The 288,358-nt window shown below is 42.9% G+C and overlaps 1 protein-coding gene and 1 non-coding gene across 2 annotated transcripts; one reads left to right on the forward strand and one right to left on the reverse strand.

Annotated features, from left to right (window-relative positions):
• The first annotated feature begins 10,396 nt into the window (after positions 1-10,396).
• Positions 10,397-213,041, forward strand: LOC126109600 (alkylglycerol monooxygenase-like). Its single transcript, XM_049914642.1, has 9 exons — positions 10,397-10,555; positions 113,214-113,341; positions 165,376-165,527; positions 180,580-180,683; positions 187,582-187,744; positions 194,882-195,033; positions 201,551-201,685; positions 205,245-205,358; positions 210,537-213,041. The coding sequence occupies exons 1-9, from the start codon at positions 10,409-10,411 to the stop codon at positions 210,801-210,803; spliced, it is 1,362 nt and encodes a 453-aa protein (XP_049770599.1). The 5' UTR covers positions 10,397-10,408; the 3' UTR covers positions 210,804-213,041.
• On the reverse strand, positions 23,332-23,406 carry Trnas-cga (transfer RNA serine (anticodon CGA)). Its single transcript has one exon. It is a non-coding gene; the product is annotated as a tRNA-Ser (tRNA).
• Positions 213,042-288,358: the final 75,317 nt, after the last annotated feature.

Genomic DNA, 288,358 nt, shown 5'->3' on the forward strand with positions numbered 1-288,358 from the left:
TGTGATCATTGCTTGTACAGCCCTCTCGCAGTGTCCGGAGCAAGTATGGTGGGTCCGACACACCGGTGTCAATGTGTTCTTTTTTCCATTTCCAGGAGTGTAGATGCAGAGGTGACATATCAAACTAAAACTAAACAAAGGTCGCTACACTATGCATACATTGATTACCGAAATGCTTTTGATAGTGTACCCCACTCATGGATACTACAAATATTGAAAATAGATCCTAAATTGATACAGTTCCTAAACATAATAATGAAAAATTGGAAAACCACACTTCATATCCAAACAAATTCAAATAATATCACATCACAGCCAATACAGATTAAGCGTGGAATATACCAAGGAGACTCATTAAGCCCTTTCTGGTTCTGCCTTGCTCTGAACCCACTATCCAACATGCATAAATAATACAAATTATGGTTACAATATTACTGGAACATACCCACACAAAATCACACATTTGCTATACGTGGATGATCTAAAACTACTACCAGCAACAAATCAAGAACTCAACCAATTACTAAAGATAACACAAGTATTCAGCATTGATATAAATATGGCTTTTGGAACAGACAAATGTAATAAAAATAGCATAGCATAGTCAGGGGAAAACACACTAAACAAGAAGATTACATATTGGATAACCGCAGCGACTGCATAGAAGCGATGGAAAAAACAGATGCCTATAAATATCTAGGATACAGACAAAAAATAGTAATAGATAATACAAACATTAAAGAAGAATAAAAAAATATAGACAAAGACTAACAAATATACTGAAAACAGAATTGACAGCAAGAAACAAGACAAAAGCTATAAATACCAATGCTATAAATATTGACCTACTCATTTGGAGTAGTGAAATGGAGTAACACAGATCTAGAAGCACTTAATACACTTACACGATCACAATGCCACAAATATAGTATACATCACATACATTCAGCAACAGGAAGATTCACGTTAAGCAGAAAGGAAGGAGGAAGGGGACTTATCGACATAAAAAACCTACATTATGGACAGGTAGACAATTTAAGAAAATTCTTTCTAGAACGAGCAGAAACTAGCAAAATACACAAAGCAATCACTCACATAAATACATCAGCTACACCATTGCAATTTCATAACCACTTCTACTATCCTTTATATCACATAACATCAACAGATACGAAGAAAGTAAATTGGAAACAGGAAACACCACATGGCAAGCACCAGTATCATCTAACACAGCTACACATCGATCAAGACGCATCCAACACATGGCTAAGAAAATACAATATATACAGTGAGACGGAAGGATTCATGATTGCAATACAGGATCAAACAATAAACACCAGATATTACAGCAAGCATATTATTAAAGCACCCAATACCACAATAGATAAATGCAGACTTTGCAAACAACAAATAGAAACAGTAGATCACATCACAAGCGGCTGTACAATACTAGCAAATACAGAATACCCCAGAAGACATGACAATGTAGCCAAAATAATACATCAACAGCTTGCCTTACAACATAAACTTATGAAACAACACGTTCCCACATACACGTATGTACCACAAAATGTACTGGAGAATGATGAATACAAATTATACTGGAACAGAACCATTATAACAGATAAAACAACACCACATAACAAACCTGACATCATACTCACCAATAAAAAGAAGAAATTAACACAACTAATCGAAATATCCATACCCAATACAACAAATATACAGAAGAAAACAGGAGAAAAAATTGAAAAATACATCTAACTGGCTGAGGAAGTCAAGGACATGTGGCATCAGGATAAAGTTGACATTATACCAATTGTACTATCAACTACAGGAGTCATACCACGCAATATCCACCAGTACATCAATGCAATACAGCTACACCCAAATGTATATATACAACTACAGAAATCTGTAATTATTGATACATTGTCAATTACCTGAAAGTTCCTAAATGCAATGTAACATATACCGTATAGTAAAGAAATACTAATAATAATATTTTCCTATATATACTTATGAGAGGCATCAGATGTGTAATCAATTGTTGGTATTTCTGCCTATTATATGATAAATCAGTGTAAAAACTGAGTTGTTAGTCATATTTACATGGTCATTTATTAGTTGCTTCTTTTCAGCCTTTGTTTTGTATATATGGTAATTTTCCTGTAATGTTAGGAGATGTCTTTCATTTCAAACCAGCTGAACATTTGACACCTGGTACAAAGAACATATCAGAGCATGGAAATAAGGAATGAGCCACTCAACTTTTACAGAACATTTGAGAGAAAATAACCACAAACGTACTACAAGAGAAAGTGATATGAAAATAATTAGAATAAATAATGAAAGACATCTCCTCACATTACAGGAAAATTACATATATACAAAACAAACGCCGAAAAGAAACAACTACTAAATGACCAAGTAAATATGACTAACAACTCAGTTTTTACACTGATTTATCATATAATAGGCAGAAATCCCAACAATTGATTACACATCTGATGCCTCTCATAAGTATATAAAGGAAAATGTTATTATTATGAGAAAACATTTCCCAGACGTTATGTCTGGTTAAAAATGGAAAGTGATGCGGACCTTGATCAAGCGTGACTTCCTTTTAATTGTACGGTATATGTTACATTCCATTTAGGAACTTTTGGGTAATTGAACATGTATCAATAATTACGGATTTCTGTAATTGTATATATAAGTTTGGATGTAGCTGTATTGTATTGATGTACTGGTGGATATTGTGTGGTATGACTCCTGTAGTTGATAGTATAATTGGTATAATGTCAACTTTATTCTGATGCCACATGTCTGACTTCCTCAGCCAGTTGGATGTATTTTTCAATTTTTTCTCCTGTTTTCTTCTGTATATTTGTTGTATTGGGTATGGATATTTCGATTAGTTGTGTTAATTTCTTCTTTTTATTGGTGAGTATGATTTCAGGTTTGTTATGTGGTGTTGTTTTATCTGTTATAATGGTTCTGTTCCAGTATAATATGTATTCATCATTCTCCAGTACATCTTGTGGTGCATACTTGTATGTGGGAATGTGTTGTTTTTAAGTTTATGTTGTAAGGCAATCTGTTGATGTATTTTTTGGCTACATTGTCATGTCTTCTGGGGTATTCTGTATTTGCTAGTATCATACATCCGCTTGTGGTGTGATCTACTGTTTCTGTTTGTTGTTTGCAAAGTCGGCATTTATCTGTTGTGGTATTGGGATCTTTAATAATATGCTTGCTGTAATATCTGGTGTTTATTGTTTGATCCTGTATTGCAATCATGAATCCTTCCATCTCACTGTATATATTGCCTTTTCTTAGCCATGTGTTGGATGCGTCTTGATCGATATGTGGCTGTGTTAGATGATACAGGTGCTTGCCATGTAGTGTTTTCTTTTTCCAATTTACTATCTTCGTATCTGTTGATGTTATGTGATATAAAGGGTTGTAAAAGTGGTTATGAAATTGCAATGGTATAGCCGATGTATTTATGTGAGTGATTGCTTTGTGTATTTTTCTTGTTTCTGCTCATTCTAGAAAGAATTTTCTTAAATTGTCTACCTGTCCATAATGTAGGTTTTTTATGTCGATAAGTCCCCTTCCTCCTTCCTTTCTGCTTAACGTGAATCTTTCTGTTGCTGAATGTATGTGATGTATACTATATTTGTGGCATTGTGATCGTGTAAGTGTATTCAGTGCTTCTAGATCTGTGTTACTCCATTTCACTACTCCAAATGAGTAGGTCAATATTTATAGCATTGGTATTTATAGCTTTTGTCTTGTTTCTTGCTGTCAATTCTGTTTTCAGTATTTTTGTTAGTCTTTGTCTATATTTTTTTATTCTTCTTTAATGTTTGTATTATCTATTACTATTTTTTGTCTGTATCCTAGATATTTATAGGCATCTGTTTTTTCCATCGCTTCTATGCAGTCGCTGCGGTTATCCAATATGTAATCTTCTTGTTTAGTGTGTTTTCCCCTGACTATGCTATGCTATTTTTATTACATTTGTCTGTTCCAAAAGCCATATTTATATCTTTGCTGAATACTTCTGTTATCTTTAGTAATTGGTTGAGTTCTTGATTTGTTGCTGCCAGTAGTTTTAGATCATCCACGTATAGCAAATGTGTGATTTTGTGTGGGTATGTTCCAGTAATATTGTATCCATAATTTGTATTATTTAGCATGTTGGATAGTGGGTTCAGAGCAAGGCAGAACCAGAAAGGGCTTAATGAGTCTCCTTGGTATATTCCACGCTTAATCTGTATTGGCTGTGATGTGATATTATTTGAATTTGTTTGGATATGAAGTGTGGTTTTCCAATTTTTCATTATTATGTTTAGGAACTGTATCAATTTAGGATCTATTTTCAATATTTGTAGTATCCATGAGTGGGGTACACTATCAAAAGCATTTCGGTAATCAATGTATGCATAGTGTAGCGACCTTTGTTTAGTTTTAGTTTGATATGTCACCTCTGCATCTATTATCCGTTGCTCTTTACATTCTCATGCTGCTTTGCAACAGCAATTTTGTTCTGTGTTGTATGTGTCATTAATTTCTGTGTAATGACTGAAATTAATATTTTGTATATTGTTGGTAGGCATGTTATGGGGCGGTATTTAGCTGGGTTTGCTGTGTCTGCTTGATCTTTAGGTTTCAGATAAGTTAATCTATGTGTAAGTGTATCAGGGAATGCGTATGGGTCTGCAATGTAACTGTTAAATAATTTAGTTGGATGTGAATGTGTTGAGGTGAACTTCTTTAGCCAGAAATTTGCTATTTTATCTTTCCCAGGGGCTTTCCAATTGTGCATAGAATTAACTGCTCGGGTGACTTCATGTTCCAAAATTATCACTTCAGGCATCCGCAGTATCATCTTGTATGCATCTGTTTCTGCTTGTATTCACCGTGCATGCCAGTTATCCTGCACTGGGTTTGACCATATGTTGCTCCAGAAGTATTCCATGTCTGTTATGTTTGGTGGATTGTCTATTTTAATGTGTGTGTTATCTATTTTCTGGTAAAATTTCTTTTGGTTTGTGTTGAATGTTTGGTTTTGTTTCCTTCTATTTTCACTTTTTTTGTACCTTCCAAGTCGTTCGGCAAATGCTTGTAATTTCTGCGTCTTTTCATCTAATTTCTCTATCGCTTCTTGTTGTGAGATGTTACCTAACCTTTTTCGTTTTTTGTCTGATGTTTCATTTCTTATAAATTGTGTTAGCTGTCTGATGTCTTTTCTCAGTTTTTCTATTCTGATCTGTAGCCTGTGTTGCCATGGTGGTTTTGTGGGTTTCTTCTGTGTGTTGGTTTGTTCCGATCTCTGCCTAGAGTGTATCTTTAGTGTAGTGAGTGCTCCTATATAAACCAGTAGTTGTAACTCTTCCATAGTTGTATTTTTATTATTTTGTTGTGTATGATTGTGTTGATAGTTGTTATTGTTGTTTCGACTTGTGGGTTAATTGGGTAGTCTATGCAAGACTGGTCTAATGTCTGTATTTGTGTCTTGGTATTCTATATATGTTAGCTGAAATTTTTCTTCTATATCTAACATGTGTGTCACTTCATGTTCTATTTGTGCTTGTTCTGGTTGCTGTCGTAAGATTTTGTTTTCCTCTGATTGTTTAATTGATGCGTGGTGTTCTTTGTATGTTTGCTCTGGGATGTTTGAGTCCATTACTGTATTTTCTTCTTCTTCTTCTTCTTCTTCTTCTTCTTCTTCTTCTGATTGCACGTTATTTTGTTCCAGTATTTGTTGTATTTGTTGTTTGATGTTTTCTAATTCTGACTGGGGTATCCTGTTATTTTTTATTATTACACGGATCTGATCTGCTAGTCGTTGTTCTGTTAAAAATTTTAATTCTGGGTATCTGATAATAAATGTTGTGTATACTTGTGATCTGTATCCAGTTGTGTTGGTTCCTAGGTTTGTTGCTTGGTAATAACAGAACATGAGGTGTCGGTTAACTTCATCTGACCATCTCATCCTCTGTCTTTGTTTTCCTTCTAGGGTGGTTGCAGGAAGCATATCCAGCAAAACACCTCCATTTGGATTTATATCATTTTCCGTGTGGCTAGCAGTGTCGTTACCATTGTGGACGGGCATAGGGTTCAAGCGTCGTCCCCGACCATGACAGCGCTTGTCCGAGGCTTCATTAGTTCTGTCCTGAACCAACTAATCACACTGAAAGGGGGGTTAGTCCTATTAGTGGTTTGTTCTTTTCGTCGCCTTTTACGACTGGCAGAACATACCGGAGGCCTATTCTTTTCCCGGGCCTCCACGGGGTTTATTATTACTATTATTATTATTTAAAGAAAAAAAAAACAAGAAATCTCTCTGTCTCTCTCTCTCTCTCTCTCTCTCTCTCTCTCTCTCTCTCTCTCTTCACACACACACACACACACATATTCACAAAACAGTCGAATGCCAGTTACAGTGATGTGTAACGTAAACAGTGAACTATAAGATGTCCACCTGGTTGCCAGATCAGAAAAAGCACTTTGCTTAGAACCAATGAATTAGACGTTACCTGTAAGTATCTTTCCATTTCATAAAAAACGTTAAGGACTTGTTTTTAAATCCTTAACCTAGATATGAAACCATAACCTATTTGTAAAAATGGACAAGTCAGGTAATATTTGAGGACACCCACTGAAGATGCCTTGTAACAAGGTGAAACGCGTCAGGGCGCATAAATAAAAATAAAAATTTCGATATGCAGCATGAAAAAAAGGCATTTTCTTTGAAACAACTGCAATTTATAAGCTATCATTTTGTTCTTTACTGATCGGGATTTTCTGACAGTTATGGGTGTGTCCATCATCTTCAAAAACCCAAACTTTGAGTCTCAGTTGGCATGTCATAATAGTACAGCCAAATTTCGTTACCTGTCGCGATGTTATTTACATACTGAGATTATCCCTTAGAAAACTTCTTTAACACTTCCCGGCACCAAGCCACATGTCGTGCCATCTGCTCTTCCAACAGTCTATGGGGCACACCGAGACATCAAAGTTTACTTGCAAATGATCATGCAGAATCGAACGAATTGCTAGTGCATTTAGCTCTTAAGTTATCCTGTATCTGCTTATACGAGGTGCAGCAGTAAAGTAATGAGACTGATTTTCTTTGCAAGATGTGGCAACCCTGCAGGCTTGCTTAGGCACAATATCTTTGACCTTGGTGTATAAGCTGCTCCTAGTCCAAGCGGCACATCGATGCAACTGCTCAGTCGTGAGATTTGCTGTACTAAGTTAATACGTGTTTGTGTCTCTAGCCATGGAAATGGAACCGCATAATATTGCGCAATGGTATGCCATTTCTTTTTGTGTTGAATTGGGTGAAAACGCGACGACAACTTACGGTAATCTCCAGAAGGCTTTTGGAAAGGAGGTTATGTCAAGAGCTCAAAGTTTTCGTTGGCATAAAATGTTTAGTGAAGGCAGTACGAATGTTGAAGATAGAGACCGCAGTGGACGAACATCAACCTCACGGACGGATGTCAACTTGCCCAGGGTGCGTGAACTTATACGATCTGATCGAAGATTATCCATGAAAAAGATTGCAGAAGAGCTGAACATCAATCGAGAAACGGTTCGTTTGATAATAACTGAAGATTTTGGTATGAGAAAGTTTTGTGCAAAAATGGTCCCCAAAAATCTCACACCACAAGAACGAGAAACACGGAAAAATGTGGCAGCCGATCTGTTACAGCAAACGGAAATCAATCCAGAATTGTTGAGCCGTGCTATCACTGGTGATGAAAGTTGGTTTTTACAGCGGGATCCAGAGACAAAACGCCAAAGTTCGCAATGTTGCTCAAAGGGATCACCCAGACCAAAGAAAGCTCACATGTCAAAGTCAAAAGTAAAATGCATGCTTTTGTGCTTCTCTGATTCCAAAGGAATTGTTCATAAACAGTGAGTGCCTCCTGGACACACACTTAACCAATATTACTACAATGAGACTTCAGAAAGACTTCGTAAGAGTTCTTCGTGTCCGTGCCAACATTACTGATAACTGAATTCTGCATCACGATTATGCGTCATCCCATACTGCTCTCTCAGTACATCGATTTTTAACCCCAAAACAAATTTCAGTACTACCACAGCCACCTTATTCACCAGATATCGGTCTGTGCGACTTTTTTCTATTCCCAACAGTCAAAACGGCGGTCAAGAGACACCATTTTCAAATAACACAAGACGTCCAAAAAGCTGTGACGAGAATCTTGGAGGATATTACAGAAGATCAATTCCAGAAATGTTACCATCAATGGCAGAAGCGCTGGAAAAAGGGAACTACTTTGAAGGAGACAACACTAAACTTGACTAAAACAGTAAGCAACATTTTTTTCACATCAGTCTCATTACTTCATTGTCGCACCTCGTAGGTCACTCTCGCCTGCCTTCGTCTAGCGTTTTCCTCACAGCATCAATGTTTTCCTGCGTAACTAATGTTTGTGGCCTTCCCGTTCTCTCAGTGTCCTGTAGAGTGAAATTTTCTCTTTGGAATTCTCTGTTCCACCTGAATTTACTTGCACGATGTCGACATACATCACCGAGTGCAAGAATCCTTTCTTCAAAGCACTAGTCTGCCTAATCCACTCGCGATTTTGTACAACAAAACTGCCCAAGGCTCGCTTCGTGACATCTACATCTACATGGATACTCTGCAAATCACATTCAAGTGCCTGGCAGAGGGTTCATCGAACCACATTTCTCTGTTATTCCAATCTCGTACAACGCGCGGAAAGAATTGTCACCTATAGCTTTCCGTACAAGCTCTGATTTGCCTTATTTTATCGTGGTGATCGTTCATCCCTATGTAGGTCGGTGCCAACAAAATATTTTCGCATTCGGAGGAGAGACTTGGTGATTGGAATTTCGTGAGAGGATTCCGTCGCAACGAAAAACGCCTTTCTTTTTATGGTTTCAAGCCCAAATCCTGTATCATTTCTGTGACACTGTCTCCCATATTTCGCGATGATACAAAACGTGCTGCCTTTCTTTGAACGTTTTCGATGTATTCCGTCAGTCCTATCTGGTAAGGATCCCACAACGCGCAGCAGTATTCTAAAAGAGGACGGACAAACGTAGAGTAGGCAGTCTCCTTAGTAGGTCTGTTACATTTTCTAAGTGTCCTGCCAATAAAACGCACTCTTTGGTTAGCCTTCCCCACAACCTTTTCTACGTGTTCCTTCCAATTTAAGTTGTTTGTAATTGTAAAACCTAGGTATTCAGTTGAATTTATGGACTTTAGATTAGACTGGTATATCGTGTAACCGAAGTAAGAGTTCCTTTTAGCACTCATATGGATGACCTCACACTTTTCGTTATTTAGGGTCAACTGCCACTTTTCGCACCATTCAGACATCTTTTCTAAGCTGTTTTGCAGTTTTTGTTCTTCTGATGACTTTATTAATCGATAAACGACAGCGTCATCTGCATACAACCGAAGATGGCTGCTCAGGTTGTCTCCCAAATCGTTTATGTAAATAAGGAACAGCAAAGGGCCTATAACACTACCTTGGGGAACGCCAGAAATCACTTCTGTTTTACTCGATGACTTTCCGTCAGTTACTAGTAACTGTGACCTCTCTGACAGGAAATCGCAAATCTAGTCACACAACTGAGACGATATTCAATAAGCAAGATATTCCATAAGCACGATACCGTAGCAAGCACGTCAAACGAACCCTGATAATGAAAGATTACGCCCACACACTTAGCACAGAGGCTACAATGCTAATATGAGACATTCCCAAAACACAGCAACAATCAGCCTCCTACGACTATTGTTGCTTCGTATTGCAAAACTTTCCTACTACCCTTTGTATTTACGCGCGAGCAGACTGCAATCTTCAATCGTCAGCCGGGAAGTTGGTCAGGCAGCGCTATAATTTGCGCGTTGATTGGCGGAGAGGGGGGCGGGGGCGATAAGTTGGCCGCGCGATGGCCAGCTCCGACCGACAAGCCAAAGAAGAAAAATTAGGCAGGAAGCCCCTACACACGCCCAATTTATCGGGCGGCGATAAATTCGTCACGATAAATTGGTACTTGTGGAAGGCCCTGAATGTTCGGTTCCGCATTACGTAGTGGTGTTCAGATACTTTCCAGGAGATAGTTCAAGTATACGGTCCATGCCGCTGTTGACTGCGGTCCAACGGTGAGTTGAATGGGGTCCGTGCGGCAGCAACAGGTGGCTGCGTGGTGGGGAGGGCGCGACAGCAACAGGTGCGGGTGGGCGCGGCCTCCCCTCCACGGCGCCCGCCCCTCCCGGCCCCTTCCCTCCCCTGGCCCGGCGCCTGTTACGTGATAGGAGGCGCCGGCCGGCTATAAGCGTCTGTGCCGCGCGCGCGCCGGCATTCAGCGTCGCGACGCCGCCATGAACACATCTTACGCGCCACCCCTCTTCCTACCGGGCGAGCCGCCGGCGGGGGTGCTCAAGGGCGCCGCCGCCATGTTCTACGTCGTCGACCCCGCCGACACGACGTTTCAGGACGCCGACGACGTCCCCAATTTCTTCAGACAGGTCAGTGCCGACGAACGTAACTGCGGTGCCTTTTCACTACTTCTCTTGTGTACCAGACTCCGGGGGGCAGCCCGACTCGGGGGTAAGCCGGTTCGAATCGTTGTGATGGATGCCATTTTCACTGCCAGTATTTCGCTGGCAAGGAAAGGGGAGATGGTGCCTGAACTTTATCATACAAGGCTGCCATACGTCCGACTTTCCCCTAATCTGTCATATTTTCAAGATTGTCCAGAGGCGTGCATGTGTTTTTACGTTCCGTACCTCAATTGATGAAATTGAAAGCCTTATACTTTTGCAGTCTCATTCATCAAAACGTATAGGTTACTTACCTCTGGTCTAGGATCATGATATTTGACAAGAAAAAGGATAAACGGTAAACATAAAGGAAAAAAATCCGAAAAATGACGATTTGTAATTATTCGACACGAAAAAATTTGAGATTTGTTATGTGATATGTCCGTCCGTTTAAGACCTCTTTCTCTCAGGAACGGGTAGACGATTAGATATTAGATACAGGCTCCCAGGTAGATGCCATTTTCCTTGACTTCCGGAAGGCGTTCGATACAGTTCCGCACTGCCCCCCTATAAACAAAGTAAGAGCCTACGGAATATCAGACCTGCTGTGTGGCTGGATTGAAGAGTTTTTAGCAAACAGAACACAGCATGTTGTTCTCAATGGAGAGACGTCTACAGACGTTAAAGTAACCTCTGGCGCCGGCCGGAGTGGCCGTGCGGTTCTGGGCGCTACAGTCTGGAGCCGAGCGATCGCTACGGTCGCAGGTTCGAATCCTGCCTCGGGCATGGATGTGTGTGATGTCCTTAGGTTAGTTAGGTTTAATTAGTTCTAAGTTCTAGGCGACTGATGACCTCAGCAGTTGAGTCGCATAGTGCTCAGAGCCATTTTTTAACCTCTGGCGTGGCACAGGGGAGTGTTATTGGACCATTGCTTTTCACAATATATATAAATGACCTAGTAGATAGCGTCGGAAGTTCCATGCGGCTTTTCGCGGATGATCTTATAGTATACAGAGAAGTTGCAGCGTTAGAAAATTGTAGCGAAATGCAGGAAGACCTGCAGCGGATAGGCACTTGGTGCAGGGAGTGGCAACTGATCCTAACATAGACAAATGTAATGTATTGCGAATACATAGAAAGAAGGATCCTTTATTGTATAATTATATGATAGCGGAACAAACACTGGTAGCAGTTACTTCTGTAAAATATCTGGGAGTATGCGTGCGGAACGATTTGAAGTGGAATGATCATATAAAATTAATTGTTGTTAAGGAGGGTGCCAGGTTGAGATTCATTGGGAGAGTCCTTAGAAAATGTAGGCCATCAAGAAAGGAGGTGGCTTACAAAACCCTCGCTCGACCTATACTTGAGTATTGCTCATCAGTGTGGGATCCGTACCAGGTCAGGTTGACAGAGGAGATAGAGAAGATCCAAAGAAGAGCGGCGCGTTTCGTCACAGGGCTATTTCGTAGGCGTGATAGCGTTACGGAGATGATTAGCAAACTCAAGTGGCAGACTCTGCAAGAGAGGCGCTCTGCATCGCGGTGTAGCTTGCTGTCCAGGTTTCGAGAGGGTGCGTTTCTGGATGAGGTATCGAATATATTGCTACCCCCTACTTATACCTCCCGAGGAGATCACGAATGTAAAATTAGATAGATTCGAGCGCGCACGGAGGCTTTCCGGCAGTCATTCTTCCCGCGAACCATACGCGGCTGGAACAGGAAAGGGAGGTAATGACAGTGGCACGTAAAGTGCCCTCCGCCTCACACCGTTGGGTGGCTTGCGGATTATAGATGTAGATGTAGATGATGTTGAAACTTATCTCACGTACTAACGTCTGTGGTCCCTTGGATGTGTAAAAAAAGTCAATGCAGTCAAAAGTATCTGCCTTCTGTCACACATTTTGATGCTCGTTAACCCCACTCATCACAACGTACTTACCGTTGACCTAGAATCATGAAATTTGGCAAAAAGCAAGAGTTTACGGCACAACTGAAGAGAAACATTATTAATTTGTAATTATTTCATTCAAAAAATTTGTCATTTGAGATCGGACTGTCTGCCCGTCTGTTGAACCTCCATTCTCTCAGTAACCGATAGATGTCAATTTCAAATTTAAGTCAGATATTAAGATCTACGTTCTATTGGCGGTGTAAAGAAATTTAGAGTTCTATGTCTATTCAATCTAAAGATACGGTCGTTTACGTCACATATTTTGACACTAGCAAACTCAGTCATCATAAGACATGTGGAAATCGGGTTTTCTGCTGGATATCAGCGTCTTCCAGGGAACACCTGATGAAGACGTCAAGTAATGACGTCGAAATATCGTGTTTGGAAGACGATGATATCCGGCAGAAAACCCGATTTCCACGAGATGTCATCAAATCGCCGGGAAAGTCTAAGAAATTACTTCAATCATCATAACTTATCGGGTACTTGCCGTTGGCGCAGAATCATGAAATTTGGCAGACAGCAAGGTTTCACACTAAAAGTAAAGTTAAAATCCATAAATTTTTAATTTGTAATTGTCACACACTAAAAACGATTTGTTATTTGTTACCTGACCGACTCTCCGTGCGTCTGCCTGTTAAGAGCCACTTTTCTCAGGAACCGGTAGACATGCGAAGTTCACATACAAAGGTCCACTGTCTCTTTTCGGTTTAAAACATTTAATCTTGTTCCTGAATGCAATCAAAAAATACGGCGAGTTAGTGACCTATTTTGATATCTTCCCAGTATCGATATCGGTAACAGGCAAAAACAGGCGAAATTTTAGATTCCCGAGTTGGTTCAAAAATGGTTCAAATGGCTCTGAGCACTATGGGACTTAACATCTGAGGTCATCAGTCCCCTAGAACTTAGAACTACTTAAACCTAGCTAACCTAAGGACATCACACACATCCATGCCCGAGGCTGGATTCGAACCTGCGACCGTAGCGGTTGCGTGGTTCCGGACTTAAGGCCCTAGAACCGCTCGGCCACACCGGCCGGCTTCCCGAGTTGAATGATCTATCTAAACACATAGATAAGTTTGTACGGAACCTCGATGCTCGAGTACTACTCGCACATACCTGTTTTTTGTGCAATCGTCCAAGTAAACCTGGACCCTTTTCCGTGTCTGAGGTAATTCGCTAGATTGCAAATGAATTGCGTTTAAGAAGTCGTGAAGTTCACTAGATGGGGCTGGCAAGTAGCTACTTCCGTTCATTTTCTACTGAAAGAACAGCGGCAGACACGGTTAGGCACTCCCTACACACACATTTCACATACTTCTTTGCCCCCCTCCCCTCCCCACCCCTCCCGACTCACGTCTCGTAGGCCAACTTGTCGTCGATTGTGTGAGACAGGGAAAGTAATTCGATTTGATCCACATGCCCAGCATTTTCGAAGTTTCTGTTCTGGGTCTGCTAAGAATTGGAACAGTGCTGCAAAAAAGTTAAGTAGGTCACTTAGTACTCGTAAAACGTAATGAAATGGTAGATCAATGACTTTAACATAATGCGTTTCGGGGTAACCACCTTCAGATATATGTGAAGCAGGCGATAAATTGTCACGTAATAAGAGCAAGAGGAAGACATGGAGCATCAAACATTCGTAAGTAACAAGTAAAAGGCATACATCAGGTACACAGAGCTATACAGATGAACTGACGTTATATGTTACATACATAACCGTCAGAGGCAGACTGACGGTTCCACAGTGATAACAACAACACGAAACAAAATTCTACCGGTGGGTGGCGATAGTGTACCCTTAGTGGCGCCACACAGCGTCCAGAGAAAAACGAATACTTGCGTGCTACAGTTCTTAGAAATGTGTCAAGTGGTATAGCCAGAAGTATCCAAACGACAGTATAAAATATGTCGTACATGATTAATTGGTGGCTTTATAAGCGCTAAAGGTTTGAGATAATTTAACATAAGTAAAATAACAAATTTTTAAAAATTGTACAAGAATTTACAGCGTCCTCGTTCCACAATAACAAGAGTGGTAATGATCCGGCGGCCAGGGTGGCCGAGCGGTTCTAGGCGCTACAGTCTGGAACCGCGCGACCGCTACGGTCGCAGGTTCGAATCTTGCCTCGGGCATGGATGTGTGATGTCCTTAGGTTAGTTAGGTTTAAATAGTTATAAGTTCTAGGGGACTGATGACCTTAGAAGTTAAGTCCCATAGTGCTCAGAGCCGTTTGAACCGTTTTGTAATGATCCAGATAACAACGTAACAAAATAGATACAGAATTACAGTTGGCTTATGAGCGTGAGCAATTCAGTAACGCCTTGGCCCACCTCTGGCCCTTACGCAAGCAGTTAGTAGACTTGCCATTGATGGATACAGTCGTGGGAGGTGCTCCTGAGGGCTATCGCTCCAGTTCCGTCCAGTTGGAGAAATGATGATGAAGTAGTCCCATACTCCGTAACAGAGCGTAGGGGACGATGCGGGAGACCCGCACCGCCGTTCTAGGCAAGGTCCTAGTGCAGGTGGTTTGCCATTGCCTTCCTCCGACCGTAGTGGGGATGAATGATGATGAAGACGACACAACACCCAATCATCTCGAGGCAGGTGAAAATCAATGACCCCGCCGGGACTCGAACCCGGGACCCGTGCTCGGGAAGCGAGAACGCTACCGCGAGATTTAGACCGTCCAAATCCCGAGCTGGTTGGAGGGCCGTACCCACAATACTCTACAATTCTCATTTGGGGAATGATGCGGTGACACTGCTGGCGAAGGTAGTGGGTGGCAAGCACGAAGGCAAACTGCAGAAACTCTCGCCTTGTGCGGGCGGGCATTATCTTGCTGAAATGTAACCCCAGGATGGGTTACCATGGAGGGCAACAAAACCACCACTCCGTCTACATGCCACAAGTGGCCCATCGGTACCATCCGACCGCCGCGGCATCCGACCGCCGCGCCATCTGCAGTGGAGGACGCGGAGAGGAGGGGCGTGGGGTCAGCACACCACTCTCCTGGTCGTTATGATGGTATTCTTGACTGAAGCCGCTGCTATTCGGTCGAGTAGCTCCTCAATTGGCATCACGAGGCTGAGTGCACCCCGAAAAATGGCAACAGCACATGGCGGCCTGGATGGTGACCCATCCAAGTGCCGGCCACGCCCGACATCGCTTAACAACGGTGATCTCACGGGAACCGGTGTATCCACTGCGGCAAGGCCGTCGCCAGGGCAACAAAACGGGGAGTAGAATATCGTCAAAGTACCACTGTGCTGTAAGGGTGCTGCGGGTGACAACCAAAGGGGTCCTGCTGGAAAAGAAATGGCACCCCGGACCATCACAGCTGGCAGGCGACAGGCAGGTTGGCATTCCTCTGCTGTCCGAGGCGTCTCTAGGCATTCGAGTGTACATCACTAGAGGTGCAGATAGAACGGCCACCATATTCCATCGTGGTTGGTTCCATAGGAGGCATTACTTTAGATGCTCCCTCTCCTCAAACCTGAGTCACGACCAACAGCAGCAATACGTTCAACAAAGAACCAGAGATGTTAAGTGTAAGTGCTACTGAGAGTTGAAGTTTGTACAGAAGTCTGTCGTAGTCGTAAGTTTGTACAGAAGACTGTCGTAAGTTTGTACAGAAGACTGTCATAGCAGGCTGCATGAAACTAGTCTGAGTTCTGATGACTCATAATGTCAAAAAAGACATCGTAACAAGAAGCACAGTTATGCGTGTTGCAAGGTCCAAGGACGCAGGCAGCTGTTGTGCGAGGTAAGACGATGCCACCTGCTGTGAGGCGTGGCCTAGAGGCAAGTGTGCTGTGAATGCAGAATTGTGTCCGCAGCCTGAATAAAGATGTCCGTCCCGCGCTGCGATGTTTGCATGCACAGCAGATGAACTGCAACAGCAAGTTTGAAAGCGGGTAAACAAACAAGTGGATGAGCGGGACAGACTGGTGTGCAAAGTGGCTTTATTGAGACTGGGATGAAAATTAAGAGGGTGGGGCAAGCCACTGATCAAAAGAATTAGGGGAACATTACTTTAGCAATAATTGAGGAATTTAAGTACACCTTATTACATACTGGAACGTTTGCGTGAAAAAAACTGAAATGTCCGACAGGTGTCATCCTGGTGTGTTTTATTGCAATTTGAGAGCTTCAATAATGCACACTACTGGCCATTAAAATTGCTACACCACGAAGATCACGTGGTACAGACGCTAAATTTAACCGACAGGAAGAAGATGCTGTGATACGCAAATGATTAGCTTTTCAGAGCATTCACACAAGGTTGGCGCCTGTGGCGACACCTACAACGTGCTGACATGAGGAGAGTTTCCAACCGATTTCTCATACACAAACAGCAGTTGACCGGTGTTGCTTGGTGAAACGTTGTTGTGATGCCTCGTGTAAGGAGGAGAAATGCGTACCCGTCACCTTTCCAAGTTTGTAAAGGTCGGATTGTAGCCTGTCGCCATTGCGGTTCATCGTTTCGCAGCATTGCTGCTCGCGTTGGTTGAGATCCAATGACTGTTAGCAGAATATGCAATTGGTGGGTTCAGGAGGGCAATACGGAACGCCGTGCTGGATCCCAACGGCCTCGTATCACTAGCAGTCGAGATGACAGGCATCTTATCTGCACGGCTGTAACGGACCGTGCAGGCACGTCTCGATCCCGAAGTCAACAGATGGGGACGTTTGCAAGACGACAATCATCTGCACGAACAGTCGACGACGTTTGCAGCAGCATGGACAATCAGCTCGGAGACCGTGGCTGTGGTTACCCTTGACGCTGCATCACAGACAGGAGCGCCTGCGATAGTGTACTCGACGACGACACTGGGTGCAGAATGGCAAAACGTCATTTTTTCAGATGAATACAGGTTCTGTTTACAGCATCAGGATGGTCGCATCCGTGTTTGGCGACGTCGTGGTGAACGCACATTGGAAGCGTGTATTCGTCATCGCCATACTGTAGTATCACCCGTCATGATGGTATGGGGTGGCATTGGTTACACGTCTGTCACCCCTTGTTCGCATTGACGGCACTTTGAACAGTGGACGTTACATTTCAGCAGGATAATGCTCGACCGCATGTTGCAGGTCCTGTACGGGCCTTTCTGGATACAGAAAATGTCCGACTGCTGCCCTGGCCAGCACAATCTCCAGACCTCTCACCAATTGAAAACGTCTCGTCAGTGATGGCCGGGCATCTGGCTCGTCACAATACGCCAGTCACTACTCTTTATGAACTGTTGTATTGTGTTGAAGCTGCATGGGCAGCTGTACATGTACACGCCATCCGAGCTCTGTTTGACTCAATGCTCAGGAGTATGAAGGACGTTATTACGGCCAGAGTTGGTTGTTCTGGGTACTGATTTCTCAGGATCTATGCACCCAAATTGCGAGAAAATGTAATCACCTGTCAGTTCTAGTATAATATATTTGTCCAATGAATACCCGTTTATCATCTGCATTTCTTTTTGGTGTAGCAATTTTAATGGCCGGGCATTGATGCAAGTGTTCACCTAATATTTCATTCTACTGTTCATTTATTTTGGTGTCCTTGCATATTTTCATCTTTGTGTTTGAAGCTCTTTTTTCAACAATATTTGCTTCTTAATGCACAGTGTGTTTCACAGTTACCATTAAAGGCTGCTAGGGGTTGCAAAGGAACTTGTGGCAACACTTTGCCACTTGAGTTTAGCGCGATCGCATCACTGACGTATTAGAGCATAATCTTTGCCGCTGTTGGCATAGTGACTTAAAGTTGTTTATGTTTATCGTTGTGTTTTCGAGTGTGAAAGTAATAAAAGTTATTCTGAACCACAGCGTATTATTCTATAGTTCGGGCATACTAGAAAGTCGCCACAAACTTATTACAGCTCTGATAAGAAATTCAAGTCTTTTCTTCTAGTATTGACCGAAACTACCTCCTGTAGTAATATGTGACAGCTCTTTTTAACACTTTAAGGGTGTCTACCACCATTCCTCTTTGCTGGAATGCGTGGTGGCACAAAAAACGAACTCGTCAGACAATTTAAATGGGAAGTCCTGACTCATCCAGCACTGTCGAACCTCCCATTGTAAGTACTGTGGCAGTTCCCACTAAGATCGAGAGGGGTCAGCAGTGCTCCAGATGGTCCGTCTGTGGCGATCGCTACTTCTCACGGTGTCCACACTGTTGTTAGATTTCGTTCACCGTGACCGAGGGCGTAATTGTTTCCGTCCTGTTGTTTCAGCTAGTTATTACAGGCAAAATAGTGGCTCACATACATTCAGAGTCACCGTAAAATTCAGTTTTTAAATGTACTCTGCAGAAAACGACTATTTCATGAACAATTCTTACGCATAAACATTCCCCCACTACGGTACATAGTGCGTGGAACATCGAACAGTGTTACACAGTTAGTGCGTCTTGTTCTCTGAAGTTACATGCGATGGTAAATGAGTTTCATATACGTAATTCGAGACATTATTTTCAATTTGTTTGTAATCAGTCGCTGCTGGGGAGTACTGAAAGATAAGCCAACTGCGATACTAGATTCTGAAACACCTCCGGGTCAGCGTTCATCAGACGAAATGCAGATTATAGTGATTATATGTCAGTTGCATACCAAAGCAGGGTCAGTAGAATTACGATAGGCCATTTTTGCCCGCTGCCGGTGACAATTTCAGAAGGGCCTGTCACCGAGTGGATGTTTCGCGTACCACGTAGCTCTCTGTTTAAGAAAACAAACAGGTCTTGCATTCAGTACTGCCACGTAAAAGCGCTGATACACATAATGTACCACCACTATTTTCGAAAAACTGTTCTGTATCATTCGTAATGTCTGCTAATGTTTTCATTCTAATGTAACTGTATAACGTCTCACCAGTCTTTTACAAAATTGTTCAACAAATACATTTGTCTCACATCCCTGTGCCTGAAAGGATTAACAGGCTGCGCAGCGTGACCTAAAAGTCCGTAAACATTTGAAAATTCCATACTTTACACAATGTGGGTAGAGAGGTGCATTGACACGCATGCTTGAAATGGAATAGAATTTTTATTTAAACTGTCCGCCTCCGTAGCGTAGCAGTAGCGCTTCCGCTTGTGACGCAGGGGGCCCGTGTTCGATTCCCGGCAGGGGACCGGGTGTTGTGTGTCCATCATTTTCATCATCATTGACCCGCAAGTCGCCGAAGTGGCGTCAACTAAAAAGGACTTGCAATACGGTGGCCGAACTCCCCCGCATGGGGCCTCCCGGCCAACAATGCCATACGCTCATTTCATTTTTTCAAAATTTAAACTAAGAAAAGGTGCACAGAACTAACAACAGACGGCGCTTCATATGATACAAAAGCGACAATTAGCATAGCAATAGATTTTTAGCGAAAGGCCGGCCTCGTGGCCAAGCGGTTCTAGACGCTTCAGTCCGGAGGCAATGCGGATGCTACGGTCGCAGGTTCGAATCCTGCCTCGGGCATGGATGTGTTTGATGTCCTTAGGTTTAAGTAGTTCTAAGTCTAGGGCAGGGGTCTCCAAACTACGGCCCACGGGCCGGATCCGGCCCGCGAGGGCCGGCAAACCGGCCCGCGTTACCTGGCTGGACATCCCCGGTATCCGGCACGCCAAGTATTTGAGGTGCTACCTATACTGCCAACTATTGAGTTTCCAGGCCTACCGCAACCAATACACCGCGACATTGTCGGAGCTCTATCTTTACAAAGTGGAAGGTCATGGTTAAACTTGTGGCTATCCACAATAAACAGACAGGCCATGCTCCGTACGACAGTGAAGAAAAAAAAAGGTTAACAGACTAGTTTGGCGAAAACATTTTAAGTAAAAAAATTCTTTGCATTTTATTCTACTCACGAGTCTGGTGCAAGTCTTTCAAATGGACGCCACTTCGGCGACTAGCCTTAGTAATCAATCATTATGGAAGATGCTTCTTAACCGAGGTTTCACTTTCTTTTGATTACGTTGTAAAATACATACAGAATGTGCAGTGACATACTTTTTTGTCGGTGAAATTCGCCAGAATAAAATACGCCAGAATTTCGGTCAGGTATGTCCACCAATGAAAATTACGTAATTAAATAAAATTCGTAGTTCGTTTCAGAGATAGCTATTCCCACAACATTAGATTTTTGCGATTTCACCGTTCCTTTAGCCTTACATGACGGTGATCATGGAGTGCTAGGGTGCTTTAATCCCACTAGGTACATCGTGGCCCTTATGATTTCGTGGAGGAGTCAATGTGCCCCGCGGACTAAAAAGTTTGAAGACCCCTGGTCTAGGGGACTGATGACCTCAGATGTTAAGTCCCATAGTGCCTAGAGCCATTTGAACCATTTAGCAAAAGACGATGTTCTTTATAAGAAATGCTCAACAAGTTGCCCGTCAGTCATCAATACCTGTAGTCGAGCGACAATGTTGTGGACAGCACTGTACAGCATATCAGCAACTATAGTGAAAAGTTGCCGTCGGATGTTGTTTGAGCATCCCTAATGAGGTTGGAGGAGCATCCCTAATGAGGCTGGACTTGCGATTTCAGGAAACCCTACAACCAATAATCGCACGGATTGAGGTCTGGGAGCATGGAAAGCCATTCATGACGCAAGTGGCGGCTGAGAGATCTCTCACAAGTGTAGCAGTATGAGGTGGAGCGCCAGTCTGGATAAAAGGCACACCTTCCAGCAGGTATTTATCAGCCAGGTAGGGATGATGCGATTCCGTAACACAACGGCGTACTTGGCACCCGTCATGCTAACAGTTTGAAAAGCAGTACCACTCATTTCCTCAAAGAAGAAGCGTCCGATCACGACTGATGTGGTAAATCCACACCCCCATCTTGACTTTTTAGGTTATGCATTGGGGTTTCAGCGACAGTCCTATGATTTTCGGTAGCCTAAATTATGCAGTTGTGGATGTTGACAAGCGCTCGGAGTGTGAAATGGCCTCCGTCGGTACACAGCACGTTAGACAACCAATCGCCACCTTCCCCCATTTTTGGAGTTCCCACACCGCAAATGCTCTCCGCGACACAAAATCGGTGGCTAACAGGTCATGACGAGGCTGAATTTTGAACGCATAGCATTGGTGGGTACGCCTTAATGCTCTCCAATTACTAGAGCGTGGAATCCCGGTGCGACCTGCGACTTCACCACCACTGACTTGACCACGCGGAGATGAACCAGCTGAAGTCTCCATTCCTCCCTGAACTGTCCGAGCAGCAGTAGCGCGTGCGTCTTGTCGCCCACCAGGGAGCCGGTCGTCTAAACAATGTGCGGATTCGAACTTAGAGATCATTTTCTTCACAGTGACACTTGTTACAGGACCACTCCCCGTTCGAATAGCCGGCCGCGGTGACCGAGCGGTTCTAGGCGCTTCAATCTGGAACCGCGCGACCGCTACAGGTTCGAATCCTGCCTCGGGCATGGATGTGTGTGATGTCCTTAGGCTAGTTAGGTTTAAGTAGTTCTAAGTCTAGTGGACTGATGACCTCAGATGTTAAGTCCCACAGTGCTCAGAGCCATTTGAACCTGTTCGAATACCCTTCTTTTGGCGATAGGATCGTAAAGTTGCATAGCGGATTCTTCCTTAACAGCGGCTTTTCAGGTAAAATCGTGCCGCGACTGCTGGCGCATCTGACTCCCTCTCTCACTACAGCTAATTCTAAACACGATCCTCATGCAGAGTTACTAAGGTGTTGGCACCCAGCACCGTCTGTTCGCCGACTTCTGCATTCCTTCTCGGTCTGAATAAAATCGAATATCATTTCAGGCATACGTGTCAATTTTTACCCCTCTACCTAAATCATTCTCTGAATTTGAATTCACGGAATTCTGGGTCACCCTATGTACAGGGTGAGTCACTAACTACTGCCACCTAAAATAACGCCGAAAGTATGATAGAAGCTGAAAAGTTTGTGGGACAAATGTTGCATTGGACAATGGGAGCCATAATATGACGCTGGTTTTTTATTGCTAGGTGGGGTCGCGTCAGAGATATGAAGGAAGGTCAGCTTTGTTTTTTTAAAGGGATGCTATAGATGGGTACTTATTTTCTGATAGCGGCAATGAGAGGAATCCAGTGATGTGTAACAGTAAGGTCTTTGAAAGTCGACAAAGGTCACAAAGATTTGCAGAAGGTACCAGAATGAGATTTTCACTCTGCAGCGGAGTGTGCGCTGATATGAAACTTCCTGGAAGATTAAAACTGTGTGCCCGACCGAGACTCGAACTCGGGACCTTTGCCTTTCGCGGGCAAGTGCTCTACCAACTGAGCTACCGAAGCACGACTCACGCCCGGTACTCACAGCTGTACTTCTGCCAGTATCTCGTCTCCTACCTTCCAAACTTTACAGAAGCTCTCCTGCGAACCTTGCAGAACTAGCACTCCTGAAAGAAAGGATATAGCGGAGACATGGCTTAGCCACAGCCTGGGGGATGTTTCCAGAATGAGATTTTCACTCTGCAGCGGAGTGTGCGCTGATATGAAACTTCCTGGCAGATTAAAACTGTGTGCCCGACCGAGACTCGAACTCGGGACCTTTGCCTTTCGCGGGCAAGTGCTCTACCAACTGAGCTACCGAAGCACGACTCACGCCCGGTACTCACAGCTGTACTTCTGCCAGTATCTCGTCTCCTACCTTCCAAACTTTACAGAAGCTCTCCTGCGAACCTTGCAGAACTAGCACTCCTGAAAGAAAGGATATAGCGGAGACATGGCTTAGCCACAGCCTGGGGGATGTTTCCAGAATGAGATTTTCACTCTGCAGCGGAGTGTGCGCTGATATGAAACTTCCTGGCAGATTAAAACTGTGTGCCCGACCGAGACTCGAACTCGGGACCTTTGCCTTTCGCGGGCAAATGCTCTACCAACTGAGCTACCGAAGCACGACTCACGCCCGGTACTCACAGCTTTACTTCTGCCAGTATCTCGTCTCCTACCTTCCAAACTTTACAGAAGCTCTCCTGCGAACCTTGCAGAACTAGCACTCCTGAAAGAAAGAATATAGCGGAGACATGGCTTAGCCACAGCCTGGGGGATGTTTCCAGAATGAGATTTTCACTCTGCAGCGGAGTGTGCGCTGATATGAAACTTCCTGGCAGATTAAAACTGTGTGCCCGACCGAGACTCGAACTCGGGACCTTTGCCTTTCGCGGGCAAGTGCTCTACCAACTGAGCTACCGAAGCACGACTCACGCCCGGTACTCACAGCTTTACTTCTGCCAGTATCTCGTCTCCTACCTTCCAAACTTTACAGAAGCTCTCCTACGAACCTTGCAGAACTAGCACTCCTGAAAGAAAGGATATAGCGGAGACATGGCTTAGCCACAGCCTGGGGGATGTTTCCAGAATGAGAATTCCAGAAGGTGTTCGAAGTGATGACCATTGGTATCAATGCAGTGCTGCAATCTTTTTATCATGGACTGAGTGGTATTCCTTATCAAATCGGCACTTATCGAAGCACATGCTCTGACAATTCTCTCTCGTATATCGTGCAAATAGTAAATATTCGCCGAATATCGCGTATCTATCTAACGCCCCATTAACATGTAAACACCATTCGACGGTTTCGCAATGCAACACTAATAACAACGTAAGACTAGTACATCGAATCAAGCGAATGTGAATCATGTGTTCCTTCGAAGAAAAAGTCGATATGCTTCTCATTTACGAAGAATGCCAACGAAATTCAGTGAGAGCTAGAGACTTATACACTGAAATATATCTTCCACGTACTCATCCTACGTGTATGATAAATTTCGAAGAACTGGATCTTTAAAGCATCCGAAACATATTTGGCAAAGGAAAGTTACTAACGAGGAAACGGAAATTGGTACTGTAGCCACAGTGGTTCGAAATCCTTGTGTTAGTTCGCTCCAAATCGCAAGGGAATCTAACATGAGCCAGAGTAGTGTTGTTCGTGTTCTGCATCGCCATAAATATCATCCGCACCATATCAGTCTCCACCAAGAACTAACTGGTACGGATTGTATGGGTCGCATTGAATTCTGCCGACGGGCTCAACTTCAGATTTAGGGGAATGACGCATTTATTTATTTATTTATTTTTATTTACGGATGAGGCTACATTCACGAACCAAGGAAATGTTAATTTGCATAACATGCATTATGGGGCAATTGAAAATCCGTGTTGGCTGCGGCAAGTTGCCGGTGAATGAATGGTGTGGGATTCTGGAGAACAGAATTATAGGTGCCCATTTCATCGAAGGAAATCTTAATGGTAGGACGTACACCACATTCCTGCAAGAGAAATCAGGTCTGGTACTTGAAGGCATACCTTTAGGAACAAGGAACAGAATGTGGTATCAGCACGACGGGTGATCGGCACATTTTTCGCTGATGGCAAGAAATGAGTTGCAGAGACAATTCCCAAATCGTTGCATTGGACGTGGAGGAGATGTTTCGTGGCCGGGTCGTTCGCCAGACTTGACGCCTCTGGATTTTTTCTTGTGGGGATTCGTAAAAAACATTGTTTATAAAGACTTTCCAACTACAAAAAAAATGGTTCAAATGGCTCTGAGCACTATGGGACTTGAATTCTGAGGTCATCAGTCCCCTAGAACTTACAACTACTTAAAACGTCGAACATCTTCTGTAAATGGACGTTCATGGCACCTTTGTGACTTTCGTTGAACTTCAAAGACCTTACTGTTGCACATCGCTGGATTCGTTTCGATAGCCGCTATCAGAAAATAAGTACCAAACTATAGCATCCCATTAAAAGAAACAAAGTTGACCATCATATCTCCGATGCGACCCCACCTAGCAACAAAAAACCAACGTCATATTGTGGCCCCCGTTGTACCATGCAGTTTTTGTCCAACAAACTATCATGCTTTCGGAGTTACTCTTGGCGGCAATAGTTAAGACTCGCCCTGTATAGTGCACGTAATACCAGTTCATCCGTTCTCGATAAAGATTGACCGTCTCAGCATGACGTAATTACTACATAAAACGTAATATCCAGTCATTTTACTTTCTGCGACGGATTTTTAATTAATGCAGCCGAGTCACACGTGCGCAGCACGAGAGAGGGAATCCCTGTTGCTATTGCTGGCTGTTGCGTAAGGTGCGGCGGTCGCCGTCTCAGCGCAGCATGCGCCTTGTTTACGTTGCGTCGCTCCTGCGCTCAACATCAAACAGAAAACAACGGCTCATATGCAGCAACAGCGTCCCGCCCTGGCCTCGCAATGAATCGCCTAGGAGTTGTACCACTTTTATTCCGATCCATCAATATTTTTACTTGGCCGACGAAGTCGAAAAATCGATGAAAAAAACCGTATTTTTTTATCAAATGGCCGTCATTTTCTTTCCTACTGTCCAAATAACTTAAGCGAGGTCCAACTCGTTAAGAATCTTATATACTTCGCTAACGTCAGCTCAATTTTGATTTCAGACGAGCCGGATGACCTGTGACGTACCACGCGTGGAGGTCTACATCGAAATTTTGTTCCGTTCCGACGGCAGATCCGCCCTTGCTCTTCGACATTTCCGGTCAAAAAAATTCCAGTTTGTAAAGAAAATATCAATAAACATATTGACGAAATTTGACATTGATATCTATAACACATCCCGAGAAAAAAATTCTCAAAGAACATACTTTTTTCGGGCCAAATATGGTAAACCTTCCCTTAAATTAATACAAGCGCCAAAGTCGTACGCAGTGCCTAGTACTGACTTCTAAAAACACATTCATTTACACTACTGGCCATTAAAATCGCTACAACAAAAAGAAATGCATATGATAAACGGGCATTCATTGGACATATATATTATACTAGAACTGACCTGTGATTACATTTTCATGCAATTTGGGTGCCTAGACCCTGCCTGAAAAATCAGTACCCAGAACAACCACCTCTGGCCGTAATAACGGCCTTGATACTTCTGGGCATTGGGTCAAGCAGAGCTTGGATGGTGTGTACAGCTTTAACACGATACCACAGTTCATCAAGAGTAGTGAGTGGCGTAGTGTGACGAGCCAGTTGCTCGGCCACCATTGACCAGACGATTTCAGTTGGTTAGAGATCTGGAGAACGTGCTGGCCAGGGCAGCAGTCGAACATTTTCTGTATCCAGAAAGGCCCGTACAGGACCTGCAACTTGCGGTCGTGCATTATCCTGCTGAAATGTAGGGTTTCGCAGGGATCGAATGAAGGGTAGAGACACAGGTCGTAACACATCTGAAATGTAACGTCCACTGTTCAAAGTGCCGTCAATGCGAACAAGAGGCGACCGAGACGTGTAACAAATGGCACCCCATACCGTCACGCCGGGTGATACTACAGTATATGGCGATGACGAATACACGCTTCGAATGTGCGTTCACCGCGATGTCGCCAAACACGGATGCGACCATCATGATGCTGTAAACAGAACCTGGATTCATCCGAAAAAATGACGTTTTGCCATTCGTGCACCCAGGTTCGTCGTTGACTACACAGTCGCAGGTGCTCCTGTCTGTGATGCAGCGTCAAGGGTAACCGCAGCCACGGTCTCCGAGCTGATTGTCCACGCTGCTGCAAACGTCGTCGAACTGTTCGTGCAGATGGTTGTTGTCTTGCAAACTTCCCCATCTGTTGTCTCAAGGATCTAGACGTGGCTGCACGATCCATTACAGCCATGCGGATAAGATGCCTGTCATCTCGACTGCTAGTGATACGAGGCCGTTGGGATCCAGCACGGCGTTCCTTATTACCCTCCTGAACCCACCGATTCCATATTCTGCTAACAGTCAATTGAATCTCGACCATTGCGAGCAGCAATGCCGCGATACGATAAACCGCAATCGCGATAGGCTATAATCCGACCTTTGTCAAAGTCGGAAACGTGATGGTAGGCATTTCTCCTCCTTACACGAGGCATCACAACAACGTTTCACCGGGCAACGCCCGTCAACTGCTATTTGTGTCTGAGAAATCGGTTGGAAACTTTCCTCATGTCAGCACGTTGTACGTGTTGCCACCGGCGGCAATCGTGTGTGAATGGTTTGACAAGCTAATCATTTGCATATCACAGCATCTTATTCCAGTCGGTTAAATTTCGCGTCTGTAGCACGTCATCTTCGTGGTGTAGCAATTTTAATGGCCAGTAGTGTATATGAATTTACATTGATGATGCCTCGCCACGGAAGATAAGCGATTTATTGCCTACGGCTCGAAAGTAGAGAGGTAAGACATTAGTATCCCCTTCTTCAGCTGACCCCTGTCTTGTTGCTGAAAAAAATCGGCACGCCAGCCGTCGTAGCCCGGGCAACTAACCGAAGAGCATGCACCGATGCTGCGGCCTGCCTCCGCAGTTGTGGTTACCGGGCAACGCCGGAGTGCGCGTCGTCAGCTCGTTGCTACCTGGCCCCGCTGTCGTTACGAGGCGGCGTATGCAGCCCGCTAGCGGGTGGAACGCGTCAAGCCTCCCGCCAGACACCCACCCACGCCCGCAGCGCTATTCTTGGCCGGGCCTCGCCTCCTGCAGCGGCTGCCTGCTCTTCCGCAGCCATTACATCCAGTGAGCCAGCCCGACTCACTGGACGGCCTTCACGGCTGTGTCGGTGCGATCCCGCTCACCTCTTTCCGACACCATTGACACGCTTTTCCGCGCCCAAGGCGGCGGCCCGACGCCCGACAACAACCCGTCGGACGCTTCATCCAAACGCTGTTAGCCAGCTGAGGGCAGACTCGCACGAGAGTAGCATGAACAAAAGTCTCCTACCTTTAATATCTTTTAGCCCAATCTCTGTCAGAGTCAGCAAAGGACCTGGAAGAGCAGTTTAACGGAATGGACAGTGTCTTGAAAGGAGGATATAAGATGAACATCAACAAAAGCAAAAATAGAATGTAATCGAATTAAATCACGTGATGCTGAGGCAATTAGAAAAGGACATGAGACGCTTACAGTAGTAAATGAGTTTTGCTATTTGGGGAGCAAAATAACTGATGATGGTCGAAGTAAAGAGGATATAAAATGTAGACTGGTAATGGCAAGGAAAGCGTTTCTGAAGAAGAGAAATTTGTTAACATCTACTATAGACTTAAATGTCAGGAAGTCGTTTCGTAAAGTATTTGTATGGAGTGTAGCCATGTATGGAGGTGAAACGTGGACCATAAATAGAAGAAAACAATCTTTCGAAATGTGGTGCTACAGAAGAATTCTGAAGATTAGATGGGTAGATCACATAAGTAATGAAGTATTGAATAGAACTGGAGAGAAAAGAATTTTGTGGCACAAATTGACTAGAAAAAAAAATGGCTCTGGGCACTACGGGACTTAAAATCTGAGGTCATCAGTCCCCTAGAACTTAGAACTACTTATAGCTAACTAACCTTAGGACATCACACTCATCCATGCCCGAGGCAGGATTCGAACCTGCGACCGCAGAAGTCGCGCGGTTCCTTACTAAAGTGCCTAGAACCGCTCGGCCTCCACGGCCGACAATTGACTAGAAGAAGGGATCGGTTTGGAGGGCATATTCTGAGGCATTAAGGGATCATCAATTTAGTATTGGAGGGCGGCGTGGAGAGAGACCAAGAGATGAATACACAAGCAGATTCAGAAGGATGTAGGCTGCAGTAGGTACTGGGAGATGAAGAAGCTTGCACAGGATAGAGTAGCATGGAGAGCTGCATCAAACCAATCTCTGGACTGAAGCCCACAACTACAACTACAACTACAACAACAATAACCCAATCTCGATTCTTCAAACAGTCTAACTCCCATGTACGAGGAGCGTTCAATAAGCAATGCAACACATTACTTTTCTTCGCCAATTTCGGATGAAAAAATGCGGATTTTGCTGTGGGACATAGTGGAATATTCCTGTTATAGCCACTATAGTTTCATGAAGTTTACATCTACATGTACATCCATACTCCGCAAGCGACCTGACGGTGTGTAGCGGAGCGTACTTTGAGTACCTCTATAGGTTCTCGTTCTCCCTTCTATTCCAGTCTCGTATTGTTCACGGAAAGAAAGATTGTCGGCATGCCTCTGTGTGAGCTCTAATCTCTCTGATTTTATCCTCATGGTTTCATCGCGAGATATACGTAGGAGGGAGCAATATACTGCTTGCCTCCTCGGTGAAGGTATGCTCTCAAACCTTCAACAAAAGCCCGTACCGAGCTACTGAGCGTCTCTCCTGCGGAGTCGTTCACCGGAGGCTATCTATCATCTCCGTAACACCTTCGCGATTACTAAATGATCCTGTAACGAAGCGCGCTGCTCTCCGTTGGGTCTTCTCTCTCTCTCTCTCTCTCTCTCTCTCTCTCTCTCTCTCTCTCTCTCTCCTATCAACCCTATCTGGTACGGATCCCACACCGGTGGGCAGTGGTCAAGCAGTGGGCGAACAAGTGTACTGTAACCTACTTCCTTTGTTTTCGGACTGCATTTCCTTAGGATTCGTCCAATGAATCTGTCTGGCATATGTTTTACCGACGATTAATTTTATATGGCCGATTACATTTTAAATCGGTCCTAATGTTTACTCCCAGATAATTTATAGAATTAACTGCTTCCAGTTGCTGACCTGCTATATTGTAGCTAAATGATAAAGGAGCTTTCTTTCTATGTATTCGCAGCACATTACACTTGTCTAAATTGAGATTCAGTTGCCATTCCCTGCACCATGCGTCAATTCGTTGCAGATCCTCCTGCATTTCAGTAGAATTTTCCATTGTTATAAGCTCTCGATATACTACAGCATCATCCGCAAAAAGCCTCAGTGAACTTCCGATGTTATCCACAAGGTCATTTATATATATTGTGAATAGCAACGGTCACACGACACTCCCTTGCGGCACACCTGAAATCACTCTTACTTCGGAAGACTTCTCTCCATTGAGAATGACATGCTGCGTTCTGCTATCTAGGAACTCTTCAATCCAATCACACAATTGGTCTGATAGTCCATATGCTCTTACTTTGTTCATTAAACGACTGTGGGGAACTGTATCAAACGCCTTGCGGAAGTCAAGAAACACGGCATCTACCTGGGAATTTGTGGCAGTGCTGTACGTAGCCTTCAAAGTAGCGTCTGTAACGGAGACGCTTTTCAAGCAGAGAGCACTCATTGAGTTTCTTTAGGCGGAAAAACATAACATCGCAGATATTCAAAGGCTCTTGCTGTATTTCTACAGACACATGTCAGTGAACAAAAGCATGGTGACCCGTTGGGCGAGACGTCTGTTATCATTGCAACAAGGTCATGCAACCTTTTCCGACCCCCCGCGTACCGGCCAGCCGCACACAGCCGTGATTTCCCGCAACGGTGGCACGTGCGGACACTCTCATTGGAGGTGATCAGCGGATCGCAGTCAAACACGTCTTTGCACAACTGGACGTCTCTGATGGTAGTGCTGACACATTTGTCCACCAGTTGGGGTATTCCAAGGTGTCTGTCCGCTGGGTTCCTTGCCACCTAACGGAACACCATAAAGAGCAACTGCTAGCGCTTTACGAGGGTGAGTCAAATGAAAACCTTAAAATGTTTAAAAATATTATTTATTGTGCAGAAGTGGTACAAAGCTGATCAATTCTCCCCCACGCTCAATACAAGTCCTCCAGCGCTTACAAAGAGCATAAATTCCTTTAGAAAAAAATTCTTTTGGTAGTCCGCGCAACCACTCATGATCCGCGTGCCGTACCTCTTCATCAGAACGGAACTTCTTTCCTCCCATTGCGTCTTTGAGTGGTCCAAACATATGGAAATCACTTGGGGGCAAGGTCTGGTGAGTATGAAGGAGGAGGAAGACACTCAAAATGCAGGTCTGTGATTGTTGCAGCTGTTGTACGAGCAGTGTGGGACCTTGCATTGTCATGTTGCAAAAGGACACCTGCTGACGTCGCCTTGATTTGATTGCAGGCCGCAGAAGATTTTGTAGGAGATCTGTGTATGATGCAGTGGTGACAGTGGCCCCTGTAGGCATGTAATGCTCCAAAACGACACTTTTTCTGCCAAAAAAAGTCAGCATAACCTTCCCTGCTGCTGGTTCTGTTCGAAACTTCTTTGGTTTTCGTGTTGAGGAATGGCGCCATTCCTTGCTCGCTCTGTTCGTTTCCGATTGGTGGAAGTGAACCCAGGTTTCGTCCCCAGTAACGATTTTTGCAAGGAAGCCATCACCTTCTCGTTCAAAGCGCCGAAGAAGTTCTTCACAAGCATCACCACGTCGTTCTCTCATTTCAGGAGTCAGCTGCCGTGGCACCCATCTTGCAGACACTTTGCACATCATGCACAATGTGGTGTGCTGACCCATGACTAATCTGTAAACAAGCTGCAGTGTCATTCAGTGTCACTCGGCGGTTTTCCTTCACTATGGCTTCAACTGCTGCAATGTTCTGTGGAGTCACAACTCGTTGTGCCTGACCTGGAGGAGGAGCATCTTCCACTGAAGCCACATCATTTGCGAACTTCCTACTCCATTCGTAGACCTGCTGCTGTGACAAACGTGCATCACCGTACTGAACCTTCATTCGTCGATCAATTTCAATAGGTTTCACACCTTCACTACGCAAAAACCGAATAACACAATGCTGTTCTTCCCTGGTGCAAGTCGCAAGCGGGACGGCCATCTTTATACTGATACTGCCACGGTATGTGTGCATCTGCACAATGCTGCCACCTGCAGGCCGTTCTGCACGCTGTTTGTAGCAGGTTTACCAACGTACAGGATAACGTCGCGAAATTTCGATTTGTTATTACAAACTTAAGGTTTTCATTTGACTCTCCCTGTTACGAGGCTGATCGTGACAATTTTTTATCGAACTTCGTTACAGGCGGCGAAACCTGGGATTATCACTTCAAACCGGAAATGAAACTGCAATCAATGGAGCTACGCCACACCACGTTTCCTCCGAAGAAAAAGTTTAAAGTCGCACCCACGGCCGGTAAAGTCATGACGACGGTCCCTCAAGATCTTATTCTGTTCACTCTCTTCCTTTCATTGTACATCAATCAGTTGAAATTTATTGTGCTGCGTTCAAGAATTTCAAGAAAAGACTTGAGCGTCTCTATTACTGAAATGCAAAGGACATTTGTTACCTTCCCGTATAAATCAAAAAATAATGATGTGTGACCTTCCCGAACAGAAAATAAAAATAATTAAATTTGGATAATTAAATCCTGACGTATGAAAACTGATAAATGTTAACTCGCGAAAAACTGATAAATTTTGACGTAAGCAGCGCTACTACATGGACCTGTGAAATCGACCTGAGTCTGTCCGTGAGAAATAAACTGAAAAATTCTTACGTCGTAATGGTGTCGCCGGATAACGCTGTCTATATATCTGCACGTAAATGGCACAGCTTAGTGCAATGCTGGCCTACCTAATAATACTGGATAACATTTGTATGAGATCTGAATTACTAGAAAAACTACTTAGTGACAGCTGCACAGCTGGTCGTCTGATTACTAAAGAACACATGACTATGATCTGACAGGAATTCTGGAATATTTTAATTTAGATAAATGACTGAATCGGGACTGGCAATGACTAGAGGGGAAATTATACTTTTATAGTTGGCTGGTAAAAACAATTATATTTTGAAAATTTTTTACGATATTGATAAAGATATTTTTGCATTCTGAGGACAAATTTGGTTTGAAACTTCCTGGCAAATTAAAACTGTGTGCTGTACCGAGACTCGAACTCGGGACCTTTGCCTTTGCGGACAAGTCCTCTTCCAACCGACCTACCCAAGCGCAACTCACGCTCCGTCCTCACAGCTCCAATTCCGCCAGTACCTCGTCTCCTACCTTCCAGAGTTCACAGAAGCTCTTCATTCTGGGAACATCCCCCAGGCTGTGGCAAAGCCGTGTCGCCGCAATATCCTTTCTCCCAGAAGTGGTAGTTCCACAAGTTTCACAGAAAGAGTCTGTGAAGTTTGGAAAGTAGCAGACGAAGTACTGGTGGAATCGGAGGTGTGAGGGCAGGTCGTGAGTCGTGGTTGGGTAGCTCAGTCGGAAGAGCAAATTCCCGCGCAAGGCAAACGTCCCGAGTTCGAGTCTCTGTCCGGCACACAGTTTTAATCTGCCTGGAAGTTTCAAACCAAATTTGTCCTCAGAATGTAAAACTTTTGTTGGCTCCCGCCATCATAGGGGAAAAAAATGACTAGCATAATAAAATAAGAGAAATCAGAGTTCGCAGGGAAAGATAGAGAAGTACGGTGAAGGTGTTCCAGTGTACCCTCTGCCAAACACTGTCTGCAAAATATTTTGCGAATACGGTTAACAGTGAGGAAGAGAGAAATTAAAACGTCGTGCCTCATGTGGAAGATGATTCATTTTGTGTGTGTGTGTGTGTGTGTGTGTGTGTGTGTGTGTGAAATCTTATGGGACTTAACTGCTGTCATCAGTCCCTAAGCTTACACACTACTTAACCTAAATTATCCTAAGGACAAACACACACAAGGGACCGATGACCTCTGCAGTTTGGTCCCTTTAATCCTTAAACCAACCAACCAACCAACCAAACACACACACCCATGCCCGAGGGAGGACTCGAACCTCCACCGGAACCAGCCGCACAGTCCATGACTGCAGCACCTGAGACCGCTCGGCTAATCCCGCGCGGCAAATGATGATTCATTGTGTGCGTGACGGAGGGGTGGGGGTGGTCAGCGAGAATATGTCTAGGAGCTTGAAACTGCGTGTAAAGTTCGTTGCAAGTGGCTAAGTGCCGTCGTTCTCAAATACTGGATGACTGTAGTCTGTTTAATTTTTTCTCTGTGAGTTACGCCACCTCAACATGTAAACTCACCTTCCAGTCTTGTAACGCTTCAGTTGCTGTGTTATACCATTAACGCAAGATTATACCATTAAATGAGTAGACTATGGGAAAATTTTAAATTTTTAAACTAGATCAATTTTATGAAATACTGAAAATCAAATTTTTTTTCCCTCTGGAATCCGTTACAAACGCTCCCCGAAACTGAAACCGTGCATGATGGATCAAGTTAGCTGTTTAGTAGTACAGATATCGCGCATAGCATCGCGGAGTAGCAATAGATTTCGGCCGACATTCACGAAATTCACTACTAACGGGTGCACAATCAAGACGATATTGTAGAAAGCGATGCAAACAGTCTGTCATATTCGTTATGGATAATTTCCACATCTTCGTTACAATGTTATCTTTTAACGCTCACTGTAAACAAACTATCCAGTCAGTTTCTCAGCTAATAAATGAAAACGTTCCAAAGAAAGCAGTCTCATCAGACCTTGTAAATAATGATAGCGGGTCATGTCTTTTACTACTAATTCCCGTGTCATGATTTTATTAGTATTAAAAAATCTGAACATACTAAGTCAGTACTGCTGCCCTTATAGTGTTTTGTATAAAAAAATTTACACAAGAATACACCTGAGGATGTACCTGCAGGATACGAAATCGCTTGTACCAGTCTCTGAGCGATTACAATAAAACAGCTAACGCAGTAAATTGGGCTCTCGATCAATTTTACCAGCATTTCAACACCTCGGTACATTTTGTTTGAGTGTTCCTTTCAGAATGTAATAGCAATCTCAGTGGCGCTATCTAATGGTCGCTTCTGAACACACAAGAGCCAGCTTGGTCGCTTCTGCATCTCCCTACTGTCGCGCCTCTCAGCTGTAGAGCTACTGTTATCTGAGCAGTCACTCAACCTTATCTCGTCGCGAAACTTGAACGGAAGCCTTCGCGCAAACAACGCCGCATAACACCCGTGACCCCCCTGTAGGAGATACAGCTGTCCATTTTCAACTGCGCATCTACCTGCAGTTGTAAACAGCCCCGCGTAACGCTCTGCGTTAACACGTTCCCGCATACGTTTTCTGACGCGTGTCAACCATATTGTAAACGACGCCTTTCCCTATTTTATTTATATTAATTACGCCGTTTTCTGGTGAGAGCTAGAAGCACGAACTATCACTTTCAGTTTTTGTGTAAGAAATAAAAACTCGAATTACAGAATTGTAGGAAGATTGTAATATCTGTATTTTCCGCCCCAGAAAATTATGAATCAAATAAGCCATTCTCAAGTAAGTAGAGCTTTTAGCAATGAGCAAATAGAATCCAAGCTTACGTAAGCCACATATCATAAAACATTAATTCATCTGTGAATTCCGTGTTATCTCCTTTCCGAAGGCACACAATAACCAAACAAACTTGAATAGCAGTACTTCTAAGTTAGTCGCTTAAAATTCGGAAAAAATATAAAATGCTTCGATATCATAAAATGCACATTATAGTAGTCAATAATGAAAATACAACATAATAAGCTGTTTCGCTACTCAACTTTCAAAATCTGTACAAGTAGCTTTTCTAAAAATCGAAAACTTACGTATATCGTCAACTTTCCTAATAGCAAGGTCATGGTAGTTAATGGAGCTATCTTTTTCAACTTCAGTAAAAGTTATTTTTGAGAGCATGCTATCTATTGCTTGGGCAAATGCGTTGACTTCAGTGGTGTCTCCTCTTATCAGTAATGAAATTTCGTCGTTTATATCATTTTGTATTTTATCTGTGGAAAGTTGGCAAAAAAATTTATATTGTAAATCGTTCACAGAAATACCTGCTAAAGTACCAGCAACACTATTACCCATTTCAATCGCACCTTTTTGATAATTTATTTTGTTATTGAAGATCAAACAAATTTAAGCTAAAATGGATTCTAGAAATGCAATTAGTTCTATACACTCTGCAGTGCTGATCTTGTCATGGGACAGGAGATTACGTCTAATAATGTCAATAGTTTCTTTTATTGGCACGTTACTGTAGAAGTTTTTTACATCCATGGATGATAATGTCGCATTATTTGGTGTACGTATATCCGTGATTGCTTTTGCTAGCTCAGAACTGTTTTTGCTCCAAAATAATTATCGAACGTGTAAACTGATTTAAGTTTATTGTTCAGAAACTTATTTAGTTTATAGCATGTTGAGGACATATTGTTCACAATCGGAGGAACCGGATTTCCATCTTTGTGAATCTTAACTTGAGATCTAAGCAGGGGAAGCTTGACATTTATCATTTTAGGCGATTTGTTTCCATATTCGTTAAGAAGAAACTGGGAGCTGTCAGTCTGATCCTTCTCAATTGGATCTGTGTGAATTTTTATAATATCGTTTACTGCAAAAAGCTCTTTCGCTTTTCTAATGTAGGCATACCTGTTTTTATAAAATAGGTATACCTCTTCGTATTTAAAGCTGCAGGTGTATTTGTGTTTTTCCCATATTTTGCTCCACATCTGTGGATACTTATTATAGACTGAAACCTGTAGTATGATGATAAAAAATTTGTACCATAGACGTGAAGCAAATGCAATTTATTATTAATTTAAGTGTCAGGCAATGTTTCCTGGAGGTTTTTGGAGTGTGTCCTGTGGAAGAGAAACGTGGACGATAGGGAATTCAGACAGGAAGAATGCTGAAGATAGGACGGGTGGGTCAAGTAAGAAACGTGGAGGTATTGAACCGAATTGAGGAAATCAATAAATTTATGCCACATCTTGGTAATAGTAAACAAATTCAGGTTGCGGTAATCATTCAGAGATTATGAGGCTTGCACAGGATAGAGCACGATAGACAGCTGCATCAAATGAGTCTTTACATGAAGACCACAACAATAAACCTAATGCCTGTAGCTGGATGGAAGGTGAGACTTAGTAATAAAAGTGCGGAATCAGGTCATGGTTCTCAATGATTTAGCGGTCATTGGCAAGCCACAGTTCTAACGTGACAGACGAAGGTGTTAATGTGTTCTAGGTCATGTGGGTATCTTAAGACTGGTGCAAGCTACGGGTAAAGGACAGCAATCAAATAGAGAAAGGGAGGTGACTTACCCACTGTATCATCCCAGCGTACGGTGGGGGGGGGGAGGGGGGGGGGAGGAAGGAAGGAATGCTTGAGGCAGTTAACGCAGTGCTTGACCGAACATGCAATACTGCAGATTAAGAAAACTCTCAACAAAAATTGAGCAAAAAATAATCACCACCATCATCACCGTTATCGTCGTCGTTAGCAGCGATTTATCACAAAAAAGCCTTTCCCAGATTTTTCCACGCACTACAGTCTTCTGTATGATTTACAGTGTTACACAAGGCCATGTAATAGATTGCTATCAGTTTTTTATATCCTGCATTCCAGTAAAGAAGATTGTCATCAAAGTTTTTTACACTGAAGAGCCAAAGAAACAGGTACATCTCACTAAATTGTGTAGGGCCCCCGCGAGAACGCAGAAGTGTCATAACACGACGCGGCATGGACTCGACTAATGTCTGGAGTAGTGCTGAAGGGAATTGACACCGCGAGTCCTGCAGGGCTGTCCATAAATCTGTAAGAGTACGAGGGGTGGAGATCACTTCTGAATAGGACGTTCCATGGCATCCCAGACATGCTGAATAATGTTAATGTCTGCGGAGTTTGGTGGCCAGCAGAAGTGTTCAAACCCAGAAGTGTGTTCCTCGAGCCACTCTATAGCAATCCTGGACGTTTGAAGTGTCGCATTGCCCTGCTGGAATTGCCCAAGTCCGTCGGAGTGCCCAATGTACACGAATGGATGCAGGTGATCAGACAGGATGCTTACGTACGAGTCATCTGTGAGAGTCGTATCTGGACTCCAATTGCACACGCCCCACACCATCACAGAGCGTCCACAAGCTTGAACAGTACCCTGCTGACATGCAGGGTCCATGGATTCATGAGGATGTTGTCTTCATACCCGTACACGTCCATCCGCTCGATACAATTTGAGACAAGGCTCGTCACACCAGGCAACATGTTTTTAGTGAAATGTTGGTGTTGACCGGCCCAGGCGAGGCGTAAAGCTTATGAAACTTCCTGGCAGATTAAAACTGTGTGCCCGACCGAGACCCGAACTCGGGACCTTTGCCTTTCGCGGGCAAGTGCTCTACCATCTGAGCTACCGCCCGGTACTCACAGCTTTACTTCTGCCAGTATCTCGTCTCCTACCTTCCAGACTTTACAGAAGCTCTCCTGCGAAACTTGCAGAACTAGCACTCCTGAAAGAAAGGATATTGCGGAGACATGGCTTAGCCACAGCCTGGGGGATGTTTCCAGAATGAGATTTTCACTCTGCAACGGAGTGTGCGCTGATATGAAACTTCCTGGCAGATTAAAACTGTGTGCCCGACCGAGACTCGAACTCGGCACCTTTGCCTTTCGCGGGCAAGTGCTCTACCATCTGAGCTACCGAAGCACGACTCACGCCCGGTACTCACAGCTTTACTTCAGCCAGTATCTCGTCTCCCACATTCCAAACTTTACAGAAGCTCTCCTGCGAAACTTGCAGAACACACAGTTTTAATCTGCCAGGAACTTTCATATCAGCCCACACTCCGCTGCAGAGTGAAAATCTCATTCCGTAAAGCATATGTCGTGCAGTCATTAAGGATACACGAGTGGGCCTTCGGCTTCGAAAGCCCATATCGATTATGTTTGTCGAACATTTCGCAGGCTAATACTTGTTGATGACCCAGCTTTGAAATCAGCAGCAATTTGCGGAAGGGCTGCACTTCTGTCACGTTGAACGATTCTCGTCAGTCGTCGTTGTTCCTATTATTGCAGGATCTTTTTCCGATCGCAGCGACGTCGGCGATTCGAGTTTTACCGGATTCCTGATACTCGCAGTACACTCGTGAAATGATCGTACGGGAAAATCCCCACGTCCATCGCTTGTGCGCCGACTATAGCACCAAGTTGAAACTCACTTAAATCCGGTAAGGCAGCGTCTGTGACGCAGCGGTTCGCGGAGAAATTGACTGATCTCCGCTGACTCCCGATCTGAAACAACTGAAATCACTGGGGTTTGCTAGAACGTGGACTTCACTCCAGAACCCAGTGTCCACCATAGCCATCTTTCTCAGGTTTCGGCTCTTAAGGGAGAAAGGACTGAGATTCCTCCACATTCAGACATCCCACTGAAAGTGCACCCAGCACCGTTCAAACCGACGTGACGAATGGGCAGACTACATATTAACGTCCACTAATATGTGTCCGAATATTTTTGATCAGATAGCGTATTTCTTTTTTATTGCAGTCGCAATTACGTTTTACACTACAGTCCATTTTCCTACCTCTCGTACTTATTGCCAATACGGAGCTCTTCAATTGTCGCGGAATAAGCCCCATTAATCCCTACTGTGATGAGAGCGTTCGTATGTCGCCAGGACTCTGACGAGATACCACGTCTTCACTGCAGCAGCTCACCGTCCCCACATCTTCTGTAACATCGCACGCAGCGTAAGACAGTCCCCCATTGCTGGACCACGTGGGGACTCCAGCGTTTCTGGTGAAAGTACTGCTCCGGATGTGGCGTGGGACTCTCTGGACAAGTTTTGGTCTGGGTGCTCCACATATCGAGACCACGCCCCCCTGCGCTTTCTCCACTCGTCTGCTGATCAACCCAGCACTACAAGGGATCGTTTTTCCCGACACAACACACATTCTGCCATGATCCTGCTTCCTTCACTTGTACCCCTCGTCTGTTTACGTTACTCGGCATTGGCACTTCTAATGTGCGTTTTAAATCGGCCACTATTATGTTCACAGACTAGTCCCACCTTATTCTTGTCCTTCTGAATAGCTGACACACTTCAATAGAGTTCAAAAAATGGTTCAAATGGCTCTGAGCACTATGGGACTTAACATCTGATGTCATCAGTCGCCTAGAACTTAGAACTACTTAAACATAACTAACCTAAGGACATCACACACATCCATGGCCGAGGCAGGATTCGAACCTGCGACCGTAGCGTTCGCGCGGTTCCAGACTGAAGCGCCTAGAACCGCTCGGCCACACCGGCCGGCCTTCAATAGAGTGATAGATTCCAGGACTCTTCTTCCATCACGAAATATTGCTCGTCAATCTGGGATGCACACCAGATAGGGCTGACAGAGGAAGCGAAGATCCAAAAGAGCACCGCATTTCGTCACAAATTCGTTCAAAGCGAAAGCGTTACCGACTGCTCACCCCACCCAGAGCAAGACGCTGCAAGAGAGGTCCCGCGAATCATGGTATGTTTTACTGTTAAAATTCCAAATCGTACGATCCTAGTAACCGAATATGTTGATTCCTCGAACATACACTGACGGAAAGAAATTGCAACGCCAAAACGTATTTAATATAGATTAACCAAGTTTCTGGAATAAATTTGTGCAGGTGATATATGTCATTCACACTGAAAGATCACAGGTTATTGCAAGCGCGATATAAGCCATTGTAAAAGTGAAATATTGGTGTAAGAGGGTAACCCCAAAAGTAGGGTCTCCCACTTTTTTTATAAGTACATAGACCTGTTTATTTCTACAATGGTTTACATCAGTTTACAGTTTCAACATTTAGATATTTTTCGACATAATCACCATTTCTGTCGATGCATTTTTGTACACGCTGTGGCAGTTTCTGTATGCCCATGCCATACCAGCTCGCAGCCATGCTGTTCAGGAAGTTATGAACCTCTTCTTTCACCTCGTCGTCAGAGTTGACTCGCTTTCCGGCTAAATGTTCTTTTAACCTACGGAACAGGTGATAGTCACTGGGCGCCAAGTCAGGACCATAGGGTGGGTGGGTGATTATGTTCCACTGAAACTGTTGCAGGAGAGCAACGGTTTGCCGAGCGATGTGTGGGCGAGCGTTGTCATGGAGAATGTGTACGCCCTTGCTCAACATTCCTCTTCTCCACTTCTGAATTGCCCGTTTGAGTTTTTTCAGAGTCACAGTACCTGTCAGCGTTAATTGTGGTCCCAGCGATTCAGCTCCGACGACGAGGTGAACGAAGAGGTTCATACCTTTCTGAACAGCATGGCGGCGAGCTGGTATGACATGGGCATACAAAAACTGCCACAGCGTCTACAAAAATGAATCGACAGAAATGGTGATTATGTCGAAAAACAGCTAAATGTTGAAGCTGTAAACTGATGTAAACCTTTGTAGAAATAAACAGGTCTATGTACTTATAAAAAGAGGGAGACCTTAGTTTTGGGATTACCATCGTATGATGGACACAGGGACAGTTAATGGTCTGTGATGGACTGGAGACAGATCTGGTGATCGAGTAGGCCAAGGCAACCTGTCGATACTCCGTAGAGCAGGACATTTGAGAGGTAATATAATTTTAAAACCATGCTTATTTGCATGAAGTATTACTGAATTTCATGTTACTTGACTACTTACAATTTTTAATTAAATGTAGTTTATATATTTCTATACTTACATTTATAATTTATATTATATTTATTAATTATTTATATTATATTTATTTATATTTATAATTGTCGGCAAGTAAACGAAGAAACGCAGAGTGTTTTCCGGAAAATGTAATCGTGATTTGCAAAATTTCTTGTACATGCAATCGGGTAAGGTACCCACAATTACTTTTCCCCTCGGCGGATTGAGCTGCAGACACAGAGGCAGGCCCCCATTTGGAACTTCCTGGCTGATTAAAACTGTGTGCCGGATCGAGACTCGATCTCGGGAGCTTTGGCTTTCGCGGGCAAGTGCTCTACCAACTGAGCTACCCAAGCACGACTCACGCCCCGTCATCACAGCTTTACTTCTGCCACTACCTCGTCTCCTACATTCCAAACTCTAAAGAAGCTCTCCTCCGAACCTTGCAGAACTAGCAGTCCTCAAAGAAAGGATACTGCGGAGACGTGGCTTAGCCACAACCTGGGGGATGTTTCGAGAATGAGGTTTTCACTCTGCAGTGGAGTGTACGCTGATATGAAACTTCTGGCAGTTTACAACTGTGTGCGGGACCGAGACTCGAACTCGGGAACTTTGACTTTCGCGGGCAAGTGCTCTACCATCTGAGCTACCCAAGCACGACTCAAGCCCCGTCCCCACAGCTTTACTTCTGCCAGTACCTCGTCGCCTACCTTCCAAACTTACAGAAGCTCTCATGCGTACCTTGCCAAACTCGGATGGTAGAGTACTTGCCCGCTAAAGGCAAAGATCCCGAGTTCGAGTCTCTGTCCGGCACACAGTTTTAATCTGCCAGAAAGTTTCATATCAGCGCACACTCCGCTGCAGAGTGAGAATCTCATTCTGGAAACATCCCCCAGGTTGTGGCTAAGCCACGTCTCCGCAGTATCCTTTCTTTGAGGACTGCTAGTTCTGCAGGGTTCGCAGGAGAGCTTCTTTAGAGTTTGGAATGTAGGAGACTAGGTAGTGGCAGAAGTAAAGCTGTGAGGACGGGGCGTTAGTCGTGCTTGGGTAGCTCTGATAGTAGAGCACTTGTCCGCCAAAGGCAAAGATCCCGAGTTCGAGTCTCGGTCCGGCACACACTTTTACTCTGCCAGAAAGTTTCATATCAGCAAACACTCCGCTGCAGAGTGAAAATCGCATTCAGGCTCCCATTTGGCAGTTAACGTGCGTAGCGGAGACACGTTGCTAATATAGCAAGAACGAATAGTACAGGTGCAAATTTTTTGAATATCACAGAATTTACGCTTTTACTACAAAAATGAAGGTTTCATCTGGATTCGAAGCGTACGTCTTACGAAGTTCGAACGCCAACGACTTAACCACCTTCAGCTCTAAAGGACGGCACCTTCCCACAGATACATCAGTTACATGACAGACGCTTAAAACTTCTCTTGCGATTTTCTCGGCACTGTCGGAATAGTTCTCCATACTAGTTGCACGTTATGAGCCGCGCGGGATTAGCCAAGCGGTCTAGGGCGCTGCAGTCATGGACTGCGCGGCTGGTCCCGGCGAAGGTTAGAGTCCTCTCTCGGGCATGGCTATGTGTCTTTGTCCTTAGGATAATTTAGGTTAAGTAGTGTGTAAGCTTAGGGACTGATGACCTTAGCAGTTAAGTCCCATAAGATTTCACACACTTTTTTTTGCACGTTATGTTGTTTTAATGTCTACTAAAGGTGTACAAAGTTTGAAGTAAATTTGTGACCCTAACATCGTGGCCACCCCTTCTGAGAGAGCACGCACTTACACAGCGTGAACGTTAATAAAACTAACAAACTGGAGAGACGAATTCCCGACTGAAAATGGAGGGAAAACGTCGTAACCAACATGCGTCCGGAAATGCATCGTTGCCACAGTACACGGCGCTGAGGAGTTATAATTTTGCTGGTGACGTGTCGAGTGTTCCGTGTGTGTTACAGGTAAAAGGGTAGTAGCGGTTGTCATGCGTGACACACATAATCGTACTTTCGCTTGCACCATGCTGGCGGGCCGTTTGCCTGGAGCTTGTGCTAGGGTTCGCCTCAACATCCTGCAGAACCCGCTCCTCCAAATGTGATGTACACACAGTCCGCCGCCTCCCCGTATGATCGTCTGTCTGACTGGATCCGCGATCACACAAACGCCCAAAAAGGGCTACAAATGTTCTGTGACGCTGTTGGTGTCCGTGAGGGTAACTGTTTTGGTATAGCCGTGCTGCTTCTCGATATCTGCTTGGCAGTACACAAACGCCATCTCGGCTTGTCTTCGACATGAATACCGGACCATTAAGCTGCGTCGAACACACAGCGTGCAACGCGCAAGGAACACACAGCACATGGACAGAACTACTACCATTCATCAGCCTCATCTACCGTGGTAACGATGCATTTCCGGATACGTGTTCGTAAGACGTTTTTTCCTCCGTTTCCAGCCACGAACCCGTCCCTGCAGTTCCTGGGTTTTATTAATGTTGACCCTCTTTACGCTGTATATATATATCATCGAATCTTGTAGAACATTCTCCTGATAAATGTCTAAGAAACCCCGCAGGAAGTGCCACAAACACGAAGACGAAAAACAAAAATATTAGCATAAATGATAATTAATTGAAACCCTCAGTTGCCGACAGGTGTTGCTGATATACCTCGATGGGGACTGCTGTAAATGTGTGCCCCGACCGGGACTCGAACCCGGGATCTCCTGATTATATGGCAGACGTTCTATCCAGCTGAGCCACCGAGGACACAGACGAATAGCGCGACTGCAGGGACTTACCCCTTGCACGCTTCCCGTGAGACCCACATGCCCAACTGTCCACACTCTACGTGCGTAATGCTCCTAATACACGTTTGCTCATTGACTCATCACTCACGCCCACTAAGGTGACGATTCCCGTAAGAGTTCGGGCAACCTGTGCGCATTCGCACAGACGGAGGTCAATGGCTGGGTAGCCTTTAACTATATGTGAAAATAGTAACTGTTCTCGAACTTTCTCTTCTGAACAGCACGTTGCAAGGCATCCCAGGTATGTTCAATAATGTTATTGTGTGCGGAGTTTGATGCCGAGCAGAAGTGTTTAAACTCAGAAGTGTGTTCCTGGAGCCACTGTAGCAATTGTGGACGTGTGGGGTGTCGCATTGTCTTGCTGGACTTGCTCAAGTCCGTCGGAATGCACAATGAATATGAATGGATGCAGGTGATCAGACAGGATGCTTACGTACGTGTCACCTGTCAGAGTCGTATTTAGACTCAGGGGTCCCATATCACTCCAACTGCACCCCCCCCCCCCCCCACACACACGATTACAGAGCCTCCACCAGGTTTAACAGTCCCCTGCTGACATGCAGGGTCCATAGGTCCATAGGTCCATGGATTCATGAGATTGTCTTCATACCCGTACATGCCCATCCACTCTATTATATTGTATTTTAACCGGGGACCTAGAAACGACAGAGAGACTCCGTCCCCGCCGCAGCCGCAGTGATCCACAACCCCACGACGCTACCGCAGTCCACTTCACCCCTCCGCCGCCCCACATCGAACCCAGGGTTATTGTGCGGTTCGGCCCCCGGTGGACCCCCCCAGGGAACGTGTAACACTAGATAAGTGTAACCCCTATGTTTGCGTCGTAGAGCAATGGTGGTGAACGCGTACGTGGACAACTTGTTTGCGCAGCAATCGCCGACATAGTGTAACTGAGTCCTACTTCGCCTATATCGGTCGATCGTCCGCTCCAAGCTGGATTATGGGAGCTTCGTATACTCCTCTGCACGGCCATCCATCTTACGCCGCCTCAACTCCATACACCATCGGGGTTTAGGTCTTGCGATCGGAGCGTTTTATACTAGTCCCGTCGAGAGTCTTCATGCTGAAGCTGGTGAATTGCCACTCACATACCGGCGCGATATACTGCTTTGTCGGTATGCCTGTCGGCTACTGTCAATGCCCGACCACCCGTCTTATCGTTCCTTTTTTGACGACTCTCTCGACCGTCCATACGGGTTGTATGTCTCTGCCCTGCTACCCCCTGGAGTTCGCTTTCGTCGCCTCCTTCAACATCTTGATTTTTCACTCCCTGCAACCTTTCGAGTGGGCGAGAGCCACACGCGACCTTGGCTCCAGGCTCAGGTTCGCGTTCACCTTGACCTCAGCTCGCTCCCAAAGGAGGTTACCCCCGGTTCGGTATACCACTCCCGTTTTGTCGAACTTCGTTCGAAGTTCCTTAATATGACCTTCATTTATACAGATGGCTCTAAGACCAATGACGGGGTCGGGTGTTCTTTTATTGTCGGGGCACAAAGTTTCAAATACCGGCTCCATGGCCATTGTTCGGTCTTCACAGCTGAGCTCTTTGCCCTCTACCAGGCTGTTCTTCTGCCGCCACCGACATTCTGCTTATGTCATCTGCTCCGATTCCCTGAGCGCCATCCAGAGCCTCAGTGATCCGTATCCGGTTCACCCTTTCGTGCACCGGATCCGACGCTCTCTTCAGCAGCTGGTGGACGACGGTTCTCCGGTTAGCTTTATGTGGGTTCCTGGCCATGTCGGTATCCCTGGGAACGAAGCTGCAGATGCCGCGGCCAAGGCTTCGGTCCTCCAGCCTCGGACAGCTTCTTGTTGTGTCCCTTCATCAGATTGTAGCAGGGTCATTCGTCGGCGCATTTTATCGCTGTGGCACGCCAATTGGGCTGCACTTACGGACAACAAGCTTCGGGCCTTGAAACCTCTTCTCGCGGCTTGGACGTCCTCCTCACGCCCTTCTCGGCGGGAGGAGGTCGTTTTGGCCCGGTTACGAATTGGACACTGCCGGTTCAGCCATCGCCATCTGCTGACGGCTGCGCCGGCGACGTTCTGTCCGTGTGGGCAATTGCTGACGGTCCGCCACATTTTAACGTCCTGTCCAGATTTTAACACACTGCGTCTTGATCTTGGCCTGCCATGTACTCTAGATGCCATTTTAGCGGATGAACCACGAGCAGCTGCTCGCGTTCTTCGTTTTATCAACTTGACAAACCTCTCTAAGGACATTTGATTATGCTTTTTTTTTTAATCCTATGCCTGTCAGTCTGCCTTTTATCGTGTTTTCCCTTTTAGTTGCTGTTTTAACCTTGTGCCTCGCGGTGCATTCCTAACGTAGTCTGGGCGCTAATGACCATTGAAATTGTGCGTCCTAAGACCACAAAAAAAAATAGTGTAACTGAGTCGGAATAAGTGGAACCAGCCCGCATTCGCCGAGGCAGATGGAAAACCGCCTAAAAACCATCCACAGACTGGCCGGTTCACCGGACCTCGACACAAGTCCGCCGGGCGGATTCGTGGCGGGGACCAGGCGCACCTTTCCGCCAGGAAACCCACTCTATACAACTAGAAACGAGACTCGTCCGACCAGGCAATCTTTTTTCCAGTCATCAGCAGTCCAATGTCGATGTTGTGGACCCAGGCGAGGCATAAAGATTTGTGTCGTGCAGTCATCAAGGGTACACGAGTGGGCATTCGGCTCTGAAATCCATTACCGATGATGCTTCGTCGAATGGTTGGCACGCTGACACTAGTTGATGGTCCAGCATTGAAATCTGCTGCAATCTGCGGAAGGGTTGCACTTCCGCCACGTTGCATGATTCTCTTAAGCGGTCGTTGGTCCCGTTCGTGCAGTATCTTTTTCCAGCCTCGGCGAGGTCGGAGATTCCAGTTTTACCGGATTCCTGATATTCACGATACACTCGTGAAATTGTCGTACCGGAAAATCCACTCTTCATCGGTACCTTGGAGATACTGTGTCCCATCGCTCGTGCGCCGACTATAACACCACATTGAAACTCACTTAAATCTTGATGACCTGCCATTGTAGCAGCAGTAAACGATGTAACAACTGCCCCAGACACTAATTGTCTTATATAGGCGTTGCTGACTGCAGTGCCGTATTCTGCCTATTTACGTATCTCCGTATTTGAATTCGCATACCTATCCCAGTTTCAAATGGTTCAAATGACTCTGAGCACTATGGGACTTAACTTCTGAGGTCATCAGTCCCCTAGAACTTAGAACTACTTAAACCTAACTAACCTAAGGACATCACACACATCCATGGCCGAGGCAGGATTCGAACCTGCAACCGTAGCGGTCGGGCGTTTCCAGACTGAAGCGCCTAGAAACGCCTCAGAGTACACACTCCCGATGTACAACTAGTATTATATGGGTTCTGCGATACAAGGCCCAAGGAATAAAAATACTCCTCTGGTTTATAGTGGACCTGACGGTGACGTAATTGCTGCGTCAAAACTAGACGTTTGAAATAAATTTCTTTGATGACACGGCTGTGGTGGCTCATTTTTCTTATTTACTACTGTAATATGCGTTACTCTTTTAGATGAGGTGACAATTATGCTGTCAAGTTTATGGGACACAGAAGCCCTCCCGAAGTCTACGCTAATACGCCGTTTTGAGCGTTGGGACACCAAAATGTACGTCTACATACTTTATGATCACCTACCTAATAGCCGGTATGTCGACCTTTGGCAAGGCGCTTCAGTCCGGAACCGCGCTGCTGCTACAGTCGTAGGTTCGAATCCTGCCTCTGACATGGATGTGTGTGATGTCCTTAGGTTAGTTAGGCTTAAGCAGTTCTAAGTCTATGGGACTGATGACCTCAAATGTTAAGTGCCATAGAGCTTAGAGGCATTTGAACCATTTTTTGACCGTAGTGTAGTATTCTATTTGCGTATCTCCGTATTTGAATAGGCATACCAGTTTCTTTGGCGCTTCAGTGTACATTGATTGTAGCTCTACAGAAAGAGGAAAATAAACTTCTGCCTGCATACACCGTGATCCCTTCCGAGTTACATTCTCTCCCTTCCTTGCTTTCGGAATCTACATCTACATCTACACTCCGCGAGCCACCTTACGGTGTGTGGCGGAGGGTACTTATTGTACCACTATCTGATCCCCCCTTCCCTGTTCCATTCACGAATTGTGCGTGGGAAGAACGACTGCTTGTAAGTCTCCGTATTTGCTCTAATTTCTCGGATCTTTTCGTTGTGATCATTACGCGAGATATATGTGGGCGATAGTAATATGTTGCCCATCTCTTCCCGGAATGTGCTCTCTCGTAATTTCGATAATAAACCTCTCCGTATTGCGTAACGCCTTTCGTGAAGTGTCCGCCACTGGAGCTTGTTCAGCATCTCCGTAACGCTCTCGCGCTGACTAAATGTCCCCATGACGAATCGCGCTGCTTTTCGCTGGATCATGTCTATCTCTTCTATTAATCCAACCTGGTAAGGGTCCCATACTGATGAGCAATACTCAAGAATCTGTGGCCGTTCTTGTTCCCTCCCATGTGGTTTGTTGTGTTGTTTGTGAATCCAACATGGGGGCTCAAAAACAGCGATCGTGTGACATCGTGGGATCTCTTTGCTATTTCAGCCAGACGTACTTCCGATCTTTAGTGGGCAGAGTGGCAGGTGGTTCTCACGTAACGTGAGGTTGAGTCGGGTCGGGTATCTGGTGTGCTTGCGAGAGTAGTGTGTGCCGGGGTCGCGGCGCGACACGCAAGCTGCCAACCCTCTCACGTCGTCGCTCTGCTTCCGCATGGGGGCGCGCGTTGCGGCTGACGTGTCCTGGCGGCGTCCACCGCGAGGTCGGGTGATCGAACCCCGGCTGAAACCCACACCCGCGGCCTACTTGCGCGGTCGGCCGACGGCCGACTAGTCTTGACGGCTCGCTAACAACTGGGTTAATCTCCGGCAAACTGCTCTCACCACACAGTGGGGCCTCGCAGCACGAGCTGAATGTGGGGGGAAAAAACGAAGTTAATACGCGTGAGTCGAACACAGTGTCGGTGGTGAGCTTCTTGTCACACTCACCTCGAATGTCAAGGCGTAACGTCGGAAAGGGACGTGGAATGGAACGAGCACGTAACGTCGGTTGTATCGAAGGGGAAAGGTCGCTTGGATTATTGGGAGAATTCTAGGAAAGTGCAGGTCATCTCCACTCAAGCGGCAAAGTAACTGGTATAGGCAAGCATATTCAAATACAACGCCTATATAAGACGACAAGCGTCTGGCGCAGTTGTTATATCGGTTACTGCCGGCCGCTGTGACTGAGCGGTTCTAGGCGCTTCAGTCCGGAACCGCGCTGCTGCTACGGTCGCAGGTTCGAATCCTGTCTCGGGCATGGATGTGTGTGATGTCCTTAGGTTAGTTAGGTTTAAGTAGTTCTAAGTCTAGGGGACTCATGACCTCAGATGTTCACAGTGGTTAGAGCCAATAGACCGGTTTCTGCTGCTACAATGGCAGGTTATCAAGGTATAAGTCGGTTTGAACGTGGTGTTATAGTCGGCGCACGAGGGATGGGACATAGCATCTCCGAGGTAGCGATGAAATTGGGATTTTCCCGTACGACCATTTCACGACCGTACCGTGAATATCAGGGATCCGGTAAAACATCAAATATCTGATATCGCTGCGGCCGGAAAAAGATCCTGCAAGAACGGGACCAACGACGACTGAAGCGAGTCGTTCAACGTGACAGAAGTGCAACCCTTCCGCAAATTGCTGCAGATTTCAATGCTGAGCAATCAACAAGTGTCAGCGTGCGAACCATCCCACGAAACATCGTCGATATGGGCTTTCGGAACCGAAAGTCCACTCGTGCACCGTTGGTTACTGCACGACACAAACCTTTACGCCTCTCCCGTCAACACCGACATTAGACTGTTGATGACTTGTCGGACGAGTCTAGTTTCAAATTGTATCTTGTGGATGGACGTGTACGGGTATGGAGACAACTTCATGAATCCGTGGACCCTGCATGTCAGCAGGGGACTGTTCAAGCTGGTGGAGGCTATGTAATGGTGTGGGGCGTATTCAGTGATATGGGACTCCTGAAACATGTAGATGCGATTCTGACAAGTAGCGTCCTGTCTGACCAGCTGTGTCCATTCATGCCCATTGTGCATTCCGACGGACTCGAGCAATTCCAGCAGGACAATTTGACACCTCACACACCCAGAATTGCTACAGAGTGGCTTCAGGAACACTAGCCTGCGTTTAAACACTTCCACTGGCCACAAAAGTTCCCAGACATGAATACTATTTAGCATATCTGGGATGCCTTGCAACGTGTTGTTCAGAAGAGATTTCCACCTCCTGGTACTCTTCCGGATTTCTGGACAGCCCTGCAGGATTCATGGTGTCAGTTCCCTCCAGCACTACTTCAGACATTAGTCGATTCCATGCCACGTCTTGTTGCGGCACTTCTGCGTGCTCGCGGGGGCACAACACGATATTAGGCAGGTGTAACAGTTCCTTTGGCTCTTCACCGTATAGGATATACGGCGTACGGAACACTAGTGCGAGCCACTTCGGAGTACTTTAAAAACGGATTGTAAAGTCTCGATCGCAATATCATTTGTCAGTGTTCGACCATCCTCAGACCCTCATACCGTGATGGTAGGCGGTGGCGGTGGATGGAGCGTGTTGGGTCGTCACGAACGTAAACGGCTCAAGCTTACCAACATGGTATTGAAGGTATAATAATAGTCAAACTACTACTGAAACCGGTTTCCATCGAAATACATGTTTTTGCTGTCGAATTTGTTCATAGTCCATTTTTAAACTATTTTTAACCAGACCGCTGTTTTTCCACGAGAAATGTTCTCAAAAATTACTGTTACTGCTCGAGACTTCGGATCCCCAAGAAATTGGATTACAGGAAGACATCGAAGTGATTCAGAGGTGTGGTGCCAGATTCAGTACCAGCTGATTGGATCAGCACTCGAGTTACGAAAATGCTCCGTGAATACAAATGTAAATCCCTGGAGGAAAGATGACGTTCTCTTTGCGAAATGCTACCGAGAAAACTTAGAGAAGTGGTATTTGCGAAGGACTGCAGAACGACCGTAGTTCCCACCGACAAAGATCTTGCTTAAGCAGGAAACATAAAAGGAATATTGAGAATGAAAACATGGTCCAGTTAGGCAGTATTCTTTTTGTTATGCCTCTCATTGGCCAGTTTCAACGGTGGGTCATTTTCGAGCTATACGTTTCATTTCACATTCCAATACATCTCTGGTACATGTCTACAGGTATACATCATATTTCTGTGCGTATGTGGCACACGAATAGTACAATAGTGTCCCGGCTAATGGAAGTAATGTTCGCTATTCCATTTTTTTTTTTCGACATACCCACAGTAATACGATGTATCCCTCACCACATGTACCAGCGATGTATTAGAATGTCAAATCTACATCTACATCCATACTCCTCAAGCCACCTGACAGTGTGTGGCGGAGGGTACCTTGAGTACCTCTATCGGTTCTCCCTTCTATTCCAGTCTCTTATTGTTCGTGGAAAGAATTGTCGGTATGCCTCTCTGTGGGCTCCAATTTCTCTGACTTTATCCTCATTGGCTCTTCGCGAGATATACGTAAGAGGGAGCAATATACTGCTTGAATCCTCGGTAAAGGTATGTTCTCCAAACTTCAACAAAAGCCCGTACCGAGCTACTGAGCGTCTGTCTTGCAGAGTCTTCCACTGGAATTTATCTATCATCCCCGTAACGCTTTCGCGATTACTAAATGATCCTGTAACGAAGTGCGCTGCTCTCCGTTGGATCTTTTCTATCGATCCTATCTGGTACGGATCCCACACCGGTGAGTAGTATTCAAGCATTCACAACACGTGTACTGTAACCTACTTCCTTTGTTTTCGGACTGCATTTCCTTAGGATTCTGCCGATGAATGTTAGTCTGGCATCTGCTTTACTGACGATTAATTTCATATGGTCATTCCATTTTAGATCACTCCTAATTCCTACTCCCAGATAATTTATGGAATTATCTGCTTCCAGTTGCTGGCCTGCTATATTGTAGACAAATGATAAAGGATCTTTGTTTCTATGTATTCGCAGTACATTACACTTGTCTACATTGAGATTCAATTGCCATTCCCTGCAGTAAGCGTCAATTCGTTGCAGATCCTCCTGCATTTCAGATGGTCACCCATGCAAATCAAAATGGTTCAAATGGCTCTGAGCACTATGGGACTTAACATCTTAGGTCATCAGTCCCCTAGAACTTATAACTACTTAAACCTAACTAACCTAAGGACATCACACACATCCATGCCCGAGGCAGGATTCGAACCTGCGACGGTAGCAGTCCCGCGGTTCCGGACTGCAGCGCCTAGAACCGCACGGCCACCGCGACCGGCGGTCACCCATGCAAGTGCTGGCCACGCCCGACAGCGCTTAATTTAGGTGATCTGACGGGAACCGGTGTATCCACTGCGGCAAGGCCGTTGCCACTATAAACCAAAGGAGTATTTTTATTCCTTGGGCCATGTATCGCAGAACCCATATAATACTAGTTGTACATCGGGAGTGTGTACTCTACGGCGTATTGTGACAGTGATAACGTGTTATATAGAATATGCGCTCCCGATGTATGCTATCCATGACAGGTAGTACCATATGGGTTCTACGATACATGGGCCAAGCAATGAAAGTAACGTTTTGGTTTGTAGTGGACCTGACGACGGCGTAAGTGTTGCGCCGGAACTAGTCGTTTGAAATAAATTTGTTACCGCTGTGATGGTCCGTTTTCATTGTTTATATCATCAGCCGCTGTCCCACGTCGACAAGAACTGTGGTGTCACCGCTAGACACCACACGGTAGCAGTCCCGCGGTTCCGGACTGCAGCGCCTAGAACCGCACGGCCACCGCGACCGGCGGTCACCCATGCAAGTGCTGGCCACGCCCGACAGCGCTTAATTTAGGCTTTAAATCGGCCGCGGTCCATTAGTACATGTCGGACCCGCGTGTCGCCACTGTCAGTGATCGCAGACCGAGCGCCACCACACGGCAGGTCTGGAGAGACTTACTAGCACTCGCCCCAGTTGTACGGATGACTTTGCTAGCGACTACACTGACGAAGCCTTTCTCTCATTTGCCGAGAGATAGTTAGAATAGCTAAGTCCATGGCTACGACCTAGCAAGGCGCCATTAACCATTTCTAGAGAGAGTCTCACTTGTATCATCAAGAACGCTGTATACAAATGATGGATTAAAGTTAAGTATTCCAGCAGCTACGTACTTTTCTTTATAGCATTCATTATGTAACCTGTTTCAGACCTAACGCCAGCCCGCCGCGAGTTGACACGTGCATTTCGGCCTCCTCTCTCAATTAGTGTGCGTTGTGTTGGCTAATGTGCCGACACAACAAGAACGATGCATTTCCACAAGATTACAGAAGTGCATGGCTGCACAATGCGGTGTGTTCAAACGACAGCATCGCGAGGTGTGGTGTGCTGCACAGCACAACGCTACGCTCCCGCGCGATTCTCGAGTTTGTAAGCGGCACGTGTTTCGTAGTGGAGCATTGTCGCGATCTGCGGCCCCGATACACACACACACACACACACACACACACACTGCGTCACGTGAGCGGCGCCGGCAGTCACGTGCAGCATCTCCCCACCACCGTACCTCTCGGCAGAGCGGCCTTGTCGGTTTAATGACACTCGGCAGACTGGCTTCGACTTCCGCACGCGTACCGCTAGCTCCGCTCCCGTATAACTCGATCCCCGCATACACGATGAAGACAGGGGGATAAGATCTCCAGGCATCTTTGCGACTGGACTCATACCTAGTGTATTCTTAATGAAACTGGAGCCGTGTGGTTTAATCTGCATACATCGAAGGGTATACGCGCCGTACCTTCAGACGCAACGTAAGCGTTACACTCTGTAAGACAAAAAAAGACCACGAAGGAATTATACGAATGGGATGGAACTCGATAGATGTGATGTACATGCACAGACAAACAAACGGTTACGATTTCAGGAAAGCTGCGTGATCCTTACAAGAGAAAGTGCTTCACAAATTGAATGAGGCAATAACTGGTTAGTCCAGCTCCCGGCCCTTACGCAAGCGGTTACTCTGCTTTGTTTTAACTGACCGAGTTGTTGGATGTCCTCGTCAGGGATATCGTGCCAAATTCTGTCCAATTGGCGCGTTAGGTCGGCGACACCCAGAGATGATTGGAGGACGCTGCCCGTGATGCTGCAAACGTCTTCAATTGGGGAGAGATCCGGCAACCTTACTGGCCGAGGTACGTCTGGCAACCACGAAGACAAGCAGTAGGAACCCTCGCAAAATATTGCTGAAATGTAAGGCCACATTGGCGTTCTAAGGAGAAACAGCATTGGTCGTATTTTTTTGTTTTACTATCCGCAAAATCGATTTTCGCTCACTTAGTGACCATCCTCAGTGCTCTAATATAAAATTAAAATTGGTAGGCACTGGTATCAACAAGCTTAGAGCGATCACATGTTGATACCAGTGCCTACCAATTTTATTTGTATATTACAGCACTGAGGATGGTCACTAAGTGAGCGAAAATCGATTTTGCGGATAATAAAAAAAAAAAAAATACGACCAATGCTGTTTCTCCTTAGAATTATATCCATTATCTGATCGTGGTGCACAGAACACTCCATGGAGTCGCCAATCAACCACATTGACGTGTTATGAAGGGCGATAAAACGGGGCGTAGAATATCGGACAACCGAAGGGGTCGTGCTTTCGAATAAAATGCCGTTCCAAACCATTGCTGCTGCTTACTGGGCCATATGGCCGGCGACTTTCAGGTTGGTGTCCCACCGCCGTCCAGACGCGTCTCTGGCCTGGAATCTCGTTGACTGCGGTAGAATTGTCTCCAGTGTCCACTTCGAATTGAGTCCCTATGACCACTGAAGACGTGTTGGGAGACATCATGCGATGGGATACCAACGTGACTGTCGCTCACCACTGCCCAATCCTGGAGTCACACCCGGTGTGCCGTTACTTTCCATAGCAGGGTCCATTTGGTTCTCATGGGCGCCACTCGTACAGTACAGTGCTACGTCGACGATATTCTACGCCCCGTTTTGTTGCGCTTCATAGCAAGCCATCCTGGGCTTACATTTCAGCAAGATAATGCCTGCCACATACGGCGAGTGTTTCTAGTGCTTACCTATTGCGAAACCCTACCTTGGCCAGGAAGGTCGCCAGATCTCTCCACAGTTGAGAACGTTTGGGTCATTTTCAGCAGGGCCCTCCAACTACCTCGGAATTTTGAAGCTATGCCTCGCCACTGAGGACGACATACAACAGTAACAAGCCGAATGACTGCTTGCATAAGGGCCATAGCTGAAGCAACTATCAGACCAATTGTGTGATTGGATTGAAGAGTTCCTAGATAACAGAACGCAGCATGTCATTCTCAATGGAGAGAAGTCTTCCGAAGTAAGAGTGATTTCAGGTGTGCCGCAGGGGAGTGTCTTAGGACCGTTGCTATTCACAATATATATAAATGACCTCGTGGATAACATCAGAAGTTCACTGAGGCTTTTCGCGGATGATGCTGTAGTATATCGAAAGGTTGTAACAATGGAAAATTGTACTGAAATGCAGGAGGAACTGCAACGAATTGACGCATCGCGCAGGGAATGGCAACAAGTGTAATGTGCTGCGAACACACAGAAAGAAAGATCGTTTATCATTTAGCTACAATATAGCAGGTCAGCAGCTGGACGTAGTTAATTCCATAAATTATCAGGGAGTAGACACTAGGAGTGATTTAAAATGGAATGACCATATAAAATTAATCGTCGGTAAAGCAGATGCCAGACTCAGATTCATTGGAAGAATCCTAAGGAAATGCAGTCCGAAAACAAAGGAAGTAGGTTACAGTACACATGTTCGCCCACTGCTTGAATACTGCTCACTGGTGTGGGATCCGTACCAGATTGAGTTGATAGAAGAGATACAGAAGATCCAACGGAGAGCAGCGCGCTTCGTTACAGGATCATTTAGTAATCGCGGAAGCGTTACGGAGACGATAGATAAACTTCAGTGGAAGACTGCGAGAGAGACGCTCAGTAGCTCGGTACGGGATTTTGTTGAAGTTTCGAGAACACTCCTTCACCGAAGAGTCAAGCAGTACATTGCTCCCTCCTACGCATATCTCGCGAAGAGACCATGAGGATAAAATCAGAGAGATTAGAGCCCACACAGAGGCATACCGACAATCTTTCTTTCGACGAACAATACGAGACTGGAATAGAAGGGAGAACCGATAGAGGTACTCAAGGTACCCTCCGCCACACACCGCCAGGTGGCTTGCGGAGTATGGATGTAGATGCATTGCCTTGCTCGATTTGTGAAGCTCTTTATCCTGAGTGAATCATCCAGTTTTCTGAAACTGTAACCATCTGTTTGTCGATACACTTGGACCACGTCTACTGATTTGCGGCCCATTCGGACAGTTCCTTCTGGTGCGTCGTTTCAATTCAAAAATTCTTTCATAATCTACGCATGAAGATATGTTAAACTGTTCACAAAGTAAGACAAGTCTTAGAGATAGAAACTTGTGTGTATCTATTGAGGTCATATAACTCAGTGCGCGCAAATACCCAAACGATATTCATCCAGTGTCTCACAACGGGAGCACATTGCGACATCCAACAAACTTCCAGCATAATTTCAAATTTTTTCTCGCTTACATGCTTAACGTCAAATACACTACTGGCCATTAAAATTGCTACACCACAAACAAACATGACGTGCTACAGACGCGAAAATTAAACCCACAGCAAAAAAAATGCTGTCATATGCAAATGATTATCTTTTCAGAGCATTCACACAAGGTTGGCGCCGGTGGCGACACCTACAACGTTATGACATGAGGAAAGTTTCCAACCGATTTCTCATACACAAACAGCAGATGACCGGCGTTGCCTGGTGAAACGTTGTTGTGATGCCTCGTGTAAGGAGGAGAAATGCCTACCATCACGTTTCCGACTTTGATAAAGGTCGGATTGTAGCCTATCGCTATTGCGGTTTATCGTATCGCGACATTGCTGCTCGCGTTGGTAGAGATCCAATGACTTTTAGCACAATATGGAATCGGTGGGTTCAGGAGGGTAACGGAACGCCGTGCTGGATCCCAACGGCCTGTATCACTAGCAGTCGAGATGACAGGCATCTTATCCGCATGGCTCTAACGGATCGTGCAGCCACGTCTCGATGCCCGAGTCAACAGATGCGGACGTTTGCAAGACAACAACCATCTGCACGAACAGTTCGACGACGTTTGCAGCAGCATGGACTATCAATCACCTCGGAGACCATGGCCGCGGTTGCCCTTGACGCTGCATCACAGACAGGAGCGGCTGCGATGGTGTACTCGACGACGAACCTGGGTGCACGAATTGCAAAACGTCATTTTTCGGATGAATTCAGGTTCTGTTTACAGCATCATGATGGTCGCATCCGTTTTTGGTGACATCGCGATGAAAGCACATTGGAAACGTGTATTCGTCATCTCCATACTGGCGTATCACCCGGAGTGATAGTATGGGTTGACATTGGTTACACGTCTCGGTCACTTCTTGTTCGCATTGACTGCACTTTGAACAGTGGACGTTACATTTTAGATGTGTTACGACCCGTGGCTCTACCCTTCATTCGATCCCTGCGAAACCCTACATTTCAGTAGGATAATGCACGACCGCATGTTGCAGGTCCTGTACGGGCCTTTCTGGATACAGAAAAGTTCGACTGCTGCCCTGGCCAGCACATTCTCCAGATCTCTCACCAACTGAAAACGTCTGGTCATTGGTGGGCGAGCAACTGGCTCGTCACACTACGCCAGTCACTACTCTTGATGAACTGTGGTATCGTGTTAAAGCTTAATGGGCAGCTGTACCTGTACACGCCATCCAAGCTCTGTTTAACTCAATGCCCAGGCGTATCAAGGCCGTTATTACGACCAGAGGTTGTTGTTCTGTGTACTGATTTCTCTGGATCTATGCACCCAAATTGTGTGAAAATGTAATCACATGTCAGTTCTAGTACAATATATTTGTCCAATGAACACCCGTTTATCATCTGCATTTCTTCTTGGAATGACCAGTAGTACAGAGTCAACAAAGTCACTGATTTGTAACGTAATCAGAAGTTTGAAGTTCTTTTATACCGTACATGGGCATTCGATTCTTGAGATTCTTGAAAGATTCCGGGATTTTCTAGTAGCCACAAAAATCGCCAATTTATGTCTCAGTTGGAGTTCGGAATCCACTTTAGGCACAGTGAAGAGAGCGTTTTGCTAAGAACTCGAAAGCGTACGTGTCACTCTAGGGTGAAAAATACAACACGAGAATTTGGTTCACGAGTCTTTCGCCGTGATGCGACGAGGTGCTACGGCTGGCCGATGTATGTGGCAACAGGTGTGGACGTAGCGGAGAGCTACTGGAAGGTCGCTAAGCGCTCAATATCAGCCGGCGTGGCCCACTTACGACCACGCGTTAGCAGCTACACGGCACCCTACCCACTGTTACACGGCGCGGCGCGTATAACGAGATGAACCTCGCCGTCCCCAGAAATAAGTTTTCCCGACAGAATACAAGATTCATTTAACAATCAAAAAGATCAACAGCTCTACAGCGAAAATGGTTTTCTAAAGCAATACAACTGTCTCATTTCCCACGTGCTCCCCACCACTTCCGTGTACTTACCGTATCTCCTTAAGAGTCCCCTCAGAGCAGAATTTTTTCCCTTGATCTCGAAGCAAGTTTTGAGCTTTATTTACCTCACCGGTGCCGTTGAAACTGAGGTAACGCAAGCTACTTTCATCGATACGAACAAACAAAAATCAGAAGGGATAAAGATGGGGCTGTACGGACGATGAGGTGGGAACTCGCAAAGCTATTTCAGCAACAGCTTTCCAGCGTCAGTCGTGACGTGTGAGGTCAAAAGCTGTCTTGAAAAAGAAGCATCATGCCTTTTCGCTACCAAGCCGGACATTTCCTCTTCAGCGCGGACTTGATTTTCTTCTCAATCGTGCCAGAGTGGTAAAGAATAAAAGCATTTTGAGCTACCAGCTGTACATATACACCGTTATTCTCAACCGGTTTCTGAGCAATAATCATCACGCAAGAAAATGTGTCCATCGATTGATCAAAAATACATTAAATTGAAACAGGATACAGGATTTATTTAAGTCTGCAGGCTTTCGTGGCCGTTGTCACTGAAGTTAAAATCTTCTGGGTTATTAGGCCGCGTCATGTTTCTTCTAAAATGCTTGACGTTTAGACCCCTCTGCTGGGATCTTCCTCAGGATCTTTTGGTGTCCACTACTGCTAGAGACGTGTGTCGCGTCCAATTATAAAGGGGGAGTTTTCTGGCGTTCGTGCTGGAGTAGTAATAGTATTGGTTAAAATTCATATGGCTACCATTGGTGGGCGATAGTCATCCGCTCTGATGCAGAAGAAGCCGACTAACACAAACAGGTATTTAGATGCCACTTCGCACCACCACCCAGCCCAGAAGCAAGCAGTACTCAACACCCTGTCTTCACGTGCCTTCCGTATCGTGATGACGACAACTTGGAATCGGAGTTGAATTTTTTAAAGACGACATTGAAGCATATCGGCTGCTCTCACTAATCATTACATTTACTTACGATGGTAATATATTGTCACCATATTCCTCATATTATATAACCAAAGTGTAGTATGACAGTTGCCAAGACTACGGAAGGAGAACAGACACGGCAGTGACCGAACGTAAAGGTGATTGTTGTTGTTGTTGTCTTCAGTCCTGAGACTGGTTTGATGCAGCTCTCCATGCTACTCTATCCTGTGCAAGCTTCTTCATCTCCCAGTATCTACTGCAACCTACATCCTTCTGAATCTGCTTAGTGTATTCATCTCTTGGTCTCCCTCTACGATTTTTACCCTCCACACTGCCCTCCAATGCTAAATTTGTGATCCCTTGATGCCTCAAAACATGTCCTACCAACCGATCCCTTCTTCTAGTCAAGTTGTGCCACAAACTTCTCTTCTCCCCAATCCTATTCAATACCTCCTCATTAGTTACGTGATCTACCCACCTTATCTTCAGCATTCTTCTGTAGCACCACATTTCGAAAGCTTCTATTCTTTTCTTGTCCAAACTAGTTATCGTCCATGTTGCACTTCCATACATGGCTACACTCCATACAAATACTTTCAGAAACGACTTCCTGACACTTAAATCTATACTCGATGTTAACAAATTCCTCTTCTTGAGAAACGCTTTCCTTGCCATTGCCAGTCTACATTTTATATCCTCTCTACTTCGACCATCATTGGTTATTTTACTCCCTAAATAGCAAAACTCCTTTACTACTTTAAGTGTCTCATTTCCTAATCTAATTCCCTCAGCATCACCCGAATTAATTCGACTACATTCCATTATCCTCGTTTTGCTTTTGTTGATGTTCATCTTATATCCTCCTTTCAAGACACTGTCCATTCCGTTCAACTGCACTTCCAGGTCCTTTGCTGTCCCTGACAGAATTACAATATCATCGGCAAACCTCAAGGTTTTTATTTCTTCTCCATGGATTTTAATACCTACTCCGAATTTTTCTTTTGTTTCCTTTACTGCTTGCTCGATATACAGATTGAATAACATCGGGGAGAGGCTACAACCCTGTCTTACTCCCTTCCCAACCACTGCTTCCCTTTCATGTCCCTCGACTCTTATAACTGCCATCTGGTTTCTGTACAAATTGTAAATAGCCTTTCGCTCCCTGTATTTTACCCCTGCCGCCTTTAGAATTTGAAAGAGAGTATTCCACTCAACATTGTCAAAAGCTTTCTCTAAGTCTACAAATGCTAGAAATGTAGGTTTGCCTTTTCTTAATCTTTCTTCTAAGATAAGTCGTAAGGTCAGTATTGCCTCACGTGTTCCAACATTTCTACGGAATCCAAACTGATCTTCCCCGAGGTCGGCTTCTATCAGTTTTTCCATTCGTCTGTAAAGAATTCGCGTTAGTATTTTGCAGCTGTGACTTATTAAACTGATAGTTCGGTAATTTTCACATCTGTCAACACCTGCTTTCTTTGGGATTGGAATTATTATATTCTTCTTGAAGTCTGAGGGTATTTCGCCTGTCTCATACATCGTGCTCACCAGATGGTAGAGTTTTTTCATGACTGGCTCTCCCGAGGCCATCAGTAGTTCAAATGGAATGTTGTCTACTCCCGGGGCCTTGTTTCGACTCAGGTCTTTCAGTGCTCTGTCAAACTCTTCACGCCGTATCTTATCTCCCATTTCGTCTTCATCTACATCCTCTTCCATTTCCATAATATTGTCCTCAAGTACATCGCCCTTGTATAAACCCTCTATATACTCCTTCCACCTTTCTGCTTTCCCTTCTTTGCTTAGAACTGGGTTGCCATCTGAGCTCTTGATATTCATACAAGTGGTTCTCTTCTCTCCAAAGGTCTCTTTAATTTTCCTGTAGGCAGTATCTATCTTACCCCTAGTGAGACAAGCCTCTACATCCTTACATTTGTCCTCTAGCCATCCCTGCTTAGCCATTTTGCACTTCCTGTCGATATCATTTTTGAGACGTTTGTATTCCTTTTTGCCTGCTTCATTTACTGCATTTTTATATTTTCTCCTTTCATCAATTAAATTCAATATTTCTTCTGTTACCCAAGGATTTCTATTAGCCCTCGTCTTTTTACCTACTTGATCCTCTGCTGCCTTCACTACTTCATCCCTCAGAGCTATCCATTCTTCTTCTACTGTATTTCTTTCCCCCATTCCTGTCAATTGTTCCCTTATGCTCTCCCTGAAACTCTCTACAACCTCTGGTTCTTTCAGTTTATCCAGGTCCCATCTCCTTAAATTCCCACCTTTTTGCAGTTTCTTCAGTTTCAATCTGCAGCTCATAACCAATAGACTGTGGTCAGAATCCACATCTGCCCCAGGAAATGTCTTACAATTTAAAACCTGGTTCCTAAATCTCTGTCTTACCATTATATAATCTATCTGATACCTTTTAGTATCTCCAGAATTCTTCCAGGTATACAACCTTCTTTTATGATTCTTGAACCAAGTGTTGGCAATGATTAAGTTATGCTCTGTGCAAAATTCTACAAGGCGGCTTCCTCTTTCATTCCTTCCCCCCAATCCATATTCACCTACTATGTTTCCTTCTCTCCCTTTTCCTACTGACGAATTCCAGTCACCCATGACTATTAAATTTTCGTCTCCCTTCACTACCTGAATAATTTCTTTTATCTCGTCATACATTTCATCTATTTCTTCATCATCTGCAGAGGTAGTTGGCATATAAACTTGTACTACTGTAGTAGGCATGGGCTTTGTGTCTATCTTGGCCACAATAATGCGTTCACTATGCTGTTTGTAGTAGCTTACCCGCACTCCTATTTTTTTATTCATTATTAAACCTACTCCTGCATTACCCCTATTTGATTTTGTATTTATAACCCTGTAATCACCTGACCAAAAGTCTTGTTCCTCCTGCCACCGAACTTCACTAATTCCCACTATATCTAACTTTAACCTATCCATTTCCCTTTTTAAATTTTCTAACCTACCTGCCCGATTAAGGGATCTGACATTCCACGCTCCGATCCGTAGAACGCCAGTTTTCTTTCTCCTGATAACGACGTCCTCCTGAGTAGTCCCCGCCCGGAGATCCGAATGGGGGACTATTTTACCTCCGGAATATTTTACCCAAGAGGACGCCATCATCATTTAATCATACAGTAGAGCTGCATGTCCTCGGGAAAAATTACGGCCGTAGTTTCCCCTTGCTTTCAGCCGTTCGCAGTACCAGCACAGCAACGCCGTTTTGGTTAATGTTACAAGGCCAGATCAGTGAATCATCCAGACTGTTGCCCCTGCAACTACTGAAAAGGCTGCTGCCCCTCTTCAGGAACCACATGTTTGTCTGGCCTCTCAACAGATACCCCTCCGTTGTGGTTGCACCTACGGTACAGCCATCTGTATCGCTGAGGCACGCAAGCCTCCCCACCAACGGCAAGGTCCATGGTTCATGGGGGGGGGGGGGGGGGGTAAAGGTGATATATTGTGAAAAATGGGCACTAGGGAGATTTGAACACGGATCTCCCGGTTTGCAGTCCACCACCGTCGTTCTTGCAATTAGATCGCTCTTGCACATCTTGAGCTTGGATCGTTCACCGTTTCTACTTTGCTTCTTTTTTCACAGTTTAGTACACCTTCTTCCTGTTTTCGGGCTTGATCTGTGGTCAGTTTTTCACGAGTTATCCACTAGGCTACTTCACCAATAAATCTGACCCGGGGAGAGGGGGGGGGGACCGTTGGAGGAGTCGCATTGGGAGTTTCCCTTCTTCCAACAAGACACCCTCGACTGAGCAACTCCTTGTCCCTATTAGAGCTACACTACTGGCCATTAAAATTGCTACACCACGAAGATGACGTGCTACAGACGCGAAATTTAACCCACAGCAACAAGATGTTGTCATATGCAAATGATTAGCCTTTCAGAGCATACACGTAAGGTTGGCGACGGTGGCGACACCTACAACGTGCTGAAAAGAGGAAAGTTTCAACCGAGTTATCATACACAAACAGCAGTCGACCGGCACTGCCTGGTGAAACGTTGTTGTGATGCCTCGTGTAAGGAGGAGAAATGTGTACCATCACGTTTCCGACTTTGGTAAAGGTCGGATTGTAGCCTCTCGCGATTGCTGTTTATCGTATCGCGACATTGCTGTTCGCCTTGGTCGAGATCCAATGACTGTCAGCAGAATATGGAATCGGTGGGTTCAGGACGGTAATACGGAACGCCGTGCTGGATTCCAGCGGCCTCGTATCAATAGCAGTCGAGATGACAAGCATCTTATCCGCATCGCTGTAACGCCTCGATCCCTGACTCAACAGATGGGGACGTTTGCAAAACAACAACCATCTTCATGGACTATCAGCTCGGAGACCACGGCTTCGGTTACCCTTGATGCTGCATCACACACAGTAGCGCCTGCGATGGTGTACTCAACGACGAATCTGGGTGCACGAATGGCAAAACGTCGTTTTTTCGGATGACTGCAGGTTCTGTTTACAGCATCATGATGGTCGCATCCGAGTGTGGCGACATCGCGGTGAACGCACATTGGAAGCGTGTATTCTTCATCGCCATACTGGCGTATCACCCGGCGTGATGGTATGGGGTGCCACTGGTTACACGTCTCGGTCACCTTGACGGCACTTTGAACAGTGGACGTTACATTTCGGATGTGTTACGACCCATGGCTCTACCCTTCATTCGATCCCTGCGAAACCCTACATTTCACCAGGATAATGCACGACCGCATGTTGCAGGTCCTGTACGGGCCTTTCTGGATAGAGAAAATGTTCGACTGCCGCCCTGGCCAGCACATTCTCCAGATCTCTCACCAACTGAAAATGTCTTGTCAATGGTGGCCGAGCAACTGGCTCGTCACAATACGCGAATCACTACTCATGATGAACTGTGGTATCGTGTTGAAGCTGCATAGGCTGCTGTACCTGTACACGCCATCCAAGGTCTGTTTGACTCAATGACCAGGCGTATCAATGCCGTTATTACGGCCAGAGGTGGTTGCTCTGGGTACTGAATTCTCACGATCTAAGCAGCCAAATTGCGTGAAAAAGAAATCACATGTTAGTTCTAGTATAATATATTTGTCCAATGAATACCTGTTTATCATCTGCATTTCTCCTTGGTGTAGCAATTTTAATGGCCAGTAGTGTAGTTTGTGACGTTGCCTCCCGTCGAGCGACTTGTGATGACTGGAAACCGTCCGACAGGCCTGCTACGCGTCTTGGGCGTCCGCCAGCACCACTGCTGCTACTGCTACCACCCACAGCCGGTGTTACGTAATCGACCGCGCTGCCTACTTAAAACGGAACAATTGGGTTACCTCGCGGCGTGTTTTGTCGGTCAGCCAGCGGGCTGAGATGAGACATTCCGACTACAATTGTCATCCCACTGAATACGGTGGTGATGATGATGATGATGATGATGATGATGATAAGCCTCCCTGGTTTCGCGTATAAGCAGTCATCAAAATTCATTAAAACTGACAGAAAGGCAACTTAACCCACCTGGTCTATAAGGTAGTTCCTCGCTGTCGTCGCCGGACATACACTATCGGATCAAAAGTATCCGGACACCTTGCTGAAAATGACTTGCAAGCTCGTGGCGCCCTCCATCGGTAAAGCTGGAATTCAATATGGTGTTGGCCCGCTCTTAGCCTTGATGACAGCGGCCACTCTCGCAGGCATACGGTTAATCAGGTGCTGGAAGGTTTCTTGGGGAATGGCAGCCCATTCTTCACCGAGTGCTTCACTGAGGAGAGGTATCGATGTCAGTCGGTGAGGTCTGGCACAAAGTCCAAAACATCCCAAAAGTGTTCTATAGCGTTCAGGCCAGGACTCTGTGCAGGCCAGTCCATTACAGCGACGTTAGGGTCGTATAACCACTCCGCCACAGGCCGTGCATTATGCACAGGTGTTCGATCGTGTTGAAAGATGCAATCGCGTTCCCCGAATTGCTCTTCAACAGTGGAAAGCAAGAAGGTGCTTAAAACGTCAATGTAGGCCTGCCCTGTGATAGTGCCACACAAAACAACAAGGGGTACGAGCCCCCTACCTGAAAAACACTATCACACCATAACACCACCGCCTCCGAATTTTACTGTTGGCACTATACACGCTGGCAGATGACGTTCACCGGGCATTCGCCATACCCACACCCTGCCATCGGATCGCCTCATTGTGTACCGTGATTCGTCACTTCACACAACGTTTTTCCACTGTCCAATCGTCCAATGTTTACGCTCCTTACACCAAGCGAGGCATCATTTGGCATTTATCGGCGTGATATGTGGCTTATCAGCAACCGCTCGACCATGAAATCCAAGTTTTCTCACCTCCCGCCAAATTGTCATAGTTCTTGCAGTAGATCCTGATGCAGTTTGGAATTCCTGTGTGATGGTCTGGAGTGATGACTGCCTATTACACATTACGACCCACTTAAACTGTTGCTGGTATCTGTCAGTGAACAGACGAGGTTAGCCTGCAAGCGTTTATGCTGTACGTGTCCCTTGACGTTTCCACTTCACTATCACATCGGAAGCAGAGGACCTAGGGATGTTTAGGAGTGTGGAAGTCTCGCGTACCGACGTATGACACAAGTGTCACCCGGCGGCCGCTGTGGCCGAGCGGTTCTAGGCGCTTCATTCCGGAACCGTGCGACCGGTACGGTCGCAGATTCGATTCCTGCCTGGGGCATGGATGTGTGTGATGTCCTTAGGTTCGTTAGGTTTAAGTAGTTCTAAGTCTAGGGGACTGATGACCTTAGATGTTAAGTCCCATAGTACTTAGAGCCATTTGAACCTTTAAAATGGACAAACTGACACGAAAACAACAGTTCTTCAATCTCAGTTATCATCCTTTAGCAATGACTATCTGTAACGCCCAAATAGTGGCATGACCCCCTGATTACAACATGATTATTGAGCAGAGTTTCAAGAAAAAGTATTAGAATCAATAGGAGAAAACTGGTGATATTTTTGTAGTGTTCAACCTCTTATCATTTTTAAGCAACGAACGGTAGGACTAACTTTTCTTTTACTTGCCTATGTAATTTAACATATCGTCGGCCCCTGGTAGGTGATTGTTCAGCGGGACGGAATGTCATACCTTACGGCCTGGGTTCGATTCCTGGCTGGGTCGGATATTTTCCCGGCTTAGGGACTGGGTATTGTGTTGTCCTTATCATTTCATCCCCATAGGCACCCAAGTCGCCGAAGTGGCCTCAAGTGGAAAGACTTGTACCAGGCAGACGGTCTACCCGACGGAAGACCCTAGCCACACGGCATTTACATTTAACATATTGGTTGTATGTGTCTTGAAAATGAGCAAAAAATTTTTATATATGTTCGATTTCTATGTTTATTATAGGAAATAACAGGAGTAGGAAACCGAATATCGCTTACTTCAGAAAGCGGATATTTTCAGCAGCTGTAACAGTGAGGTTAAACTGACTTGCGAAAATAACAGAAATAACCGAAAACCTGTTGTTTCAACGATAACCACCACCCCTGTTGTGACGAATAAATCAATAACAGGAGAACCCCTCAGAATGCGCAAGTTACGAGGGTTAGTCAAACGAAATCCTTAAATCTTTTTAAAAATATTATTTATTGTGCAGAAGTGGTACAAAGCTGTATCACTTTTCAACATAATCTCTCCCCACGCTCAATGCAAGTCCTCCAGGGCTTACAAAGTGCATAAATTCCTTTAGAAAAAAATTCTTTTGGTAGACCGCGCAACCACTCACGCACCGTGTGGCGTACCTCTTCATCAGAACGGAACTTCTTTCCTCCCATTGCATCTGTGAGTGGTCCAAACATATGGAAATCACTTGGGGCAAGGTCTGGTGAGTATGGTGGATGAGGAAGACGCTCAAAATGTAGGTCTGTGATTGTTGCAACTGTTGTACGGGCAGTGTGGGGCCTTCCATTGTCATGTTGCAAAAGGACACCTGCTGACAGCCATCCACGTCACTTTGATTTGATTGCAGGCCGCACATGAGTTTTTAGGAGATATGTGTATGTTGCACTGGCGACAGTGGCCCCTCTAGGCATGTAATGCTCCAAAATGACGCCTTTTTCGTCCCAAAAGAGAGTCAGCATAACCTTCCCTGCTAATGGTTCTGTTTGAAACTTCTTTGGTTTTGGTGATGAGGAATGGCGCCATTCCTTGCTCGCACTCTTCGTTTCCGGTTGGTGGAAGTGAACCCAGGTTTCGTCCCCAGTAACGATTCTTGCAAGGAAGCCATCACCTGCTCGTTCAAAGCGCCGAAGAAGTTCTTCACAAGCATCAACACGTCGTTCTCTCATTTCAGGAGTCAGCTGCCGTGGCACCCATCTTGCAGACACTTCTTGAAACTGGAGCACATCATGCACAATGTGGTGTGCTGACCCATGACTAATCAGTAAACATGCTGCAATGTCATTCAGTGTCACTCGCCGGTTTTCCTTCACTATGGCTTCAACTGCTGCAATGTTCTGTGGAGTCACAACTCGTTGTGCCTGTGACCTGGACGAGGTGCATCTTCCACTGAAGTCACACCATTTGCAAACTTCCTACTCCATTTGTAGACTTGCTGCTGTGACAAACGTGCATCACCTTACTGAACCTTCATTCGTCGATCAATTTCAATAGGTTTCACACCTTCACTATGCAAAAACCGAATAATACAATGCTGTTCTTCCCTGGTGCAAGTCGCAAGTGGGGCGACCATTTTTATACTGATACGACGGCATGTGTGCATCTCTTCGTCCTTAAATATAATAGACTGGCCCTGACGTCATTTTTGTGGCTCCAACATCTCTGGGCTAAAGTCACGTGAATGTTGGTAAAACATGGTTGTTTCGTGTTGCGCTTATGGCTGTACTCAGCGTTTTGTCGGGGGAAATGGCATTTAATTTCACGTGTAAGTGTTTCTATGGTAGTGCAGATGCGTTTATTGAAAACTGCTGACGTGACTTTTACATGTTTTTTACACTTGAAATAGAGTATCACGTAAATTAAAGTGTTGAAAGTGATGCCTGTAAAGTCAGAGTCATATTACATTTTGGAAAGTATCTGTGATAATTCGGTCACAGAAGTAAGTATAACTGTTTCTCGTTCCTACTCATAGGTTCCGTAAGGATGAAAACCGAAGACAGCTTTGGATACAGGCTCTGAAACGGAAAAACTTTAAGCCATCTGCACATACGCGCCTTTTTGTATATACAAGTGAGATTGTAATAAGGTAAGAGCACCTATAGTCGAAACATGAAGAGAATTTTTTTCTACCTTCTGATACTATTAAAAAAATGTAGGCTCCAAAATTATTTTCTGAAACTTCAAGGTCTCACCTTTCATCTAAAATATCATTTATTTTTAAACTGATAGTTTAAACTTTCGTAAAAATAGTAGGAACTGAACCTTTGATGAAGTGCACCTAAAATTGATAGTCTAAAATGGACCTGCTCCTAAAGTCGACAATTTTGGCACCTATAGTTGACATAATTCCCATATCCCATTTTCTTTTATAAGTGACTAGAACTCAAAACGCGGCGAATCCAATGTTTAAAATTTTGACACGAGCCCACTCTTACTGTTTAAAAGAATTTTAACGACATTTTACTTTAATTGAAAGTTTATAGTAATTTCGTCCCGCTGCCCACCAGAGGGGCGTTCGATGTATTTGTTAGATTTTATAAATGGTACTGTGAACAAATCCAGGTCAAATGTAGTTCTGACATAATTTTTCGCAAATAAAAAATTGTTTGTTCGAAACGTTTGGCAGTCAATTGAGAAATGTGGGTAAAATACGATACAAACATGGGATGGCAGACCGCTGATTTGAAATCCCGCCACGTTTTGCCAACAGTCACGTGGTTAATGTTGGAGCCACGCCAGCCCTATAGCTTCTGCACAGCAAGGCCAGTCTACTAGTATCTATGGTCGAAGGTGCACCTGCACTATGCTGCCACCTACAGGCCATTCTGCACGCTGTTTGTAGCACGCTTACCAACTTACAGGATAACGGCGCGAAATTTCAATTCGTTGTTACAAATTTAAGGTTTTCATTTGACTCACCCTCGTATATTCTGGAGCCACTGAACACAGTCCTTCAAGGTGTTACATTTTTCTCCGGCAGTGTACATAGGTGTTGCTTTCTTTAAAGAATGGCGGATTGTAGGGAGGGTTCCGCTGTTTACGCAGCCGTGTACGTGTAGCAAGCGCGTGCGCCCAGGTGCCCGATACGCAGCCGTCTCGCTGGCCGCTCTGCCGACCCCAGCGCCAGTGCGAGTAGGTTCAGCGGCCGCTTACGTAACCAGCCTTGACCGAACGACCGGCTGGGGCCGCGCCCACGCCGTCTGCATCTGCATCTACAGCTACAGCTGGATCTACAGCCTCGTCCCTATCAGTGCCGTGCCCTGGGCCTCTATCAGCTTCACCCGTCTCCTCCGTCCGATTGTGCGTCGAAAGAAAAAGTAAACAAAAGACTTCGAATGCAGTTAAGTCTCCGTGGGCTTCTTAGTCCATAACATTCCAGTGTTAACGACGAAAGAGTTGCGCTCTAGCAAAATTATGGTTCTGTAGTGCCGGTACACTACATAAATGACCCAGTAAGTGGTAGGATTAGCGGTAGTATTGCTAGCATTGGTGGAGAAAAAAACAAAATCGAATGTGTAATGGAGAAACTGGGTGCGAGCGACTTCACTTCCTTCTTTTGAACATGATTAGAGCCGTGCGGCATTAAGTATTAGTCCACTGTATATTTTATATCCTCATAGAATATAAATTGCGTGATAGAATGAAAATTAGCTGATCACTTCGTAAGTAGGCTGTTTAGGTTTTTATGTTGTTAACGCCACGTAGCGCTCTGTATGAAAATCACTGGCTGTGCTGTGTGCAGTCTGTGGTTGGGTGGCATTGTTGTAATATTCGCTATTAGTGATGGGCTAAACTGCGATTTTCCGATATCAGTGATTTATGTGAATGCTACTTTTGAGTATCTGTGATTCTTAACTGTGATTTGTCGCAGTTAAGAGTCGCAGTTAAGGAACATAGGTCGTGTATCCCTCCGCCACTGCTACTTCCGCGATTTCTGCTACTTCCGCGATTTCTGCTACTTCTGCGATTTCTGTGACTTCTGCTACTTCTGCGATTTCTGTGACTTCTGCTACTTCTGCGATTTCTGTGATTCCTGCGATTTCTGCGACTTGCCACCGCATGAGAAAGTTACATCTGTCAACACAGAAAATTGCATCTCAACAAACCTGTCTTTGGCAAGTATGTTTTACGTTTTTTCTTCCGTTGGCTTTAATTTTGTATTAAAGAAACAACTGTGAAAATATTAATAGTGTAATTAATATGTAAGTAGACGTACAGTACCGTAATAGTTCGTATTTAGAAAATGAATTGTAACATATTGTTATGTTCACAGGTACCTGAACTACATTTCAGTCACTCAGTAAAGTGATAACTCAAAATATCATTGTCAACAGATCTGAAGAAATTGCCACTGCGTCTTTAGACCGTTTTCGTCAGACGAGAGGTTAGTTTCTAAGCGTTTCGATGGACTTAATTACTTCAGTGTGATCGTTCTTGCAAATGTGATATTCATTATAGCAAATATTAGCAATCTACTCTGTCAATTATATTGCTAGTAATTAATGACAGCAAAAATTGTTTAATAATCCTTGTGTTTTTGCAGACACAGTTCTGACTCTGATTACAGGTTGCTGTACGTATCTATCCACATCAAGGCTGTTTTTGAGAGAGACTAGTGAAGATTCAAGACAGTTCTTAGAGGATTTGCAGTTTAAAAGTGAAATAATCGTGAAATAATTGTGTGAATGATTAAACTGTGTTTTATTGAAGTTGTTGTGCGATTTTAAAGGAATAATAAATGTCAAATACAGTGAGTGAATAATAAAAATCTCATTTTCCACATGTTTAAGCCGCCCTATACCCATAATTTTCCGCCACTTACTTATTGGTAAACACTTGTTGGAGAGTGACATGCCGCCCCCCTTTCACCACAATCTTGGTGTGACACTGACCTGTAACTTATCCCGAAGTCTACAATATGCATTTTGAGGCTGTTGATATGAAAGTGGGAAGTACAGATCTTCCAGTTAAATCAGGAATAGCTTAAGTGCATTACTTGAAAGTAACACAGGAAAAGCTTACTTATGTAGGTGGAAGTAGTGTCGGCAAAAAGTTCTTGTGTGTGAAGTTGCCATGTAGAACACCAGGTGTAAAACTTTTCTCCCGAGTCTTGAACTGTGTCGGAACAAAAGTGAGGCATTCATATGACTGTTTTCATTTCTCTACACTTATACAGATGTCTGAGTTCTGCTGTGTTAACACTACAAAGTCTTGTAGGCATGTGGAGTATTAACCAAAACTGTCATATTGGAAGCAGAATCAAACACATTTGTTATGTTACTTGATATTTTCAGGAGAAAAAGGCAATGTTGTTTCTTATTAATATAATACATTCAGAGTCACAGCAGTATTTGACCAACCATAACTGATGCTGAATGTGCATGTCGTCATATAATATGAAGGGCTTATTTCAATAGTGGTACAAGTCCATCACCTCCACTTTTCTGTCTACAATGCGTCTGAAATTAGTGATCCAAACAAACATAAATAAAGGTTCATCTCTAGCAAGAAGCCATATGCTTGAATATTTCTGGTACCTCAAATGCAGATTTGTCAGCGCTCATTTAACTTTACGACTCTGTATCTCAAAATGAACAAAAATGGACTTGTACCACTATTGAAATAAGCCCTTCATATGCACACACAGCACATCGAACTCGTGAGGCACAAGGCTCTCATAACGAAGTACGTACGTCGGTCAACAGATGACACTAGGAAAAGTATGTTAACTGCGCTTTTTAGTTGCTACTTGCGACTCTTAGTTGCGATTTGTCACAGAAATCACAGTTTGACTCGGTAGCGAATAGCGTAGTATGAACTTTGCTCAACAGATGGCAGTGCTAACTGCGCTTTTTAGTTGCTACTTGCGACTCTTAGTTGCGACTTATCACGGAAATCGCAGTTAGACTTGATACTGCATAGCAGAGATGGACGTAGTACGAACTTTGGCCAAAAGATGGCACTGTTAACCGCGCTTTCTAGTTGCTACTTGCGACTCTTAGTTGCGATTTTTCACGGAAATCGCAGTTAGACCCGATACCGTATCGAAGAGATGGACGTAGTACGAACTTTGGCCAACAGATGCCACTGTTAACCGCGCTTTTTAGTTGCTACTTGCGACTCTTAGTTGCGACTTGTCACTGAAATCGCAGAAAGCAGTGCTGAATTCGAGCAATAGATGGCTCACGTCTTTGAATATGAAATACTACTTGCGACTGCTAACTGTGTCTGAAATCGCAGTTAGATTCTGTAAAGTTGCTACTGTGATATCTGTGACTTCTCAGTCACTGTGATTTCTAACAGATACGCGATTTCCTGCCCACCACTATTCGCTATTGTAGTGTTGGGCAGTTGGATGTGAACAGCGCGTAGCGTTGCGCAGTTGGAGGTGAGCCGCCAGCAGTGGGGCAGGGAAGGGAGATGGCGGATTTTTGAGAGCGGATGATCTGGACGTGTGTCCATCAGAAACAGTACATTTCTAAGAATGGATGTCATGAACTGCTATATATATTATGACTTTTGAACACTATTAAGGTAAATACATTGTTTGTTCTCTATCAAAATCTTTCATTTGCTAACTATGCCTATCAGTAGTTAGTGCCTTCAGTAGTTTGAATCTTTTATTTAGCTGGCAGTAGTGGCGCTCGCTGTATTGCAATAGTTCGACTAACGAAGATTTTTGTGAGGTAAGTGATTTGTGAAAGGTACAGGTTAATGTTAGTGAGGGCCATTCTTTTGTAGGGATTATTGAAAGTCAAATTGCGTTGCGCTAAAAATATTGTGTGTCAATTTAATGTTGATTAGAAGAGGTAAAGAGCGAAATGTCTGAGTATGTTCAGTTTTGCTCAGCTGTTTGAAAATCAAATAATGTAAGAGGTTTATCAGCACAGTCATTCATTAAGTTTTCTAAGGGGACGTTTCAACTAAACTTCTGCCCTTTTATGTAATAAAAACAATTACTTTTGATGCAAGTACAGTTTACACGCAAAAATATACATCTACAGGGTGGTCCATTGATCGTGACCGGGCCAAATATCTCACGAAATAAGCGTCAAACGAAAAAACTACAAAGAACAACAATCGTATAGCTTGAAGGGGGAAACCAGATGGCGCTATGGTTGGCCCGCTAGACGGTGCTGCCATAGGTCAAACGGATATCAACTGCGTTTTTTTAAAAATAGGAACCCTCATTTTTTTATTACATATTCGTGTAGTGCGTAAAGAAATATGAATGTTTTAGTTGGACCACTGTTTTCGCTTTGTGATAGATTGCACTGTAATAGTCACAAACATATGGACCACAATTTTAGGCGAACAGTTGGTAACAGATAGGTTTTTAAAATTAAAATACAGAACGTAGGTACGTTTGAACATTTTATTTCGGTTGTTCCAATGTGATACATGTAAATTTGTGAAGTTATCATTTCTTACAACGCATGCTGTTATAGCGTGCTTACCTGTAAATACCACATTAATGCAATAGATGCTCAAAATGATGTCCGTCAACCTCAATGCATTTGGCAATACGTGTAACGACATTCCTCTCAACACCGACGTTTTTCAGATTCCTGACTCTCACGCAGTTTGTCTGTTACTGATGTGCGGATTAGCCGCGACAGAAGCTAAAACACCTACTTGGGCATCATCATTTGTTGCTGGTCGTGGTTGTCGTTTCACACGTGGCTGAACACTTCCTGTTAAATAACGTAACTATCCGGCGAACGGTCCGGACACTTGCATGATGTCGTCCAGGATACCGAGCAGCATACATAGCACACGCCCGTGGGGCATTTTGATCACAATAGCCATACATCAACACGATATCGACCTTTTCTGCAGTGGGTAAACGGTCCATTTTAACACCGGTAATGTATCACGAAGCAAATACCGTCCGCACTGGTGAAATGTTACGTGATACCACGAACTTATGCGTATGTGACTTACAGCGCCATCTATCACAGAGCGAAGAAAGTGGTCCAACTAAAACATTCATTTTTCTTTACGTACTACACTAACATGTAATAGAAATGGGGGTTCCTATTTTAAAAAACGCTGTTGATATCCGTTTGACCCATGGCAGCGCCATCTAGAGGGCCAACCATAGCGTCATCTGGTTTCCCCCTTCAAGCTAGACCAGTTTCGTTCTTTGTAGTTTTTTCGTTTGATGCTTATTTCGTGAGATATTTGGGCCGGTCACTATCAATGGACCACCCTGTATACACAGATGTGAAAATGTGACCAGTTGTGTAGCGTCTCTAAGAGCGAACATTTTCAGCCATTGCCGTGGGTCGCTTTGGCTTTCATGCACAAGGACTTTGGAATACATTATCTGTCTGTCGACAGCTATCAGTGAATAATTTAGACGTGTGGAAAACCGGTCCTCTTAAAACCTGCCACCTCGCCGTGTAGTAGGCCGCGCGTGCAGAAATAACTGCCGGAGTTGCGGTCGTGTTAGGTACGTTAGAATTAATGTCAGCTGAAGAACCATAGTTCCGACGTAAGTCAGTGGTCTTTTGATTTTAAGACGTCGACCACGCTCACGTGTAGTTTTATTTGAAAAATATCGCGCTAACGTATTTCAATGTGTTCTACGCTGCCAAAACGAGTACAAGGTTCGCATTTACATACGGACTTCACGTCTGAGACAGTTTTGCCTGTATCTCACATGCTCGTAACAAACTGTTATGCCGAATGTCATCATATGCTGCTTCCTCCACTAAGATACTATCCGAACGCAAATTTTTGCTGTGAAACAAGAAATAGAACAGTTGAAATGAAGGGTCTCTGCAAGAACTTCATCATTCTGTTTAACATTTAACTTACTGTACCCAGCTCTGGAACCTCAATTCCGGGCACAAACTGTAAAATACATAAAAAAGAGACCGAGCAGCTGAGTGTGTCTATAGTGGCCACAAGGTATTATATTACTTTCATTTCACATTTTACTAAGATTTTTGGTAATTATAGGTGCCCCCCGCGCATATTTAATACATCTATATGCAGTATTTCAGTATACACGTCTTTTCCTCATCTCACCTGATGAATGAAAAGCATGAATGAGAATGTAGAAGGCAAATTTCAGTATTTACGAGGTGCGACAATAAAGTAATGAGATTGATGTGGAAAAAAAAGTTGCTTACCATTTTAGTCAAGTTTTGTGTCGTCTCCTTCAAAGTAGTTCCCTTCTGATTGCACACACTTTTTCCAGCGCTTCTGCCATTGATTGTAACATTTCTGGAACTCATCTTCTGTAATATCCTCCAAAACCCTCGTCACAGCTTTTTGGACATCTTGTGTTGTTTGAAAATGGTGTCCCTTGACCGCCGTTTTTACTCCTCGAAATAGAAAAAAGTCGCACGGAGCGATATCTGCTGAATAAAGTGGCTGTGGTAGTACTGAAATTTGTTTTGGGGTTAAAAATTGCTGTACTGACACAGCAGTATGGGATGACGCATTATCGTGATGCAGAATCCAATTATCAGTAATGTTGGCATGGACACGAATAACAATTATACGAAGTCTTTCTAAAATTTCTTTGTAGTGATATTGGTTAAATGTTTGTCCAGGAGAAACCCACTCTTTATGAACAATTCCCTCGGAAGCAAAGAACCACACAAGCATGCATGGTCGTCCACTGTGGTCTTCATCTTCAACATTCGTTCTGCCTTCACTAAACATTTTATGCCTAGGAAAAACTTGAGATCTTGACATAACCTCCTCTCCAAAAGCCTTCTGAAGCTTACTGTAAGTTGTCATCACGTTTTCACCCAATTTAACTAAAAAAGAAATGGCATACCGTTGCACAATATTATGAGGTTCCATATTGGTGACGAGAGACACAAACACGTGTTAACTTATTTCAGCACAACTCAAGACTGAGCAGTTGCATCGATGTGCCGCTTGGACTAGAAGCAGCTTGTAGACCAAGGTCAAAGATATTGAGCCTACGCAAGCCTGCAGGGTTGCCACATCTTGCAAAGAAAATCAGTCTCATTACTTTATTGTCGCGCCTCGTATATCTTTGGGAGTAAAAGTAGTCTGCTACCGTGTCAGGATAGCCAACTCTATAAAGAACATACGAAGTAACAAAGAGATTTTTGTTCTCCTTGGATGAAAGTCTTGTACAGGCTGGCACCACACAATACGGAGCTCTCTGGACACTTCCTGAGGACCAGAACACGTGGATTCTGAAAGGGTTCGCTCGTCAGTGTTGTGGGAGATGCGAGATGGGCAACACTGATTAAGGGTGTGTGTGTGTTTGTTTGTGTGTGTGTGTGTGTGTGTGTGTGTGTGTGTGTGTGTGTTCCTATTCATAGTTGATTCATTATCTTATTTTTGTCGATTTTAGCTCCAGTCAAAATTAACATCCGGCTCTCATCACTCACTGCTTGTTGAGTGGTAGACGGAATTTTTCTGGTTAATTTCGGAACATTATAACCAGCTGCACTTTGCCACGCATGCAAGCCATTGTTCTCTCCATCTCTGTTCAAACATGTGGACACGCGATGTCTCTTCTCAGTTCAGTCTGACTTAGTTCGGTAGTGATCTCACGAGTATAGTACAACAGTCATTGAATAATTAGAGAGAGACAAATCGGTCTGGTGAAAAAACTGTTAGTAGGGCAAGTTTGGTACTTTTATGGCTTTAAGTTGGCATCACTGGGATGAGCCCTGATAAGCTGATGTATCAACATTGTTTTGTTTGTAACCTCAAAAATACATTTCAAGATGGCAAGTCCGCTTGAAACGTCCACATTAGTTGAACAACGTTCTTTTATTCGTTTTTCACTTGCTGAAGGCGAGAAAGCAGTGAATATATACTGTAGAATGTCTAAAGTTTATGGTGAAGGTTGTAGGAATCGAGCAAATTTTTTACAAGTAGGTAGAGCAGTCCAAAAATGGTCACGACTCAGTGACTGACGAACACCGTTTTGGCCGACCAGTTGCAGTTTCAACTCCCTCACTTGAAAGTAGAATTGGTGATATTACTCGTGCCGACCGCTGTGTGACTGTGGAAACGATAGTTAACAAGGTTCAGGTTAGTACCCATCAAGTTCATAACATTATCTGTAACAAGCTGAAGTACCGCAAAACATTTGCAAGATGGGCCCCAAAGGAGTTGACGCGGCTACACAAGGAAACAAGGTTGAGAGTGTGCATAGAGCTAAAGGAACGCTATGAAAGAGAAGGTGAGCACTTCAACAAAATTGTAACTTGTGACAAAACTTGGGATCACTATTGTGAGCCAGAATCAAAAAGACAAAGCATGGAAAAGAAGCACACCAACTAACCTGCCAAGAAAAAATTCAAAACCCAAGTATCAGCAGGAAAAGTCATGTTGACGGTGTTTGGGATGCTGAAGGTCCAGTTTTTTGTGATTATCTCGAAGAGCAGCGTACAATGAACAGCCAATACTGTTCGGATTTGCTTTTAAACAAGATGAAGCCAGCCATGAGAGAGAGACGTCGTGGATCCCAGAGGAGAGGTGCGATTCTCCAGCAAGACAACGCACGTCTTCACATTGCTCAACTAACTCGTGAAACCATCGACAAAATGCCTCATCCCCCATACAGTCCTGATTTAGCACCTAGTGATTTCCATTTTTTTTTGCATTGCAGGAGGCATTACAGGGGAAGATGTTCCAGGACAACGACGACGTGAAAACGTTTGTCGGAAATTTGTTCAAACATCAAAATAAAGAGTTCTTTGCAGCCGGAATGAAAAAGCTTGTAGCCCGCTGGAACAAGTGCGTAAATGTTCAAGGGGATTATGTTGAAAAGTAGAAAACGTATTGTTCTGTAAAAATAAACGCTTTTTTCTCCAGACCAATCTCTCTCTTTAATTGAATAGATGAAACCTCGCTGACTTCGATTTCAGTTAGAAATCTAACTTCCACGTATCTTTGTTGTCTCGGCCCAAGTTAAGAACGGCTCTGAGAGCCTTAAGTTCGCAGATCGTAACTCTCAGTAATGTATCCTGACCAATTTGGTCAGCTATTCTGAATTTTACCACTCATTTTGTGCAGACTTTTTGTTTGTAACGACAACGTGTTCGCGGATTGTAACATTGTGAGCAATGTTACATGTCAGTTACCGATTCCCGGGATAAAACTTACAAATTAATTTCAGAACTTCTTCTGTGGAGCAACTATTAGGAGTTAACTCTTATCGATGAATTCTTGTTCACTTCCTTCGTGCACTCAGGCCAAGTGAACGGCCGTTCGCCAACCACGTGCGTACTGGTGAAGTTTTCCTTCATTCTTATAGATGTCATGAATCTCTTATATGTGTTATGTGCGTGAATGTCGCCGTTGAAAGATTTCTCTGACCCTTTCGTAATTAATAATTAATGATAAATCGTGCTGGGGTCTCCAAGATGCAGTTGTAAATGTAATTTTGTAACTCACCTATGAGCATTACGTAGGATGGCAACCATCACCCAATTTTTAGTTGTTTAGCTTATTAGTTTGTTCAGCTGTTCCTCAATAAACGTGATATTTTTACTAGAGCACATGCTTCCATTTTACGCCCTACTGCTATCCGTTGTGCAACACATAAATATGGCCAAGATGTTTATTTAATATTTATTCAACTATCATAAATCTGCATATCCGGCAACTCAGTTCATCTAAACATCAAAAATTTTTCTTTCATGTATATCCTGATACCGACTTCCCACCTTCCATTTTTCTGGACACCTTCACTACGAGCATCGATCCCCAGCCGGATCCATCACGTATAGATAAACTTAAAAATGCCCAAGAGAGCGAAATTCTCATAGTCAAACCACGAAATAAAGTGATTATTTCAAAATCGAAAATAGCATACGCAGGAAAATGGCTTCCCTCAAGCTGCTGTAATTGTTTAGATTAACGATGAAAGATTAAAAATTGTGGCTCATGGATTTCCCCCGTTTATGGAACCATTTTTCTTCTCTGTATCATTCCTCCATTGGAAAATAGTCGAATAATGACGACATACATGAAGTGTCGCATTGTCCTGCTGGAATTGCCCAAGTCCGTCAGATTGCACAATGGACATGAATGAATGCAGATGATCAGACAGGATGCTTACGTACGTGTCACATGTCAGAATCGTATCTAGACGTATCACCGGTTCCATATCACGCCCAACACCATTACAGAGCCTCCACCAATTTGAACAGTCTCCTGCGTCCATGGATTAATGATCTTGTCTCCATACCCGTACACGTCTATTTACTCGATAAAATTTGAAACGAGACTTGTTCGAGCAGGCAACATGTTTCCAGACATCAACAGTTCAGTGTCGGTCTTGACGGGCCCAGGCGAGGCGTAAAGCGTTGTGTCGTGCAGTCATCAAGGGTACACGAGTGGGTCTTCGGCTCCGAAATCACATAACGATGATGTTTGTTGAATGGTTCGCAAGCTGAGACTTGTTGATGGCCCCGCATTGCAATCTGCAGCTGTTTGCGAAAGGGTTACACTTCAGTCACGTTGAACGATTCTCTTCAGTCATCGTTCGTGCCGTTCTTGCAGATCTTTGACCGGCCGCAGCGATGTCGGAGATTTGATGTTTTACCGGATTCCTGATATTGATGGTACACTCATGAAATGAAATGGTCGTACCTGCCAGGGTAGCCGAGAGCGCTAACGCGCTGCTTCCTGGACACGGGTAGGCGCGCCGGCTCCGGATCGAATCTGCCCGGGGGATTAACGACGAGGGTCGGTATGCCGGCCAGCATGGATGTGGTTTTTAGGCGGTTTTCCACATCCTGCTAGGTGAATACCGGGCTGGTCTCCAAGTTCCGCCTCAGTTACACGACCCACAGACATTTGAAAACGTTCGCACTATTTCATGACTTACACTAGATGCAGATAGCTGGGGTACACTACTTCCGTCCCAGGGGGTACGTGTGGCGGCTGGAAGGGCATCCGGCCACCCTCTGCCATTAATGCTGCCAAATCCGTCGTAACAAAGCCGACCCCGCGTTGGAGCGGGACAACGGCCCGAGAAAGACTCATGAAATGGTCGTACGGGAAAATCCCCATTTCATCGCTGATGAGATGCCCTTGTGCCGACTGTAACACCTCGTTCAAACTCACTTAAATCTTGATAACCTGGCATTGGATCAGCAGTAAGCCATCTAACTACTGCGCCAGACACTTGTCTTCAGTAGGCGTTGCCGATCGGAGCACCGTATTCCGCCTGTTCACGTATCTCTGTATTTGAATACGCATTGCTGTACCAGTTTCTTTATCGCTTCAGTGTAATAAGTATGGATTCTTGCTCCTGTACGGTGTACACACCACACGTAAAATTTCATTACTTGCTATCGTTCCTGGCGTTGGAATTTTTATCTCGAGCAGTGCGGGTTGGAAGAGTGGTGTGCAGTTTGGAATAAACTTGGCGAGGTGGTACCGGCTACGTGTGTGTGTTTGTCGGCCAGCACGCGTCCTGACCGGCTGGTTCGCTTTCCTTAAGCAGAAGCCGTCCCTCCGGTATGCGTCCTGCTCCCAATCTCACACGGCCTGCAGCTGGTGCAAGTGTCTGCCCAGTGGATGTGTACAACCCAGGTACACTTGAAGTGTGACTGACTAAGCTAGCGGCTAATGCAGTATCTGATACCGCGGTCTAGTGAAGTATACGATACCTGCGTATTTCGTAATCTAAAGCTTTGTCTTCTCGGGATTCCAGTATCTCATTATTTAAATGGCTAACACGTTGGTATGCAACCGGGAGAGGAGTCGCACTGAAGTCGTGCAAAAATACGGGGCTACAGAATCTCGGACCTTCCGTGACGGAACTCTACACGTCGTTTGTTGCGGAAGTGAATCGAAAATTGTGAAAGTCGTTTTAGGACTACCCCGAGGAAGTATAGGGTGATCAAAAAGTCAGTATAAATTTGAAAACTTAATAAACCACAGAATTATGTAGATAGAGAGGTAAAAATTGACACCCATGGTTGGAATGACATGGGGTTTTATTAGAAAAAATAGTTCACAAAATGTCCGACAGATGGCGCTGGACAACAAAACGTCAGTAACTGCTACCGTGAAGGGTGAGAGGTACGCCGATATGTTACAGAATCGTATCATCCCCAGCATGGCTGATAAAAACCTGCTGGAACGTACGATGTTTATGGAGGATGGCGCTCCACTCCATATTGCTAGACGCGTGAAAGATGTCTTGCACGCGTCGTTTGGTGGTGATCGTGTGCTCATCCCCCACTTTCGTCATGCTTGGCCTCCCAGGTGCCCAGACCTCAGTCTGTGCGATTATTGGCTTTGGGGTTACTTGAAGTCGCAAGTGTATCGTGATCGACCGACATTTCTAGGGATGCTGAAAGACAAGATCCGACGCCAATGCCTCACCATAACTCCGGACATGCTTTCAGTGCTGTTCACAACATTATTCCTCGACTACAGCTATTGTTGAGGAATGATGGTGGACATATTGAGCATTTCTTGTAAAGAACGTCATCTTTGCTTTGTCTTACTTTGTTATGCTAATTATTGCTATTCTGATCAGATGAAGCGCCATCTGTCGGACATTTTTGAATTCTGTATTTTTTTGGTTCTAATAAAACCCCATGTCATTCCAAGCATGTGTGTCAATTTGTACCTCTCTATCTACATTATTCCGCGATTTATTCAGTTTTCAAATTTATACTGACTTTTTGATCACCCGGTATGTTAGGACCGCTGGTGTTTCCAGTATGCGTGACTGATTTAGTAGATAACAGTAGAAGCTTCATGACACTGTGCGACCATGACGTGGTTGCCTGTCTGAAGGTAGCAATGCCTGAAGATTGTAGCGCATAGCAGGGAGATGTGCAGAGGAATGAGAACTGGTGCAGGGCCCTGAAGGCAAATGAATGCAAGGAACCGCACATAAAACAGGCACGGACAGCCGTTACAGTCCGATTACGGTGTTGCGTTATACCACTGAAAACAGGAGTGACCATCCAGAGCGTCGTAAGGTGGAATGACGATACAAAACAAATAATAGGATAAGCACATGGGAATAATTCGTCTACAAAGGAAGTGGCCCAAAAACACATGTTGTACCGACATCTGATCATTGCTTAAAAGTCTGGGACCCACCTTCAGATTTTTTTTTCCGCAATTTTGGGGAAAAATATTTTTCTGGGTGAACTTTTAGGTAAACGGAAACCTTGAGAAATCTTTTGGGGATGAAAACGTCGGTACCGGGCCAATTGGGGAAGTATTTTATCTGCCCAACCTTACTACCAATGCCATCTCTGATATATTAGTTCAAACAACACACGCATAGCTTTCTAGACATCTACTACATGCCACTCTCTCTTCAAATCAATCGATACATCTTTCCTCTTGTGGGACACGTTAGGCTCACCGCGGTGATACCTCTCCGTGACATGGCTGTGACGTGTACAAGCCCAGTTGCAACCGTTTGGCGTGTCTGTTGACTTCCGTAGTCTGTCGAGTTCGGAAGAGACGCCGTATTGGATTTCGTCGTTGCAGTTGAAGCTTGTAATTGATAGCTTGTATATTATAACTTACGTACTACAACTACATTCTGTTTCAAACACCGAGGATATCTCGAAAACGCGTCGGTATTGCTATGGTTTGTTATAATTAAATCTAACATAATGCCAGATCGGCGGCCTTCAGAAAGTGTAAGTAAAAAATAAAGGCACGGATTTTCTGCGTTCACATCAGCGTAGCAGTGAATGCCGGACATTTTCCACGCCGGACATTTGCCACACTTGCCCCTTCGCCAGGTAGCGATCCCTCAGGTAAGGGACGCCCTTCCTCGTACTTCTTCTGTCCGCTTTTCAGACCGCCGTCTCCACATCTTACTCGATACAACCAGTACGTAAGGGACCTTCTTCTTCGACATCTTGGCAAAATACAGAGCTTCTTTTCCGAAATCGAAATATTTATAAAATTTGGGAAACGAAAGCAATACCGACGATTATGTCAGTATGTAATTCTGCGACGAATGGCGCAGCGAAGAGGAACGGCACGTGCTGACAGCACATACATGGATCTTGCGACGTAGTTATCAGCTGGTATGTATGGTAGAAATGAGACACACAAAGACAATGTTTCGTCGAAGCAGTTTACGCAGTCGTTAAATTTCATATGTGGTACTTGTAGCAAAAGACATGAAATTAAATTAGGCCGCTTCTGATACAAATATTCAGTGATTAAGAGGAGACTGACATTTAAAATATCTTAAACTTTTACTCGTAATATAAACCAGTTGTGCAAAGGAGTAATCAACTAAACGTGGAATATAGTAAATCTGAGTCCAAAAAAATTCAGAATCAAATCAAACTTTGACGCTAAATCAGACTGCAAAGTCAGTAATTGGTCAGTTTTCAAATTTAGATTCGGACGGAAGACCATCTACAGTTTTCAGTAGGAAGCATGTTGCTCGTTTTGTTTAGTCAGAACTTCAAAGTCTGGCTCGATTGAGCTCAGCTTAACTCATCCAACTTTCTCACCACTAAGTCTATGCTTTGTCTGTACTCATTTTTGACCTAAGATTACTAAATCCTCGTAAAATTTACGGCTGCAGTTGGTGGCTGGCCGGTGTGGCCGTGCGGCTCTAGGCGCTTCAGTCCGGAACCACGCGGCTGCTACGGTCGCATGGATGTGTGCGATGTCCTTAGGTTAGTTAGATTTAAGGGGCTCCGGAACGCCCTATACTTGCAATGTTAAAATAACGCTTATAAATTACATCTTTCCTCACAAGTATTTGAGGTAGGAAGTTGAACTTTTTACAGATTATTTATTGGAATATGGGCTACAACTTAACACAGGGATTTTACAAAATTTTAGTTCAGTTATTAAAGATGATTTTTTTTCAATTGTAATGAAAATTCACAACATTTTTTTGCGATTTATTTATATATTCAAAAATATACAGTTTTTTGGAAAAAGGCTGTGCTAAATTATGCTGAAGGTACTGTGTAACATTTACTGAAAGTTTGAAACAAATATGTTTGGAAGATCCTTAGAAAACATGTAATTAGTATGAGAAAATAAAAGTTTTGGGAATCGAGCGACAAAGATTGGATTAACTTTTTAGTGCATTCCAGGTCCATAGGATGGATTATCTTCATCCTCTGCAAACTCCTCCTTCAGCTTCCTCTTGTTCCTCCTCCTGTTTACTCTTGCTTGTATTTCTAGACTCTTTACAGCCCTGTCTGCAGCCCGAAGGCGTTCCTTGTCTAAAGCAAGCATCACTCGTACCATGTTAGACCCTATCTTCATTCCCATATTTCTAAATACCTTGCACCTTACAATGTTGCCATCATTGAAAGTCGCAACAGCAACTTTACTTTTACTCATTATTATACTTCAACAAAACAGAGACTCAAGAAACAGAATTAATTACGAATATTTTCGAGATAACGACAGAGTAAATAAACATGAAACAATCGACAATCACACCAGCGATATATATTGAACCATCACAGGTTAGCCACAACACATATTTTATCTCACATCACTATGATGTACCTGATGAACACGGACGTTAATAATAACACCATTTGACAGCAGTTTAACAGCGCCACAGTGGGTCACGCCCATGTAGAACACATTTCAAAAAAAATTTAAAAATAGTTGTAGTCTTCGGAATTGAATAAATGATATATCTATTAAAAGGTAATAGTCTGCAGATTCAGAAAACGCAAAAAAGTAAAAATTGAACTTTTCATGATTTTGAGCCTTTCCGGAGCCCCTTAAGTAGTTCTAAGTCTAGGGGACTGATGACCTCAGACGTTAAGTCCCACTGTGCTTAGAGCCATTTGAACCAGTTTGTACTAATTCGTGGTTCCCGCCAGTCTGGCATTCTCAATATATGGTGTAAAAAAGGAATTTTTGTATTTATTTCATATGTGACGTACCACTGGAGGTCTTATTATTGTAATTAACTAGTGCCTAAACCATAAAATATGACCTACTTTGAATGAAATATGCAGTAGTAAAATGTACCATGGTTTAGTAACAATGTAACATTCTCCCCCTGCCCCTTCCTCCTCCTTAGTGTTGTAGCGTTAATGTACTTCATACTTGCGGTTAGGTATTGGTTTAGGTTTTTTAACCGCACCCTTGTAAGTAGAAAGAGCTCGCTGACGTAAAAATCACTTCACGGTTAACTCGTAACACAGTCACGTGTAAGTCACGCAATCAAGTTAAACTTCACACGGCAATTATAGCAGTCAAGAATCAGCTCGTTGTAATACGCACACTCCGGTACAAGGCGCAAGGTTTCTAAGTCAGTCTCGCGATGCAGTTTAACGCAACGCCCAACAAAAACACAATTACGATACCAAACCGTTCACTGCCTAATGACTACTGCTGCGCCACTCACTAGAATCCCGTTTAAGTTGGCAGCAGTTGGAAAGCGGCACGAAAACTTTAGAATAACCACAGATCCAATCAAAGTATCTCCAATGTCAAAACAAGGTGAAACAAGGCATCCATATTAAAGAAAGAAAGAAAGAAAGGACGGTCGGAGAGGTACAATCCTTTCTGTTGTCCTGCGTACAGTCCGAAACAAATATTCTGCGGTAAAACCGTTTTCTGTAACGTTATACAGACGCTACTTTTATCAATCAGTTTTCTCACTACCATTTTACTCTGAAAATAAAGTAGCGTAAGAAAATAATTTCATTTATATCAGTAAGTGTTTTGTTTGCTTGTACGCATACTGCCTGAAATCTGCTTGCGTACTTCGACCTATTCTCACATTCAGATGCGATTGTCATGACAGACCTTTTTTTTTTTAACATCTGTCATATTTATAGTATTGAACACAGGGGCTTGTATGAAAGGATTACTGGTATATACTAATCAGTGTAACACATTTTATAAAACACAGAGAGAGTGATCAAAAAATTGTAGGTGGTCAAAGTTAGCGTGGATTTGAGGATTCATTGACAGACCTACACCACAACTACTACCATTCCATTTGTGGTCTATATTTCAAAAACACAATGAAACTTTGACCACCCAGAAATAATGATCTATAGTTTTCTAAAGGGCTTTATTAAGTCTCCTAAAAGAAAGGAAAAACAGTACAATACATAAATCACAGTGTGGCCCGTCATCAGTATAATGAATGTGATCAAAGGTGCTAGGACGGAAGACAACACACGTAGCTCCAAATTTACGAGGATCACTCCAAAAGAAATGCACACTATTTTGTTAAAAATCCGTCATTTATTCTACATGTTTGAAAGTTTTACAGTGTGTAGATACATCCTTTAGGAACAATATTTTCAACTCTCCACATAATTTCCGTCCCTCTCAACTGCCTTACGCCATCTTGGAACCAGCGCCTGTATATCCGCACGGTAAAGTTCTGGACCAACCTGTTGGAGCCACTGTTTGGCAGCGTGCACAGTGGAGTCATCATCTTCAAACCTTGTTCCACGAAGAGTGTCTTTCAGTTTCCCAAAGAGATGATAGTCACATGGAGCCAGGTCAGGTCTGTAAGGCGGGTGTTTCAGTGTTGTCCGAGATTTGTGATCGCTTCCATGGTTTTTTGACTGGCATGTGGCCGTGCATTGTCGTGCAACAGCAAAACATCCTGATTTTGCCGATGTGGTCGAACACGACTCAGTCGAGCTTGAAGTTTCTTCAGTGTCGTCACATATGCATCAGAATTTATGGTGGTTCCACTTGGCATGATGTACACAAGCAAGAGTCCTTCGGAATCGAAAAACACCATAGCCATAACTTTTCCAGCAGAAGGTGTGGTTTTGAATTTTTTTTTTTTCTTAGGTGAATTTGCATGATGCCACTCCATTGATTGCCTCCTTTGGTGAAAAATGATGGAACCACGTTTCATCACCTGTCACAATTCTTCCAAGAAATTCATCTCCACCATTCTCGTACTGTTCCAAAAGTTCGCTGCATACCATTTTTCTCGTTTCTTTGTGAGCCACTGTCAACACCCTGGGAACCCACCTGGCACAAACCTTTATTAACGCCAACACTTTCAGTATTCTGCAAACACTTCCTTCCCCTACCCCTACGTAGCGTGACAATTCGTTCACTGTGATGCGTCTGTCGGCAGTCACCATTTCGTTAACTCTCTGCACATTGTCTGGAGTGTGTGCAGTACGAGGCCTGCCGCTGCGAGGACAATCCTCAATATTACCGTGCCCGCTTTCATCACGTAACCTGCTTGCCCACCGACTAACTGTACTGCGATCGACAGCAGCATCTCCACACACCTTTTTCAACTTCCTGTGGATGTTTCCCACTGTCTCGTTTTCACAGCACAGGAATTCTGTGACAGCACGTTGCTCCAGACGAACGTAAAGTGTAGCAGCCAACTTGAAGACATGCTGTGACGGCGCCACTCACGGGAACAGGTTGAACTAAGTTTGAAAACAAGCGGGAAGGATGTATCTACACACTGTAAAACTTTCACACATGCAGAATAAAAACTGTATTTTTACAAATATAGTGTGCATTTCTTTTGGAGTGACCCTCTAGTTGAGCATAATACCTTTAATTTGATCTATCTTAGACCTAAGTTCTCGTTTCAAAAGATTCATTGCAGTTAGAAATAATTTTATCTGTTTTTCATTTTTCGAATTGATATCTGGCTGTCGTGACCCAACAAACTTGACTGCTTCTTTCTGGAAATATTTGACGTTATGTGTTACACCTGAATCACTGCCTGAACCACAATAGCTTGCAAATTGAGCAATACACGATTGACGTTTGCTTTTCTTAGTTGTCGGTACATTGCAAATTACAACTAAACTTTTGTCTATATACTGATGGGTAATGATTGTATTCCTTAGTTCCACACAGTCATTTACATCAACACTGCTCAATAAGATGCATGTCTGTAATGCTGGGGTAAAAATGACGGGTGGTCAAAGAAACACCGAAACAGAGAAATCATGCACATAACATCAGAAAATGATACATAACATCACCAAAAACATAGTCAGTGATAAGTTTTGAGAATTAATCGAGTTACTCACATGACATACAGTAGTGATCAAAAGTAATCGGACACGTCCAGAAACATAAGTTTTTCATATTAGGTGCATTGTGCTGCCATCTACTCCATATGTCTCATTACTCATTAGACATCGCAAGAGAGTAGAATGGGCGTTCTGCGGAATTCACGGACTTCGAACGTCGTCAGGTGATTCAGTGTCATTTTTGTCATAAATCTGTACGCGAGATTCCCACACTCCTGAACATCCCTAGGTCCACTGTTTCCGATGTGATAGTGAAGTGGAAGCGTGAAGGGACTCGTACAGCACAAAAGCGTACAGGCCGACCTCGTCTGTTGACTGACACAGACCGCCGACAGTTGAAGACGGTCGTAATGTGTAACAGTCAGACATCTATCCAGACCATTGCACAGGAATTCCAAACTGCATCACGATCCGCTGCAAGTACTATAAAGGTAGGCGGGATATGAGAAAAATTGGATTTCATGGTCGAGCAGCTGCTCATAAACGACACATCACGCCGGTAAATGCCAAACGACGCCTCGCTTGGTGTATGGAGCGTAAAGATCGGACGATTGAATAGTGGAAAAATGTTGTGTGGAGTGACGAATCACGGTACACAATGTGGCGATCCTATGGCGAATGCCCGGTGAACGTCATCTGCCTGCGTGTACAGTGCCAACAGTAAAATTCGGAGGCGGTGGTGTTATGGTGTGGTCGTGTTTTTCATGGAGGGGGCTTGCACCCCTTGTTGTTTTGCGTGGCACTATCACGGCACAGACCTACATTGATGTTTGAAGCACCTTCTTGCTTCCCACTGTTGAAGAGCAATTCGGGGACGGCGATTGCATCTTTTAGCACGATCGAGCACCTGTTCAAAATGCACAGCCTGTCGCGGAATGGTTGCACGACCCTAACGTCGCTTTAATGGTCTGGCCTACACACAGTCCTGACCTGAATGCTATAAAAAAACCTTTGGGATGAGATTTTCACTCTGCAGCGGAGTGTGCGCTGATATGAAACTTCCTGGCAGATTAAAACTGTGTGCCCGACCGAGACTCGAACTCGGGACCTTTGCCTTTCGCGGGCAAGTGCTCTACCAACTGAGCTACCGAAGCACGACTCACGCCCGGTACTCACAGCTTTACTTCTGCCAGTATCTCGTCTCCTACCTTCCAAACTTTACTGGCAGAAGTAAAGCTGTGAGTACCGGGCGTGAGTCGTGCTTCGGTAGCTCAGTTGGTAGAGCACTTGCCCGCGAAAGGCAAAGGTCCCGAGTTCGAGTCTCGGTCGGGCACACAGTTTTAATCTGCCAGGAAGTTTCAAACCTTTGGGATGTTTTGGAACGCCGAATTCATGCCAGGCCTCACCGATCGACTTCGATACCTCTCGTCAGTGCAGCACTCAGTTAAGAACGGGCTGCTATTCCCCAAAAAAAACCTTCGAGCACATGACTGAACGTATGCCTGCGAGAGTGTAACCTGTCATCAAGGCTAAGGGTGGGCCAACACCATATTGAATTCCAACCTTATACCATACTGAATTCCAACCTTAGCGATGGAGGGCGCCACGAACTTGTAAGTAATTTCCAGCCAGGTATCCTCATACTTTTGATCACATAGTCTAGTGGGAAACACCGATGGCTTTCCAGGCAAATGTCGGTGGATTATGCGCAACCAGATTGTAATACACCCTCTTGTATACAACTGTAACTCGCAACAGGTTAGCCAACCGTTACTACATGGTGCCACCTAGCGAACATTCATGGAACTTTACCACCAAACTGTATGTTCCTAAACGCCAAATTGCGAGTCAGCAGCGAGCTGTCAAACATTCGATGTGAAGTGGTGAAAGTAACCACGGCTGTCTAACTATATCCAGTTTATAGAGTACCACCAGTGGTGCGCGTACCACTATGTGGGAGCCCAGTAGATCGCGACCTGCGGACGTAAATGTAGACAAGGAATGGATATGAAGATGTCTAAATCAGAGAGGTTCATGACCGCAGCGAGATTGATTTGAGGATATGATTGATAGTTTGTGGCTAGACCTCGAATAAACAGGGAGCGTGTGTCGGTTTGTACGTGGAGGGGAATGGGGGCGTTGACCTTTTTATACGCGCAGCAGTGCTCGTATCGGGGTTCGGGCGCGTCAATACTGAGGTGTGTGCACCTGGAGAACAGAGGGACACAGGTGGTCCAGACTGATGCAACCTGCTGCCGTATTTCACGCACGTCTCGCGGTCAGAGGTCGGGGCAGATAGCCGTGGCGACCCAGCGCGCAGGTCAACACACACCTGCTGCCTGTGTTTACCTCCGGTGTTGTATTGTTGCGCAGCGTCAACTGTACCCGGCTCTGTCAGTTGCCTGCACGAAGCCACCTACAACCGTTTTCAGCCCCCTCCCTCCCCCCCCCCCCCCCAAGCAGCGTCTCTTCCCTCTCTCAACAGAACCCATCGGATCCACCTCAGATTTAGTGGTGAAATGGTCCAGTGGTTAGCTTGTCCAAAGCCGAACAGAGATCAAGCATGAAAACAGGAAGAAGGTGCACTGAACTGTGGAAAAAGAAGTTCCAGATGTGCAACATCGAGCAAATTTGCGAGAACCACGACGCCGCGGTTGTGTGGTCACTGTGTTGGACTGCAAAGTGAGAGATCCGTGTTCAAATCTCCCTCGTGCCCTTTCTTTTAACCCAATTATGCACTTGCTGTCCGATCATTTACGCGACTTCTCCTTCTGTTGTCTTCCACGTCTACATCTACGTGATTACTCTGCTATTCACAATAAAGGGCCTGGCAGAGGGTTCAATGAACCACCTTCATGCTGTCTCTTTACAGTTCCACTCTCGAACGGCACTCGGGAAAAACGAGCTCCTAAATTTTTGTATGCGAGCCCTTATTTCTCTTATTTTATCGTGATGATCATTTCTCCCTATGTAGGTGGGTGCCAACAGAATGTTTTCGCAATCGGAGGAGGAAACTGGTGATTGAAATTTCATGAGAAAATCTCGTCGCAACGAAAAACGCCTTTGTTTTAATGATTGCCACTCCAATTCACGTATCATGTCTGCGACACTATCTCCCCTATTTCGCGATAATACAAAACGAGCTACCCTTCTTTGTACTTTTTCGATGTATCCGTCAGTGCCACCTGATGCGGATCCCACACCGCACAGCAATACTCCAGAATAGGGCGGACAAGCGTGGTGGAAGCAGTCACTTTAGTAGACCTGTTGCACCTTCTACGTGTTCTGCCAATGAAACGCAGTATTTGGTTTGCTCTATCCACAATATTATCTATGTGATCGTTCCAATTTAGGTTATTTGTAATTGTAATCCCTAAGTATTTAGCTGAATTTGCAGCCTTCAGATTTGTGTGTGTCTTATCACGTAATCGAAATTTGGTGGATTTCTTTTAGTACTCATGTGAATAACTTCACACTTTTCCTTATTCTGGGTCAATTGCCACTTTTCGCACCATACAGATACCTTATCTAAATCATTTTGCAAGTCGTTTTGATCATCTGATGACTTTACAAGACGGTAAATGACAGCATCTGCAAACAATCTAAGACGGCTGTCTCCTATGTCGTTAATATAGATCAGGAACAATAGAGGGCCTATAACACTTCCTTGGCGAACGCCGGATATTACTTCTGTTTTACTCGATGACTTTCCGTGTATTACTACGAACTGTGAATTTTGACAGGAAATCACGAATTCAGTCGCACAACTGAGGCGATCCTCCCTAGGCAGGCAGTTTGGTTAGAAGACGCTTGTGAGGAACGGTGTCGAAAGCCTTCTGGAAATCTAAAAATATGGAATCAATTCGACATCCCCTGTCGATAGCACTTATTACTTCATGAGTATAAGGAGCTAGTTGTGTTTAACAAGAACGATATTTTCTGAAACCGTGCTGACTATGTGTCAATAAATAGTCATACCATTCGTTGGTTATACAATACAGCTCACCTGGTAACAATATATATTACCGTAGGAAGTAAATGTGATGATTAGTGAGAGCAGGCGAGATGCCGCATAGACCTCTCACATAAATGAAAACAGCAAATAAACGAGTGCCAACTATGTTACAATAAAACGTATTCATCAACAGTCAAAAGTTCCAAAATGGAACGCAAGAGTCATAACATGCGGTACTTGTGTAGAACAAATAGGAGGTGGGGCGGTCTCTATCTTACATCTCGCTGTTGCAAACGACACAGACACAAATCTAAATACAGCGAGCAAGGTCGTCATAGTCCAACATATAATTCATGATTTTGCAAAAAAAAAAAAAAAAGAAATGTGGGCACAGGGGAGATTTCAACACGATCTCCCCCTTGGTCCAACACCGTGACCACAAACCACGACGCCGAGTTTACTCAAATTCGCACATCTTTAACTTGGATCGTTCACTGATTCTGTTTTGCTTCTTGTTTCATACTACAGCACAGCACACCTTCTTGCCGCTTTTATGCTTGATCTGTTTTTGGTTTTTGACGGACTATACTCTGGCCCATGTAACCACTAAATCTCAGGGGGTTGCGATGGCGAATTTCCTTTGTTAGAGAGGACAAAAGACTGACAGACTATTCTGGAGGTGAATGAAACATCCCACAACTCAGGGAACGGTGAATTTATTTCCAGTTTAAAAACATTTGTAGCTGCTATGGTCATTCTTATCACATCGAGTTATCCCCTTACAGCATTAAACGAGGAAACGAATGTAGGGTGAACATTAATAAAACAGACAAAATGCAAGGACGGATTCCTGACGTAAGTGGAGGAAAAAAGGTCCTAGGAATGTGTGTCGGGAAATGGACGGTGTGCGAAAAAAAAAAAAAAATCGCTGAGCACAGTACAGAGGTGCATCGCATCCATGTCCCAACAGATGTTCAATGTGGCCTCCATGTGATTGCAGGTGATAGGCATAGTAGCGGTTGTCATATAGGACACACATAATCGTAAGCCGGCCGCTGTGGTGGAGCGGTTCTACGCTCTTCAGTCCGGAGCCGCGCTGCTGCTACGGTCGCAGGTTCGAATCCTGCCCCGGGCGTGGATGTGTGTGATGTCCTTAGGTTAGTTAGGTTTAAGTAGTTCTAAGTTCTAGGGGACTGACGACCTCATATGTTAAGTCCCATAGTGCTCAGAGCCATTTGAACATAATCGTACTTTGGCCTACACCATGTTGGCGGGCTAATGCATGGGGCAGGTACTAGGTTTCGTTTCAATATCTTGTAGAATCTGATTCTCCTAATCCCGTGTGCGCACAATCCGCCACCTCCCTGCACGTTCGTCTGTCTGATAGGACCCATGATCACACGAGCGCCCAAGAAGGGCTTTAACTGTTGTGTGGTGTGAATGATGTCTGTGAGGGTACTTGTTTTGGTATAGCCGTATTGCCTCTCGACCGTTTTCTTCTGCTTGTCCCTACAGAAACACCATCTCGGCTTGTTCCCGACGTGAATACCGCACCATTTTGCTGCTTAAGTACGCTGCATTAGTCACACAGCCTGTAACGCACAAGAAACACACGGTACGTGGTCAGAGGAACTGCCGTTTATCAGCGTCATCTACCGGACACACGTTCCTAGGATTTCCTTTCCTCCACTTCCAGTGAGGAATCCGTCACTGTATTTTGTCGGTGTTATTAATGTACACCCTGTACAATATAAGATACTTATTTAAATTATATCAACAGCAAAAACTTGTAATTACACTACTGGCCATTAAAATTACTTCACCACGGAGATGACGTGCTACAGACGCGAAATTTAACCTACAGCAAGAAGATGCTGCGATATGCAAATGATTAGCTTTTCAGAGCATTCACACAAGGTTGGCACCGGTGGCGACACCTATAACGTGCTGACATGAGCAAGGTTTACAACCCATTTTTCATACACACGCAGCAGTTGACCGGCGTTGCCTGGTGAAACGTTGTTATGATGCCTCGTGTAAGGAGGAGAAATGCGTACCATCACGTTTCCGACTTTGATAAAGGTCGGATTGTAGCCTATCGAGATCCAATGAGTGTTAGCAGAATATGGAATCGGTGGGTTCAGGAGGGTAATACGGAACGCCGGGCTGGATCCCAACGGCCTCGTATCACTAGCAGTCGAGATGACAGACATCTTATCCGCATGGCTGTAACGGATAGTGCAGCCACGCTTCGATCCCTGAATCAATAAGTGGGGACGTTTGCAAGAAAACAACCATCTGCACGAACAGTTCGACGACGTTTGCAGCAGCGTGGACTATCAGCTCGGAGACCGTGGCTGCGGATATCCTTGACGCTGCATCACACACAGGACCGCCTGCGAAGGTGTACTCGACGACCAACATGGGTGCACGAATGGCAAAACGTCATTTTTTCGGATGAACCCAGGTTCTGTTTACAGCATCATGATGGTCGCATCCGTGTTTGGCGAAATTACGGTAAACACACATTGGAAAGGGGTATTCGTCATCGCCATACTGGCTATCACCCGGCTTGGTGGTATGGGGTACCATTGGTTACACGTCTCGGTCACTTCTTGTTGGCATTGAAGGCACTTTGAACAGTGGACGTTACATTTCAGATGTGTTACGACCCGTGGCTCTATCCTCCATTCGATACCTGCGAAACCCTACATTTCAGCAGAATAATGTGCGACCACATGTTGCAGGTCCTGTACGGGCCTTTCTGGATACAGAAAATGTTCGACTGCTGCCCTGGCCAGCACATTCTCCAGATCTCTCACCAATTGAAAACGTCTGGTCAATGGTGGCCGAGCAACTGGCTCCTCACAATACGCCAGTCACTACTCTTGATGAACTGTGGTATCGTGTTGAAGCTGCATGGGCAGCTGTACGTGTACACGCCATCCAAGCTCTGTTCGACTCAATGCCCAGGCGTATCGAGGCCGTTATTACGGTCAGAGGTGGTTGTTCTGGGTACTGATTTCTTAGGATCTATGCACCCAAATTGCGTGAAAATGTAATCATATGTCAATTCTATTATAATATATTTGTCCAATGAATAACCGTTTATCATCTGCATTTCTTCTTGGTGTAGCAATTCTAATTGCCAGTACTGTATAAGATACTTATCTAAATTACATGAACAGCAAAAACTTATTTTTAATTAATGACAGCATTTCGAGTGCAATAAATGTAATGTAAAATAAATTATGTCTCTCTAGAGTGTACTATTACACACAAAACTTGCTGTACATAATCATGACACGTAATATATTTAAATCATAACCAAATAACTTACCGTGTCTCAATACTTTTGAAATCAAACCACTGATTATGTTTAATATTATCTTTATAACGAAGTGTTCATAAAATTGACATAAGTTCATACGAAAAGAATACAAAACATGTTGCGAAGCATGACTGACCACTTGTTCATAAAAGTATATTAAGTTTATACGAAAATGAATACGAAACATGTAGCAAAAAATGATTGGGTGTAGTTACTTCTTAGTAGTCTTCGTCCATTTTTGTTGTGAGCTGCGTCTTCAGCTGATTACAAATACTTGATATCGTCGAACTGCAACCCACTTTGGTACTATCTCAACATCATTTTTCTTCCTCTTGTTTATGGAATCTTTCCTGTCATACGCTTCTGTTCACGAACGGTAATCTTCTTGTTGGGAACGATGCCGTGTTTCTTGACTTCCGCAAGGCGTTTGATAGAGTTCCCCACAGTCGTTTAATGAATTAATGAATTAATTAAGTTAGAGCATATGGACTATAAGACCAATTGTGTGATTGGTTTGCAGAGTTCCTAGAAAACAGACCGCAGCATGTTATTCTCAATGGAGAGAAGTCTTCCGAAGTAACAGTGATATCAGGTGTGCCACAGCGGAGTATCGTAGGACCGTTGCTATTCACAATACATATATGTTCACTGAGGCTTTTTGCGGATGATGCTGTAGTATATCGAGAGGTTGTAAGAATGGAAAATTGTACTGAAATGCAGGATGATCTGCAACGAATTGACGCATGGTGCAGGGAATGACAATTGAATCTCAATGTAGACAAGTGTAATTTGCTGCGAATACACAGAAAGAAAGATCCTATATCATTTAGCTACAATATAGCAAGTCAGCAACTGGAAGCAGTTAATTCAGTAAAGTATGTGGGAGTTGGCATTAGGAGTGATTTAAAATGGAATGATTACATAAAATTAATCGTCGGTAAAGCAGATGCCAGACTGAGATTCATTGGAAGAATCCTAAACTTCCTGGCAGATTTTAACTGTGTGCCCGACCGAGACTCGAACTCGGGACCTTTGCCTTTCGCGGGCAAGCGCTCTACCATCTGAGCTACCGAAGCACGACTCACGCCCGGTACTCACAGCTTTACTTCTGCCAGTATCCGTCTCCTACCTTCCAAACTTTACAGAAGCTCTCCTGCGAACCTTGCAGAACTAGCACTCCTGAAAGATACTGCGGAGACATGGCTTAGCCACAACTTTCAGGAGTGCTAGTTCTGCAAGGTTAGCAGGAGAGCTTCTGTAAAGTTTGGAAGGTAGGAGACGGATACTGGCAGAAGTAAAGCTGTGAGTACCGGTCGTGAGTCGTGCTTCGGTAGTTCAGATGGTAGAGCGCTTGCCCGCGAAAGACAAGGTCCCGAGTTCGAGTCTCGGTCGGGCACACAGTTTTAATCTGCCAGGAAGTTTCATATCAGCGCACACTCCGCTGCAGAGTGAAAATCTCATTCAGGTTACAGTACACTTGTTCGCCCACTGCTTGAATACTGCAACGGAGAGCAGCGCGCTTCGTTACAAGATCATTTAGTAATCGCGAAAGCGTCACGGAGATGATAAATAAACTCCAGTGGAAGACTCTGCAAGAGAGACGCTCAGTAGCTCGGTACGGGCTTTTGTTGAAGTTTCGAGAACATACCTTCACCGAGGAGTCAAGCAGTATATTGCTCCCTCCTACGTATATCTCGCGAAGAGACCATGAGGATAAAATCTGAGAGATTAGAGCCGACACAGAGGCATACCGACAATCTATCTTTCCACGAACAATACGAGATTTGAATGGAAGGGAGAACCGATAGAGGTACTCAAGGTACCCTCCGCCACACACCGTCTGGTGGCTTGCGGAGTGTGGATGTAGATGTAGAGATGTAGAAATGGCGAGACTGGACTGCGTAAAGATTGCGATTTTTTACGGGTGCTAATAACCACGCCGTTGAACGCCCCACAAACCATCGCCACCACCACCACCACCACCAACACAATGTGGTCCTTTGAAAACTGTCAGGTGGTGGTAGCCCTATGTCACAGGAGTAAGCAGCGTCTCCATGCCATTCACGCAATATCTGGCGCTGTTCACACCCGTTATATGCCATACCAGGCCTGATAACAAAAAAAAACCGAACAACACTGATATACTCTAGTGGCCTTTCTACTTGTAACAGTGAATTGTAACCCTAGATCATTTACATAACCGCCGACATCTTGTACGTGTACCAGGTTACATTCCGACCTTGTTATCTCGGCTTTTCAGTTCTTCTCTGTCGGCAAGTGTATTAAGGCTATAAATTTGGGTATGATTTTTCGTCCTTTTTTTTGTTTCTAAGGTGAGTCATATGGCCCGCATTGCCCCGCGTGTTCCTACTTCCGCCAGTTAGATTCTCTATCTCTCATGATCTCCAAGGATCTCCGTTCGGCCTTGCGACGCTACGTCACGGACCAGAATCGACGTTTCGTTGAGGCTACGACTTGCGTCACGGCGTCGTCACTTCCAAATAGGCTGTTTTCCTATGTTAAAAGTATGGTTAGGACTTTTTAAAAGATTTCATGATGCCTTCAGCTGCCATTCTCCTTATTTCACGCTATTTTTTGGAGCTCGAAAGTAACGTGAGCAAAGAGAATGGCAGATGAAGGAATCACGAAATATTTCAAAAAATTCATCGCAACTACAGACCCTATCGCTTTGAAAACTATAGTTCGGATTGTTGTCATTCTGGTTGATTATATCATTCAAATACTATTTACGTTCAATATTCTTACAAAATGTAATTTTTATGTAATTAAAGGGTAAAAAATTTTGTCACCTCACTGAAAACGCTCTGTTATTGGGTGCAGCTCTGGTGACGACACAGATTAAGAGTAAGACGAAGCTGGCCGCGCGGTTCTGGCGCTGCAGTCTGGAACCGCGAGACCGCTACGGTCGTAGGTTCGAATCCTGCCTAGGGCATGGATGTGTGTGATGTCCTTAGGTTAGTTAGGTTTAAGTAGTTCTAAGTTCTAGGGGACTAATGACCTCAGCAGTTGAGTCCCATAATGCTCAGAGCCATTTGAACCATTTAGTAAGACGAAGCTATGCGTGTGTTATAGGGAGTGTCAATCGAAGTTAAGAGGTTTTTACGTACTTTTCCTGCTTTTTAGTGATGGAAAACGCAGTAACAACATTTAATTAACAATAGAAAGGACTTTTGTGGACGGTGATCGTGGAAATGTTGCGGAAGTTGTTGCGTTTATGCTCCCCCTATTTATAGCGGCGATATGTGCAACGAGCGATATTCTAGTCCCTGATCCCTATAGCATTATTAAACTCGCTCAAAACTAAGGAATTGTAGAGCTTCTGCAAATGAGTCCGTATGTTATAACTAGCAACCACATTTTACGCATCTTCTCATTCGTTGGAACACTCAAAAATAACTTTTCAGGAGTTTTTACAGACATTTGTATAATATTGTGCTACACACCATTTGTAACCCATTTTCCGAAACGTAAATTCCAAAACAAGACATCACTGTGAATTAGCATGAAGACAGTAGGAGCAGCGAGCTAGCCAGTGACGTCACAGGCATCACATGACTCGAATGGAGCGTTTTAGCGGGCCTCCAAATTATTTGAATTTCATATTCATTTTTGTTGTTGTTGTCTTCAGAGACTGGTTTGATGCAGCTCTCCATGCTACTCTATCCTGTGCAAGCTTCTTCATCTCCCAGTACCTACTGCAACCTACATCCTCTGAATCTGTGTAGTGTATTCATCCCTTGGTCTCCCCCCTACGATTTTTACCCTACACGCTGCCATCCAATACTAAATTGGTGATCCCTTGATGCCTCAGAAGATGCACTACCAACCGATCCCTTCTTCTAGTCAAGTTGTGCCACAAGCTTCTCTTCTCCTCAATCCTATTCAATACTTAATTAGTTACGTGATCTACCCATCTAATCTTCAGCATTCTTCTGTAGCACCACATTTCGAAAGCTTCACTTCTTGTCCAAACTATTTATCATCCACGTTTCACTTCCATACATTGCTACACTCCATACAAATACTTCCAGAAACGACTTCCTCACACGTAAATCTATACCCCATGTTAACAAATTTCTCTTCAGAAACGCTACCTTCGGGAAATTGAAGAAAAGACTTCAGCGTGTTCATCGCCACAAAAATTGCAGACGAACGTCTCCTAGATGACAGTACAAGGACTCACCCAAGTCTGCACGGACGAGAGCAACTCAAAACACTGCAGTGGACTGTTCTTCACCCTCCACTCTGTAGCCCGGATCTCGCACCCTCCGAATTCCATCTGTTTGCCCAATGCACTCCGCGGGAACCAGTACGGGGTGATGGGGAGGTCATTGATGCAGAAAGACTTTGGCATCGACGCCAACAAGTAGAGTGGTACCATGTAAGCATACAGGCCCTTACAGTAAGGCGGCGAAAGGCCGTCTCATTGAATAGAAATTATGTTCAAAAACGTTTTCTCTCGCCAAAAGAGTTGGGAACAATATGGTGTATTGGTATGCTGTATAAAACCGACCTGCTTTCAGAAAAAAAGTGTTACTCTACTTACTGAACACCCCTCATTTGTTGGAATGTATTTCGAATATTAAATTGAATTCTTTGCATAGAGAAAAGTACAAACATTTATTAGACCTCTGCAGAAATACGAGCGTGAGTCAAATGAAAACCTTAAACAATTTTTTAAATATTATTTATTACGTGGAAGTGGTACAAAGCTGTATCACGTTACAACATAATCTCCCCCACGCTGAATGCAAGTCCTCCAGCGCTTACAAAGTGCATAAATTCCTTTAGAAAAAAATTCATTTGGTAGTCTTCGCAACCACTCATGCACCGCGTGGCGTACCTCTTCATCAGAACGGAAATTCTTTCCTCCCGTTGCGTCTTTGAGTGGTCCAAACATATGGAAATCACTTGGGGCAAGGTCTGGTGAGTATGGTGGATGAGGAAGACACTCAAAATGCAGGTCTGTGATTGTTGCAACTGTTGTACGGGCAGTGTGGGGCCTTGCATTGTCTTGTTGCAAAAGGACACCTGCTGACAGCAATCCACGTCGCTTTGGTTTGATTGCAGGCCGCAAATGATTTTTTAGGAAATCTGTGTAGGATGCAGTGGTCCCTCTAGGCATGTAATGCTCCAAAATGACGCTTTTTCCGTCCCAAAAGAGAGTCAGCATAACCCTCGCTGCTGATGGTTCTGTTCGAAACTTCTTTGGTTTTGGTGATGAGGAATGGCGCCATTCCTTGCTCGCTCTCTTCGTTTCCGGTTGGTGGAAGTGAATCGAGGTTTCGTCCCCAGTAACTATTCTTGCAAGGAAGCCATCACCTTCTCGTTCAAAGCGCCGAAGAAGTTCTTCACAAGCATCAACACGTCGTTCTCTCATTTCAGGAGTCAGCTGCCGTGGCACCCATCTTGCAGACACTTTGTCAAACTGGAGCACATCGTGCACAATGTGGCGTGCTGACCCATGACTAATCTGTAAACATGCTGAAATGTCATTCGGTGTCACTCGGCGGTTTCCCTTCACTATGGCATCAACTGCTGCAAGGTTCTGTGGAGTCACAACTCGTTGTGCCTCACCTGGACGAGGAGCATCTTCCACAGAAGTCACACCATTTTCCAACTTCCTACTCCATTCGTAGACTTGCTGCAGTGACAAAGATGCATCACCGTACTGAACCTTCATTCGTCGATGAATTTCAATAGGTTTCACACCTTCACTACGCAAAAACCGAATAACAGACCGCTGTTCTTCCCTAGTGCAAGTCGCAAGTGGGGCGGCCATCTTTATACTGATACTGTGACGGCATGTGTGCATCTGCACTATGCTGCCACCTACAGGCCATTCTGCACGCTGTTTGTAGCACATTTACCAACTTACAGGATAACGGCGCGAAATTTCGATTTGTTATTACAAATTTAAGGTTTTCATTTGACTCACCCTCGTACTTCCAACTAACGGTCTTCTCACTCTGCATCTGCGAATAGAACAGGAAGGAAGCATAATTTCTGGTTAGAGGTATGCGCGAGAAAGAAAGACGCCTTCGGTACTTGCAACTCATCCGCGTCTGTGGACACTGAAACTTTGTAAACCAGTTAAACCTGTTCGGTGCGCCGGAGTTCGGGGCGCTGGCACGTGTTTTGCCTGTGTCTCCGTCTGCTCCAGTCGGACCTAGCAACTTGCATTACATAAACCAAGAACAGCGAGGTCGATCGTGACAACATGCATCCATCCATCCATACATACATACATACATACTCGTATACATTTCGCAGCCATGTTTCTTTTTCCTCCGGGGGGGGGGGGGGGGGAAGGGGAGGGGCGTATATAGCAGTTGTAATATGGAACTGTTGTGCAAACAGAAGACCACCTCGTCGCGAGAATTGCTGTCTCTCCTGGTACCATTGCAGACATGCCAGTAACCTTCGAACTAACGCGAAAGTCAATGGTCCGACGATCTAGTGCCTGCATGCGGACCAATGGTCGCGCATTCTAGCAGTTGCTATGAGTGAATGTCCCTGCTGTACTTAGCATGCCGAGCTACCTTGTGAGTACATCGCCCCTAGGATCAGAAACTGCTGTCAGGGACCGTATGTACCACGACTCAGTTACATTTATTTCGATGTTCTCTACCTCTTTGAAAGAATATTTTCGGAATAACCTGTATATAGGCGATCTAGTCGGTGACGTCCGAAGGTCGTCAAAGATTTCACGGATGCTGCTGTTGTAAAAAGAGGGTACGACGCTAGAAAGGTTAGCGAAATGCACTAAGATCTCAACAGGATCGATGCTTCTTACAGGGATCGGAAGCTGGTCCTTAATTTAAATTTCAGTTACTGCTGTTACTGCCAGTTTACGCACAATGCGTGTTTGATTACGCCTTTTCTGAAAAACGACTGGAAGCAGTGAATTGTACTAAATATCTTGCAGTATGCGTGCATGTAATTTAAAGTCGAACGACCACACAAAATTAATCCTATGGAATGCAGATGGCAGACTGATATTCATTGGAAGAATCTTTAGAAAGCGTAATCCAACCTCAAAGGAGTTAAGTCAGCGAATGACCAATACGTGAATACTGCACATCAGTCTGTGATGGACACCAGGCAGCTTAGAGGAATTTTCAGAAGATCAAAAGAAGAGCAGCACATTTCGTCACACGTTCGTTTAGTAAGCACGAAAGCGATGCAGAGATACTCTGCCATTATGCTTCACAGTGTTGCTTTTTGTCAACTTTTCGAGAGAATACTTTCCTAAGAGAGTCAACCAATATATTGCTCCCACCTAACAGGGGGATGTCACGACGTTGAGATCACAGATTTACTGCAAACTTACTTTAGTGGGCCATTAAAACAACATAACGCGCAACTAGTAAGGTGCACTACTCTGGCAATTCCGAGAAAATCGCGTCTGTTATGTGGTTTGTGTATCTGTGCGTAGGTGCAGGACCTTAGAGTTCGTGTTGGTAAAGTGTTTAGCGTTCGAGCTTCGTAAGACGAACGCGTTTGAGGCGACGGTTCGACTCCTGCTCAACCTTAATTATTAATCTATTTTTTCGTCACTGGTCATACTATTTAATATATAAGACATTTGAGAGGTAATATAATGGAAAAAACATGCGTATTTGCATGAAGGTTCGGTCTGTTATTTTAAGAACAATAATACGAGGGCATACAATATGAAGTGCAACAATTTTTTTCCCACGGGCAGTTTCGGTTGAAATATTGCGTGACAAATACCACCGTGCAACGTGTGATGTCGAGTGCACATCCAACAAGTACGAGCGGCGTTTGACAAGTCTGTGCAAAAATAAAAACTACTAACTTGTTTGGGGTAAACCTTTTTTTATTTTTCGACATATTCTCCTTGAGACTTACACACTTCGTCCAACGCTGTTCTAATTTGTTGATCCCTTCAGAATAATAGGAATTGTCCAAGTCTGCAAAATAGCTATTAGTTGCTGCAATCATCACGTCGTTTGAATAAAATCTTTGTCCCACCAGCCATTTCTTCAAATTGCGGAGCAAACAATAGTCCACGGGACAATAGCGGGGGATGTAAAAGGAGTTGGAATCCCGTTTCAATTAATTTTGCGACCACAACTGCTGAGATGTGTACTGGTGCACTGTCGTGATGGAAAAGGACTTTTTTGCGGTCAAATCGCCGGCGTTTTTCTTGCAGCTCGCTTTTCAAACAGTCCAATAACGATGAACAATACGCACCTGTAATAGTTTTACCCTTTTCCAGATTGTCGATGAGGATTATCCCTTGCGAATCCCAAAAGACAGTCGCCATAACCTTTCCGACCGAAGGAATGGTCTTCGCCTTTTTTGTGCAGATTCCCCTTTGGTAACCCATTTTTTAGATTGTTGTTTGGTCTCAGGAGTATAGTAATTATCCATGTTGGTCAAGCGTGAGCAATCGCGGAACCCATCTTGTGGATAACTTTCTCATGTCCAAAGGTTTATGCAAAATATTCTGTACACATTCATTCGAGATGCCCACAGCACTAGCAATCTCACGCACCTTAACTCTTCTGTCATCTATCACCATATCATGGATTTAATCAATGATTTCTGGAGTCGTAACCTCCACGGGGCGTCCAGAACGGTCAGCATCACTTGTGCCCATATGGACACCGAAAATTTTGAAACCACTTATAAACTGTTCTAATCGAAGGTGCAGAGTCATCGTAATGTTCGTCAAGCTTCTCTTTAGTCTCCTGAGGCGTTCTACCATTCATAAAGTAATGTTTAATCGCCACACGAAATTATTGACGATCACTCGACTTCCTTGATTCACACGAATGCCAAACACAAAAAATAGACCAATGTGGCTGAAATTTGTTGTGCGTTCTTTCCAAAGATGCTACTAGCTAAACATGACCTCGATACGCGCCGGTGGTGTCATGTCTCCGACTTTTCGCGGACTTTCCAAACGCCCCTCGTAATTCTACATTACCCATGTGGTCTGGCACATTGTGGCTTACTATATTACTGACTGTGGTTGTCATGTGCTTCATTATTTACTGAGGTTTGACTTTGGCGGCCGGCCGGAGTGGCCGTGCGGTTCTAGGCGCTCCAGTATGGAACCGAGCGACCGCTACGGTCGCAGGTTCGAATCCTGCCTCGGGCATCGATGTGTGTGATGTCCTTAGGTTAGTTAGATTTAATTAGTTCTAAGTGCTAGGCGACTGATGACCTCAGAAGTTAAGTCCCATAGTGCTCAGAGCCACTTGACTTTGGCTTCCCAAGCCTATCCCTTGTCCTTCAAAATTTAATTACAAATAGTAAATAATCAAATAACATATAAAATTCACTACAAATTTATGAAGATGCACGTGGGTTTTTTTTCATTACATTACCTCTCAAATGTCATATACATTAAATAATGTGACTATCGATGGAAAAAGTATAGCTTCAAATGTTAGCGGGATTCGGACTGTCGCCTCATCCACGACCTTCTCGCATAGTGTGAACTGTTACGACTTGGCCACAATGACTTCCTCTGACCGGTACCTTTACACACACACATCAGTTGCACGATAGATGACTAAAATTGGTCTTGCGATTTTCTCAGAGTTGCCAGGGTAACGCACCTTACTATTTCCACACTATGTTGTTCTAATGGCCTCCAAAAAGTAAGGTCCCCTTTTTTTTTACAAGTACGTAGACCTGTTTATTCCTACAATGGTTTACATCAGTTTACAGCTTGAACATTTAGCTATTTTCGACATAATCACCATTTCTGTCGATGCATTTTTGTAGACGCTGTGGCAGTTTTTGTATGCCCATCACATACCAACTCGCCGCCATGCTGTTCAGAAAGTTATGAACCTCCTCTTTCACCTCGTCGTCGGAGCTGAATCGCTTTCCGGCCAAATGTTCTTTTAATTTATGGAACAGGTGATAGTCACTGGGCGCCAGGTAAGGACTATAGGGTGGGTGGGTGATTATGTTTCACTGAAATTGGTGCAGGAGAGCAACGGGTGGGCGAGCGTTGTCATGGAGAATGTGTACGCCCTTGCTCAACATTCCTCTTCTCCGGTTCTGAATTGCTCGTTTGAGTTTTTTCAGTCTCACATTACCTGTCAGCGTTAATTGTGATCCCAGCGATTCAGCTCCGACGACGAGGTGAAAAAAGAGGTTCATAACTTTCTGAACAGCATGGCGGCGAGCTGGTGTGACTTGGGCATCCAAAAACTTCCACAGCGTCTACAAAAATGCAGATTATGTCGGAAAAATAGCTACATGTTCAAGCTGTAATCTGATGTAAACCATTGTAGAAATAAACAGGTCTACGTACTATTAAAAAAAAAGGAGACCTTACTTTTGGGATTACCCTCGTACAAAGTTTGAAGTAAATCTGTGATGCCAATGTCGTGGCCTTCCTTTGTAAGTATATCTCACGATTAGAATAATAAGATAAAAAAAGTAGATAAGAGCTCACAGGGAGACGTACTGGCAACTGTTCTCCCTGTGAACTGTTAGCGAAAGGAACAGGAAATGGCGAAAACGACAGTCATATAAGAACCAACATCCGCTAAAGACCGTAAGGTGGCTTGTGGACTGCAGATGTACGCTACTGGCCATTAAAATTGCTACACCACGAATATGACGTGCTACAGACGCGAAATTTAACCGACAGGAAGAAGATGCTGTGATATGCAAATGATTAGCTTTTCAGAGCATTCACACAAGGTTGGCGCCGGTGGCGACACCTACAACGTGCAGACATGAGGGAAGTTTCCAACCGATTTCTCATACACAAACAGCAGTTGACCGGCGTTGCCTGGTGAAACGTTGTTGTGATGCGTCGTGTAAGGAGGAGAAATGCGTACCATCACGTTTCCGACTTTGATAAAGGTCGGATTGTAGCCTATCGCGATTGCGGTTTATCGTATCGCGACATTGCTGCTCGAGTTGGTCGAGATCCAATGACTGTTTGCACAATATGGAATCGGTGGCTTCAAGAGGGTAATACGGAACGCCGTGCTGGATCCCAACGGCCTCGTATCACTAGCAGTCGAGATGACGGGCATCTTACCCGCATGGCTGTAACGCATCGTGCAGCCACGTCTCGATCCCTGAGTCAACAGATGGGGACGTCTGCAAGACGACAACCATCTCCACGAACAGTTCGACGACGTTTGCAGCAGCATGGACTATCAGCTCGAAGACGATGGCTGCGGTTACCCTTGACGCTGCATCACAGAGAGGAGCGCCTGCGATGGTGTACTCAACTACGAACCTGGGTGCACGAATGGCAAAACGTCATTTTTTCGGATGAATCCAGGTTCTGTTTGCAGCATCATGACGGTCGCATCCGTGTTTGGCGACATCGCGGTGAACGCACATTGGAAGCGTGTATTCGTCATCGCCATACTGGCGTATCACCTGGCGTGATGGTATGGGGCGCCATTGGTCACAAATCTCGGTCACCTCTTGTTCGCATTGACGGCACTTTGAACAGTGTACGTTACATTTCAGATGTGTTACGACCCATGACTACCCTTCATTCGATCCCTGCGAAACCCTACATTTCAGCAGGATAATGCACGACCGCATGTTGCAGGTCCTGTACGGGCCTTTCTGGTTACGGAAAATGTTCGACTGCTACCCTGGCCAGCACATTCTCGAGATCTCTCACCAATTGAAAACGTCTGGTCAATGGTGGCCGAGCAACTGGCTCGTCACAATACGCCAGTCACTACTCTTGATGAACTGTGGTATCGTGTTCAAGCTGCATGGGCAGCTGTACCTGTACACGCCATCCAAGCTCTGTTTGAATCAATGCCCAGGCGTATCAAGGCCGTTATTACGGCCAGAGGTGGTTCTTCTGGGTACTGATTTCTTAGGATCTATGCACCCAAATTGCGTGAATGTAATCACATGTGAGTTGTAGTATAATATATTTGTCCAATGAACACCCATTTATCATCTGCATTTCTTCTTGGTGTAGCAATTTTGATGACCAGTAGTGTACGAACTAGCCTCCGCTAAAGACCGCAAAGTGGCTTGCGGACTGCAGATATAGATGTGCAGTATCTCCTAATGACCCAGCAGGTCGCTAAGTGACTTTTCACGTGCACCCACACGTGGCTGAAGTGGCCACCCAACACGGGACAGCACAGGACAGCTTACGCAACCGCAGCAGGGCGGGTCCTTACGTAAGCAGCAGGAGGCGGGCTGAAATTCCACACAGCCGCCTCGGTGCGCGTGCAGCCGCTCCGGCGTGGCTCCCTGCAGCCACGGGTGTGCGCCGGGGGCCAGGGTAGGAGCCGGTGCGAGTCTAGCGTTGAGGGTTGCATACACTAGAAGTCAAGGCGCCGCTGCACCGGCTTCCTTCCTTTACGCTGGGCTTCAGCGGGTGGGACGAGTCTGAATGGCGGCGCTGCTGCAACAACAACTCGTCAACTTGTTGTCTCTTACTGAAGCCTGCTGGAGAGGAAAGCCGTACTATTTCTACGTTTGATTTTTGTGTACAGATACTAGAGTAAACTGAAGTGCTAATACTTATACTGTTGTGTCTGTGTTGCTAAACAACAGAAGTGTTGTAATTACTGAAATGCTATATGATAAACAAGTCGCCAAAACTGAAGCTGTATAACTGAATTTTTCATTAAACAAGAAATTATAAAACCGAATGTAGAAACTAAATACACTACTGGCCATTAAAATTGCTACACCAAGAAGAAATGCAGATGATAAACGGGTATTCATTGGACAAATATATTATACTAGAAATGACATGTGATTACATTTTCACGCAATTTGGGGGCATAGGTCCTGAGAAATCAGTACCCAGAACAACCACCTCTGGCCGTAATAACGGCCTTGATACGTCTGGGCATTGAGTCAAACAGACCTTGGATGGCGTGTACAGGTACAGCTGCTCATGCAGCTTCAACACGATACCACAGTTCATCAAGAGTAGTGACTGGCGTATTGTGACGAGCCAGTTGCTCGCCCACCATTGCTCGCCCACCACTGACTAGAGGTTTGCAATTGGTGAGAGATGTGGAGAATGTGCTGGCCAGGGCAGCAGTCGAACATTTTCTCTATCCAGAAATGCCCGTACAGGACCTGCAACATGCGGTCGTGCATTATCCTGCTGAAAGGTAGGGTTTCGTAGGGATCGAGTGAAGGGTAGAATCACGGGTCGTAACACATCTGAAATGTAACGTCCACTGTTCAAAGTGCCGTCAATGCGAACAAGAGGTGACTGAGACGTGTAACCGATGGCACCCCATACCATCACGCAGGTTGATACGCCAGTATGGCGATAACGAATAGACGCTTCCAATGTGCATTCACCGCGATGTCGCCAAAGACGGATGCGACCATCATGATGCTGTAAACAGAACCTGGATTTATCCGAAAAATTGAAGTTTTGCCATTCGTGATGGTACGCATTTCTCCTCCTTACACGAGGTATCACAACAACGTTTCACCAGGCAACGCCTGTCAACTGCTGTTTCTATATGAGAAATCGCTTGGAAACTTTCCTCATGTCAGCACGTTGTAGGTGTCGCCACGACGCCAACCTTGCGTGAATGCTCTGAAAAGCTAATCATTTGCATATCATAGCATCTTCTCCCTGTCGGTTAAATGTCGCGTCTGTAGCACGTCATCTTCGTGGTGTAGCAATTTTAATGGCCAGTAGTGTAAGATATCGTGTGAGACTGTTCTGTGGTAAAGATGGCGTATTCTTCAGATTGTCTTATAACGTTTGTAACGCTTTTCAGAGCATTTAGAAGTGTTATTATGAGTTTTGTACCGGTAAAAAAAAAAGAAATTTCTATCGTAGCACATCTGAAAATCTGCGCTGCTTTCCATCAGAGGTACCGGTAAAACGAGAGAGAAACAGAACTGCAGATTTTGAGAAATGGTACGATAGAACTTTTCTACTAGTGCAAAAGCTCTGAAAGGCGTTAAAAACATTGTAAGGAATCTACATTTCATAAACCTCCCTGTCTCACCACCCCTCCAGAAAGTCACAGACTGGATCCTTTTCTCCACAAATAAAGCACTTTATACTGGGTGTTCGGAAATTCCCGTTACAAACTTTCACTGCCTGATCTCTGGAGACTTTCTGCAAGCGCCTATGAATATTTGCGAAACTGAGGTTTCCGACAAAAGGAACTCAATGACAGCTCTCTGCTAAGGACGCGCCCCCGTTACAGATCTCATTTTGAAGCCTGCATTTAGCGGAACCATCTATCGGGACTTCATGAAAAATTGGTTGAGAAAAAAGTGTTGCATTGCTTGCTGAGCACCCATCGTGTCTTCTTGCCAGCAGAATCGTTCTGGAGCCAGCTGCCAATACCGGTTCTCTAAATTTCCTAAATACTGCTTCGCGAGAAGAACTTCGCCTTCCCACGAGGCATTCCTTACGAGTTCACGGAGCATTTCTATAATACTCCTACGTTGACTGAACGAACGAGTGACAAATCTAGCAGCATGCCTCTGAAATATTCCATGTCTTCCTTTAATCCCAAACAGCAATAAAATCACCCAGTTGTGAATTAGTTAAAAATTACAATACGCTCACTCACTGTCCAGCGTCCTAGTGGAATATTGGATGCAACTAGTTACTATAGACATGGCATGGCCTGTGCTCGTGAAGTGTTCGGTGTCAACAGAAGTACAGTCTCGGACCGCGCGACAGCTACGGTCCCAGGTTCGAATCCTGCCTCGGGCATGGATTTGTGTGATGTCCTTAGGTTAGTTAGGTTTAAGTAGTTCTAAGTCTAGGGGACTTATGGCTTCAGAAGTTAAGTCCCATAGTGCTCAGAGCCATTTTAACCATTTTTTTTTTGTCAACAGAAGCAGACGATATGAAGGTGGCGGTGATCGATAGGTATAAAATAATTTTGATAAATCATGAATTGGCACGGTAGCTATGCGTCACTGTACTAGGGCTACGAGTTTCAATCAAATACTAGCCCACCCTCAGGCATAATAAAAGACGTGAGAATCATTATTTGTATGTACACGAATGTCACACACGATGGACAAAATAAAACTGGGTCAGAAAACGAACCCGCACGTTAAGGTAAACAGCACAACTTACATCGTCTGCCTCGGCATGAATGATGTAACTTGGGTTCCCTAACTTAATTTGCATGACAAGTTTTCTGATCCAGTTTGATTTCTTCCATCGTGTACATTACTTACATCAGAATTTCGGAAGTCCAGCCATTACCTAATCGGCTTAGTCATGGAAAGTAAATATGTAAACACACTTCCACGTGGTTTTAGTAAGGTGCAGCTACTCTGGAGGTCCAGTGTGGGTTCGAATTATCGTATGGCAGAGAAACGTGGTAGGTATGCTCAAGTGTTCCAGAACAGATCTATACTGGAAAGAAAATTCAGTTCCACTTTTGGCCACCAGTCGCCAGTCTGGCGTTGTACACCATCTCGTCGACGTCTCCAGCGCTCATATTGAACAAATTGTGTAAGCGGCAGTTTAATAATAATATCGACATGATGCCTTTCTCAGTTGTTTGACCTGTGCTGCCCGCGTACCATCCCTGATCCATTACATATGGAAACATTTCTACACGTCTTTCTTACATTCACAGCTCCAGATACGCATCTGGTGGCCAAAATTCAACAAATGTTTCTCCAGCGTAAATCGGTTCTTCACTAACGCAATTTCCTTGCAAAATGATTTAGATAAGATATCTGTATGGTGCGAAAATATATATAAATGACCTAGTAGATAGTGTCGGAAGTTCCATGCGACTTTTCGCGGATGATGCTGTAGTAAACAGAGAAATTGCAGCATTAGAAAATAGCTGCGAAATGCAGGAAGATCTGCAGCGGATAGGCACTTGGTGCAGGGAATGGCAACTGACCCTTAACATAGACAAATGTAATGTATTGCGAATACATAGAAAGAAGGATCCTTTATTGTATGATTATATGATAGCGCAACAAACACTGGTAGCAGTAACTTCTGTAAAATATCTGGTAGTATGCGTACGGAACGATTTGAAGTGGAATAATCATATAAAATTAATTGTTGGTAAGGCGGGTACCAGGTTGAGATTCATTGGGAGAGTCCTTAGAAAATGTAGTCCATCAACAAAGGAGGTGGCTTACAAAACACTCGTTCGACCTATACTTGAGTATTGCTCATCAGTTTGGGATCCGTACCAGATCGGGTTGACGTTGGAGATAGAGAAGATCCAAAGAAGAGCGGCGCGTTTCGTCACAGGGTTATTTGGTAAGCGTGATAGCGTTACGGAGATGTTTAGCAAACTCAAGTGGCAGACTCTGCAAGAGAGGCGCTCTGCATCGCTGTGTAGCTTGCTCGCCAGGTTTCGAGAAGGTGCGTTTCTGGATGAGGTATCGAATATATTGCTTCCCCCTACTTATACCTCCCGAGGAGATCACGAATGTAAGAGAGATTCGAGCGCGCACGGAGGATTTCCGACAGTCGTTCTTCCCGCGAACCATACGCGACTGGAACCGGAAAGGGAGGTAATCACAGTGGCACGTAAAGTGCCCTCCGCCACACACCGTTGGGTGGCTTGCGGAGTATAAATGTAGATGTAGATGTTAAGAGAGCGATGTGACACAGAGCTGCTGTCGCAGTGTGTGATTCTTCGGAGCGGCCGCAGTGGAGTGACGGGCGTGTTGCGTCGTGCTGTGTTGCAGGCGTGGCCCTACTTCGTGGCGTTCATGCTGCTGGAGAACCTGCTGCTGTGGCTGGAGGGGCGGCCGACGGCGCGGCTCAACGACAGCCTCACCTCCATCTCGCACGGCCTCTTCCAGGAGTGTGGCAGGTCAGCGCATGTGTTGTCTACTTACCAGGGAACTTCACAGTCTGGTCGTCCTCGACGATCTTCGTACTTGCATACAATCTCGATGCTAGAATGAGATTTTCACTCTGCAGCGGAGTGTGCGCTGATGTGAAACGGGGCGTCAGTCGTGCTTGGGTAGCTCAGTTGGTAGAGCACTTGCCCGCGAAAGGCAAAGGTCCCGAGTTCGAGTCTCGGTCCGGCACACAGTTTTAATCTGCCAGGAAGTTTCAATCTCGATGCTGCTAGGATCGTATAGTTTCGTGTACTCCATTTGAATGTGTAACTGAAAAACATCTCTGGAAAAGACGACGTATTTCTCCCGGACACAAAGGCGTAGATTACGGCATGTATCAAAGTCTACAAGCAGTTTTTTCCTCAGTCAGTTTCCTAAAGCAGTACGTCGCAGTTCTCAAAGAAAATCTACCATCGAAGATTAGATTTCTAAGTGCTCTTAAGTATAAAACTATGCTTGTTCGAATATTCCGCAGCAGATAAGTGCGTATCGTAATAATGTCGTTAATCGTGACGCCTAACAAAACTCTACCATTTGGTGAGCAAGATATATGAAACAGGCGAAATACCCTCAGACTTCAAGAACAACATAATAATTCCAATCCCAAAGAAAGCAGGTGTTGACAGATGTAAAAATTACCGAACAATCACTTTAATAAGCCACGGATGCAAAATACTAAAGCGAATTCTTTACAGACGAATGGAAAAACTGGTGTAAGCCGACTTCGGGGAAGATCAGTTTGGATTCCGTAGAAATGTTGGAACATGTGAGGCAATACTGACCCTACAGCTTATCTTAGAAAATAGATTAAGGAAAGGCAAACTTACGTTTATAGCATTTGTAGACTTAGAGAAAGTTTTTGACAATGTTGACTGGAATATTTTCTTTCAAATTCTGAAGGTGACAGGGGTCAAATACAGGGAGCGAAAGGCTATTTACAATTTGTACAGAAAACAGACTGCAGTTATAAGAGTCGAGGGGCATGAAAAGCAAGCAGTGGTTGAGAACGGAGTGAGATAGGATTGTAGCCTATCCCCGATGTTATTCAATCTGTATATTGAGCAGGCAGTAAAGGAAACAAAACAAAAATTCGGAGTAGGAATTAAAATCCACGGAGAAGAAATAAAAACTTTGAGGAGCTGGAAGAGCAGCTGAACGGAATGGACAGTGTCTTGAAAGGAGGATATAAGATGAACATCATCAAAAGCAAAACGAGGGTAATGGAATGTAGTCGAATTAAATCGAGTGATGCTGCGCGAATTAGATTAGGAAATGAGACACTTAAAGTAGTAAAGGAGTTTCGCTATTTGGGGAGCAAAATAACTGATGATGGTCGAAGTAGAGAGGATATCAAATGTAGACTGGCAATGGCAACGAAAGCGTTTCTGAAGAAGAGAAATTTGTTAACATCGAGTATAGATTTGTCAGGAAGTCGTTTCTTAAAGTATTTGTACGGAACGTAGTCATGTATGGAAGTGTAACATGGACGATTTAACTAGTTTGGACAAGAAGAGAATAGAAGCTTTCGAAATGTGGTGCTACAGAAGAATGCTGAAGATTAGATGGGTAGATCATATAACTGATGAGGAGGTATTGCATAGAATTGGGGAGAAGAGGAGTTTGTGGCACAAATTGACTAGAAGAAGGGATCGGTTGGTAGGACATGTTCTGAGGCACCAAGGGATCACCAATTTAGTATTGAAGGGCAGTGTGGATGGTAAAAATCGTAGAGGGAGACAAAGAGATGAATACAGTAAGCAGATTCAGAAGGATGTAGGTTGCAGTAGGTACTGGGAGATGAAGCAGCTTGCACAGGATAGAGTAGCATGGAGAGCTGCATCAAACCAGTCTCAGGACTGAAGACCACCACCACAAACAACAACAACAACAACAACAACAACAACAAAGTAGTTTTTTACTCGGTCAGTTTCCTAAATTCCTAAAACAGGAAATTAACCGTAATGTAATCTCTTGAAATACTTCATTATTCAATTTTTTCGTTGTATTTTTAATTTTGTTTCGTTGAGGTAGGGAACATCTAAAAAATACCAAAGAATGAGGGATTAAAAATACGTTTCATTTAATGGAAAGTTAATCGATATTTCCCATATTGTGACGAGTACATTCCGACGGATGATACTTGTTATAAAAACAATCAAAACATTTGTACTTTCGACACCACGAACATTGTAGGAATGCACATTCATTTTCGTTGCAATCGCATCTGTATTCTCTCAAGCCCGCAGGCAACGCCACTCCATTAACGTTATGGAATACTGTTAAAATAAAAAAAACGCGAAAGATTGAAACAAAATTTGACATTCAATGTGTAATTTTGATTTATAGAGACTTGTAATTATTTTTAATCAATTCCTTGCGGAATTTTCATGATTAATTATAAATTAAAGCAGACATCTGAAAAAACGGAAACAAAAGTAGTATAGACGGGTCTCGAACCAGGGTCGCTCACTTGACACTCGGCTACTAGCTCAGCTGCCACAATAGTGTAACTTTTCTGTATATTAAGAGCTGCCCAAACCTTAGCAGGTAATATTTCAAAAACGAGGCCGCATTGGCACCTACAATTTTAAGGTGTGATAGGTGTCTACCCACACTATAAGCTGGCGAAGTGGGAGCTCGTAACTAGATGCACCTCCCAGGTCCCCTCGTCTAGTTACTGCACAATGCCGGGCAAAAGCCGCTCTGACGCGATATTAGGAGGTACCCCGTGACTTTTGTCACCTCATTGTAATTCCACTACAATGCACTACCCTTGTTTTACTTTTGTTGTTGATCGTCTTAAAACCCTTTCCAGGCACTATTCAGTTTATTCAACTGCTCTTCCCCGTCTTGTGCTGCGCCTGACACAATTACAGTGTCTTTGACAAACCCCAGTATTTTCATTTCTTCTCCCTGATCTTAATTGCCCCTCCAGATTTATTTCCAGTTTCCGTAGCGATGCACATAACTCTTTCACACCTGCCCACAAAGTGTGCAACATAACGCAACATAACGCTGTCACTGTTCGACGTGGGCGATATACGAGGGCAGTTCAATAAGTAATGCAACACATTTTTTTTCTGAAACAGGGGTTGTTTTATTCAGCATTGAAATACACCAGGTTATTCCCCAATCTTTTAGCTACACAACACTATTTTTCAACGTAATCTCCATTCAATGCTACGGCCTTACGCCACCTTGAAATGAGGGCCTGTATGCCTGCACGGTACCATTCCACTGGTCGATGTCGGAGCCAACGTCGTACTGCATCAATAACTTCTTCTTCATCCGCGTAGTGCCTCCCACGGATTGCGTCCTTCATTGGGCCAAACATATGGAAATTCGACGGTGCGAGATCGGGGCTGTAGGGTGCACGAGGAAGAACAGTCCACTGAAGTTTTGTGAGCTCCTCTCGGGTGCGAAGACTTGTGTGAGGGCCTGCGTTGTCATCAAGAAGGAGAAGTTCGTTCAGATTTTTGTGCCTACGAACACGCTGAAGTCGTTTCTTCAATTTCTGAAGAGTAGCACAATACACTTCAGAGTTGATCGTTTGACCATGGGGAAGGACATCGAACAGAATAACCCCTTCAGCGTCCCAGAAGACTGTAACCGTGACTTTACCGGCTGAGGGTATGGCTTTAAACTTTTTCTTGGTAGGGGAGTGGGTGTGGCGCCATTCCATTGATTGCCGTTTTGTTTCAGGTTCGAAGTGATGAACCCATGTTTCATCGCCTGTAACAATCTTTGACAAGAAATTGTCACCCTCAGCCACATGACGAGCAAGCAATTCCGCACAGATGGTTCTCCCTTGCTCTTCATGGTGTTCGGTTAGACAACGAGGGACCCAGCGGGAACAAACCTTTGAATATGGCAACTGGTGAACAATTGTGACAGCACTACCAACAGAGATGTCAAGTTGAGCACTGAGTTGTTTGATGGCGATCCGTCGATCATCTCGAATGAGTGTGTTCGCACGCTCCGCCATTGCAGGAGTCACAGCTGTGCACGGCCGGCCCGCACGCGGGAGATCAGACAAGACTGTCTTGACCTTGCGGCGATGATGACACACTCTTTGCCCAACGACTCACCGTGCTTTTGTCCACTGCCAGATCACCGTAGACATTCTGCAAGCGCCTATGAATATCTGAGATGCCCTGGTTTTCCGCCAAAAGAAACTCGATCACTGCCCGTTGTTTGCAACGCACATCCGTTACAGACGCCATTTTAACAGCTCCGTACAGCGCTGCCACCTGTCGGAAGTCAATGAAACTATACGAGACGAAGCGGGAATGTTTGAAAATATTCCACAAGAAATTTCCGGTTTTTTCAACCAAAATTGGCCGAGAAAAAAAATGTGTTGCATTACTTATTGAACTGCCCTCGTACGTGTGTGGCACACCGCTGGTGTCCTGCGACCTTTAAAAACGAGAACACCACGCACCCTCTTCGGCGTCTGCCATAACGGGCCGTCGTGCTAGCTATCGGGTCCGATCCGTTGCGTAACGCCTAGACAACCTACTTTACACTGCTGGCCACTAAAGTTGCAACCGCAACCACGATATCGAATAACCAAATTTTCTTTATTCTGCATGTACCGTGTAGCAGGAAGAATACACGATTAAGTTTGTGGGTGGACTGGGGGTGACACTGGCAACAAGTGCTTATATCTTAGGAAGACATCAACCAGGGTTGGGGGTTGTTTGGGGGAAGAGACCAAATACCGAGGTCATCGGTCTCATCGGATTAGGGAAGGACGGGGAAGGAATTCGGCCATACCCTTTCAAAAAATGTTTCAAATGGCTATGAGCACTATAGGACTTAACATCTGAGGTCATCAGTCCCCTAGAACTTAGAACTACTTACACCTAACTAACCTAAGAACTTCACACACATCCATGCCCGAGGCAGGAGTCGAACCTGCGACTGTAGCGCCTAGAACCGCTCGGCTACTTCGGCCAGCGTGCCCTTTCAAAGGAACCATCCCAGCATTCGCCTGTAGCGATTTAGGGAAATCACGGAAAACCTATATCAGGATATCGGGACGCGAGATTGAAACATCGTCCTCCCGAATGCGGGTCCTGTGTGCTAACCACTGCGCCACCTCGCTCGGTAAAACTATTGAACATCATTTGTTATCAGGTTCTCTTTAAAACAATTTATTAATCAACATTACAAGGTTCAACTAAACGGACACATTAAAGAATAAACTTGAGCTTTCACCCTCAAAAAAAGTCATTAAATGTGAAACAGCAGAAGTGTAAGAATTTAGATACGTATTTTTTTTTAAAATACAATTCCTGAAAAAAGCACTCCATCTTCAGGCCACGAGTGGCTTACCGGGACCATCCGACCGCCGTGTCATCCTCAGTTGAGGATGCGGATAGAAGGGGCGTGGGGTCAGCACACCGCTCTCCAGGTCGTTATGATGGTATTCTTGACCGAAGCCGCTACTATTCGGTCGAGAAGCTGCCCAATTGGCATCACGAGGCTGAGCGCACCCCGAAAAATGGCAATAGCGTATGGCGGCTGGATGGTCACCCATGCAAGTGCCGGCCACGCCCGACAACGCTTAACTTCGGTGATCCACTGCGGCAAGGCCGTTGCCACAATTCCTGAAAACATTAAATATTAATAATTTACATTGAAAGTCGTTCCGAGGCACACCATAACCTGAAAATTGCAATAAAATAACAGAGAGGTTCCAAGTCAGGCCAAGGCACAAATCGGCAGGCGACCCAGCAGACCCGAGAGGATAGGATAGGTGATGCGCCGAAACATACACAGCAAAGATCTCTTAAGCAGACCAGATCCCTTGCCGTGGCTCTAAAAGAAACAGGAGACGACCATTGCGGACGTGCCAGGAACTATCGAACGGAGACGACGCACTGGGCGCATACACTGCCAAAATGTGCGCATTCGAGCAGCTCACATGAGCGCCACTGCTGTAATTAGTGTGCTAAACTACCTTCTGTGTAAATCAACAAAAGCATCAGAAACTGCCGTCAGCGGTCATACGCACTGTAACTAAATACATTTGTTTACTGAATTCTACGTCCTGTATTAATTTGAACGAATAGTTTCGGAACCCCCTGTAGTGACAATGTAGAGACCATTGACAGTGAAAGTGTTTATCTGTGTTACTATAAGGTAGCCGGCAGTAGTGGCCGAGCGGTTCTAGGCACTTCAGTCTGGACCCGCGCGACCGCTACGGTCGCAGGTTCGAATCCTGCCTCGGGCATGAATGTGTGTGATGTCCTTAGGTTAGTTAGGTTTAAGTAGTTCTAAGTTCTAGGGGACTGATGACCTCAGATGTTAAGTCCCATAGTTCTCAGAGCAATTTTGAACTGTAAGGTAAATTTGACTTTGTACTACTGCTTTTAACAGTGTTACGGAAAGTATATACTTGTGACACAAAACTTAAATTTTAGGCCCATTTTTCCTTGATGTTTACCACTCGTAAGTTTTTTAGGCATTATGAGTTCACGGAAGTTTCGAGATGAGGGACTTTGTCTAGGAAAAACGCGAATCCATTCAAGTATATCGCATGAAATGATGAGTGGTTGAAAAGTATATGTCCCAGTGAAACTAGTTGTTCACTTTTGCTGACAGCTGTGGCCGAGCGGTTTTAGGCGCTACAGTCCGGAACTGCGCGACCGCTACTGTCGCAGGTTCCAATCCTGCCTCGGGCACGGATGTGTGTGATGTCCTTCGGTTAGTTAGGTTTAAGTAGAACTAACAAGGGGAGGCCACGACGTTTGGAACGCGGATTTACTGCAAACTTCGTACACTCGCAGTACTCCACGAGGACAACAAAATTTGTAATCATTAGCGCGTACTTCTCAAGCGGTATTGAGAAAATCGCAAGATAATTTCGGTCGTCAAATATATACCTGTGCGTGGCCATTTTTACCATGAAGCGCCGGCAGCCGAGTGGTTAGCGTTCAAGCCTCTCCTGGGATCGTGACGGTATCGATTGCACTCTAGACGGCTGGAAAACCGTAGCCTGGTCATAAGAGTCCCGATTTCAGTCGGTAGGAGCTGACGGTAGGGTTCGGTGTGGCGCAGACCCCACGAAGTTACGGACCCGGGTTGTCAAAAGAGACACTGTGCAAGTTGGTGGTGCCTCCATAGTGGTGTTGGGTGTATTCACGTGGACTTGAATGGGTCCTCTGGTAAAATTGGTTACTGACTGGGAATTGTTACTTTCGGGTACTCGGAGACCATTTGTTCCCAAGCAACGATATAATTTTTATGGATGACGGTGTGCCACGTGGCCGGGCGACAATTTTTTGCGGCTGGTTTGAAGAACGTTCTGGACAATTCGAGCGAATGATTTGGCCACCCAGATCGCCCATCATGAATCCCACCGAACATTTATGGGACATAATCGAAAGGTCAGTTCGTGCACAAAATCCTGCACTGGCAATGCTTTCGCAATTATGGATAGCTATAGAGGCAGTATGACTCAATAGTTCTAACAACTTGTTGAGTCCATGCTACGTCGAGTTGTTACAGTACAGCGGGCAAAAGATGATCCCACACGATATTAGGAGATATCCCATGACTTCTGTCTCCTCAGTGTAGTAGTAGCTGTAGAGTCTAGTTCCGACGTGAGGTCGCATGGTGAAAGTGGTCTCCACAGCGCAGCGCACCACACAAGGGCGCGTCATTAGCGGTCCCCAGAGACCTCCACCGCCAGAGGCAAAACAGAACGGAGGGCAGGGAATGTTGATCCCACCCGCTGCAGGCTGCTTCGGCACTGCGAGGAGCCTTCTACCTAGAGTTGTAAACTACCGTAGGCTGCTATAGCCTACCATACGTAGTCTGAGGCAGTTTTCCTACTAGCTATGATTAGCTAACGCTATACCCGTGTTACTTGTAAGTTAGATGTGTTGCATACCTATCTGGCGTTACCTCCCAATGGTTGCTTTCTTTGTGTATGCGGTCAGTGTCTTACTGGATGCCCATAAAAGCCAGAAGCGGTGAATCATCTAGAAACTGAGTGAATAAACGGTATTTATAGCAAAACTGGAATTTTCAGTGATTGAGGTTATATTCGAAAATTCTTGATTCGCTACTGTCGCAGGTTCGAATCCTGCCTCGGGCATGGATGTGTGTGATGTCCTTAGGTTCGTTACGTTTAAGTACTTCTAAGTTCTAGGGGACTGATGATCTCAGATGTTAAGTCCCATAATGCTAAGAGCCATTTGAACCGTTTGAATTCTTGATTTGTAACGTGAAACACAGGGCTGTTGTAGGAAAAATAAAGAAAACAATACAGATTCATCATACAGCGTTAGAAGACGCAATTTCCTCGACAAAAGGGTAAAATAAAAAACCGCAAGGCAAAAATATATCAAACATCCCATACTTCGTCAAACTTACATAAAACATGTTTCTGTTAATCGTAGACAACTTTCGCATTTATGAATAATAACAAGAAACTATTGTCTTTGATCATGAAGAATGATGTTCTATTGCATGCAAAAAAAAGTAAGAATACATATAATGCTTGTGAATGTACAATGTACTTGAATCAAAAGTAATTTCTTTGGTTACATAAAAGCACAGAATTTTCCCGATTAACTAATTATTATCACTTACAAAATGCTGTTTATATTCTGTAAGGATATAAAGTACACAATGGACTAACACTGATTGATGTGCGGTTGTCATTATATGCAAAAAAAAACTGATGTATGTTTCTTTCCCAATCCTGCCGGCACTCCTACCAGTTACTACGTCATTTACATCTACATCATTACTCTGCTATTCAAGATAAAGTGGCTGGCAGAGGTTTCAATGAACCACCTTCAAGCTGTCTCTCTACCATTCCACTCTCGAACGGCACGCGGGAAAAACGAGCACTTAATTTTTTCTGAGCGAGCCCTGATTTCTCTTATTTTATCGTGATGATCATTTCTCCCTATGTAGGTGGGTACCAACAGAATGTTGGAGGAGAGAACTGGTGATTGAAATTTCATGAGAAGATCCCGTCACAACGAAAAACGCCTTTGTTTTACTGATTACTACTCCAGTTCACGTATCATGTCTGTGACACTATCTCCCCTATTTCGCGATAATACAAAACGAGGTGCCCTTCTTTGTACTTTTCAATGTCATCCGTCAGTCCCACCTGATACGGATCCCACACCGCACTGCAATACTCCAGAACAGGGTGGACAAGTGTGATGTAAGCAGTCTCTTTAGTAGACTTGTTGCACCTTCTGCCGATGAATCGCAGTCTTTGGTGTGCTCTACCCACCTTTACGTAGTGTACCAAAACTACTGAGCTGTAGTTTTAATAGAGCGCAACTCTACTCCTACCGGATCAAAGACTGTCGCGCCGTTCACAAGAGTCCACCGCTTTCCACATTCAAACGCCAACACTAAGCAAGCGACAGGTAATTCTTCGCTCCCTTCACACTAGGAGCTCTTTATTGTTACAAGCTCAACTTACAAAAAAATGGTTCAAATGGCTCTGAGCACTATGGGACTCAACTGCTGTGGTCATAAGTCCCCTAGAACTTAGAACTACTTAAACCTAACTAACCTAAGGACATCACACACATCCATGCCCGAGGCAGGATTCGAACCTGCGACCGTAGCGGTCGTGCGGTTCCAGACTGTAGCGCCTTTAACCGCTCGGCCACTGCGGCCGGCGCTCAACTTACACTCATTCAGAATTTCTTCTGATGAGGTACTTACACTGTTTAACTTTGTTCGTGTTACATGTAATTGGCACAGGTCACCCACAGTATTACCTACAAAATGACTCCTTAATTCGAAACAGATGTCTTTTCTTTCAGTCTGTTAGGACAAATGTCTCCAAATCTGCGAGGTGCAACAATAAAGTAATGAGACTGATTTTCTTTGCAAGATGTGGCAACCCTTCAGGCTTGCGTACGCGCAATATCTTTGGCCTTGGTCTATAAGCTGCTTCTAGTCTAAGGGACACATCGATGCAACTGCTCAGTCATGAGTCGTGCTGTAATAAGTTAACACGTGTCTGTGTCTCTCATCAATGGAACCGCATAACATTGCGCAACGGTATGCCATTTCTTTTTGCGTTGAATTGGGTGAAAATGCGACGACAATTAAGGTAAGCTTCAGAAGGCTTTTGGAGAGGAGGTTATGTCAAGAGCTCAAGTTTTTCGTTGGCCTAAAATGTTAAAGTGAAGGGAGAACGAATGTTGAAAGTGCCGACAGCAGTGGACGACTATGTATGCATGTGTGCTTCTTTGATTCCAAGGGAAATGTTCATAAAGAGTGGGTTCTTCGTGGACAAGCAGTTAACCAATATTACTACAAAGAAATTTTAGAAAGACTTCGTAAAAGTTCTTTTTGTCTGTGCCAACATTGCTGTTAATTGGATTCTGCATCACGATAATGCGCCATCGCATACTGCTCTGTCAGTACAGCAATTTTTAACCTCAAAACAAATTTCAGTACTACCACAGCCACCTCATTCACCAGATATCGCTCCGTGCGACTTTTCTATTCCCAAGAGTCAAAACGGTGGTCAAGGGACACCATTTTCAAACAACACAAAATGTCCAAAAAGCTGTGATGAGGGTCTTGGAGGATATTGCATTAGATGAGTTCCATAATGTTACCATCAATGGCAGAAGCGCTGGAAAAAGTGTGTGCAATCAGAAGTGAACTACTTAGGAGACAATACTAAACTTGACTAAAAAGGTAAGCAACAGTTTTTTTCACAACCGTCTCATTACTTTATTGTCGCACCTTGTATACAAAAAAGATGGAAAAGTCGATACAACTAACAGACTGTTTAACATTTTAAAACCAATAAATTACGCTGTCAGTTTCATAGTTTTAGACTACATGCGCTTTAAGTACGTCAAAGGATCCCTGTTTTGAAACGTGTGCTAATATAAGAGACCCTTACTGACGTCAAAAAATACACATCAGTTACCGTCGTCACACATGGAGTATGGTGTGAGCTAGGGCACAATGAGGAGCTATTGAAACGAATTGGGGAGAAAATAAATAATTTGACTGAAAGTAGCGATAAGTTGATGGGACATAACTAAAGGATTCCAAGGATAGCAAATTTCGTATTGTACGAAAGTGCTGGGTGGTAAAGACTGTAGGTAGAGACAACGGTCTGAATACAGAACGCAGGTTCACATGGATGTAGGTTGCGGTACTTCGGCAGAAATGACGAGGTTTGCAGAGGATAGAGGAGCATGGACAACTGCTTCTTATCTTATTGTCTTACCGAAATGACGGAATCCATCTAGCGCTGTCGATATGGTAGTTCAGGTTTCACTCGGCAAACATAAATGAATATCGCGCCTATCGAAACTAGTCACGGATACTAATTAACTTACCTAGCTTTGACCGTTCGGCTTAAGAAATTACCTTGAGCTCAATAAGGCAGCAGTTACGCTCGTTAGCATAACAGGTATTGACTGGGACAAGTTACGACAAATGCATTCGGCAGTAAAAAGGAGGAGGTCACTTGCAACAGTGACCCAAATGTCAATAGTTCTACGTACTGACAATGCGCTCACAAACCCAGAATAATTTAATTTTATTGACTGTGACAATGACCGCGGAAGCCTAAGTTTATACACTCCTGGAAATTGAAATAAGAACACCGTGAATTCATTGTCCCAGGAAGGGGAAACTTTATTGACACATTCCTGGGGTCAGATACATCACATGATCACACTGACAGAACCACAGGCACATAGACACAGGCAACAGAGCATGCACAATGTCGGCACTAGTACAGTGTATATCCACCTTTCGCAGCAATGCAGGCTGCTATTCTCCCATGGAGACGATCGTAGAGATGCTGGATGTAGTCCTGTGGAACGGCTTGCCATGCCATTTCCACCTGGCGCCTCAGTTGGACCAGCGTTCGTGCTGGACGTGCAGACCGCGTGAGACGACGCTTCATCCAGTCCCAAACATGCTCAATGGGGGACAGATCCGGAGATCTTGCTGGCCAGGGTAGTTGACTTACACCTTCTAGAGCACGTTGGGTGGCACGGGATACATGCGGACGTGCATTGTCCTGTTGGAACAGCAAGTTCCTTTGCCGGTCTAGGAATGGTAGAACGATGGGTTCGATGACGGTTTGCATGTACCGTGCACTATGCAGTGTCCCCTCGACGATCACCAGTGGTGTACGGCCAGTGTAGGAGATCGCTCCCCACACCATGATGCCGGGTGTTGGCCGTGTGTGCCTCGGTCGTATGCAGTCCTGATTGTGGCGCTCACCTGCACGGCGCCAAACACGCATACGACCATCATTGGCACCAAGGCAGAAGCGACTCTCATCGCTGAAGACGACACGTCTCCATTCGTCCCTCCATTCACGCCTGTCGCGACACCACTGGAGGCGGGCTGCACGATGTTGGGGCGTGAGCGGAAGACGGCCTAACGGTGTGCGGGACCGTAGCCCAGCTTCATGGAGACGGTTGCGAATGGTCCTCGCCGATACCACAGGAGCAACAGTGTCCCTAATTTGCTGGGAAGTGGCGGTGCGGTCCCCTACGGCACAGCGTAGGATCCTACGGTCTTGGCGTGCATCCGTGCGTCGCTGCGGTCCGGTTCCAGGTCGACGGGCACGTGCACCTTCCGCCGACCACTGGCGACAACATCGATGTACTGTGGAGACCTCACGCCCCACGTGTTGAGCAATTCGGCGGTACGTCCACCCGGCCTCCCGCATGCCCACTATACGCCCTCGCTCAAAGTCCGTCAACTGCACATACGGTTCATGTCCACGCTGTCGCGGCATGCTACCAGTGTTAAATACTGCGATGGAGCTCCGTATGCCACGGCAAACTGGCTGACACTGACGGCGGCGGTGCACAAATGCTGCGCAGCTAGCGCCATTCGACGGCCAACACCGCGGTTCCTGGTGTGTCCGCTGTGCCGTGCGTGTGATCATTGCTTGTACAGCCCTCTCGCAGTGTCCAGAGCAAGTATGGTGGGTCTGACACACCGGTGTCAATGTGTTCTTTTTTCCATTTCCAGGAGTGTATTTACATTAAAGCGCGAAAGAAACTGGTGTAGGCATGCGTATTCAAATACAGAGATATGTAAACAGGCAGGATGCGGTCGGCAACGCCTATATAAAACAACAAGCGTCTGGCGCAGTTGTTAGATCGGTTATTACTGCTACAATGGCAGGTTATCAAGATTTAAGTGAGTTTAGTTGGCACACGAGCAATGTGACACAGCATCTCCGAGGTAGCGATGAAGTGCGGATTTTTCCCACACGACCATTTCTCGACTGTACCGTGAATATCAGGAATCCGGTAAAACACCAAATCTCCGACATCGCTGCAGCTGGAAAAAGATCCTGCAAGAAGGGGACCAACGAAGACTGAAGAGAATCGTTCAACGTGACAGAAGCGCAACTCTTGCTGCAGATGTCAATGTTGGGGCATCAACAAGTGTCAGCGTGCGAACCATTCAACAAAACATCATTGGTATGGGCTTTAGCGATTTTAGTGGCCAGTAGTGTAGAGTCCCGACTTTACGGCTCATAGGTGCGCGATATAAAATTATTCGTCCGACTTCCTTTAGACCAGTGTGGTACGTTGTATTCAGTTATAAGTTAGGTTTGTGTGAATGCGAGCTATGCTCTTAATAATTAAATGATATTAGTCTCTATGGACGCCCCTCTGGAGTACTTGTTGTGGATAAGTTTTGTTTTTGTAAGAACACGAAATGTGACCGCCGTGTGGCACTGCTACGCAATGAATAGAAGCAGAAAGCTCTGGTAGAAGACTGGAGGCGCCCTTTCCAGAGCGGCCTTGGTGCGTGCCTAGTGCTGTGACGTTACGGAGATCACCTCGAGCTGTCCGACTCACTGTACCGGGTTGTCAACAAACGCAGCTGCGCGCTGCTGTGCGTGACCTACCACACGCATTGCCGCCCGATCGTAGGCAGAGTCCACGCGCTATGCGTTACGTACCACGGCAGCTGGTATACTCACTTCTTAACGGGGTCTTATAATGCACATTTACTGGTCTGAAAATTAACCTCTGATAAAATGCCAGAGGACCAAATCAGTTTCAGGGATAGACCGAACGGACACAGAACTACTGGCAGATGGAAATATACAGAAAATGACTAACTTTTTCATCACCATTGAGACTTATGTGTTCCACCACAGGTTTTAAGAGAACCAACAGAAATTCGCTGCATTTTATTTCTGTGTATCAATCTGTCTGCCGAGGGCAGGGAAGGCAACTCCCCCCCCCCCCCATCCCCCCTTAGCTCTCAGGAAAAGGAAAAAAAATGGTGTAGTCAGGTGTTTTTGTTTCAAAAAAGTGATTTAAAAATTGGCATTATGTAAGTTTTGAACAGGGTGGGAACCAGAATTTTTTTATGGCTACTTAAAAGAATGCTGACAGAAAAGTACTGGGAATATGGAAGAAATCTTGTGATTGTATTTGTGGACATTGAAAAAGCGTATGACAATGTCACTCGAAACAAAATATGGGAATGTCTGGAAGACCTGAAGATGCCAAAGTACCCAATCGATAAAGATGCTATACCAAAAGTGCTACAGCTGTGTCCTGATAGGCAACGGATGATGGTAATTGTTTGAAACAAGAGAAGTGTCCTACAAGGAAGTGCCCCATCACCACTCTTGCTTGTAGCAAATGGTTCAAATGGCTCTGAGCACTATGGGACTCAACTGCTGTGGTCATCAGTCCCCTAGAACTTAGAACTACTTAAACCTAACTAACCTAAGGACATCACACACATCCATGCCCGAGGCAGGACTCGAACCTGCGACCGTTGAGGTCACGCGGTTCTAGGCCGACTAATGGACAAGATGATAAAAATCTATCAAGAAAATAGCTGGTTTTGCTGATGATTTGATAGTATGGGGAGAGACATAAACTGAAGCACAGAAGAAACTCAATGACTGGAACAACACATTCAAACATTTCGGACTAAAAATAAGTAAAACAAAGACAGTAGGAATGACCGTCAACAAGCAAGGAACAACCTCAAATATATTTCTAGAAGGAGTCAAAGTAGAATCTGTTTCATATTTCAGGTACCTATGAAGCATGATATCGAAAGACAACAGCATTAAGCAGGAAATACTCAGCAGGACACAGAAAGCATACAGAATTTACAGTCAAATCAGAAATCTTCTCTGGCATCATAAAATGCCACGAAAAGCAAAAGCGACTATGTACCACACCTATTTTGTACCAATCCTAACATATGCTTTAGAAACATGTAACCTACTAAACAAAGACCTCAGCAGAATTCAGGCAACAGAAATGAGATTCAAATTGGTTCAAATGGCTCTGAGCACTACGGGACTTAACTTCTGAGGTCATCAGTCCCCTAGAACTTAGAACTACTTAAACCTAACTAACCTAAGGACATCACACACCGTAGCGGTCGCGCGGTTCCAGACTGTAGTGCCTAGAACCGCCCGGCCACCCCGGCCGACAAATGAGATTCATTAGAATCAGGAATCAGTTGAACAGAAAAGCAGCTGGTATTGAGGTTCGTGTTACTAGTGACATAAAGAAACGCAGGCTTCAGTGGTATGGGCATATAATGAGAATGAACGGCCAAAGACCTGCCAAGAGGTATTTCAGCCTGAGCCTCGTAGGAAGAAGACCACGGGAAAAAGAAAACGCTGGATAGAGACTATAAGATCAGATATGGAGGAGAAAGGACACAAAAAATATTAACACTACTATATCATTCCCCCCCCCCCTCACCCCCTGCACCCCTCCTAAAGAAACTATCGTATGGGTGCTCTTCCTGCCAGCTAATGCTTTGCAGAATTCTTATAATTACAACTTGCACCTGTAGACTGGACTGTTTTCAAGTTTCACTGTTAACTCTCTGCTCCGTATTATCGCATCGGATTACTTTACTCCTGTAGACAGACATCCTAAAGAACAGATTCGCAAAAGCGTGCTGCGGTATCATCTACCCGAGCAATTCGTAGAAATGAATATCATACGCGAATGTGTTCAACCATGACGAGGGTTTAGATCTCCACAAATCGTGGAAACCTTTCATTTCACGTCTGCGTTCTCGGATAAATTATTACTGCGAGTCTTCACTGCCTGGTATTCCAAGCACACGTCATCCATCTTATTAATTACCACATGTTTTGTAAACAAAGTGCTCACTCGGCAGTTGTTGTACTTTATTTTTAGGCGCAGAATTTTGTCTCTGACTGACCCTGTTGTGCCGACTGTCTTATCTGTGACGCATGAGCGTCTTACTCTACAGTGTAACATAGTGTCAAGTAGTTTTAATTCAGTTACCGACTCACCATGAAGATGTCTGTACGGTTGAGAGCCGAAACGATGGAAGACCTGTGGCTGCTTTGGATGCGCGCCAGGAAGGTAATGGGACAGAACAAGGCGTCCTCTAAAACAACACCAGAAATTTTTATAAGGCGTCCAGGATATTATATCTAGTTAGTTGCCACCAACACTACGTTTCTGTTGAGTAAATGGTGGATTAGAGACGAATACTAAAGAGGACTGCACAACTTCTTCTAAGGTCTATTCAACTGCTAGCCATCGAAAAGAGGATAGCCCTTATAATCCGATATGGAAAGTGAAGACGATATTTTGGATCCGCCGACGTTCACAGTTGTCACCTTTGTGACTCTCCCGACAACGCACGAGAACAACTCACCCTCATAGGTATCCAGGTTCAATTCGACAAGGATGTCCCTTATCCACTATCGTACATGCGCTGCCCCTTGAACATTTTCTCAGCGGCCTTCGCCAATGCTTGACACGACTTACAATACAGGGACACACTTTTCAGTGCAAGGCATATGTGGATGATCTTTCTCCGCAATATTGAGAGTGGTAGTGATGTTCAGTCCCAATGGGGCACTGTTACGTGGGGCGTTCCCCAAGGGTCGGTGCTGGGGCCACTGCTGTTTCTTATTTATATAAATGGTGCAAATGGCTCTGAGCTCTATGGGACTTAACATCTTAGGTCATCAGTCCCCTAGAACTTAGAACTACTTAAACCTAACTAACCTAAGGACATCACACAACACCCAGCCATCACGAGGCAGAGAAAATCCCTGACCCCGCCGGGAATCGAACCCGGGAACCCGGGCGTGGGAAGCGAGAACGCTACCGCACGACCACGAGATGCGGGCATTTATATAAATGATATGCCTTCTAGTATTACAGGTGATTCAAAAATATTTCTGTTTGCTGATGACACCAGCTTGATAGTGAAGGATCTTGTGTGTAATATTGAAACAGTAACAAATAATGTAGTTCATGAAATAAGTTCGTGGCTTGTGGAAAATAATTTGATGCTAAATCACAGTAAGACTCAGTTTTTCCAGTTTCTAACTCACAATTCAACAAGAACCGATATTTTGATCAGACAGAATAGGCATATTATAAGCGAGACGTAACAGTTCAAGTTCCTAGGCGTTCGGATAGATGGTAAGCTGTTGTGGAAAGCCCATGTCCAGGATCTTGTTCAGAAGCTAAATGCTGCTTTATTTACCATTAGAACAGTATCTGAAATAAGTGGCACTTCAACACGAAAAGTAGTCTACTTCGCATATTTTCGTACGCTTATGTCGTATGGTATTATTTTTTGGGGTAATTCTTCTGATTCAAAAAGGGTATTTTTGGTTCAAAAACGGGCTGTTCGAGCTATATGTGGTGTAAGTTCGAGAACCTCTTGTCGACCCCTATTTAAAAATCTGGGAATTCTGACATTGCCCTCACAGTATATATTTTCTTTAATGTCGTTTGTTGTTAGCAATATTAGCCTATTCCCAAGAGTTAGCAGCTTTCACTCAGTTAATACTAGGCAGAAATCAAATCTGCATGTAGAATGCACTTCCTTGACTCTTGTGCATAAAGGAGTGCAGTATTCTGCTGCATCCATTTTCAATAAGCTACCACAAGAACTCAAAAATCTTAGCAGTAGCCCAAACTGTTTTAAGTCTAAACTGAAGAGTTTCCTCATGGCTCACTCCTTCTATTCTGTCGAGGAGCTCCTCGAAGAGCTAAAAAATTAAGCAAATTCCAGTGATACATTGTTGATTTTCTTCATTTAAACTTACGACTTGTCACCTGAATATGTTTTTTTATATTTCATTTCATCTGTTTCTAATATCGTGTTATAATTTCATGTATTGACTCGTTCCATGACCATGGAGACTTCTCCTTAATTTGGTCCCACGGAACAATAAATAAATAAATAATAAATCTATTACTGGTGGTGCGGACTGGCAACGACGCAAAGTCGGCGTTGGGTTGTATCGATAGATCAGAGCCGGCCGTTTTGGCCGAGCGGTTCTAGGCGCTTGAGGTTCGAATCCTGCCTCGGGCATGGATGTGTGTGATGTCCTTAGGTTAGTTAGGTTTAAGAAGTTCTAAGTTCTAGGGGACTGATGACCTCAGATGTTAAGTCCCATAGTGCCCAGAGCCATTTGAACCATTTCATAGATCAGATGCCGCGATGGGCAGCCGTGTGAACGTGGACAAATCGGTCGACCTGAATATTGGCTCTGGACTATCTACGAGACAGTAAAAAGTGTCTGGGGATCGTGTTTACAAATGACAAAAGTCACGGCGGCGATCACCTTCAAGAGGTGGGTGCAAGTTGTTCGGAATGGTGTCAGAGCGAAAGGCTTTCACGCCTCAGACATGATTCATTGGGTCGCTTACGCAGATACCTACGTAGCGTCACGTGTCCCCACTACGCACAGATTCTTCCCGTGCCAAAGACGATCGCTCGACGCACGGTCGCAGCATTTGGATACTTGCAAAAATCTGGTGATTCCTCAAACTAGGGAACAATCAAGAATGGGGTGATGCAAGGTTCGGTCTTGGGTCCTCCGCTCTTATTAATATATATTAATGACTTGCCATTCTATATTCACGAAGATGCAAAGCTGGTACTTTTTGCCGATGATACAAGTATAGCTATCACACCCAACAGACAAGAATTTACTGAAGAAATTGTAAACGATATTTTTCAGAAAATCATTACGTGGTTCTCTGCAGATGGGCTCTCATTAAACTTTGACAAAACACAGTATACACAGTTCCACACAGTAAATGGAATGACACCATTAATAAATACAGACTTCGGTCAGAAATCGGTAGCTAAGGTACAATATTCAAAATTTCTAGGTGTATGTACTGATGAGGTGTTGAACTGGAAAAAACACAATGAAGATCTGCTGAAACGTTTGAGTTCAGTTACTTATACTATTAGGGTCACTGCAAATTTTGGCTATATACACTCAGTAAATTAGCTTACCCCCCCCCCTATTTTCATTCTCATATTCTGGCGTAACTCATCATTGAGTAAAAGAGTGTTCATTGCACAAAAGCGTGTAGTCAGTCAGAATAATGGCTGGAGCTCATCCAAGATCATCCTGCAGACACTTATTTAAAGAGCTAGAGATCTTCACTATATATGAAATTTGTTATTAACAATCTGAACGAATTCAAAAGTAATAGCAGTGTACATGGCTACAACACTAGCAGAAAGCATGGTCTTCACTACTCAAGGTTAAATCTAACTTTAGCTCAGAAGGGGGTAAATTATGCTGCCACAAAAGTATTTGGTCACTTACCTAATAGCATCAAAAGTCTGATAGATAGCCATATAGCATTTAAAAGGAAATTAAAAGACTTTCTTAATGGCAACTCCTTCTACTCATTACATGAATTTTTGGATGTAGTAAGTGGGTAATTTCCCCAACCCTCACAAAAAAATTAAAAATATTGTCACGCAATATTTTTTGTAATGTAATATCTTGTATAGACACCTTTTATTAACCTGACACGTTCCACATCATTACGAAGTGTCCTATTCATGATCTATGGAACAAGTACTAATCTAATCTAATCGGCAGTGCGGAATTAATCTTCAAGATACGATACGATGCCCTGGTCCTACCCATTGGTAGGGTAGACCTCGGGTTCATACACATTCACAATCTTACAATGGCGCTTTGTCTCAGCGCGATGTTGAAAACGTCGGGTAGACAACAGCGGAGTCTGTCGGGAGTCTTGACAGACGAATTGGCACCAACTTCTCGAATTGCCCCGCTGATGGTGAAGAGCATCTCCCAACCATTTCATCACATCAGAGATTTTCTTCCTGAATATAGCTACTTTATGCGGATGATGCTGTCATTTACCGTCTTGTAAAGTCACCAGATGATGAAAACGATTTGAAAAAAGATTTAGATAAGATATCTGTATGGTGCGAAAAGTGGCAATTGACCCTGAATGAGGAAAAGTGTGAAGTTATTCACATGAGTACTAAAAGAAATCAGGTAAATTTCGATTACGCGATAAGTCACACATCTGAAGGCTGTGAATTCAACTACATACTTACGGATGAAAATTACAAATAACCTAAACTGGAACGATCACATAGATGATATTGTGGGTGGAGCAAACCACAGACTGCGATTCATTGGCAGAACACTTAGAAGGTGCAACAGGTCTACTAAAGAGACTGTTTACACCACGCTTGTCCGTCCTATTCTGGAGTATTGCTGTGCGGTGTGGGATCCGCATCAGGTGGGACTGACGGATGACATCGAAAAAGTACAAAGAAGTGCAGCTCGTTTTGTATTATAGCGAAGTAGGGGAGACAGTGTCACAGACTGTAAGGTGTCAGGCAAATCCAACACCTTCTATGAAAACCCTCACATGATAGCAAATCCGGCAGTATGTCACATAGCTCCGAATGAATCCTGACATTAAATTAACCAAAGTAATACGATCAACGAGTGAGCAAATGGAATACCACAGACTAACACAAGAACGCCTAAATGCATGTCATACCTTCCCACCGTGAAACAGACGCAGTTCCGAGAGGAGAAACGAGATCAGAAGCCGAGAGCAGAACCGTGTTACGCTAGAAGGCCCCACGATAAGGGGCGGACACCCATGTTAAAAGATAGAGCCCTCCAGAAGAACAGTATAGATCTTACGATAACACTAAAAGGGCCACACCAGCTGCAAGTTTTAGCGTGAGACTTTACGCGTCTCTGTTACGTACCAAACATTAAAAACATTGCCCCACCACGAAAAGTATAACGTTTCTCATTGGATAGACAGAATTTTTGTAGGTGGAGCTTAAGGTTAACATTGAGACCCTGATTGGTCATTTGAAGACACAGCCAGATAGCTTTTCTTAAACCAACTTCGGTAAATTGCAGTAAGGAGAAGTTAGAGACAGTTGCTTCCGAGACGGCGAGGTGTGTGGAGCTGCGCCCCCCGCTGTCCCCTGACGCTGGCTAACCAACGACAAGGTAATGAACGCACGCGATGCCGCATAAGGCTTCACTCAGAACTGCAGAAGTCTCATCTGTTACACCCCCTTTTTACGTAATACTAGTGTCGATCGTCAATTAAACTTCGTGGTATTCACATTTGCTATTAGAAGTTAAAATCTGGAACGCAACGATTTTTCTGTTGTATCATTATTGAGAAGCCACATCAGCCACTGTAATTTACGACAAGTTAAATAAGTAATTAAAGATAATTGAGGGTCACTGTAGACCATTTTTGATAGTTTTCTCTTTTATGAAACTTAATTTAAACCTAGATTATAGATGTGATATGGCATAGGTCATCCTTCGATCCATTGTAGAACGTGGAAACCCATTCAAGGAATATTCGTTCACATTTTTGTTTAACGCAGTTGGTTTTTATCATCCTGTATTAAAATATTTCCTTTTATCAATAGTGCAATTTATAAACAATGTTTAGTGAGTAGAATAAAAATTCCAATGCTAAACTTAACTGCTTTTTAGACGTTATTTAACCGCTAACTAAAAATAGAAAAGCCTTGAACCCCCTTCCACTAAGTTTAGTTTGTATTAAGATTCTTTTTACAGGGAGTGCAGTGGAGCTGACGCTGAAGTCATTAAGTATTTGATTATGTCATCGCTAGTCTCACTGAGCTCTTCTGAACTCTACATGTCATGTGTGGTCTGGCGTCTCCTTACCAGCAACAGGTCCCAGGTTCAAACTAGTCAATTCCCTAAAAAAACACGCTCAGAGTGTCGTTGCGCGAAAGTGGTAGGGAGACACGACTTAGAACAAACCACGCAGAATGTTAGAAGACATGATACGCGAATTGGAGTGGCAATCATTAAAAGAAAGGCGTTTTTCGTTGACGGGATCTTCTCATGAAATTTCAATCATCAGTTTTCTCCTCCGATTGCGAAAACATACTGTTGGCACCCACCTACATAGGGAGAAATGATCATCACGATAAAATAAGAGAAATCAGGGCTCGCACAGAAAAATTTAAGTGCTCGTTTTTCCCACGTGCCGTTCGAGAGTGGAACGGTAGAGAGACAGCTTGAAGGTGGTTCATTGAACCCTCAGCCAGGCACTTTATTGTGAATAGCAGAGTAATCACGTGGATGTAGATGTATGACAGATCTAGCGGCCAACAGACAGACCCACCGAATACTCACGAGCAGGCGTTCCACCAACCCTGTGGAAACACGACACCCCACAATCCACTCGCCGGAGATACGGCGGACAGTTCACCATACCACTTGACAAAGGAACACGAACAATGCGGTACCTGGTAGTTAGCGGTAAACAAGTCACCGGGTCCCGCCTCCACACCACCGACAAGCTGAGCTCCCGGTTATGCCAAGTGCGTCAGGTCAGAGACGACGACGCCCCCCGACTTACGTGCGGTCCCTCTGCGGAAGTGTGGCATCTAGCGACTGCCCCCCTTCTCTGCGTCAGAAAAGAAGTCACCGGTCCCACGACCGTTCTTCTTCTGAACAGAACATACTACCCACGAGTCGAGACGAACGCGGTTACTCGGCAAAGAACACAAGCAGTGCGTTACCTGCTTCGCGATGGCCCGAAAAATATGCTGGAGCCGCGCGGGATTACCCGAGCGGTCTCAGGCGCTGCAGTCGTGGACTGTGCAGCTGGTTCCGGCGGAGGTTCGAGGCCTCCCTCGGGCATGGGTGTGTGCGTGTTCGTCCTTAGGATAATTTAGGTTAAGTAGTGTGTAAGCTTAGGGACTGATTACCTTAGCAGTTAAGTCCCACAAGATTTCACACACATTTGAACATTTTTTTTTAATGTGCTGGACTTCTGGAACGGCCTCCGTGAGCGACATACAGCGATTGTGCGCAATACCAAGAATATCTTTCCGATTTTCTGGGGAGTGCATTATGCGATCCCACTCACAGCTGGAATGTGCCGGATACGAGAAGCTGATGTTGAACACGATGGGAAGAGGCTGACCATGACGAAACGGTGATCTCCTCCAGTTAAACGAGACGACGTGTCTGGAGGCAGAAACGCCGCTGAGGACCGCTCTTAACTCAACCACCTGCGGTCCCCCCCCCCTCTCTCTCTCTCTCTCTCTCTCTCTCTCTCTCTCTCTCTCTCTCTCTCTCTCTCTCTCCCCCCTCTCCCTCTCCCTCTCCCCCCACTTTCTTTAGTTATTCTCAAATATACATTATGTCCTTAGTGAAGAACGCACGGTGGATGATATTGTTATATGTTTTTTTTAAAATCGGATGGATTTTGTTTAGTTTGAATTGTTTCCTTCTCAAAAGTGTTTTGATCCCTCTCCTAAAAAACGACCGCTAAGGCACGTTTGCAGTATGGTGCTCCAACCGGGTTCAAATTTTGGCTGCGAAAAAAAAAATTTCACACACACACATACACACACACACACACACACACACACACACATATTCAATATTGAAATGAAGCGTGTTGCAAATAAATAAAAAAACACGAGAAAATCTCAGAAGACCAGAGAACTGATCTTTCACTCTCTCACGAATGCAACTCAAAAGCAACATTCTTCGACTTACTGCTTGAGCGTTTTGGGATACTTCTTTTTATTCGCTCTGACATGTTTCGATACCTATGTGTCATCTCCTGTAGGTCAAATTTTGTTTCTGTAAAATATAATGTAAAGTATATAATTAGTTATCTATTATGGACTTAAAAATTATAACATATGCATTATGTTTTATTGTTTACGTTGAAGAGCCTAAGAAATAGGTACACCTGCCTAATATCGTGTAGGGTCCCCGCGAACACGCAAAAGTATGCTACACGACGTGGAATCCGCCCGATACAATTTGAAACGAGACTAGTCCGACTTGGCAACATGTTTCCAGTCATCAACAGTCCAATGTGGGTGCTGACGGGCCCAGGCGAGGCGAAAAGCTTTGTGTCGTGCTGTCATCAAGGCTACACGAGTGGGCCTTCGGCTCCGAAAGCCCATATCGACGATGTTTCGTTGAATGGTTCGCACGCTGACACTTGTCGTTGGCCCAGCACTGAAATCTGCAGCAGTTTGAGGAAGGGTTGCACTTGTGTCGCGTTGAACGATTCTCTTCAGCCGTCGTTGGTCCCGTTCTTGCAGGATCTTTTTTCGGCCGTAGCGATGTCGGAGGTTTGTTGTTTTACCGGATTCCTGATATTCACGGTACTCTCGTGAAATGGTCGTACGGGAATATCCCCACTTCATCGCCACCTCGGTGATGCTGTGTCCCGTCGCTCGTGCGCCGACTAATACTCCACAGTCAAACTCGCTTAACTGCCATTGTAGCAGCACTAACCGATCTAACAACTACGCCAGGCACTTCTTGTCTTATATAGGCGTTGTCGACCGCTGCGCCGTATTCTGACTGTTTAAATATCTCCGTATTTGAATACGCAAACGTATACCAGTTTCTTTGGCGCTTCAGTGTAGATTGCTCACCTGAAAACTACACTGATAATAAAACTGCGTACTTATAGATGCATTTTTTGTGCCATTTCTTATCGTCTTTGATAGCATGTCATCTGCAAAGCACTCGTGAAGAAATTTCCTTTGTGCATTTCTGGAGTACTGGGTACTTGTCATGCATGTTGCTCTACGTAAATTTTCCGCCCTGTGGCGTATTCTCGTCGCTCTCTCCTTCTACTGCTACTGAGTATACTGTTTTGACACTTACTTATAAAATTTCATTCACAACTTTACTTCACACGTATTTGTGACAAAACGTGATTTGAGCACACACATCTGTCTCGATACTCATTTAGAGGTGCTATGTTTTTGTCGCTGCTCACTTGTTCGTGGTTCGTCTTATGTTTAATGTGGCGCTAAATTTGAGAGTTTCGTGAGAACTAGTGCAGTGTGTCTGCTGTGGGGTGGGGAGGGACACGCACACGCACACATATGGATAGAGAGAGAGATGGATATATATATATATATATATATATATATATATATATATATATGGATAGATAGATAGAGAGAGAGAGAGAGAGAGAGAGAGAGAGAGAGAGAGATGGATAGAGAGAGCCAGAGAGAGAGAACTGGAATGAGGGCGGGGAGGGGACCGACAAAATTTATGTTTTTAGATATTTGAGAATGTTTGATAAGTTTTTGCCATTTGCTGATGATTTAACACTACTGGTCCACGGAAAACACACATTCACTTCGTCAGGTGTTCAGGTACGAGTTTGTGCTGTGGCATAATCGGACAGCACGTAATCTGTCATTCTGTCGTTGAAGATACATTGAAGAACGAAAAGTACACAACTTTTTAGTTGTTAAAAATGTGCCCCTGAGAACTCTAAATCACGTGGTTCCAATGTCATATACACATGTCGTCCCCGTAAATTACTAGTCGTAATAAATAGAATAAGACGGCGCGTACGTATTTGCAAACCGGTTGGTGTGAACAGGCAGTCCTACCCTGAGGCATCCTGCACGAGCGCCTGAGCAGAGCCCGCTAGACTTCTTCCACTGCGGTCGTGTAAAGCGTGTGGCCTAAAAGGAGGCGCCAACGACTATGAAAGACGCCAGAGGGCAAATTGCTGCTGCGTGTAATGGGGTTACTCCAGAAACGTGACAGCAACTAGTCTTCAGTGATACCGCAAGTACGGAAGGCGTTAATAAGTAATGCAACAATCTTTTTCCGAAAGCAGGTTGGTCTTATACGGATTGCAACACACCCTATTAATCCTCACTCCTTCTGCTACAAAACACTATTTTTCAACATAATATGACGGCCTTACGTCCCCTTACCGGGAGGGCTCATATACACGGAAGGTACCACTACATCTATACTCCGCAAGCCACATGACGGTGTGTGGCGGAGGGTACCTTGAGTACCTCTATCGGTTCTTCCTTCTATTCCAGTCTCGTATTGTTCGTGGAAAGAAGGATTGTCGGTATGCCTCCGTGTGGGCTCTAATCTCTCTGATTTTATCCTCTTGGTCTCTTCGCGAGATATACGTAGGAGAGAGCAATATACTGCCTAACTCCTCGGTGAAGGTATGTTCTCTAAACTTCAACAAAAGCCCGTACCGAGCTACTGAGCGTCTCTCCTGCAGAGTCTTCCACTGGAGTTTATCTATCATCTCCGTAACGCTTTCACGATTACTAAACGATTCTGTAACGAAGCGCGTTGCTCTCCGTTGGATCTTCTCTACCTCTTCTATTAACCCTATCTGGTACGGATCCCACACTGCTGAGCAGTCTTCAAGCAGTGGGCGAACAAGTGTACTGTAACCTACTTCCTTTATTTTCGGACTGCATATCCTTAGGATTCTTCCAGTGAATCTCAGTCTGGCATCTGCTTTACCGACGATCAACATTATATGATAATTCCATTTTAAATTACTCCTAATGCGTACTCCCAGATAATTTATGGTATTAACTGCTTCCAGTTGCTGACCTGCTATTTTGTAGCTAAATGATAAACGATCTTTCTTTCTATGTACTCGCACCACATTACACTTGTCTACATTGAGATTCAATTGCCATTCCCTGCACCATGCGTCAATTCGCTGCAGATCCTCCTGCATTTCAGTACAATTTTCCATTGTTACAACCTCTCGATACACCACAGCATCACCTGCAAAAAGCCTCAGTGAACTTCCAATGTTATCCACCAGGTCATTTATGTATATTGTGAATAGCAACGGTCCTATGACACTCCCCTGCGGCACACCTGAAATCACTCTTTACTTCGGAAGACTTCTCTCCATTGAGAATGACATGCTGCGTTCTGTCATCTAGGAACTCTTCAATCCAATCACACAATTGGTCTGATAGTCCATATGCTCTTACTTTGTTCATTAAACGACTGTGGGGAACTGTATCGAACGCCTTGCGGAAGTCAAGAAACACGGCATCTACTTGGGAATCCGTGTCTATGGCCCTCTGAGTCTCGTGGACGAATAGCGCGAGCTGGGTTTCACACGATCGTCTTTTTCGAAACTCATGCTGATTCCTACAGAGTAGATTTCTAGTCTCCAAAAAAGTCGTTATACTCGAACATAATAAGTGTTCCAAAATTCTACAACTGATCGACGTTAGAGATATAGGTCTATAGTTCTGCACATCTGTTCGACGTCCCCTCTTGAAAACGGGGATGACCAGTGCCCTTTTCCAATCTTTCGGGACGCTACGTTCTTCTAGAGACCTACGGTACACCGCTGCAAGAAGAGGGGCAAGTTCCTTCGCGTACTCTGTGAAAAATCGAACTGGTATCCCATCAGGTCCAGCGGCCTTTCCTCTTTTGAGCGATTTTAATTGTTTTTCTATCCGTCACCTGTTTCGATATCTACCATTTTGTCATCTGTGCGACAATCTAGAGAAGGAACTACAGTACAGTCTTCCTCTGCGAAACAGCTTCGGAAAAAGACATTTAATATTTCGGCCTTTAGACTGTCATCCTGTGTTTCACTACCATTTTGGTCACAGAGTGCTTGGACATTTTGTTTTGATCCACCTACCGCTTTGATATAAGACCAAAATTTATTAGGATTTTCTGCCAAGTCAGTTCATAGAACTTTACTTTCGAATTCGTTGAACGCCTCTGGCGTAGCCCTCCTCACATTACATTTCGCTTCGTGTAATTTTTGTTTGTCTGCAAGACTTTGGCTATGTTTGTTTGCTGTGAAGTTCCTTTTGCTTCCGTAGCAGTTTTCTAACACGGTTGTGGTACCACGGTGGCTCTTTCCCATCTCTTACGATTTTGCTTGGCACCCACTCATCTAATGCTTATTGTACGATGGTTTTGAACTTTGTCCACTGATCCTCAACACTACCTGTACTCTGAAATCTGCTTTTTGTCACTTTCGCTAAACAGAAAAATCTTCCTATCTTTTTTAATATTTCTATTTACGGCTGAAATCACCGATGCTGTAACCGCTTTATGATCGCTGATTCCCTGTTCTGCGTTAACTGTTTCAAATAGTTCTGGTCTGTTTGTCACCAGAAGGTTTAATATGTTATCGCCACGAGTCGGTTCTCTGTTTAACTGCTCAAGGTGGTTTTCATATAATGCATTTAAAAAAATTTCACTGGATTCTTTGTCCCTGCCACCCGTTATGAACGTTTGAGTCTCCCAGTCTATATCCGGCAAATTAAAATCTCCACCGAAAACTATAACATGGTCGGGAAATCTACTCGAAATATTTTCTAAATTTTCCTTCAGGTGTTCTGCCACAACAGCTGCTGCGCCAGGGGGCCTATAGAGACATCCAATTACCATGTTTGAGCCTGCTTTAACCGTGACCTTCGCCCAAATTATTTCACATTTCGGATCTCCGTTAATTTCCTTCGATACTATTGCACTTCTTATCACTATAAACACGCCTCCCTCTTCGATGCCCAGCCTATCTCTGCGGTATACATTCCAATCTGAGTTTAGGATTTCATTACTGTTTACGTATGGTTTCAGCCAACTTTCTGTCCCTAGTACTATGTGGGCGTTGTGACCGTTTATTAATGAGGGCTGTTCTGGGACCTTTCTATAGACGCTCCTGCAGTTTACTATTAGCACATTAATATTGTTATTCCCTGTTGCATTTTGCCTACTCCTACCTTGCCGCGTCTCAGGAGGCGTCTTGTCGGGCCTAGGGAGGGAATTCTGTAACCTAAAAAACGCGTATGTCCACTCCACAAATACTCCGCTACCCTTTTAGCAGCTTCCTGCGTCTAGTGCGCGCCTGACCTATTCAGGGGGACCCTACATTTCTCCACCCCGTAGCGGAGGTCGAGAAATTTGCACCCCAGATGTTAAATAAATGTTAACCTGATACGTCAACCCGTTCCTAAGAAAGAATTTTTGACAGGCAGATGGAGAGTGGCAGGCAGACAGACAACAAAAAAATCCTGTAGCATTTCCGTTTTTACAGATTGAGGCACGAAACGCTAAAAAGAGATCAGAGACAAATTTTTAAACACCGCTGAAAGTATTGAAGCATTGCGATATTACACTACTGGCCATTAAATTTGCTACACCACGAAGATGACGCGCTACAGACGCGAAATGTAACCGACAGGAAGAACATCATGTGATATGCAAATGATTGGCTTCTCAGAGCATTCACACAAGGGTGGCGCCGGTGGCGACACCTACAACGTGCTGACATGAGGAACGTTTCCAACCGATTTCTCATGCATAAAGAGCAGTTGACCGGCGTTGCCTGGTGAAACGTTGTTGTGATGCCTTGTGTAAGGAGAAGAAATACGTACCATCACGTTTCCGACTTTGGTAAAGGCCTATCGCGATTGCGGTTTATGGTATCGCGACATTGCTGCTCGTGTTGGTAGAGATCCAATGACAGCAGAATATGGAATCGGTGGGTTGAGGAGGGTAATACGGAATGCCATGCTGGATTAGAACGGCCTCGTATCACTAGCAGTCGAGATGACAGGCATCTTATCCGCATGGCTGTAACGGATTGTGCAGCCACGTCTCGATCCCTCAGTCAACAGATGGGGACGTTTGCAAGACAACAACCATCTGCACGAACAGTTCGACGACGTTTGCAGCAGCATGGACTATCAGCTCGGAGACTGTAGCTGTGGTTACCCTTGACACTGCACCACAGACAGGAGCGGCTGCGATGGTGTACTCAACGACAAACCGACAAACCTGGGCGCACGAATGGCAAAACGTCATTTTTTCGTATGAATCCAGGTTCTGTTTACAGCATCATGATGGTCTCATCCCTGTTTGGCGACATCGCGGTGAAAGCACGTTGGAAGTGTGTATTCGTCATCGCCATACTGGCGTATCACCCGGCGTGATAGTGTGGGGTGCCATTGTTTACACGTCTCGGTCACCTCTTGTTCGCATTGACGGCACTTTGAACAGTGGACGTTACATTTCAGATGTGTTACGACCCGTGGCTCTACCCTTCATTCGATCCCTGCGAAACCCTACATTTCAGCAGGATAATGCACGACCGCATGTTGCAGGTCCTGTACGGGCCTTTCTGGTTACAGAAAATGTTCGACTGCTGCCCTGGCCAGCACATTCTCCAGATCTCTCACCAATTGAAAACGTCTGGTCAATGGTGGCCGAGCAACTGGCCCACGACAATACGCCAGTCACTACTCTTGCTGAACTGTGGTATCGTGTTGAAGCTGCATGGGCAGCTGTACCTGTACACGCCATCAAGCTCTGTTTGACACAATGCCCAGGCGTATCGTTATTACGGCCAGAGGTGGTTGGTCTGGGTACTGATTTCTCAGGATCTATGTATCGGCATTGCGTGAAAATGTAATGTGAGTTCTAGTATAATATACCTGTTTATCATCTGCATTTCTTCTTGGCGTAGCAATTTTAATGCCAGTAGTGTAATTATCATCGTGTGACTGAAATGTTTCGGCGCCTGAGGACACTACCTTTGTTGTGAGATCAACCTGTTTTACGTATACTTTCGGTGCGCCGCCGAGCAGGGTATACACCGAGCCGGGGCGTATAAAAGGCTAGTGGGCGAGAATGTGCGAGAATCTGTGGCGTCCCCACGCCGTGCTGGGAGGTGGGTTACACAACTCGACGAGGAGAACCGGTCCACCACACATAGCCGCGCGCCTCTGCTCCGCTTCAGTTTCAGAGGACGGAAAAAAAGACCCCTGCAAGGCCCCGCGCTTGTTTGCAGCTCGCAGACCGCACGTAACAGGTGTCTGGCGGGCCGGCGAGATGCTCCGACCGGGCCCCGGCCGCCACTGTGCGAACGTACTGCAAGAGAAGTTCCGGCTCAGCCGCTGAGGATGACACCACACACAAGGCACACCATAGGACTCTACGTGTAGCCAACCCCTCACGCAATTTGTGACCTATCAGTCGGGTATACGCGTGAGAGGTCCCCCCACCTCACTCTCAGCGATCTTTGGCGAGTAATAAGTCCGACAGATCTGAGTCACGTGCTGCAAGTTTAGGCTAGGGACTTGAAAAACCGACGGGTTAAAACCGATACCGGTATTTTAGTTCTGAATAACCGTTATTTTTCGAAATTTGTCTGGCGTCGCTTATAAAAGGTGTTTCTTTCATTTTTTACTGAAGACCGAGCACAAAACTGGAATGTTCGTTAGCCATGACAGCAGAGACAAAATTTTAGTTTTTAAATAAAACTTTTTTAAAACAAGTAATTTTCATTCGTCAAACATCCATTGTTTTCAAATATTGTATTATTACAGAAAATCGGAAAGGCGTTCAGTGTTGTTTTAATAACAATGCCGGCACAAACGTGCAATAAACACACGGTATAAGAACAGGTACAGCATTGCGGTGAGAAGAATGTACCACACACAGATTACAAAAGTTCCTCTTGCAGATTCTTTGACACTGATTGGTAACATGTTTCCTGTTGATATCACTGCTTTGTTCAAGCACGCTCTTTCCTCAACTTATTTTATGTTTAATCAAGAATATTTTGAACAAACTGACGGTGTCGCCAGGGGTATCCCCCTGTCTCTTTTGGTGGCCAATCTTTTTATGGAGGATTTTGATGAGAGAGCCCTTGAGTCTGCTGCCCTGAAACCAACATTTATTTGGAGGTATGTGGCCTCATGTAGAAGATAAATTAATGGAGTTTCTACATCACCTCAACTCCATTCATAGCATCATCCGGTTCACCATGGAAATAGAGAAAGATGGTTGGTTGCCTTTCTTGGATGTCCTGCATTCAGTTTACCGGAAACCCTCTCATACTGATTTGTACCTGGAAGCATCGAGTTGCCATCACCCATCGCAAACCATGAGTTTGCTTAAAACACTTGTTCATAGAGCTCATATTGTCTCACATCTAGATAGGTTACCCCAAGAACTCGCCCATCTAAAGACAGTATTCAGCGAAAATGGGTATTCCATCAGGCAGATTAACAGGGCACTAATAGTTAAAACTAAGAAGCAGGAACAATCTTTGGTTTTTCTTCCTTTCGTTGACAACACTTCGTTTAAAATAGCAAGAATCCTACGAAAATTTCAGGTAAAAGTGGTTTCCCGCCCACCATCGAAGATTGCGGACCTTGTGGGATCAGTTAAGGACTATCTGTTACTACGAAAGGCCGGAATTTACAAGATACCGTGCCAATGTGTTATGGCTTACATAGGTCAAACCACACGCACCGCGAAAGAACGCTGCACTGAACATCAACGTTACACCCGCCTTTTGCAGGCAAGCGAGTCCGGTATTGCTAAACATTGTATTTCTACTGGACATTCAATGCAATGGAGTAGGAGAAAAAAATGATTTTGTCCACAGCAACGTCTTTCTGAGACTCCATTACTAAAGAATCCGTTGAAATACGACTGGCGGAAGTATTGAACGGCGGCCGGCTGCAAGCCTAAAATTTGTTTGAACAATAATGTGGCGTGGGCTATTAGATGTCACTTCTATACGTGCAGTGAGGAAGACTTGTCTGTACGGTACTTTGTCGCTGTCGTCATCGGACATCAGTTGTACGAGGCTTGTCCAGAAAGTAAGTTCCTATCGGTCGCGAAATGGAAACCACAGTGAAAACCAGAAACGTTTTATTTGCAACAGCCAGGTACACCTTCCACCTACTTCTCTACATAGTCGTCGCTCCACCTTCGAGTTTTGTCGTAGTGTTGTATCAACTTTCCAATATCCTCGTCACAGAAAGCAGCCGCCTGTGCTTTCGGCCAGTTATCTGCACTGGTCTGCTGCTCGTTTGCTGTGGAAAAATTTTGTCTTCATAGCCAGCGGTTCTTGTGAGCAGAGATGAGACTCAGGGGGAGCCAGTTACGGACTGTATTGCGGGTGATCAAACACTTGTCATCGGAACCGCTGCAGGAGCGCTTCATTGCCCCTGCAGTGTGCGGCCGAGAATTGGCACAAGAAGGAACTGCTCGACAGTTGTGTCATGTGGGCTGCATCACACAGGCGAAATCTCTAACCAGGCCCTCATACTTGGCGGGAGACGCTATTCCCTACACATCTTTACGTGCTCACTGTTCACTCATAACTGAAAAGAGCGACGCGACTCGATCGACGGGCGTACTAGAGACCCTGCCGAACACATCTGTGCAAAGCTTTACTGGATTTTACCAGTGGTTTCCATTTCGCGACCGATCGGAACTTATTTTCTGGACAACACTCGTATTACAGAATGGCACAATCCCTAGTCTGGAAGTATTTTATGAAGTGCGGTATCAGTGAAGTACAATGCTCAGTTAGCTTTAAAAGATTAAAAATTGGAGTACCACAACGAACTTGCAACACCATATGAAGAGAGAACTTAGAACTCAACAGTTCATTCATAGTTTACAATAAAAATACATAGCAGCTGATCTGCCGCTTGTGTCTACATAATATGGCTTTATCTCCTTGTACCCCTGAAACCGGACAAATTAACACGAAGAATAGTGTTATTCAACCTCATTTTTCACCCTTCAACACTGGCGATTCGCAACGACCAAACAGTGGTATGATCCTCGATTGCAGCAAGACTTCCGAGCAGAGTTTCAAACAATTAGAATCAGTAGGAGAATATTGATTTTTTTGTTTTTTTTATTTTTGTTTGTAGTGCTCAACCAATTATCACTTTGCGAGAAAAGAGGAGCGATTTCTACGTTTATCACAAGAGATAATAGGAATAGAATACAGGAATTTCATACAAAACAATTTCAAATACTTTTCTCATTTTTCTAACAATCGTTGTTTGACATACAATTAGTAGACGAATGAGGACAACGTAACAAAGTATACACTGGAAAACATTCGTGTAGTAATTTTCAACAGACATGAGTAAATAAATGGAAAAACAAAAATAGAAGTAATGATCGGGCTTCGAACATGGAGCGCGAAATTGAAGAGCCGTGAAGCTAACCATTGTGCTACCATTTCGTCTGACGACCTAGCGCGATAAAAGCCACATAGAGTACTTGGAAAGTATCTCGGTAACTTCGACGGTCGTTTTCTCAAACGGTTGAGTTCTACGGATAAGCCGAAATACGTGTTCGCTTATTTTGACCACTCTTCCACTAACCGAAGTTCCTGGGAAATCGGGTTATGGCACTTGCAGTGTTCTGTACTTAAGTGTCAATAAACTTAAATAAAGAAACGTATCCAGACTGATGTCAAAATATTCGGATGACACGCCAAAGGTACTGCTGTAAGCGGCATAGAAAGAGAGTCTTGCCAGCGCACCACGCACCACCGCCGGTTTCCAGATGCAGGGGCGCTGGAAGCATCTGGAGACTCTCCAGGCGGCGGCTGGAGAACCCGTCCGTTACGTAATCGGCGTCCGGGACAGCGGCCTGACCTCAGGCTCCAGCCAGTAGGACTGGCCAACTCCAGGACGTCCGCGGCGAGGTGCGTGCTGGGGGATCTCAAAAAAGCGACGTTCCTCTAAAGCGCTGCACCTGGAAGCAAACGCCTGAGGACTCCAAAGTCAGAGTTGTGACCAGCGGTGTAGTTGAAATAACAACGTAGCAAAATTACTGGTTTAAGATTGCAAGATGGTAAATGAATGATAGAAGTTATAATTTAAAATAGCAACATGAGGAGTGAAAGACCTTAATTCAAAAATTAAGGTTACAAATCAAGATTAATACTGCAAAATAAAGATTTTTACAAGACTAGGATTTGTAGTTAAATCTTAAAATTGCAGGAAAAGCAGGCAAGACTGAAAAATTAAGCTTGAGAGGTTGAGCTTGTCAGATTTAGCCAAGTAACAAACAGCCAGATTAAGATTCCATGATTAAGAAGAAAAGGTAAAGATCGCAATGTTAAGATCGCAAGATTAAGACAACAATACTGAAATTTCGAAAGAAAGATTAAAATTGTAAGATTTTAAGTTAAATGTTAACATTCCAAGAACAAGAGAGCAAGGTTAATTTGCAAGATCAAGATCATAAGATTAAGATTCCAATATTAAGATAGCAGTATCAAGATTGTAAAATCATGCTTGAAAGATTATAATAGTAAGAACAAGAAAAGAAGACAGACTGCAAAATAAGATTACAAGAACAAGAAGGTAAGATTAAAATTACAAGATTGTGAATATAACACAGCAACTGCAAGATTAATGTTGCATTAAGATTACACATTAAATTTTACAAGATTAAAGATAGCAAGAGTAACAAGACAAGATTCAGATATCAACACAACGATTTGAAAACTAAGAGTGCAAGAAGAATTAGCCTGTAGTGATTTTACAATATCAAGATCGTGCGATTAAGAAAATGAGATTAAGATCCTGAAATTAAGAAAGTTAGATTAATATTGTCATTGTCAGATTAAGACTGCAGCAACGAGAAGGAATGATTAACATTCCAATAACAAGATATTGCAAGGAGGAGGTCAGGTTGAGAATGCTACGTTTAGGTTACAAGATTAGTATTACAAGATTGTAGATTGCGAGGTTAACATTGCAGTATCGAGACTGCAAAACCACGCTCTCACAAAAAGAGATGCACCACCACGAAGGGAACATCCGAATGGAACGGAAATCGGTAGACGTGCATGCACAAATAAAACAAATGATGACTATTTCAGAACAACTGGATGACTTATTCAAGAGAAATACGTTCACAAACTGAGCAAGTCAATAACGCGTTGATCCATCTCTGGCCCTTAAGCAAGCAGTTATCCGGCATGGAATAGATTGACAGAGCTGTTAGATGCCCTACTGAGGAATATCGTGCTAAATTCTGACCACTTGGGCTGTTAGACAGTCGAAATCCTGAACCGCTTGGAGGACGCAGCCCATAATGCTGCAAACGTTTTCAGTTGGCGAGAGATCCGGTGAAATTGCTGGCCAAGGCAGGGTTTGTAAAGCACGGTGGCAAGCAGTAGAAACTCTCGCCGTGTGTGGGCAGGTACTATCTTGCTGAAATGTAGGCCCAGAATGGCTTGACATGGAGGGGGGGGGGGCAACAAAGCGGGGAGTAGAATATAATCGAGGTACCGCTGTGATTGTAATCGTGCCGTGGATGACCACCACTCCAGGTCGTCAGGTAGGATGGCGGGCAAGAGTCAGATTGGCATCCGGGTCGTCTCTTGGAATCTAATTGACTGGAGTAGTCCCGTTTCGAATTGAGCCCCGATGACCACCGAAGGAGACACCCGGGAAGATGCGGGATACCAGCACCACACTGAAATCTCAATAATATCTAACTGAAATTTCAAACTGTCCTTCATTACAGATAACTACGTCGTCGATAGGAACTCTGTGTTCATTATTGTCTGCGGGTCGTTAATACAGAGTGGTCCATTGATAGCAGCTATAACACCTACTTGGGCAGCATCATTTGTTGCAGGTCGTGGTTGACGTTTCACATGTGGCTGAACACTTCCTGTTTCCGTAAATAACGTAACTATCCGGCGAACGGTCCGGACACTTGGATGATGTCGTCTATCGGATACCGAGCAGCGTACATAGCACACGCCCGTTGGGCATTTTGATCACAATAGCCATACATCAACACGATATCGACCTTTTCCGCAATTAGTAAACGGTCCATTTTAACACGGGTAATGTATCACGAAGCAAATACCGTCAGCACTGGCGGAATGTTACGTCATACCATGTACTAATACGTTTGTGATTATTATAGCGCCATCTGCCACAAAGCGAAAAAAGTGGTCCAACTAAAACATTCATAATTCTTTACGAACTACACGAATATGTAATAAAAAGTGGGGTTCCTATTTTTAAAAAACGCAGTTGATATTCGTTTGACCTATTGCAGAGCCATTTAGCGGGCCAACCATAGCGCCATCTGGTTTCCCCCTTCAAGCTAGACGAGTTTCGTTTTTTGTAGTTTCTTCGTTTGATGATTATTTCATGAGATATTTGGCCCGGCCACGATCAATTAACCACCCTGTATACAACATGAGGAGGAAGTGTCCCAGCACTCGTCTTTGAGGTACGCCTGAACTTTCTTTACATCGTTGACGACTCCCTCCACACCAAGAAATCCTCAAGTAGTTACAAATTTCGTTTGATATCATGATATGATCACACTTCCGTTGAGAAGCGTTGGTTTTGCGAAGGGAATAGATAATTCGTCAACTTCACTATTATTTCATGCTTTCACAGTATCAGTTAAGATAAACGCGAGTCGAGTTACGCACGACCGGTATTTTGAATTCAGTTCGGTTGGCTGTACCACATGCAACCATCGCGCATTTGCTCATTTTCTGAAAATTCTCATAAAAGACTTCAATAACGGCACAGTTAACGCCATAGCCAGGCCCGAGTCAGGCGTTCGATTCAGCATCTTAGTCGGAAACCAATGACAACCCGTCGCTACTGCCGAAGTTGTGTAGCGCTTCAAGGACCCTGCTCCGTTACTTGCGCCTGCGTGTCCCGCTACCCAGCCGACTGCTGTGCGTTGCAGGGAAGGCGAATCTACTGCGGTGCAGGGCAGTACAAGTAGAAGCGTGTTTCTATACGAATAGTGGTGCACTGAAGGCAAGTGACTTTCTCAACAAATGCACCCTGCTTCGCCATTTTCCTCCCAACAAATCTAATTGTTTCATTGAGCTAATGGAGTCAATTTGATGTTCTTTAAGTGTTTCAGCTAAACATACACTTCTTGCTCTGCTTGTACCTTCTGTACTCAATTGGTAAATTCACACTAAAGGTTCACTCTTACGAACTTGATGGTCTTGCGAAAGACCTCTTTCGGTGTCTTTTCTTCTTAATATACAAACCTAATACCACATTTAGAGACCAGACGTAAAAGAAGACTGAATGTTTTTCAAGAGAAAGAGCAACAGTCCTCAGAACATCAGCACCTCTTTCATACTCGCAGAATACTCCTTTTCCACCTCGTCAAAAAGTGCTCAAACAAAAATGATGGTAGCACAGCTCAGTCAAGCAAAGGTCCCCATCAAATGGTGTATTCGTTGGCAGAGACTCGCTCTGGCTACCGTTCTTAGTAATATTCCACTACCGTCCATATAACGATCACAGTCGTTGCTCAAAGTGTGGTTCAAATGGCTCTCAGCACTATGGGACTTAACATCTGAGGTCATCAGTCCCCTATAACTTAGAACTACTTAAACCTAACTAACCTACGGACATCACACACATCTATGCCCGAGGCATGATTCGAACCTGCGGCCGTAGCGGTCGCGCGTTTTCAGACTGAAGTGGCTAGAACCGCTCGGCCACAACGGCCGGCTCGCTGAACGTGTGGACAAGGATGAAAAAATATTGATTCTGAATTTTCATTATGAGAAGCCCAGCGATTGAGATCTAGAAAACCATCGTGATGCACAGCAATTACTCTGCTAAACAGTCATTTCAACATGCAAGGTGCATCGAACAATCAATGGCAGGAGGGAACTTCTTGATGCATTACCAACTGATTACAACTTCGTTTTTAACATTACGGGCAGCCTCCCCCCCCCCCCCCCCCCCAAGTACAAGTACATAACGCGACAGAATTTGGCACGATATCGCTCAGGACGATATGCAACAACTCTATAAATTGATGACAAATCGAATAATTCCTTGTATAAGGCTCACAGGTGGACCAACACGTTATTGACTTGCTTAATTTGTGAAGCACTTTCTCTTGAAAAATCGCCCATTTTCTTTACTTAGAAAGCATGATGCAGAGGAAGAGCTGTAATGAATATACACTGCTGGACATTACAGTTGCAGCACCATGATACGAACATTAATGAAACCAACAAACTGCAGGGGCGGATTCGTGACTGGAAATGGAGGGAAAAAGACATATGAATGTGTCCGGAAATGCATCGTTGCTACGGTACAAGAACTGACGAATGGAACTTCCTCTGACCACGTGGCGTGTGTACCTCGGGTGTTACAGGCTATGTTCTTAAACAGCAGAATGGTCCGGTGTCCATGCCGAGAAAAAAAGCCGAGATGGTGTTTGTGTAGGGACAAGCAGATGGAAACGGCCGAGAATCAGCACAGCTGTATCAGAACAAATCCCCTATAGAAACCAATCACATCACGTCATATAACATTTCAAGCTCTTTATGGGCGTTTGTGTGATCATGAGTCCTTTCAGAGAGAGGGAGGTGCAGGGAGGCGGCGGACTTCGCGTACACCAGGTTTGGATGAGTTCTACCGGACACTGAGACGAACCGTAGTACAAGCTCCAGGCAAGTGACCCGCCAACATGGTGTAAACCAAAGCACGATTGTGTGTTTCCTGTACGACAACCGCTACTATCATCTGTAATGAGTGCATGGATTATCGGCAGCGGCTTTCCCTCTAAGGGAAGGATTTTATCGGTAGTTTTCGCACCAGACCATCACAATTATGCGATTTCTGTCGTCAGTTCTCTTCACCGACGAAGCAGCCTTGGCCATAACTGGCATCATCAAATCTGCATAATCGTCATCGTGGGCTACGGGCAATCTTCGGGGAATGGTTGAGGCGTCTCATCAGCATCGGTTCACTATTAATGTGCGGCCAGGAATTCTTGGCGGACATATACTTGAACCGGGTATTATTTCACAACGCCTCGATGGAGGAATGTACCTGAACTTCCGAAGAATACTCTGACTGCGCTGCTTGGCAATACGAAAGGTTATGTGGTTTCTGCATGATGGAGCACCACCCACTTCACCATTAGAGCTCGCCGACACATCGTCATCATCATCTTCCCAGGTCGTTGTATAGTACGCGGAAGCCCTATAGCATGGTGTCCTAGGTCACTGGATTTAAACCCCCTGGAGTTTTACCTCCAGGGGCATGAAAAAAAGCGTTGTGTATGCTGAACCAGTCCCTGGTGTGCAGACCCTTCAACAGCGTGTGACAATACTCGGAGAGAGGCCGGAAAGTGCGAGAATGCGGCAGTCCGTGAAGGGAAGTGTGAACGCGTATATTGCAGCCCATGAACAAGGAAAAATTAATGTGATAGAGAGAGACAGAATTCTTTAACGTCAGTTATCATCATTTAGCACTGACTATTCGTAATGTCCAAATAGACGTAATGATCCTCTATTACAATGTGATTTTTGAGCAGAGTTTGAAAAAATTACGAGGCGTGTTTTTTAAGTAAGTACCGTTTTGAAATTAAAAAAAGACGTGCTAAGGTATCTCAATAACTTTATTTTTACATGAAAGCCTGTACCTTAATCTACTTTTCCACATAATTTCCGTCAATATTGAGGCACTTGTCATAACGTTGTACCAGTTTTTCAATACCCTCCTCATAGAAGTATGCCGCCTGTCTTGTTAACCACAGCATCAGCACTGTTTTGACTTCGTCATCGTCTTGAAGACGCAGATCGCCCAGGTGTTTCTTCAAGTGCAGGAACAGATGCTAGTCACTGGGCGCGAGATCGGGGCTGCTCGGAGGATGACCTAGAATTTCCCATCGAAAAGATGTGACGAGATCTTTGGTCTGATTCGCCACATGCGGACGGGCATTGTCTTGCAGCAAAACGCCGTTGCTCAACTTCCATGGACTGCTGCTTAGATTCTGGTGTGACGTAGGCCACCCATTGAAACATGGGTGGCTTAAGAAATCATCACCGTCGTTGTGGTACCGCTCAAGGAGAGTCAATGCACTGTCTAAACGTTTGGTTTTGTGCACATCCATCAACATTTTCGGTACCCAACGTGCGCACAATTTTCTGTAATTCAAGTGCTCGGTCACAATGCCATATAAAACACTACGAGAAACATTAGGAAAGTCATCCCGCAAGGAGGAAATCGTAAAGCGTCTGTTTTCTCTCATCTTATTGTCCACTTCCTGCACCAAACTTTCATTAACGACCGAAGGACGCCCCCTCCGTTGTTCATCATGCACATTTGTGCGCCCATCTTTAAATGCTCTCACCCACTTTCTTACCATTCCGTCACTCATAATGTTTTCTCCGTAAACTGCACAGATCTCACGATGAATATCGATCGCTTTTAGGCCTTTAGCACTAAGAAATCTTAGAACAGCCCGTACTTCACAGTCGGCGGGACTCACGATTATCGGAGAGCTCTTAAACACTCAGTACACAACGTAAACAAGGAAGAAACAGACTGTAATGGCCTCAGTGCGTAGATTAAGGTACAGGCTTTCATGTAAAAATAGAATTATTGAGATATCTTAGCAGTCTTTTTATAATTTCTAAACGGTACTTAAGAAAACATGCCTCGTAGAACAGGAAAATACTGTTTTCCTTTTTGTAGTATTCAACCACTTATCACTTTCAATAAAAGCAGCAAACGATGGACAAACTAAGTTTTCTTTTATTTGCCTATTTAATATTTTGGTAGTCGAATTAAGTCGGGTGATGCTGAGGGAATTAGATTAGGAAATGAGACACTTAAAGTAGTAAAGGAGTTTCGCTATTTGGGGAGCAAAATAACTGATGATGGTCGAAGTAGAGAGGATATAAAATGTAGACTGGTAATGGCAAGGAAAGCGTTTATCAAGAAGAGAAATTTGTTAACATCGAGTATGGATTTAAGTGTCAGGAAGTCGTTTCTGAAAGTATTTGTATGGAGTGTAGCCATGTATGGAAGTGAAACGTGGACGATAAATAGTTTGGACAAGAAGAGAATAGAAGCTTTCGAAATGTGGTGCTACAGAAGAATGCTGAAGATTAGATGGGTAGATCATATAACTAATGAGGAGGTATTGAATAGTATTGGGGAGAAGAGAAGTTTGTGGCACAACTTGACTAGAAGAACGGATCGGTTGGTAGGACATGTTCTGAGGCATCAAGGGATCACCAATTTAGTATTGGAGGGCAGCGTGGAGGGTAAAAATCATAGAGGGAGACCAAGAGATGAATACACTAAGCAGATTCAGAAGGATGTAGGTTGCAGTAGGTACTGTGAGATGAAGAAGCTCGCTCAGGATAGATTAGCATGGAGAGCTGCATCAAACCAGTCTCTGGACTGAAGACCACAACATAATATTTTGGTTCTATGTATCTCGAAATTGAGTCAAAATTTTACAGTCTTTGTCAGCTTTCTGCATTTATTCTAGGAAACAATAGAAATAAAACGAAAATCGGTTATTTTAACAGTCAGGCTATACTGGTGTGGAGAAAACACTGTAACCGAAAATCGGTTATTTCAGCAATAACCGCCAACCATAGGGCGACCTAGCCGGAGTATGGATTTTGGTCGCCATATGCGTGGCAGCGAGAATATCGCGAAACTAGTTGAGCTGAGCGGATAGCGAGAGACTGGTGGAGGTGTGCCTTTACATAAGGTGAGCCTGCCGGCCTTCGAAAAGTCGGCTAGTGGCGGGTCGCCTAGCAACAGCCTAATGCCTAATCCAGCGCCGGCTAACCGGTCCCGCGCCCATCCGTCGTCCGTCGCCCCGGAGGAGCCAGCGGGACTCGCCGCACGCTGGCGAGCCTCCAGGCTCCAGGTCGTTCCAGCTCCAGGTGAACACCTTACGTAAAGCAGCGCCCCTGGCGGCCTTCGTCGTCGTCCCGGGTCACGGGACGCGCACACGCGAAGTGTCCGGTTACGTAACGGGCGCACACAGCGGCGGAGATCTCCACTACCATCTCCCCCACCCCACTCCACCTGCTGTTTACGGCCGACACTCCGCACTGTCAATTACCAACAAAATAAGAGATTACCGAGTTTCGGATCACGTTTTTGACTTGCTTCCACAGCTTCCTAGCATATACGACGGGCGTTCAATAAGAAATGGAACACATTTTTTTCTGACGGCAGGTTGCTTTTATTCCGGATTCCAACACATCATATTATTCCCCACACTTCTGGCTACAAAACTCCATTTTTTTCAACATAATCCGCGTTCAGTGCGACGGCCTTACGCTACCTTACTGGCCTGTATGCCCGCATGGTACCGCTCTACTAATCTACCGGGTGATCAAAAAGTCAGTATAAATTTAAAAACGTAATAAACCACGGAATAATGTAGATAGAGAGGTAAAAATTGACACACATGCTTGGAATGACATGGGGTTTTATTAGAACCAAAAAAAGAAACACCACATATTGCTAGACGCCTGAAAGATCTCTTGCGCGCGTCGTTTGGTGGTGATCGTGTGCTCAACCACCACTTTCGTCATGCTTGGCCTCCCAGTTCCCCAGACCTCAGTCCTTGCGATTATTGGCTTTGGGGTTACCTGAAGTCGCAAGTGTATGGTAATCTCTAGGGATGCCGAAAGACAACATCCGACGCCAATGCCTCACCATAACTCCGGACATGCTTTACAGTGCTGTTCGTGGCCGAGCGGTTAAAGGCGCTACAGTCTGGAACCGCACGACCGCTACGGTCGCAGGTTCGAATCCTGCCTTGGGCATGGATGTGGGTGATGGCCTTAGGTTAGTTAGGTTTAAGTAGTTCTAAGTTCTAGGGGACTTATGACCACAGCAGTTGAGTCCCATAGTGCTCAGAGCCATACAGTGCTGTTCACAACACTGCTACAGCTATTGTTGAGGAATGATGGTGGACATATTTAGCATTTCCTGTAAATAACATCATCTTTGCTTTGTCTTACTTTGTTATACTAATTATTGCTATTCTGATCAGATGAAGCGCCATCTGTCGGACATTTTTGAACTTTTGTCTTTTTTCGGTTCTAATAAAACCCCATGTCATTCCAAGCATGTGTATGAATTTGTACCTCTCTATCTACATTATTCCGTGATTTATTCAGTTTTCAAATTTATACTGACTTTCTGATCACCCAGTATATCGGAGTAAACGTCTTGCTCCATCAATAACCTCTCCATCATCCACTTACTTCTTCCCGCCAAGTGCATCCTTCATTGGGCCAATACCTCGAAAGAGTGTGTCCGCACGTTCCAACACTGCAGGCTGTAATGTTATGTGAGCCTCACTGCCCCCCCCCCCCCACCTTTTTTCTTTAACCAATTTGTGTGTGATTTTATTCTGAGAAGATCAGTAATGTATGTAAATACCGTAAATGTAAATTTGATTGCCGACCGGAGTGACCGAGCGGTTCTAGGCCCTACAGTCTGGAACCGCGCGACCGCTAAGTTCGTTAGGTTCAAGTAGTTCTGAGTTCGAGGGGACTGATGACCTCAGATGTCAAGTCCCATAGTCCTCAGAGCTTTTTTTTTTTTTTTAATTTGATTCAAAAAGTACTTGAAGTGAAGCGCAGCTGGACAGCAACAAACTCTTCAGCGCGCAATCCGCGCACCGATAGTAGTTGCGAATCTTTGAGTATGTACTCTAAAAAAAGACATTTGATTTATTAAAAAAAAAGAAAACTGTTAATCTGCATCTTGTCTAAGAGGACGTGTTGCTAGGCCGTCGCTCAGAACATATTTTTACATTTAATGAAAATTGATATTTTAGTGATAAAACCGAGTAAAGTATGCGTAAGAGTTTCCAAACATTCATGTATACGAACTTTATGGAAGTGAAGAATAGAAATATCTTGTTTTTGGATAAGGAGGTGAACTTCATTGTCGTCGCCGTCTATCAGTCGACAGAATTGTAAGTTTACAAAGTTCACTAAAATACAGGAAAAGAAATGCATTCTCTATAGTTTTCATTCAATAAGTAACAACCTATCATAATTTATTAATTACAGTAATTGGATTATGTTCTTGTACAATAGTATGGTGGTGAACTCCACTGACCAATTTTGATGTAGCAGGACGTGTAGTTTGAAGGAAGTTTGCGTGCCAAGCAATCTCCTTTTCTCACGAAAAGCAGATTGCTGTTTGATCTTATTTACTTACAACAGTGGTCCCTTAGGTATGGCTCAAATGGCTCTGAGCACTATGGGACTTAACATCTGAGGTCACCAGTCCCCCAGGACCTAGAACTACCTAAACCTAACTAACCTAAGGACATCACACACATCCATGCCCGAGGCAGGATTCGAACCGCGACCGTAGCGGTCGCGCGGTTCTAGACTGAAGCGCCTAGAACCGCTCGGTCACAACGGCCGGCCCTTAGGTATGAAAAACTACGAAAACTTGGGCTCAAAGCTATCCGCAATATGGCCTAGTAACTAACAGAGTCGTATTTTAAAACTTAAATAACAATAACTTCCTCCAAATTGTAATACGTCACTAACTGGTGCAGAAGCTGATCATTCAAGGAGGCAGCAACCAGAATTCAGGTACCAGTTACGACTTAAAAGTAAAAATCTCAATCAAAAATCAATCTCTCTCTCTCTCTCTCTCTCTCTCTCTCTCTCTCTCTCTCTCTCTCTCTCCATCCCTCCAAACACATATATAAGTATTCATATTATAAAAAAAAGTCATTTTATAAGGGGGCAGTCGGCACGCGCGTGACGTTGTTAAGATCATGACATGTGCCTCGCCCAATAACTCGCCGTGCTTTTTTTACTGCCACGTCTCCGTAGACATTCTGTAAGTGCCTATGAATATCTGCCATGCTCTGGTTTTCCGCCAAAAGTAAGTCTATTATAGCTATCTGCTTGGAACGCACCTCAGATGCCGTTTTGAAGGCCACGTACAGCCTGGGACTGAAACGGGAATATTCCACGATGACGCACAACAAATTTCAGATTTTTTTTTTTCAACCGAAACTGGCCTAGAACAAAGTGTTACATTACTTACTGAACGCCCCTCTTAGAACTCAGTACGTTATTCTTAACGGGTCTCGCGTCCTTCGGCCGTCGTAATTTAATTTATTATTTACTACAGAAATTGATTGGCAATGGTGATTGTTGCCGACTTACGTGGTGGGCCTTAATCGGAATATTTCATCCAATTATGATTTACAATTAAATGCTTTTGTGGAGTTCTCTTTTTTAACAATATTAATCTTCAGTGGAAATTATTTGTTACGTTAATGAACGTTAGACTCGCTGAATCTTAAAACATGAGCATGTAAGTTGAACAATGGAATAAACTTTTCATATTGATTTCCATGTGAGTATCCGTGGTCTAGGGGTACCGACTTTGATTCATAATCAATACTTCTTCGGTCCCGGGTTCGATCCTCGCCACTGCCTAAATTTTGATAAATAATCAGCATTGGCGGCCGAAGACTTCCGGCATAAGAAGTCAGCCTCATTCTGCCAACGACCTTGTCAAAGAGGGCGGAGGAGCGGATAGAGGTTCAGGGCACTCTCTTGTCCTAGTGGTGGGAAATTGCCCCTAAAGGCGGAAGAATCAGCAATGATCAACGACATGAGGATGCAGAAGGCAATGGAAACCACTGCATTAAAGACACGTAACGTGTATCCACAATACATGTGGCCTGTAATTGAAGAAGTGTCATGATGATCTCTCCATTGGCAAAAGATTCCGGAATAGTCCCCCCTTCGGATCTCTGGGGGGAGGTTACCATGAGAAAAAGATTGAATAATCTACGAAAGGATAACGTTCTACGAGTCGGGGCGTGGAATGTCAGAAGCTTGAACGTGGTAGGGAAACTAGAAAATCTGAAAAGGGAAATGCAAAGGCTCAATCTAGATATAGTAGGGGTCAGTGAAGTCAAGTGGAAGGAAGACAAGGATTTCTGGTCAGATGAGTATCGGGTAATATCAACAGCAGAGCAGCAGAAAATGGTATAACAGGTGTAGGATTCGTTATGAATAGGAAGGTAGCGCAGAGGGTGTGTTACTGTGAACAGTTCAGTGACCGGGTTGTTCTAATCAGAATCGACAGCAGACCAACACCGACAACGATAGTTCAGGTATACATGCCGACGTCGTAAGCTGAAGATGAACAGCTAGAGAAAGTGTACGAGGATATTGAAAGGGTAATGCAGTATGTAAAGGGGGACGAAAATCTAATAGTCATGGGCGACTGGAATGCAGTTGTAGGGGAAGGAGTAGAAGAAAAGGTTACAGGAGAATATGGGCTTGGGAAAGGAATGAAAGAGGAGACAGACTAATTGAGTTCTGTAACAAGTTTCAGCTAGTAATAGCGAATACCCTGTTCAAGAATCACAAGAGGAGGAGGTATACTTGGAAAAGGCCGGGAGATACGGGAAGATTTCAATTAGATTACATCATGGTCAGACAGATTCCGAAATCAGATACTGGATTGTAAGGCGTACCCAGGAGCAGATATAGACTCAGATCACAATATAGTAGTGATGAAGAGTAGGCGTCAGGAAGAATCAATACGCAAAGAAGTGGAAGTACTAAGGAATGACGAGATACGTTTGAAGTTCTCTAACGCTATAGATACAGCAATAAGGAATAGCGCAGTAGGCAGTACAGTTGAAGAGGAATGGACATCTCTAAAAAGGGCCATCACAGAAGTTGGGAAGGAAAACATAGGTACAAAGAAGGTAGCTGCGAAGAAACCATGGGTAACAGAAGAAATACTTCAGTTTATTGATGAAAGGAGGAAGTACAAACATGTTCCGGGAAAATCAGGACTACAGAAATACAAGTCGCTGAGGAAAATATATGATTGATTGTCGGAAGGACAGACTCAGCATACAGGAAAGTCAAAACAACCTTTGGTGACATTAAAAGCAACGGTGGTAACATTAAGAGCACAACGGGAATTCCACTGTTAAATGCAGAGGAGAGAGCAGATAGGTGGAAAGAATACATTGAAAGCCTCTATGAGGGTGAAGATTTGTGTGATGTGATAGAAGAAGAAACAGGAGTCGATTTAGAAGAGATAGGGGATCCAGTATTAGAATCGGAATTTAAAAGAGCTTTGGAGGACTTACGGTCGAATAAGGCAGAAGGGATAAATAACATTCCATCAGAACTTCTAAAATCATTGGGGGAAGTGGCAACAAAACGACTATTCACGTTGGTGTGTAGAATATATGAGTCTGGCGATGTACCATCTGACTTTCGGAAAAGCATCATCCACACAGTTCCGAAGACGGCAAGAGCTGACAAGTGCGAGAATTATCGCACAATCAGCTTAACAGCTCATGCATCGAAGCTGCTTACAAGAATAATATACAGAAGAATGGAAAAGAAAATTGAGAATGCGCTAGGTGACGATCAGTTTGGCTTTAGGAAAAGTAAAGGGACGAGAGAGGAAATTCTGACGTTACGGCTAATAATGGAAGCAAGGCTAAAGAAAAATCAAGACACTTTCATAGGATTTGTCAACCTGGAAAAAGCGTTCGACAATATAAAATGGTGCAAGCTGTTCGAGATTCTGAAAAAAGTAGGGGTAAGCTATAGGGAGAGACGGGTCATATACAATATGTACAACAACCAAGAGGGAATAAGAAGAGTGGACGATCAAGAACGAAGTGCTCGTATTAAGAAGGGTGTAAGACAAGGCTGCAGCCTTTCGCCCCTACTCTTCAATCTGTACATCGAGGAAGCAATGATGGAAATAAAAGAAAGGTTCAGGAGTGGAATTAAAATACAAGGTGAAAGGATATCAATGATACGATTCGCTGATGACATTGCTATCCTGAGTGAAAGTGAAGAAGAATTAAATGATCTGCTGAACGGAATGAACAGTCTAATGAGTACACAGTATGGTTTGAGAGTAAATCGGAGAAAGACGAAGGTAATGAGAAGTAGTAGAAATGAGAACAGTGAGAAACTTAACATCAGGATTGATGGTCACGAAGTCAATGAAGTTAAGGAATTCTGCTACCTAGGCAGTAAAATAACCAATGACGGACGGAGCAAGGAGGACATCAAAAGCAGACTCGCTATGGCAAAAAAGGCATTTCTGGCCAAGAGAAGTCTACTAATATCAAATACCGGCCTCAATTTGAGGAAGAAATTTCTGAGGATATACGTGTGGAGTACAGCATTGTATGGTAGTGAAACATGGACTGTGGGAAAACCGGAACAGAAGAGAATCGAAGCATTTGAGATGTGGTGCTATAGACGAATGTTGAAAATTAGGTGGACTGATAAGGTAAGGAATGAGGAGGTTCTACGCAGAATCGGAGAGGAAAGGAATATGTGGAAAACACTGATAAGAAGAAGGGACAGGATGACAGGACATCTGCTAAGACATGAGGGAATGACTTCCATGGTACTAGAGGGAGCTGTAGAGGGCAAAAACTGTAGAGGAAGACAGAGATTGGAATACGTCAAGCAAATAATTGAGGACGTAGGTTGCAACTGCTACTCTGAGATGAAGAGGTTAGCACAGGAAAGGAATTCGTGGCGGGCCGCATCAAACCAGTCAGTAGACTGATGACCAGAAAAAAAAAGTTGTTTAATTTAGCCCGACGTGTATAAGCACTCAGTAACTAGCTCAGTTCTCAGGGTAGTTACATAATCGTCGAGAGTTAATTGTCACCGAGCGAGGTGGCGCAGTGGTTAGCACACTGGACTCGCATTCGGGAGGACGACGGTTCAACCCCGCGTCCGGCCATCCTGATTTAGGTTTTCCGTGATTTCCCTAAATCGCTACAGGCGAATGCTGGGATGGTTCCTTTGAAAGGGCACGGCCGACTTCCTTCCCCATCCTTCCCTAATCCGATGAGACCGATGACCTCGCTGTCTGGTCTCCTTCCCCAAAACAACCCAACCCAGTTAATTATCCTTTTCTTATTTCCCAACACAATGGATATTATTCCAGGTTCGTAGAAGTCGTGTGCTTATTGCACCAGAGAATATTTGCCAAGTCTGTTCGATGAACACTACTGTAATACGTAACTTATCGTGGTTTCGTCTCGATTCCCCAATATAAGATAACAAGAGTAGCGTCTATAAATGAAATCCTATAATGGAACTGGAATCATGTGACCAGACCTTTTCTGCCTGGGATGTTATCTCGTTATATAAAGAAAATGTGTAAATAAAATTGTTAAATTATTAGTAGCTGCCTCCGGTCTCGTGGGATCTGAAAAAAAAGTTAATTGTCATAACCGACGGCACGTCTCGTAGATGAGCTAAAAGAAAAATGTTAAAGATTTTTCTAAGATGGCGCCGAACAATGAAAATTTTTTTTAAGGCTCATATCTACTTAAGACAATAAAGGTATTAGATTTACAATAGACTGACCACATACACAAATTCTTTTGACAAAATAACTATTATATTTTCGGGTTTTAAGTACAATTTACATTATCAGCTGATACAGCAAGATGAATTTTACACAAGAACGTCCTCTTAGGTCCGAATCCAAGCAGATAAGATAAGCGAATGACAAAGGAAATATAGTTCATGCATAGAAGAGTCCATGGAATAACATGTCCATTGTAGTTCTCTCTCTTCTTCTTTGGCGTACTTGTCAATTAACTATAAAATTTATCGTATTGTTTAGTTTACATTTTAAACCCAGGTCCAGACAGGAGAAACAGTACAGCACTATAACACCTGGACGACCAAAATGATCATATTAGACACTGTTTCTGGCGTCAATCATCGACAAACTTCATCTCTTTCGTGGTTCACGTGCTGTGGTCTGGGCAACCGCAGCGTTCTGCGTGCATACTCAACTCGAAATCTTTGAACGCAGTACACCCATTGTTCAGTGTCACCGTGACACTGTACTCCTTCCTCATCTGCGTCTTTTCAGGGATGAATTCGGCCCAAACTTCCTTTTTTAGGTTCCATATCTCAATTGGAATCCTTACAGAATCTCTCTTTCTGTCTATATGTATGCATGTCTGTATGGCTGTATGTCTGTCTGTAAGTCGTATGTATGTATGTATGTATGTATGTATGTATGTCATAGGTCTGTATGTCTGTCTGTAAGTCGTATGTATGTATGTATGTATGTCATAGGTGTGTATGTATGTCTGTCTGTCTGTCTGTCGGTCTGACTGGATGGACCACCTGCATACGTAATTAAGTTTGTGCTGAACCGTTGGTGCGTGAGTTCTGCTCGCACTTGCCCAAATTTTTAAAGCTGGCAGCACTACCGAGTCGAACGGTGCAGCTCGGAGACTGTGGCTGCGATTACCTTTGACGCTGCATCACAGACAGGAGTGCCTGAGATGGTGTACTCGACGACGAACCTGGGTGCACGAATGGGAAAACGTCATTTTCTCGGATGAATCCAGGTTCTGTGCACAGCATCAAGATGGTCGCATCCGTGTTTGGCAACATCGCGCATCCGCGTTTGGCGACATCGCGGTGAACGCACACTGGAAGCGTGTATTCGACATCGCCATATTGGCGTATCACCCGGCGTGATGGTATGGGGTGCCATCGGTTACACGTCTCGGTCACCTCTTGTTCGCAGTGACAGCACTTTGACCAGTGGACGTTACATTTCAGATGTGTTACGACCAGTGGCTCTACCCTTCATTCGATCCCTGCGAAACCCTACATGTCAGCAGGATAATGCACGACCGCATGTTGCAGGTCCTGTACGGGCCTTTCTGGATACAGAAAATGTTCGACTGCTGCTCTGGCCAGCACATTCTCTAGATCTTTCACCAATTGGTCAATGGTGGCCGAGCAACTGGCTCGCCACAATAAGCCGCTCACTGCTCTTGGTGAACTGTGGTATCGTGTTGAAGCTGCATGGGCAGCTGTACCTGTAAACGCCATCCAAGCTGTGTTTGACTCAATGCCCAGGCGTATCAAGGCCGTTATTACGGCCAGAGGTGTTTGTTCTGGGTACTGATTTCTCAGGATCTATCCACCGAAATTCTGTGAAAATGTAACCACATGTCAGTTCTAGTATAGTATATTTGTCCAATGAATACCCGTTTATCATCTGCATTTCTTCTTGTTGTAGCAATTTTAATGGCCAGTAGTGTATAACACGTCCCGAGAAAAAAATTCTCGAGAAGCATGCTTTTTTCGGACGAAGGATGATGAACCGCCCATGCCTTCTGAGTGCGTCAGTCTATTTGTCAAGCTACGGGTAGGTGCGAGGCAGTGACGCGCCGGTCTGCCCACAGGCTGGTGTTCCGCGGTGCCGAGCACTGGGCCTACGTGAGCATCTACGAGCGCTGGCGCCTGCTGGACCTGCCGTGGGACTCCCCGGCCACGTGGTACCTGGCGCTCGTCGGCGTCGACTTCTGCTACTACTGGGTGCACCGCGCCTGCCACGGTGAGCCACCGCTGCGCCTCTGTTCCCTGTTCGATGCACGTTACATTTCTAGCAAAGAAATGTGTTTTCCCAGGCATGTGGTACCAACACCGACTCAAAGGAAGGCCTCGGCCCTTGTTGGTGACGTCACGTCAGCTAGGCACGGCGAACGCCAGGTCTGTTGCAGGCAGAAACGCCTGGGCGTGCTTATCACTATAAATCTCTTATTTTTGGACAAAATGTTTGGTATTGTTTTGGATTCTGCAGTTTTTTTAGATGAAAGATTTTCTTACTATCGTAAAGCTACAAATGAAAATCATAGTTCTGTATTACTGAATCCTGTCGAAACAAACGTAGATCAATATGAGAAGATGCTTTGCCCCATTCCAAGCTTCGGAAATTTTACATTCAAGTAACTATATTTACTTGATCCATTTTGTTATCGAAACTTACCCCAACCCCCTTACAATTAACTCGTTTCTTTTATTTATTTATTTATTTATTTATTTGTTTATTTATTTATTTATTTATTTATTTTCGTTTGACATCGTCACTGGAAATGTGAACTAATTTACATGTGTTGCCAGTCATTAGATTACAGTCGTTTTCAATTAAAGGAATTCTAAACAGGAAACAAAATAGCTTCATACATCGAAAATACTGCTCAGCCTAAACTTTTTTAAACATGCACATTAGAAAAGATAAATATTCCCCTCTTGCAACTGAAAGGACAAACTTTATAAGATAAAAAAATTTTATTTGATAAAACAAGTATCTCTCTTTTGCCTCTTCCTCTGTCCCCCACACCCTCCCCCAACGTGTACAATCGCAAGATATTTCATTAACATTCAGTGCTCCTCACTCCATAGTCAACCAAGATACCTACAGAAGAGCACCAATATGTTCACAGTTTCTTGTAAAAGCAACCCAGTACAAACGTAACTTCCTCAGATTTACAAATAAGGTAAAGAAGCACGAATTCTGTTGCTGCTGGACCATGAAGTTGTTTTTGTATGTCAGTCCTTAAAACAGGTGGAAATTTAAGTTCAGGAGTACACTATTTGTTAAGAAGTGTAATGAATTGCACTATTAATTGATTGCAGAAATCTCCCAGAACAATGTGTGTTGGTCAACTACGGCCAATAGTTTCACATTTTCCTGTGTCAGAGAAGGAAACATCACCATTATGAGTATGCCTACAACAGACCTGGCGTTCGCCGTGCCTAGCTGACGTGACGTCACGAATAAGCGCCGAGGCCTTCCTTTGAGTCGGTGTTGGTGGTACGCAGTTAAGCTCACCAAACGAAATACAGTGCCAGAAAAAAAGTAAACAGAAAATAAAAACTAAACAGAATGCAGTTCGTACATAAATCAAATCTCATTCTGGAAACATCCCCTAGGCATGTGGCTAAGCCATCTCCGCAATATCCTTTCTTTCAGGAGTGCTAGTTCTGCAAGGTTCGCAGGAGAGCTTCTGTAAAGTTTGGAAGGTAGAAGACAAGGTACTGGCAGAAGTAAAGCTGTGAGGACGGGGCGTGAGTCGTGCTTGGGTAGCTCAGTTGGTAGAGCACTTGCCCGCGAAAGGCAAAGGTCCCGAGGTCGAGTCTCCGTCCGGCACACAGTTTTAATCTGCCAGGAAGTTTCATAAATCAAAAAGTTTGCGTTTTAATCATAAATTACAAACTGGAACTCGTATTTCCAGGTCAAAGTGTCTCATAAGTTATCGACGTATTTGTATCGATGTTTTAATTGTTGTTGTTGTTGCTGTTGTTGTGGTCTTCAGTCCTGAGACTGGTTTGATGCAGCTGTCCATGCTACTCTATCCTGTGTAACCTTCTTCATCTCCCAGTACCTACTGCAATCTACATCCTTCTGAATCTGTTCAGTGTATTCATCTCTTTGTCTCCCTCTATGATTTTTACCCTTCACGCTGCCCTTCAATACTACATTGGTGATCCATTGATGATGCCTCAGAACATGTCCTACCAACCAATCCCTTCTTCTAGTCACGTTGTGACACAAATTTCTCTTCTCCCCAATTCTAGTCAATACCTCCTCATTAGTTATGTGATCCACCCATCGAATCTTCAGCATTCTTCTGTAGCACCACATTTCGAAAGCTTCTATTCTCATCTTATCTATACTACTTATCGTCCATGTTTCAGTTCCATACATGGCTATACTCAATACAAATACTTTCAGAAACTACTTCCTGACACTTAAATATATACTCGATGTTAACGAATTCCTCTTCTTCAGGAACGCTTTCCTTGCCATAGCCAGTCTACATTTTATATCCTCTCTACTTCGACCATCATCAGTTACTTTGCTCCCCAGATAGCAAAACTCCTTTACTACTTTAAGTGTCTCATTTTCTAATCTAATTCCCTCAGCATCGCCCGACTTAATTCGACTGCATTCCATTGCCCTCGTTTTGCTTTTGTTGATGTTCATCTTATACCCTCTTTTCAAGACACTGTCCATTCTGTTGAACTGCTCTTCCAGGTCCTTTGCTGTCTTTGACAGAATTATGTCACCGGCGAACGTCAAAGTTATTATTTCTTCTACATGAATTTTAATTCCTACTCCGAATTTTTGTTTTGTTTCCTTTACTCCTTGCTCAATATACAGATTGACTAACATCGGGGAGAGGCTACAACCCTGTCTCACTCCCTTCCTAACCACTGCTTCCCTTTCATGACCCTCTTATAACTGCCATCTGATTTCTGTAACAATTGCTAATAGCCTTTCGCTCCCTGTATTTTACCCCCGCCACCTTCAGAATTTGAAAGAGAGTATTCCAGTCAACATTGTCAAAAGCTTTCTCTAAGTCTACAAATGCTAGAAACGTAGGTTTGCCTTTCCTTAATCTGTCTTCTAAGATAAGTCGTAGAGTCAGTATTGCCTCACGTGTTCAAACATTTCTGCGGAATCTAAACTGATCTTCGCCGAGGTCGGCTTCTACCAGTTTTTTTCATTCGCCTGTAAAGAATTCGCGTTAGTATTTTGCAGCTGTGACTTATTAAACTGACTGTTGAGTAATTTTCACATCTGTCAACACCTGCTTTCTTTGGGATTGGAATTATTATATTCTTCTTGAAGTCTGAGGGTATTTCGCCTGTCTCATACATCTTGCTCACCAGATGGTAGGGTTTTGTCAGGACTGGCTCTCCCAAGGTTGTCAGTAGTTCTAATGGAATGTTGTCTACTCCTGGGGTCTTGTTTCGGCTTAGGTCTTTCAGTGCTTTGTCAAACTCTTCACTTAGTATCATATTTTAATTAATAAATATCATTTTGACTATTTTCTGACCGTGACTGTCTGAAGAAATATGTAAAGGTTTTTTTTAATTACTGCTACCAGTCACAAACTTTGTCAACTATTGTATTACTTATTTATTTAGCGACATGTTTCGAGGGAATCCCTCATCTTCAGGCTAAATGGCATTACAAAAACAGCTTTACAGTGTCATACCGATGTTACATAGTCCTCTCGTAAATGCTGTGTTCATCCCGTGGAAGAAGAGAAAACTTAGTAAGAGGCGATGTCACCTTGGAAGCTGGACTGATGTTTGCACGAAAGTGTTTTGTAACAGTTACTTCCGTTTTCAGAATTACACATACTAGGTGACTGTTTTGTATCCACGAGATCTCTAAGTGGAGCTCGAACTTCAGAGTTAAACACTATCTCACTATTTGCGCAGGCACTTACCTGATCTGATACTTATATGGATATGGTGTCTGTTCTGGCACCACCGACCATGACCTCCTCCTTCTATGCGGATGCACTCATATTTTCCGAACTCTTACGGGACTTTGTAAGATTGTCTTCCACGAGTAATGAGTGTGTTGAGGTGGGAGACTACGAATGTAGTGAGTGGACGTACAAGGTGAGAATGTGGATCTCGGGGGAGGCGTGCGCGAGATAGTCCCTGCAGTCGCGCTATACTCCGTGCCCTCGGTGGCTCACATGGATAGAGCGTCTGCCATCTAAGCAGGAGATCGTGGGTTCTAGTCCCGGTGAGGGCACACATTTTCACCTGTCCCCGCTCATATGTGTGTGAGATGGTTCCCTCTGCCATGGTGATTCCGTCGGTTGTAGTGGAAGTCGACACTGAAGACTGCCCTGGAGTACTCGAAGATGCCGTGGAGAAATCGCATGATGTAACTGTAACTGCTGTCGGTTACCGCGTGTTCCAACCGTCTCCGATACCGCTGTCCGTTAAACGCGCTAACCGCTACTGTTCCCTGCACTCAACCTATTTAGACTCTGATCCCCCACGCTAATTGCCTTTAACGTGATAGATTAGGACCTCTATCGATATCATGTGTTAGTTGTGAAAATTACTGCGTAATTTCACTATTTCCAGACACCTGTTTGCGGAAAAAATCGATCTCACACGGTGTTTTGTGATATATTCACTCTACAGAAATCTCTACTGGTTTTGCAAAGATTTTTACACTTCGCACAGTACGCTGAATAACAGAGAGCAAAGGAATTACCACTTTGCAGGACACACATCCCGGGCGCGAAACCTCCAATTGCGGGCTTTCAAAATAAGAAGTAAGCGACTGTTACAAAACATTTTCGTGCAAACATCAGTCCAGCTTCCGAAGTGACATCACCTCTTACTAAGTTTTCTCTTCTTTCACAGGATGACGACAACATTTACGAAAAGACTATGTAACATCAGTATGACCTTATTGTAAAGCTGTTTTTGCAATGGCATTTAGCTTGAAGATTAGGTATTCCGCCGGCCGGTGTGGCCGAGCGGTTCTAGGCGCTTCAGTCTGGAACTCCGCGACCGCTGCAGTCGCAGGTTCGAATCCTGCCTTGGGCATGGATGTGTGGGATGTGGGTTAGTTAGGTTTAAGTAGTTCTATGTTGCGGGGGACTGGTGACCTCAGATGTTAAAGGCACATGGTGCTCAGAGCCATTTGAACCTTTTTTTTTTTAAGTAAAAAAAAAAGAGCTGACATAGTCCTGCACGGGAAGCTGGAGGTCGCGTCGAGTGATATCGAAGTGACTATAACGCCAAATGGCGCTGGGCCCACGACACGAGGCAGTTGGAGTAATGGGAACAGACTGCAGTGTCTTCTACCACAAGGAAGCAAGAAAAGGATGTTGTTATGGGTGGCTGCTATCCTCTTTCTAAAACACAAATGCATTCGTGGATTAATACACTTCTTTATTGACACGAATGGTTACTTAACTGGAATAGAGTCCATGTGCTGTGATACAAGCTCATTTGTAATAGTCCTCTTAGACACAATATCGGTAATCTTGTTATTACATACTTAAGTCTTACTGCTAGTTCCACTATAGGGACTAATCTGGTCGCTAAGTACTGTTGTAACCTCTGTGAGTATGCTGACAGACAGCAAACCGGAAGAGTGTGTCCTTGAGCCGAATGGTTCAAATGGTTCTGAGCACTATGGGACTTAACATCTGAGGTCATCAGTCCCCTAGAACTTAGAACTTCTTAAACCTAACTAACCTAAGGACATCACACACATCCATGCCTGAGGCAGGATTCGAATCTGTAACCGTAGTGGTCGTGCGGTTCCAGACTGAAGCACCTAGAACCGCTCAGCTACACCGGCCGGCCCTCGAGCCAAGGCTGAGCGATTCAGTAAGGCCCCCCCAGTCAGCGACGGCGTCCTAAATACCTGCTGTCAACAGGGCGTTGGCGGCGTGTTGCTTGCGGGTATGTCTCTGGCCTCTCTCGTGATAGGCGCGCTTGATCCAGCGCCTACTATCGATCTTCGCGCTTCATCTTTGCCAACCAGTGTGCTGGCGACAGCTTACACCAGCACACACACGGTGTGTATCAATCAGCGAGCGGTTACGATGCACTGTGCTACTGGTCTTCAGTATGACATCGCCTGAGGACAACAATTGTGTGAGCTCACACAGGGCAGAATCGTTGGGAAACTGGAAGAGGCTGAAGAGTGAACAATGTAGCCCGGGAGCTTGGTAGTGTTCGCAACATTGTTTCACGCATATTAGGAGTGCTCCGAACCACAGGCACTGCTGCCGAAGTAGAGGAGGTGGTCAACCAGTCAACTACACCACCAGATGAGCCGGCCGCGGTGGTCTAGCGGTTCTGGCGCTGCAGTCCGGAACCGCAGGACTGCTACGGTCGCAGGTTCGAATCCTGCCTCGGGCATGGGTGTGTGTGATGTCCTTAGGTTAGTTAGGTTTAAGTAGTTCTAAGTTCTAGGGGACTTATGACCTAAGATGTTGAGTCCCATAGTGCTCAGAGACCCCCCACCACCAGATGACGCTACAGTGTGCAACAAGCAAGAAGGGACTAATGCCAAGCAGCGTGGGCAACTGAAACCCCATTCAGCAGGACTGGCAGGCACCTGACCTCACGCTACACAGTGGCACATTATTACGTGAGCGTGATTTCTTCCTTTGACGACCAGTACGTTGTGTTCTGTTGACACACGCGCATCGCCGGCACCATTTGTGGTGAGTGTTCATTGGAGGTGAGGGTATTGTTGTGGCGTAGCAAGACAGCCACGCCACTCGGAAGTAGCCGAAAGGCACGCGTTAAGCTCACGCAGATGGGCGTGAGGTCTGAAACAGGATACGTAATGAATGCTATAAAGAAAAGTACGTAGCTTCTCGAATACTTAACTTTAATCCATCATTTGTATACAGCATTCTTGATGATACAAGTGAGAGTCTCCAGAAATGGTTAATGGCGCCTTGCTAGGTCGTAGCCATGGACTTAGCTGAAGGCTATTCTGTTTGTCTCTCGGCAAATGAGAGAAAGTCTTCGTCAGTGTAGTCGCTAGCAAAGTCGTCGTACAACTGGGGACGAGTCCTGGTACGTCTCTCTAGACCTGCCGTGTGGTGGCGCTCGGTCTGCAATTACTGACAGTGGCGACACGCGGGTCCGACATGTACTAATGGACCGCGGCCGATTTAAAGCTACCACCTAGCAAGTGTGGTGTCTGGCGGTGACACCACAGGTATCATCTGGAGTGCCCCAGGGAAGTGTGGTAGGTCCGCTGTTGTTTTCCATCTACATAAATGATCTTTTGAATAGGGTGGAATGCAATGTGCGGCTGTTTGCTGATGATGCTGTGGTGTACGGGAAGGTGTCGTCGTTGAGTGACTGTAGGAGGATGCAAGATGACTTGGACAGGATTTGTGATTGGTGTAAAGAATGGCAGCTAACTCTAAATATAGATAAATGTAAATTAATGCAGATGAATAGGAAAAAGAATCCCGTAATGTTTGAATAATCCATTAGTGGTGTAGCGCTTGACACAGTCACGTCGATTACATATTTGGGCATAACATTGCAGAGCGGTATGAAGTGGGACAAGCATGTGATGGCAGTTGTGGGGAAGGCGGATAGCCGTCTTCGGTTCATTGGTAGAATTTTGGGAAGATGTGGTTCATCTGTAAAGGAGACCGCTTATAAAACACTAATACGACCTATTCTTGAGTACTGCTCGAGCGTTTGGGATCCCTATCAGGTCGGATTGAGGGAGGACATAGAAGCAATTCAGAGGCGGGCTGCTAGATTTGTTACTGGTAGGTTTGATCATCACGCGAGTGTTACGGAAATGCTTCAGGAACTCGGGTGGGAGTCAATAGAGGAAAGGAGGCGTTCTTTTCGTGAATCGCTACTGAAGAAATTTAGAGAACCAGTATTTGAGGCTGACTGCAGTACAATTGTATTGCCGCCAACTTACATTTCGCGGAAAGACCACAGAGATAAGAGAGATTAGGGCTCGTACAGAGGCACATAGGCAGTCATTTTTCCCTCGTTCTGTTTGGGAGTGGAACGAGGAGAGAAGATCCTAGTTGTGGTACGAGGTACCCTCCGCCACGCACCGTATGGTGGATTGCGGAGTATGTATGTAGATGTAGGTGTAGATGTACCAATAGCACTGGGACTGGGGGGTCCTGTGTTCTTATCGGATGAGACCAGATTCATTCTGAGCAGTGATTCTGGACGTGCTCTCTTATGGTAATAGGCGATAACACGCAGTGCACCCAGCAATATTGCCGAATGTGATCATTTTGCTGGTAATGTGTTATGGTATGGGGAGGCGTAATGTTGCATGACCACACTGGTTTCCAAATCTTTGAACACGACCCATTCGCCGCACAACACTGTACTGGTTTCCCATGTGCGTCTTTTCAAGGCTGCTTTCGGCCCTGACTGCATTTTCATGGATGGCAATGGCCGACTATAGGGAACAGTGCGGGTGGAGCAGCTCTTGGAACGAGAGGATATTCAGAAAATGGACTAGCGTGCCCGCTGCCCAATCTTAAATCCTGTCGAGCACGTGTGGGTTGCTTTGGGCAGACGTATTGCCGCATCTCCACACGCACCAACAACCATCCAGCAGTTGTCAACGGCATTGTTGGAGGAATGGAATGCCCTACCACAACTACTCCTCACCAACATTGTGGCGAGCATGGGACCATGCTGCAGAGCTTGCACTAGCGCCCATAGCAATCACGCACTCTACTCTGAAGCGCCAAATAAACTGGTATAAGCACGCGTATTCAAATACAGCGATTTGTAAACAGACAGAATATGGTGTTCCAGACGGTAACTCCTATATAAGACCAAAAGTGTCTGGCGCAGTTATTAGATCAGTTACTGCTGCTACAATGGCAGTTATCAAAATTTAAATGAGTTTGAACGTGGTGTTATAGTCGTCGCACGAGCGATAGAACACAGCATCTCCGAGGTAGCCATGAAGTGGGGATTTTCCCATACAACCATTTCACGAGTGTGCCGTGAATATGAGGTATCCGGTAAAACATCAAATCTTCGACATCGCTGCAGCCGGAAAAAGATGCCGCAAGAACGGGACTAACGACGACTGAACAGAATCATTCAACATGGCAGAAGTGCAACCCTTCCCCAAATTGCTGCAGATTGCAATACTGAGCCATCAACAAGTGTCAACGACGCGCAGGATTAGCCGTGCGTCTAAGGCGCTGCAGTCATGGACTGTGCGGCTGATCCCGGCGGAGGTTCAAGTCCTCCCTCGGGCATGGGTGTGTGTGTGTGTGTGTGTGTGTGTGTGTGTGTGTGTGTGTTTGCCCTTAGGATAATTTAGATTAACTAGTGTGTAAGCTTAGGGACTGATGATCTTAGCAGTTATATCCCACAAGATTTCACACACATTTGAACAAGTGTCAACACGCGAACCATTCAACGAAGCATCATCCATGTGGCCTCTCGGAGCCAAAGGCCCACTCATGTATCGTTTATGACTGTACAACACAAAGCTTTAGGCCTTGCCTGGGCCCGTCAACACCGACATCGGACTCTCGATGACTGGAAACATGTAGCCTGGCCGGACGAGTCTCGTTTCAAAGTGTATCGAGCAGATGGACGTGTACGGGTAAGAAGACAACGTCATGCATCCATGGAGCCTACATGTCAGCAGGGAACTGTTCAAGTTGGTGGACGCTCTGTAATGGTATGGGATGGGTGCATTTGCAGTGATATGGGACCCCTGATACTTCTAGATAAGACTTCGACAGGTGACACATACGTAAGCATCCTGTCTGATCACGTGCATCCATTCATGTCGATTGTGCATTCCGATGGACTTGGCCAATTCCAGAAGCACAATGCGACCTCCCACATGTCCATAATTGCTACAGAATGGCTCCAGGAACACTTATCTGAGTTTAAACACTTACACTGGGCACTAGACTCCCCAGACATGAACATTACTGAGCACGTCTGGGATGCCTTGCAACGTGCTGTTCAGAAGAGATCCCCCCCCCCCCCTTTCGTACTCTGCAGGATTTATGGACTACACTGCAGGATTCGTGGTATCAGTTCCCTCCAGCACTACTTCAGACGTTAGTTGAGCCTATGCTACGTCGTACTGCGCCACTTCTGCGTGCTCGCGGGGACCCCACACGATATTAGGTAGGTGTACCTGTTTCTTTGGCTGTAGTAAGAACCTTGTCCAGAGTTTTGAAAGGTTCAGGAGATCTTCAGGAATCGTGGTGACTACTGTTTGATAATTGTCTTCAAATAAAAGTGTCATTTCTGTTCGTCTCTTTCACTTACCTACTCTACTGTACCGTAGCAGTTCTTGCTACGTATGGTGCGAGTTTCGTTGAACTACACTCCTGGAAATTGAAATAAGAACACCGTGAATTCATTGTCCCAGGAAGGGCAAACTTTATTGACACATTCCTGGGGTCAGATACATCACATGATCACACTGACAGAACCACAGGCACATAGACACAGGCAACAGAGCATGCACAATGTCAGCACTAGTACAGTGTATATCCACCTTTCGCAGCAATACAGGCTGCTATTCTCCCATGGAGACGATCGTAGAGATGCTGGATGTAGTCCTGTGGAACGGCTTGCCATGCCATTTCCACCTGGCGCCTCAGTTGGACCAGCGTTCGTGCTGGACGTGCAGACCGCGTGAGACGACGCTTCATCCAGTCCCAAACATGCTCAATGGGGGACAGATCCGGAGATCTTGCTGGCCAGGGTAGTTGACTTACACCTTCTAGAGCACGTTGGGTGGCACGGGATACATGCGGACGTGCATTGTCCTGTTGGAACAGCAAGTTCCCTTGCCGGTCTAGGAATGGTAGAACGATGGGTTCGATGACGGTTTGGATGTACCGTGCACTATTCAGTGTCCCCTCGACGATCACCAGTGGTGTACGGCCAGTGTAGGAGATCGCTCCCCACACCATGATACCGGGTGTTGGCCCTGTGTGCCTCGGTCGTATGCAGTCCTGATTGTGGCGCTCACCTGCACGGCGCCAAACACGCATACGACCATCATTGGCACCAAGGCAGAAGCGACTCTCATCGCTGAAGACGACACGTCTCCATTCGTCCCTCCATTCACGCCTGTCGCGACACCACTGGAGGCGGGCTGCACGATGTTGGGGCGTGAGCGGAAGACGGCCTAACGGTGTGCGGGACCGTAGCCCAGCTTCATGGAGACGGTTGCGAATGGTCCTCGCCGATACCCCAGGAGCAACAGTGTCCCTAATTTGCTGGGAAGTGGCGGTGCGGTCCCCTACGGCACTGCGTAGGATCCTACGGTCTTGGCGTGCATCCGTGCGTCGCTGCGGTCCGGTCCCAGGTCGACGGGCACGTGCACCTTCCGCCGACCACTGGCGACAACATCGATGTACTGTGGAGACCTCACGCCCCACGTGTTGAGCAATTCGGCGGTACGTCCACCCGGCCTCCCGCATGCCCACTATACGCCCTCGCTCAAAGTCCGTCAACTACACATACGGTTCACGTCCACGCTGTCGCGGCATGCTACCAGTGTTAAAGACTGCGATGGAGCTCCGTATGCCACGGCAAACTGGCTGACACTGACGGCGGCGGTGCACAAATGCTGCGCAGCTAGCGCCATTCGACGGCCAACACCGCGGTTCCTGGTGTGTCCGCTGTGCCGTGCGTGTGATCATTGCTTGTACAGCCCTCTCGCAGTGTCCGGAGCAAGTATGGTGGGTCTGACACACCGGTGTCAATGTGTTCTTTTTTCCATTTCCAGGAGTGTATGTTACTCGGCAGTGGCATATGGTGCGAAAGTTGCTTTCGTCCCTAAGTTTTGGACACCCGTGTAGATGTAGATCTGGATATCGCAGCCCACTGAAGATGTAGCACTACGAAGAGGCAAAGTGCTGTGTAGCTCGAGGTAAGGATACAGTGCCGGAGTGACTTTAGAATACACGGCGATGGTTCGGACCAAGGATGTGTAGGCGTGGCTAGCTGTAGTCTTGCTGGGTAGTGTGGGCTAAGCCTGAAATATTCGCCTCTGACTGGGCATTTCTCTTCCGCGTCGCCTTGGGCGCAGCTTCTAGCCGCGGCTGTGTGACGTCATAGGCAGCGGCGATCGTATCTATGAGCCAGTTCGCGACCACTGAGACAAGGTCCTTGCTCACGCGATAGTTGGGAGGGAAAGAGAGAGACTAATTCTCGTTTCCTTACGTAAGCCGAGATGCTAACTGATCGTGCCCAAACATAGCCGCCACATACTGGAAGTTAGAACCTGTTCAGTGTAATCGTCTAAAGGCCGTGATTTGGTCCGATAACGCACGGAAGAGATGGACACGAAGAAACAGATATAGCAAACTGGCTAACGGCCGTTTTTATGTTTTTTGTAACTAGCTGTGGCTACATACAGAGACAGGAAGCATACATTCTTTGTATGGTTGCCATAGGAAATACAACCAAACTGTTCAATTCATTTCCCATCTCTTTTATATATTATATTACTATATTAACGACATAGGAGACAATCCAAGTTGCCGTCTTAGATTGTTTCTACATCTACACTCCGCAAGCCACCTGACGGTCTGTGGCGGAGGGTACCTTGAGTACCTCTATCGGTTCTCCCTTCTATTCCAGTCTAGTATTGTTCGTGGAAGTGATTGTCGGTATGATTCTGTGTGGGCTCTAATCTCTCTGATTTTATCCTCATGGTCTCTTCGCGAGATATACGTAGGAGGGAGCAATATACTGCTTGACTCCACAGTGAAGGTATGTTCTCGAAACTTCAACAAAAGCCCGTACCGAGCTACTGAGCGTCTCTCCTGCAGAGTCTTCCACTGGAGTTTATCTATCATCTCCGTAACACTTTCGCGATTACTAAATGATCCTGTAACGAAGCGCGCCGCTCTCCGTTGGATCTTCTCTACCTGTTCTATCAACCCTATCTGGTACGGATCCCACACCGGTGGGCAGTATTCAAGCAGTGGGCGAACAAGCGTACTGTAACCTACTTCCTTTGTTTTCGGATTGCATTTCCTTAGGATTCTTCCAATGAATCTGTCTGGCATCTGCTTTACAACGATCAACTTCATTCCATTTTAAATCACTCCTAATGCGTACTCCCAGATAATTTATGGAATTAACTGCTTCCAGTTGCTGACCTGCTATTTTGTAGCTAAATGATAAGGAATCTATCTTTCTATGTATTCGCAGCACATTACACTTGTCTACATTGAGATTCAGTTGCCATTCCCTGCACCATGCGACAATTCGCTGCAGATCCTCCTACATTTCAGTACAATTTTCCATTGTTACAACCTCTCGACACAGATGATGCTGTCATTTACCGTCTTGTAAAGTCATCAGATGATCAAAACGACTTGAAAAATGATTTAGATAAGATATCTGTACGGTGCGAAAAGTGGCACTTGGCCCTGAAAAGTGTGAAGTTATTCACATGAGTACTAAAAGAAATCAGCTAAATTTCGATTACGCGAATCTGAAGGCTGTAAATTCAACTAAATGCTTTGGGATTACAATTACAAATAACCCAAATTGGAACGATCACATAGATAATATTGTGGGTAGAGCAAACCAAAGACTGCGATTCATTGGCAGAACACTTAGAAGGTGCAACAGGTCTACTAAAGAGACTGCTTACACCACGCTTGTCCGCCCTGTTCTGGAGTATTGCTGTGCGGTGTGGGATCCGCATCAGGTGGGACTGACGGATGACATCGAAAAAGTACAAAGAAGGGCAGCTCGTTTTGTACTATCGCGAAATATGGGAGATAGTGCCACAGACATGATACGTGAATTGGAGTGGCAATCATTAAAACAAAGGCTTTTTCGTTGCGACGGAATCTTTTCATGAAATTTCAATCACCAGTTTTCTCCTCCGATTGCGAAAATATTCTGTTGGCACGCATCTAAATAGGGAGAAATGATCATCACTATAAAATAAGAGAAATCAGGGCTCGCACAGAAAAATTTAAGTGCTCTTTTTCCCGCGTCCCGTTCGAGAGTGGAACGGTAGAGAGACAGCTTGAAGGTGGTTCACTGAACCCTCTGCGAGGCACTTCATTGTGAATAGCAGAGTAATCACGTAGATGTAGATCCCTTGACCGACCTGAATCACACATCAGTTCCACTATTTTCTTATAGTTTCGTTTTCACGGTTCCATACTTCAATCGGTAAAAACGAAACCCTCATAGTTACCTTTGTTGTCTATCTGTCCGTCCAAAAATCTTTTTTCAGGGAAGGGTAGACGTATCTAGCTGAAATTTATGTCGCATACCGACGTCTGTATTCACGTGGCGGTGTAAAAAATGTAAGCTTCCAAACCAATTCAACAAAAAAATACGGCAATTTGCGTCGTATATTTTGATACGTGCCAACACATTCAAACCTATAGGGTACTCCGCCTTGACGTAAAAGCATGAAATTTCACAAGAGGAAGGGTTTCACAGTGCAAGTAAAGGAAAAAAAAATCAGATAATCGTTAATTTTTAATTATATCACACGAAAAAGATATTTCTTTTGTCATTTATTCTTCGACTACAAACTTGATATTAAAACATTCTTGGAAGTCTCGGAATATCTGTGACCAGTATCTTGCTGGTATCAATGTTTATAACAGGCGAAACTCGGCGAGAACCTCGATTACTTGGAATTGATAAGTGTCTACAAAAAGTACTACCCAGAAAAAGCGGATTAAAGGAAAATATCTCTCCCTCTCCCTCTCGCACGATATCCCTCAGGAGCACATCCAACAACTCTTACCAATCAGTGCCAAGCGAAATAACTGCTTGCAGAAGGGCCAGAGACGAACCAACATGCCGGCCATTTTGGCCGAGCGGTTCTAGGTGCTTCAGTCTGGAACCGTGCAGCTCCTACAGTCGCAGGTTTGAATCCTGCTCCAGGCATGGATGTGTGTGATGTCCTTAGGTTAGTTAGGTTTAAGTAGTTCTAGTTTCTAGGGGACTGATGACCTCAGCAGTTGAGTCCCATAGTGCTCAGAGCCATTTGAACCAATTTGAACGAATCAACGGTCTATTGACTTGCTCAAATTATGGAGCTCTTTCTCTTGAATCAATTATCCAATTTTTCTGAAATAATAATTTGTTGGTCTGTAAACGTACATGTCCCTCCAATTTGGATAATTTCTTCACGCTGCGGTTTTTTTTTTTTCCTTAGTGTGTATGTGCGTGTGGCATATGTGTAAGCACGTGAAGCCGCAGGTATAAAGCTAGTAAAGCACGAAGTACAGAAATAAGTAATAAGAAGTTCCGTAACATTGTTTTTGCAGAGGTGCATATCCTGTGGGCGCAGCACCAGGTACACCACAGCTCCGAGGAGTACAACCTGGCCGTGGGGCTGCGGCAGTCGCTGCTGCAGGGCTGGTGCGGTTTCGTAAGTATCCTCACACTTGTGTGACCTCTGCTCACCACCCACCCACTCCCCCCCCCCCTTTTGCTGATAATGTAGTTTCACTCATCTGGGACGTGCTGAAGCGCTAACCGTATTGTACATCTTCAGACTAACTTAATTAAAAATAATTGTTTGCAGCACTAGGAGATATGGGGACCACACCCTGCCTATCTAACCTATGTTAATTTTGGCAAGTATTTGACCATTTCTGAAAAAAACTATTTGATGCAGGACCTCAATATTTGTACTGTATGTTACATGATGCTAATAGAGTCAACTGTACTAAAATCTACTTTATTCATTTTACAGTTTTTAAGAAATACTTCTTTAAATTTATTAACAAAAAATATTAAGTTTTTCTGCAGACAATATTTTTTTGTGAACTTCCTAATGGGGGAATATTAATGAATGTATTACCAGAGGTGGCTTTTTATGTTATGCACAGAGTCTGAAAATTTCATTTATGTACGATAGTTTCTGATATAATTGGGCATATGTAATGAAAATTTTAGTTTGCTGGAAATTGACTTTAAAGAAAAAACTTTTGAAGTTTGTTACTTACAGTTGATTAAAACTGTCCTGTTGCATATGATGGCCCTTCTTTGGCCTCCAGTAGGTCTTCTAGCTTCTTTTTCACTTTCCTCGATGTTTGTCTTGCTTTCTTAGCCATATTAGACGCAGAACTGTCTGCATCGGCTATCCTAATTTTATCGCAATGTTGCAGCCCAGTCATCATATTTTCACCCAACACTTTCCAATATTACTATAATTAAATGTAATAACAGCATCATGAACTCATAGTTTCATTGTATGCATGTCTACAAATACAGTTTTAGGAAGGCGGTTCCAAATTATGCTGTTGAAACATTCATTTCGTTTTGTGTCTGCCCATGCAGACATTTCCTTAGAAGGTCAGGATGAACCAAGTCTCTGAAAATAGGTTTAATTGCTGTAATAACAGCAGCAGGAAGAGAATGCCGATGAGAATAAGATTCTCCAGTTGCCTGAGCCCTATTGTATTTGCACCACGAATTTTCTCTTGATGGACACAATCCATGACATGGCTTATCATCAGTAGAGGACTTATGGAAGAATATGATCCAAACATCTCTCTTCATTGCCTCCAGATTTTCTTTATTTCTCCTAATTGTTTGCCCATAGTATACCTGCAAGTTTTCTATAACAACTACTCGCAAGCACACTTGAACAAAACTAACCACGTGTTTGAAAGCGTGTTGTTTACAAACAGCATAAACAAAAGAATACCGACCGTTGCATTCCAAGGGTAGCCAACACACTCGGGAGTAAAAATAATATCCCAAACGTGCAATGTTGGGGATATAAAGATCTAAAATACATGCATAAAAGTGGGTGACAGAAAAGCGGGCGTGGCACATAAACACACGTGGTAGGAAAATACTCTTTAAATGCTCGGAAAAAAATTTTTCAGCAAAATCCTTTTCAGAGTACTTAAACAAAACATTAATCTATCGAAATACGGTGAAAACCGAAAATCGAATTTTTTCGACCTGAACCACGGTGTAGACCCCCTTAACCGCGAATTTTCCTATTGCCGCAAGCAGCAGCCTTATCCATTACACTATTTTATAATTCTTGTTTAAATTGTTTTATTTTTGCTGAAACGCAATGAGCTACAAAACTTAACCGTGATTATAAATACATCCAAATTATTTACATTAAACATATAGAGAACATTTTTTAAAAAACAATGTACATTTTTTCTAGCTTTACGTTTTCTTTCGAACACTCGATCCAAAGCGAATGTGTCTACGAGGATGAATTTTATATACCTGTCGCAGTGGTTGCATTGTGCATGAGTGTTGGGGAGTGATTTAGGGAAAATGAAAACCACAGACCCTGTGGGTACTGTGTCGAAGCTTGGTCTTCACCTTACTTGTCACAATTCTTTAATGTCATACAGGGCCTTAAGTGATACGAGGGTATGTATGATAGAGACTGTGTTAAGGATTTGAGCCTTCTTTACTAATGTTTAAAGGTACTTAGCGAAACCATGGGAAAATCCAAATGAGGGTGGCTGGGTATGTAGGTATATGACGCTAGGTCTTTGGATTATACGTTATGTATCTAGTGCTTGCACTGGACTGCGAGAGAAGTGTGTTTATGCCTGAAGAAATGTAGAGAAATTGCAGTTCAGCTTGGGTGGATGGACAGGGCCTTATTTTTTGATATTTTCCCAGCTGATCACAACTGTTGTGTATTACATAGTCTCTTTCCAAGTGGCCCCTACTTAAATTCTGAACCCTGTGTATGGTTATCTTCAGGTATATAGGGGGATCCGTGGTTAAACTCAAACTGGATTGAAACGGATTTCTTTTTCATCTCTCTAGTTCTGTTTAGTGCATTAGACCAACAGATATGGCATCGATGGGAGCAGACAGTACTGTCTCCACACACAGTCAGAACAATACATCGCATGTTTACATTTAAAAACTATTTATCTAGTGCATCTGCTTGTGCACCCTGGTGCCTTACAAAGAGATCTGTATGTTTCAATGACGTCTTGACATCTTATGGAGCATCTCAGGAGTTACGCTTGAAAAGGTTTTTTCAACACTCTTTCGCAGTTCTGCATTAGTGTACTAATGACAGTAAGCCAGTGAGATTTAATAAGTCCCAGTCATCAAGTGTCTGGCATTCAAAGAACTGGGGTTCGAGGTACACATTTCAAGGGACTGGAAATCTTGAAGAACAATGCCCGATCTAACAGCCTCAAAAATTTACCTCAAGGAACTCTTGCACCTGAGTAGAAAATAGTGTTGTACTTCTGTTCTGCTGTAACCACATATGATCCACAATTCCCTTCTCTTAGAGCTGAGGTATTAATCACATTTGAACCTGTCGAACAAAATTTCCATTCACGTTCACTTGAAAAAAAGAAATATGTTGGAGTACATATTACGATGATGCCCAGGCCCATGATATAACACGAGGCAGGGTTCGTAACTCTTGTATGTATTTGGTGCTTTTCTTAGAGCAGAAAATTACATTCATTCTGAACTGCAATATACTAAACATTCGTCAGGAAACAACCCTGTCGAAAGAGACATGGCATTTGTAAACTGTGCCAGCAAAGCACAACATACGGCAAATACTGCTCGATATCATCACAAACATCGGTTTAGATCGTTTCCTTCACAAGCCTTTCTAGGGTTTCTTGCCTCAATTGGTACAAACTGAATGTCTATAGAATCACTTGGCTGTCTGTGTCTCACGAACAGGTAGACGTGTCAAGTTGAAATTTATGTCACATTCTGAAATTCAAGATCCCTTGACCGTGTAAAAAAATAAATAAATTACCGCCAAGTGTCTAAGTTCATGGAATCAAAAGATATGGCTATTTGTCACATATTTTGATATTTGTAAACTCACTCATCAGATATTTACTATTAAAAACAGTCTTGATCACGATTTATTTATTAAGGTGACCGGTTTCGACCACTGCTGTGGTCATCTTCAGACCTACAAGTAGTATACAAAGCTTTAATTAGAGGGCTACATACCTTAAAGTTATAAAGCTATAAAACGATGAATTACCAATGTGTAGGAACCTCTTTCAGCTGGAGAATCACTACTGGAGAAACCAGTGCACGTCTTACTATATATAATGGAGGCTCCGCCCACTTCTGACGGCATGATGTCATTACTAACCAATGAGTTATAAGTCGAATAACAATGTAAAATTTCTTAGTTAAAAGAACATTGTCAAGAAATAAAAATAAACACACACTAAACTTGGCTTATTTAACAGCTATTGTCAATTAAGAAGCGTTAAAAATATTTAAATATGTAGGATAAATGAACTTCGGTTTGGCAGTACATGGGTTGCCCTCTCAAGGCCTGTTATGAACCATTTGGAACCACTGGTTGCCATGGTGAAGTTGGACGCCGTTCCAAAGATGAGGCCGCAGGCTTCTTTCCACTTAAGTTGTAAAGTCGATAGGCGAACTAGTGGTTGCCACGATGAGGAGAAACGCCAGTGCAAAGTTGTGGCAGCAGGCTTCTTTCTAACGAAATTGTTGCAAAAGTGGAATGGCGAAGACTGTCACGTCAGACGATGTATTATTGAGCAGCAACATGTCTTTATTAAAATGATTTTCAATGAGTAGGCTGCAATAATCTTTGGCTGGCATATATACTACATGCTGCACAAATACGATACAGAGTAGTTGTCCACATTTATGAAATATTGTCTACAAAGTTCGTATGTAGATTGCATTTTTTTAATTACATGTGACAATTTTTAAAAGGCATTGGAATTGCTTAATTTGTATGCCAGTCTTATAAACAAATAAAAATAATAAAAAATGGAAGGAATTTAAAATTATAATACTATGAGAACCTATAGGATACCTCCCTTTGAGTTAGACTCGAATACTTCTACATCTACATCTACATCTACCTTTATACTCCGCAAGCCACCCAACGGTGTGTGGCGGAGGGCACTTTACGTGCCACTGTCATTACCTCCCTTTCCTGTTCCAGTCGCGTATGGTTCGCGGGAAGAACGACTGTCTGAAAGCCTCTGTGCGCGCTCTAATCTCTCTAATTTTACATTCGTGATCTCCTCGGGAGGTATAAGTAGGGGGAAGCAATATATTCGATACCTCATCCAGAAACGCACCCTCTCGAAACCTGGCGAGCAAGCTACACCGCGAAGCAGAGCGCCTCTCTTGCAGAGTCCGCCACTTGAGTTTGTTAAACATCTCCGTAACGCTATCACGGTTACCAAATAACCCTGTGACGAAACGCGCCGCTCTTCTTTGAATCTTCTCTATCTCCTTCAACAAGAAGCGAGGTTTACAGTATAAGTAAAGGAAAGAAAGTAAGAAAATCTGGAACCGATATCTTGTCGGTAACAGCCAAAAGTCGTAGAGATTCTCAGTTCGTCCGTCCGCCGCTCGTGGTCTCGCGGTAGCGTTCTCGCTTCCCGAGCACGGGGTCCCGGGTTCGATTCCCGGCGGGGTCAGGGATTTTCACCTGCCTCGAGATGACTGGGTGTTTGTGTTGTCCTCATCATTTCATCATCATCCAAGAAAGTGGCGAAATTGGACTGAGCAAAGGTTGGGAAATTGTACGGGCGCTGATTACCACGCAGTTGAGCGCCCCACAAACCAAACATCATCATCATCATCAGATTCTCAGTTACCCGAATGGATAAAATATCTACATACATATTTGTAGACTTGGAGAAAGCTTTTGACAATGTTTACTGGAATAATCTCTTTCAAATTCTGAAGGTGGCAGGAGTAAAATACAGGGAGCGAAAGGCTGTTTACAATTTGTATAGAAGCCAGATGGCAGTTAAAAAGAGTCGAGGGTCTTGACAGGGAAGCAGTGGTTGGGAAGGGAGTGAGACAGTGTTGTAGCCTATCCACGATTTTCAACGTGTATATTGAACAAGCAGTAACGGAAACAAAAGAAAAATTCGGAGTAGGTATTAAAATCCATGGAGAAGAAATAAAAACTTTGAGGTTCGCCGATGACATTGTAATTGTGTCAGAGACAGCAAAGCACTTGGAAGAGCAGTTGAACAGAATGGATAGTGTCTTGAAACGTGTATATAAGATGAACATCAACAAAAGCAAAACGAGGATAATGGAATGTAGTCGAATTAAGTCAGGTGATGCTGAGGGAATTAAATTAGGAAATGAGACACTTAAGGTAGTAAAGGAGTTTTGCTATTTGGGGAGCAAAATAACCGATGATGGTCGAAGTAGAGAGGATATAAAATGTAGACTGGCAATGGCAAGGAAAGCGTCTCTGAAGAAGAGAAATTTGTTAACATCGAGTATAGATTTAAATGTCAGGAATTCGTTTCTGAAAGTATTCGTATGGAGTGTAGCCATGTATGGAAGTGAAACATGGGCGATAAATAGTTTGGACAAGAAGAGAATAGAAGCTTTCGAAATGTGGTGCTACAGAAGAATGCTGACGATTAGATGGGTAGATCACATAACTAATGAGGAAGTATTGAATAGGATTGGGGAGAAAAGGAGTTTGTGGCACAACTTGACAAGAAGAAGGGATCGGTTGGTAGGACATGTTCTGAGGCATCAAGGGATCACCAATTTGGTATTGGATGGCAGCGCGGAGGGTAAAAATCGTAGAGGGAGACCAAGAGATGAATACAATAAACAGATTCAGAAGGATGTAGGCTGCACTACGTATTGGGAGATGAAGAAGCTTGCACAGGATAGAGCAGCATGGAGAGCTGCATCAAACCAGTCTTAGGACTGAAGACAACAACAACAACAACAACATTACGTAAGTTTGTATGGGACCCTTAGAGCGCGATTCCTAATCGAGCGCCGGCCAGAGTGGCCGAGCGGTTCTAGGCGCTACAGTCTGTTACCGCGCGACTGCTACGGTCGCAGGTTCGAATCCTGCCTCGGGCATGGATGTGTGTGATGTCCTTAGGTTAGTTAGGTTTAAGTAGTTCTAAGTTCTAGGGGACTGATGACCTCAGATGTTAAGTCCCATAGTGCTCAGAGCCATTTGAACCATTTGAACCTAATCGAGCATGGCCAATTTTTTAATGTGGTCGTTGCAACGCTAATGGTACTTTCATAGCGAAGTGGCACCAAAACCAGCTATTTCCTTTTCTAATACCGTAAAGAGGCAAGGGGGGGGGGGGGGATTTCTCAGACACTCTGTACGTACCACAGCGATTGTGCCACGCCCATGAGTGTTGAGGAGTGATTTTGGAATATCATGGGAATCCCACGTCAAGTCTACTGGATGGGCAGGAATTTGAAGTCGGGAATTCACCTCACTAGTCACCTTACCAGAAGGGTCCCCCTCTGGGATGGGCTGTACAGTGGCCTCGTGTTGTCCACAGGTGTTCTACCTGCCGCTGGCACTGGCCATCCCGCCGTCGCACTTCCTGGTGCACCAGCAGTTCAACCTGCTGTACCAGTTCTGGATCCACACGCAGGCGGTCACCACGCTGGGCCCCCTCGAGTGGGTGCTCAACACGCCGAAGCACCACCGCGTCCACCACGGTGAGTCCGCTGCTGCCTCCCCCCTCTCCTCCCCCCCCCCCCCCACATGCGCTGAAAATCTTCTTCTATGACACCCTGATGATGTGTACCGCTTTCCCTTTCACTCCTTCGACCGACTGAAATCTTCGTTGATCCATTACGGACTGTGAGACAACGGCTGGCATGTATTTCTTGATGCAATAATTTACCAACAGCCGTATGTATTGTATAAATTTATTTTATGAACTTCTTATGTGCTACCAGTTACGGCATTACATTGATGCCATCTTCAGGCCCGACATGTCTTAGTCCTAAAATCGCTACACACGGAAGGAACCATATAACTGGATACGTGAATCAAATCAGTTATATGGCTCCTTCCGTGTATAGCGATTTTAGGACTAAGACGTGTGGGGCCTGAAGATGGCATCAATGTAATGCCGTAACTGGTAGCACATAAGAAGTTCATAAAATAAATTTATACAATACATACGGCTGTTGGTAAATTATTGCATCAAGAAAGACTGAAACCTTGTTCCTTCTAATGATGCAGATTAGACGCTGGATAACAGATATTACGGGGTGCTGGGTCAGGCGAATAAGGTGGGTGATCTAGCACTGGGATGCTGTACATCGTTAGAAACCTCTTAACAAAGAACGCGGTATCAGGTAGTGTGTCTTGATGCAGAACCCATGACTTGTTCGTCCACAATTCGAGTGGTTTCTTTTCTTATTTTCTCACCAACTTGAGCAAGAACCTCAAGGAAACCAGTGCAGATGCACAACTCCACGATTTTTTTTTTTTTAAAGAAATCATTATTGCTTTGAGTCTTGATTTGATCATTACATTTTTTCGCTGTCGGTGAAGTTGGGGCCCTCCAATGCATGGAGTCGGTGCTTAGTTTATGGACCATAAATGAAAACCCAAGATTTGTCACATGTTATCACTCTTTCCAAGAAATTAGGATCATTTTCAGTGGTATTCAAAGTGACAGTACAAGCATTTTCACTATACTCTTTTTGTCCGATAGTGAGAATTTCGGGGCTAGTTGGGCGTTCATTGTTGTCATATTTACTGGTTGTGTAAAATTTGTTTCATGCGTTCTTTGCCAGTTCTAAAATTTCAGCAATCGACGCCTGAACTACTCAAAAACTCGTGTCCGTGATAAACAGTCTTGCTCATACACTTGTAGTAAAACATAAGTTTCAGCATCAGTTTTTCCCAGTTTCATGTGAAAATTTTTCCGGCAAAACACAATAATGCCTCTTCCACAAACAAAGGTCACGGCCACACTGATTAGTACTGTTGCAAGTCACGCCACGTTCGACTAGAAGGCTTCACGCGTCACAGCTATTAGTTGTTTATCACTTAATCTGTGATAGCATCAGCCGCACCTCATGGCTTCATCGCCACGTCAGGTGTGTGTGTGTGTGTGTGTGTGTGTGTGTGTGTGTGTGTGTGTAGCCACTTTGTGGCATTCAATCCCACAGTCGCAGTAATGTACTACCTCGACAGTATATATTCAACAAATTTATGTCTGCCTAGATGTAAGGAACTACACAGTACTAGCGAACCTGGCATAGTTTCCCAATTGCTAAATATGTTTGGGAGCTGAATATCCATCCTAATCTCTTCCTCCCCCCCTTCCCCGCTCCCTCCCTCCCACCCCTCTCTCTCTCTCTCTCTCTCTCTCTCACACACACACACACACACACACACACACACACACACACACACACACACACACACACACACCTTGAGCCTTGTTGATTGTTGTTGCACATTCAGATTCTGTAATAATAAAATGATGAGCCATAAATACAACTTCACCGTTTTCTGTGAAATCCGGCAGCGAGGAGTAAAAAGAAAACTGTACATTGTTGTGTATACATTTGTATTTAAAAATATATGTAATTAGAAACAATATAGAGTATATGGGAGAACCAATTTTAGTAATGATATAAGTACCCTTCTATTGCACTTAAAACTGAGAGAAGGGAAACAAACCTCACATTTTCACAGCAGAGCACAGACCAGCATTTTCTTACTCGTAGTCGGTTTTAGAGAAAACCTGTACATAGTTGTTTCGAGACATTTGGCAACAACGTTTTCCTTTATGTATTACATATACATTTATAAATTATATATATTTCAACAAATATTATGTATCTAGGTCCGTCTGAATATTCGTCAGATTATACTATAAAAATTTGAACTTCTCGAGATTTTTGGTAACATTTGTCCTATATTACAAAAAGGTAAAGCCAAACTTTCAGGAAACATTCCTCACACACAAAGAAAGAAAATATGTTAGAGCTCATTTTATTTCTTGTCTTCAAATCACATTAATCATGGAATGGAAACACACAGCAACAGAACGTACCAGCGTGACTTCAAACACTTTGTTACAGGAAATGTTCAAAATGTCCTCCGTTAGCTAGGATACATGCATCCACCCTCCGTCGCATGGAATCCCTGATGCGCTGATGCAGCCCTGGAGAATGGCGTATTGTATCACAGCCGTCCACAATACGAGCACGAAGAGTCTCTACATTTGGTACCGGGGTTGCGTAGACAAGAGCTTTCAAATGCCCCCATAAATGAAAGTCAAGAGGGTTGAGGTCGGGAGAGCGTGGAGGCCATGGAATTGGTCCGCCTCTACCAATCCATCGGTCACCGAATCTGTTGTTGAGAAGCGTACGAACACTTCGACTGAAATGTGCAGGAGCTCCATCGTGCATGAACCACATGTTGTGTCGTACTTGTAAAGGCACATGTTCTAGCAGCACAGGTAGTGTATCCCGTATGAAATCATGATAACGTGCTCCATTGAGCGTAGGTGGAAGAACATACTGACGAAACTAAAATGAGCTCTAACATGGAAATTAAGCGTTTCCGGACACATGTCCACATAATATCTTTTCTTTATTCGTGTGTGAGGAATGTTTCCTGAAAGTTTGGCCGTACCTTTTTGTAACACCCTGTATAGCCACTTAGTGGCATTCAATCCCACAGTGGGCAGTGGCAGTAATATTCTACCTCAACAGCTTGTCTGTATATAATATTGGGTTGGTGCGTAAGTTTGTAGCGTTTCTGTTTTGCATGTTGGTATTCCGGGTACTACGGGAAAATTTATCGATTGCATTTTTTTTATTTTTGGTGCACTGTTGCTATTTGAGTTTACGCTTTGTCATTTGTAGATAGAGAGTGGAGCTGTGGACGCTAAAACATGGAGCGCCAAGTGAATAAATCCGAACATTTGCGACATATTGCTCTGTCTGAGTTCAGTAGGGGGTGAAAGCAGCAGAGGCAGTTTTGCGCTGAGTATGGGGATAATTCCACTGGGCACAGTACGGCAAGAAAATGGTTTTCTCGTTTCAAGAAGGATCATTTTGACATTAGTGACTCTCCACGTTCAGGAAGACATTTGGAATTTGATGAAAAGCGTTTAAACGCATTAATCAACAGTGATTCCGATCTGTGTATTCAAGAACTGGCAAATGTGATGAACTGTGACCGTTCCATAGTCGTCCGGCATTTGTGTTCCGTTGGGAAGGCTTAAAAGTCGGGTGTATGGGTACTGCATGCTGTAAGCCAAATCACAAAAAACTATGGGAGGCCATATATCCATCTCTGCTTATTCGACATCAACACCGACCATTCCTATCTTGTACCTTTACTGATGATGAGAAATTGTCTTTATGCTAACATAAGGAATGGCTGAGCCCAAACAAAACAAAAACTCCCCGTTCATAAATGTGCGCACATTAACAAAAGATAATGTTACGCACCAGCGACGGTGTGGTGCACTACGAAGATTTAATCATTACTGCTGACAGCTGTTGTCAACAACTGTGACGTCTTCCAAACCCAGACCAAGAACAACGACCTGGAAGACTGTGTGAAGTGATGCACTCTACGATAACGCCCACACACATTCTGCTACACTATATAGGAGCTGAGTTGGGAAGTCATTCAGCACCCACCATATTCACCTGATCTTGCGCCCTCGGATTTTCACTTTTTCCGCTCTCTATAGAGCAACCTTCGAAGAACTTCCTTTCCGGATGAAAATGCGCTTCGAACGTGGCTCGACGAGAACTCCGCCTCACACCCCTGCGGTTTCTGCTATCGCGGAATCGAATAATTTCCCCATCGTTGGCGGAATGTAGTAAATAATGATGGAGAATATATAACTACAAGCAGGTGTTGACAGATGTGAAAATTACCGAACTATCAGTTTAATAAGCCACGGCTGCAAATACTAACGCGAATTCTTTACAGACGAATGGAAAAACTGGTAGAAGCCGACCTCGGGGAAGATCAGTTTGGATGTTGGAACACGTAAGGCAATATCGACCCTACGACTTATCTTAGAAGATAGATTAAGGAAAGGCAAACCTACGTTTCTAGCATTTCTATAATTAGAGAAAGTTTTTGGCAATGTTGACTGGAATACTCTCTTTCAAATTCTAAAGATGGCAGGGGTAAAATACAGGGAGCTAAAGGCTATTTACAATTTGTACAGAAACCAGATGGCAGTTATAAAGACTCAAGGGGCATGAAAGGGAAGCAGTGGTTGCGAAGGCAGTGAGACAGGGTTGTAGCTTCTCCCCGATGTTATTCAGTCTGTCTATTGAGCAAACAGTAAATGAAACAAAAGAAAAATTAGGTATTAAAATCCATGGAGAAGAAATAAAAACTTTGAGGTTCGCCGATGACATTATAATTCTGTCAGAGACAGCAAAGGACCTGAAAGAGCAGCTGAACGGAATGGACAGTGTGTTGAAAGGAGGATATAAGATGAACATCAACAAAGGCAAAACGAGGATAATGAAATGTAGTCGAATTAAATCGGGTGGTGATGTAATTAGATTAGGAAATGAGACGCTTAAAGTAATAAATGAGTTTTGCTATTTGGGAATCAAAATAACTGTTGATGGTCGAAGTAGAGCGGCTATAAAATGTAGACTGGCAATGCAAGGAAAGCGTTTCTGAAGAAGAGAAATTTGTTAACATCGTATATGGATTTAAGTGTCAGGAAGTCGTTTCTGAGAGTATTTGCATGGAGTGTAGCCATGTATGGAAGTGAAACGTGGACGATGGTTCAAATGGCTCTGAGCACTATGGGACTTAACATCTATGGTCATCAGTCCCCTAGAACTTAGAACTACTTAAACCTAACTAACCTAAGGACATCACACAACACCCAGCCATCACGAGGCAGAGAAAATCCCTGACCCCGCCGGGAATCGAACCCGGGAACCCGGGCGTGGGAAGCGAGAACGCTACCGCACGACCACGAGATGCGGGCTACGTGGACGATAAATAGTTTGGACAAGAAGAGAATAGAAGCTTTCGAAATGTGGTGCTACAGAAGAATGCTGAAGATTAGATGGGTAGATCACATAACTAATGAGGAGGCATTGAATAGAATTGGATAGAATAGAAATTTGTGGGACAACTTGACTAGAAGGAGGAGTCGGTTGGTAGGGCATACTCTGAGGCATCGAGGGATCATCAGTTTAGTATTGAGGACAGCGTAAAGGGTAAAAATCGTAGAAGGAGACCAAGAGATGAATACGAGGTGCATTCAAGTTCTAAGGCCTCCGATTTTTTTTCTAATTAACTACTCACCCGAAATCGATAAAACTGGCGTTACTTCTCGACGTAATCGCCCTGCAGACGTACACATTTTTCACAACGCTGACGCCATGATTCCATGGCAGCGGCGAAGGCTTCTTTAGGGGTCTGTTTTTACCACTGGAAAATCGCTGAGGCAATAGCAGCACGGCTGGTGAATGTGCGGCCACGGAGAGTGTCTTTCATTGTTGGAAAAAGCCAAAAGTCACTAGGAGCCAGGTCAGGTGAGTAGGGAGCATGAGGAATCACTTCAAAGTTGTTATCACGAAGAAACTGTTACGTAACGTTAGCTCGATGTGCGGGTGCGTTGTCTTGGTGAAACAGCACCCGCGCAGCCCTTCCTGGACGTTTTTGTTGCAGTGCAGGAAGGAATTTGTTCTTCAAAACATTTTCGTAGGATGCACCTGTTACCGTAGTGCCCTTTGGAACGCAATGGGTAAGGATTACGCCCTCGCTGTCCCAGAACATGGACACCATCATTTTTTCAGCACTGGCGGTTACCCGAAATTTTTTTGGTGGTGGTGAATCTGTGTGCTTCCATTGAGCTGACTGGCGCCTTGTTTCTGGATTGAAAAATGGCATCCACGTCTCATCCATTGTCACAACCGACGAAAAGAAAGTCCCATTCGTGCTGTCGTTGCACGTCAACATTGCTCGGCAACATGCCACACAGGCAGCTGTGTGGTCATCCGTCAGCATTTGTGGCACCCACCTGGATGACACTTTTCGCATTTTCAGGTCGTCATGCTGGATTGTGTGCACAGAACCCACAGAAATGCCAACTCTGGAGGCGATCTGTTCAACAGTCATTCGGCGATCCCCCAAAACAATTCTCTCCACTTTCTCGATCATGTCACGGCTTGTGCGAGCCCGAGGTTGTTTCAGTGTGTTGTCACACTGATGTTCTGTGTTCAATAAACTGTCGCATCCACGAACGCACTTTCGACACATCCATAACTCCATCACCACATGTCTCCTTCAACTGTCGATGAATTTCAAGTGGTTTCACACCACGCAAATTCAGAAAACAAATGATTGCACGCTGTTCAAGTAAGGACAACGTCGCCATTTTAAGTACTTAAAACAGTTCTCATTCTCGCCGCTGGCGGTAAAATTCCATCTGCCGTACGGTGCTGCCATCTCTGGGACATATTGACAATGAATGCGGCCTCATTTTAAAACAATGCGCATGTTTCTATCTCTTTCCAGTCCGGAGAAAAAAAATCGGAGGCCTTAGAACTTGAATGCACCTTGTACACTAAGCAGATTCAGAAGGATGTAGGTTGCAGTAGGTACTGGGAGATGAAGTAGCTTGCATAGGATAGAGTAGCATGGAGAGCTGTATCAGACCACTATCTGGACGGAATACCACAACAACAACTGCAACTAGAGTCTATGTTATGCGTTTCTGTTGTATTTATTAAATTTATGAACAAAAAAAAAAAACGCTCCGAAGTTTTTCTCCAACGCAACCGCCTGCGCTGTGTACTGGAAGTGTGCCGATGTGCTTGCAGGTTGCAACTTGTACTGCCTGGACAAGAACTACGGCGGTTTCCTGATCGTGTGGGACCGGCTGTTCGGCACTTTCGCTGAGGAACGGAAGGGCGAGGAGATCGTCTACGGCCTCGTCTTCAACCAGCCGTCCTTCAACCCCCTCTACTTGCAGGTCAGTACCTTCCCCTCCACTCAATCATGTCGTTCCTAATTCCGTCGTGAATAGCAGCCTTCAGGAATGTGCAAAGACTCGAGTTGCACAAGTTGTAAAGTATAGGGTGTATCAAAAAGATTGATCTGACTTGGCACATCTACAGGGTGGTCGGAAATTTCCGTTACAGACTTCTAGGACTTGTAGAGAGCAGTGAGTACATCGTATTTTGAATAGGAACCCATGTCCGGAAACGTCATCCACCGAGACTACAGAGCGTCAAAGTTATAGGCGAGGGAGTCTGCAAATGTACGTATACACGGGGTGATTCCGTTACGATGTTACAGACTTTCTTGGATGATAGAGAACGATAAATGTATTATTTTGAAGTAAGGATCCCTGGACCGGAAACGAACGAGTCGAAAGTTATAAACGAAAACCGTTCTGATACCTCTGACTGTTGAATACATGTATCGTTTCTTGTGTTGCGAAGAGTGTAGGGTTGGTAACTTTAAGTGGTGGTAGTGTGGACAAAAACGAGAAAAAATGTCCGATAAACGTGGGCTCTAAAGAGCGTACCTTAACAGCTATGAACACTTGCTCAGTAGAGGAGATGTGTTTCACACGGGCGAAGATGAAAATGGTCATAGCTCCTCGGGTATGCAGTTTAGAGCCCACGTTTATCGGACATTTTTTCTCGTTTTTGTCTACACTACACCATTGAAAGTTACCAGCCCTACACTCTTCGCAACACAAGAAACGATGCATGTATTCAACAGCCAGAGGTATCAGAACGGTTTTCGTTTATAACTTTCGACTCGTTCGTTTCCGGTCCAGGGATCCTTACTTCAAAATAATACATTTATCGTTCTCCATCATCCTAGAAAGTCTGTAACATCCTCACGGAATGGCCCTGTGTATACGTACATTTGCAGACGCCCGCGGCCTTAACTTGAGGCTGTGTAGTCTCGTCGGATGACGTTTCCAGACATGGGTTGCTATTCAAATTACGATGTACTCACTGCCCTCTACAAGTCCTAGAAGTCTGTAACGGGAATTTCCGACCACCATGTATATTTCTGAAACTAATCAACATATAATATGATTTTAGGAAACTCAGTTTGTTCCCTCGCTGCAGCGAGCATGTCTTGAGTTACAGCTTCCAAGGCTGCTGTTACGCCATGTCTCAGTTTATTCATTATTGTTGGTAGCGGAGACACATAAACAGAGTCTTTTATAACCTCCACAAGAAATAATCACATACAGTCAGATCCAGTGACCTTGGAGGCTGTCATCCTCCATGTTGCCAAGAACAAAAATACAGAACAACTCCACACCTTGTTGTTTGTCATCTTAATGAAGTGCTTGCAGTAGCTGAACATTGTATGGATTCATGTGTAAACGTCGACGCAACACACGCCAGACGGACATCGGGGGAATGTTGAGCTATCGAGCTGCACGGCGAACGGATTTCTGCAGACTCCTTGTGAAACCATGGCAACTGCATTCGACGACTGTGTCAGACAACCGCGGATGGCCTGGTGATATGCCTTTACACAAAAAAAACCTGTTTCTCGGAATTGTTCATGCCATCGCCTACTGCTCTTTGACCACACCTAGTATGAAAGTCACGCTGAACAGTTATTCGTGATCCGCGCTGCGCAAAAGGTAGAACACAAAACGCTTTCTGTTGTCACGACACAATTTTTACTAGAACTGGCACATTGCTGCTACCTAGCGGGTCACATGTAAAACTAGAGTGTTTACTCTTTCCAAGAGTATGTTGTTCACGCACATCTCAAATAAAAAAATACTAACGATTTTTTTTTAAATCGGATAATTCTTTTTGATATAGCCCGTATATTGCCAAGTCTTGTGCATTACATGGATTATAGATGCATCAGCTGTAGTTCAGCAACAACAAATAGATTAGAGAAGCTGGAGTAAGTGTCAGTATGAAGTTACTAGTGTCTGCATCGAAGTATGCAAAATAGACTTCAACTAACACTTTGCTGGTGGAAGTAAATGAAACGCCATTAGAACAATGCAGGAAATAAATCAAAGTCTAATTCATCTCGAAACGTTTTCGCTTCTTAAATGACTATTTATTAAAAAAGACTTAGAGCTCATTACAAAGTGCTATGCAGACACACATTTGACTAAAAAGAACCTACACCCCTTAACAGGATTTTACTTCGCCGCTTTAGCTTAACTGTGAATACGTTTCTTATCCCACAGTATAAGCTCCTTCAGAATGCCCTTCACTAAAACCTTATGAAGCTGAAAATAAAAATGCGCCTTCCATTCGACCAAGGTTCACTGAATGAGAAAATTCTAGCTGACAACTAAGCAGCATAGCCATCCTCAAGACAGATCTACAGAGATGGTATATTAACGAGATAAATTATATGTTGCAGAGACATATGAAGTTCAGCTTTATCTAGGATGGCTGAGGTGTGAATTGGGTTTTGTATTAGGGAAGGAGAGGTACTAGGACAATCTGGGCATCCGTGTTAGCTGCAGTGCCAGGGTGATGCGGTGGTTAGCGTGCTTGCCTGGTGAGCACGAGATCCAGGTTCGAACCCCAGCCTTGGAACAAGTTTATTTCATTCTGCAGCCTGTATTCATAATCATATCACTACAGAGATGAGTCTAAACAAAAAGACGGGGCAGGAAGTGTATTTGTAGATGGAAAGACTGAGCCGACAAATTTAAGCCCCCTAAAGTTCTGTCCATACTCACTGCAGCACATTTCGCGATTTTAGAGGGACTTCAATACGCAAAAGAAGAAAATGGTTCAAATGGCTCTGAGCACTATGGGACTTAAATTCTGAGGTCATCATTCACAGAACTACTTAAACCTAACTAACCTAAGGACATCACACACATCCATGCCCGAGGCAGGATTCGAACCTGCGGCCGTAGCGGTCGCACGGTTCCAGACTGTAGCGCCTAGAGCAGCTCGGTCACCCTGGCCGGCGCAAAAGAAGAAACAGTCATAATTTTATCAGTCTCGCGCTCATCACTGACGCTGTAAAAATTGTATGAAGACAGCAGTGCCAAATTTATCTAGTCTATCTATCGCATTACAGAAGCAGTGCAGAAACTTTCCCGACAAAATAAGGTGACCATCATGTTATGGGTTGAAAGTACACATAACAATAAAGGGAAATGAAAAAATAGATACTGCGGAAAAGTGAAATATGATGGAGTGCCACCCAATGATGTTCTCCACAAAATAAAGAAATAAAAAGGAGACACTATGCCGCATTGCTGCCTAAACCCTCATGATATCCTTGGTACGAAAATTGCAATTTCAGCAGAAACTTTATAGTGACAACCGCTCAACTTTGCTTCAAGCACGGGAGATTCTGGCGACACTTTGGATAGATACATCATCTTCATTAAATGCAGCAGGGAGGAAGGTACAGCGTCTATCGACCTCTGGAAATACTTTGCCTACAAACATTAAAACCATTTTAGCAACAGAAGCCACAAAAGTGTAAAAGCTACTATACGATTTATAACAGTGTGTCAAATAAGAATACATGAAGAACGAATTTTTTACTTCATAATATAGTGAATGTTAATTTATTTAGATCGTTTACTTGAGTTTAAATGAAAGTATAAGATAACTGTTGGTTTCACTGTCTGAGGCTGGCTGTACGGGTGATGCCCGAAAGCCATTAATAAATCAAAAACGAAAAAAAAAAAACAAGAAAAGAAAGACTTGTACCGGTTGAGTCACAATGAAAACAAGTCCAGGTAAACAATGTAAAACAGTTTTATTAATAAATTTATCAACGAAAAGCTCCTCATTGGAGAAAAGTTAAATACAATAGTTCGTGAAGGATCGTGATTAGCACCGAATTCACGAAAGTCCGAATTTGGGCTTTAGTGATGAACCAAACAAAATCTGATATTTATTTGGTAGCAGACAAAGATCCAGTCTAAGGTTCGCTGGGTAGGGCAATATATGAAGAGAAGTTCGGTGGCTGATACCAGAGTCCTGATCAGTCCTGATGCTGAAAATCCTTAGTGATGGCGGTGACACACTGGTATCTCCTTCAGCCGGCAGTGAGTGGCGAATTGCAAGGCATCACGGGTAGAGAATATTCCAAATGACACTCTGATGGAAGAACTCCAGATGCAGTCGGCACTTGGCCCAGAGCTTCACGGAAGACTGGTTCGAAATATATTTGCCCCACCCTAGAGAGACAGACCACTTGCAGATACTACAGGAACTATTTGCGATCACAAGGCCCACGGAAGCAAACAGGTGCTCAGGGAGTGGTGGCCTCTAGCGGCTCTCGCACTACCGCCTGCTGGCCTAGTAAATGTGCGTGACTGAAGTTCTGTCATCTGCTGATATGAAACCCCTTTTGTGTTAGGCCGCTCGCATACCACAGGCGTAAGATGAGTTGCAGGTCTGGCAGGCGAGTGGCCCATACATCACATACAGGGTGGTCCATTGACCGTTACCGGGCCAATATCTCACGAAATAAGCGTCAAACGAAAAAACTACAAAAAAAGGAAACTTGTCTAGCTTGAAGGGGAAAACCACATGGCGCTATGGTTGGCCCCCCTAGATGGCGCTGCCATAGGTCAAACGGATATCAACTGCGTTTTTTAAAATAGGAACCCCCATTTTTTATTACATATTCGTGTAGTACGTAAAGAAATATGAATGTTTTAGTTGGACCACTTTTTTCGCTTTGTGATAATGACGCTGTAATAGTCACAAACATGTCGCTCACAATTTTAGACGAACAGTTGGTAACAGATAGGTTTTTAAATTAAAATACAGAACGTAGGTACGTTTCAACATTTTGTTTCGGTTGTTCCAATGTGATACATGTACCTTTGTGAACTTATCATTTCTAAGAACGCATGCTGTTACAGCGTGATTACCTGCAAATACCACATTAATGCAGTAAATGCTAAAATGACGTCCGTCAACCTCAATGCATTTGGCAATACGTGTAACGACATTCCTCTCAACTGCGAGTAATTCGCCTTCCGTAACGTTAGCACATGCATCGACAATGCGTTGATGCATGTTGTCAGGCGTTGTTGGTGAATCACGATAGCAAATATCCTTCAACTTTCCCCACAGAAAGAAATCCGGGGACGTCAGATCCGGTGAACGTGCGGGCCACGGTATGGTGCTTCGACGACCAATCCACCTAAATATGCTATTCAATACAGCTTCAACCGCACGCGAGCTATGTGCCGGACAGCCATCGTGTCGGAAGTACATCGCCATTCTGTCATGCAGTGAAACATCTTGTAGTAACATCGATAGAACATTACGTAGGAAATCAGCATACATTGCCCCATTTAGATTGCCATCCATAAAATGGGGGCCAATTATCCTTCCTCCCACACTGCCGCACCATACATTAATCCGCCAAGGTCCCTGATGTTCCACTTGTCGCAGCCATCGTGGATTTTCCGTTGCCCAATAGTGCATATTATGCAGGTTTACGATACTGCTCTTGGTGAATGACACTTCGTCGCTAAATAGAACGCGTGCAAAAAATCTCATCGTCCCGTAATTTCTCTTGTGCCCAGTGGTAGAACTCTACACGACGTTCAAATTCGTCGCCATGCAACTCCTGATGCATAGAAATATGGTAAGGGTGCAATCGATGTTGATGTAGCATTCTCAACACTGACGTTTTTGAGATTCCCGATTCTCGCGCAATTTGTCTGCTAGTGATGTGCGGATTAGGCGCGACAGCAGCTAAAACACCTACTTGGACATCATCATTTGTTGCAGGTCGTGGTTGACGTTTCACATGTGGCTGAACACTTCCTGTTTCCTTAGATAACGTAACTATCCGGCGAACGGTCCGGGCACTTGGATGATGTCGTCCAGGATACCGAGCAGCATACATAGCACACGCCCGTTGGGCATTTTGATCACAATAGCCATACATCAACACGATATCGACCTTTTCCGAAATTGGTAAACGGTCCATTTTAAGACGGGTAATGTATCACGAAGCAAATACCGTCCGCACTGCCGGAATGTTACGTGATACCACGTACTTATACATTTGTGACTATCAAGCGCCATCAATCACAAAGCGAAAAAAGTGGTCGAACTAAAATATTCATATTTCTTTACGTACTACACGAATATGTAATAAAAAATGGGGGTTCCTATTTAAAAAAACGCAGTTGATATCCGTTTGACCTATGGCAGCGCCATCTAGCGGGCCAACCATAGCGCCATCTGGTTTCCCCCTTCGTTCTTTGTAGCTTTTTCGTTTGACGCTTATTTCGTGAGATATTTGGCCCGGTCACGATCATTGGACCACCCCGTATACTAACAACCAACTACGACTGGCGCCAATTTGCCTAAACTAATAAATATGGTACTTACTTCTAGATTACTTGAAACAAGTTTTTCTGACAACTAGCCTACACTTCAACCAAACAGGCAGAAAGATGAAATAAGATTATTTTCTGGCCGTAACACCAGTTTACCCACAGCGTCCCCTTCAAAACAGTATGCCTCTCGTGTTGGCAGGTGTTCTACAACCAGCACGTGGTGGACAAGTGGCGTGCCATGGACAACTGGTGGGACAAGCTGGCAGCCGTGTGGAAGGGGCCCAGCTGGCAACCGGGAAAACCCCGCCTGGGGCTCGACGAGGACAAGCTGGACGTAAGTGATGCCGACACAACACAAAACATTTCATTTACGTATATGAATTGAACAGCTGAGATTAAGTGCTTTTGGGATTCTTACCTTTTTTAATGCACTGTACAATAAGTTTCGTTGTCGCATAGCACGTGACTAAGTCTCTGTCTCTCTTTATGTATTTTGAGCATCTCAAATCTCTTTTTTGTGTAGTTTTAAAATACAGTATGAACATGATTTCATACTTCCGATCTCTGGTGGTCATCTGAAATTTGTGCATCTATAAGAGGGATAAGCATTTTATTAATAATTTTGTAGTACACTTTATAACAGGAACTTAATATATTTACTCCTCTGTCATCAGTACACAATGACTTATTGCCAGTTGAGTGTTCCCTTTGCACAACTACACCATCTCATCAAAAACATCCAGAAGCCTACTACTAAACAGTAATATGGAGTTTGTATAATGGTTCAAATGGCTCTGAGCACTATGGGACTTAACTTCTGAGGTAATCAGTCACCTAGAACTTAGAACTAGTTAAACCTAACTAACCTAAGGACATCACACTCATCCATGCCCGAGGCAGGATTCGAACCTGCGACCGCAGCGGTCGCACGGTTCCAGACTGCAGCGTCTAGAACCGCTCGGTCACGGAGTTTGTATACCCTTTGTCTTTAAAAGAATGGAACTGTAGAGAGACACTTTCAACGAGGTATCTGAATGTCTCTGGAGGAATGGCAGGATATTCTCCCGAAAGTGGAGGTTGTAGCCATGTTCAATGCTGGGGTCTGGACCGAAGTCAACGTTCCAGCTCATCCCAGAGCTATTCCACTGAGTTCAGGTTGGGACTCTATCTTTTTGCGGCGCTACAAATCCCTGATTTAGTCCCGTCTTGGTTATGGTTCTGATCACCCTCAGCATTGCAGATATTGGACGCTATTCATCACTGTGGGGTCCGACTTGCGGCAGGAGTCTTCTGAACTAGCCCTGTGAACAGCCTGCTTGTCGAGGCTGTAGTCCCTCCGTTACCTATCAGGCGCCAAGAACAGCTGCTGAATTATGCCATACATGTTCATAGCTTCCCTGAAAGCCCAACTACCGTATCAGTTTCGTTGGAAGGGAGCTCCACCTCCCACAGCAGTGACTTCGAACTGGGTTTACAATTGCTTCATGCCTCCAGTGTCTCTGTTCAGAACTGCAACTTCCTCCACTGCCCGCCTCTGGTCAGGGAGACATTACACTGACGCCATGGCTTGTGCCCAAATCTTGGATTTTTATCAAAGTCTTAGTCAAAAAGATTCTGTTGAACACACGATTTTTCGCCACCTATTCTTGGCTGTCCTTGAAGTATCAGAGTTTGGAAGTGATATTCACCGATGGCTCAACAGTTGGTGGATGAACAAGCTTTGCATACAGACACGCATGGTATGGTGAACTCAACTCTCTGCAAAATGGCTGCCGTGTCTTCACTGCTGAATTGATGACCATTACATTAGCCCTTAGCCACGTTTGTTCTTGTACCCTAATCTGTAGTGACCTTTAGCTGCCTTCAGGCTATAGACCAGTGCTGCTCTCCTCATCCAATGGTTAAGGCTGTCCAGGATCTTGTTTCTGATCTCCATCAAGCTGGACAGCCAGTCGTTTTCGTTTTGGCCCCCCAGTCATGTTGGGATTTTGGGAAATGAACAAGCTGGCTGGTTGGTCAAGCTGGTCACCAGGATGCAGATTCTGGAAATAGGGGTCCCAGGACTGGACCTTTGGTCGTTTATACACCATCGATTGCTGGAAGTCTGGAGCTCAGACAGGTCTGGCCTGATCTCCCCAAACAAAATGAGGACCATTAAGGAGACCACAACCACACGGCAGTCGTCCCTGCGTGCTTCTCACAGGGAATCAATTGTCCTCTGTAGACTCCACATTGGCCACACTTGGCTGACTCATGGCTATATTCTCAGATGTCAGGATCCCTCACAGCTGACGTTAGCCCTCCTGGCGGTGGTCCACTTACTCACAGACTGCCCCAATTTAGTGCTTTCAGGTGGCATCTTAATCTTACTGACACACCACCTGTGAAGCTATTAAACGACGCCAACTTGGCTGGCCTGACCTGACTTGACCTGACCTGAGCTTTTTGGACTCATGGACCACCTGAGGGATTGGTGGGGCACCCTTCGCCAGCTCCCCCCCCCCCCCTCTTCCTCACATAGATCCCTTGGTGACACTTTCTGGATGATTAATCCTGGCCTCTTCCTTTCCACCTTTCCATATATATATATATATATATATATATATATATATATATATATATATATATATATATATATATATATATCACTCATAAACTCACGTGGGAAGTATTTTATCTTATTTTTTTAAATATAATCCCCACCAGCTGAACATGTCAAATTTTTCATGCGCATTACTTCATGATCTAGTAAAATCGGTAATTTTTTCATATAGAAGGCTGTGGATTGCTGTGTTAGAGGTCATGCCCAGAAGAGGATGGGCATCAGGTTGAGGAAGTTGAAACAAAGTTTGAGAGACAAGAAACTTTATGATCATAAACGCACAAGAGGCAGGCTGACAGACAAAATGACTGATGAACTACAGCAGTATTATGGGATGGCCATTAGAGACAATACTGATTCATGGTGCAATTACCGCAATGCCCAGTTTGTACACCCATAAACATTCCATCCCGGCAGCAGTCGTGGATATCACAAAACCTATTTACAGACACCCGGAAAATCCTGATTTACTGTAGAAGTGTCTGCATGGTCAGACTCAAAATCCCGATGAGTCGTTCAGTAATCTTATATAGACTCTCTTACCAAAAACTGTTTTTGTTGGAATGAAGACACTAAAGTGGGGGTCAGTGACTCTGTTACTGCTTTTAATGATGGCAACATTGGTAGGGTGAAACTGCTACAGCATATGGGAATTAATCCTGGAGCAAACTGCATCAGAGAAATTGAACGGATGGACAAGGTTCGCATTGATGAAGCAGAGTATGCAGCACAGTTAGCCACTAAGGAGTCCTGAAGGAAGAAAAACTTCGAAAAAGATCATGAGTATGATGCAGAGTGCTTCTGAGTGACTAAAAATTTACATTTTCTGTTGCATTTTTCCCTAAATCTCAGAAACCACTTCGAGTAGAGTATTCAAATTTTCAGGGAGTAATAACATACATATCCTGAATCTACTGAACTAAAATAACAACATAATGTTAAGTATAATTAAAATTATTTAGGATAACGTACAAAAAAAGTACACAAAATTGTACACAAAATTTTAACCGTGTAGTTAAACAATTTTATTTCCGAAAGCAGTGGTTGAAATGCAATTATTGTAGTTCAGTAGACTCAGAACATACAGTTTAATGTCCTGTAAAAGTTTCATGTCACTGGCTACAGTGGTTCCTGAAATACAGGGAAGCCAAGTCACTAAATTTAACGTTGTCGGGATGGGCATTCCAACTCCCTTTGACGAATGAAGGGACTGATGACTTCGCAGTTTACTCTATTTCACTCCAAACCAACCAACCAACCAACCTAAGCAGAGTATTTTTGTTTTGTACAGATCCGCAGCCGGGAGAAGTACGACGTGCGTCTTCCACTGTGGTGCAATGCCTACCTCCTGTTGCACTTCTGCGTCGTCGTCTACGGCTTCCAGGAGCTGGCCGCTAGGCACATGGTGAGCGCCAGCACACATACAGTAGATACACCTGTGCCACCTTTTAAGTATTTAACAAAAATGATGAAGGAAAACTTTTACTGCAAGAGAGTGCACAAAATAACTCGGCCCAAAGCTGCGCATATGGCAACATAGGAGAGGGGACAATAGTAGGGTTGCGGCTCCCTCGTGAACAGCCACCGTGCGTTTGTGGACGTGCAGTTCGATAGCTGAAACTCTCACACCACATATCTCTCACGAATTGCAAGCTCCTGCTGTCGTCTACAAACAATAGTATTAACATGTTATGTCAGTATGGGCGATTTTCGAAGTCAGTAGTTTCTCACTAGAGTACTAAAAAAGAAGAGTCCTATAAAAATGATCAACAAAAGCAAATAAAGACTGACAACGCACTGCCAAAAGGAAATCTGATAAAACAAAAGGCATAAAAAATGTAGCGCAACAGACAATGTTGCTTGCTGTGATAATAATAAAGAAAAAGTTATTTATCTATATTCCAGTTACAGGCCGCAGTATTATGCACCAGGTAATTAAGTTCTGTATACGACGAGCATCTTCAAGACCCGAGTACAACCAATTTCATTGATGACTTGCGGCAAATAAATTATTGTGAACCATTTGGCATTAATGGTTCCAACATTACCAGTGCAACAAGAACTCATTTTCTTGAAAGTGGTTTGGGGAGAAAGTTGGGGCTCATAATCTTATGTAATATTTTTGCTTTGGTTTTCTGTGCTTTCCAATGTTCCTGCCATTTAGAGGAATTCACGAGCATGCATACTTTTATCATAGTTTACCTAACCTAGAGATGTATAAACGCACAAGTGATGAAAAAAAGCCGTCATTTTGTGAGAAATACGTCTCTCACATGCCTCATTCCTCATTTTTACTTCAATTTATTCCATATTGTATGAATGCATAGTGGGATTTCGATCAGTCTTCTGAACTACAGTATGAGCCCAAAGCCCTGTCATCCCCTACACACATTAACCGCTATATTACTTCTAGTAAATATTTAACCTGTAGGAACAATACGAATTACCACCAAAAAAAAGTACTCACCAGTGATGTCTTTAACTGCCCACAGTTTGCATCCCTTCATTATCTGTAATAACTTGGTGTCAGGTACTGTGACTTCTTTCGCAGCATTGCAGCAGTAATCCATTGGAATGTAGCCTCACAGGTTCATTCGAGTTATCAACAGTTGCACAACATTGCTTCACTATTAATGTTCTTGATAAAACCCCAGAGCGAGTAGTCACATGTCGAGAGATTGGGGCTTCAGACAACTGGAACTGGTAATGCAAGTGATTCACAGTTGGAAAACGTCACTAAGATATTCCTGCACCAAAATCGGCAGGCGCATCGTCTCACTGAAACCAGTGGTCCTCTGAGTCCTTGGCCTTCCAAATGGAAGATGAACAAATTGATGTTGACTGGCGGTACTATTTAAAAAAGAATTCGTCTGCCATCCAAGACAGCCTGTAACATAAAGGAGGGAATGTTGCTCTCCACCTTATCATGAAAAATATGGATTTTGTTTGACTGAAATAACGTTAAATAACCGGGAACTGCGGTAAATGGCACATTCTTGCAAAAGATCTCTTTATCACACTTCATTTTTTAACAATTTTTCGACAAAATTCTGAACACTTGTAGATCGACATGTCCCTAATTAAAGTACTATTTGGTATGTTTGTGCAAAGAATGGGGAACAACCAGTTCCACTGACCTTTTCCGTGTTAATCTCAGTGGTGAATTTTCCACAGATGTTGCTATTGCTCTGCATTGTTTCTTTCTTGTTCACGCCTCCCTCTCTCCCACTTGTCATTTTATCCTTTGCACTACCAGTAGTAACTTCTGTGTTTCAGTGGCGTGACAGGACTTTGCGTCCATCCTGTATGTACAGCCGTGTAACTTTAGAGTGCAATATGGCTTCGATCTGGTTCTGTGCATGCACGCATTTCTGAAGGAACATTACATCACACTTCCGAACAACACGGGCACTGCAATATCGTATTTATCTGCCGACTTCAGGCAAGGGACTTTCAATTAAAATGTCTCTCCTGTACAGGAATCTACATAAGGAATGTAACAGTACAGGTTGTAGAAACATAGTTGGGGTCTGGCCATGAAGTGTGCTCGGACAACCTAATGGTAAGGCGACCACTCGCAGTAATTGGGAAATCAGAGGGTCGAGTGCCAGTCTGGCACAAATTTCCACTGTTGTCGTTCCATCATACAATTGGTTTTAAATGACGACTCTAGGCATTGTACTGCAATGCCGTGCACATCACTCACATAGTGATCATGGCAAGATTAATCACAGCACTTAAACAATTATTGTTTTGCGCATTCCGTACTTGAATTGAACTGGGAGAAACCCTGATAACTGTTACATAACCTCTGCCATTCACTTTACAGTGGTTCACAAATCCAACTCAAGTCGGTACTGAAGCACAATGGCAAGCAGCACAGCACATAATGGAAGAAGCAACTGGGTGATGGCAGACGGTAAAGTTGGGCTTATGGGAGTGTATGAGACAAGGTGGAGAGACACCTGAGAAGGGGGAGGGGTGGTTTACAGAAAGGATGAGAAGTAGAAAGGCTGTGTGGCGCTGGAATGGGGACGGAGGTGGAGCTAAATGGGTAAGAACAATGACTAATGGAGGTTGGGCCGCGAGGGTTTAAAAAAAGGCTGGTGTTTGCTTCAGAGCCTGTGCCATCTGGATCCTTCTCACATCCTCATGGTCTGTATTGAGGGTGAGGACACCCTATCCACATTCCTCCTGAACCTCAACATCTCCTCCCCCATTTGCTTCAACTCTCTCCATATCAAACCTGTTAACTACCAGCAATACCTCCACTTTGACATTTGCCATCCATTCCATACCAAGAAGCCTAGCCACCCGTAGCTGTCACATCTGTTGTGACGAGTTGTCCCTCTCAGAAGACACTGAGGCCTTCACTGGCCATAATTACACTCCCTACCTACTACAAAAGCAAATCTACCGTGGTTATCATTCCAGTCACCCACAATCTCCCCGTCCAGCAACAGATGAGCATTCCCCTCTTAACTCAGTACCATCCCGGACTGGAGCAACTGAATCAAATTCTCTGCCAGGGTTTTGACTACCACTCGTGTCCAGAAATGGGAAATGACCTACCCCACTATCGTTCCCATTGCCTCCAATAGTGGTATTCTGCCGTTCTCTGAGCCTACACAGTATCTTAGTCCATCCCTATACAGTCCCCCTGCTTCCAACCTCTTGCCTCATATCCCTCTATCTAGATGTAAGACTTGTCCCATACATCTTCCCACCACCACCTGCTCCAGTCTGGTCACAAGTGTCACCGATCCCATCAAAGGCAGTGCTACCTGTGAAACTAATCTTGTGATCTACAAGCTAAGCTGCACCCACTGTGCTGCCATCTAAGTGAGCATGACAAACAACAAGCTGTCTGTCTGCACGATACTATTCATTTCAGTGACTGTTTCAGAGCCTGTGCCCTCTAGATCCTTCCCAGAAACACCAGCTTTTGTTTTCAATTTCCCGTAGCCCTCCTGGCCTCAACCTTCATTAGTCACTGACCTTACCCATTATCCCTTCTCGTCATCATTCCAGTGCTACAGAGCCCTCTACCCCACCCGCGCACCCACAGTCTTTTTACTTCCCCCCTTTTACACAACACCACCCATCTATCTCTCTCTCCCCCCCCCCCCCCCCCGGGGCCCCTCACCACCTCGTCTCTGTACACTCCCACAAGCAGCATTTTATCATTCCTCACGCCTACCCTACTACCTTCTCCTTACCCTCACTGCCTGGTTGCTTCTACCATCATGCGCTGCTGCTTGCCATCTGGCTTCAGTAGCCAGAAACACTCTGTGTGCATATATGTTCCTGATGAAGGCCTAGTTGGCCAAAAGCTCAGTTTCTGACAAAGTTTTTGTTGTGCCTACCTATGACTCATCATCTTCATTCTATGGAGAGTAGCAACTACATTTAAATCTATCTAGATGTAAATTTGTATCCAGTCTATGTAGAGGGAATACATCTGCATAGATTAGAGCTATCTAGAAGTACAGGGTGTTCAGAAATTCCATTAGACACTTCTGGAACTTATGGAGGGGAGAAAGCACATTATAATTTGAATAGGAACTTATGTCTGGAGATGTAACGTTTCTGTGCTACAGCTGTTTGAAAATTTGTTTACTAGGTAGGTTTGCAACAGAGTGGTCATGGTCATGGGGAGGGGGGGGGGGGTGGCTGGCACGGCGCAGGGGCGCCGTTACATTGGATTGGCTGATGCTGTCTGACGTCCATCCTACCTCTCTGGTCTGATTCAAGCCTCATTCAAGTGTCTGTGACTACTAGATCAGTGTCGTTGAGTACACATTTGCAGAATACACTGACAAGATCCTTCTGTATGACAAAAAGCTAACATTAATGGAAGAGCGGCTCATTGCATTTATAAAATTCGTTATGCACAATGTCAGGCTCCATCACATACTCTTTTCGTCACAATTATGCAGTGGCTTCTAGTAAGGGGTACTTTCACCATCAGCAAGCATGACTGTAGTGCTTCAAAGAGGCCATTATGTATCATGTTGAAGAGAATCTGTATCGAGTACATGAGCAACTGCACAAGCAATGGATGTTGCTCCCAGCACCATGTGGGATGTTGTGGATGACCAACAACTACATGCTTACCACCTCCAACAGTCACAGACATGTACATGAGGCTCCAACCAGATGAGAAAGGTAAGATACATGTCCAATATATCAGGCAATCTGTCACAGGCATCCCCATCATGACTACCCTGTTGCAGACCTACCTGACAAGCAAGTTTCCAAACATCTGTAGCACGAAAACGGTATGTTTCCAGACAAAGGGTCCTATTCAAAATATTATGCACTCACTCCCCCCTACAAGTACTAGAAGTTTGTACAGGAAATTTCTGAAAAATCCTCTAGATGTTGTTTATACATACATATACACACTCTCGATGTAGCCCTACATCTGCCTAGAGGTAGAGCTAGACCTTTCTTGATGCACACTTAATTTATCTAAACACAGATGTAGGTATAGTTGGAACTGTAGCTGAAGTAGTAGATGTAGATGAATCTGTAGATACAATTGTGTGTGCAAGCCACTGAGTGCCTATTTTGTCCACAGGGTATGAGCCCCGCAGTGGTGTTGTTGTTTGTGGCGTACGTGCTCGCGTCACTCACCGCTATCGGGCTGCTGTTTGACAACAGCCCACATGCGAGCTTGCTGGAGCTGGTGCGCTGCCTCGCCTTCTTGGCCTATGTCCAGGGCTCGGGCCTGCACTTGACTGGCGGGCCTCGTGTCTCAGTCCTGCAGTCCTTCTTTCTACTCTCATCCTGCTTCTGGCTGCTCAAGGGCTTGCGCGTGCTGCACATCGAGAGCAAGGCGCAGTGAGCTAGCGAGCAGTTGGCTAGCTCTAGCACATGCAGTGCCTGCTCGTCCGGTGTCAAGAGTGCTCCGGCACCTACCTTAGTGTAGTAAAGTGTAGTGTAGTATAGTATCGTACCGACGCCTGCCGTGCTGCTGCTGAGGGGTACAGCTCCCGACCAACAGTGGTATGGCAACTGCCCTCCACCTGTGATACTTTACATCACAACATGGCACCCCAAAGGTCTTGTGGCAAGTAATGAAGAAAGGTTTAAAACTGCGTGCTGGATAGGGACGTCAACTTGGGCCATTTTGCAGGCAGCTGAGCTACCTGGGCACACGCCACGTTTGCAACTTGTATTCTTCCAGCACTTCTCTCTTACCTTAAAATCGATAAAACACGAGTCCATAATGGTTTTATGTGGCACAGAGACAGTGATACATTTTATGAACAAAAGTCCATCACCTGCCTGTATTTCAGTGTTCCAGGCTTTAATAAGTGTTTCACAGTGAAATCCCCTTCATCAGTGTTTCCAAAATTCACTTGAGGTTTTTCATTGTAACCTGGCATATGTTATTTGAATAAAATACATATTACAACACCTGTACATAATAAACATATGAGGAGAAGTCAAACAAAAACTATAAATATTTTTAAAATACCGGAATCCGTTTATTGCGTCTCTGCCTTCATGCCTAAGTATCAGTGCATCTCATTGCTAAGTGAAGAGTAGGTCCAATTTCTGATACAGACAGGAATTATTTCCTTAGTGAGAGGGCCAGAGAGGGATGCACTCACTGTGGGGGCAACTGAGGAGCTATTCGAAGGAGAAGTAGCGACTTCAAGGTCTCTACTCCACTTGGTTCAAATGGCTCCGAGCACTATGGGACTTAATATCTGAGGTCATCAGTTCCCTAGAACTTAGAACTACTTAAACCTAACTAAACTAAGGACATCACACACGTCCATGCCCAAGGCAGGATTCGAACCTGCGACCGTAGCAATCGGGCAGTTCTGGACTGAAGCGCCTAGAACCCCTCGGCCACCACGGCTGGGTCTACTCCACTTGTCTGTGTTAAATGGGTGCTGTGAGCTGAGACAAAAACCCAGAAACATGCCCACACCTCTCTTACCTCCCTGCCACACAAGCTGACACTGTATGCGTACGGTACATACACAGCTAACCTAGACTGTGACTGCTACTGTTCCCCTGTAATTGTACTAGATTTCACAGCTATTAGTATAATATTTCACAGACTTTACCTAGCCAATGAGCAAAAACTGATCCAAGCAGCTCCGCAGTTTGCCGTAACTGTCTTGCCCCTAGAGCTCACAGTGAGTTGCCCAGAACTGGCAGGCAATATATTTGGAGACTGAAGAATATTTTGACTGCAATCCTTGCTATGTAAACATTACAGCATACAATGTAATATGTAATAATTTGAGCTTATTTCTAATCAGGGTAACTTTTTAAAGAAAGGTTTTTGTAAATATATTATAATAAAGTGCTGCAATACCTGGACAGTATTCTTATGGAACAGAGCTTCTTAAAAGATATGTGGCTATATCACATTAATGTTATTTCTGTGGGTCTTTCTACACTGAGCTACTAATCAATCTTCCGATCATGAGAGGTGAATGTTCATTTTGTTACTTAAAATAGTTATGGTGCTGTCCAGAAGAATTTCAGTGCTGTCTGAATGTACATGATCTTTGCTCTTTCTATTCTCTACATGTTTACAAGGGTGAAAGAGTAAAAGTGCCATGCCGCTCATGCTTGCGAAGTAAACTGTGGGTCTGTAAACATTGCAAGACCTGATACGTGTACTTACTACTGGAACATATAACTACATAATAGCAAGTTATACTGATTAAAACAAGATAGTAATATCTTCTGCTCAATACAACTCTTAACACCCAAACTTTGACTGACTAGTGTATTTTAGAGTGCCTGCCACAGCAGTATGCAAGCATGGGCTGCCTTAGTGTTAATTTTCAAACAATTTAGCTACAGTAAGAATCAGTATTTGCATTTCCATTCTGTGGGCTATTCCCAGGCCCTTGACTGAAGAAACATTTTTTCACGCATCCCATATTACACGGTCATTGTAAAAATGTACAACAGTAACAATCAAAGACATTATGCTCACATTTCAGTTACACAGTATTCTTGAAATGTCATAGCTCAATATCATATAATTTATTTAATCACCACTTTTGTGTTCTTCAATTGTATATAACTTTTGATGTATGATATATTGTGTCTCTTTATACTGTATGTTTGGAATAAAATTCTTGCTTTATAACAAAATTTTATTGCATAACTATCATTCTTCCTTCCTTCCTGACATTCACGCATTGTATTCTGTAAAGCCAATCAGGAATTTGAGGAGTGCATCGAGTCAGCTTATACATTAACAGGCAGAAGCAACCACTTCTATAAAGCATACTAACAACAAATTATGACTAACAGTAGTCTGGTGCAATAACAAGGGAGTCACATTTACACTCTTTCAAGTAAAACGCAAAACACTGTAAACCAATTGGGGATGAGGGGAGAGACTGATCGGTCTTGTCTTTTCCCAGCTTTTATTCAGGCCAGCAGCACACTGTACTATCTTATTACAAAAATTTACAATGATACTTATTGAATTTAAAAAAAATTACACTTGACTTGTACCAAACCTAGGAAACATTAAGTTTTCCCTCAGGAAATAATAAGCTCATTATCAGCACTTATTGTCAGCCAAAACCAGCTTTTTTTATGTAGAACGAGGAGTCTTAAATAGATCTTGTATAACATAACCACGCACCATAATCTACAAGTGTTTGGTGCAATGAGAAGGCCCCAAACTCCTGACATTGAAAAGTCTATTTCCTTTGTTATTGTGTGTTCATGCCATGGCCAGGTGTCATTCTTGTTACATACCTGGTTATTGCACCAATGCCTTCAATTATGGTAATTACTTCTAGATTACTTTAGTTGTTTTTCTGTAATATACATATATAATTTTGAAAAAACACACCCTTCTCCTATACTATACAGTTTCTGTTTTTATGAAATACTTCAACAAAGTATTAATGTAACTTTACAACAGACAGTTATCAGCTGCCTATACAGGCTGATTCAGCTGTCCCTACCAATAGATTTTATGCAACTCACAAAACTTTCAAAAACCATTAATGAGAGTTTTGTATTCTCTTGCTTGCAATGCGAAAACTGTTAGTCCTATAGAAAAAAATTAACAGGACTTTTTGTAGGAAATTTTATGTAGTTAACTTTTGTACTTGCATAGGTTTTTGCTGGAGGCCGCAGTTTTCAAGAAAAACTCGTTTGAAGGCAACTTTTTAATATTTTTCTTGAATAATTCAAAAACTCTAGCCTCTCACGAAAACATACCCCGGACAAAATGTTATGACATTAAGTTTCTTACCAAAAAAAAGTCCTGTTAATTTTATCTACAGGATTAATAGTTTGCACATAGTGAGAGAGAATATGAAGCTCTTGCATGTGGTGTTTAAAGTCACTGCGGATTGCATAAAACCCAGTGGCAGACGCAGCTGAATCATGTCTAGCTTCTTTTAGACTTTTGCACAAGAATATAAAAACTCCAGTCTGAACTTGAGACTGGGATGCGTAGCCTATATGGAAATTATGTTTACTTCTAATATTGTGAAACTGAATGGGAGAGTTCATCCTAAATTAAAGCATGTCATTAAGGAGTAATATACACTCTCTGGCACAAAAATAAATAAAATAAACAAATCAAATGCACCATACAACAATCATCTGAATGGGACAGAAATTGGTAGGGATGATACACACGTACAGGCAACCAAATGGTAACAATTTCATTAAAATAAGATGATTTATTTAAGAGAAATAACTTCAAAAAATTGAAGCAGGTATTCAGTTACAACAGCTGTGGGTCAGCTTGCTTCAGGAGAGGATGCAAAAGCTCTACGACACCCTTTGCAACTGAATTGGTGCGTTTGTTCTGGCCATAGAGGATGCCACATCGTACTGACAAATGGGACCATACTGTCAAGTTCTTTCTGAACTTGACTATTTTGTAATCAGATCACTCTTCACAACATCACATACCTCCTCACTCTGTGAAGTTCCATTTTGTTTCCTCCTCCTCCTCTGGGTGCTTCATTTTTCTTATCAGGCTGTCCATTTTTCCTCATTTGACCTGTATATTACCAGCACACTGATACACCTTTGTCCACAGCACATTATATGTCAGCACCATAAACATGTTAGAACTCGAGAAAATTGTCTCGTTTAACACAGAAAATAAGTGAGCAGCAAGACTGTACAACTGTATGTCAGCTGTGATTTCCACTTACAGCTAAAACTTCCCACATTGCAACATTGAACACTGTGCTACTGTCAGAAATGTGTGGTTCACAAATTTGTAAATAATTGGTCTGTGATGAGTTTTTACAATTTCTTCCCAGACTTTCTGATATATATCAGTACTTCGGCGTGCCATGTGATGAGAAAAAAGTATTAGAACTTAAAGACAATTTTCTAGTTAAAAATAAGATGAGAGTACAAAAGTTCTACGATGTATGAGCTCCCACACTATCAAAAAAGAGAGGCCAGCAAATAATGCTACAAGTGAGAGGTAGACCTGAATAATACATTTTTTGTTGTTGGCTTCTTTCTTTCTTTCATCCTGTTTTACAAAGCCCATCAAGAAAAACTTTCAGGGCCACGGAACAAGTTGAGACACACATTAATAGAAGATGAGTAAATCATAGAAACTTAAAAATAAAATCTTTTAAGAGTCAAAATCACAAGTGAATAACATTGACTACTTTCAACTGATTAAACAGCCAGTTTCAGTTCTGGAATAATACCACAAAATTGCACTAAGGTAGAGTACCAGAAGTGATAACACCAACTGTAGTAATCCAAGCAAAAGGTCAGTTACATACCCATTACAAACACACATATAGTGTCTGCTAATGAAATGAGGCGAAGACACACAGCATGTGCCATAACTGTGATAAAGGTTGTCAAAACCATAAAGCTGTTCCTCACATTGGAGCGTCTTGTAACAGCCTGACACACAGACACGATGTCAGTTCTATGCCAGGCTATGTTCCCGTCGACTCCTAGTCCACGGTAAACAGTAAGAACAGTATCGTGTCGGGTGACGACAAAGTTAGAGACAATCAGTTAGATTCTTCAAGTTAATTAGCAAGTTCTTGCATATAGTTGTGAAATGTGTCTTTCAACAGTGCTATGAGAAAGAGTTTCCACTGAACAGCACTTCCAGTTGAATTACCAATGACAGTCTATTTCATCAGAAGTGTTGGACTGTGTAATATTTCTGGCTTTGCAACCATCATATTCAGCTACAAGAAGCTCTTCTTAGAGCAGTTGAGAAGGCAGCAGGGCAAGATGACGTAATGTGGTGTGAGGTACTGATGACAGACGATTTGTTCAGTACGGTTATTGTAAGAAAGACAACCCTAATTGTCTTGTTTCTCTATGATTGGCTGCTGCGTTTGGAAGGTGTGGGCCAAAATGGTTATCTTTTGTTATTAATATTAGAAAAACAGGTGTATTTACTTGCATTTCAAATTAGAGCATCTCTCAATAGTGTGCTATCATTCCATTACTTCACAAGTATTAATAACCAGAAGAATAATAAACAACTGCAAAATGAAAAGGCAGACAAAGCACTTCGATGATATTCGGATTGCACCTGACTTGGACGGTGGGCGAAGTGGTTCAGCTGTAAGATCAAAGCTAGTTCAGCAATGTCAGAGGACAGACATGTCTGCTGCGGTCAGAGTCAGTTAAGATTTCATTAGTAATCATGGTTTGTAAAAATAGAGTTGGTTTGGCAGTCTCAGAGGATGACCATATTGTCTGCTGCGGTATAACCTAAGTCTTAACTTGCAATGTCTAATTTGTAAATGTGAAAGCTGTAATTACGGAAATATGCAGTTCATTAATTTGTTGAAGAATAGAAGTTATTTGTGACTCTAAAGTGGAATGTAATTGTGCAGTTTCTCGTGTTCTGCTAATAGAAAGCAAGTTGCACTGCGAATACACAACCTAATTTAAAAATTTAATTACTTCTAAAATAACAGCCTCAAGATATTGGATCCATGACATTGTGCTGTTTCCTGCACAGGGACAAAACTATAGAAGACTGCAAAGTTGGTGGCAAGTTGGTGAACATTTACTAGAACTTACAGGCGGTGGAAGCAAATAGGTACCTCAAATGTACTGCAAGCTTAGTATAAATGAGATCAATGGCACGCCATCTGTGATAACACAGAGGTGGTGTGAAGAAGAGAAATATTTGAGAGAGGAAGTGTTTGTGATATGCACATTTGAGGGCTGTTCAAAAAATAAGGTGACTTTTCAAATTTAGCGGGCAACGTACGTTCGATTATCGATCTTTTTTTTTTTTTGTTGTGTTGGTACAGATGTTCCTAACATATGTTCAGTTTCAAGCGTACAGCATACTTCGTTAGACATGTTTCAGTGTGCTCGGCAATTTTTGATTATTATAAAAGATGGAGCAAAGAATTTGCATCAAATTTTGTGTGAAATATGGAATCAAGTGCTCTAAACACTTGAAATATTGACAGTGTCATACGGTGAGTCTGATCTAAGAAAAAGAAATGTTTACAAGTGGTACAAGCTTTTCCAAGATGGCCAATGATGAACCTCGTTCTGGACTCCCCAGCATGTCAATAACAGATGATAATGTCGGAGCTGTGAAGAAAATTGTTTTGGAAAATTGTAGAATTACCATAAGAGAAGTTGTAGAGGATGTTGGAATATCGGTCAGCTCATGTCACGCAATTTATTCAGATGTTTTCGGCATGAGACGAGTGTCAGTGATGTTTGTTCCAAAACTTCTCAATTCTGATCAGAAGAACCAGCGCATGAGCATCACTGAGGAGCTCTTGAATGACATCAATGATCATCCTGATTTGCTCAAAAGAGTCATAACTGGTGACATAACATGGGTTTACAGTTATGACATAGATATAGGTGTTCTTTCCACGCGCTATACAAGATTGGAATAATAGAGAATTGTGAATGTGGTTCGATGAACCCTCTGCCAGACACTTAATGTGATTTGCAGAGTGTCCATGTAGAAGTAGAAACCAAAGCCTAATTGTCCCAATGGAAGCATCCCAGAGAGCCAAGACCAAAAACAGCAGGCCAAGTTTGATCAAATGTCGAAGTTTTGCTCACTTTTTTTTTCTCCCCCCCCCCCCCCCCCCCCCCAATTACCATGGTGTACTGCACCATGAATTTTTGCCTCAAGGTCATACGGTCAACATGGAGTATTACCTAGACATTATGTGCCATTTACAAGAAGCAATACGCAAAAAAATGTCCAGAACTGTGGAAAAACAATTCACGGCTTCTGCATCATAACACTGCACCTGCTCATTCATCATTGCTTGTGAGAGATTTTTTGGCCAAAAACAACATGACAATCATGCCTCAGCCACCATATTCACCAGATTTGGCCCCCTGTGAGTTTTTCCTGTTCCCAAAACTGAAGAGGCCTATGAAAGGATGAAGATTTTCAACAATTGAGGAAATAAAAACTGCATCGCTGGAAGTACTCAAGGCTGTACCAAGAAGTGCTTATAACAAGTGCTTCGAGGATTGGAAGACGTGTTAGCACAAGTGTATCATATCTCAGGGGGATTACTTTGATGGGGACAACATGAATACTAACGAATAAATAAATATTTTTTCACAAAAATATAAACTCACCTTAGTATGTATCACCCCGTCTCTCCCTCGAACCCTCTCTTTTTCAACTCGCCGCTACTGGTTCTATCAAAGTATATAAATGTACCCACTCTCTGACCCGCAGTCACAGCAAAACGAAGTTGTACAATGAAAGATAAGCATTCATTTTCACTCACCATATTTCAAGTCATACATTTTACACATGCAATAATCATGTCATTCATCAACTGCTTAAGAGTCCAACTAATCTCTGACCCATCACAACAACTACGATATTTCAGTGCCGATGTCATTCTGAAGTATGAGGCAAAGTTTCTTCAGACATGTAAGCACGTCCAAAGGAACAGCTGCTGTGGCAGCTACAGCTGTTATGAAATATATGAAACGTATTTGCAGTTGCAAATACGCGTAACCATCAGCTGTATAATGGAATAACAACACATTGTAGAAACATGGTTGACAACATATGGAAGTTTGGATCTGGCCATGCACGGATAGCCTGATGCTAAGGTGGCCGCTCAAAGTAAGCGGCAAATCCGGATTCAAGTCCTGATCTAGCACAAAATTTCATTGGTGTCATTCCATTATACAACTGATAGTTATGCTTATTCGCAAATCTGAAAACAGTTCGTGTATACCACAATGAAGTGAAAGACTTATGTAAGAGATGGATCTCAGTAAAATAATGACAAGTCCAACTGAGATAAAATTAAGGTATTCGGGATATAAGAGATAAACTGAGATATTGATACAAAAAAAAGGGGGGGGGGGGCAGTGTACAGACCCACTTCAACAGCCATATTGACGTACACTATTGTAATACCAGTAACTTGTCAACCAAACCATATTATGTAAAAGAATGCTATTGGGTCTAGTTGTATGTGGCCCATTCATAGTTGTAAGCAGACTAATGAGCTACGCGTGTTTGTGCTCGCCCACAAGGATAAGGCAATATGCTGGTAGGCTGGGCCTGAGAACATATAGCTACAATAAATAAGAACATGTAATATTAGTAATGACAGACAGAAGAAAGATAAATTCAGCAGACCTGTGGTTTGTAAAATGAGGTAAAGTGACTGACCATTTTTATGATGGCCTGATGGTTTGTTCTTTTGAAGCTCACTATACAGAGAATATTGCAGAACTGGACAGCTCTTGGAATGCATTTGGATGCTGAGCACCATGCTCTTTGGAACATCAGACACAGTATGGAGATACTGCACAGTGAATCCAAAGATAGCAAACTCAGCTTGTTACAGGAATTTGAGATTTGCAGTCTCAATAAGAATGTTCCTAACCTTAAGCGTAACTATCAGCACAGTTGCAATTAGGAATATTTCTTAATTATTTTTATGATCTTTTATAAATTTATTAACAAAACTGATCAATTTTTTACAATTTAATATAACTGGATAGATAAAAAAAACTCATCAAGCTGTAGCAGAACACACATAAAAGGAGGTTATACTTATGCAAGCTTTCAGAACCAGTGGCTCCGTCTTCCATCAGAAGTGTTGAGGGGGAAGGAAGAAGCATGAAGCAAAAGGACTGAAAAGGTTTGTGAGAAGGGGTAGATTTTTAGAAAGTCACCCAGGTACCATGGGTCAGGGGAGTCTATCTTTTCTTCTATTTACTTTTTTGTTGTATACCCTTTTGTTTCCTCCTTGAGTTCATTCAATTATGTGACATTTATTGTCAGAATTATTTTATGCATATGCTTTTGCATACATTTTTCATTACGATAGGGTTTTGGATAGATATTGTTTAATTATTTCCTTTATCCAATATTTACTTGTAGTTTCATTATGTCTGTTACATGTCCTTATTTATTGTAACTATATGTACTCAAGCGCCACCTATTGACACGTTGTCATTTCCTTGTGGGCCAGCGCAAGCAAGCATAGCAGATTACTCTGCTTCCAACTCTGAATGCGTCAGACTTTATTACACCCAGAAAGACTCCTCTGCACGACACTGTTTGGCTGAAACAGCGGTGATATAACAATAATGTATCCAAAATATTGTATATCAAAGTGGACTGTTAAGATGGGGTTGTACTGTGGGTATTCTTCCTTGGTTTATTGTGTTTTTGTATTTTATTTCGTACTGATATCTCTGCTTATTTCTTATATACTGAATGATATTTTACCTCAATGGTATATGTCATTATTTTATTGCACTCTCTCTCTTACATGAGCGTCCACTGTGATGCAGACTTTGTCTCTTAGCCTCACTTCACAAGCAGACATTACAAAAGTTTATAGTTAGTAAGTAACTGGCATTTTACTTGTATTATTACAGTTGTGTAACACATTCTGGTACTCTGCCTTACTGCAATTCTCTGTTTTTCCACATATGAAGATGGCAGTATAATAATCTGAAACTAGTCATTTCATATTATTTGCTTGCAGTCTTGACTATTGAAAGATTTTATTAATAATATAGGTAGGAAAACAGATTGCTGCATACTGTAAAGAAGAAACATCAACTTGGAGACAGGCATGATTAAAAGACACTCACATGTAGCTTTCAGCCACAGCCTTCCTCCAGAGAGAGAGAGAGAGAGAGAGAGAGAGAGAGAGAGAGAGAGAATGCATTCTGGCCTGTGATGTTGGAGTTGGCGGTCGTGTGTGTGTGTGTGTGTGTGTGTGTGTGTGTGTGTGTGTGTGTGTGTGTCCACTCAACCCCCCCCCCCCTCACTCTCTCTCTCTCTCTCTCTCTCTCTCTCTCTCCTGAGGAAGGCTGTGGCCAAAAGCTACATGTGAGTGTCTTTTAAACACGCTTGTCTGCAATTTGATGTGTCTTCTTTACAGTAAGTAGCAATCTATCTTTTCCTACACTGTTTACATTCCTACTTGGAGCTTCCATTGTTTGAAAAGACTTTACTAATTTTTTAACTTTACATAAAGCTTTTAGATCAGTTGTCTCCATCCTGGCGATGTCAGGAATTGACTTTAACTGAGAAAATTAAGAATAAAACTGCTACATTCAAACAATATGCTGCCTCCACAGTTTTACAATATAGTTGCTGTTCATCTGCTGTTTGTAGCTCAATACTGCATTCTACTGCATTCACCTGATTACAATGGTCTTTCTCAAAGAAAATATTTTCCTGATAATTAGAGTACATTGCTAATTTTCACATACCTATATAAGAAACACAATTAGTTGCTGTGTATCTGATAGAACATATCAGTCCATTAATCTAGATGTACAAGTAATTCATAGAAAGAGTGGATAATGAGGTGTGTTTTAATTTTCTTTTGAACTGGTAAGGATTCCCAATTTCTTGCTTTATGTTAGATGAGACCTTGATGAATATAGAGATCCATTCTGCATCCTAGACAAGGAAGTAAAGTCTACACATCCACAAAAGTTTTGAGATCTTTGGAAGATCGACTAGGTGGCCAACATTTTCAGAACTCGGAGGTTGTCATCAAACCTGTAAGCCAATGGCCACTATGAGCTTGTTTAGGTTTTCACCAGAGCAGCAGCATGTAAGTTCTTGTTTATCATTGGCAGAAATCCACAACAAATGTTGATGACTATATAGAAAAGTGCCAGTATGTATCAGAAATCTTGTTCTATTTAACTGCATTATTGTGTTTTATGTAACTGTTGTTTCCATGAAAATAGATGTGAGGCATTTGTTTCGGAATGACCCTGAGAACACTGATGTAACCATTCTGGCAGATTAAATGGAGCTTTCCTTCTTTTATTACATCACTGGCTTGCAGCCACTACTTTGATTGCTGTTTGATCTCTGGAGTGATAAAGCAGATGAAGTCAGTGATAAACTGCCACACACAAACAGGTGTACTCTCTTTATAGAAATCAAAACATTGCAGAAAAAAAATTGTTCCCACAATCAGTCTTGGTTAATACTCTACAAACACAGATCCCACTTTAGATCTGCCTGTAATTTCACAAATTCTCTTTCTCCTAGTATGGCGTCATATATTGCATACAACTTTCATCATTAAGTATCAAAAAGCCACAGAGGGTGGTCTGAAAGTACACAAATTCGCACACAGATGACAGTTCTAGGTGAGTGACCATTTTCTGAAAGTTTGGTATAACATTCAACACACTCCATGTGAAGCTACAAGTCTTCCCGTCCAATGGTTGGCTGTAAGCAGCTACCTGAATGAGGCACAACGCACAAATACTAAGAAATAAAGATCTTTGTAAAGGAAGATTTCACAGAAACCGAAATTCATTCGAGGTCCATAAATGTTTATGCCCAACTCGCATTTAAATGAGTACGTGAAACTGTTCAAGATGATCCACGTGAAGGACATTCATAAAGTGCAACCACACCACAAATCATCAAAGAAGAGTTTGATACAGTCTTGGAAGATGAGCATATGAAGCTAAGTGGCATTGCCAAGGCTGTGAATGTGCTGGCTACATTCTGCATAAGGAATGCTTATGAGAAAGCTTTGTTCAAGATAGGTAGTAAGCCCATTCACAGCAGATCAGTAATGTTGTTGTTGTTGTGGTATTCAGTCCTGAGACTGGTTTGATGCAGCTCTCCATGCTACTCTATCCTGTGCAAGCTTCTTCACCGCCTAGTACCTACCGCAGCCTACATCCTTCTGAATCTGCTTAGTGTATTCATCTCTTGGTCTCCCTCTACGATTTTTACCCTCCACACTGCCCTCCAATACTAAATTGGTGATCCCTCGATGTCTCAGAACATGTCCTACCAACTGATCCCTTCTTCTAGTCAAGTTGTGCCACAAGCTCCTCTTCTCCTCAATTCTATTCAATACCTCGTCATTAGTTATGTGATCTACCCACCTAATCTTCAGCATTCTTCTGTAGCACCACATTTTGAAAGCTTCTATTCTCTTTTTGTCTAAACTATTTATCGTCCACATTTCACTTCCATACATGGCTACACTCCATACAAATACTTTTAGAAACGACTTCCTGACACTTAAATCTATACTCGATGCTAACAAATTCTTCTTCAGAAACGCTTCCCTTCCCATTGCCAGTCTACATTTTATATCCTCTCTACTTCGACCATCATCAGTTACTTTGCTCCCCAAATAGCAAAACTCCTTTACTACCTTAAGTGTCTCATTTCCTAATTTAATTCCCTCAGCATCACCTGACTCAATTCGACTACATTCCATTATCCTCGTTTTGCTTTTGTTGATGTTCATCTTATATACTCGTTTCAAGACACTGTCCATTCCGTTCAACTGCTCTTCCAAGTGCTTTGCTGTCTCTGACAGAATTACAATGTCATCGGCGAACCTCAAAGTTTTTATTTCTTCTCCATGGATTTTAATACATACTCCGAACTTTTCTTTTGTTTCCTTTATTGCTTGCTCAATATACAAATTGAATAACATCGGGGATAGGCTACAACCCTGTCTCACTCCCTTCCCAACGACTGCTTGCCTTTCATACCCCTCGACTCTTATAACTGCAATCTGCTTTCTGTACAAACTTTAAATAGCCTTTCGCTCCCTGTATTTTACCCCTGCCACCTTCAGAATTTGAAAGAGAGTATTCCAATCAACGTTGTCAAAAGCTTTCTCTAAGTGTACAAATGCTAGAAACGTAGGTTTGAGTTTCCTTAATCTTTCTTCTAAGATAAGTCGTAAGGTCAGTATTCCCTCACGTGCTCCAACATTTCTACGGAATCGAAAGTGATCTTCCCTGAGGTTGGCTTCTATCAGTTTTTCCATTCGTCTGTAAAGAATTCGCGTTAGTATTTTGCAGCTGTGACTTATTAAACTGATACTTCGGTAATTTTCACATCTGTCAACACCTGCTTTCTCAGTAATAAATTCACACAATAATTTATGAACAGTTTTTGGCACATTTTTGTAAAAACTGGCAATTTTCTGCATCTGTACACGACAGTCGTGAAACGGGTTCACCATCAACACCAGGATCCACACAACAATCGAAAGAGCGGCCAGTATCCAGGTCTTCAGTTCCAAAGAAGACTATTTTATCAGCAGGCACTGGCTTCTCGGACGTAAAAGGTATTCTGTTACTAAATTTTTTTCGAAGAGTTAAAATAGTAACTAGGGAATATTATTCTAACATTCGAACAGATTTGGATGCGAAAATTCAAGAAACAGAGCCCAGATTTGCTGAAGAAAAAATCGTCTTTTCATCACAACGATGCACTGCCCACAAAAACGTCTTCCCAAAGGGAAAATCATGGTGGTATTTGCGTTATGAATTGTTGTGTTATTCAACCTATTCCACAGAATTGGTTCCCTCAGACTTCAACTCTTCCCAAAATTCAAAATCTTTCTTGCCAGTCAGCATTTTTGGTCCGACCGAGAAGCGACTGCTGCTGTACACCAAAACTCTGCAGTACTTTCAAGGGGGTACTCAAAGAGGATATAAAACTATTGGAACAGCATTGGATGAAGCATAATACTGTTATATGTTCTCATCTTGACTGCTAGACCAAGCACCTCATATTGTCGATGTTGTTCACGAGAGAACTGAAAAGGAGTAAACGGAGATGCACGTGTGGCCACCTGCAGATTTTTTTGATTTTGGCTTAGAGCATTCAGTACCCACACACCCAATTTTTGAATCTTCCCCACTGCACACAAATGTAGCACGATGATGGAATGATCACAGTTCATCACATTTTCCCAGTTCTCGAGCATGCTGACATAAATAATTTTGGATTAATGTGTTTAAACAATCATAATCAAACTCTGAAGGTCTTCTTGAACATGGAGAGTCACAAATATCAAAACGAAAAAATCATTTTCTTGCTGTGCTCTGTCCAATGGCATTATCTCCAAACACATCACATGTTTCTGGTTGCCTCTGCTGCTGTCACCCCTCTACTGAGCTCAATCAGAATAACATGTTGGAAATGTTCAGATTTCTCTACTCAGCACTCCATTTTCTAGTGTGCACAACTCCACTATCTTAAAACAACAAAATGACAGTATGTAAAATCAAATAGCAGCAGTGAACTACAAATGAGAGGTGATGATCAATAAATAAACCCATAGCAACCGGAAATACCAACATGCAAAAAAAAAAAATGCTTCACACTTGTACGTCATCCTAATTGTTGTGCACAGACCTGAAAATAAAGAGACACACATATCTTAATTTACCATACATAATTTTGTTGGCAATAAACTGTCCAAAGGAAAATATTTTATGATAGAACTGTATTTCAGTTCATCCAACTAACCAAAATATCTGTATCTTGACTACTTTTGAAAGCTACACAGACACCAAAACTACGGAACATGTACTAACGAAACAAAACCAAAATTTCACTATGGTGATACCACCTCAACACCAGGCTGCAAATCTTTGAACTTACCTTCATATTTTTGTAAAGCTCTTGACATCTGCTTGGCTTGCTGATGTCTCCATTTAGTCCTCTAAATGCACATTTCTCAGAATATATGATAAATAACATCTTTGTTTAAATTCTTTTTTGTATTTAAAGTCAGTAGTTTAGTTGCTGCTGACTTTTAGGTCTTCTGCAAAAGATGTTGAATATGTTATTAATGGAAAGCTTGGAAAAACCATTTTATTATTATTATTATTATTGTTGTTACTACTACTACTACTACTACTAGTCAGGATTAATACTAGCCCTGCCATCCCGATTTAGAACTTCCATGTGTTTGCTAAATAATTTCTGGTGAATGCTGAGGTTGCTCAAACAACATGCAACATTTGCCTTTCCTAACATTTGCCCATTATTTGTAGCTTGAGATTAAATTATTACTATCATTACTCATTATATTATTTTGATTGTATGTTCCATTATTGTCTATTTGGCGCAATGTCACGTTCCTTAATCATGAGACAATGTTGTATTGATCCTAGGAAAGAAAAAAAATTAACATAAGCACAGTTTTAGTTAGGATGACACTTTCTTTTATATTTAGATTCATTGTGGTGTAATAACGACGGGCTCAAGCACATGCCTTTCCTCTTCCTTTGTGTGACCACAGTGTCTGAAGGTGTTTATTTTTTTAAAAAAAATAATGTCTGTCTATACAACTACTAAAATCTAAATTATTCTATCATGTTTATTTTGTTTTATTTGTTTAAAACATTGGTAGTCACCTGCAGATGACGCTTTCGGATGTAAGGAGTAATAAAACAAAAATGCAACTGCTGATCAAATTTTAAATAAATAAAGCAAACTGCATATGGGAGATACACATATTTAGTGGTTGCAAAGATGAATGTTTAAATTAATAACAAATATTCTTTACTCTATGTATACAGCAAATATTAATTTGAACATACGTGCATTAATGGATGGGTGTACAGTGATGGCCAAATGTCAAATAAAAGTAAAATACAGATGTGTGTTACTGAATTAAATGGCTGTTTTTGAACACAGACTTCACAGTTAATTTCAGAATTTGTTGCAGCCAAAATAACAAATTTTTGATGCTCACTCTCATTCAATTTTTTTCGAAACCATTATTAACAAAGTGCACACAACCATTTTGTGAATGTTTCAGCTGGTTGTTTCAGTTAGTCTAGGTACCTCACTAAAATATAGGAGCCACATGGGGCAAAATGATATGGCCAAACTTGAGCATGTGTGGATACCACAGTTCTGGGAAATTCCTTTTATTACCATTACAGGTTTCTAATAGTAAAGGATACAGCAAGCACTCACGTTTATTGCACATCTAGATTCCAGTCACTGTATGGTCATCTTCAGAGCTCAAAGACATATAAAGAGCTGGTTACAATAAGGTAACATGTATGCCTTATTTAACATATAGTTGTATATGCATTAAATGTGAGCCACTCATAAAACACACAGTAAAAGTAGTTCAAACCTTACAACCACCCATATATGCAAGTAGTCCCAACTGGACTATTCATGTCACATGTTGAGTTCACAATGAGGGCTTTGTTTACACAGCAAAGGTAGGTTCAGTGTCCATCATATCAATCTACAGCTTTGCTGCACCAAGAATAAGTACAGGTGTGGATTTGGGGAATTCTTAGGTTCGTTTGAGCAGTTGCCAGCAGGCTCATGTGCATGCACAGAGCTGAATTCGTGTACGAGCAGTGCCTTCTCCCGCTTCTGGCTACTTGAAGCGTGGCTGTTTGCTGTATGAGCAGTAGCAGCAAGTAGCCAGAAGCTACCCAGAAAAATTTTTCTGGCGCGCCCAAGCTTCCCGATTCGGACAAACACAGAGCAAGCTGAGTTATAGTGGGGGTCATTCTCCACGTGACCTGTGTACATGTTTTGGGAAATTGCTCATGTCTCTTCGTTTACAGCTCCCACGTCAAATGAAAACAAAACAGATTTCTGAGGCCGGGAGCCATCAAGTGAATTAACATACATTCTCATAATAATGAAAGACTAAAATAAGCTAGTAGTTTCAATTTTCTGATTTTATATTATTTCCATGTTATTAGCAATCAACTATTAATGTCTTAATGAAGTTATTTCTGTCAGTTTTTAGAGATATTTTCTTCTATTAATTTTTTTGGCGGAGGCAGTTAGTTTATTTGAAACAAAGTGTTTCATTCCGCACTATTGGCTACTTTCAACTTCGTTCAATTTCAATTGCAAATTTTCATTTTCTGGGACAAAAAACATTATACCACAATAAAGAACCAAACATGAGAATACAGTACTGGACCTCCAACAAAATTGGTATCCCGAAAACCACATACAAAAGCTGAATATCACATACTTCAGAGTGCATCTGGACATAGAAATGTGCAATTAGAGCAGAATGAAGCATTTTAGTATGGTTTATGAAATTCCGATGCTGCTGGAGTAGTCTCTGATGTTCTGTTTCTCTTATGACACTGTAAGATCTCTTAATGCTATATACATACGAACATACGTAAACATTGACTTGAAGCTGACTAAGCAAGCAAATTTGGTCAGGAGTTTTGAACTAAATATTTTGTTTCAAATATATTGACAGCTGTGGTAGAATTTTACAAATCTGCCTTCCATGAAACACAGTGTTTTCCATGACTCTAGGCCTGAAGCTATTTCTCAATTTGTGTTTACACCTCAAATTTATAGAATGCCATTCTATGCTAAATTGTAGACTGGCAGCATACCGTGTTTTATTGTTTTAACTCCCCACATGGCTTTATATTTATTCCTAGAGAAGAATATAAACTGTTAGTTGTACAATTTCTTTGACTCCCAGACAACCTTGTTAAGTTTTAACACATTTTGAAATAGTTACGAAATTTATTGTCTCTCTCTCTCTCTCTCTCTCTCTCTCTCCCCCCTTTTAATTTGTACTCCTTCTTACTAGCTTTTTTCAGTGCTGTGTAGATGTAAATGTGATTGCAAATTGCAAATGCTACATAACAATACTGCAGAGTACGAATTAAAAAAGAAATCTGTCAAAGTCACCACATAGCAAAATGTTAAGGTACTCTGAGCTGTAGAGTCTAGCTTTGAAATTATATTATGCCACGAACTGCTTCCTTATTTGCATCCTTAATCTGGGTGGTATATGATAAAACATGCAGCTATACTGTATGGTTAAATGATGATGGCGTCCTCTTGGGTAAAATATTCCGGAGGTAAAATAGTCCCCCATTCGGACTCCGGGTGGGGACTACTCAAGAGGATGTTGTTATCAAGAGAAAGAAAACTGGCATTCTACAGATTGGAACATGGAATGTCAGATCCCTTAATCGGGCAGGTAGGTTAGAAAATTTAAAAAGGGAAATGGTTAGGTTAAAGTTAGTTATAGCGGGAATTAGCGAAGTTCGGTGGCAGGAGGAATAAGACTTTTGCTCAGGTGAATACAGGGTTATAAATACAAAATCAAATAGGAGTAATGCAGAGTAAGTTTAATAATGAATAAAAAAAATAGGAGTGCGGGTTAGCTACTACAAACAGCATAGTGAACACCTTATTGTGGCCAAGATAGACATGAAGCCCACGCCTACTACAATAGTAGAAGTTTATATGCCAACTAGCTCTGCAGATGAAGAAATTGAAGAAATGTATGATGGGATAAAAGAAATTATTCAGATAGTGAAGGGAGACAAAAATTTAACAGTCATGGGTGACTGGAATACGATAGTGGGAAAAGGAAATGTAGTAGGTGAATATGGATTGGGGGTAAGCAATGAAGCCTGGTAGAATTTTGCACAGAGCATAACTTAATCACAGCTAACACTTGGTTCAAGAATCATAAAAGAAGGTTGCATACATGGAAGTAATGGTAATGGTAAGACAGAGATTTAGGAACCAGGTTTTAAATTGTAAGACATTTCCAGGGGCAGATATGAACTCTGACCACAATCTATTGGTTATGAACTGTAGATTAAAACTGAAGAAACTGCAAAAAGGTGGGAATTTAAGGAGATGGGACCTGGATAAACTGACTAAACCAGAGGCTGTACAGAGTTTCAGGGAGAGCATAAGGGAACAATTGACAAGAATGGGGGAAAGAAATACAGTTGAAGATGAATGGGTAGCTTTGAGGGATGAAGCAGTGAAAGCAGCAGAGGATCAAGTAGGTAAAAAGACGAGGGCTAGTAGAAATCCTTGGGTAACAGAAGAAATATTGAATTTATTTGATGAAAGGAGAAAATATAAAAATGCAGTAAATGAAGCAGGCAAAAAGGAATACAAACGTCTCAAAAATGAGATCGACAGGAAGTGCAAAATGGCTAAGCAGGAATGGCTCGAGGACAAATGTAAGGATGTAGAGGCTTATCTCACTAGGGTTAAGATAGATACTGCCTACAGGAAAATTAAAGAGACCTTTGGAGAAAAGAGAACCACTTGTATGAATATCAGCTCAGATGGAAACCCAGTTCTAAGCAAAGAAGGGAAAGCAGAAAGGTGGAAGGAGTATATAGAGGGTCTATACGAGGGCGATGTACTTGAGGGCAATATTGTGGAAATGGACGAGGATGTAGATGAAGATTAAATGGGAGATACGATACTGCGTGAAGAGTTTGACAGAGCACTGAAAGACTTGAGTTGAAACAAGGTCCCAGGAGTAGACAACATTCCATTAGAACTACTGACCGCCTTGGGAGAGCCAGTCCTGACAAAACTCTACCATCTGGTGAGCAAAATGTATGAGACAGGCGAAATACCCTCAGACTTCAAGAAGAATATAACAATTCCAATCCCAAAGAAAGCAGGTGTTGACAGATGTGAAAATTACGGAACTATCAGTTTAATAAGTCACAGCTGCAAAACACTAACGCGAATCCTTTACAGACGAATGGAAAAACTGGTAGAAGCCGACCTCGGGGAAGATCAGTTTGGATTCCGTAGAAATATTGGAACATGTGAGGCAATACTGACCTTACGAATTATCTTAGAAGCTAGAGTAAGAAAAGGCAAACCTACGTTTCTAGCATTTGTAGACTTAGAGAAAGCTTTTGAAAATGTTGACTGGAATAGTCTCCTTCAAATTCTGAAGGTAGCAGGAGTAAACTACAGAGAGCGAAAGGCTGTTCACAAATTGTACAGAAACCAGATGGCAGTTATAAGAGTCGATGGGCATGAAAGGGAAGCAGTGGTTGGGAAGGGAGTGAGACAGGGTTATAGCCTCTCCCCAATGTTATTCAATCTGTGTATTGAGCAAGCAGTAAAGGAAACAAAACAAAAATTTGGAGTAGGTATTAAAATCCATGGAGAAGAGATAAAAACTTTGAGGTTCGCCGATGACATTGTAATTGTGTCAGAGACAGCAAAGCACTTGGATGAGCAGTTGAATGGAATGGACAGTGTCTTGAAACGAGGATATAAGATGAACATCAACAAAAGCAAAACGAGGATAATGGAATGTAGTCAAATTAAGTCGGGTGATGCTGAGGGAATTAGATTAGGAAATGAGACACTTAAAGTAGTAAAGGAGTTTTGCTATTTGGGGAGCAAAATAACTGATGATGGTCGAAGTAAAGAGGATACAAAATGTAGACTGGCAATGGCAAGGAAAGAGCTTCTGAAGAAGAGAAATTTGTTAACATCGAGTATAGATTTAAGTGTCAGGAAGTCGTTTCTGAAAGTATTCGTATGGAGTGTAGCCATGTATGGAAGTGAAATGTGGACGATAAATAGTTTAGACAAGAAGAGAATAGAAGCTTTCAAAATGTGGTGCTACAGAAGAATGCTCAAGATTAGATGGGTAGATCGCATAACTAATGAGGAGGTATTGAACAGAATTGGGGAGAAGAGGAGCTTGTGGCACAACTTGACAAGAAGAAGGGATCGGTTGGTAGGACATGTTCTCAGGCATCAAGGGATCACCTATTTAGTACTGGATGGCAGTGTGGAGGGTAAAAATCATAGAGGGAGACCAAGAGATGAATACACTAAGCAGATTCAGAAGGATGTAGGCTGCAGTACGTACTGGAAGATGAAGCAGCTTGCACAGGATAGAGTTGCATGGAGAGCTGCATCAAACCAGTCTCAGGACTGAAGACCACAACAACATGATAAAGCAATTGCTGTAAGTGCAACTCTGTACGTCCTCTCAACAACGTGCCGCAGTGCTGCACATGGTCATGTGATGCCCCACCACGCACGAAATTCCACACAGAAATTCGACAAAAAGCGTATGAGCAGAGCAAACACCAAGCATGGGCTGCCTATGTCGTCGTAGCTGCGCCTGCGCAGTAAAGCCTGTTGTCTGGTGCTGTCTGGCAACTTGTCAAACGAATCTCTTGCAAATTTCATGCAGCTAGTAGTAATTAAAAGACCAATTGTCACATCAGACAGCACATGTGGGCAATGTCGATAATTAGCAAATGATTCTGTGAGGCAGGATTACAATAGCACTTGCAGGCAAGAAGGCATGGCCCGAGAGGCACGGTACGCAAGTTTGAAGTAATCCGAACAGCATAGGGCAGTGACATGCTGTGAAGAACCCATACATCCCAGTTACAACAACAATTGTGTGTCGGGGCCGAGGCAGGCTGAGTAAAGCTGACATTGCAATTATTAAAAAGCAGTCCACTTATTCCCTCCAGAGGGACAACATAAAGGAATATGGAAAAGATGTATAAATACGTGACATAATCCTGGAGGCTCAAATCAGGTAATCACGTGCAGTGTTACATGGCTTTATGCATAATTACAGCCTTACTATTTTATCAGTTGATTTGTTTTCACCACGTAACGCCCGCTGTTTACGTCCTCCTTCATTGCTGAGCGGTGTATCACTTTTCATTCTGACGCCGCAACTGTTCCTTTCCTATATCTTTACTACTTTTTATCTAGATAAATGATGAACTACTGATTTTGCAGTTTAACAACTTTTTAATAACTGTGGAAGTATTACAGGCATCGGGTCCCACCTAATGTGTCACCTGCCTATACATTTTACACGAACCTTTCAAGACTCAATCGATCTGTTTACAAAGAGAAAGCAGAATATCTCTTCCTTTGACGTTGTCCCTCAACGACCTAGGAAGCCCGACGCCCTCACGGCCCAGGCCCTTCCGTGGCTCACGGTAGTTTGCAGCATTCGTTTTATTCCTTGCCCACTTGCCACTACGTCGAACTTTCGTGGTGATCGTTGGACAACGTCTTCCACGTTATCTGCAACATAAATAAACTTTCTTCCCACAGTATTTCTGAAAACCCAAAAACAAACTTAAAGAACATAATAATAATAACTGTTCTTACAATTATTCATAAGTCTTGGTCGATTTAATGAGGGGTGGGACAGGCCTTGTGACACCACACGTGTAGCCATTCTGTCCGCGTCTAGAACCAGAGAGAATGATGATTGTTTAAGTTGCAGGCCAACCACAACCACCTATTGTGATAGATATTGGCAGCCAATCGGCCTACTGAAGCTAACACAACCTCCACTGTAAGGACGTGCCACAGCTGTAGCAGGGCGGGCCGCACCTGGCAGCTGCACCGACATCAGGAGCGAGAGAGCTCTAACCTCCGCTCTGTGGGTGACATCGTCTGGCAGACTGCAAGCTGCCGTCTGCAGGAACAGAGCCTGGATGCCAACTCGTGACCTCCCAGGTGTAGAGCTGTCTGCAATCACTGACCGAGCTGCCCTATGCGGACGGCCCGAGCTGCTAAGGCTAACTACGACGACAGTGGACACTGGATTCCCTTCGACGCTCTACGTGGGGTCCACGAGTTCCGCTTGAGGGTGCGGTCAACAGTATCCCAGGCTACCGGTGCAGCCGACGCACGTGGCAGCCACTTAGCCGTGGCACGGGTAGGAGCGCTATGTCTGGAGGGGTAGGCGACCCGACACTGACACGGCAGACTCCAGCAATGCCCCACGCATGCACGCCGTGCGGCACCACCACTGGCATCGCCAGAAGGCCAGCTGTGTACCTTTGATGCAATAAAATTAATGACACCCTTGTTGTTTTTCAGCACAGTCCAACGTGAGTCACCTCTGGAGATGGGCAAACTCATTCATCCTTGGGAACTAGTTCACTGCCGATCGTTATTTTTTGGGAACCGTTCATTTTTACTCGTTCATCGTTCATTTGTGCTTGGTATATGGTTCTTATGAAAAACTGAAAACTAGTAGTGTAGGTGACTGAAGGATGGAGGACACCAAGAGGGGGCACTTGCCTCCCCCCTGGAGTATTGAGTTTTTATTCATTACAGAATTCTTACACACCTTTAGAAGTAATTTCTGTGATTCTGCAGAACCTCTCATTTAGCCAACTGTAGCGTTTTGTGGCTGATCGCAGGGAAATAATACAGGTGGCGCACGGAAAACCGGCCCAGAGTACAGACTGCTCGCCAATTACGAACGGTGTGTTGCCCGTTACGAGCAGATACAACAAACAGACAAAAATGTAACAATTAGGCAGTGAAGAAATAACAAGCTAATGCAAGCAACAATGGCAAAACAATCGATGACGATGTGTAGAGAGCTGGAGAAGAGAACATGAAAATCTCATGCGACGCGCACGGGCTATAGCACATGTAGTCTTGTAAACCTGTTGGTGGCTGTTTCCCAACTTAACAGACCACAAGTGTCTTCAATAAAATTCTTCATTTTGACTTCCACTACATAGCTATGCTGTGTTGTAAACAACAATCGTTTACACCCTATATATACTTTACGTTGTCTCTGAGTTCGTAGGCAAAGTAGACTTTATGAAAGCATAAAATAAAATGTGGTTTTCTCATCATACTTACGTCACACGCTTAGTAAAAATTAGGTTTTTATGTTGCATTATTAAAGTTAATGCAGCAATAATAATAATAATTATTATGTTCACAGTAATAAAGTTTTTGATTTGAAAGCTCCTTCTGAACAAATGTTTTTGAGATAATAAGTAAATACGATTTTATGGCAATCTATGTCTTTTCAAATGGAGAGGCACCGCTTTTGCTACTGAGCCAAAATGGTTTTATATGAATTTTCTTACACTAAAAATTAAGCAAATTATTGAAAGTTAGTTGCTAAATCAAGTCGATGAAACCAAAAAATATATGAATAACAAAAAAAACCTCCCTTGTTATAAGTATGTCTTCTGCTGTTCATCGATATAATGAAGTGAGCTGATATGAAGTGGTCACTTTGCTTTCCGACAGAAAACATTGTGTCAGAAAGTGTTCGTTCACAACCAACACTATATTTTGGTGAGCGAGTTGGTTTTGGTGAGTACTGAGTGAGGCAGCAGCACTTGATGTAGGTGAGTCAAAGTTCTATTTATATTATTTTTGATGTTTGCTTTCACTGTCAGAGTTAGTTGTGTGACCTAGATTACACACTGTTTAGAGTTAATTTTGTGAAGCCAAAGGACCCCATTGACTTATCTTTGTTTAGAGGTAATGGTGGACGTGATAATTTAGAGCCAGTGAGGTGTCCATTTTGCAGTTTGTCTGGGCACAAGCTACTGTGTACCAGAGCTGTAGCAGCTGTTTGTTCTGTATGTTGGTGTACCAGTCATGTGTCAAGTAGTTGTACTGAGTGTAGATGGGCGATGATTTGCTGGAGGAATTATGAGGGTGAGTCAAATGAAAACCTTAAATTTTTAATAACAAATTGAAATTTTGCTCCATTATCCTGTAAGATGGTAAGCGAGCTAAAAACAGTGTGCAGAATGGCCCGTAGGTGGCAGCATACTGCAGATGCACACATACCGTCGCAGTATCGGTATAAAGATGGCCGCCCCACTTGCAACTTGCACCAGGTTAGAACAGCGTTCTGTTATTCAGTTTTTGCATAGTGTAGGTGTGAAACCTATTGAAATTCACCAACGAATGAAGGTTCAGTACGGTGATGCATATTTGTCACAGCAGCATGTATACGAATGGAGTAGGAAGTTCACAAATGGTGTGACTTCAGTGGAAGATGCTCCTCGTCCAGGTCAGGCACAACGAGTTGTGACTCCACAGAACACTGCAGCAGTTGAAGTCATAGTGAAGGAAAACCGCCAAGTGACACTGAATGACACTGCAGCATATTTACAGGTTAGTCATGGGTCAGCACACAACATTCTGCATGATGTGCTCCAGTTTCACAAAGTGTCTGCAAGATGGGTGCCACGGCAGTTGATTCCTGAAATGAGAGAACAATGTGTTGATGTTTGTGAAGAACTTCTTCGGTGCTTTGAACGAGAAGGTGATGGCTTCCTTGCAAGAATCGTTACTGGGGATGAAACCTGGGTTCACTTCCACCAAATGGAAACAAACAGAGCGAGCGAGGAATGGCACCATTCCTCATCACCAAAACCAAAGAAGTTTCGAACAGAACCATCAGCAGGGAAGGTTATGCTGACTCTCTTTTGGAACGAAAAAGGCGTCATTTTGGAGCATTACATGCCTAGAGGGACCACTGCATCATACACAGATCTCCTAAAAAATCATCTGTGCGGCCTGCAATCAAATCAAAGCGACGTGGATTGCTGTCAGCAGGTATCCTTTTGCAACATGACAATGCAGGGCCCCACACTGCCCATACAACATTTGCAACAATCACAGACCTGCATTTTGAGTGTCTTCCTCATCCACCATACTCACCAGACCTTGCCCCAAGTTATTTCCATACGTTTGGACAACGCAAAGAAGCAATGGGAGGAAAAAAGTTCCGTTCTGATGAAGAGGTATGCCACGCGGTGCACGAGTGGTTGCGCAGACTACCAAAAGAATTTCTTTCTAAAGGATTTTATACACTTTCTAAGCACTGGAGGACTTGCATTGAGCGTTGGGGTTTTCATTTGACTCACCCTCATAATTTGAGATTACTTTCTTTTGTAGGGTTAAATGAAAGTTTGCGTTTTGTCGTTTTTAAAAAAAAGAGAGAAAAAAAAAACAGGTGAATTAATGTGAAAGTAGAGTATTCAAAATAATGGAAACACATGCTACTACCACAGATGCAGTTGCTGCTGTAACTCGGCACATGCAAGCGTTCACAGAGCAGTCTGAAGGCATGAAACAGAGAAATTTAAAAACTTAATCTAAGTTAAGAGGCTCATAAGGGGAGTACACATCAGTTGCAATCAGTTACGAGAAAGTAAGTCTGGATTTAGACTGCCTTCATGCCTTTTGTTCCGTATGACTCAGCACCGGTCGCACTGATTAATCCCTTCTCAGCCAAGGCAACAGAGGGCATTACAATTTTCATTGAGAATGTCAGGGACACCATGGAAGCACATGGGTGGTCAGATGAAGTAACCCTGTACATTGCTAATATGCATTTGGTGGGGTACGTCAAAGCGTATGTAGTCTACCATGAGACATTGAGTAAAGCACATACTTTCCAGGAGTGGTCTGCTAGACTGTGCCAGCGGTACCAAAAGCGGAACAGTGTGTGATACTTTTTGGGAGAAATTAAGTACATTATCAGTGTAGAGCAACAAGTCTGTGGCAGCATTCTCCGACAGAATCCGTAAGCTAAACGCAAAGACATATGTACAGATCCAGAATGCAGAAACTAATAGGGTATTGTTACAGGAGGCAGAAAACAAAGTGGTGGGTTTCTTTTTGCATGGTATACCCACTGAAATGGTACAGAGGGTATGGATGGAGAACCCAGAGGACTTAAGAGTCAGCTCTTAGGATCACAACACTTACAGAAGAAGTGGATATGGCCACAAAGCAGATACTGGATCACCACGTTTGCTTCTTAAGTCTAGGTTAACGCATGCCATTTGGACAAAAGAACACACCAGCAACTTTTCAGCAGTTGTTAGATGAGGTACTGAGAGGATTAAAGCCAAAAACGTAGTTGTCTAGTCAAAGAATTTACCGGAGCATGTGAAACGTTTGGAGGACGCCTAGTAGACTAAAATCGCCACATTTGACGGTAAATGTGGACAAATGCCATTTTGCGCAAACTCAGGTAAACTATCTGGGGCACGTGATTATTGAGCCCAGTGTACAGGCCAATCCCCATCTTACAGACACAGTTCAAAATTATTTGATACCACAAATAACTACACAGGTGCAGTCACTCACTGCCTTCTGCAATTATTATAGGCGGTTTGTGAAGGACTCTGCGAAAATAGCTGCACCATTGGACAAGCTACTGAAGAAAGGGATGAAATTCCATTGGTCACAGGAATGTCAGAATACATCTGAAAAATTGAAATAAATATTGGTTTCGGATCCAATATTGGTTTTTGTGGATTTTGAGAAAGAGTTTTTCCTTTAGTGTGATGCTTCAAATGAGGCAGTTGATTGTGTTTTGGGACAAATGGTACTGTATATGGTCAGAACATCCGACATCCGGTAGGTTATGCTTCAAGACAGTTAAACAAAGCTGAGTGTAATTACTCAACAATGGAGAAAGAGATGTTGGCAACCATATATGGTATTACATATTTTTGGTGTTGTTTGTATGGTAGGAAGTTTACAGTTGACACACACCACACCTCATTGAAATGGTTGCTTGGTTAAAAAGATCCATCCAGTAGATTAACTCGGTGGGCACTTACACTTAGTGAATTCGAGTAGGAGGTAATCCATAGGCCACGGAGATCACATGTAAATGTAGAGTCGTTAAGCCACGGGGTAGTGATGTTAAGTACACTAGGGAAGAGCATCGAGGAGTGGCAGACACACAGGAAAGGAATAAGGAGTGCCAGGCATTTAAGTCACAGCCACATTTTGTTCCACACAAGCATTTCTTGAGTAGAATGACAAGGCACTGGACCAAGTCTGGTGGTTCCAGAGGCTTTTTTGTAGCTATCTCACAATAGTATGTTGTTAGGTCATGGTGGGTGACACGCAATGGACAGACATGTAGCAGAGCAGTTTTAGTGCAGGAACAGAAAACTTGATGTGGAGCAGCATGTTAAGGACTCTATGCCACATGCGTAGAGGGCCGAGACCACACATCAGAAAGTGCCACAGCAAAGATTACCAGAGGAGTCCAGTCCATTGTCTATATCAGGGTAGGATGCCCTCAGGCCATTTAATACAACACCTCACGATGATCAATTATTTTTCTATCTTTTGGCAATGGTACAGATGCCAGACCAATGGGCTAATACTTTAGCGCAGGCATTAGTAACCAACTGGATATTAAAGTTTGGGTGCCCAAGACCATAATTACGGACCAGTGTACAAATATTTTGTCAGATTTAAAGAAACAGCTATGCCACTTGGTGCGTATATGGAAGTTTCATCTGCAGACCAATGAGAGAACAGAACGTGACCACAAGACAACTGCAAAGACATAAAAATAACGTAAAAATATTTGGAGACAGTCATGCTCGCAATATTTCGACATGCATGTCGAACTCTGCTCAAGATGGTTCGTGTATATCAGCAATTGTTAAACCAGGAGCAAAATTCGTGAATGTGGTAGAAGACACACACACAGAATGTGCTAAATTCACGGAAAAAGACTGTGTTGCGATAATCGCAGGAGCACATGATGTTTATTGCAACGAGGCCAGCACTTTCATTAAAAAGCTACTCGTATTGCTGCAGTTATTACAGCATACAAACATAATACTAACAACTGTGCCCACGAGATATGACCTGGCAGACTGGTCTTGTGTGAACAGACAAATTCGCCTAACGAATAGTAAACTGAAACACTTTTGCACTAAGTTTACGAATGTGACACTACTAGATACAGACAGGTATGAGAGACACTGCTTCACAAAGCATGGACTACATCTAAATCAGTTTGGCAAAAATAAACTAGCAGCAGACATTGGAAAAGCTTTTCATGAAATAATAGGCCTAAACAATAACGATCATGAAAGCAGACCAGTCATAGCCCTAACTAATGAGGGAAACTAGTTAGCTGGGCCAACTCTAGCAGGATTTGGTCCAGTAACAAAAATCTGCAACAAGTAATTAATACACAAACGAAAGTTCTCTCAAACATTAATACAATTAAAGACAAACAAAAGTTAACAGTGTTTCATCAGAACATAAGAGGCCTATACTGCAAGCTGGATCAGTTCACAGCAAATATAGAAGACACAAAAGGTATAAACAGTGCCCACATTCTGTGTCTAACAGAACACCACATCACTGCTGGTACTGAAGTGGTCCCTATTCCCAACTATGTTTTGGCAACGTCTTATTGCAGGAACTATATGGACAAAGGAGGAGTAGCTGTATATGTAAAAAACAATGTCTTGTTCACGGCAATAGATGTACAAAGATTCTGCTTTGAGCTACATTTTGAAGTATGTGCTATAGAGGTGCCAGACACTGTCTCCAGATTAACAGTTGTGGCAGTTTACAGGGCACCATCTGGTAATTTTAAAGTGTTTGTTAAACAATTAGATACTCTTTTGTTGTAGTAGAGAAAATATGGGCATGGTAGTTGTTGGGGATTTTAACATAGATTTCTTGGTTAATTCTCCCTGCAAGGTGGAGTTTGAAAATCTCATGTGCACGTACAACCTTGTTCCCGTGGTTAGCTCGCCCACCAGAACCACAACCTCTTCCAGTACTCTCATTGATAACGTTTTTGATGATCAGAGTAAAGTCAACCATATTAATATTGAAATGGTTATAAATGGTCTGTCTGACCATGACGGACAACGAGTTACTTTCAACAGCTTGGGAATTCCTCTGAGTGACACCTCACTTAGATGGAAAACAGTAAGGAAAATAAGTGAGGAAGCTATTCAAACGTTCAGATCATGTCTTCAGCATACTGACTGAACACCTGTTTATCTAGCAGAAACTGCTAATTCAAAATACAATTTATTCACAAATGAGATAGCAGGTACCTTTGAAAGTGTATTTCCAAAAAAGTCATACAGAGTCCAACCTGCTAGGTCTCGAAAAAAACCATGGCTCACTAAGGGCATCATAGCTTCCTGTCAGAGAAAAAGACAACTCTACATAGCATCAAAGACTTCTAACAACCCTGCTCAGCTAAAAACATTATAAACTCTACTGTAAAATTCTTGCCAAAGTAACTAAAAACTCTAAAAGTATGTGTATAGCATCTGAAATTACTAATTCTGAAAATAAAATTAAAACAATCTGGAATGTGATAAAGAGAGAAACAGGGACTGTAAATTACACCAAAGACAAAAATATTGTTTTACCTGTTGACAACTCAGAGATAACTAATAGTGAGGAAATTGCTGAAATCTTTAACCAACATTTTTTAACTGCCCCAACACAGATAGGTTGCCATGGTTCTGTAGATAAAGCTGCCTGTATAATGAAAAATAATTTTCCAGAACCTTTCAGTCAAATAAGTGTGCGTCCCATTACTGCCAATGAAATCAAAAAAATCATACAGTCTTTGAAAAATAAACATTCTGCTGGTATCGATGATATTTCAAGCAAGCTGTTGAAGGCTTGCTGTAGTGAAGTGACCGAAGTTTTGTCTCACAATTGCAACACATCCATGCAACAAGGTGTGTTTCCAGACAGAATGAAATACTCTGTTGTCAGGCCCCTGTACAAAGCAGGGGATGCTACAAATGTGTCAAACTATCGCCCTATCTCTCTACTAACAACATTTTCAAAAGTCCTAGAAAAAGCTCTGTACAACAGGATTGTGGCACACCTTGGTGACCTGAACATCATTAACAGTCAGCAGTTTGGTTTTCAAAAGTGAGTTTCAATAGATAACACAATTTTCTCATTCACAAATGATGTTCTAGAGTCTATAAACAGCAAGAGGCTGCCAATTGGTGTCTTATGCGACCTATCAAAGGCGTTCGAATGTGTAGATCACCAGATACTCTTCAAGAAGGCCTGTCATTATGGAATTACAGGACCTGTAGGGAACTGGTTAAAATCGTACCTCAAAAATAGGAAGCAGAAGATTATTCTAGATGTTTCAGATAGTGTATCACAATATATAGTGGACTCTGAGTGGGGAATTGTGCAGCATGGAGTGCCACAGGGATCAGTGCTTAGGCCCTTGCTGTTCCTCATATATGTTAATGACCTGCCTTTATCCATCAATAAGCAGTGTAAATTTACAATGTTCGCTGATGATACGAGCATTGTGGTGGATAATGTGTCAACTACTGACTTAGAATCCGAGGTCAATGATATCCTTAAAGAAGTTCTGGGTTGGTTTAGTATTAACTCCCTTTCAATAAACCTGAAAAAAAAACAATTTTATCCAGTTCCAGACAACCCACAAAAACCCAAAAGAAACAGTTATCACACAGAATGATCAGATGATAAAGCAAGTGTACTTATCAAAATTCCTAGGCGTATACGTGGACAGTAGACTGAACTGGGAACATCACGTTCTACAAACACTAAAACGGCTGATGTCGGCAACATTTGCTTTACGAATTTTGTCACGCTTCAATGACATTACCATCTCAAAGTCAGCTTACTTTGGCTATTTTCATTCAGTCATGTGTTATGGCATCATCTTCTGGGGCAATACACCTGCCGCAAAGAAAATCCTCACAGCACAAAAAAGAGCAATAAGAATCATTTGTGGTGTACCCCCACGAACCTCATCTCGAAATCTTTTTAAATGACTTGAAATACTGACAGCAACATCTCAGTATATATATTCACTGATGTGCTTCATAATAAATAACCCCACTCTGTATGGAACGAATTGCCTACATCATGAACATAACACCAGAAGAAAAGAGGATTTCCACTGTGAGTTAAAGAACTTGACACTTATTCAGAAAGGGGTAAAGTACGCTGGAACGAAAATTTTCAATTCCCTACCCAACAGCATCAAAAGTATAAGGAGTAGTACATCAGTATTTAAACATAGCTTGAAAAATTATTTACTTGAGACCTCACTTTATTCACTAGAGGAATTCTTTCAGAGAAATAATTAAAACCCAGATTGGAAAGATGTTTTTAAATGTTTTGACTCTGTTTACTGTTAAACTAATGTAATAATGCCCTAATGTAAAAATTCCTGTTTTTCTCATTTCCATTTTTGGGTCACTTTTAAACCCAAAGTGGGAAGTTTTGATTACTGTTCAAGGTTAAAATAGATGCAATAATGCCATAAATATGAAACTGCTATCTTCACATTTATGTTGACTAGTTTTTAAGCTAATAAGTATGACTTTTGTGCACTGTTAATACTATAACAATGTCTTTATTCTATGTATTTTATTATGTACATTGACACGTTCCACATCTGAGTGACTTGCTCACATGTACAGATCTATGGAACAAGTATATAAATAAATAAATAAATAAATGTAGGTTCCAGCCACGAAAACTGGGACACCTATTTACCTTATGGACAGTGTACACATTGCAACAGGCTTGTCACCATTTGAGATGGTGTACGGCAGGAAAATGCTATCTCCCTTCGACATTTCGATTCCTAAATTAGGACCACATGGTGAGATGGTGAGGAAGTTTGCAGAAGAATTAGAGAAGCTTGGAGGAATGTGTAAAAGGCAAACAAGAAGGCACTAGAACGCCAGGAAAAATCAAACAGATGCATGGTCAAATTGCTGCAATACTGCGTGGGGCAGGGGGTAATGGTCACTAGTCCCTATATGTCAGACAGGAAGATGAAGAAACTTTTAACAAAATACCATGGACCATACCAGGTTGTGGAAATGGCCTCACCGGTCAGCATGAAGATAATATTCCCCACTAAAATGTCTGTTATACACATCAGTTGCATAAAACCATTCAAAATAATGGTAGAGGAGATACTAACAGTTATCGGAAACCAACAGTAGGTGAAAGTTAAGACGGGTAAAAGCAAGAAACCTGGGGTTGGTGAGCAATGTAAGGTGCATGATGTGCCGTGTAAGTTAGGGTCACAAAGATACTTTGTAGAGTTGCAATTTGTTATTGATCACAGAGATTGGACTCAAGAGTTATAGACACACTAATCATTCATTCACTGTTTCATTAATTAATTTTATGGCAGAGTATTTTATTTTATAATAAGTGATTTTTGTAAAGATGGTTTAATTGTTACGGAGTGAGTTTCATAATTCACAATACAGCTTTTAAGTGCTACCCTCTTCTACGTAATTCAGTAAACCCTGGTTCTGCCACTGTCTCACCGCGAAGGTTTAATTTTGTAATTGTGTGCTGCCAATTGAACTTTGTGGAACAACCATAGAGCATGATATGCTTTGCACAGCTTTTTTTTTCCATGGCAGGGATTTTCTTTTAGTGGTTTGCTGCTGCACAAAATTTTAATTTTTATAACTTTTGAACAGTACAGAGTTTCCGTTGCAGCAAGGTAGATCACAAAAGTTTGTTAGGGCCATTTAAATGTCACATTCAGGACACAGTAAAGTCATTCACAGTTATGTATTGCATTACAAAATTGTCAGGTTCAGTTTAGGGAAAGTGAAGATCGGATTTCATTTTTTGTAAAACATTCTTATTCTTACAGTGCATTGTTATGTGTTCCATTTATGTGCTATTTAGAGTTGAGGAATTTTATTTACTCAGTTTTGGTACTTAAATTTGCAGGAAAGTTTTCACAAAAGCATTTTGGGCAGTTATTCATCCATAGTTCAGTTTGTAATTTTATGTATAATTTTTACTTTGTTAGTTTTTTTATGTTAGAATTGCAAGACACGTACTGTGACGTCATGCACTTTAGCAATACTCAATTTCACCAGTCTAATTCTTTAGGATACAGTTTTTTGTTTTCTAATTATTTTTGGTAAAGGTTAATTGCAACACAGTTACACAGTCTCAGATGGATTTCCGACTCATTTCATGAGATAGCATTTGCTTAAGCACAACACTTGTATTGTTTGGATTCCCATTACAACAGACGTACATGACATTTTAAGGGCTGGTAATCAGTTTACACATACAAAAAAGAATAATAAAATAAAAAACCAATTACAAGTCACAAATACGTCATAATTGTCAGATCAATGCATCTGTTGGGATTGGCCCATAGTAGCCGAATTCCAATTATTTCTGAACTGTTCCAAAAATTGGGAGTTTCTCATGGCTAGCTGCTCATTAAGCAGCATTCTACGAGACAACGCTTGATGATGGCAAAAATTTCAAACTTCTCCAACAAGTCAGTATGTCTTCCATTATCACGAAAGTGGGCAGCGAAGGTAGATTTTCCTGCTTCATTTTTAAGATCCAGTGCGACATGTTCACTAAATCTGGCTTCCAGCCTTCTTCCAGTTTGAGCCACATAATTACATCAGAATTTCCTGGCTGCGATTCTTGCTATATGGGACAAAATGGTAGATGGCTGGAAGACAGATTTAGCGAACGTGTCACATAAAATCTTAAAAATGAGTCAGGAAAAATCTAACTTCTACTTTCTTGAAAATGAGCATACTGCGCCAGTTTTGTTCTCACATATGAAGATGCTCCATCCATGCGAGGAGGAAAGGCGTATAATCTGTTGGAAGAGTTTGAAATTTTTGTTGTCAGGCATTGTCACGTACAACACTGCTTAATGAGCAGTTGGCTACAAGAAGCTCCCAGTTTTGGGAACAGCTCAAAAATCATTGAGGTTCAGCTATTATGGGCTGGTCCCAACAGACACACTTATCATACAAAAACAACCTAGTTACGATTACACGCTTTTTGGATTGTTTATGAGTACAAAGTTTCTGGAGACAAATATAATGTATGTCCCACATTCTTGCATGATTTAATTGAAAGTGTTAGCTTTAATATCTGTTTAAATTATAATGTATTTTTCTGCAAAACTTGTGAGACAAGACATTTTCTAGCAGAAAGATTTCTGGTCCTTTTAACATAACGCTGCTGGTACGATAGCTTCTAACACCAACTTTTTTCAGATCTCTTGGACTGCACTTAGTATGTAACACACTTCTAATTAAAAAAATTATTAACTTATGTATTTTGAACACGATTTTTAAAACTATGTTCAGCTGTAACGTGTGCAACAATAATTGATGCTACTGGTTAGTTCACAACACAATTACCTTCATGTGTGACTATGAACCATTAGTCACTGTTTTTAGTTACAACCATCGTATTTGTTTCACGTAGATAAGTTTCTTACAAATTACGTAATAATAGATAAAATGCAAAGCATGAAATAACACATAAAATAATAAAACATACGGATTGCAAAACAAAATTAATATATGTTGTCAACGCCTCACCCAAGTAAAGAGGGCACCCCCAAGCTCGGGTTGTAGTATCTCAGAACAACTGATGTGTACAGTTAGGGAGAGGACTCACTCCGAAGCATGCAGAGAAACACTGGCAACTGTATCACTGTCTTTATTGCATCAAAGGTACACAGCCAGGCTTCCTCTGAAGCCAGTGATGGCGCCACATGGCATGCGTGCACAGGTCAGCACCAATGCTAATGTCGGAATCTGCTGTATTTGTTAAACATTGACATGGTGTATACAAGGACAAGGAAAAAAATTCCCGGATTTCCCGGTTAAAAACACACTCTCTCCCGGGTGAAAACACACTTTTTCTGTGTTAAGTGACAGTATACTATTCCTTGGAACTGTAAAACTTATCAATCCTTTGAATGGTTATGGTTTTATACACTGGCATAGAATTTTTGAGCCCTTTTGAAAACGAAACTCAGAAAAAAGACCATTTATGCTGCATATTTTCGTATTACGAAAGTATACATTCTAATTCCACCAAACACCACATGTTACTTTCCGAAGCATTGAAATCGAGATTGCGATGCACTTTTGTAAGCCAGTCACGTGATTTCGCCAGCCGATACAGCGGATATTCAGAGCTTAGGACACGTGATGTAGTAAGCCAATAGCATTATCACTGTTAGGTAGCGCGGGCACACAAATATGAAAAGTTAATGGTGTACATTGACATGCACAGTGTTGCTACAAGAAAAGCAGAGCTTTCACATATAATATTGGTCTCGACGATTAATAAGCTGCAATAGAAGCTAAACTTTCACGTATAATCTTGATCTTTTTTTTGTGAGTGTTACACTTTAAGATGCACCACACAAATGTGCCAGTAAAAGTTTTAATACCGACATAAATGTCTGATCTTCTGGGCTCGAAATTTTTTTCCGTATGATCGTCCTCAAACACTTGATTTTTAAATGAGAGTCAAACGATCAGTGATTTAAGAAATTCATCGCACATTCTCGCACTTTGTTCATCTAGCGTAAAAGGGAATTTACTTTGAAAGTAATGCTTTTCAATCAATCATTCACAATATTTTCCCAGACCCTGTTAGAAAGAGGTTTGTTTCAGCAGTTGCCAGAGAGCACCAGATAACAGACGTCTCCACGCTTGTGCAGCTACAATGACGCAGGAAGCCCGTATGTTCGTACGTGTAAAACATTAAAAGATCTTACGTTATGTCATAAACTAAACAAGGCATCAGAGGAATTCCGTGAACCATACTAAAATGCATAATTCAGCTTAAAACGCTCATTCGTATGTCCAGATTCAGTTGTAAATTTTCTTGGAGTACCAGTACTGTATTGTCTCATTTTTTGTTTTTTTTTTATTATGGCATAATGCCATACGTGCTATAAGTTGAAAATATGCTCTTTTGAAATACAGCAAACAGTTGAAACTAGCCAATAGTGTGGAATTAAAACACTTTGTTTCAAATAAATTGACTGACTCAGCGGAAAAGATTAATAAATCCATATTTCTTTAGCAAACCGACAACTTCATTGTTCTGCAAGGCGATTAACGCTTGACTGAAATTGCCTCCCGAGGCAGATACCCCGGTTTGCTCCCAGTGAATACGGCAGCTTGCGCGCGCCAGTAAAATTTTTCCGGGTAGCATCTTGCTGCTTGCTTATACAGCTAACAGCCACACTTTTGTAGCCACAAGCGGGAGAAGGTACACGTGCAACTCAACTGCGCATGCGCTTGGGTCCGCTCGCAACTGCTCACACGAATCTAATGTAAACAGTTTTGACGTCATGCTCATCGGAGGCAATTCGTTGTTACGAAGCATTGCATAGGCTTCCTAAAGCCTTTGACACATTTTTCTACTGGCAGATGCTTGTATAAGCACTGTGTTATGTTGTGTACATGGCACATTTCCTTTGCAACTTAAGTTTTATTTTAGTTTTTTTCTCTCGTTCATGTTTTATTGCTGCAGTATTATTCTGCAGTAGCGAGATGCAGTAATATCAGTTGTTAGCGTATTATTTCTTACCAGTCAAAATTACAAATTAACTGAAAACTAAAACAAAACAAAAAATCCCGAAATCCTAAAAAATTCCCGGGTTTTTCCCGGATTTCCCGGGTTGTATACACACCCTGATTTATTTAAACACGTCTCAACAATCAAACTAACTGACCTGAACCTGTGAGAAAAGATTGTGCTAAATATTTTCATTTCTCAAACACGATGTAAAATTATGCGCAAGCATGCAGGGTAGCAACAACATTACCTGAATTTCTTCTCACTTCTGAAATCAGTCTTTTCTTCTCACTGAATGTTACACTGACAACGACAATGTTGCGACAATCGAAGATCACATTGCTTGTACTGAGAACCTCTGTGGCATAACATATTGACTACTGAACACTTCTGTTTGACTAATGTCCAGTGTACAGGCATCAAGTCTGCCACATCCAATAAAAGGAGAGCTCGCATCACTTTCACTGAATACTTGAGACAAGCTAGAAACCTTACAGCTTGCATTAGATACGGTTAGAACGACATTTGCTACTCAGTCTCGTATCGAGCAATTAACTGTTTCAGTTGTAAAAAGTTTTATTGGCTATTTGGTGTAACACCCTTTTTTCATTCTGACTAACCCGACCATATCAACCTCATATTTACTGCCAAATGGGGAACCCTCACTATTATTATAATAGACAAGTGTTAGGTCTTATACAATATCTTATTATGGCTTCTTTATTTACCCTTTTACAGCCTTGTACACCTGAAATTGGGCTTGTAATCATCTGAAAACGGTCATGGTTTTGAACCACTGAAAGTTCTTATACCTCAAGCAGTTAATTACCTGACTCTACTACTTACAATTACACTCCTCCTAGTTTGCATATGAGTACAAAGTTTCTGGAGACAAACATAATGTGTATGTCCCACATCCTTGCACGAGTTAGTTGAAAGTTTATTAGTTTTAACAACAAACTGTTTAAATCATAAAGTATTTTTATGTGAAACATATGAGAGAGGACATTTTACAGCAGAAAGATTTCTGGTCCTTTTGACATACTGCTGGTATGAGAACTTGTAACCCCAATCTTGTTCGTTCCAATTCCTTCAACTGTGCTTAGAATGTGAAACAGTTTTAATTAAGAGATTTAATTTAAAAAAATACTAACTTAGGTATTCTGAACAAGATGTTTTGTATTTTTAGAATTATGTTCAATTGAAAAGTGCACAGAAATAACCAATGCCACAGCTTAGTATACACAATAACCACCATGTATAACTGTAAGATATTAGTCACTGTTTTTAGTTACAACCACCTTATTAATTTTATCTACGTAAGTTTCTTAGAAAATATAAAATAATAAAATGATGCAACATATGAATTGTAAAATACAGTTAACACATTTTGTCATTGCATTACACAAGTAAAGAGGGCACTGTAGATTGGTGTGCTGTACACTGAAGCCAGGCATGCTGCGACTGTAAACAGCTGCCTCAGTGTGAGCTTAACGTTTGACATGGATAGTCCAGCTGCAAATACGTGCAAATATAAGTGGCTTTAATGTTGTTATTTCCATATACTGGTAAGTATTTTATGACTGACTCACATTTAAAGCTTATTCAGTCTTACATTTAATAAGGCATGCATGTTACCTTATTGTAACTGGTCCTGCGAGTCTTTTAGCACTGAAGAGGCCACGAAGTGACAAATCTGGATACACAATAAACATTACTTTCAACCAATTTCTGCACACTTTACTAGTTGAAATAAACACAGTCACTGGGCACAACTGCTTCCCCGTGGAATCAAACCAGCCATCATGTTTGTATATGGAACATTGTAAATTATGGTGTTTGCAGGGGCAGTTGTTGGCCACATACAGTGGAACCTAGTTGCAACCATAAAATGGTAAACACAAGACAGTTTCTGCCTCCAAATGAAACATAACAGACCTTGCAAGAAAAATGGCTTTATTACAAAACATCTGATAGCTACTTTTTCAGTGTAACAAGTAATTTGTAGATCTAGAAAACAGTGCTTGTGACTCAGTTATGTTCTATAAAAATTACTGTGACAGGTTACCATGTTCTCAATACAAAAAAAAAAAATTAATGTAATAAATATATTTAATAAATAGCATAAATTAAAAATTAGCATTAATTAATTTCTGCACAAAATAACACGTCAGTACCTATCCACAAAATGAAGTCATACAATTTTCATATTTTTATTGCCTACACCTGTTTCAATGTTTATAGTAATAACACGTTAACAAAAATAAATACAAAAGACACTTCAATAAGCAACCAATACTGGTGCAATAAAATCTTCTCGGGTTTTTTGCTGCACCAATCCACATTTCACCAGAGGAGAGAAAATTCCTTGTGAAACATCACAGACTCACAGCTGAATGACACAGCAAAAAGAAGAGATTTTATTGCATTGGCATGCTGTGCATGCCAATGTTGGGTTTGTTAGCCAGAATGAAAGCTCATCAGATCTTTGCTCAAACAAGACAACATAATTTGAATTACACAGAAAAGTCATACAAACCACTAAAATAATAATTCAATTTCTGAATGAAATACATCCTTTCTCGTAAAAGTATGACAGTTGCATGCCAATTGTTATTTAATTTAGCTTGTTGCAGTTTCACGTCAGTTTTCTCCCCCTTCTGAATGATTTATTTTTTTAAAATATTAATTCCTTTATTCCGCAAATATCTCATGCATATTTCAAGATACCTGTCGAGTCATCTGTATGGGACCCACGCAATACTGATCTGTTGTATTCTCTGCAGCAAGTCTATGTCCTGAGTGCAACTTCGGTAGACATCAAATGATCCCAGATACACACCCGAAACTGTAAATTTTGCGCAAGATTAAAAAAACCTAGTGACAAGTTAGTTTTATTTTATCAATTATTAAGTGGTGAAAAGATAAGCAAACATTCTCTGTGAAACAGCAATCCATTTTCTTCTAACCCACAATGAATATTTTACATAGGGGCACTAAACTTTACAAACAGATCTAAAACACAACAAGTACATGTGGAAAGGAAAGAAAAATGAGGCACAAATGAACTTTCATACATTAAGGATGTATTACACAGAAATTATTATTTGAATATAAATGTTGACAGCTACTCAGGTGTCTCTAGTATGAAGGGATAGCACACATATCATAGCATCTTAAGTATTGTAACCTCAGACACTTGGTAGAGAATAATTTCTACTCATTGCCACAATGACTTACATAAGAGTAGTCTGCATCTCTTCCAATTTATTTGCTATGAAAAAATAACAGCATTTACTTGAGGTAAAAATGATACTACACACAAACATATTCTTAGTTTTTATGAAATACATATGCATCCCCATAGTGACTGCAAGTAGTTACCTTAACAGGCAGACTTCAGAATAATATGAAGACAAACCTATTCTTTATAAATGAATAACAAACAGGCAAGACCACCTCATGCAGAAAAAATTCAACACTTTTTACAAACTGGTACACATTTCTTACTTTACACTCAAAACTTAATGTGTCTCAAAACAATACAGCTTCTCTTGTACTCCTGAACATTGGTTGACAGACAAATACTGTACATAATAACATCATATCAGTGCAATAAAAACAAATTAATTAATTGGTGATACACCAGAAAATCTCAAACTCAAATGTGATCTGCAGAATACACATCTAAAGTACAGCAAGCCCATCCAGTTAGCCGTGCGGTCTGACACACTGCTTTCTGAGTGGGAAGGTCGAAGGATTAGTGTCGAGGCCCAGTGTGCTGGCCAGTCTTTGGATGGTTTTTAAGGCGGTTTTCCATCTGCCTCGGTAAATGTGGGCTCGTTCCCCTAATACCACCTCAGTTACACTATGTCAGCAATTGCTGCACAAACACTTTCTCCACGTACGCGTACACCATAATTACTCTACTACACAAACATTGGGGTTACACTCATCTGGTGTGAGACATTCCCAACAGCAGTTGTCATAATGTTTCATCTTCTTTAAAGGGTTACGAAAGTCTTGACTGATGGAGAAACTCCATACATTTGTAAATAATGACATAATTACAAATTATAATAGAAATGGTTGGCGCATTAGAGAGAGAAGAAAAATGACAGATACCATTGCAATTACTGAACTACAGACCTCAGAAGAAACACAGTAGTAAGACAGATTTCATTAAATGGACTAGACCTAAGACATAATCCAGGACTGATAATGATGAAATTTAACATGTGTCATAATTCATCACTGTCATCAGTACCAGTCTAAAACTTCACTTTCCAACTCACACATTCTGTTTATTACTGTTTTTGTGACACTGTCTTAAAAGCTACTTTGATTCCAAATAAAGAAAAGAAAAAACAAAGACACTGGTTACAGCTATAAAAATCAATTTTTTGTTGTTGGTTGTTTCTGTTATTGTAGTTGCTTGTTTGCCTTAGAATGAATGGCTCCAAAATTATCCGTTTCCCAGCATGATTAAATACAAATTAAAAGAAACAAAATAACAGAAAGTGCAAAAAATTAAAACTCTCTGGCATATGATGATAAATAAGCTTGATACAGCTTCATAATCCCAAATATATGTGCAGAATTTGCAGCTGGGTTAGCTTCCATTTTAGTCAATATACCTCAGATTTCTTGAACAAAGAGTGACCAGAAAAAAAGCACAGGTCATATCCGTCTACAAAGAGGGTAGCAGAAGTAGTCCACAGAACTATGATCTAATCCCATTAACATCCCTCTGTCGTAGGATCATGTAACATATGAGCTCAAACGCAATGTGTCTCCAACAAAATGACTTCCTCCACACCAACCAGCATGAATCCCAAAAATGTCAACTGTGCAAAACCCATCTTTTCTCACAAAACATCCTGAAGGCCATGGATCAAGGAAATCAGGTTGATGTGTACTGCTAGAGTTCCAAAAAGTTTCTGACTTGGCACCAGATCAACATTCATTAACAAAAGTATGATTGCATGTGGAGTATCAATAAAATTGTGATTGAGTTGAGGATTTCTTATTAGAAACGCAAGGCATGTTATATTGGATGCAGAGTCATTAACAAAAGTAGAAGTAACTTCAGTCATGCTGGAAGAAATGTGTACGGACCCTTGTTTATGTTTTATATTAATGATCTGGCAGCAAATATTAATAGCAGCTCCAGACTACAGACGATGCAGTTAGAAATAATGTGGTAACTATCTGAAATCAGGCTGCAAAAATATTCAATCAGATCTCAAATAGATTTCAAACTTGTCCAAGAATTTGTAACTTGCTTAAAGTTTGTACGGAATTTTAGAGATTACATTTTAACAAATGGAGAAAAGTAGTATCCTGCAACTAAAATACTAGTAAGTTACAGCTGCAATCAGTAGACTGTTACAAATACCAGAGAGCAACAGTTTTTAAGAACATGGAATGGAACAATCACATATGCTCAGTCATTGGTTAATCAGGTGGCAGATTTCAGTTCACTGGCGGGAATACTGCAAAAATGCAGCCAGTCTACAAAAGAGACTGCTTAAAGAACACTAATATGCCCCATCACAGAAATCTATGGAAGTGTGCAGGACCCATCCCAAATAGAACTACAGGGGGATATCAAATCTATACAAAGAAGGGCAGCACAAATAGTTACACATTTGACTCATGCGAGAGAGGTGTAGGAATGTTGGAAAACCTGAAGACACACACATTATATCCCACAAAAGTTTACTCACAAAATTTCAAGAAGCAATACTGAGTGAAGAATGTGAAGCTACTCCTCAGCCCCCTATTTATTACTTGTATAGCCATTCTTCCTATGCTCCATACACGAATGTAATGCAAAGAAACCCAAATATGGTCTCATTTTAAATACACTCTGCCACAATCTTCAAGAGGGATTCAAAGAGTATTTATGTACGGGTAGATGAATATATAAGACTGGGAAAAGTCGTATGTTAGTCAGAAGTGATGAATAATTGGAAGAAGGTTCATAGAGCAAAACTTATTTTGGAGTGCATTTGGCAGAACACAATCACACTGTTATCAATACATATAACTATGTTAATACTGCACATTGCACAGAAAGGCTGTTTGTTAAATTTTCTGAGGGTTTTACATATACGTGAAGAAGAAGTAAGTCCTATTACAGCAAGTGAGCACAATGATTTTACAGACAATATTTTTTTTTCCTTGGATGGTAACTGTTATAGCCAGTTCTATAATTTTTGTTCTTTTCCTCCCATACTTAATAGCATTTTAAGTTTCATTATCCACGTGCCCTGGCTTCCCTCATGTCAACTGCACACACTACAAGATGCAGAACGATATAGTGGTTGAAATTAGTGTAAAAGCACGTTGTCACTTGTGGTAAAAAGTATTTATTTTCATATTTGGTATTGCAAAAAATTTTCCCATACAGCTTACAACAAAGTAAGAAAAGTACATTCTTGTTTTACCATTGGCATTGGCACATAAAGATATTTAAAGAACTAAGACAATCTTGGAGGTGGAAATTGATATAAAGGCACTTATAATTATTGTCAGAATAACCAAACATGTACAGTAAATCCATCACAACTATGACCTAGAGTTTAGTCAAACCATCATTGTTCTTAATAAGAGCGAAAATCCTCTTAGGCATCGAATGTATAAGGGCAGTGATTTCTTCTTCCAAGTCTGAGGTCCACTCCATCCGAACTGCAGTTTTCAGTCTGGTTGCTCTCTCAAACTGTAGTCCACTGAGATACACACATTGTGCTAGGAAACACCGCACATTTCCAATGGGATTTAAATTCGGGACTTCTTGATGGTCATCTCAGACATGGGATTTCTTTGTCTTGAAACCACAACTTTTTCTTGGCAGACCTGTAAATTCCAGTGTTATCGCAATGGAACAGTAAATTATCATCGTCAAATTCCTCATACACAAGAACCAGTTCAATATCCAGCATTCCTTTATAATCATTGGATTTCATTTCAGGGTGCAGCCTTGCTATGTTGGACTTGCCTTCAGCATAAAATGCTACCCAAATCGTATCGCTGCCACTGCCGAAGTTCCTACCCATTCAAACATGTTCTTCTGTACTCAGATCATACTAGTAATACTAGAAACCATCTGGCTCATCCAATTTAAACTTCTTCTCATCACTGAAAATTATTTTGTTCCATTCAACGGTCCGTGACATACGTTCTTTTGCAGACTTCAGTCGAGCCTCCTTTTTGCACTGTTTAAAGGTGGCTAATGGAGCCATTTCTCAAATGGCAGATTTGCACCTTGAGCCAGGATTTATCTAATGCAATTGAATGTGAGTGATAACCCCAAACCAGCCACAATTTGAGAGAAACACAAGCCACTGACTTTTGCTTTACACAAAATTAAATGCATATCTGGTATTTATATTGAGAAAATAATATACATACTCCAGCCTTTCAGGCATATAAAACTGTCATTAGTTAAAGTTTGTATGGAATTTTGAGAGATTATATTTTTGAAGGTTATGAGGATTTATTAAAGGCTTATGACAGATCAAGGTGGTTATCTACCTAGTTATATGAGAACAGCTACAACACTCAGTGGCCGAAGTGTGTCTCAGCAATCAGGACGTGAACACAGCCTTTTGTTCTGGAACTGTAGATGCCATGTGTAGGAGTCGGGATCTATCTCTGACTCAGAAAGGATGTCTCTCCAGAGGCTCTGAAAGTTTCAGTAACAAACTCTTGGGTCCCAGTGTTGTAGTGGATAGAACAAAATGGAATTACCATTAATAAATGATTTGAACAATTTTTCTGACTGTTGAAAACAAAAGGGAAAATTTACCTTTCTTACTACATAACATCATGTGGCACAGTATGTCGACTTCGCTTCAAGACACTAAATCAATTAGAAGGAAATAAGTATTTTGGCAAACTTGACTGATCAGTGAATGTTATGCAATAACATGATTGTCAGTAAACTGACTTTTGTTGTGACTAACTGAGAAGTCATTGGGCCACTATGGATACTGACAGTGACAGTACTTCATACAGCTGAATCAGAAGGAAATAAAAGAATATTAACTTCAGTACCATAAAATGTGCACTTGTTTAGCACAGACTTGGTGGCAGTTTTTTAGACTTTTCTATTTGAAAATCAGAACAGTATATCTAATTTATCTCATAAAACGAGACCAAGTGTGTACAACAAACTTCCAGCAGATTATGCAGTCAGTTTTTAGTCTCTTTTCTTGACCGTGTTACAATATTTGTCGCCTCAGGGTGGACAATGCATTTGTGGAGTTAAGTAATGAGCCAGAAGGCACTATGCTACCATACATCCATCATTAAAGTCGCTATAGATGATCCAAGCAGTTAGACGATCAAGTAAATCTGTTACAGTGTGAGGAGAGCAGCACTGAGTTCATTTGAATTGAGTCCCATAACTTGATATTGAGTTCTTTGATAGTATTTGGAGCTTACTGGTGGTTATTTTGTCCACCATGTGGTTATAATATCTGACTGCCCGATAAGATACGGTCATCCATAGTGGCACACAGCTCGTGAACATCCTCACCATGCACATAATAGTGGCGACTGTAGTCATAGAATGTGATGAGTGTGTCTAGTTCTTGGAACTCTAAACAGATCTCCCTTGTTTGTGGGATCAACAGGCAAAAAGAGATGTAATAAAAGTGCAAAATATCAGGTACTTGAAAGACAGGCAGTAAAAAATTATAGTACACAGTTATGTTAAGAAAACAGAATTTCTAAAACTGAACACTTGTGATCTGCTAAGAATAAATTAATGTTATTACATTTAGAATCAATCAACTGTAGATCCTTCTGTCAATCCAATGTTGAAATTCCACATCTGATTAAGACTTGTGTCAGGGATACGAGGTGTGGCTAGAAAAAAACCGGACTAGTACTGGTGAAACAATAAAACGAATGCAATAAGGCTGAAAGTCGCGTGGCCTGTCACGTGACTCTCGCTCCGCCTACTGCTCGAGTTTCATCTGCCTCCTGCACTCAGTCTGCCCGTGGCGTCTGTTTTAAGTAGTTGACGTTTTGTCTGTGCGTCGGAAAATGTTGAGTGTACAGAAAGAACAGCGTGTTAACATCAAATTTTGTTTCAAACTAGGAAAATCTGTAAGTGAAACGTTTGTAATGTTACAACAAGTGTACGGCGATGATTGTTTATCGCGAACACAAGTGTTTGAGTGGTTTAAACGACTTAAAGATGGCCGCGAAGACACCAGTGATGACACTCGCACTGGCAGACCATTGTCAGCAAAAACTGATGCAAACATTGAAAAAAATCGGTAAACTTGTTGGACAAGATCGCCGTTTAACAATCAGAGCAGTGTCTTGAGTTAACAGGAGTTGACAAGGAAAGTGTTAGGCAGATTCTTCATGAAAGTTTCAACATGAACAAATTGTGTTCAAAAATGGTTCCAAAGTGTCTCACAATTGAACAGAAGGAACGCCGAAGAATGATTTGTTCTGACATCCTGGAAAACATTGAAAGTGATCCCACCTTCTTACAAAATGTTATTACTTGCGATGAATCGTGGTTTTTTTACTTACGATCCAGAAACTAAACGCCAATCGATGCATTGGAAAACTCCTGGTTCTCCACGACAAAAAAAAGCACAAATGTCAAAATCGAAATTCAAGGCAATGATGATTGTTTTTTTTTGACATCAAAGGGATTGTGCACATTGATTGGGTACCAGAGGGACAAACAGTGAATCAGCATTACTACATTAGCATCCTGGCTACCCTACGTGAGCGAGTACGGAGAAAACGGAACGATTTGTGGAGAAAAAAGTCATGGATCCTTCACCAAGACAATGCCCCAGCTCACAGTGCGTTGTCAGTGAAGACGTTTTTGGCAAAACACAACATTCCCATCTTAGATTATCCACCCTACTCACCTGATTTGGCCCCCTGTGACTTTTTTCTTTTCCCTAAAGTCAAGTCAGCTTTGAAAGGAACTAGATTTGAGACTGTTGAAGCAGTAAAAGAAAAAGCGACGGAAGTAATGTATGGACTTACCGAAAATGATCTGCAGCATTGCTATGAACACTGGAAAATTCGTATGGAGCGGTGTAGAGACCGAGGAGGAGAGTACATTGAAGGAGATAACATGAAATTGTAAATAAATGTTTTTTCCAGCATCAGTCCGGTTTTTTTCTAGCCGCACCTCGTACAGTCAACTGTTAAGTGCTTGATGCAGGGAATACTGCCAACATGCAGTGTGGCAACAGTTAGGTAATTATCAGATACGTTCAAAACTAGAGATTGTTAACAAAAAAAGCCAATGCAACAGTGACAAAAAAATAACAATAAAAAAGGAAGTGTTTTCCAGAAATATAACTAAGAAGTCACTGGAAAGTCAACAAAATTACCTTCAGACCAGAAAGAAAGCCTCAAAAATTATCAGACAAATCAGGAGGCACATGAAGAACCAGTTGAACTCAACAGAAAAAGACTTCCGAGATCACAATACTACATACTTTTACAGGATGCTCAGAGGGAGGATTTGACGATACACCCCTCAGAACTTATGTTTCCGAAAACCAGACAGCAAACTCGCGCTAGCCAAGCAAGATAATTGTAGAGAATTGGCTCGATATCTCTCAGAGCTACTGAATTTCCAGGAGCCTACATCAACATGGCCCAAAGAGACTCCTGCACAAGTAAAGTCAGAATCTCCACCACCTACCAAAAAAGAAATCCATGGACACATCTTCAGACTCAATAATAACAGGGGATCTGGAGAAGATGGTATAGTTACAGAACTATTGAAGAACATAGGCCCAAATACATTTGAGGAGCTCACACAAATCGTCATAAGACATCTGGAAAACGGAAAAGGTACCTGAAGAATGGAAGTGTGCACTCATCCATCGGTTACACAAGAAGAACAGATGTCAATAACTACAGAGGGATTTCTCTCCTTGAAGTCACCTACAAAATTCTGTATGTGTGCCTTCTTCAAACAAGACACAAGAACAGCTATATGTTCATCGACTTGAAGAAGGTATATGATCCGGTCGATCGACAGTCGCTCTTTAACATCTTAGAAGAACAAGGACTTGATTAAAAGACATTAAGACTCATCAAGGAAACACTCATGGGCACGAAATTAAAAGTGAAATTCATGGCAAATTGTCAGAGCCCTTTGAGATATAAGACCAGTGTGCGACAAGGTGATGGATTGTCACCACTGCTCTTCAACCTTGTTCTGGATAAAGTCATCCGAGAATGGGAGAAAAAATAGAAAACCAAAAATACAGCAATCAAACAGATTGAAGTCCTCAAGGAATGGGCTGAGAAAAGAACTACAAATTTCATTCGAGAAGACCAAGTTCATTTGCACTAAATTCGCCATTCAGGAACTGAACACAAAATATGGGCAAATCAAACGAGTTCCACACTTCAAATAACTCAGTGAGATCATAGAACCAAGAGGGTTGGAAAAGGAAGCACAGAAAGTTCAGTTACAAAAGCTCAAACGAGCATATGGGAGAATGCGTGAAATCTACAACAAGAAGTGTATGTCCATTCATACAAAGATCAAACATTACAAAACAGTGATTAAACCTGTAGTGCTGTACATGAGCTAAACCTTGGTACTTAATAGAAAAGACAATCTCGATAACATCTTCAAGAAGGAAAGAAAGATCATGAAGGAAATGCTGGGACCAGATAAAACAGAAGAGGAGTATAGACTCAAATTGTGCAAAGCACAGAAGAACTGTCCAACCCTGCCGCAGATATCAGGAAATGAAGGCTGAAATTCTATGGACTCATTCATAGACACCTATCTTCAAGGCAAACCCACAAGATTTTGATATACACTGCGAAACTGAAGAACATTCCATGGATAGAAGAAGTCAAATATGACTCTGAAAAGTCACAGGTAGGAACATCGGACATACTAGACAGGAAACTTTACTGTCAGAAGATAAATAGATGGGTAGTAAAGCCAGAGAATGAAGGCCCTAAATGATCAGGGACCAAGTGGTCAGAAGAAAGGAAGAAAGCACAGAGCGAAAGAATGAAAGCTATATGGGCTATTAGAAAGGCAAATCATAAATGCAATGCGTGATACAAAAGGGTCCATACGCACATAATAATAATAACAATAATAATAAAGAAACTGACATATGAGGAGTGGATCCAACGGAGAATAAAACATAGTAAAAATTCTGGAGCTGATAGCTTTAAAAAAAAGTGTGTTTCATCTCTGTGGAACTAAAACCTTTTTGAGATGAAAGGACATTGAGGTAAAACATAGAACAGATACTTGTGGCATCAACGGTGTTGTCGTGGTCGTGGTTGTGGTGGGGGAAGATTTGATCCTCAGCTCACTCCCTACTTCGATTCGCCGCTCTTCAAATTTATCTGTTTTTCGTCTTGGGAAGGTACACTGTCCTCATTATTTAAGTATTCGGTAACATATTTCTAACTTTTTCACATTCTCCATTTGTTGCCTTTGGTTACTTTAAAATCAATAAAATACATCATTTGACAGCAACTGCAGTGTACTGAAGATGCAGTCAATCTAATACAGAACATTTCATATGAGGGGAGGCCCAAAAATAACCGGAATCATACTATTGTGCACACACACTTTCTAGTTACGTGCTGTGGTGCTAGTTTGGATCTCCCATATCACTTAGTAAGGTGGTGTCAGTCGAAGTTAAGTGGTTTGTTTGCAGTGCTGTGTTGTTTGTGTTTCTATTTCAACCTTTCAGCAATTAATGACATGGCTGGAAGGAAGGAGCAAAGAGTCGGTGAGAAATTTTATTTTCTTTTAGGAAAAATTGCAGCCGAGACTACGGGGATGCTTCAGCATGTCTTCAAGAGTAACACTTTGGGGAAAATCACAGGTCCACCAATGTTTTCGCATTTTATATGTTTCATCACGTCAACTGAAAACACGCCACGTCCCAATCATCCTTTGACCACAAAAACTAACAAAAACATTCCCACAATTAAATGTTTAACTGATGAAGATCATCGAAGGACCACCGAGCAAATTTCTGACAAAACAATAGCATACTGGAGCACAGTCCATGTGAATGTTTGCTGTGACTTGAAGAGTAAAGTTCAGAATGATCCAAATATTCTTAAATAAGTTATGACTGTGGGATCATTCCATCTCAAATCAACTAACAGTCTGAACCTTGATACCTCAGATTTGGATGAATTTTTTTTCAGGTAATGTACCCACTAACACTAGTTTAAATTTTAAATTTCAAATTTTTCTGACCTTTGGTTTTTGAGTTTCTAGGGTTTACAAATAAAAAAAAATTCTGTTTTTGATCAATCAATGATTGTTTTAAAATGCTGTAGCTCGAAAACCATACAACCTAGAGAGCTCAAACTTGCACCATTGTTTTCCTCTAAAAATTCCCTTCAATTTGATATGTAACAAGTATTTAAGAAGAAATTAAAAGAATTCCTGAATGACAACTCCTTCTACTCCATAGAGGAATTTTTAGATATAAATTAAGAGAAAAAAGGAAAAAAAAAGAAAAATATTAAAAAAAATAAAAATAAAAATAAAAAATAAAGAAAAACAAAAAAACACACAAAAAAAATAAAGTTGTTATATTAACTTAAGTATGTTGTTAAATTAACCTAATTATGTCATGTATTGGAAAATTCGACTCGTTCCACATCATTACGAAATATCGTATTCATGATCCATGGAACTAGTATTAATCTAATCTAATCTAATCTAATCTAACATGACTATGCTACCTAAATCTTGAAATTTCAAACTATTCCTAAAAATCATTTTTTGAAATTTCCAAAATATGTACCCTCAAAATTTTTTTTATAAAAATTGTATTTGTTGTCCAGTCTAACTGACTACATGCATGCAAAATTTCAAGATGGGATCTCAATGGGTTCTTGTATAAAATAATATTTTACTACCGCAATACACAGTAGTGACATGAAAAGCAGACTATTTCTAGGCTATGAATACTAAGGTAGGCCTATGTAATTCTAACAAACTTAAACTGTTATGTTAATCTTTTTATGCAACATTACCTTCTTATCGTTTGTTAATTCATTAAATGATATTTTAATGCGAGAATAAAATATATAAAAAAATAATAATTTAAGAATCTTACGATTTTATACGACATTCACTTTTTATTATAAAAAAACATGAGATTTTCATATAGGGTCAAGGCACTAGTTTTGGCCACTACCCCACTTATGGCCACCTTGATGTAACGGGTGCAATTTTAAGCTTCTTTGGAATACCAGCCAGTCCTACCATAGATTATAATACGCAATATGAAATGTGCTATTCAACTGTCTATAGAAACATTTTTTTGTTGGTCTTGTTTGAAGGCACCATTTAATGAAAAGATCTGTGTTGCAGAAATTATGTAGTGTTTTTCTTTAAGCAACACACAATCTGTTTTTTTGTATTCTACATGTTGTACAAAGCATCAGAAGAAACTTAATTTATTGAGAGGTAAGATTAAGTATTATATTTTCATTTCCTACAAGTTAAACATGATAAAACCTAAAAACACGTCATTAATGTGGTCGTAAGTGGGGCCTCGACACTACATTAAAATGTGTATGAAATAATCATAGCAAAAAACCTTATGAGTGCTCTATATTGTACTGTGTTTTAGTGTTAAGTTGTCCAAGTGATCTAGTATAGAGCGGTGTAGACTTAGTGTACGCCGTGCCATGTATGTGGTAATATATCAAACATCATAAAATGTACATGTATATATCTAAAAACAAAGATGATGTGACTTACCAAACAAAAGCGCTGGCACGTCGATAGACGCACAAACAAATATATATATATATATATATATATATATATATATGTGTTAGTGACAAACACAAAACAGAAGAAGTAGTTTTATCTTGCAGTAGCGAAAATGTAAACAATTCTTTTATTGATCCTCAATCTTCCGTAGACTATTTGAACAAGCCACTGGAACTCATTGGTGAGTCACCACTAAAGAAGAAAAAGTTTGCTGTGCCTACCTATACAAAGAAAAAACTTGATAAAATAAAAGTCTAGCTTAGGAAAGAACTTACTACCAGATTCGAGCCCTGAAGAAGTTATTACTGAACATTACGAAGATGAATCAGAGATTATTCAACAGTTAAAAGATAAGTTTGCTCAAACAACAAAAAGAAGTGAAAACATGATGATTTTGACTGTCTTACCTATGAGTTGGAGCTGTCAGAAAATAGAAGAAGAATTTGGAGTGACAAACTACATGGCTCATGCAGTAAAACTGTTAGTAAAAGAAAAAGGAATTTTGTCAAATCCTAATCCCAAACCTGGAAGAACTTTAAATGAGAATATTGTTGACTGTGTAAAAGACTTCTACAATTCTGACGAAGTTAGTAGAATGATGCCGGGGAAAAAAAGATTGTGTGGCCATAAGAAATAAAGATGGAAAGGTCCAGGTTCAAACGAGGCTAGTGTTGGCAAAGTTGCAAGAAATATACCAATTATTTAAGGAAAAGATCCCTGCAAACAAAATTGGGTTTTCCAAGTTTTGCGAATTAAGACCAACGAACAGTATCCTGCCTGGAAGAAGTGACACACATACTGTTTGTGTGTGTACCTTACACCAAAACATTAAGCTAATGATGAATGGTACTAAGATGCAAAATTTTGTTTTGGATGGAGATAAAACTGCTTTGAAATCTTATCATTCCTGCCTAGTCAAGATGATGTGCAATCCACCATCACAACAATGTTTTATGGATATTTGTAAGAATGTCCTGGTGTCTCTAGACTTAAAAATCTATTGAATGCAAAGTTCACTGACGATATGATTGATGAAGTTACCTACAAAAAGTGGGTAACTATAGATAGGTGTTTGATGGAAACTAGTAAAAAGTACTGATGACTTTACGGATGAGTTTTTGGACACACTAATGAAGGTAAAAACTCATTCATTTATAGCTAGTTAGCAGAAAGGATACTACAGCGAAATCAAGGACAATTTAACTAAAGTTCATGTAGTAGTCAACTGTGATTTTGCAGAAAACTACTCTTTCGTAGTACAAGATGAAACACAATCATTCCACTGGACTACCACCCAAGCTACACTGTGTTCCTTTCATCATATATTATAAATGGGAGGGAAAACTAAAACATCTGCAGTATGTCTTCATATCAGATTGCCTGAAACATAATACAGTGGCTTTCTATGTCTTCCAGAAAAAACTGCTAGAAATGATAAAGCAAACCTTGCCTTTTGCACTCAAAAAGTTTACTTACTTTTCCGATAGCAGTGCTGCACAATATAAAAATAAGAAAAACTTCCTTAATTTGTATTTGCATAAAACTGATTTTGAAGTTGAAGCAGGGTGGGAGTTCTTTCCAACATCCCATGGCAAGAGTGCATGGGATGGCCTTGGCAGAACTGTTAAGCAGCTAGCTGCTAAAACCAGCTTACATAGGCCATATGACCAACAAATCTTAACACCCAAATCACTTTTTGTATTTGCCATGGAAAACATAAAAAACATTGACTTTGAATATTGCACAACAGATGACTATGAACTGACCAAAGAATACTTACTTCCTCAGTTTAGTGAATCAAAAGCGATTGTGGAAACACAAAAGTTTCACTCATATAAACCCTGCACAGAGAGTCAAATTACTGTCAAGACTTATCATTTTAGTCTGGATGAGTCTCTTGAATATGTGACAACACTGAACCAAATAACACCGTCACATATGGAAAATATTGCTGCTGGTTTTGTGACAGTAGCATATGATGACTCTTGGTGGCTAGGATGCATTGAAGAAAAATACAATGACATGTACCGAATAAATTTTTTACACCCAAAGGATCCCGCCCAGTCTTTTTACTATCCACAACCAAGAGATATATTAGATGTCCCAAGAAATACTCTTTTACAAACAGCGAATCCAACAACAGCTATGGGAGGAAGAACTTACATTTTAAGTGCTAAAGAAATGAAGTTGTCTTCTCTTGGTTTGGAAAAATATCTTAAAATATCATAAAAGAAGCACGTTTAAATTATGTTACACCTACCCTCACTAAACACTAAGTTGTATAAATACCATGTGTATTAACTTTGTAAATACCAATTAGTATTAGAAATACAGTTCTATCCATGCAAATATCAACAAGTTAATCTTTTTCCCAAGTGAAATTACTTATATGCCAATTTCTAATATGATGAACTTGTTTTAAATGATTACAAATAACACTGGAAAACCAAGAAAAAGATAATCTCTGCCATTTACAACTAAGGATGAAGGTTAGTGGCTTTATTCAAAATTTTAACTTGTAGTACGTATATTATCAATTAAAACGTGTTCACTTCCTTCTGATGCATAGTTAAAAGAATCATGAACATTAAATTAAAACAACACTATATCATTTAATGAATTAACAAACAATAAGAGGGTAATGTTGCATAAAAAGGCTAAGATAATAATTTAAAACTGTTAGAATTACATAGGCCTACCTTAGTATTCATAGCGTAGAAATAGTCTGCTTTTCACCTCAATAGTGTGTATTGCAATAGTAAAATATTATTTTATACAAGAACCCATTGAAAGCCCACCTTGAAATTTTGCATGCGTGTAGTCAGTCAAGACCCACATAATTTTTACTAAAAAAAATCTGAGGGTACGTATTTTGGAAATTTCGAAAAATGTTTTTTTGGAATAGTTTAAAATTTTCAGATTTAGGTAGCATAGACATGTTACATAGCAAACTGAAGGGAATTTTTAGAAAAACATTGGTGCAAGTTTGAGCTCTCTAGGTTGTACGTGGTGCATTCAAGTTCTAAGCCCTCCGATTTTTTTTCTCCGGACTGGAAAGAGATAGAAACATGCGCATTGTTTTAAAATGAGGCCGCGTTCATTGTCAATACGTCCCAGAGATGGCAGCACCGTACAGCAGATGGAATTTTACCGCCAGCAGCGAGAATGAGAACTGTTTTAAATACTTAAAATGGCGACGTTTTCCTTCCTTGAACAGCGTGCAATCATTCGTTTTCTGAATTTGCGTGGTGTGAAACCAATTGAAATTCATCGACAGTTTAAGGAGACATGTGGTGATAGAGTTATGGATGTGTCGAAAGTGCGTTCGTGGGTGCGACAGTTTAATGAAGGCAGAACATCGTGTGACAACAAACCGAAACAACCTCGGGCTCGCACAAGCCGGTCTGACGACATGATCGAGAAAGTGGAGAGAATTGTTTTGGGGGACCACCGAATCACTGTTGAACAGATCGCCTCCAGAGTTGGCATTTCTGTGGGTTCTGTGCACACAATCCTGCATGACGACCTGAAAATGCGAAAAGTGTCATCCAGGTGGGTGCCACGAATGCTGACGGACGACCACATGGCTGCCCGTGTGGCATGTTGCCAAGCTATGTTGACGCGCAACGACAGCATGAATGGGACTTTCTTTTCGTCGGTTGTGACAATGGATGAGACGTGGATGCCATTTTTCAATCCAGAAACAAAGCGCCAGTCAGCTAAATGGAAGCACACAGATTCACCGCCACCAAAAAAATTTCGGGTAAATGCCAGTGCTGAAAAAATGATGGTGTCCATGTTCTGGGACAGCGAGGGCGTAATCCTTACCCATTGCGTTCCAAAGGGCGCTACGGTAACAGGTGCATCCTACGAAAATGTTTTGAAGAACAAATTCCTTCCTGCACTGCAACAAAAACGTCCGGGAAGGGCTGCGCGTGTGCTGTTTCACCAAGACATCACACCCGCATATCGAGCTAACGTTACGCAACAGTTTCTTCGTGATAACAACTCTGAAGTGATTCCTCATGCTCCCTACTCACCTGACCTGGCTCCTAGTGACTTTTGGCTTTTTCCAACAATGAAAGACACTCTCCGTGGCCGCACATTCACCAGCCGTGCTGCTATTGCCTCAGTGATTTTCCAGTGGTCAAAACAGACTCCTAAAGAAGCCTTCGCCGCTGCCATGGAATCATGGCGTCAGCTTTGTGAAAAATGTGTATGTCTGCAGGGCGATTACGTCGAGAAGTAACGCCAGTTTCATCGATTTCGGGTGAGTAGTTAATTAGAGGGGGGGGAAAAAATTTTTAAATCCTCGAAACTCAAAAACCAAAGATCAGAAAAATTTCAAATTTAAACTAGTGTTAGTGGGTACATTACCTGAAAAAAAAAATTCATCCAAATCTGAGGGGTCCTGGTTCAAATCATGTAGTACAATTGATTGATTTGACATGGAATGACCCAATCATAAATGGAATGCGTGATCCAACAGGGTCCAACCACACGTAAGAATAATAAAACGAAACTGACATATATGAGGACTGCATCCAACGGAGGGTAAAACACAGCAAAAATTCTGGAGCTGGTAGCTTTAAAAAAAGGGTGTTTCATCTCTGTGGAACTAAAACCTTTTTGAGCTGAAAGGACATTGAGGTATAACATAGAACAGATACTTTGGCAGCAACGGTGTTGTGGTCATCGTGGTGGGGGAAGATTTGATCCTCATCTCACTCCCAACTTCCAATCGCCGCTCTTCAAATTTATCTTTTTTTTTTTCTTGGCAAGGTACACTGTCCTTATTATTTAAGTATTCACGGTATTTCTAACATTTTTCACATTCTCCATTTGTTGCCTTTGGTTACTTTAAAATCAATAAAATACATCATTAGACAGCAACTGAAGTGTACTGAAGATGCAGTCAATCTAATACAGAACATTTCATATGAGGGGGGACCCAAAAATAACCAGAATCATACTATTGCACACACACACACACACTTTCTAGTTACATGCTGTGGTGCTAGTTTGGATCTCCCACATCACTCAGTAAGGTGGGGTCAGTCGAAGTTAAGTGGTTTGTTTGCAGTGCTGTGCTGTTTGTGTACCTATTTCAACCTTTCAGCAATTAGTGACAAGGCTGACAGGAAGGAGCAAAGATTCGGTATGAAATTTTATTTTCTGTTAGGAAAAATTGCAGCCGAGGCTACTGGGATGTTTCAGCAAGCCTTCAATAGTAATAGGTGGGGGGGGGGGGGAGTGGGGGGGATTGGTGGTGGGGGTTTCTGGCCGAAAACAAGTGGCGTGCCAGTCACCTGCTGTCTCTTGTCTCGGCAGCATCGTGCGTTGAGTGGATATGTCGCAAAGTCAGCGGTCACGGCACGGAGTGCAGCAAACAATCGAGCAATGTTACAAATTTTCTGTGAAACTACAAAAACTGGGTACGGAAATGTTGGATATGTGTCGGCGCAAGCATACGGCGATGAGTGCCTGTCAAACGTCCAGGTTTCCAGGTGGGTGAAGAGCTTTAATGAGGGCCGGGACAGCGTTGGGGACAAGGACTGCTCCAGACGCCTGTCAACCAGCAAAACTGATGAAAACATCCACCGTGTTTACGTTTTATTGAACACCAACCATCTGGCGAGTGTCAGGATGATAGCAGACGACCTCAGACTTGATAAAATGACAGTGCACAACATCGTCACCAAAGAATTGTCGACAAGGAAGATCTGTGCGAAAATGGAAGATTTCGTCGGGCGTTCGCAAACAAGCTTGTGTGGATGCCTGCCAAGAATCTCCAGAGCCTCGAAGCTGATCTGGAATTTTTAGATAATGTTAGCACTGGACACGAAATATGGGTGTTTCAGTACGACCCGAAGGCAAAGCGCACGAGTGCCGAATGGCATACTGCAGTATCCCCATGTCCAAAAAAGACTCGCATAAGCAAATCAAAGGTGAAAGCCATGCTGATTGTGTGTTTCAACGTCAGGGGTGGGGTTCGTCATGAGTTTGTGCCCCGAAGCCAAACCTTCAAAGGCGCTTTTTATTGCAAAGTGGTCAAGACTTAAAGCCAGGGTCCATTGTGTGAGGACAGTCGTCGCCGATTTTATACCACAGTACTGTAATTCTTTTTTAATTTTTTTTCTAGCAATAAACATCACTGACTTGAAATTTCATTGGTGCCTTCAAATTTTAAATTATTGACCCCAAAATTTGGGGACTTAACATAAAAAGTCCAATAAACATAAAAATGTTTCGGAATTCCAATAACAGTGAGCTGTACAGTAGTATGAAATTACAAAAAAACATTGATTTTACCCAGTCCGCAGGTGACAGCAACTACTAACTACATCAGCACTGTAAGTGTTAAAGTGAGAACCAATAGCGCATCGTGTCCGTGCGTCCCGTCATGTGACGTTCATTCACAGTCGACAATTCTTGGCCAGTCTCTCACTATGCCGCCATTACGTTTCATGTATCTGCCAGTACTGATTTTCTGGTTACACTGCTTCGCTTTTCACCATGTCAATCACTAATCCTGCCAATTGTAAAGTACACTTGGTTGTTTGGTTCTTAAATGAGGAACAAGATAATCCTGCTAAAATTCACCAGCAGCTTGTTGAAGTTTGTGGTGCAGGTGCAATGAACGACTGAATGTGCGTAAATGGTGTAAGCTGTTTAATGAAGGAAGGGCGAATGACCACAATGAAGAACGGATTACTGTCATGAATTAAGACGTGACACAAAAAGTTGATGAGGCAATTGGCCAGAACAGGCGCTTCACTATTGACAAGCTACAGCAGAAATTTCCACAAGTTTCAAAATCGGTAGCTTTTCATACTATTACTGACAAACTTCACTACAAACAAATGAGTGCAAGGTGGGTGCCAAAAATGTTGGCAAAAGAACACAAAACAAAGCAAATGGCACATTTTTTATCCAATTGGGGCGCTATCACAAGGATGGTCACAAGTTCTTGAGTCACATTGCGACCACTGATGGAAAGTGGATTGTGCACTACAGTCCAGAGAATAAACGTCAATACAGTGAGTGGCATCATTCAAACTCTGACGAAACCACGAAAATTCAAACAAGAACATTCACCACAGTTTTTTGGGACCAGAAAGGCATTCTTTTCTGCCAAGAGAAATGATTAGTGCAGAGCGGTACGATGGAATGAAATGTCGTGTGACAAGGGCCTCCCGTCGGGTAGACTGTTCGACTGGTGCAAGTCTTTCGATTTGACGCCACTTCGGCGACTTGCTCGTCGATGGGGATGAAATGATGATGATTAGGACAACACAATACCCAGTCCCTGAGCGGAGAAAATCTCCGACCCAGCCGGGAATCGAACCCGGGCCCTTTGGATTGACAGTCTGTCGCGCTGACCACTCAGCTACCGGGGGCGGACAGAGGTACGATGAAACATTATTAAAGCTTACGAGCGCTGTTCAAAATCGCTGGCGAGGACTGCTCTCTACTGGTGTCAATCTGCTTCACGATAATGCTCGCCCTCATGTTGTAGTGAGAACAAAGACGCAGCTGGACAGGTTTCACTGGGAATTACTGGATCATCCACCATAAAGCCTTGACTTAAGAGCCATCACACTTTCATCTGTTTCCAAAACTGAAGGACTTCCTTGGTGGAAAGCACACCGAAAAAGATGAGGTTGAAAGAAACTGTTACTAACTGGTTTCACGGTCAGACGGCAGAGTTCTTTGATGACGGGAGCCAAATGCTTGTGCCACGACTTAAATTTTCATGGCGACTATCTTGAAAAGTGAAAAAACGTGCTTATTGTAGTTTGTGATCCAATTTATGTTCATAAATAAAATTTCCCTCACTCCATTACAAATCAGTTCTTATTTATATATATGTATATATATATATATATATATAGGGTTTTTCAGAAGAGATGGTCAATAATTCACACATGTAAAGTACAGGCCAAAAGTTTAAAAAAACTCCAACAAACATGGATCGACAAATCAGCCGTTGCCGAAATATCACATAAGTTCAAGTTGGGAAACAACTGTGAACACCCCTGAATACTGTGGTATTTAAGTTGGTATCTCAAGGTTTGGGATCAACTATCTGTTTGTTTACGTATGCACAATTACTTCCCTTTACTCCTACATGCACTGTGCTGTACCGGCTTCACAATCAGTTACGAACGTGAAGGCACCATAGACAGAGACTACACTAATTAAGAGTTGACACGTACTTCATGTATTGCAAAGCAAATGGGCGTGCCCTTGAGGCTGTACAACTGTATGAAGCAGCTTTTCTCTCCACAGGCCTACATTTAGCTTCAAATTATGTCATCCACCACATTCTCCAGATTTCACTCCATCACACTTGTTTCTTTTCCCAAACCTAAAAAAAGACCTCAAAGGACAACGATTTGGCAATGATGACGCAGTGAACACTTGGTTGGACTCGAAATCACAGAACTTTTATTTGAATGGTATGCAGAAGTTATTTGAGCGTGCCCACGGGTATTATATTGAAAAATAAATTGGTATTGTGAAACTTCTGTCATTCTATATTTGTTAGGCTAGAAACTTTTGACCCTACTCGTAGAACGTGGACTGCACGGCCACAAGTTATGCTGCACCGCCACAGAAGGTGAGGAACAGACTCTTCAGAAAAATGAGCCTAAGGAGCAGCAGGTATTTGGCAGACAGGGATCATCCTCGGCACCACAAAGAATGTATATTAGGTTAAGTGAAGCAATTACATTTTTGCAACATTCTTTTGAAGGTAATAAGATGCAACTCAATGAGTTCCTCGACAACTGTGATAGTGCTTTCGACCTCGTTACACCAGAGCAGCACGATGTGCTGCTGAAATTTGTAAAGGAGTGAATAGTAGGAGCAGCACGAAGTAAATTACTAGTCAGAGATTTGACTGCTACCTGTGCTATTCAGTACGTGCTATTTTAGTACAAAATCATGGTTGTAAAAGAACTACGCTTGCAAAATGTTTTCAAGCAGATAGGAACCATGAGAAAACATAATCCAGTGGAGTTTTAGAATAGATTCACTTCAGCATTTCAGCATCAATTCAGGGACACAGTCAAGGCAGTTGTTCTGTATTGCTGCAATGTCCCACATGTGTGCAGCAGCAACCAGACGTTCGCTGCAGGTAAGAATTTTTTCTACCCGGCCATCCACGCAATGCACAGCTGGAATTGGCCGAGGCCAGGGAGACGGGCCATGAGCGCGCACACATCTGTAACTGTCTCTCGCAATGTAATCTCTAAATACAATCCACTTTGCGAATCGTGTACTTTCATTTCAACCGCCTTTCCTCTACGAGTTTATGCATTCGTTTGGACTGTGGAAAGAGCGAGGCAGTGCAGAATTAACTGCACGCTTTGCGACTGCCTAAATTTTGGTCCTCCGGGCGCAAATGTAACCATTCGAACATGTTCCAGCACAAAAGTTATGTGCTTTGATTTGCACGTGCCACAAATTACGAGTATCTGTCATTCCAAGTGCACTAACCAGGCCTTTATCGGCCGAGCTCAGGCTATTCTCGGGATTAATTTCAGTCACACTCAAGACGAGTTTTATTGGATTATGCAAGATGAAATACCGTATACGAGCTGGAGACTTAAAAGTTATGTAAGAGAGGGAACGCACTCTCCTGGAATAGTTCCTGTGATTCAGCCGAAAAAGTTACTCTGTCCAATGGCGAGTTCTTTCAGTCTGAATCATATCTTTACGGGTATTCCGCGAGCAGTGCCACTTTCGCTGGGCATGCTCTTAGAAGTTATTGCCACTGATGTAACACCGACGCCGATGCAGACAAATTACATATTCAATTTGTCTGCTACCACGGCTACTCACGCAATGGTGATTAGTACATTTCTGACTTGTCGGTTTGGATTGGAGATGCATGAGCAAATTTCTGCCTTCATTGCATCCCTGATCTTTCCTGGATCGATCATTTTCTCAATTTTGACGATACTTCGCCTGATGGAGCTTATGAACGATTATTAATTGCTTTAGGAGCTTTCATCATGAGGATCGGTGGAATTCAGTATCATTGGCCACGGTTAGAGACGTGATGGTAATAATTTCATCCGCTGTGAGGGCAGGTGTCACTAGACAGTTGGACTTGGCTGGGGATCATTCTCTCGATCAAACTGAGCCACGTGGGCATTTGGAGGACCTTGAACTCCTCCACAATACAGGCGAGGGAGCATGTTGGTGAGAGGCCGGAGTAAGACGGTTCCGAGTTGTTCCAGAGTATCCTGGATACGAAATCTGTTCAAGAGGACAGCTTTTCGTGTCTACTCAGGATGATCGGAGGGTGGTGGATGAGGCAGACTACAAAACATCCACAAATAACTGGAGGACATACCACGGCACAATGTCACTCCTTCAGGCTATGGAAAGCAGCAGAAAGGCAAAAGGATTAGGTGGAATTTCAGGTCATTTCGGGGCTATAGCTCGGAAACTATTGAAGTTCTTCATCACTGTCAATGACTATAATCGGTTAAATTGGTATTCAGGATTGAGAATTCCTGATGACATGATGGGAATATGTTCCCCACGGCAGGGGATCGACCCTATGAGATGGCTCTAAACAGAAAGACTATCATGTACACGATGCGGAGTTTTAGTCAGGATTTGGTGCGTAAGTGCCCTCATGACTATCTTTGACAGGTCGTTACTGAATCGGCTTTCACGCGTCAGTGCATTGAGATGTGCACAATGGCTTATCTCTATGAGCAACTGATGGTGCAGTATGCGATTCCAGATGGAACATTCCACTGGGGGGAGTTTATAAAATTAACATCCCCACCGAGCGAACCCATCCTGGAGCATTTGAAATTTTTATCACGTATCGGAGCGACTGGTGAAATCTGAGTTCAAGATATGTCGGCGACTCAGCTACACTTCACCAACGTTGATTTGGTGGTGAGGCACTCTATGGAGTTCAGAATATTGGAGGGAGCTTTCGTGTCAGCGTGGTTTAATCCTAACTGCATACGGATGCTTCGAGATCTGAGGCAGGTCACGGCTCAGTACACGAACGCGATGCGTGAGGGAGATGTATGGAATCCAGTTTAGGGCTTCAATCTAGCAACTATTCGGGCACATGTTGCGCAGTATAATGTAATAACTGCCATACTTGAATTTGGCGTAGCGGGAAGCATTTGGCTGGACATCCCACTGCCGTGATGGGTCAAACTAGCCAGTAAGGTTGTGAGTGATAACCTGCCCATAGAAGTTAATTATTTGGAGCAAAGCTTTGACTATAATTTACGGAAGTTGTTACGGCTTAAAGTTGTGACATTCAGAGTTGTGCCACTGGATGACAAAAGACTTCAGCATCCGAGCATTTATTTAAAGGATTATAGTCCCTCCTAAGGGATTCGGTGGAGGAGTTCTTCCTGAGGAGCTCGATTGGCTTAGCTCCATTGTAAGTGAGTTTTCGTGGGTGTACCTCGTGAAAGGATCAAGTGTTAAGATAAGGGATGTATTGGATCGTAAATTGGAATGAGGCATGCGGATCGAATAGCGGTGTGCACATATGTATGCAGCATACGATTTGCTTTGGGGAATTGTGACTGCATGGCATGTTCGAACCATATGTTAGTCTGGCAGTTTCATAGTCAGTCTCCGGGGGGCTGTGAGGTAATTTATAGTGCAAGCAGCACATCTGGAAATAGTGGTAAAGGACTACCTATCACAACTACAAAAGAGAACTAAATGGTCATCAACAAGGTTAATCTACAGCCACGTACATTGGTTCTCCTGAAAGAAGACAATTTACCACCACTTGTGTGGCGGTCTGGGGTCATTGTTGGTATACACCCTGGTCCCGATGGTATGGTATGAGTTGTTTCAGTGCGCACAGCAATGGGAACTTATAAACGACCACTGTCTAAGATCTGCGTTGTTCCACAGGAAACAGACTCTAGCACACATAACTATTAAATTACTAACTGAAGTGTCTCCTTTGTTTACAGTGGACACAATTTCTTCAATCATTTTATTTCCTTGTGCCGCATGTGATTATTTGTATTTGTGTAATTTACATAAATTAGGTGTATCGAATGTTCTGTATTGGTGCTACATCCTACAAGGGTGCAGCAGCGACTGGACGCTCGCTACAAGTACAAATTTTTTCTGCCCGGTCATCCACACAATGCACAGCTGGAATTGGCTGGGACCAGGGAGACGGGCTGTGATCACCAAGCAGCGCACACGTATCTGTAACTGTGTCTCGCAATGTATTCTCTAAATACAGTCCACTTTTTCGAATCATGTACTTTCATTTCAACCGCCTTTCCTTTGCAACGAGTGTATGCATTCATTTTGACTGTGGAAAGAGCGAGGCAACGCAGAATTAACCGCGCATTTTGGCAGCCTGCCTACAGCAATTATGACAAAATCGGAATTAGCAAGTAGCCTTGCATTAATTTACAAATTGAGTAGCGACAAAGTGATAAGGCAGTCGTAAGAGCAAGGGGAGAGTCAATAACTCTTTCTGAAGCAGTAGATACTGCTCTACAGAGGTAAGTGCTATAGCTTCTGCAAAAGGAAAGCCTTTTGAATCACCAACTTTCTCATCCGAATGCGAAAATATTTCACTGAAGCCGATGTACATAGGGAGGAATGATCACCACAATAAAATAAGGGAAATCGAAGCTCATATGGAACAGTAGCAAAATACGAAGTGTAGAGAAAGTACCAGTTAGAATGACAACGCGAATGGGAGATGATGAAAGTAAAGAGCAGTTAGTGAATGTTACTTGTTTCAACAGAAATCAGAAAGATCACTATGCTTGGCAATGTAAGAATTGGTCATTAAGATAAAAGAAATGTACAGAACACAGAAACTAAAAAGAGGTGCACTGAGGCAGTCACATTCTGTCCTTGTGAAGCATAATGCCATCAGAGGTTGCAGTTCGAGAAATGTGATTTGTGGGAAATTCGTTTTGCTGAGAACTGCACACGAGTGGCTTCGAGAAGATGTTGTAAAGAAAGTGTTAAGTAACGGGAAGAGTGCCGTGAACTCTATGCCAAGAACTGATAATGCAGAACTGGTAGGTGGCGATGAGGTGACAGTGGAATATGCAAAAGGGTACAAACATATCGAAAGTGGTGAAAAACACGAAATTACCCAGCGAACCAGAGGCAGTCGAAGTTGCAGAAGTAGGAGTTTATTACAAGAGTAATCATGTCGGGGGAAAGAGAAGTAAACCGAATTATAAGTTAAATGTAGGCCCCAGGGAAGAGAAAATTGCAAGAGTATAAATTGGTTTATGGCATGTATCATAAACGATAGTTCCAAAACTAGATCTAAAACCAGGAGTACATATACCTGAAGTTTTAGTCGCAGTAAAAGACGGTACGTGTATAAAAGTCTTTTGAGTGCTACCAAAGAAAAGTTTGAAATCAATGATCCTCAGTTACGAGCAGAAGCATTACCTTTAGTGGAAGAGGTAACAGTAAGATATGTAAAAAGTGTGTCTTTAGAAATGACACCAAGAGCCAGTAAACTGAAAGAGTTGATCATTTGAATAGTGTCTAGCTTACAATTATATACAGGGTGTTTATAAACGAATTTTGGGGTTTTAACACTATAATATTTATTACATTAAACTTACAGTTATAAATGATATGTCAAATGAAAGAGCAACTTAAACAGTTGTGTTTGGCACCAGTGCGCATGCGCAGTGCACAATGTTTCCACCGCAATCTGCTACACAGCGCTAGTAGCGAAGATGGTGAATAGTGAACAGAAAGCGTATTGTGTTTTGCAGTTTGCAAAGACCGAATCTGTAGTTACTGTGCAATGTGCGTTCCGGCTGAAGTTCGGTTGTGATCCTCCAAGAGATATTAACATTCGTAGATGGTATCATCAATATGAAGATACTGGCTGCCTTTGTAAAGGGAAGAGCACAGGATGACTAGGAGTTAGTGAGACTGTTGAGCGACTGAGAGAGTCGTTTACTCGTAGCCCAAAGAAAACAGTCCAGAAGGCTAGTCATGAATTACAAGTTCCCGTGTCGACAGTTTGGAAAGTTTTAAGAAAATGCGTACAACTACGTCCTTACCATTTACAGTTATTACAGGCTCTAAATCCGGCACACCGTGGATTACATGCCAACTTTGCAAATGAAATGTTGTTTCACGATGATGAAGATTTTCTGGATCATATTGTCTTCAGTGATGAATTGAACTTTCACCTTAGTGGACATGTTAACACTCACAATGTGCGCATCTGGGGCTCAGAAAATCCTCACGAGGCGGTACAAATACCCTAAAGTGACTGTTTTTTGTGCCGCATCCCGGCGGAAAGTTTATGGGCCTTTTTTTTTGGTGAACCTACTGTAACTGGCACCTCTTACCTTGATACATTAGAGCAATGGCTCTTCCCTCAGTTGGAAGAAGATGGCCAGAGAACTTAATTTTCCAGCAAGACGGTGGGCCACCTAACTGGCATAGCGAAGTATGTGATTGGTTGAACATAACTGTACCCAAGGGCTGGATAAGCCCCAAGGATCCCAAAGACCGGGCTTGCTTTGCATGGCCTCCACGTTCATCCGACCTAACGCCATGCGATTTTTTCCTTTGGAACTTCATCAAGGATCGTGTGTACGTGCCTCCACTACCAGCAGACCTCCCTGAATTAAGAAACCGGATTGAAGCAGCTGTTGCTACAATCACTGAAGACACACTTATCTACATTTGGGAAGAACTCGGCTATAGACCTGATGTAAGCCGTGTGACAAATGGTGCTCACTCTGAGCATTTATAAGGTTCTTGGTAAAACTGTTTGAGTTGCTCTTTCATTTGACAATTTATAATTGTAAGTTTAATATAACAAATGTTATAAAGCGTTACACACCCTGTAAAGCGTTACACACCCTGTATTTCATGACCTATAACAACTTTGTCAAACATAGAATTCCACCAATTTCAGAGTAACAAGGAAAGGTAATTAATTTAAGACCATATCAAATACCACAGGCACAAAAAGAGATTTTACAAGCTGAAACAAAAACAATGTTAAAAGATGATATTCTGGCACAGAAAAAGTTGGACTCCAGTGAAAAGCAAAAGTGGCGTGTAGTAGTGGATTACAGGCGTGAACTGCGACAGCCTCGACGTGGCCCACTCCCCTAGTAGTGCTTCGATGTGATGAGAAGACCGAAACACGAAGTGAATGTCACCCCCAAGTGATGGCCGGACATACTCATACCTCCTGGCTCTACCAGATGTGCTACTCGAAGGCTAGCAGAATGCAACCCATAAAAAAGCCAAAAATTAGGCATTTTCTAAGAATATGCCAAGCCAACATTGAAGGTTATAGCAGAGCCAAAGGTGATATCCTCTCCAAAATTATGAAAGAAAATTAGGTGGACGTAGTAGCACTTCAAGAAACACATACTGATGAGAGCTCAACTTACCGACTTAAAGTACAAGGATTTACCACAGTTGCCTCCAAAGGCCACGAAAAACATGGAATTACACTTATTAAAAATGAGCTATTCAATAATACTACACAGCTTCCCATGCCCATTGACTTTACCATGGGGATAAAAGTAAATGACGTAACAATAGTCAACGTGTAAAAACCTCCATCCAAAAACTGGGCATCTCCTGTTTTTCCTGATGTAAGCCACACAGCAGTGTACACTGGGGATTTCAACTCTTACCATTTCAGATGGGTATACCACGCCCGTGATGACCAAGGTCTCCAGCTAACAGATTGGGCTGATGTCAACAATATCCATCTCATATACGATGGCCACATTTACGTCGAATGCATGGAAAAGTTCAACTTCGCCAGATCTCTGTTTTGTGACAGCCAGTAATGACGGGACCCCAATGCAAGCAAAGTGACGTGTTTTGAGCCACCTGCCGTCATTGTGGAGGTTGGCCTGCAGATACCAGCCCATCATTCCCCTGCTAGAACCTTCATAGGGCACAATGGGGCAAATTCCAATCTCGCACGCTACAAACTGTGACCACAATTCCTCCACTTCCGATAAACTATGAACGGTTTGGGTCATTCCACGTCAAATCAACAAATGAAACCACCGTTTTCAACCTTATCCTCTTGGATTTAAATGAAATTAAGTATGCCTATAGTACTCATAAATAGTACCACAAATTAATTTTTTCACATTTTTCTGATAAAAAGTTACCAAGTAATAGACTTTGCTACACATGAAAATATTAAAGTGTTAGATTTTGTTACATGGTCCGCAAATTGTACATTTGGAACAAATAACTGCTTATTAAAGTTTAGTGCTAACTATTTATTAACAGCTGTAAAACCACAGGGAAAAAAAAAGAAAAAAAGGAAGCTATCTCTCATTTTAAAGATTATATGTAAAATGATTCTTTGGTGTTACTATCTGCAATCTATTCAGTATTTTATGTCTGGTTAATATTGTCAGCAATTTTCACCTATTGTTGAAAGTGACTCACACATTCTTTTGTTGTGAGGCAGCTGTAGTGAAATTATGTGATTAAGTCTGAATCTAGCTTAAAGGTACTTTTGTACAAACCTCGCAAGAGTCTGTAAGTTTGTATGCCTACAACCAGTTAATGTCTGCATACTATTAACATAAAGAAATATTTTTTTACAAGAAGTGAAAGAATCGAGAAGTAATATTGTGTAGTATTGAATACAGAAAGCTGGGGCATTGAACTTCAAAAACATTTTTTTTAATTAATTTGTTCACTTGAGAAATATAAAATGCCTAAAATTTCAGCTTTGTGCTGTAATCGATTTAATGAAAATGGCCACAATAACCACAAGAAAAACTTACGGCCTGTTTCACAATGGATGATAGCAAGAAAACCTTTCTTATCTTTAAATTAAAAAGTGTGTGACAACTGCTGTAAAAAAATTGCACGAGTAGAAATTTGTGATACGTCTAGCACAGAAAATGATGATGATCTACTGTATTCTGTGGCGAAACAAGAAAGGAAAAGGTTTTATGTTATAGTGATGTACAAGACACTGCAGCAAGTGAGGCCTTAGAAAGGTTGAATGCTTCTTTGCAGTCCGTTGCGGCAAGTGAGGCCTTAGAAAGGTTGAATGCTTCTTTGCAGTCCGTTGGTGAATTGCCAATTAAGAAGAAATGACTGTGTGAAGTAAAATATCCTAAGGAAAAACTAATTAAATTAACTTCAACAATTCAAACAAAGGTATTATTGATTCCTTCCGAAAAAGAAGAGGAGGTACATGATCATGCAGAATCTGAGATGATCAGTCAGCTAAAAGATAAATTTCGTACATGTACATCTTGAAGTAAACAGATGGAAATTCTTACCATTTTACCTAAAAGCTGGAGTGTTAAGAAGCTTCAAGATGAACGTAACAAATTACATGGCTCGAAGAGTAAAAGATTTGGTGAAGGCCAAGGGAATTTTGTCTTCACCAAACCCAAAACCTGGCAAGACTCTTGATCAAACAACTGCTGATTTTGTTAGAAACGTTTATTTTTCTGATGAGATAAGCAGGGCAATGCCTGGGAAAAAAGATTTTGTGCTTGTGAGAGATAACGGACAAAAACAACAAGTACAGAAACTGCTATTTTTAAGTAATTTGAAAGAAATTTATGCGAGCTTTAAAGACAACCATCCAAAGCTCCACATTGGATTTTCGAAGTTTGCTGACCTACGTCCCAAATATTGTGTTTTAGCTGGAAGTAGTGGTACACATAGTGTCTATGTGTGTACTACCCATCAAAACTTCAAACTCATGCTGACTGGATGTAACATTCCTCAGCTGACAAAGGATGAAGATAATCCAATAAAAACTTACAAAGACTGCATTGCAAGAGTTGTATGTAATCCGTCATTACCTGCTTGTCATTTTGGTGAATGTAAATTCTGCCCTGGCCCAGAAACATTTAAGACATATTTGCAAGATTTGTTGAATACTAATGATATTGATAATGTAATTTATCAGCAATGTGTTTCCATATATATATATATATATATATATATATATATAAAAATTAAAATCGCTTACACGACATTCAATTGTTGCTAGTCAACAATCAACCTCCCAAAAGAGACTGAGAAATGAAGAAGGCGAGGTCTTAGCGATCTGTGACTTTTCTGAGAATTACTCCTTTGTCATCCAGGACGAAGTTCAAGGCTATCACTGAACAAACATGCAAGCAACGATTCATCCCATTGTTGCTTATTACAAGGATGGGAACAAACTTGAGCACACAAGTCTTGTAATCATATCAGAATGCCTAACACATGACACTGTTGCTGTGCATTTGTTCCAACCGTACTTGATGGACTTCCTGACAAATTCGTTAGAAAACCAAGAAAAATATATAATTTCTCTGATAAGAGCAGCAGCTCATTATAAAAATATGATGAACTTTATCAACCTGTGCCATCATGAAGATGATTTCCAAACTGAAGCTGAATGGCATTTTTCAGCCACCTCGCACATGGGAAGGGAGCTAGTGGTGGTGTTGGGGGAACAGTTAAACGACTTGCAGCTCGAGCAAGTCTGCAACGGCCATACAGTGATCAAATAATGACACCAAAACAATTTTATATGTTTGCCAAGGATAACATACAAGGAATGTAATTCAAGTATGCTACTAAACAAGATCACAAAAATGAAGAAATGAAACTTATGGCGAGATTTGAGAAATGCCGCAAAATTGTAGGGACACAAAAACTTCATACTTTTATTCCTTTTAGCAAGGACAAACTAATAACAAAAGTGTATTCAAACTCTGATGATAGTAAAATTGAACTGGTGACAGTTTCTGACAGTGATACAATACCGTTCAAAGACATAAAATGATATGTTACTTGTGATTATAATGGACACTGGTGGTTAACCTGTGTACTTGAAAAAAAAATCAGCAGAAGGATGAAATCACAGTTAGTTTCTTACATCCACATGGACTGTCACCATCTTTTACATTTCCGAGTCATCCAGACATTCTTTCCATAATCAGTAGGGAAGTAGTGGCAATTGTGAACCCTCAAACTGCTACAGGGTGAACATATAAGTTATCCAGTGCAGAAATGTTGATATGCAACAGACTGATTAGTTCGAAATATGAAGAAGTGCACTAATAGGACGCCTATTTGTAAATAATAGTAATTACTAACTGAATTTAGGTCTGATCTCAGGTATTCATCTTTCTGCATTTTTTTTTAATTGCAGAAGCATAAAACATATGTTATTTTGTCAAGTATAAGTTATTTTTAATTTCCACATTTTACAACAACATACAGCTGGCGAGAAGTAGGCCTAATAACTAGAATAAATTAGTTTTTATGAATTTTTAAACCACCACCATTAACGTAAAATTGCTTTTGATAGTGATCCCATGCTCATCCCAAGTTGAAACTTTCAGAATATGTAGATGTAGAGTGTATCTTTCACATATATTTTTTTGAGAATTTTAAAAATACAGTTTTTCAAAATTTGGTAAATTCAACAATTTTTTTTAACAATTTGTGTATATATATTAAACTAATGATGTTTGGTATCATATAAAAGCTCTTTACAAGAGCTTTCCAATGAAGTAAATTTTATTGTTCTAGGTTAATTAGAACACGAATTGTAAAGAAAACAACATTGTTCTGCGAGTCAACAATTTTTCACCTTTTCAATTTTTGAAAGTCTATTACTCGGTAACTTTTCATCAGAAAAATGTGAAAAAATTAATTTGTCTCATGATTTATGAGTAATATATGCATACTCAGTTTCTAAAATAATCTGAGATGGTCAGGTTGAAGCACTTGTTGACATGACATGGAATTGCCCGTTTACTAAACTGCTGCTACAAGCAGCCCAAGAAACTATCTCACATGGAGCTAGAAGAGAATACATACCAGGCTTTACCAAACAATGTGAACCTGTTCTTCAGGAATACAACAACACTGGAAATCCTCAGACTGCAGACTCACTAACCAAGAAAGAAGGAAACATTCACATGAGCTAATTGAGCAGCTTGACTTCACCCATTCCAGCCCTAACAGTTGGGGTCTTCTCAGAAAAATTAGGGGATGCTGTATATCCTAGCTCCAAACAGAGTGCTGCAAACCCCAATAAAATTACCTCAGTTATACTCGAAAACTCCAAGATCCACGTCCCTACACAACTGAAGAAGGATCTTAAAAAACTCGTGGCTGAAGCACTGAAGAACTGTGCAGAACAGACAGACATTGTGAGCACTGTATCTGAAGAAGAGGTGATAACTTCAACAAATGACTTCAAATCAAGGAAAGCGGCCAGACCTGATGAAATCCTACCAGAGTTTCTAAAGAACCTAGGTTCAAGAGCACGCACATGGCTCTGAAAATTTTTCTCCGCCATACCTGAGACTGGAAACATCCAAACAAATGGAAGGAGCTGAAGATAATAGCTATCTTGAAGCCCGGAAAGGACAAGAGAGAGCCCAAGAGCTACATATCTCTCTCTCTCTCTCTCTCTCTGCTGTGTGTGGTGTACAAACTTCTCGAGAAAATTCTCCTAAAGAGAGTGACCCACCTAACAGGTGCAGCAATACCCATGGAGCAAGCTGGTTTCAGGCCGAAGAGGAGCTGCTGCGATCAAGTCCTGGCGCTAACCACGCATATTGAACGTGTTTTCAGAACAAGAAAAAGACCGGTGTAGTATTTACAGATCTCTCAGTTGCGTACAACACAGTATGGCTCAAAGAATTACTGTATAAGCTTGCTACAATAGTCAAATGTAAGAAGTCATTAAAGTTCTTTATAATATCCTATCCACAAGGAAGTACATCTTCACGGAAAAACAAGCAAAGCCCAAATCCTCAATAAGGGACTTTCATAAGGCTCTGTGCTAGCTCCTTTACTGGTTAATTTGTACATCTCTGATCTGCATATGCCGATGATCTGGCTATTGCTATGTATGGCGAGTCATTCAAACAATTGGAATCAGGCCTAAATTCTGACTTGGTGCAGCTTCATAACTACTACAGGACCTGGCATCTGAACCTTAATGCATCAAAAACAATAAACACAGTGATGCACCTGAATAACAAACAAGTAGACAGGAAGATGTGCTTGAACATAGCAGGCCAGAATATAAGACATTAAAGAACACCAAAATACATAGGTGTTAAACTGGACCACAGCCTAACATTCAAAGAACAGCTGCAGGATGTCACCCAAAAACTCAGAGGCGGGGTCCATATCATCCAGAAACTTGCAGGCTCTACCTGGGGAAGTAATGCTACGGCACTTCACACTTCCTCCTTGGCTCAAGTCCACAGAGTTACAGAAATCTGTGAGCCTGTATGGGCAACAGTTCACACATCAATAAAGTAGATGCTCGCTTAAATGACACTTTGCGAACAATAACTGGAACATTGAGATCTACCCCAACACCGTGGCTCTCTGTGCTGTCAAACACTGAACCTCCCACACTCCGCAGACAATACGCAATCCAAAGAGAACCGTAAAATATTGCTGCTGACACCACACTCTCAATACATGCCGATCTGCATGGCCCTACACGATTAAAGTCAAGAAATCCCTTCTGGATCCAATCCTCAAACAATCGGTACACCATAGCGGAATAGAAACACCTATCACAACAAGGAAATGTCATTAAGAACCTGGCTGATCATGTTCCTGGTCTCAACATCCCTCGAAGAACCTGGGTGGCACTAAACAGAATGAGAACTGGTGTTGGAGCTGCAATGAGCTGATGGCCAAGTGAGGCTACATGGACGATCTTCACTGTGACTGCGGCAAAATACATACAGTGTGGCATATAATCAAGTGTGAAATTCACGGTTTTCGGGACGGTTCACTAGAGGTTCTGCATAGACTTAAAGACTGCGCCATTTCTTGGCTTTGTAATTTAAGTGTTTCTGTTTAATTGTTAATTTTTCTGACATATTACAGCATGTATGCACTATTGGTTTGTAAGAACTGTAACACGTATAACTAAATTTATAACGATTAATGTTTTGTTACATTTGCTTGTTAATTAAGTTTCCCATGCTGAATTTGTTTACTACTGTAATGTATCTGGCATTATCACTTGCCCAGAATAGATGAGATATTACATGGACTAGCAGAGCGAAATATTTCTCCACTCTTGATCTAGTTAAGGGTTATCATCAGGTCTTATTAGCCAAAAAAATAATCCAGAAAAGGCAGCTTTTAACACTCCCTACAGGCACTACGAGTATAAAAGAATGCTGTTGGGATTAAAGATGGCACCAAACACATTTCAAAAATTAATGAACTCTGTCCTGATGGGACTTCAGGGTCAAGGGGTATTTATCTATTTGGATGACATAATTGTTTTTTGAAGCGTCGTTAGACAAACATAATTGCAAGTTTAAGGTTACAAATCGACAAATGTGAATTCCTGCATAAGGAAGTTCCCTTTCTAGGACATGTCCTTACTGCTGATGGATTAAAGCTGGATCCAAATTAAGTGGAAGCAGTACAGTAATACCCACAACCAAAGACTACAACACAATTGAAAGCATTTCTGTGTCTAAGCAGATATTATTGTCAAGTTTTACAAAAAAAAAAAAAAAAAAAAAAAAATGGTTCAAATGGCTCTGAGCACTCTGGGACTTAACATCTGAGGTCATCAGTCCCCTAGAACTTAGAACTACTTAAACCTAACTAACCTAAGAACATCACACACATCCATGCCCGAGGCAGGATTTGAACCTGCGACCACAGCGGTCGCGTGGTTCCAGATTGAAGCGCCTAGAACCGCTCGGGCACACTGGCCGGCTGATGATATTGAGCTCTTCAGTATGAAAACTGGTTTGATGCAGCTCTCCATGCTAGCCTATTATCATCTCTCAATAGCTTGATAAACTATCAACACTAGAAGAAATCGGAGGAAGATTTTTAAATTTTAAAACTTAACTTCATTAAGCACTTAATCCTGTACATATATAGGCTGCACGCTGTCATGTAAGATTACATTCTGCATGTACAACACATTCACCTTACTGTCAGTACAAAGCTGCACTCGATATATCACTTGTTAATCATAGAGTCGTCTTGTGAAGACTGGACCAATGAAGAGCATTTGTTGTTGAAACTGCATATCAACTCTTTCATGTTATCACTGAAGGTTCCCACTCACGTTTTTGAGGTAAGTTACAGACTCGTCTTGACAAAAGACACTGAGAGACTTTTTCAATACATTAACACATTGAGGTAAAAGGTAATGGTGGAGTAGTCAGAGAGAGAGAGAGAGAGAGAGAGAGAGAGAGAGAGAGAGAGAGAATACAAAGAGTCATTACTAACACCTAGAACCAATTTCCAAGGACTGTTGAAAATAAAATTGCTATGGGGCATTGCAGTGGCATTTTAACTTGTTTCAGTTCAGCTTTCAACCCCTCAAACTGCGATCTGATTGACCTGCCTTTCCTTTCCAAACTACCGCACTCAACCCCTCTTTCCACGCCTGACAAAGGAGCGTTACATTTCTGCAGACTTGGAAAGTATTTCCAACTTTAACAACAGCTAGCCATAAAGTTTTAATTATCACCTCAAAAAATAAATTTCATAATTATTTTTCGGTTTATTTGTGGATATACACCTTCAAACTGTGAGATATTTGTAAAAATGCATTTTTATTTGCCATAAGCTGTAAGCCTGCATATAGTATTTATCCTTGACCGGTTTCAGTTAATTAAACCATTATCAACTGAGAAGCTGAACAAACAGAAAAAGCCACACAGCCCACAAACCCGAAACATAAGAGTTGTACCTCTGAACAACAACATCATATACAGTACTTACGAAATTATCAGCTAAATCAGTATTAATGTCAGTGGTGCTTAGAAACATCTGAAATCACTACAACTGAACAGAGCTCCAGGGCCCAATGGAATCCCTACCAGATTCTATACTAATTTTGCAGATTTAATTATATTCTATCTCAGAGACCTCAGACAAAACACCATGCCCAGAAGCTGGAAGAAAGCACAGGTAATACCTGTCTACAAGAAGGGTAGCAGAAGTGATCCACAAAACCACTGTCCACATTCTTAGCTCAAATATAATGATGTACCTTGAACAGAATGACCTCCTAAATGCCAACCAGCACTGATTCTGGAAACATCAATCGTGTGAAACCCGACTCGCACTTTTCTCACATGACAAACTGAAAGCTTTGGATCAAAGCAGTCAGGAAGATGCAGTATTTATTGATTTCCAAAAATCATTAGAATCAGTATCACACCTACCCTTATTGTCAAAAGTGTGATCATATGGAAAATCAAATGGAATTTGTGACTGTATTAAGGACTTTTTGATAGGTTTTTGAAACTGGTGTCCTCTCTGACTTCACCACCTACTTTATTGCAGACTGTCTTATATTTCTACTCTGTTATATTAGACTCAGAGATTTTACATATTCTGAGATGGCAGTTGCCCATTAACTTTCAGGTGTGTATGTGCAACTTACTGAAATTTTCAAGATATTGTCAAAATCTGGTTATGTTTGACTCTACATTTTGTCATTGTAACATTGGATATATGAAGTGTCTTCTATTATAAACCAACAGATGGTATAATATTCTGAGCACTGTTTAAGAAGGTCTTATTTCAACAACGGTACACCTGCAATTTTGTTCATTTCGAGATACTGAAACTTAACCCTTCAGTGGGCACGGCTTTCATATTTCCACGAGTGGGCGCGCTGTGGCTTTTGCATCGCAATTAGTTTTTCATTTTTAACCTAAAGAAAAATAAGCATCCCATCAGTAATAAATAGGTAAAATGCATCAATTTCTTTTTCCATAATTTCAGCACTTGCTTTTGGACCTGGCAAAACTTTTAAGATGTTCTTGGCCTTTGTTATAGGAGAAGAAGGAAGCGGTTCACTTATCCAAATAGTTTCTTTTTCTTTTCCTACATAAAATTGGTAATCCTCTGTTTGTTGTCTCCCATTTTCAACCAGGTGGTCATCTGTTTCCTCTGTTGATTGTTCGGAATCACTGCTGTGGTTTTCTCCTTCAATAACTTCCTCTTCCGACTCAGATTCACAAGAATCTGACGATGCTTGTAATTCTTCTTCTGACAATTCTCGCAGTACTTTCTCATAGTCTTCAGGATGTACAATTAGACGGTGCCTGTCAAATGCCTTCTTTTTCTCCATTTTCACACTTTTATGAGACCTAATGAAACATGTTTTTGTAAAAGTAATATATTGTAGCAAATCAATATCCAAGACTGTAAAAAGTAATGAAAATTGCATATGGGAACTTTGATTTGATACAAATATGCATTATATACTAATATAAAAAAAAAAGATTGCCTTGAGGCGAAAGAAAAACACAAGTATAGAAAATACTTACATCACAGGGCGCGCAGCGGCCAACACACTGCAAACGCAACACTCACGTTTCAAACAACAATAGCGACCAAACTGCTGAAAGCATGAATAGCGCAAATGTAGTAAGTGGTGACATCCGTTGAGAACAACAAATACGTATCTGGACGTGGACGCAACTGTAACGCTATCTGTGATACTGACAGAAAACTAAATCTTGCGGCTATCTGCCACAGGCGCACCCACCGAAGGGTTGAACATAAATGAATG

This window comes from Schistocerca cancellata, chromosome 12, assembly GCF_023864275.1.
Source record: "Schistocerca cancellata isolate TAMUIC-IGC-003103 chromosome 12, iqSchCanc2.1, whole genome shotgun sequence".
Classification (NCBI taxonomy): Eukaryota; Metazoa; Arthropoda; class Insecta; order Orthoptera; family Acrididae; genus Schistocerca; species Schistocerca cancellata.

Bases quoted from the DNA above. Each gene is read 5' to 3' on its own strand.
- LOC126109600 (XM_049914642.1), top strand. From the start codon at position 10,409: ATGAACACATCTTACGCGCCACCCCTCTTCCTACCGGGCGAGCCGCCG. The intron at 113,342-165,375 runs GTCAGCGCATGT...GTCTGCCCACAG, and splicing joins CTCTTCCAGGAGTGTGGCAG to GCTGGTGTTCCGCGGTGCCG. The intron at 180,684-187,581 runs GTAAGTATCCTC...TGTTGTCCACAG, and splicing joins TGCAGGGCTGGTGCGGTTTC to GTGTTCTACCTGCCGCTGGC.